This window comes from Mixophyes fleayi, chromosome 2, assembly GCF_038048845.1.
Source record: "Mixophyes fleayi isolate aMixFle1 chromosome 2, aMixFle1.hap1, whole genome shotgun sequence".
Lineage (NCBI taxonomy): Eukaryota > Metazoa > Chordata > Amphibia > Anura > Limnodynastidae > Mixophyes > Mixophyes fleayi.
The window spans coordinates 116356531-116644888 of NC_134403.1; the positions used below are offsets into that span (position 1 = coordinate 116356531).

The 288358-nt window shown below is 39.3% G+C and overlaps 1 protein-coding gene across 2 annotated transcripts in view; it reads right to left on the bottom strand.

Annotated features, from left to right (window-relative positions):
- Positions 1-285669: 285669 nt before the first annotated feature.
- The window catches only part of SPRY2 (sprouty RTK signaling antagonist 2), a 7180-nt gene continuing 4491 nt past the window's right edge, over positions 285670-288358 (bottom strand). For both annotated transcript variants that reach the window (XM_075199884.1, XM_075199885.1), the window contains exon 2: positions 285670-287397. In XM_075199884.1, coding sequence (XP_075055985.1) covers positions 286402-287346 — 945 coding nt within the window. In that variant the 5' untranslated portion in view covers positions 287347-287397 and the 3' untranslated portion in view covers positions 285670-286401. The remainder of the gene's footprint in view (positions 287398-288358) is intronic.

Genomic DNA, 288358 nt, shown 5'->3' on the forward strand with positions numbered 1-288358 from the left:
TGACTCATCTGGAAAGAAGAACCGCCCACGTTGGAGAGGTCCTGACTCCTGCCGCCCAGAAGAGCTACATGAACAATGCAGGAGCAGCAGAAGCAATTTCTGAAAAGGTCAGTAAAGCGTTCAGTCTGTCATTTTGGGGAAGAGGGGAGAGAAACAAAGTGGCATGAAAGATGAGGGGCAATAAGGGCATGTGAACTGCCATGGCAGCATGGCAGAGTGTGAAGGGGGGGCAGAGCACAGCATGGCAGAGTGTGAAGGGGGGACAGAGCACAGCACGGCAGAGTGTGAAAGTGGGGGACAGAGCACAGCATGGCAGAGTTTGAAGAGGGGGGCCAAAGCAGCATGGCACAGGGTGAATGGGGTGCCAAAGCAGCATGGCACAGGGTGATGATGGGGGGCCAGGAGAAGGGGGGAAGCAAAAGCAGCATGGAGGGCACAGTTTGATCATAAGGAGGCACAGCATGGTGAGCATGGTGATGAAGGGGCACATTAATGTGTGTATGATGGCACAGTGGGCTTGTGGCAATGTAATGTGTGTGTGGTAGGTGGTGGCTAACTAATGTGTTCTATTTTGTTTGTGGAGTGATGGTGCAATTTAATTTTATAGTGGGGACTATTCATTTAAGATGAGGTGGTTTGGGGACTATTAATTGAATGTGGGGCTGAGTTTGAGGAGTATGAGGTCTATTTATTAAATGTGAATATGAATTATTTAATGGCAGTGACGGTTGCGGGAAATAGGTATATTTATTATACATAAATGCTATTAATTTATTGCTGGGGTTGTCTGAAGAGAGGGAAATAGGTTCATTTATTAAATGTGAATACTATTACTTTAATGTTGGGGCGTAGGAAGGCTTAAGTATTTATTGTGGGTCCTATTGATTTAAGATCGGGACTGGTTGGAATTTTCTAAATGTACCCATTTTTTTCCAGATAGGGCCCCCAAAATACCAGGATCCAGACAAGCCGTAACTAAAGAAACCAGCAGCCACAGGTGGTGACAAGAACAGGTAGGACAGTCTATCAAATGTTCTGAGTCTAGTGGGAAAATCCTGATTTTTTTTTTTGATGACTGTTCTGCCCAATCTATGAGGCAGGTCAAGACTGTGTACTCTTTATATACACACTGCATTCTTTTTATACTACACTAGGGTGCTAGCTGTCCTTTGTGGGCTGATCACTCCCCCTCTAGTGTCTGGTCTTGCCTCTTTGATGGCTGGCCACACCCCTTCTGGTGGGCCCCTGGAGTTTCAGCCCCCCGGTGGGCCCTTCATGCCCCAGTCTGACACTGCTATGACCATCACCTTGAACTCATTCCTCACTACATTTTTTAGGACATCCTACAGGACTTGAACCAAAGAAACAAGATATCCAACATCCAGTTAACCCCACGTGAATCCTCCAACACTCCACAGCAAACAAAAGCTATGTATGACTTTTTTATTGATCTTATTAGGTGGAGTACACATAAGATTTATTTATATTTATAAATATATAAACAGTTGCCTTTCCAAGGTCCAGAATAAGATCACTATCTTTTCAGGCAGATAAAGCTGACTTTCATGCATCTGATGAAAGTCAGTATATTCGGTTTTATAATCTTCCTAAAATCACAATCAATGATGTTGTTGGGGAAATGTGGAAGTGTGTACGCACTTACTACCAACAGTGTAGGCCTATCTCTATAAAGTGTGAAGAGTCACAATCCTTTCAGCAGATGGTTATGAGAGATGAAGAGTACAGATCTGATGGTAAATTGTGGAGGTGTGTACACATAAATCTGTATGCTCATCAGTAATTTGAAGTTATGGTAAGGGATATATTAGGCAGCAAGGGAACAGTCAGTTATTGAAGTTGATGTGTTGGAAGCAGAAAAAATGGTCAGTTGTAAGGATCTGAACGACTTTGACAAGGGCCAATTTGTGATGGCCAGATGACTGGGTAAGAGCATCTTCAAAATGGCAGGTCTTGTGGGGTGTTCCTGGTATGTAGTGGTTAGAACCTACCAAAAGTGGTTCAAATAAGGACAACCGTTGAACAGCCAACAGGTTCATGGGTGCCTAGGGCTCATTGATACGTGTGGAGAGCAAAGGCTAGCCTATCTGGTTCAATCCCAGAGAAGAGCTACTGTAGCACAAATTGCTGAAAAAGTTAATACTGGCTTTTATAGAAAGCTACCAGAACACACAGTGCATCCCAGCATGCTGCGTATGGGGCTGCGTAGCCGCAGACTGGTCAGAGTCCCCATACTTAGTGATGGAACTACCATTTGTGCGGTAGGTGCCGTGCACAAGGGCCCATGGAGATAATGGCGTCTGCTGCATGGAATATGCAGAGGGTCGAGGGCACAGGTTCACTCCTCACCGCCTCCCTGCACCAAGCCCACAGCTCGCTAGTTCCACCTCTGCCTATGCTAACACCTGTCCACTGCCGAAAGTGCCAACAATGGGCACGTGAGCCCCAGAATTGGACCATGGAGCAATGGAAGAAGGTGGCCTGGTCTGATGAGTCATATTTCCTTTTCCATTATGTGTGTTGTTTACCTGGGAAAGAGATGGCGACAGGATTCTCTATGGGAAGAAGGCATGCTGCCGGAAGCAGTGTGATGCTCTGGGGAATGTTCTGCTGGGAAACCTTGGGTTCTGGCATTCATGTAGATGTTTCATAGCAACAGTATTCCCTGATGGCAGTGGCCGCTTTAAGCAGGATAATATGCCCTGCCACACTGCAAAAATTGTTCAGGAATGGTTTGAGGAATATGACAAAGAGTTCAAGATGTTGACTTGGCCTCCAAAATCCCTAGATCTTAACCCAATCAAGCACCTGTAGAATGTGCTGGAAAAACAAGTTCAAGCCATGGAGGTCACAAATCGCAACTTGCTGAACTTAGAGGATCTACTGCTAACATCTTGGTGCCAGATTGCCAGATACCACAGGACACCTTCAGAGGTCTTGTAGAGTCCATGCCTCAACAGGTCAGAGCAGTTCTGACAGCACAAGGAGAACCTACACGATACTAGGCACCTGGCAACCTGCTTAGCATGGTGTAGGTAACAACCACAGCAGCCTTGAACAAACCGAATGGAATATCACTAAACCACCAAATCAATTCGAATATACAAAAAATAAAATGCATCCCATACAAGGTACTATTGATAGCAGTCAATCTACCTACCAGAATCTCTCCTTTCAGCCGCGTATAACAAAAGAATCCAATATTTTCTAGATCCAATCTTGCTTGTATTGTGGCTCCAGGGTATTGATGATCAGAAGGCAGTTCAATATATACCAAACAATAATCAACGCATTTCGATCTAAGCATAGATCTTTTTCAAGGTTTGGCTAACCATGTTTGGTATATATTGAACTGCCTTCTGATCACCAATAACCTGGATCCATTATACAAGCAAGATTGGATCTAGAAAATATTGGATTATTTTGTTATATGCGGCTGAAAGGAGAGATTCTGGTAGGAAGATTGGCTGATATCAATAGTACTTTGTATGGAATGTATTTTGTTTTTTAAAGATTTTTAAAGTTTTAAAATATTTTGCAATAAAGTTTTTAAAAGGGTAATCCGCCTAGATTCGGCATTTGTTCTCTTTTGTCTCCTATTCCATGAATGAATATTTGGGAGTAAGAGGATACAAGAGAAAAAATAATGTAAAGACACTTGATTGACGTTAGCCACATTACCCTGAATAAGCCTAATCTTGACTGATCTTGGAAGTTAAGCAGGATTCTGCTGGTCAATACTTGGATGGGAGACCATCTGGATATATGATGTAGAGATGTGCTTGATTTATCAATATAAGAAAGAACATAAAGACCATTTATTGAAGTTGATTGTCGTATGCCTGTTGATGTAAGCATAACACCTAGGATGGATCATCAGACAGCTATTCTTTCAGGACATATGACATGGGAGTATTTTAAAGATTTTATGGAAAGTTTTTGATTCACTTGATTTTATATGTTACATGTGTCTATGGGGAATTTTCCTATATGTTTTTCTGACATTTAATTTGCACCTTGTATGACAAGTTACTGAGCACCATAGTACAAACCGTTGTATTTTCTAATGGAGAGCAGGTTAGGTGGATGGCTGGTATACTTTGAGGAAGAAGTGAATTTTAAGTTTAAAGTTTAAAGGTGCACAAATTAGGGAACAGTAGAATGGAGCGTGGGAGGTCATTCAAGTGGAGAGAGATTACATTTATACATTTATACATATGTGTGCGTGACTGGCTCATGCCTTTTAAAGGAGACTGCTGTATATAGCTATAGTCCAAGAAATATATCTACAGGATATTAAATATACTATATACAAAGATATATTATCTTGGTTAATGGACTATGCGGAATATATTTGTCCAACCTTGCAGCCTGATATATACAGTATATTTATGCAGTTTTAATATATATATCTACTAAAGAGCTCAGTGACTTTCAATGGGGTACTGTCATAAGGTGCAACCTTTCCAACAAGTCAGATCATAACATTTCTACCCCAGTCAACTGTAAGTACTGTTATTGTGAAGTGGAAATATCTAGGATAAACAACAGCTGAGTCATAAAGCAGTAGGCCAAAAAGCCCAAAGAACGAACCACTATAACATCTAAAAACCGTCTGTCCTCTGTTGCAACACTCACTGGCGAGTTCCAAACTGCCATTGGAAGCAACATCAGTACAAGAACTGTTTGTCGGGCACTTCATGGATTGTGTTTCCATGACTGAGCAGCCACACAGAAACCTCAGCTGCATGCTGTCTTATTTTGGGTATAGCATACTGCTTTCACCATCTGGCAGTCTGACAGATTATTCTAAGTTTGGCAACCTCATTAATACTCTTGTGGCTAAATGAATGTGAATCCATGCAGCTATGTTCCAAAATCTAGTCTACAGTTTACCCAGAAGAGTGGTGGCTGTTATAGCAGCAAAGGGGACCAACTCCATATTAATGTCCATGGTTTTGCAATGTGATGTTTAACAAGCACATATGGATGTGATGTTTGGGTGTCCATATACTTTTGGTCACATACACACTCAGTGGCCTCTTTTTTATGTACACCTGTTCAATAATGCAAATATCTAATCATCTGACAGCAACATAAAAGTATGCAGACATGATCATGACGTTTAGTTATTGATCAGAACAAAACAGAAGGAGAAGAAATGTGAAGAAATGTGATCTAAGTGACTTTGACCATGGAATGATTGTTGGTAACAAATGGGGTAGTTTTGGTATCTAAGTAACTGCTGACCTCTTGGGATTTTCATGCACAACAGTCTCAAGACTTTATAGAGCAGGCCTGGCCAACCTGTGGCTCTCCAGGTGTTGTGAAACTACAAGCCCCAGCATGCTTTGTCAATAGATAGCCAGCCAATAGCTGGCAGAGCATGCTGGGGCTTGTAGTTTCACAACACCTGGAGAGCCACAGATTGGCCAGGCCTGTTATAGAGAACAGTATGCAAAACAAAAACATCCAGTGAGCGGCAGTTTTGTGGGCAAGAATGCCTTGTTAATAAGAGATGTCAGAGTAGAATGGTTTAAGCTGACAGAAGGGTAACAGTTACTCAAATAACTATGCATTGCAACAGTGGTACGAGAAGAGAATGTAAGAATGACACAGCACATTGAAATTAGAAGTGTATGGGCTATAGCAGCAGATGACCACACTGGGTTCCACTCAGGTCAACTAAGCTGCAGTGGGCACAGGTTCACCCAAGATGGACAGTTGAAAATTGTAAAAATATCACCTGGTTTGACAAATCTCATATTCTGTTACAAAATGCAGATGGTAGGGTCAGAATATGCCATAAACAACATGAATCATTTCCATGTGTCTACGTTGCAGGCTGCTGGCCATGGTGTGGGTAAAGTTTCTTGGCACACATTAGTCTTCTTAATACCAATTGAACATAGTTTAAATGCCACAGTCTACCCATCTTCTAATTGCTACTTCTAGCAGTATAACATAACACAAAGCACACATCATCTCAAGCTGGTTCCACGAACATGACAATGAGTTCATGTATTCCAGTGGCCTCCACAGTGACCAGATCTAAATCCAATAGAGCACCTTTGCCAACAAATCTACAGCAACTACGCAATTCTATTATATCAAAATGGACAAGAATCCCTAAGGAATGTTTCCAGCACCTTGTTGAATCCATGTCACAAAGAATTCAGGCAGTTCTGCAAGCAAAGAGTGTTCCTACCCAATACTAGAGAGGTGTCCCTGATTAAGTGGCCACTGAGTGTAGTGTCAGTTCAGCAATCTTTACTGTGAACCCTTTTCTCTTGTACACTAAGGGCCTCATTTAGAGTCGGACGTCAGTCCTTTTGTTCAGTGCAAAAAGCACTTTTGAGCAAAGATCTGTGTCATTTTGAGTGCAAACTGAGATGGATCTTGACAGATCTCCCTGTTGCACCTCTCTGCGCTTAGAGAGGTGGAATGGGGAAGATAGGGGGTGTACCTAGCAATGTAAAGGCGTGTTCACGCTCTTTAAATGCTATTTTGAGATGACAGCAACCGCAAATAGGTCTCTAGGAGACGTATCTTGTGCGGGTGCTGTCAGCTGGTGCAAGAGACCTTGAGGTATTAAAAAACAAAGTAAAATAAAAATAAAAAAAATAAAAAATAAAAAAAATAAAAAATAAATTAAAAAAAGGTGTGCACCTGCTGTTTGGGGGGGAGAGAACAATTTTTATTTTATTGTTTATATTTTTTTGTACATTTAATTATGTGCTTTACAGGGCGCTGTGCATGATACACTTGCACGCTGGCCCATAAGGCAGAAAAAGAGGTGTGTTTGTACAATATGCACAGTATTCTGAGTCGCCACTATAAATACTGTGTAAATAACGGGATGCATTTTACACTTATGATTTCAGTGTAAATTGCGTCCTACTCTAAATGAGGCCCTAAGTGGAAATATATATATTTTCAGATTTTTATTCATAGTTTTCTTCATCTGAATTACACATCTTGTCAAACGTTATGATGTCATAAATTGATAAAGAAACAAAGAAAATATATTTAAATATGATTCTTCCACCTTACCATTGCAGCTAAACTCGATTTCCACGCATGTTTGTCACAATCTTACTCATTTCTACTTGCTTGTGGCTCCCATTTCAATATGACTGTATCAATATATAGGCAAATTCTTACACTTAGACTCAGCATAGCTCTTAAATATGCTTAATTAGTTCTTTCAACTTTTTCTTTGGTTATGCAAGTATAAGTACCAATTATTTCTCTCTTTAATGAATTATTACTAAAGTTTAAGCTTGACAGGAGACTAAAAAAACCTGCAGCAATTCTGCATATTTAGAGGCAAAATCTGATATGAACTAAAATAAAGACATCCATTCAGTGTAACATTTCAAATGTCTATAGACCTATACCAGTTTGGCTAAATACATTTACTGTCCCTGAGACCTGTAGATTCTGCATTGGTATATACACTATTTTAAACTCCAGTAAAATAAATAATAATGAGACCCTTTCTCTGCTTCTAAAATATGTTAATTGTATGCATTATAGCAAACTTCTGATCAAAGTGTTTTTTTAAAGTTATGTATAAAATTCTTTGAAGTGGAAACAGCATCATTACTTTTTTTAAAGCCACTTTAGCAGTGATTACCCAACATCTGCATTCAAAATACTTAACAGATGTACTGTAATTTTTGGATGTAGACATTTAAACCTTTGTCTTGAATACAAAATGACTTCACATATGTTCAGGATAACTGATGAGATATGGTTGGTGATGAAGGTCATTAAGTTAGTGCACCTGTGATACAGGGCCCAGTACTTTACTGTGTACAGCAATGTTCATATGAAGGACAGGACTTAAACATCTTACAGTTCTTTGGGTATCTTTCAGTATCTGAGATATCTTCCATGTATTGAGTAATGTATCAACACGGGCACAAGCTTGAATATCAAGGTATCCTATACTAGTTCCTACTGAATGTATGCATCCTCCAGAAGTCTGCCTCACAGCATTGATTCATTGTCTTTGCATTGCTAATTCTGTAGCAAATGATAATTAATATCTAAATTTACTGCAAAACTAATACAGCAGCTATTTGTATTCCGTCTTATACTTTGCACTATTTAAAATCAACCTATGTTGTATGACAATTGCCCAGATGTGTCACAGTGTCAGCAGAATAAATTGGTTATGGCATGATGTTTTCTGCAAAAAAGTCATAAACTTTTATGTAGTTATTAAGTTCATTATTTATTTAATGTGTTACTGTTTAATTAACCATCATATAAATCATGTATGTCCACATATTACAAGTAATTTTATACCTTGCTGATACTTATTTTACTAAAGGGATAGCAATTTTGGGGAATAAGATAAGGTTAAGGTAACCCAGTAAAGTATTATTAATAAAGCAGGAATTACTTTTCCAACTATCATTGATCCATATGTTGTACATTTTGTACATGTTTATGGTAGAGTCTTGTTTAGTTTGTTAATGTGAAATAAACACTTAGCACATCTGGGTGATTACATGGAAGTAGATTCTTTACCTGAGGGTGTTAAAATCAAAATAAGAATACATTTACATATTTACATATTTTTATAGAAACAGCAGGTGCTCAATCTTTGGACTCTCTTCACTTAAAAGAAAGTATAACAAACAGCAAGATTATAATTGCTCAGTCTTACTGTAGTTTCAGCTGAGTATAAGGGCTTGTTCAGATGAATGTTTTAAGAGCATTTGCTCACTGCGGTTCCGTCAGTATTTCCAGAGAGGAATATAGCGTTTCATTTGGTATACACTATGAACAAAATCTCTTAAAGAGCGTGTCTGAATGGGCCCTAAGTGAATGGAAAGTCTGCACATGCTTTATAAAATTATTAATTCATTTTTAAGACTACAAAGGTGCATCATGGTATTACCCTCCTTTCATGTGCAACACTTTTCGAATGTTTTATAGGCTGGATGAACAGCAGCTACACGATATCAGGCAATATTTGGAACCAAATTATCTTAAACTTGCCCATTTCCACACTCTATAGAGTACCAGCTCTGTGGCAATATAAATGCCAATATGTACAAAAAAACAAAGAGTCCGTTTTTTTCAGCGCTTGTTCTTACCAGTGCAAATCAGTATGTATCTAGAAAAATGAAAAGCATGATGTTATATTTCACATTTAACATTTAAGCTTAAAAATGACATTGCCACATAGCTGGTACCCTATAGAGTGTGGGATTGGCCAACTGTGGGCTTGTTTTGTTTCCAAATTCTGCCTTAGCTGCTGTCCATCCAGTCCATAAGAGGATACAGATTAACCCTCTGCACAATAGCACCTTTTTTATTACCTTAAAGAATTCACATTAGGTCAATACTCACTCTTTTATAATAAATTATTTGGGTGCTCTCACAATAATGTAATTACACGACACTAGCAAGAAAAAAGAGATAAGAAAAAAACCCGACTGCGCTGGAGGCACTGCTGATGTGTTTATAATGAGGGGTAACGTATTAGGGATTCAAAGCAAAGTGTAATAAGAGACTTTGAACTTTTATTATATAACATTTAAAATAATACCTACATTAAAAAGCAAAATATTAAAAACATTGAAAAGCACCTGGGCTAGTGGAGGGTAAATTATACATGAATTATTCCTTCACTATCGATTAAACAGGTGAATGATACAAATTTTAGGACCAGACCAGTCTATATATTGGGCAACACGGTGGCTTAGTGGTTAGTACCTCTGCCTTACAGCACTGGGGTCATGAGTTCAATTCCCGACTTTCTATGTTGGGGAGTTTGTATGTTCTCCCCATGTTTGCGTAGGTTTCCTCCGGGTGCTCCGGTTTCCTACTACACTTCAAAAACATACTAGAAGGTTAATTGGCTACTATTAAATTGACCCTAGTCTGCCTGTGTGTATATTAGGGAATTTAGAGTGTAAGCTCCAATGGGGCAGGGACTAATGTGAGTGAGTTCTCTGTACAGTGCTGTAGAATTAGTGGTGTTATATAAATAAATTATGATGGTATATTATAGTGATCATGATACTTGTTCACTCTGAGTTTTTGAAAATTCTATATAATGTACCAAAATGTTATCGTATATATAACCCGATTCACATCATAATCCATGTTTATAAAAATACTTTTAGTTGTTCAGTAGGAGTTTATTTTCTGGAGATAGCTTTTATTCGGATAAGTTACCACGTTAAGATTGAGATAAAATGTATATGGGCACCTTTTCAGCATTGAATTCTATAGTGTAGTTCTATAGCGTATTTCTATAGTGTAGTTCTCTCTTACATTTTGTTGCAGTTATTTTCCACTTCATATTTTTCCATTATTGTATCACTAGTAATTTAGATTTCTTATCTTTCAATTGTACATTATACACACATTGAGCAATAATCTTTAGTTGTACTTAGTGCACTACAGATTATGGGCCTGATTCATGTTGGGATGTACATCATTATGCATAGTGTATCTTCAGTGAAATAGCTCTGTGCATGCTCAGAAATAGACCTTACTCCAATAAACTCAATGCCGAATGCAAATGACATTAACAGACTAACATAGGCCATGTACGGTAAATGTGTGCTGAGGGCGTTCCCACTCAGATGGTTTCTCGCAAGTGTTCTTGGTTTCACTCGTATCATTTGTACCAGCTACAGGGCAGGTGTAAGTGCTGATTTATAGTGATGATTGAAAGGGCATAGGGCTAGATTTACTAAGCTGCGGGTTTGAAAAAGTGGGGATGTTGCCTATAGCAACCAATCAGATTCTAGCTGTCATTTTGTAGAAAGCACTAAATAAATGAAAGCTAGAATCTGATTGGTTGCTATAGGCAACATCCCTACTTTTTCAAACCCGCAGCTTAGTAAATCTAGCCCATGGTCTTTGTTTTAAAAACTACACTTATGCATGCCACTAGATAGCACAGAACATGTATATGCAAGTAAGATAGTCTATAAACAGGCATTGTATTAACAGTACACTTTAAAAACATCACTACCTATCAGGGCCGGACTGGCCATCTGGCACTTCTGGCATTTGCCAGAAGGGCCGATGGCTGTATGGGCCGGTCCGGTCCCTGCGCTTCATGTCCCGCAGCTTTTTCTTCTTTTTTTTTTTTTTTAACTTCCGCGCGGCTGCGCGATGTGACGTCATGACGTCACGCAGCCGCCTAGGAGCCGTCAGTCTTTTGAGCTCGCGGGGTTGTTGAGGTGAGTTGGTGTGTCCGGGGGATAATGACAGGTACTGCAAGGGAGGGAAATGAGTAAAAATACACGGAGGAAGTGATTGACAATGGCTGCACGGGGAAGGGGGGTGTGTGACAATGGCTGCAGGGAGAAGGGGGTGTGTGTGACAATGTCTGCAGGGGGAAGGGGGGTGTGACAATGTCTGCAGGGGGAAGGGGGGGTGTGACAATGGCTGCAGGGAGAAGGGGGGGTGTGTGACAATGTCTGCAGGGGGAAGGGGGGTGTGACAATGTCTGCAGGGGGAAGGGGGGTGTGACAATGGCTGCAGGGGGAAGGGGGGGGTGTGTGACAATGGCTGCAGGGGGAAGGGGGGGGGTGTGACAATGTCTGCAGGGGGAAGGGGGGTGTGACAATGGCTGCAGGGGGAAGGGGGGGTGTGTGACAATGGCTGCAGGGGGAAGGGGGGTGTGACAATGGCTGCAGGGGGAAGGGGGGTGTGTGACAATGGCTGCAGGGGGAAGGGGGGTGTGACAATGGCTGCAGGGGGAAGGGGGGGTGTGTGACAATGGCTGCAGGGGGGAAGGGGGTGTGTGTGACAATGTCTGCAGGGGGAGGGGATGACAATGGCTGCAGGGGGAAGGGGGGGTGTGACAATGGCTGCAGGGGGAAGGGGTGGGGTTGTGTGACAATGGCCGCAGGGGGAAGGGGGTTGTGACAATGGCTGCAGGGGGAAGGGGGTGTGTGTGACAATGGCTGCAGGGGGAACGGGAAGGGTGAGACAATGTCTGCAGGGGGAAGGGGGGGTGTGTGACAATGGCTGCAGGGGGGAAGGGGGTGTGTGTGACAATGTCTGCAGGGGGAGGGGATGACAATGGCTGCAGGGGGAAGAGGGGGTGTGTGACAATGGCTGCAGGGGGAAGGGGGGGTGTGTGACAATGGCTGCAGGTGGAATTAGGAGTGAAAATGTCTGTATGGGGGCAATGGCTGTAGGAGGTGGAAAATAAAAAATGGCTAATCTGTGTGGGGGACAATATATGACTATAATGTGTGTGGGGACAGTATATGACTATAATGTGTGTGGGGGGACAGTATATAACTGTAATGTGTGTGGGGGACAGTATATGACTAATGTGTGTGGGGGACAGTATATGACTAATGTGTGTGGGGGGACAGTATATGACTATAATGTGTGTGGGGGGACAGTATATGACTATAATGTGTATGGGGGACAGTATATGACCAATGTATGCTATTAAGTGAATGTGGGGCTGTTTGGGGAAAATTAGGTATATTTATTAAATGAAATTATGAATTATTTAATGCCTGAGATGGTTGTGGGAAATGTTTATTGTTATTAAATATAAATGCTATTTAATTTCTTGCTGGGGTTGTTTGGAGGGAGGGAAAGCGGTTAATTTATTAAATGGGAATACTATTAATTTAATGTTGGGGCTTGTTGTAGGAAAATAGGTCTATTTATTAAATGTATATACTATTTAATGTCAGGGCTAGTTGGAGGGAAATAGATGTATTTCTCAAATGTGAATACTATCATTTTAATGTTGGGGCTGGAGTGAGGCCTAATTTTAAAACATGGGTGTTATATTGATTTAACACCGCTGCTGGTTGGAGTTTTCTAAATTTCATGTAACCATTTTTTTTTTCAAATAGGGCCCCCAACATTCCAGGATCCAGACAAGCAGCAACTGATCTAAAGACACCAGCGGCCACAAGTGGAGACAATGACAAGACAGGTAAGAGAGACCAGGACATTCTGCCAACTGTCCTGAATTTGGTGGGTGACTGTCCCGCTTAGTCAGGATTTGGTGTGAGTACAAGGACAGTTGGGAGGTATGTACTGCTTCACATTGTACTGCTTTTGAAGACAGAACTGTGTGCACCTAATAGTAGTGCTCACAGTATTGCCTGTGTATTTGTTGAAAATGTGTTTAATAACCATATTACATCATAGAAGTCCCCCTGTCTTAAGTGCCTAGGGCCCCCAGAGCCTTAATCCAGCTCTGATTAGCAGGAGGGAGCGGATAGCTACTCCCAGTTCCTGGATAGGACACAGCCTGCAGAGCAAGCCGAGGAGCTCTAAGTCTCATGAGATTTATTAATCTTGTGAGACTAAGTGCATCCCTGCTCACTCTACAGGAAGTTCCCACCCTGCTGGATGTCAGCAGCATCAGAAGCATAGATAAGTGCAGTGGGCTGGGGGTGTTGTAATGTGTTTCTGGGGTGGGGTGTGATATGATAGGGAGGGCCTGATAAATGTAATATTTTCTTATAATGTATGTATCAATGCCCCATGTTGACCACGCCCCCAACATAATGTGGGCACGCCCCTGGCGGCGCCGCTGCTGCGCAGCGGCACACAGTTTTGTCCTGCTGATCAACAGAGGTGGGCCTGTATGCTTGAAATGCCAGGGCTGATTTTTAGTCCCAGTCCGGCCCTGCTACCTATGTATAATTGTATATAAAAAGCCATTTTATTCATACTTGCCAACTTCCTGAAGTCGGCGTCCGGGAGTTGCCTGAGGGAGGTGGGCGTTTCAGGGTGGGGCTATGCAAATTGCTGTATTTTGGCCCCGCCCTGCAATGTAATGACGCAAAAGCGTCATTTTACAGCGGGGGCAGGGAGGAGGACAAATGCCAGGATTCCCTGAGAATCTAGGCATTTTGTATCTAATTCTGCCCACTTCACAAGGAAGTGGGCAAATGCGGGAGGCTGCCATACTCTCCTGGGAGTCCAGGGGACCTACCTGGAATCCAGGAGTCTCCCAGACATTCTGGGAGAGTTGGCAAGTATGATGTTATTAATGATTATACTTGTTGTTCATTTATTTTATAATATCATTTTTTTTTAATGCTTTCTGGTGTGACCTTATATTGCACATGGGTCCTATGAGTTTATATAAGAACTTTTGGGTGTGGGCAATTAGAAATGTATCTTGAGGTAGACTTGGATTTGAAACAATCAGAACTCAAGTTCAAGTTTTGTACTCTTTTTTAAAAAGAAACTTGCGTGCAAGTTTTAATTTGAATCAGCCCATATGAGTATATATAACACATTTTGGATATGGTTACAAACCAGTTTTTGTTGTATGTCAGCCTCCATAGATGAGAAGTGAATGCATTTGATTTTAACTACATTTCAGTGTTGCTTAAAGCATATATGTTAGTGTAGAACTTATAAACCCGTGGACCCATAACATTGGTTGTAACTTGAATGTTTTGATCAAAATATAAACTAATACTTCATACTTTCATTTTGCTAGATATATACAGATCTGCAATAGTAAGGACAAACGCAGACAATAATTGTCATTTTGTTTTGAATCAATAAAATATACAAAATATAGTGGGAGGCCATTTACAAATCTATAGGACAGGGCATTATATCCACAAGTACGTTGCAAGAGGGGCAGTTTTTATGGGACTGGACATGGATTTTCACTGCAAAGTGATGTCCATTGTGGAATTAGCAATTCTTTTTTCATATTATTGGGGACCTTGTTGGATGGGGGCTTTTGTCATTGCTGCAGTAGAGGAACAGGGATGCACTGGACTAAGGACCTTTTTTTGTGGCATTTGATTTTTTTTTAGATATCCTTAGATTACTCTAACCCATTTTTATGTGTGTATTCTTTTGACAAATGGAGGGGGGAAGGGGCCACTAACCAGTATCTTGCTCAGGGCCTCATTAGTCTTTATCAGGCTCTGGTTTTAGGTGATTTCCCTGTCAAAATACTAATTCAGTTGTTTGTACTTTCCCATCTAGATTACTGTAATCTCTTTCTTATTTGCATTGTTAGATCTTGATTATTTTTCTTTAGTCTAAATATAGGTGAAAGAATATTAAGTTTATCTCCTTGCACTGTGTCTTTCACTCCTTTTGTTCCAAAATCTTCACTGATTCTCTTTCAAATTCCATATTGAATTCAAAGTACTACTCCTATCATTGAAAGATCTTCACTCTTTTGTACCCACTTACATCTCTGACTTAATCTCCCTCTAGACTCTTACTTGCTCCTGGCTGAAGTTCTTCTCTGGACAGTCTGCTTCATAATCATACATTTACATGGCTACCTGCCTTTCAATATCTTCCCAACAATATCCTTTCTTGTCTTCAATTTCCTGGTCAAGCGCCATTTCCTGTATAATATTTATGGGTTGCAATGATGTAAATTACGTTGTTTGTAGTTTTATGTATTTTGTTGTTTTATCTATGTGATTTTGTTGTTTGTTCAAAATAAATAAAACATAATAATGAAGTAGTCAGCTAAATAAATGACCTCTGATTTGCACTTTCACCCCTGTTTTAGAATAATATATGCATTAAATCTTGACCTACTGTCTCTGGTAGTTTTTCTTTAACCGAAGTAGACTGCTAGCTCCTCAGGGCAACACCTCTATCTTATGTATCTTCAAGTGTCAATGCCCTTATTTTCCTTCCCATGTGTTTTGTGTTCCCAGCGATAATAAACCCATACATAAACACAAAACTGTGATATTGCCGAAGGTCACATGACCAAAACTATCAGGCTTCTTCCTGGTACTAATAACATAAATGTTGCAATCTACAGCATCATATTTCTACTGTTGGATTCATTTTCTATCCTCATCACAGTCAGGTAGAAAGAAAATGTAACGTTGTTAAAATACCACATACAGTACATCGGAAACAAAGTAACAGTTTACATTGATTTTATCATCTAAGCCTTTCAGTTTTCTAGTTCCAAGGAAAGCAATCTAAAACGTTTTTCTGTAGTCATTTTCTCTGTGGGTCAGAACTCTTTGGAAAAAATACCTCCTTCAAAACCAGTCATTTAATGTCACTGATTTCTTTTATTTTCATAGAAATGTTTGCCAAACGGCACTCATATTTTTTTTTTCTTGACTCTAAGTGCTTTTTTTTTTACATCTTTCTGCTGTGATAGGTACAGGGTTGGCTTTGTATATTTAATAGAGCTCCTATGATGGTTTCACCTGATATTTCTAGAGATCTGTCCAACAGAAAGTAGCTGTCAAGAACATTCATTATACAGCTAAAATGCCATCTCATTTAATTTTATAGGCTAGGACGGGTGAGAAAACTGCTAGTGATACCTTTGCATTTCTGGCAAGACAGGAACACTGAGTAGCATATTTAGAATAACTGCATAATAAATACAGTATATCAACACAATCACCTGTTATTTTGCCATTTTTGTTCACCTGTAAGGCATGTCTGCTTATTTTTTAACCATAGGTCTGCTTGAAATAGTGGACAAAACCAATGAATGGTTTTCTTCACTCAAATGAGTATCATAGATAGTTAACTTTATTGTATAACTTCCTCTCCATTTTTTCTTTACATTGTAATAAATTTAACCTAAAGTTTTGCTACCTCTCATATCATATTTCTATCGCATTTTTGTTCACATTCTGTGACTAGCTTTCATACCATGAATTAGGATTTTGGAAATTCCTTTATATATTCTGAGAGGGTGACAGCTAAAAGGAGTTGTATATTGCTCTTGTAGTTCAAATAATTTTGTGTGGGTGGTATTAAACATATAATTAATTGATGGGTCTAAGATATTAATTATATCAAACATGGTAATCAAGTATTCTTCTGTCTGTTCTTCCAAAAGAAGAACATATCACTCCCAAAGCTGCCTACACATGGGCTGATTGTATCGCTGGACAGTCAGAAAGCAGGAACATCATTTAATTTGGCCATACATGTTAAGATACAGGTAGTCTTTTTCCCGTGTAATTCTTCTTTAGTGTTTCACATTGAACTCTATTTTAGAGTTTCAGTCAAGTGTATAGAGAATGAAGAAACATCCTAGCAATGTAAAATGAAATTGGGAGAGCACAGCACTATAAGAATCTGCTGTGGTCAAATGGGCTTACTTAAATTATTCAGATGTTAAGACAACAAAAGATTGTGTTGAGTGAAGGCAAGGGCACAGGTCTTCCTTACAAGCTTTGGGAGGGGAGGGAGTTTACACAGCAGGGGTCAACACTGAATTTTAGAGAGTAACTGCATTGTGTAGATCTAACAAGAGGAAGTAAGAACAGACAGTGCCCCTCCTAAATGCAAACACACACAGACTTAACCTGCAGCTGAACTTTTGCTCTTGAGTGACCAGTGCCATTAGGACATAGGTCAAAAGGTTAGAAAGGGACAGAAATGGAACTACTTTTGAATGTTAGAAAAAGAAGAATATTCTTTGGTTGAGTAATATTTTGATGGTAACAAGGCCAGTTTGATCCTAGTACATCTTTGAGTCCAAATGGGAAGCAACATTAAATTATATGATGAATATATATGTATATATATATATATATATATATATATATATATATATATATATATATACATATTTATTATTTGTAAGGCACAAAGAGTCCTGCCATGCCGTACATAGGGACGGACAACAAAATGACATAGCGACAAAAACATCAAAATAACATAACTACAAACAATCAAAATGTACATGATTATGTCATCGCACAAAATTGCACACACATACACGCACGCATACACACACTCACACACACATACACGCACACAAACATTATATAAACACACACATTTATATAGTTATACTTTACAAGATTAGATACTTAGTCAAATAATACAAAGCTACTGAATTATTAATCTAGCCACACTACACAGTATTAAACTATATTTCTTTCTTCTACAATTCTTTCATTGCCTAGCAACTGACATTTTAAATCTACAGGTAAAAAAAAGAATATTTTCCTGTGGAAAGGGGGTTATCATATGCTGGATTAGGTATGAGTAAAAATGCACTGCTCTTTCCCATTTACATTAATATGCATCAGTTGTATGATTGCTCTTATTTCATCTTGATTAGATGTTTCTTTTTTATTGTTTTTCTCTAGCTAACCACAAATTTTAATGTTTCTCAAACGACTTTAAATTAACAGTGTAAAAAATGAATCCATGATTGCAAAATTAATAACACAATAAAACACAGTAGTTTTGCTGATCAGCTTTTCTCATTAGCATTGAGAAAAATATCTCTACTTTATGTTTCATTTTATTGAAAACCAGTTTGTATGGTGTGCAATCAGAAGAAACTATATAACACGGTGACTGAGCCAATTAAATGTGTGTGCTTTTCATTTTTATGCGGAGCAGAATATAGAATATGTGTTACTAAATATTATGGCATTTTTTTTTACCTGAGCAGGGAGCTGTGCACTGAAACATTTTCTCATTTTGCACTGTGAGACAGTTCAATCTAAAATGTGTTCATAAATCAGGTGTAAATTGTTTAGAAAATCATTTATAGTATTATTCACAGCCCAGTGCTTTTAGAGGTTGCAAATATATATAACGCAAGATTTTTTTAATTTTTTTTCATTTTATTCATGCATGCAGCATTTGTAAGCCTTTATAGTTATTGTTTTGGTTATGAGAGTTATGTGTTATGTTATATTGTTATTTATATTTATATAGAGATATACAGAAATGTATACAATGTAAGATATTTGTATATGTATAAGATGTTACGCGTAAAGTGATTGACCATGAAATCCTGCCTTTCAACATACGCTATATCGGTTTATACAGAGACCTACAAGTAACTAGCTAAGAAGCTAACAGCATGAATGTCTAAAAATAACATCTCTGTAAAATAAAGATTAGACGAGGTAAAACTAGTCTTTAGCTTAAGATAAGTCAATATTGATCGGCTTTGTGTTATAAAAAGCTAAAGGAATTGCTCAGCTTTGACCCCAAGCCCTCTGGCATCACAGGTGGTACACAAGCACAAAGACAGTTTGGATGTAAAAAGTCCTGGAGGCACTTTACACAGTCCACATTGTAAATTTGTCCATTTATGAGCGTCCTGCAGGGGTTCCCACCAACCTAGCAAACAAAGAAGGAGCTTTAGTGAACAAAGCATTTCCATAAAAGTTGTTCAGATTGCCACTATTAATAAAACTTAGACCATAAACAAATTTATTGCAAGCTGTTTCCTGCATGTGGTTTTCTCTTTCTCTCTATCTTACTGTGTTTTATTTAAGTGGATTTAAGAAATAGGAAATACCACACAATGGATGATATTAGTACTTTAAGCCTCATCATGAAAGCAATATTCACTTATATCTCAGAACAAGGCTATGGAACATGATCCTGTAAGTGACCACAGACAGTTATTAACACATCTGCAACATTCTTTGTTGATAAATGTAGTGTCTTCTTATGGCCTCTAGGTGTCACTTTTGTTGTTACTGAAGTAAATAGAGAATTATTGCCAGCAGCAAGCTACACTGTACAAAGTGTATTTGCAGCACTTATATTTATATGTACAGTCATGGCCAAAACTATGGGCACCCTTGCACTTTTTCAAATAACTCACAATTTCTACAAAACATAAGTTGGAATTGATAACAGTATTTGGTTTCCACAATTCGTTCTCTCTTAACATTACAAACCTTTGTTTTTAATTCAGAATTTCAGAATGTTATCATTTTACATCAGAAAATAGGATAAAATTGCACTGACAAAACTATTGATGCCCTAGTTTTAATATTTAATAGCACAACTTTGGTGAAAAAAAAACCTGCAATCAGCTGCTAACTATAGCCAGGGGTAAGCTTCCTGTAGCTCTCTACTAGTATTTTAGTCCACTGTTTTTGTGCAGACCACTCCAATTCTCCCAGATTTGAAGGGTGCCTTCTCCCTACTGCTGTGGTCAGGTGTTCTATGGGAATAAGATCTGGACTCATTGCTGGACAGTTCAAAACCGCCCAGCATCTTGACTTCAACCATTCTTGAATGCTGTTTAAATTGTGTTTGGGGGTCAATGTCCTGCTGGTAGACTCATGACCTTCAACAGAGACCCAGCTTTCTGCCCCTAGATTCATCATTGCACTCCAAAATGGCTGGTAATATCCAAATTTTATGATGCCATGCACCAGTGGCGGATCCAGGGGGGGGTGATCGCCCCCCCCCTAGCAGACACTTGCTGCCGACGGCTGCACAGTATGTGCAGCTCCGTCCAGCCGTGACAGGCAGGGACAGTGTGCTGCCCGGCTGCTCTGACTGTGTTTAAAACACAATCAGGCAGCCGGGCAGCACACTGTCCCTGCCTGTCACGGCTGGACGGACCTGCACATAGTGTGCAGCCGTCGGCAGCCTAAGTTGTTAGAAAGGGGCCCCCCCCCCTAAATCGCCCCGGGTACAGCATTTTTCTAGATCCGCCCCTGCCATGCACACATTTAAGAGACACAGAGCCAGGTGAAGCACATCAAACAAAGCATCACTCAGCCTCGTTCATATTTAACTGTAGGGAAGATATTCTTTTCTTTAAAAGCATAATGTGCATCATTAAAAAGCTCAAAATTGATCTCATCTGTCCCCAGGACATACTGACATTTCCAGATGTGTTTTGGAGAGCCCTAGTTGGACTTACTTATATCTCTATCTCTCACAGTAGTGGTGCCCTCCTGGACTTTCTACCATATAACCCCCTACCATTAAGTTGGCGATGGATGATGCAAGTTGAAACTGTCACACCCAGGCCCGGCACTCCCATTAGGCAAGGTTAGGCAGTTGCCTAGGGCGCCGGGCTCTGGAGGGCGCCACAGAATAAAAATTACTTTAAAACTGTGCGGCGACCGCTGACCATACCTCCATGGCCGCCGCACAGCTGCCGGTAAATCCACGGGGAGGGGAAAGGGGCTATGGATCACCACCGCCGCCTTTCTGCTCCGTCTCCTCCCCTCCACTCACTGACGGTCGGGTGTGACATCATTATCACGACCCGACAGTGTCAGTGAGTGGAGGGGAGGAGACGGAGCAGAGAGGAGCAGCTTCATGGCGGAAAGCAAAGGTAAGGAAAGACGTGGGGAGGGGGGGCGCGGATTGTGAAAGTGTGCCAGGGGGAGGCGGATTGTGAAAGTGTGCCTGGGGGGGCACGGATGTTAAAGTGTGCGTGGGGGGGGGGGGGCGGATGTGAAAGTGTGCCTAGGGCGCCAAGGACCCTAGCACCGGCCCTGGTCACACCTTGTGTCTGAAGGTCAGTTAGAGTCTGTTTGGCAGTTAATGGCGATGCTTTTTCCACCATTCAAACAATCCTTCTCTGCAATCTTCAATAAAATTTTCTCTTGTGGGAGGTTGGCTACAGTGCCATGGGCCTTAAACTTCCTGATAACATTACGCACAGTGGAAAAGGGAACATCATGGTCTCTGGAGTTTGGGAGCCTAGAGATTGTCCATAGTTGGCTACCATCATGCTCATGCTCATTGCAGTACACATAGGGACACAAAACAGGAGAATAAGTCCTTTTATCTAAGCTCGTTGGTTGCTTTTTATATTGCAGGAAGCACACCTGAGTTCAGTTCCTATAATGAAGGAGAATCACTTGCTTGGAATCTAATTATTTCTAACTACTAAAAAGGTGCCAATAATTTTGCCCTGCCTATATGAGGATTTCTGTGTTGAATATGCCAAGACTTACCAAACTTTTCTACCTTGTGTGTTTTATTCCATTACAAACCAAATAAATACATATGTGGATACCAAAATATTTTTTACATTTCAACAGTTTTATGGATGAATAGCGCACTATTAGAAAAAAACCTGCTTATGTCACTGGTTAAAGGTATACAGCCAATTGGTGTTTATAGTGGAATCTTTATAAGGCTCTACTCTAAAATCCACTAATATTTTTATTTGCTAGATTATTATTTCTTTTGTTGTGTGGCATTGTTTGAATATTGTTTGAATAAAGTTTATTTGGCCAACTTATGTAAATGCAGAGCTATTCATTTTCATTGTTTTTTTTGAAGTGTAGCCCACATTACATTGGATGGAAGTTGAGGGTCAAGGTTATTGTTTGACCATGCATGATCAGATGCAATCCTCCTTTTTAATGTATTTTGCTTGATCTCTTAATGACCTTTTCTGCAGCATACAAGTAGCCATATCTTCCAAAAGATTAGAACATTGGAAGCACCTTGATGGAGGAATCATCATCATCAACATTTATTTATACAGCAGGGCCCTTCTCCCTCCTGTCTCTCTACCTTCTCTTCTGCTCCAACCTCAATATTTTTGCTTTTCCTGGAGCATCTGAAGTCTTGGTATTACTCGTTTATTGTTCTGTACTGTTATTCCCTGTACTGTCCATTGTTTGTACTGTGTTCGGCGCTGCGGAAACCTTGTGGCGCCTTAAATGATAATAATAAATATACAGCGCCAGCAAATTTCGTAGCGCTTTACAATTGGGATCAAATATTTATAAGACAATACTGGATAATACATAAAGACAGAGAGGTAAGAGGGCCCTGCTCACAAGCTTACAATCTATGGGATAATATTAGATGTTTTCCTTAATAGTACCAATCCCGCTAATAATTTGACCAGTACACGTGCTCTCTATATATATGGATATATTTTACAGGAAATAATGATATATTTACTTGAATTTAGTACAGATTTTTAATTGCTCGCCTTTAACCAGAGACAATATTATAGATGTGTTATCTATAATAATTTTACCAATGATTGATGAAAAAAGTCCCGAACAGTATGTCAATTCATGTGTACACACTATACACGTTTTACAAGATTTACCTTCAGATCTGTGCTCTTCATCTGTCATAACCATCTGCTGAAAAGATCGTGACTCTGTAAACTCTATGGAGATCCTGATCGTCAGTGCACACTGCAGGATTGGAACAACATTGTTCCATTACTGAACGAGATTTTCAAATCAGCTTGGAAATCTTGATTAACGGTATCAGTGTACACACTGATGCAATATCAGGCCGAACGGTTGTTTATTGTCCGATTGACCCAATAATCGTCTGGAAACATTGTAGTATGTACCTAGCCTAAGACTTCTTATAATCTAGTCTGGAACAAACTGTATTTTAGTACTGCTTTAGACTTAAAGAAATGCATTTCTTGTAAGTTTATCTTATTTATTATGTGTACATTATTACAACTGGACAAATGTATCTGTAACTATGATTCCTTTTACATGTGTATAAACTTGTGCATTTTTTTAAACATGTGCATTGTGCATTTGTCATAATTGATAAACATTCCCATGTTAGAGTTAATGCGCATTTGACAATGTAATGTAATGTAAAACTAATTTTTGAAACAAATCCTTGTAAAACTAGTGTTTAGGCACTTACCATCCTGGTTTTTAAAGATGTTCACACTCATTTATAAAACCCAAAAGTAGACTAAATTAAAGTTTTTAACTTTTGTGTTGATTGCTGATTTGATACAATTGATAAAAGGATTATATTGAATATTTATCTCTTGTTTATAACTATCTTTTTAATAGTCTAGGTTTAAACATTTGACCTTCGACCTCAGACTGAACTCCTTGTGGATCCTAGAAAGTTACCCCAGCCCTGACCTTTAAATTGTCAGAGATTTCACAAAGAAGTAAAGTGACCCATAAGTGTTGCAAATATAAGACTTTTTTTTTTTTAAAAGCTGGTCATATGACGATTAACATATTACACTATATTAATCACAATCTTTTTCAAAATACTATAGCCATAAACTTGTGCTAATAAGTACAGTATATTATAGTAAATATAAAGGCAACAAATAGACGTCAAATAATGGACGTGGCAATCGGAAACCACAAATCCACCATGGGCCCATGTAGACTTGGACATACGCTTTTTTTGAGCACAATACACAAATTAGTGTGCAGTGAAAGAAGGCAGTGTCCGCAGTGGTTTTGGGTGAACACTCATCTCTAACTAATCAGAAGTCTATTTTGGGAAAAGTCTAATTTATATAAACAATGCAAAAAGAGGAGACAGAATAATAGTAAATTACACATAACAAGGGCAAAATGAAATGAAAGTGCTCTGGATGTATCCTGAATATTTTTATCCAAATTAAATAAGCAGTGCAGTATTAAAATGCACGGCAAAACGCAAAACCAGAATAAATATTACGGGTAACCTGGGCAGGAAGTAATTTTTTTACTCTAGAATTAGGTACATGGAATATATATGTATATATATATATATATATATATATATATATATATATATATATATATATATGAAATCTGGAGTATAAATGAAGCTTACTCGTTTTGTTTGTCATTAATTTGGGAGTATTACATACTGGTATGTCAAGATGTCACATATACGGGCACTTACCATCCACTCACAGCTTGCTTAAATGATACATTGTCACTCGGGGGAAATGTATAGTGAGGTGTTTAATGTCATCACGGTTGCTTGCCCATGCCCTTGTAATGCTTTAACCAAGCAATCTTTGTGTACTTGCCTTAATGTTCAGGTAGCCTTCGGAAGCCTTTGTGAACTTCTTAACTGTCAACCAACCCCAGTGTTCTATCACACAAAACCTTCGCTGGAGGCTAAAGAAGAATCAAATGAGGAAATGGCCTGCTGAGCAAAGGCTATCAGTCTTTTAACACAGGAGATCTTTTTCCATTATGGGAAGAGGAACTTGAGCAGCTATGGCAACACAAGAATCACACAAAGCTAAAGAGTATTATGAGAGTTAAACAAGATTTTCAGGGTATATTCAGAAAAAGAACACCCACCAATTATTATAGCCTTTGAACGCACTAGTGAAAGATTATAGGTGTACCCAGTAATACTCGTCCTGCATGTTAAGTTACCCAACCTAGTCATTTGTTTTATCTGAAGCATGACAGCATTTAATATGCCCAACAAGGCTTTTATTACTATACTACTATATGCTGTGTGTTTAAGTGATGCAACAAGCTTGAAGAAGTATATAGGATAACATAACACACATTATGATATATAATAGGTAGGTAAAATGTTCTAAAATTATATCTATTTTTTAAGATTTTTGTTAGCTTCAAAACTGTCTATAATATTAAACAGCGTTTAACCCCCATTCATTGCTGGAATTATGCCAGATTAATAATTAATTTTTAAATAATTAATAATTTCATGAGCAGATTACATTTCCCAGTTTTGTTAGTCATTGGTTAAAAAAAGATTTTTTTACTGTTTTTTAGACCCTAGCAAAATTCATATTTATTTATCAGATATGTCTTCTTTGGTAGCATATGGAATAAATAAGTTGTCCCCATATAGTCTACCTTCAAATATAAACAGGGAAAGTTAACAAAAGATACACTTTTCCATGATTCTTCCTATAGATTCTACCCAATTGTTGCTACCCTACAATTCGACCCCAAAATGAATTATAAAAACAGAGTTGCCAAAAATATGTGTGGTATGTAATGTATGACAGAGTTAAAGGGCCTAGAAATAAAATCATATATCATTGCTTAGATTTGTTAACATTTGTACTTACTACTTTACTACCTTATATTTGTCTATCTATTTATTTATCTTTAACTAGGGAGCCTGTCTCAGGTTTCCCCTATTGTCAACATTGATACTGTAGGTTCAGTGCCTGTGACCTAGATCTAACAGAGACTGACATGGCAGTCATACTATATCAGTGCTGACAGGCAGGGAAGATCTCCCTTTCTGTAGTATGGGCTTCCCTACACTAAGGGAAATCCATGATGTGTTCACCATTGGGAAGTCTTAGTATTCCCTATCAGTAGGGAAGTCTAGGCTTCCCCACTGAGATATATCATACCATGCAATAGTCCCTGTTTTAGCGGGACTATTCCAATTTGTGCACTCAGAAAGGGGTATGGCTTCGTAGTAAAGTTGTGTGGGTTTGTTCGAAACTGGAGTTTAGTTGACACTGTGTGCAACATTTCTGCTTATTACAATGTTGAGAGGCATGCTGCATATGGTGTTCACTTTGCATGCAATGTACAGCGATCAGGTGGGAAACTATCATAAGTGATTCCTGGCCATTTTTGAGGCTGTTATTGGCAGCTGGGATTACTCTTTATTGCTGGGAGTACTCTATTTAGTAAACTGGCCCCACATTGTGATGCTGATTAATGTGGCATCTCAGAGCTAGGATTGTCAAGATAAATACAACATTGACAGTCAGCAATGAGTTAACATGTGGTAATAACAATAAAACAAATAGTTATGGTGGCATCTAATGTCGTACATGCCTGTGTAATGCATTACATTAAATAGAGTTCCCATATGTCCTGGATTTCCAGGAGCATTAACTCTATTGCAGCCTCTTTAACCTACTTGCAGTTAGCCCCTTCAGTACCCTTACCAATATATTATCTGTCCCCTTATGCAAGTCCATCCATATGCACCATAGTGGGACAGAAGGGAGATGGTAGAAGAGGGGGGGGGGGGGCATCTAGGTATTAAAGTAATTCTATTGTTTTCAAATAAGCATTGCATAGGCGATTGTATTGTGTTTCCAACGCACAAAGTGATTTATTTTAGCAGATGTAAATAGTTAACAGTTCAATACATTATTATATTATGATACAGTACAGTACAGCCAATACCAAAAGATAAATACATACTGCTGCTATCGCATGCGCTCGCTGCACTCCCACGGGACCCAGTGAACAGTATATCTGTTTAGAATACTGTGGTCAGAGTAGACTACAGACTGGGAGCGCAGTTATGGATATATATACATTCAGTGTTACAGAGAGAACAATAGAGATGACGTGGCTTGCTTCTATAGGTCCAGACTTCGGGTGGTTCCAGGGTAAACAGGTCATAGGCTAGTTCAAACTAAAGAGTCCAAAGGTGGGGGTCATCTCTCCAGGGGATGTGCTCCTTTCTTCCCGCCTGACTCTCCAGTTACAATTAGTCTGTTAGCATTTTATGGTCAGTATCATATTAAAGGTTTATTCTCTAACATCAATAACTAGAGTATGCAATGTGCGATCTCTTCGCCAAATGCACCGGACAGCTGCTGATGTAAAGGGGATTAATATGATATCAGACATCACACATTTCCTTTAACCTGAACCTTAAATAACACTAAGGTGTACATATAATCATAGCATATAAACTAATATTAAACTAAATACTATCTGCTCATAAATTTCTGTGTAACGGAACCAATATGAATATGAATTACATAAATAACTAAATGTTGTAATGTAAGTGTGTACGTGCGTATTTTACTGTGCGATCGCAATATGCCACGTGTAGCGGGCATACTGAGTGCAATCGACCAATAAGACAATATCAACCAATATACTTTCGTTCATCCAATTATACGACTTCGACATAGGGAAAGAGGCAAAGGGAAAGGAGTGCTACTTTTGTGTCCTGCAAAATGTAAGAGGCCGCATGGAGTACTGAACAGATGCTTCCATGATCCCCCGTGTCAACACATGCGTGATTACATCACAGCACACTGGCAGCATATATGTGTGATGTATGCATGCGCACATCTAGTACGCACATGTACATTGAACTCTGCAGACACTGGTACTGGCACCATACTGCACATGCAGCGGGCCCAGTGTCCACTTGTGCGTCACTCAGCACTGTTGCGAACATGCAATAGAGGGTGAGGAGGGAACAGGAGTAGTGTGCTCCGTAACACCAAGCGACCCTATGCTCTTGGTATTATAGTGGAAACCAACACAGGCAGTCTAGCACTAGGGCTTGTGAAGAAATGGGAAGGGCGTACTGGCTCCCGGTTTTATCTATTTATTTCAATTATAAGCAGTGAATTGTACATGGAGACTATTATATTATAATTGGCAAGTGCACTTGCCAATGCACTTTTACACTAAAATGGGTCCCAATAAAAGTATAGAGCTGCAGCGGAGCGCATTTCTAAGCACGCTATGAGAAATATAATAAAAAGCTTCATATACACAAGCAAAAGCAATAAGTGCAAAAGTTGTAAAAACAGTCCCAATGTTCACCTACTCAACGAATGAAGCATTCAGTACTTTGTGATGTCATTAAATGCTACTAATTGCAATGGGTGTTTTTAAACAACTGTCTCAACTGTGTGTAATAGATAAAGGATACACTTAATGCTTTAATAATAGCAGAAAATATTTTTACAGTTGTGTTTACCTCTACAGCCAATAAGCAGTTGAGTTAAGACGAACATGGGCAATTCTAAAAAAAACGAACCCAGTCAAAATGCAGGTTAAATAGATTGTGGAAGAGGCACCAACACAAACATTATTATTTCAGAGTGTTTAGGGATAACAAAGGATCAATTGGTCTTTTCTGTGCTGTCGAAACTTGGTATGTTTATTTATTTCCTATACAGAATTGAGCAGACAGCTTCTTGCACAAGACAATTAACTTTTCACACTTGCAGGGATAAAACTGACACACATGCTCAATGGCTGTATCTGTTGTTATAAGGAAGATAAACAGTCACATACTAACATGGAAGGAAATTAGATGCATATATTCTAATAGGTACATAAATAAATCAGTGCAGCAAGACAGCTACCACACACAGACTAGTTAGCATACAATAATGAGATTAATCTATTAAGTGATATTGTTTGACAAATAGGACAGTTATACCATCTTCCCAGTTGTGGTTAATGAAGGTGACACTGAGATGCTTATATTTGTCATAAAAATCTAAGACATGTAAATACATTAATTGTAATATAATGCTAATGCAAAATACAGAAAATCTTCCAGAATTCATCAGTCAGCAGAAGATAATTACACACACAAGATATGTTGCTATTTTTCCACCACTGTGGAGTTTTTGTATAGAGATTAATGGGACTATGTATCAAGGCAAACATGGAGGAAATGGTGGCGCATTCGCACTTCTTCTCCCATGTTTGTGTGTGGGTGGTCACTTTGAATTTCTCCACCTTTGTAGGACGCATTGAGTAGAGATGGTTGAATTTATTCAAATGATTCTAGATACATCCGACTTAGAGCAATTCACAAATCGGTCCAGATTTTCTCAATGTTTGCTGTTTCACAGACCCTTCAGAATCAGTGCATGATTACAAAGAAACCATTCGCTAAGGATCACAAAATGTCACATGTGTATTGTCTTATAAAAGAAGCTTACAGCTCCTCAGGTACTTATTCTTCCTAGATTGGTGAGAGTGTCAGTGAATGCTGCTGTCACTAGTGGCATTAGTTAGCTAAGTGTACAATTACCCAGGTAATACATTGTCATGTCAACTGGTATAGTTTTACACAGCACTGACTATCACTAAGGCTGGGTACACACTGGAGAATTTTCCAACCAAACTTATCTACGATTCTTGCGTACACACTACACACAATTTACCTTCAGATCTGTGCTCTTCATCTGGTCCTATAGTCATTCAGAGAATGAGACTCATTCCTGTCACACTGATTAAGCCCCTTGTTATAACTACCCACATGTCAAAACAAATTTTGTTAGCATCTGTGACTCTGAAACGAAATATTCAGTCTCAGAACGAACGAACAAATGATTCCATCTATAGCACTCTTAACATTTAGGCACCGGGACATGTTCATTGCCGTCATTGACTGAAAAGACCATGACTCTGTAAACTCTTTGGAGATCGTGAATATGCATTGCATTCACACTGCAGTATTGGAAGGTGATTGGAACGAGATTATCAAACATATCAACCAACCAAATGAAATGACAATCAGCACTTTGGGATGATTGTCATTCATTGTGTAAGTGTACACACTAACATAAAATCTGATTGGCCTGATGATTGGCTTAAAGACCTCCAGTGTGTAACTTGCCTAAGGCTGGGTACACACTACAGTGTTTTCAGCCGATTATCAGTTCGATCAGTTGATAAACGACTGGTTGGCCCAGTATCACATAAGTGTGTTTGCTGCAACGATGAAGCCCATCATATTGTCGAATGAGATTTTAAAACCGGACTAAAAATCTCGTTCATCCCTGGAATGACTGCATACTGTGCAGTGTGTACAGTATGTACTAACGATCAGGATCTCCATAGAGTTTACAGAGTCATGTTTTTTTCAGCAGATGGTAATGACAAGTGAAGAGCACAGATTGAAGGGTCAATCTTGTAAAACATGTATAGTGTGTACACATGAATCGGCATGTTGATTGTGACTTTTTTTTATCACTCATTGGTAAAATCGTTATAGATAACACATTGGGAGAAAATTTCTCTAGTGTGTACCCAGCCTAACCATTCTGTTCATCCCTTCTAATTTAAGTCTGTATTGTATTGGAAACAGAGCTGGATTAAGGCTTCGGGGGGCCCGGGGCACTTAAGACAGGGGGGCCCCTAAGATCTAAAATTAAGGGCATAGTGACACATCCTGCATTACATCACGTACAGCCCACAGTATGACACTTACAGCTCTCCCAGAGGGCTCGCTTAGGTTGTCTGCATAAGAAAAATCATTGCTTCCACAAACTAAAATAATGTACATTAAAACAATCATCAAAATACCACATTAAAATGGGTATTGACACCACACATTAAAACTAGCAATGATATCACACATTAAAAAATACCATTGATAATGTACACTAAAACTAGCAATGATACCGCACGCTAAAACTAGCAATGATACCGCACTTTAAAAATAAAATTTATAATGCACATTAAAACTAGCAGATATACCGCAAATTAAAATACCATTGATAATGCATCACTGGGCATGGCCAGGCCACCCTCCTACAGACAAAAAAACTGCATTGTTGTGTACACCACGGTCACCAAAAATTGGGATTGTCCCACTAGAATCACAACATTTCACAGACTTTGCTGCTCTCTCCTACCTGTTCTTCTCACTTTCACCACCTGTGCTGCAGGTTTCTTTATTTGCGGCTTGTCTGGATCCTGGAATGTTAGGGGCCCTATTTGGAGAAAAAAAATGGGTACATTTAGAAAATTACAGCCACCCCCGGCGTTAAATCAGTACCACCCATGATTAATAATTAGGCCTTCCTCCAGCCCCAGGATTAAAATAATAGTATTCACATTTAATAAATAAACCTATTTCCCTCCCTACAAACAGCCCCAGCAATAAATTAATAGTATTTACATTTCAGAAATATACCTATTCCCCGCAACCGTCACTGCCATTAAATAATTCATAGGCACATTTAATAAAGGGACCTCATTCTCCCCAAACCACCCCATCTTAAATTAATTGTCCCCACTATTGTGTCTCTCCCCCCTTTTTCCTCATGCTGTGTCTCTCACCCTTTTTTCTTATACTGTGCCTTTCTCCCCCCTTTTTTCTCATGCTGTGCCTCTCCCCCTTTTTCCTTACTGTGCCTCTCTTCTCCACCTTTTTCCCCCATAGTGTGCTTCTCCTCTCCCCCTTTTTCCTCATAGTGTGCCTCTCTTCTCCCCCTTTTTCCCCCCATAGTGTGCCTCTCCTCTCCTCCTTTTTCCTCCATAGTGTGCCTTTCTTCTCCCCCTTTTTCCTCCATACTGTGCCTATTCTCCCCCTTTTTCCTCCATACTGTGCCTCTCTTCTTTCCTTTTACCTCCATACTGTGCCTCTCTTCTCCCCCTTTTACCTCCATACTGTGCCTCTCTTCTCCCCCTTTTACCTCCATACTGTGCCTCTCTTCTCCCCCTTTTACCTCCATACTGTGCCTCTCTTCTTTCCAATTTCCTCCATACTGTGCCTCTCTTCTTTCCTTTTACCTCCATACTGTGCCTCTCTTCTTTCCTATTTCCTCCATACTGTGCCTCTCTTCTTTCCTTTTACCTCCATACTGTGCCTCTCTTCTTTCCTATTTCCTCCATACTGTGCCTCTCTTCTTTCCTTTTACCTCCATACTGTGCCTCTCTTCTTTCCTATTTCCTCCATACTGTGCCTCTCTTCTTTCCTTTTACCTCCATACTGTGCCTCTCTTCTTTCCTATTTCCTCCATACTGTGCCTCTCTTCTTTCCTATTTCCTCCATACTGTGCCTCTCTTCTTTCCTATTTCCTCCATACTGTGCCTCTCTTCTTTCCTTTTACCTCCATACTGTGCCTCTCTTCTTTCCTATTTCCTCCATACTGTGCCTCTCTTCTTTCCTTTTACCTCCATACTGTGCCTCTCTTCTTTCCTATTTTCTCCATAGTGCCTTTCTGCGTTATTCCCTTTTTTTTTTACTTACCTTTCTGTTAGCTTCTTTCTTCTCCTCTCTTCTGTCTTCTTTTTTCTTTCCTGGTCCTCTCCGCGCTGCTCCTCACTGAAGGACAGGCGTGACTTGATGACGTCACGCCTGTCATTCAGTATCAACAGTGCAGTGAGGAGGGAGGAGGAGGGACGCCAGCGCCGCGGTTAGGTGAGTAGTGTATCTTTTTTTTTTTTTTTACTACCCGGCTCCCCCCACCAACGAAGGGCTCAAAGGTGGTCAGATGGGGATGAAGATGTACCACCTTGATAAGCCTAACTCTAGTAAATAAACTGAGACAACCATACATTGGTAAGGACATTGAAGCAATGCTAGTGACAGTGGGTTTAAAGCAAAGAAAATGGTGCGTATGCACCCTCATCTATTTTATTTAACTAAAAAATTTTAATGGATGGTAAACATTAGTCAGTTGTGTGCAATGCAAAAAAAATCTTTATTTTTTAGATTTGGGTGAAATGAAATGATACTAGATAAATTGACCTATTATCAGAACCTGCTTGCAACTTTTGTTTAGTAGTGATAGTGAAGAGGAAACAGTAATGTAGCTGTTATTCAACAGGCACATAATAACTATCCAAAATAATTGTCCATCCCACCAACTGCAACTGAGAAGCACAGTTCTCATATCCCACTCCCACTCCCTGAAAAAAATTATACTGTGAACACTGAGTTGTGTTTTTTTGCTCGTAGGAGATGGCATTGGATGCAAATTAATTCAAATGGAACATTCAGAAAATGCAGACCCTGACAGGTAGTTAAGTACTACCTATCCAGTCTAGTACTATCTAGTACTAGTTAAGGATATTGGATGCAAATGATACAGATGGTAAGAAGTAGTAAGAAGGCGGTTTATTAAATGCATAGATGGGCAAAGCCAGCATTTTGTAAATGATAAGATGTCACTGGGTGCACTATGAAATAGACAGGATAAACAACCACAGATAGATAGTAGGTTATGAAAACAATACAGGTTGTCAAATCCCAGCATTTGTTAGTAGTAGGATGGTAGTAGGTAGTAGGATTGTGCTTGTTGTGGCAGGAATACAATGGTCATGTTGGCATCTGCAGAAACACTTCTGCTTACAGTATCTGTCTTTGGTAACTCTTACCCACCCTTATGTTGTAAGTACAAATCGTTTTTCAAATTGTTGGCAATGGTATCCATTGATCAAGTTGTTTTCCAGTTATTCTACATGTTTAGGACACCAGAGTGGGCCTGACCATCACCACACAAGGGGTGTGGACATCACCCAAAAATGCCCTCTTCACCATGCTTCATAACTCATCTGTGCCATAAATGTTACAGGAGAAGTCTGCATGAAAGCTACTGAGATGACCACAATACACATTGTATTTGGTGTTACATAGGGCTGTAACCAGGGTTTCCTGGCCCCAGAGAACATATTTTGAAGGTACTCCTGTCCTGTAACTCAGCTTCATTGCTAAAGTTATACCCAACACTAATCAAAATACTGGTACTAAATGTCTGTGAAATAATTCTATATAGGAATGGCTGCTTAAGGAATCTACTCACATTATTACATTTCAAACAAATTATGTTAATATACTATACATTTCATAAATAAATAATAATGATTGCTTGCTTGGTGCGCCCCCCTCAAAAGATAATTTAACGCCATATCAGCATGTGCGGGCAGCACAATGGCTTAGTGGTTAGCACTTCTGCCTCGCAGCACTGGGGTCATGAGTTTGATCCCTGACCATGGCCTTATATATGTGGAGCTTATATATTATTCCCATGTTTGTGTGGGATTCCTCCGGGTGCTTCAGTTTCCTCCCAAAAACATACTAGTAGGTTAATTGGCTGCTATTAAATTGACCTTAGTCTCTCTCGGTCTGTGGGTGTGTGTATATCTTAGGGAATTTAAACTGTAAGCTCCAATGGGGCAGGAACTGAGGTGAGTTCTCTGTACAGTGCTGTGGAATTAGTGGCGCTACATAAATAGCTGATGATGATGATCTTCATGCTGCTGTTTCCTTTAACTTACTCCACTCCCCAGTGTTTCTACAACTGGAACCCTTCTCCTGAAATACAAATAAAAAGAAGAAAACCCAAGTGAAAGTAGAGTGCTTATGTCACATCCAGCTGCCTTAAACACTGGAACTGCCACATAAATAAAATCACCACACATGGAGCTTACTTGTATTTTGTGCCACTTGAACTGACAACTTGTTTACACAGAGCTGCTTTCATTTCTTTAAATCTCTATATGTTAACAACAAAGACATTACATCTACCTTAGACATAGGATCACACAGGTAGTGATTATATTGCTGCAAACCCATGGATCCTGGCAAGGTAGATAAAGAACTTGATCCACAAGGCCAAGCTACATAGCAGAACAGCTTTTTTCATGCAGTCCTTCAGCTTCTCTAGCTGCTTTTGCACTAGTTTAATGAGCACTATGACTTTACTCAAACTGGCACTGTCTGAACTAATTAGCTTTCTTAAAACCTGAAGGAATTCTCCAGCGTGCTGGAATAAGGTAACACTCTCTCTCTCCTCCTCTCATCTGGTGACTAGCTGCATGGCTCTTGATGGCTTGTTGCTGTTCCTCTAGTCACTGAAGCATATAGTTAGTTAAATTACATTTCCTTATACTCTCTTGCCTCAGTAGATAGCATGGCAAATTATATTTGTGTTGCCGCTGTTGCAGTGTTCTGCATGGGGTTACCAAATGCTGAAGATGGACAAAAATTTTATCAGCCATCATCTCCTACAAGGACCTCTCATTTTTGAGAAATGTCTGGACCACCACATTTATTGGGTGTGCAATGCATGGTATGTGTTGAAACGCAATTGTAAGGTACAGTCAATGTTAGCGCCATTATCATAAATTAAGAATCCTGAGGAGAGACCAGGAGGTTAAGCCATTTAGCTACATTTTGTCTACAGATTGACACTGGTTTGCTTCTGCAGTGGCCGAAATGGAGATTTAGAAGTGGTGGTATGGAAAATGTAATGGGAATGTAAGTGAATGTAATGTGATAGTTTTACAATGAAGTCAGTATCAGAAGTGGTGGTATGACATGCCATTGTATATACCCCCACTTCGACCACAGCTTCTTAGTGAAGCTAGCGATATATAAAATACCATGCCTGTGAATGACCTGTTGTGTGCCAGTACTAGAATGAGAGGAAGATGAGAACAATCTATAAGGAAGTGCTTCATGGTCATGTAGTCTTGGCTGTAGTAATCTGTTATGAAATAGAGAGCTATCTGTCATACTTGGTTCTTAGAAAGGATTGTTTCACAGTCTAACATGACCACTTAGTCTTTGTCTTGTACTATGTAACAGAACATACAGCAATAGCGGCCCTAGCGCCTAGTCATTCTTCTTAGGAAAACATGCTTGTCTTAATGAAGTCTAATTGCAATTGCAACTTAGCAGGACTTGATAATGATAAGGTTAATTTTGCCACTGAAGACAATTATTTACTAGCAATACTGTTAGCCGATGCTGGACTGTCTATTACACTTCAAGATTTTTATGCTTGTGAAAAACACCTAGAATAAACAAACTAGAGGTGAATATCTTTGTCTTTTGGCTGGACATGACAAAGCACATATCTAGGGCATGTGGTGGTACTAGTGGCTGCCTTTCACAAAAAACATCATTCTCATCGACTTCAAGCTCAATACATGCATCATCATAGCTCTATCATAGGTGAAAATTCCAAAGTAGCATTCTCAATTTTAAATTATCAGGCATCTTTACACTTCTGTGTTGTGTGTTTGAGAGGCATGCTATGGTGTTAGTAGCTGATGGGGAGTGCTGGTGCCATATTGCCATTTGGAGAAGTTTGGAGTATCTCTTGGTTAGTTAGCTCTCAATTTAAAAAACACATATGTATAACCAAAAAATAGGGACTCTCATTGTTTAAAGTTAGGACCACCTTATTAGCATAAGTGCCGTGACGTGGCGGGTGGTTTTTCATACATTTGCAAATGTGTGCAACTGAGATTTCTGCATTCTTATGTACAAATACAAATATCAACTCCTTTGCTGGTTATAGCAGTGTGCTGGGGGATTTTCTCTGTATTTGTTCCTTGCTGGATAATCCCACCCTTTCAAGCACCTGCTATAAACCTATAAATTGATTGTGCAGTTTCTACTTCTGTAATCTTTACACTTCCACCTGAACAATTTGGGTAATGGGATGAAAGCTGCGCTACAGGATCAGTATCAGAAATGTCAGATATATAACTCATGGATACCCTTAGACTCTCCTCAGGTTTAGGTGACGGCCCAATCAGTGAGCCAGCATCAGTGTCCTTTTTTGATTCTTTCATGTGTCTATTTTGGCAGTGACAGCTAAAAGAGCATGTATTGGAAGTTTCAGTAGATGCATGACCTTGGTAGGCACTCACTTTAGCACTGGACATTTTAATGGCAGCAGAACCCATACTAGTAAAAGTGTCCACAGTTTGAACCTTTCCTTGTCACATGTGGAGTGTGGGATGTTGGCTATGTTTTTTAAAGAAAATTCACAATAATTATGTTTTCCTTTAATGCTTGAAAAAACTACCATTTTTGGTAGATATGTTCAAGCATTTATTGGAGAGCCCTGTCTGACGGTGACCTTTTTTACTGGTAAAAGTACCATTACTAGCACTGGGATACTCCTGTTCAATAGACTGATCCATACCCACAGAACTATGCACTCCAGCATCTCTGCATATAACAATTTTCTTTTAGCTTCCACCACTCCATGTGAACACACAATGAGGTTGGTAAAGGAGGGACTAAAGAATTGTTGACTTGCAAATTTCAAATGTGAAGAAGTCTAATGGTGACAAATGGGCGAGCATAATTTGATATATTAGCTAAAATTTCAGAAACACTGGGAGTGAATACCCACCTATTGGTTTGCACAAAGGCTCACTAGTTGGCATGGTGGAATTAGCTTTTTGGATTCTTTGGATTGAAAAGGAAGCTGCAGCACCCTGCTGTTTGCTTATACACTAACATTATGGCCTATACCTATACAGCACACCCACTCACAATTCTTGCATTTAGGAGATTTAGAAAACCCTGCTTAATGCTGTAGTAGAATTAGCTTTTTAAAACTCTTGAAGTAAAAAGGAGTAAGCAGATGGAACACCCAGCTGTTTGCTTATATGGTAGCGCTAGCGCACACCAAGAGCACCAAACACAATTTTGAAACTTAGACTATTTGGGGCATGTTGGAATAAGATTTAGGAATTATGCTAAAACTTGCTGTGTACTTAAATTAGAAATGTTTATATATAATTTATTTCAGTTGTTGTATTGCCTGACCAAACTCATTTTAACAGTTGAATTTGCTTATTTAATACTATACTGATAAATATTAGTTCTTAATGTCACCAAAGTACAATGTGTATGTGTGTGGGAGGTGTAGGGTGGGGGTGACGGGGGACACACCTACATGTGGTATAGTTGTTCACTCACTAAGGCTAGGTACACACTGGCCCAATGATTGCACAAAAAACCTCCAATCAGCCGACATCCGACCGTTTGGTCAGTTATCGTGTGAGTGTGTATAGTGATACAATGATCTAAAGTTGTCCCAAAGTGCTGATCATCATTCATTTGGTTGGTCGTACTGTTTAATATTTTCTGACCAATCACCATAGAATTTAGAGTCGTGTATGAATGAATATTGTGCTGTCATTCTCTGAAGACTAGAGGACCAGATGAAGAGCACAGATCTGAAGGTAAATCGTGTCAGTGTGTATGCATGAATCGCCAGACTGATCGGACCTTCAGTCGTAGGTGCAATAGTTTGAGATAACAGGTCGGTCGGAAAATTCTTCAATGTGTACCTAACCTAAGTGTTAGGCTTGCAAACAATTCTGTGAGGATGTAGTATTATTCTGATATTATTATTTATTAACTAGTATATTCCAGATGCCACTGTTATGTATAATTTGTGCCTGTTGCAGGCTATTTGCTAAACTCCTAATCTAATACTGTCCAATTGCTTTATCAAGTATGCAAAGTTTGAAAATGAACTTTTTTTTCCAGTCATGTATAGAATACTACTCTGTACTTGTTGTTTGCCCACTCCCTAAATGATAGTTCATTGTGCAAAATAATGTCAGAACTAAGTTAGATATTTTTCTCAGACAATCTGAAATCTTTGGTTTATTTGTTTTCCCTATATGACCCTGCCACTGCCAGACAATATTGTTTTTAGAATGTTATTGTAGTTTGTAGTTACCAATCACCAGTTAACATCACTTCAGCAATATCATTTTGCTATTAAACAGTAATAATTTTGCAGTATCTTAGTTCCTCTACCTCTCTTTCTCACATACTCTCAAGTTATTAATTATTAATTATTAATAACATTAATGTAATTCTTCACCGTTGTTTTTTTTGATCCATCAAAGTTAAGTAATATATTACTGTGTTTTTTTGCCGCCTGTTTGCTCCTCTGTCCTTTTTCCTCTCATGTGCTCCCTCTCATCCATTCAACTAATCCCATCAATTCAATCGTGATTCTGTTTATGTTCCTATGTTCTCCTATCCACTCCCAAAATGATGAAAAAATAATGGAGGTCACAAGGAAGTGGTGTACATTAGGCAGTCTCCAAAGCTTGTGAAATTCTAACAGAGAAAATGGTGAGGAACATGGCAATTCTCGAGTCAACCCGAAGCTGTACTCTGTGATTTAAAACTCATATGTGTCGGATTAGCCCAAATCTGAACTGCCTACCTCTATTCTAAATATCTGCAGTATAACCATCACAGGTGGTAGTATTAGATAGATCGAAAAAGTACAGCAGGATACATCCTAGAGCATTGTCCCTAAACACACACTTAACAAACATGATAGCTTTAGAAATGATACCTCTCAAGTTATAGCCACTTTATATAAAAACTCAAAAAGCACGTACATTTAAACTTGTAAGCACCATCCCAAGCTTTCACTCACTATATTGTGCTGCTTACTGCTCCCACAAAGACTGAAGATGGCTGAATGGAGCTGGGACCTTATGAATCAGTTTGCAAGCAAAATTAACATAAAAGAGTTTCTAAACAATTTACAATTTTGAGACCAAATTTAGTGGAATTGCTGTGATCAGAATTTCTTGGGCATCATAAAACATTAGTACTTACTCCTCTATGAATGCCTGACCACCACTACTATGTTATAATCCCCTTTGTCATTGAGTTTGAACTGTTACTGCTTCCAGTTGCAAACACTATGGGCTAGATTTACTAAGCTGCGGGTTTGAAAAAGTGGGGATGTTGCCTATAGTAACCTATCAGATTCTAGCTTTCATTTATTTAGTACCTTCCACAAAATGACAGCTAGAATCTGATTGGTTGCCATAGGCAACATCCCCACTTTTTCAAACCCGCAGCTTAGTAAATCTAGCCCTATATGTAAGATGGGAGCCTGCTTTGTTCTATGATGTTGTGAAGTGATGTTAACTACTAAATCCCACATTTTCTAACTAAAATTAGAAATGCATTCACTTTATTCAGTATGGTGGTAAGTAATGCAGATGTTTGTTTGCACTAAGCAGCATTAAAAGCTATTCACTCTACTTGGCTCAAATCTGCTGACAATGTCAAGATCATGCAGCACCAGGGGGGCAGTCATACATAGATGACTTTGTACGACTGCCGCAAGAAGATGGACAAGCTAGAGAAATAGTAAATGCAAATCGGTAGCCTAAATGACGCGATTTGCAGTGAATCGTATCATTTTGGTCTGCAACCACCCCCCCAGAAAAAATTATGAATTTGTTTAGGGGGGCAAGGCCAAATTGTTGCGATATGCCGCACCCTGCCCTATTCTGCCCTTCCACCACTCCTCTCCAGGATCTCCAGGAAATCACCTAAAGAAAGGTGGCAAGTATGCGATATTCCTTTTCTCTTACCTCAATTAGAAACCTGTAGTGACATAAAATTTGGTGGTAGTAGACCTGTAAATAATATATAATTTGAATCTTGGCATTTTTTTCTCAAAAGGATGTTTGATTGGGGTTAGTGAGTTTTTCTGTATGTATGTGTATATATATATATATATATATATATATATATATATATATATATATATATATATATATAGATAGATAGATATACACAAGCAGTGTGGTCAAGCAGTGGAAAAAGCGAGCAGAGTAATTGGTTGTACAGGAGATGGTAATATCCAGACGAGGAAGGTTATAGTGCTCTATAGGTCACTAGTTAATGACATGAAGAGCTGAACATGAGCAGATTAGAGTAGAGAAGGGCCATATATAATACAATATAAACATTAAAAATTATCAAATGTATAATAGAGTTCAGAAGGATAGTATTTATAAAATCAAGATGCTTTCTAGAACAAGGGGACACACTTTTGAAACTGAAAGGAGGACGACTAATCCCATCAATTCAATAGTGATTCCATGATATATCCATGAAACAGTCACCCATCGGTTGTGGTGGTGTCTCCTAGAGTGAAAAAATTCAAAAATACATGAGACAAGAATATTCCTATTGTTAGGACAGATAAAATAGTATAGAAAATATTCAAGAAAACCAAAACCAAATGTAGAAAGAGATATTCCCCCCAAAAACACCTAAAAAACACCCAAAGTGAATAGAAACAAACACCCACTTAAGGCAACAAACTCAATGGAATTTTAGTTTTTTTTTCTGTCAAAATCAGTTCCTATCTTTCTATCTTAATGCATTTATGTTTTTAATTGCTGCCCACTCCATATGAGCCATCAGTATCATTATTATCTTACAGAAAGTATTTTATAACAATAATTATTTTGCAATATTTCCATTAAAGTCAGTATTTTTATCCACACCTGAAACAAGCAAAATGAAAAACAAAAATGGATTTACTTTGCATATTTCCATATACTAGTATATATTTTTACTTATCTAACAAACTTTTTCTGTAGGTGTTTGAAGATCGTTTCCTGTAGTGCACCTTAATCACATTACCTGGTGTAGTCATCTCTAAATTTAGAAAGGGTTTTCCATGCACTAATATGATTACTGGGAAAATGAAATCTCCCCCATCCATTCTGGTAAACTGTGCTTCTGTTTTCATAGACACCAGCTGTCTACTGAAGTGTGTTCCTGGAGGACAGCTGAAAATGCATTATCCAGAGATTGTATCTGGTTTGATTTGCCAGCAGTCAGATCCTGTTGATCTAGTTTCCATTTTAGCCCTCTGTGCTCCTAGTTCAAAGAACAGAGAGGACTGCAAAGAAATTACTGCCATATTGTTCAATGGGCCACACTGAGCAATATGTAGGATTATAATTAAGAACACATTAGGGGAAACAGTTCACTGGAGATAAGCTGTTTGACTGCATGCACTTTTTGATGAGGGTTTAGTGCCAATCCAAGAATAAAAAGATTAAATATTTGTTACCAGTCCTTTTGATCTTCTGGCAGAACATGTGGTAAAGCATATTTGAATTAAATTAAAAGCATCCGCTGATAAAAATAACCCTGTTCTCCCAGGCCTATTAAAGAAAAATCTTCAGTCTGATTTACACATTCCCCTTCATCCCCCTTTTCTCCAGGTTGACTGTATGAATGTTAAAGTACATATGGTAGCTCTAAGACAAATACCTTACTGCTCAATTTAGAAACAGGCATAGGCAATATTTAATATGTTAACTGTGCCTAATTCGCATGTATTTATGGACTATATAAAAAAGCAGCATTTCTTATATATTTAAAGAGAATATAATGCTAAGTGAATATATTTGGAATAGTGTCTATGGTGTATTCACCTCATCTCCCACCAGGGCCGGACTGGGACTAAAAATCAGCCCTGGCATTTAAAGCACACAGGCCCACGTGTTGTGGGCTTGATGCACTATATTGTTGCACACTGATGCTGGCGCAGTGCGCTTTGCTGGTGCTGTACAATATGATGTAGTATGAGTGTGTGTGTGTGTGTGTGTGGGGGGGTATTTATTTCTCCTAATGACCCTCAACATTACAATGTTAGCACCCCAATTATATCAATAAATACCATGACAATACATTATTAGTACCCAAGTTACGCAATAAATAACCCCCCACACACACTCATACTACATCAATCACCCCCCACATTACAGCAACCTGCATCACCCCCACATTGCAGCAACCGGAATCACCCCCACATTCCAGCAACCAGCATCACCCCCCACATTACAGCGTCCAGCATCACCCCCCACATTACAGCATCCAGCATTAACCCCCACATTCCAGCAACCACCATCACCCCCCACATTCCAGCAACCAGCATCACCCCCCCCACATTCCAGCAACCACCATCACCCCCCACATTCCAGCAACCAGCATTACCCCCCACATTACAGCAACCAGCATCACCCCCCACATTACAGCAACCACCATCACCCCCCACATTCCAGCAACCAGCATTACCCCCCACATTACAGCAACCAGCATCACCCCCCACATTACAGCAACCAGCATCACCCCCCACATTACAGCAACCAGCATCACCCCCACATTACAGCAACCAGCAACACCACCCCACATTACAGCAACCAGCAACACCCCCCACATTACAGCAACCAGCAACACCCCTCACATTACAGCAACCAGCATCAACCCCACATTACAGCAATACCCTCTCCTACATATTAACAATACTAAGCCCCAAACACACTACAACATTGCCGCCACCACGCCACCCCCATACTACAGCAATACCACCAGTTATACAGGCGCCACTGTAGGAAACCAATGTTTTGCTTTTTTCAAATCTCCCAAAAAATAGCAACAACAGAATACTTACACACATATAGGTAACAGGAACCCTTTTCCCTTGATTAAATAGTAATGGCAGAATTTCCATGAATCACTCCCCATGAAATAAAACTCTAACATATATCTAAAAAAAACCATAACTATTGAATGATCATTTGAACCCACACGGCCGCATTAAAAGTATTTCCATCTACAGCAAAATGTCAGAGAAAATTTTTTTTTTTTACTACAGTAACTGGATATGCGTCTTTTCTATTCATTTTAAATAACACAGTATATAAATTAAGGGGGATAGAGGAGGTGGGTGAGAGATAATTGGATGTGATGATTAATAAAAAACATAATAGATTATAAAAAAAACCATATACATACAGATGGCCAATTAGACATTCAGGGATACGTACAAAACATTAAATTCATTTAATATTATAAATGAATACACAGTCACAACAAAATCATAAAATAACGGATAATAAAAAGAAATTTCATTGCAGAGATTAATACGGACACATCAATGGGACACAAGAAAAGTAAAAAGAAAAAAATAACCATCCTCAGCATAAATGGGTAACACATTTGAAAAACAATCGAAAGAACTGTCATATACATGTAGTTGGACACGAACTAGCCAAACCTATTCTGATAATGTTTTGAGCACAGTCACAGATTAACAAGTACCAAGCAGTTTGCTTCATTTACAAAAGCGTACTGTTCTGACTGCGTGAGACAAAATAAAACGACTGCAGTAAACCCAGGGCCTGATTAAGGGTTCCGGTCACCGTAGTCAAATACACCAACAGCGCCCCAATGTATAGGAATACTCCTAAATATAAATATTCAGAAATATTCTCCAGCATTCAATTTAGATTGATTGCGCCGTTGACTCTTACCTGTTCTTGCTCTTCTCTCTTGCTGCTTTGTTGTCTTCTTGCTGGCTTTGGGAAATTTGGAGTCCTGTACCGAAAATGCAAAAAATTTATTATATTACAAAATGTTAACAAATCCAGAATGATTAGGCTCTTTAATTAAAAAAAACCCCACTCCATTATGGCCAGATAACACTACCCCATTATACAGGCATATATAAGTAATATCTGAACATTTGTGGTCAATAAAATATTAACCTCTACCAGCCCCATCTCACTGGTAAAAAGATATCATGTCCTCCAAAACTGCTATATTTTTTAAATACCACCCAAGACATTTCATTAACCCTGTAGGCATTTTCAGACCCACACCCCCCCACCCCTGCAGACATTTCATTAACCCTGTAGGCATTTTCAGCCCCACTCCCCCCCAGCCCTGCAGACATTTTCAGCCCCACTCCCCCCCTTCACACATTATCGGGTCCTCTCCCCCCTTCATACATTATCGGGTCCTCTCCCCCCCCCTCTTCATACATTATTGGGCCCTCTCCCCCCCTTCATACATTATTGGGTCCTCTCCCCCCCTCTTTATACATTATTGGGTCCTCTCCCCCCCTTTATACATTATTGGGCCCTCTCCCCCCCTTCATACATTATTGGGCCCTCCCCCCCTTCATACATTATTGGGCCCTCTCCCCCCCTTCATACATTATTTGGTCCTCTCCCCCCCTTCATACATTATTGGGTCCTCTCCCCCCCTTCATACATTATCGGGTCCTCTCCCCCTCCTCATACATTATTGGGTCCTCTCCCCCCTTCATACATTATTGGGTCCTCTCCCCCCCTTCATACATTATCGGGTCCTCTTCCCCCCTTCATTTATTATCGGGTCCTCTTCCCCCCTTCATACATTATCGGGTCCTCTTCCCCCCCTTCATACATTATCGGGTCCTCTTCCCCCCCTTCATACATTATCGGGTCCTCTTCCCCCCTTCATACATTATCGGGTCCTCTTCCCCTCCCCCCTTCATACATTATCGGGTCCTCTTCCTTCCCCCTGTGCAGACACTATCGGGTCCTCTTCCCCCTCCTTGCACCCATTTTCCCTGTGAAGAAAAAAATACACTTACCTCAGCAGCCTCTGCAGCCCCCGGGAATCTGATACACTCCTACGCGGCTGCGCATCACGTTCTGACGTTACATCGCGCGGCCGCAAACCTGAAGCGTGGGCCGGCCCACAGAGCCGTCATGACGGCTCCACCGCAAGTACAATTTTTTTTTATTTTATTTCTTTTTTTAAAATTATTGAAGTGGCGATCGCAGGTAGCCGGACCGGCCCACGGTGCCATCGGCCCTTCTGGCATTTGCCAGAAGTGCCCGATGGCCAGTCCGGCCCTGTCTCCCACTCTGTTCAGTGACTAAAATAAACATGGCTACTGCAAATTAAATTTGCTTGAGAAAATGGCTTCAATAGAGCCATATATATGCATCATATTTTTTCAGAATGAAAAATTACATTTCAATACAACCAAATCAGTTTTCAATTGAGTCCCACAAGTTGAAAGGACAATTTTGCATTCCAATAATTTTCAATCAAATTGTTCATCAAAAAAGGAGTGATTGCTTCACACACATTACAGTTTGCTCTGACAGAGCAGGAAGACGTTTGCAATGCATTCATAGAGAAAGACAGTTGTTGGATCATGCTCACAATTACTATACACAGATTTCAATTTGTTTCATTCCAATCGCGATGGTAGTGGTAGTGTACAGCAGCCGAGAAATCACACAAGACCAAGGTTTTGATACAACTGGCCTCAGCCAGTGTTATTAAGCAGAAAAATTAAGCAAAAACGTTAAAATATACACCTTGCTTGAGCGGCACTAACTAAACGGGAAAAGTCTTGGATTCTGGAGTGGGAAGATGTGATAAGGGTGAAGGAGAGGTGGCGGTCGTTGGCCGAGCGCAGGGAGCGGGCAGGAGTGTGAATGGAGAGGAGGTTAGAGATATAAGGGGCAGTAGAGTTGGAGAGAGCCTTGTAAGTGGTGGTGAGGAGTTTGAAAAGGATTCTGTAGGGGAAGAGGAGCCAGTGTAAGGCAAGGCAGAGAGGGGAGGCAGAGGAGGAGCGGCGTGAGAGGAAGATGAGTCTTGTGGCCGCATTGCGTATAGAGCAGAGGGGGGAGAGATGGGAGTGGGGGAGGCCAGTGAGGAGGAGGTTACAATAATCAAGGCGGGAGATGATGAGTGCGTGGATGATAGTTTTGGTGGCATCCTGAGAGAGAAAAGGACCGATGTGGGCGATGTTGCGTAGTTGGAAGCGACAGGCTTGGGCAAGGGAATGAATGTGGGGGGCAAAAGAGAGAGAGGAGTCGAGGGTGACACCCAGGCAGCGAAGTTGGGTGACAGAGGAGATGGTGGTGTTGTTGACGACAATAGAGAGGTCATCGTGGGATGGGAGTCTGGGCGGAGGAAAGACAATGATATCTTCATTATATCTTTACTTGTGGTCCCACCGAGGCCTGTAAGCCTCACTTCCAGGCACCAACCTAGGTCTAAAGCTATAATATGCCTATGAGTGTCTTGAACAATGCCTTTCTAGGAGTAGATGTAAAGTCTGTACTAGCATTTTGAAGAACATAAAGTAAAAATTGTTTTATTAAACATATTTTGGGTCATTTAGATCAGGACACAAGTCCCATAAAATATACTTTTTCCTCTGGTCGAAAAATGTGTATATCCCTACATACAGATTACTCTGTTTGTGTATACTTTAGTTTCATCTCTTTATTGTTGTAGAGGCAGTACAGGAGAGGTAAGGGGCAACTTAAGTACAGTACAGGAATGTTTACGTAGTTGTGCTCTAATTAGAGGTAGAAACGGCAGCAGATATGTCCGGTTATAGAACACGTTGTCGTTAAAGGAAGAGCTGGAGGTTTGAAAAAGTCAGACGTTGCAAGATGAAATGCATCCACTGGAAGCTGCAGGACACCAAATTCCAGCTCCTCCTTTAACGATACTACGATCCAGACGGAACTAAAACTTTCCTTCCATGTTCCATAACCGGATGTGTAAACAGGTTGCACCTACCAGTGGTCAACACAGAGACGCTACAGATGATATGCTCGTGATTTATGTGTATGCACGTCCAGCTTTATATCCCTCCAGAGGGTTGGCTTTTATTTGGCGTTGGTATCTTTGCCTTACATAACATTGGGACTGTCCATTGTTATTGTACCAAGGAGTGGAACGGAAGGATAAAGTCTGAAATACCTGATCTGGATTGTTTCAACACTAAGGACCTTGCTTTCTCCATTGAACTTTACAAGTGGGATCTGTTATTGAGTACATATTAACATCGAGAGGGGATATCATTTTCCCTAAATGAGTGCGATATTGGGATTCTTTAGGGTTTAAGGTTCTCTATGGATTGTGTTGGATATATCTGAACTTACACTGCTGGAACTTTCTTTGGAGCTTTTTTTTTTACATTTTAGAGCACATTTCATATACAGACACCATAATAATCTTTGTAGTATTTTTCTTATGTCTTGTATGTTAATTAAATATATGTTTTTAATATAGAGACCCTCCTTTATTATTGACTATTATTATTTATTAATGTGGAATGTCTATGTGAGCTTTCTAACATTTGATGAGCTATCAATCTGCACAACGCTGTTCTTTTTCTTCTGTGTCCATGGTTTTGTGAATAGGATGTGCAATAGGCCAGAAGAACTAGTTGCAGTAGGATTGTTTATTTGTTTATTTACATCAGCATTTGTTGACTATATATTATGTCAGTACTTATTGCTATTTCCTGACAAAGTTTCTCTATATATTTTTTATTGTTCATATATTTTTAATCTCCTCATTAGTGCCGGAGATTTTTTGCCCTAGGCAAAAGAGTGGTATTAAGTGATAAGCAATACTCACATGAGGTAAGCCTATGCCGAAGAACATGGGCGATAAAGACTTGGCTGGGAAAGCAGGCCTAGACTGGGCATAAAGTGTAATGGTTGAAGGTGAACACGACGTAAGAGGGCCCTACTCTTGAAAGTTTACATCCTAGATGCAGAGCTGGATTAATGTTGGGGGGAACTAATAGGCTTGAATGAAGAAATGTGTTTTAAGGACATGTTTGAAGCCATGGAGACTAGAAGCTAATGTAATAGGTCATGGTAGTACTTTCCTCCACAGGTGGGGAACAGCACAGGTGAAATCTTGTAGATGGGAATGGGAAGAGGTAATTAGTGTGGTAACAAGGCAGCAGTCGTTGGCAGAGAGGAGGAGGCAGGGGGAAGTGTAGGTAAAAATGAGGTTGGAGATGCATGGGGGAGATGAGTGGCTGAGGGCCTTATAGATGAGGCTGAGAAGCATGAATTGAATTATATCAGAGATGGGGAGCTAGTGTAGCAACTGCCAGGGACAACTGTGTGAGGGACAGCAAAGGTAGAGTGAAGAGAGAGAAAACTAAGGTTGGAAGATGGGGGTGTTGTATGAATTATCGGCTCTGACAAAGCCGACACACTTAAGCACTACAAATTAACCCCGAAAGACTTACCATATAACAGGAAGTCATTCTGTCCGGCAGCTCTAACGATCTACAGATCTAAAATGCGACTGTGAGAAATATCTAAATAAAGAAATGACATCATCTTTAATAGACCGAGTGCAAATGGCGCTTTTAAAGCGGCAATGGGAGGCACCACCACTTGTATTACATTATACAGGCGGTGGGGCCAGCCATTGTCGCTTTAAAAGCGCCATTTGCTCCAATTTAAATGAAAATAAATTGCTATGAAACTTAGAAGAAACCAACAAACAAATAATAATAAAAATGTAGGCTCTTGGTTTGGTTTCAAGGGCCTAGCAATGACCGTACTTCAAAACTACAACATAGTTATAAAGATGTGGTGACCTTCTCTCTATCCTATCACTGTAAAGATTTACCTGGCCAAGCAGGGAACATTACACAGCAATGTGCATCATGCCCCTCATTTGCCTTCATGTGCTGTCAAATGTTTTGCAATGGAAGATATACTAAGAAGAATAAAAAAGTTTAATCTCTACCTATTCTAGTGTTCTAGTGTGATTCTACTAAGAAATGCAGAGTTACATGACAACAATAACATTTGCAAAATATATTATTTATTACTAATAATTATACATATTAAAAGATTTTTTAAAATAAATTTCAAATAAATTTAAAATTTGGTCATTAGCTGACAACCTTACTAATTACATAAAAAAAAATAGGTGAGGTAGAAGGCTTTATAATTGGGCCCATTAAAATCTTTAGAAATTGATTTATCTGTCCAGATTGTTCTAGTGTAATCAAGCAAATAACATAAGAGTGTTACTTGTAGCATGAACACAGCAGATAAATAAATCTTCAAGGAAGTACTCTCACCCCAATGTATTTCAATAGTAATGATGGGCTATTTAATCAAATAAAAGGTGTACAGTTTGTTTTGCTCTAATATGTACAATAATCATGTTAAATCATTTAATTTCATATAGGGGCCTATTTACGAAGCCCTAAACAATTAGGAAGCTGCTTTTTCCGCATGGTTTAGGTATTTTTAAGTAAAATATTAATCTAAGAAAAGGCTAACGCAGAAGATATTGTAGATATTTCCTGCATTAGGCAAATTACCGCATTAAACACAGTCCATAATGGGCAATTTTATTAAGTTCTGAAAAGCATCTTAAGATGGCATTAGTCATTGAATCCTATGGGGTGAGCACTGCGGTAGAGGGATCTTCAGCTCCACCAGCAAAGCTTACCTGCTCTCTCCTCTGGTCACTATCGCAAAGTGGCTTTGCGCAAGCATTACCTCAGGTCACGCATGCACAAAGCAGGAGGTTCATTTGTTGGACAGATAGCCTTACATGTTTTTCTAGAATATTCTAGTATAAAGGAAAATTCATGGTTGACTCAATGATTTGCTGCTGCATACAGGTTATGCAGCACCAAAAGTACCCCAAATTATTATACCATACTTAAGTGTTAGTATAAGCTTCTTGTAGTGATATGCAATTTTTAGTTTTTGCCAAACAAGCCATATTGCATTTTGCTGGAGTGAATTGACTTTCTCATGGCTACCCTTTAATTAAAAAGACTTGTACAATTTTTATCTGAAGGTAATGAATGTGAACATTTATCATATTGACAGAGGATAGTAATTCCTGGCTTTTGAGTTGGTTGCAATTTCTCAGAGGATAATATGGTCTGATCTTTGTAGGAATTTGCTATAATGCTGACTCCTAGGAAGATTGACAACTGATTGGCAAGTAATTTTTTTCACTGTAGAATGATGGACTTCAATTGCTTGAAAATGGCTTTACAACTTTCCAGACTAATGACCAGAAACAATTGATCTCTAAAATAAATGCAAATGGCATCTGCATGAATGCTACAGACCCAACTGCCACGTGTTCTGATGTTATACAGAGGTGGTAAAGCTTCCTGGTGATCAAATAATGACACACACTTGATTAGCAGCACCTGTCTCAAATTATTTTCTTTAGTTATGGAAGTAGTAAGGGGACATTTTTGCTTTTTCACACATAGTTTCTTCACGTTGGCTTATGTTTTGTTGAATAAATAGAGTCAAAGTAAAATCTGTTATGGGTTATTTGTTACATGAGATTGGATTTATGAAATCTTGGGACTTGGTGTGGCTTCGATAATTGTTATTTAAGTCCTAATATGTAAAAACACAGATTTGAAAAAGGGTATGCTTTCTTGTTCACATAGCAGTAGATGATATGCAATGTATATGTCAGACATGATTGGTACAATAGCTGTTTAGTGAATATGTTTATGTAATAAAGGCATGGATATTGATGAAACAGAGTGCTTTGGATTTAAAAAGACGGATTGTATTTCCATAACAGAAATAAGTGGGGGATAAGAAGAAGATATGGAGAACTTATAGATCTGTATAAAGTAGTCAGTGAGCTTTCCACCATAAAAGGATTGATGGCCTCTTTCGACTTACTGAAATGGTGATTACTAAATTCAGTGCCAAAGGGATGTTTATGATTGGTTGCGATCACATTATGCCCTTCTTTGCACTGAAATCAACCTCCCCTTTCAAATTTCTCAAAAGCAGTGTCAAAAGCAGTGACAAATGGAGAAAAGTGTCCTGCACTAAGATGGCTTCTGAAACTCTGCATTAAAATATGAACTGACATTTAGTCTTCCTGTCTGCATGTGGAAGCATATGTAATGCAGTTATTACCTTTATGTTAATGTAATGTTTAGTTCATATCCTACATAATACATACATGTTATTTTTGTTTGTACACAAACAATAATCTTTTATTTAATAATCAAATGCATTGCCTGTCATAATGAGTCATTTGTAGTATTGTTGACATTTTACAACAAATGTAACTCTTTGGGGGGTATTCAATTGTCCGCGGGATCGAGCGTGGAAAAACTATTACCGTTAATACGGTAATACGCTGGATTTTAGCTGAAATCCAGTGAGTAAATTACCGTATTAACGTTTTTCCGCGCAGGATTACCGGTAATCCTGCGCAGACCGCAGGATTTTCGTCAATCCCGCGGACAATTGAATATGCCCCCTTGAATTGATGTTGAATATTTTTATTTATACTGAGTAGGTAACATCTGAGGAATCACAAATATTATAACCTTTCATTAAAAGGATTCTTAATTCCTTCATTACTTCAATTAATAAGGTATAATAATAATAATAATAACAAAAGTAATAATACTATTTCATTTTCTCCTTTGTTTCTGGTAGTCCTGTGTTCTAAAAGACACCCCCCACATGCTATTACCATAAAAAATAAAAATGATTTTTAAAATGATGCTAATGTAGCAAATCAGGTATTGTGGAAAACTTTGAAGACCCCCCCCCCCCTTTAGAAATTCTGCATTCGACTGTGGATAGATTCATAGAAAACTATGCCCCATATATGAAATGTAGTCTGACCAGTGGCTTACACAGTGGTAAAACTATAAATTCAAAAACAACATCCAATGCTCACCTCATGATATGTGTTTTAGGTGTACATTACTACTCCACTGTTGCTATATCACGTCAGGTGTCTTGTGGTATAAATCTAAATGAAACATCCAGTGCTCCAATAAAGAATTGTGTTAATGAATGTGAGTGCCTCTATCAATGCTGAACTGTCATTATCAGTCGTTTTTCAAATTAACCAGTTGATTTACACTATGGGGTATGTTTACTAAAGTGCGGGTTTGAAAAAGTGGAGATGTATAGCAACCAATCAGATTCTAGTTCTCATTTATTTAGTGAATTCTACAAAATGACAGCTAGAATCTGATTAGTTGCTGTAGTAAATGTACCCCTATGTGTGGTTGTTGTCTCTTTGGAAAATATTTGTTTAGGCCTATGACCTATTATATTTAGCCAATGGTATTTCACTATTGTGCTGTTTTTCTCATTAATTTTTTGAGGAATAATTGTGATTGGATGACCAGGAAATATTGTAAAGAAAATGTTACAAAAATGAAGACATTTTAATGTGTAAAAGGCTGATTTATATAGTGGATGAACAGTGATGGTGCCGTTTCAATTTTGTGAACTAATCACAAAACTAGGTGGTTAGCTTCAGACCTTGAAGTAACATACACACCAAGGTACCCAAATAGGGTCAGATCTGGGCATTTGTGGTTGGCTAACACTGATGACTCTTAGTGTGGCCATATGATGACTTAGTGGTCCTCTGTTGAGCACAACTTTCAATATGCCCAACAAAATTCTTATCATGCCCATTTTGGAGACCACATATACTGTACTGCTACTTACCCAATAAGCTACCTAAATTGCAATGAGTGGGACCAGCTTATCTTTCCTTTCTCTACTGTACCATGACTACTCCTGCTGCCAGTCTCTCTTGTAGATAGTGTGGGAGGAGAGGAAGGAGCAGAATACTGTGAGGCAATATTTTAGTCACATGGATGCAACCTGGTATGTACAATGTTTAAAATTGCTGCTGCTTGGATGAAGAGGGGATGCAAGCAGAGTACCAGGGGACCTAAGTGAGAATAGAAAGTAGGAACACCCCTGTTTATTGCATATAACAAAAATATTTGTGCCCAATGTAATGACAAAACAGTGACCCATCTTTAATGACAAATGTAACATTTTACTTAAAAAACACTAACATAGAAAAAGTTATTTCCAGAGTAACCGAGGCATAAGAAAATAGGAAAAATCATCTGGCTATCGGGTTAGCTGCTTTAAAAGACATTATTATTTAAATCATATTTCCCCCACATAGATGTTCATGATGTAATTTCAACAAATTATTGCAAGATAAAATTAGATAAACCAACTTTTTGCTTATTATTATTTCTGTGTGTTTATAGCTGACCATACTAAAAGGGATGTATGTCCCCAAGAGAAGAATATATTTTCTGTTACTTTATACTGACTTTATAGTTTTGCTATGTTTACATCACTTCACTAGTTATAGCTGCCACATTCTTCTGTGGTCTCTAGGGAACCAAAAAGCTAACTAACATAGAGTCTTTAGAAGAATACAATAATGCTTTAACAAATGTATTCATAAGTGTTTACTGGAATGGTGGCTTCTTTTGGATGCCATAGAATTTGTTAGGCATGAAGTGCTTGAATTTCAAAAAGTAATTCATACATTCAGTGTCAAATAATGAGGATGTGATGGACTACAGTGGCTTGAGAAGAGGGGAGGTTTGTCTGCTCACTGCGTGTGACAATGCTAAAATTGTTTTTCACTGTCCATTCACTTCAACAATGCACCATTCTGTACCTCATAAGCACTTAATTTATTCCAACTCTTTGCCCTGACCTGTAATCCCCTTCTCCTTACCCATCTGACCCATCTGTGTTTCATTTCCCACTCATCAGCATCCAAAGAGCTAGGCCTAGGTCCTGTTTGGAAGCATTAGAGAGTGATTGGCACCATTCCCTTTCCTGCACCACATCCTCTGCTGAATAAAATGACCATCAGATCAGAGAACAGAGCATGCTTTGTCCCCGGCAACCGAGATCTGGAAGCACTTTCAATCATTTGCACTCTATACCCACTCAAATGCATTAATGTGATCAACATTGGGTCTGTTGTGGGCAGTTTTTTCCATCGAATAGCTTGCTAGCATTCCAGGCATGTACTTCCCTGAAAACAAGGCTGAGACTCGGCCCTGAATATTCATTTGGAAAATTACCAAGAGCAAAAGCTTAGTTTGGCACGTCTGGTGTTGATTCTTAATAAGTGACTTCCTAGAGCTAAGGTATGGGACTAACAGCTTCAATAAGTTGTTTGAAAAATATTTTCTTAAAATATTTTCTAGGTGTCTCTTACCACACTATTTCCTGTGGTGTGTGTCATCTTGTAAGCTTTTATATGACAGCTTTTCAATGCAGAAAAACACTTTTTTCTCCTACAGCTGCTGATGTCAAGCTGAACTCATGCGTATGTAGGATGAGATCATACTGGTCTGTGCTGATATAACTTGTAACTTCCAAAGTGTTCACACTATAAATCAAAATGAATGGACACAAAAGCATATCTTTATGTGATTTCTCTCTAAACATATATATATATATATATATATATATATATATATATATATACATACTGTATATAATAAAACAGATATACACTGCACTCATCTACTACACAGTTAATGCTGTACTAACTAACTTCTCGTGCTCCACATTTGATACTGTTTGCATAAATTACAGCTTGAGTCAGGTGAGTCCCCAGATTTCCCATGACTACTATTGCTGGAGAAAGACTTGCCTATAAAAGCTGTGTGCAGGTAAGCCTTAACCCAGATGGAATAGCATAGCTTTTGATCACGTTATTACTGGCCAGAAGAGAAACACTTTGGTGTAAGTTGGTCAGCTCTATATGTTAATATTGCAATATATGGAACTAACATTCCCTGTTTTTAATATAGAACAGAGGTTTGTACAGCATTCATTGTGTATCGGAGGTGCACCATATATGTCTATCACAGTGTATCTCTGTTTCTTTGTTTATACATTGTGGGCAACCAACTTGTTGCACCCCATTCTGTACATGGTGAGTGCAGAGGACCAATGTCTACTTGTTTATCATCATCATCATTTATTTATATAGCGCCACTTATTCCGCAGCGCTGCACAGAGAACTCACTCACATCAGTCCCTTCCCCATTGGAGCTTACAGTCTAAATTCCCTAATATGGACACACACTCACACTCAGACACAGACAGACAGAGAGGGAGAGACTAGGGTCAATTTTTGATAGCAGCCAATTAACCTACCAGTGTTTATATATAAACATTGATCAGTCACAACATTAAAAATACCTGCCTAATATTTTGGGACCCCTCATGCCGCCAAAATAGCTTTAACCCGCAGATGCATGGAATCCAATAGACCTCTGAAGGTGTCCTGTGGTAAATGACACCAAACATTAACAGCAGCTCATTTAAGTCCTATAAGTTGCGAGGTGGGGCCTCCATGGCTCGGACTTGTTTTTCCTGCACATTCTACGGATTGAGATATGGGGAATATGGAGGCCAAGTCAACACCCTGAACTTTCTGTCAAGTTCCTTAAACCATTCCTGAACAATTTTTACAGTGTGTCAGGAAGCAATATCCTGTTGAAAGTGGCCACTGCCATCAGGGAATACTGTTGCCATGAAGGGTGTACTTGGTTGGCAATAATGTTTGGGTAAGTGGTATGTGTCAAAGTAATATCCACATGGATGCCAGGATCCAAGGTTTCCTAGCAGAACATTGGCCAGAGCGTCACACTGTCTCCGCTGGCATGCCTACTTCACATAGTACATCCCGGTGCCGTTTCTTGCCCAGGTAAATAACGCACATGCAACCGGTCGTCCCACATGATGTAAAAAAAAATGATATTCATCAGACCAGCCACCTTCTTCCATTGCTCCATGGTCCAGTTCTGGTGCTCACGTGCACATTCTAGGTGCTTTTTGGCAGTGGACATGAGTCAGCATGGGCACTCTGACCAGTCTGTGGCTACACAGCACCATACGCAGCAAGCTGCGATGCAATGTGTGTTCTGACATCTTTCTATGGAAGCCACCAACTTTTTCAGCAATTTGTGCTGCAGTAACTCTTCTGTGGAATTGGACCAGACAGTCTAGTCTTCACTCTCCATGCGCATCACTAAGCATTGGGCACCCATGACCCTGTCACCAGTTCACCAGTTGTCCTTCATTGGACCACTTTTGGTAGGTATTAACTGCTGTTTTGGAGATGCTATGATCCAGTCGTCTAGCCTTCACAATTTGTCAAAGTCCCTCAAATCCTTACACCTGCCCATTTTTCCTGCTTCCAAAACATCAACTTCAAGAACTGACTGTTCACTTGCTGTCTAATAATTCCCACCCCTTGACAAGTAGCATTGTAACGAGATAATCAATGTTATTAATATATGTAAACATCATTTATATGCATATTTGTATATAGGAAGGGAGGAAAATTTAGGTGATAACTGTTTCCTGAGATGCAAAGCTCTGACAACCCTACCAAAATCAAACAAACAATTACTACATAAGCAACTGGAATATAATACAGACTTACATAAAAAAACAAAGCAGAACATTTCCAATGAGAGCGTTATGCTGACAGGAACTAATTACAAGTATACAGCTTTCTGGCACTTCATTTTGACGTAACTTTACAGCGACATAGATAAATGTGAATTTAAAGCGCCAACGTTGTAAGGGCTAACTGTATTAGTAGGGTTAAGTATTTCATTAACGTGTGTCCCAACATTGCCATTTTAAATTCACATGTATCTATGTTGTTGTGTAAAGTTACATCAAAGTGAAGTGCCGGAAAGCTGTGTACTCGTAATTAGTTCCTTTCAGCATGCCGCACTCATCGGAATTGGGCTGCATCGGGTTTTAGGTAGAGATGAGCGGGCTCGGATATCTGAAATCCGAGCCCACCCGAACGGTGCCAATCCGAGCCGGATCCGAGACAGATCCGGGTATTCCCGCCAATTGCAAAACTGAAACCGAGGCTCTGAGTCATAATCCCGCTGTCGGATCTCACAATACTCGTATTCTATAAATTCCCCGCTAGCCGCCGCCATCTTCACTCGGGCATTGATCAGGGTAGAGGGAGGTTGTGTTAGGTGGTCCTCTGTCCTGCTATATCTCGTGCTGTGCTGTGCTGTGTCCTGTGCTCTGTCCTTCTAAGGGCATTGTTATTTCCCCATTATTCCCAAGTTATAAAAATTTTTACCAAAACCTTTCGTCAGGTGTTTTGCGAAACAAATCCGAACCCAAAACCTTAAGCAAATCCGAATCCAAAACACGAGACACCAAAAGTGGCCGGTGCACATCCCTAGTTTTAGGTAAGTCTGTATTAAATTCCAGTCGCTTTTGTAGTAATCCTTCTTTTTTTGTAGGGATCCTGGATGCCTGGGTTTTGTAACTCAGTAAAACGTACCCAACCCGGAAAATGTTAGCTGTCAGTCTACTAGAGCTGGAAATATGATCCAACAGAGTCTGCTTGGCTCATCATTAGGGATTCCCACTGTAATATTAAACTTTTTCAAATTCATGTTTTTAAGAATTTCTAATCCTTGTTCAACTAGACAACACAGCATAAAGTTCCATGATTGTTTTACAGTATTTGTACAGCAAATGTCATGTCACATATGGATCATGGTTTTCTGTATTCAAATTATAGGACTACTACTTACCATGGTCTTTCCTGGTTTAAAAAAGTGAGAAACTTAAAATCTATATCCTTGATTCTAGACCCCCTTTAACTGTACCAAACCTCATGCTTCATGCACTTAATTAGTATGTAGTATTCCTATTGGAAGAATCAGCTGGGGTTTAAGATGAGGCTGCACTAAATTGGTAAATGTATACTCAAGCAGAATCATAGAAACATACAAATATAATATTTTCTGCATAATGTAGTACTCTACTTAAATGATTTTAGTTTATGGATAGATGACAACATTTTTTCATAGAATCTGCTGGCAAAATCCAGAATTAATTAATCTCTCAAAGCTGTGAGACTGCACCATGGTTCCCCTAACTATATGATTTAGGTGTAAAATAAGTTTGTATTATTGGAATGCTGTACATTGTTTCCTCCAAAGAGAACACTTCTCGTTTGTGGATAAAAGATCCATTTGTGTCTCATTTGTCCACAAAACCTTTTTGGGGTCTTTCGCACAGGTGGCATTTTTTTTGTTAGAGAACTGGTTACTTCATTGTTATCCTCTCATGCACACAGCAATTCAGTATTTTCTATTGTATATTGATCATTGGCTGAAAATGCAATGGTTGTCTGCAGAGCCTTTGCCATAACTTGGAGTTCTTTTTGACAATTGTACTAATTATGTTCTTAGAGACACCTACTTCTGTGAGTAACTATAAAAGTATTTAAGTTTCATAACTTCGCACACTACCTGTCTAACTGAGAATTGATGGAGGCCAAATTCTTTACAGATCGTTTTGTGCAATGTTCCTGCCTCACATTGCAAATTGTTTCTTCAGTTGTGAAGAGCAGATTCTGATGGTGACAACTAAAGTTTGATTTTTGCTTTTTTTTGGGAAGAATCCTCTTAAATTTACATGATTTCCTCAACATTGTTGAGTAGAATATTTGGCTTTACACCTTAATAAAACAGATTATAATAGAGGTCATTTTCCCAATAGACAGTGAATAAGTGTGTTCAATAATACATTAAAAGTAAGACCAACAGCATATAGGGATAAAATAAACCACTACCAGGTGAACAAATTAAGCAAAATACCTCTACAACAATATCACTGTCATGAGCCATCAAGTTAGCTGCGACGGCTCGGCTGGTCTTTACTGAGGACTCTTTCTCTTCTTCTTTGTGTCTCGGCGAAGAGTTTGACAGCTGGAATGCATGCACATTAGGGTCTAAATAATAAGCAGCCTTCTGGAGTTGATTTGGGCAGGCTGGTGCCCCATTTTGTGATTGGCTCCTCATAGTATTAAAGAAAGGGAGGGCTTAGCCTGTCGGTTATAACGTCTGTGCACCACACTTGCTGACCAGCTACAGATTTCCTATGGATACTCTGCCGAAATTCTGACTGATCTTTGCTGTGACCTTTGGCTTGTTCTGGACCTTGCTTGTTTTCTAATTGCCCCTGACCTCTGCCTGTCTATTGGATTTTCCTTGCTTGCAGCTTGCCCTGACATTTGGTCTGTCCCCGATTATGTTGTTTTGCAATGGACCTATGACCGTTGGACTGTTCCTGGATATTGTCTCCTATATTCCAGTTACTCCTCCTACCTCCGCGCAATGGTGTCTGCACATAAATCTTTACTACGCAAATGTTAAAACTTGGGGGCATCTGAGTACCTGTGAGCACGACTAGCTCAATGGGAAAGGCGGCTGCTATAGGTGAAGACCACTCACTATCTGTTCTAAAGCTTTATGTCAGTGGCTGTTAAGCGCAACATTATAACTGGCCTATATAAATGCATACTGGAAGATCTTGCTTCAATGGACCCCAGTCATACTACACTCAGTCCTGCTCAGGTATTGGCGGGCTAGATTCAGACATTGTTGAAAGTAGCTCAGGAACTCTCTCACTGGTTTTCTGTACAAGAGAAGGTTTCTAAGACCTCTCAAGCCACCCTGACACCATCTGTGAAATCCAAACTTAACCTGGGGACTGGAGTCTATTCCGTAACTTCAAAAAAAGTTGTATTGTTGCTAGAGACCCCGCTCCTCTGGCTCTGAACAACAGAGGTTGGGGATTGTAATCTCTCTGCTCCAAGGAGATGCACAGACCTGGGCATTCGGCTTGAACCATAGCAGTCCCACTCTGCAATCTATAGACATTTTCTATAATGTCTCAGGCTTACTTTATGATGACTCGAGGCAGATGGCCTCTGTCGAGTCACATCTGAGATCTTTGAAACAGGGTCAGCTCTCCACCATGGAATATTCTGCAGAGTTCAGGTGCTGGTCCACGGTCAGCTAGTGGAACGGTCCTGCCCTTTGTAGCCAGTTCCTGTTGTCTGACCAGATCATGGACTTTCTACTGCAATATCCTTCACTTACATTCTTATGCAACTTGCCATTAAAATAAGCGAATCAAGGATAAAATAGCAGAATAATAGACGCCTTTTTCTTTTATACCTTCATCTGCTTTGCTGCACCGGTTTAAGGAGTTGAACCAATGCAATTAGGGGCATACCGTCTTTCTCCTGAAGAGAGGATGAGAAGACTTACCCTGGGACTCTGTCTATATTGTGGCAACAAGACCCCCCTCCTCCACTCCTGTCCTAACAAGTTAGGAAAAGTTTAGGCCTATAGGACAAGGAAGACATCTGTCTAGGTCTTCAGATCATTTCTTCCAAAAATGCACTTCTGGTTACTGTTCTGGTGTCTTTTGACTCGCATTCTACAGCAGTCTTTGCTTTCCTAGACAGTGGTGCTGCTGGTAACTTCCTGGACTTTGAATTTGCCAAGTCCTTAGGGATTCCTCCTGTGAAGATTGAAATTGCCACCACAGTCTGTGGTTTGAATGGAGGTCCTTTGCCTGGTGGCAGGATATCCTCTAGGACTCCCTTCTGCAACTCACTGTGGGAACCCTCTATTTTAAATCGCCTTATCCTGGGTCATCCCTACCTCCATCTTCACAATCCGGTCATTGAGTGGAACAAATGGGAAATTGTCCGCTGGAGTTCGTCCTGCTCATTGGCTTGTCTGACTCTGCCACCCCGGATTCTACAACCTCTGTCAGAACAGCTTTCTTCACTTTATCGTGAGTTCCAGGATGTATTTTCTGAAAAAGCAGCTGACTCCTTACCTCCTCACTTGTATTATGATTGTGCCATAGACCTTATCCTGGGATCCAAGTTGCCCAAGAGGAGATTGTATTCACTTTATTCACCTAAACTATGTGGAGGAAAAATATTTCAAAAGGCTTTATTAGGCCTTCAAAATCCCTAGTAGGAGCCAAATACTTCTTTGTGTCACAGAAGGGCGACTTCCGAGTTCTAAATAAGATCACCGTTAAAAAAACACCTATCCACTCCTTCTCATCTCTGTTGATCAATTAAAAGGTGCCAAAATGCACAATAAGTTTGATCTGCATGGAGAATATAATCTCATCTGCATTAGAGAGAACGGCAAATGGAAGACCACCTTTAACATCTGGCCATTGCGAATACCTGGTCATTCCCTTCGGCCTCTGTAATGTTGTCACGCATCAATGAAGGAATACAGCTAAGGAGCCATGAATAAGGTGAAAAAACATTCAAGTTTATTGCTGAAGAGTCAGAACAGATGATGTAATAATGAGCTTGCAGTAATTACCAGGTATACAGCAGTTGCAGGTAAACATGAGGGGTGGAAAGATTACAGGCAGCAAGTACAGGAAAATGCAGAGGTAAATACTAGGTTCACAGATGAAACAGGTCAGCAGAATGTAAGTAGAGATCTCAAGCAGCATAAACCCAGGAGCACGGCAGGAGGAAGTGACCGCAGAGTGTAACATCAATAACCAGCAATGAATGCTGGGGGAGACAGGTATACATAGGGGAAATGAGAACACACCCAGGTGTATGGGATAATTAGTAAACAAGTTAACCCCTAATGCAAACAAGAACGGCCCAATAGCAGCACCTCTGGTAATCAAAGGTACTGCTGCAATACAATAATAAGGACAAAAGGCAGGAGCTGCCAAGCAAAGCAGCATGTAATGCATAAGCTTGCAGGCAGATCCTGACAAATGTGCTCGCTGTCTTCCAGGATCTTATCAATGACTGTGTGACTTCCTGGGCCAGTTCATTGTGGTATTCCTGGCTGACATTTTGATCTATTCTCAGTCCCTGGAACAACATTGTCTCATGTCAAACAGGTACTCCTAAGACATTGAAAGCATCATCTCTTCACCAAGTTTGAAAAATGTGAACTTGAAGTCTAGAAGGTCTCCTTTCTAGAATATGTAATCTCTTCCGCTGGGTTCTCTATGGAACCCAGTCCAAGCCATACTTGATTGAGTGCGCCCTACCAATTTTAAAGGCACCCAGAGAATCTTGGGCTTCACTAATTATTACTAGAGATTTATTCGTACCTGTTCTAACCCAGTGGCTCCAATTACTGCCCTTACCCGCAAAGGGGCAGACACCACCAATTGGACTTTGAATGTTCTAGCCTTTTTCAAGGCCCTTAAGTTAGCATTTCTTTCTACTCCCGTTCTGAGACATCTTAACCCTGACTTACCATTTGTGGTGGAAGTGAATGTATCCGATATAGGTGCATCCACTATGAAATTTTCTGGCGCTATATAAATAAATGTTGATGATGATGATGATGCTGTATTATCCCAGAAGGACCTCAATGATCACAGACTGAATCCATGTGCATATTTCTCTAGGAAATTCTCTTCTGCAGAAAATAATTATAATGTGGGCAATCAAGATCTTTTGGCCATAAAATGGGCCTTTGAAGAGTAGTGTCACTTGCTAGAATGAGCTATTCATACCATCTCTATCAATACCCATCACAAAAACTAGTTATATATAAATATCAAATCTGCTAAACGGTTGAATTTTAGACAGGAACTTAGGGCATTATTTTTTACATGCTTTAAGTTTGTTGTTACCTCTAGACCAGGTTCCAAGAGCACCAAAGCTGAAGCACTGTCTCATAGTTTCATTTCGGATCATTCCCCTGCTGCTGAACCCTTGCCGATTATTCCGTCCTCCTCCATTGTTGCAGGACTGGCTTAAGATTTGGGTACAACTTTCCACCTATTCCAAAATCTGGCTCCTCCAAAAACTCCTCTGGACAAATTATTTGATCTAGTTAATTTTAGGAAAGTACTTTTTTCAGAGTCCCATATGAGCAAGACCTCGGGACATCCTGGTATCTCCAAGGCCATTGAGATCCTCTTGCATTCTGTCTGGTGGCCTTCTTTGTTCTCTTATGTCATGGATTTTGTTCTCTCTTGCGAAGAGTGTGCTAGACGAATCCTCCAGAAGCTGTCATTTGGGCCAATTTATGCCCTTATCTGTTCCAACGAAACCTTGGACACACCTGTTGATGGATTTTATTGTGGATCTACCTTGGTCATTGGGTCATAACACTATCTGAGTGGTAGTGGATCAGTTTAGTAATTTGTTAATAATTGTCTCAGATCATGGCTCCCAATTTATTGCTCAGTTCTGGAGGCCCTTCTGTGCTTTCCTTGGGAAAATCAGTCTGTCATTAGCATATCACCCGTAGTCCAACGGATAAACAGAAAGGGTCAACCAATCCCTGTAGCAATTTCTTTGGTTGTACACCTCCAAATTTCATGGTAATTGGGCTTCCTTAGTCCCGTGGTCCAAGTTTGTCTATAATAAATCTTGCCATTCCTCCACCCGCACATCTCCGTTCTTTAGCAACCTCGGTTTTCATTTAAGATCTAATTCTCTGTCCTCCCTCATCCCTTCTAGTCTTCATGAGACACAATCTACTGCCTCCTGTCTCATAATCATATGGAAAAAGGTTTTTTCTGCTCTGCTTCAAGCCTTCGTCCGGTCAAATCCTTAGCGGACCGTCAACGCAGAACTTTCAAGGTGGATGTTGAAGTCTGGCTCTCCACCTGGAACATTAAGCTCAGGCAATCCTGTAGGGATTTCGGGCCTAGGTTCATTGGTCACCATCATTAAACAGGTCAATCCTGACGCCTTCAGGCTGAAGCTTCTTCACTCCCTGAGAATTCTGAATCAGTTAAATTCCTCTCTTCTTAAACCAGCTATCACCTCAAGCAAGTTTAGACTTTGTAAAACACAGAGTCCTTGGCCTGTCAAGATTAATGAATATCAGGAGTTTGTGGTGAAAAAATCTTGACTGTAAGAGGGAAAGTTCGTTTCCTGGTACTTTGAAAGGGCTATGGTCCAGAAGAACGGTCCTGGATTCCACGGAGGCACTTATATACTAACAGGCTCATCAAGGAGTTCCTCAAGCAATTTCCTAAGAAGCCAGGATGTAAAGGTTTCTGCACACCTCTTCAAGGAAGGGGGGGTACTGTCATGAACCTCCTCGCTAGCCGCAACGGTTTGGCTGATTCTTACTGTCGCTATGTCACGGCTGTTCCCCTGGCAGCCCGGATGTGACTTCCAGCTGCAGAATCCTGGGCATTGTCAGGGTGCCTAGGATGCTCTATCTTCACTTCTGCCTCCCAGCAAGTAGTTTGACAGCCGGGATGCGTGCACACTAGGGCTAATTAATTATCAACCTTCTAACGCTGATATGGGCAGGTTGGTGCCCCATCTTGCTATTGGCTCCTCATAGTATTTAAGGCAGGGAGGGCTTAGTCTCCCTGCCGGTTATAGTGTCTGTAAACCACACTTGCAGACCAGCTTCAGGTTTCCTGTGGATACTCTGCCCGAATTCTGGCTGGTCTTTGTAGTGACCTTTGGCTTGTTTTGGACCCTGCTTATTTTCTGCTTGCTCCTGACCTCTGCTTGTCTATTGGATTTTCCTTTCTTGCAACTTGCACTGACCTTTGGACTGTCCCTGATTATCCTCTTTTGCTATGGACCCACAACCCTTGGACTGTTCATGGATATTGTCTCCTGTATTCCGGTTACTCCTCCTACCTCTGCGCAATGGTGTCTGCACATAAACCTTTACTACGCTAGTGTTAAGACCTGGGGGCATCCAAGTATCTGTGATCATGACTAGCTCTACAGGAAAGGCGGCTGCTATAGGTGAAGACCTCTCATTATCTGTTCTAAATTTTTATGTCAGTGGCCGTTAGCCGTTACAATCACATTTGCCTGGGGAATGATTTACAGAAATGAATGGAAAATAAAATAAGATTTCTCATCTATCCGTGCAAGTATGGATCAGTTTTAGTAGACATGTCACCCATTAACCAATGTCTTAGTAACTTTAGCTTGTGGCTACATGTGGCTGTACATCACAACAAATAAGACAATACCATGTACAGCAACTTGTACAACATATTTGTACAGCAAACAAATAAACACAAAAAAGTTAAACTCCCCAGTCATATAAATTTTAAAGACCTATTTATAATCATTAAATGTATTTCCTTGACAAAATCCTGTAAACTACCATTATATGGGCAGCTAAAGAAAAGACTCTCTTCATTAAAAGGAAATATTTTCCACACACAGCAAATAAAGTCATGTTTACATAATTTGGCATGATCCGTTAGAAACTCAATATTCTTTTTATAAAGCTTAATGCAAGCAGTCTAAGTTTGGCAGTCCAGTTTTATCATATTAAGCAACTCACCAATGTTAGCTGTTAGTGCTTTTTTGGTTTGAGGTATCACTGTAACTTTATAAATATAATATGCATTTTAGATTCAAATATTCACTTTTATTGTATTTTATCTCACAGTTATATCCATGTTTTGTTAAAATTGTTATTTAGTTTTAAATTACATTTTTGTACTATGCATCTACATGTAAACAGTCTTTTATAAATATTTAATTTAGTTATATGAATAAATAATAATTATAATAATAATAATAATAATAATAATAATAATAATAATAATAAAAGTATTATGGAGAAAATTATTGGCCACTTCAATACCTGCAAATAAGCAGTTTTAATAGTAATATTAGTCATAACAGCAAACGTGAGGAATGTTTTTTATATAGACTTGCTTTGTAAAGGACTACAGATGTCCACAAATGAATAGATGTTATCATTTGTAAATGAATGCCATCTCTGTAAAATAATGACACCTTTTACAGATTTCACCATACATGAAGCCACCATGTTTTGAAAGATCAGTTTGTTTTGGGCATACAAACAAATCAAAATTTGAACCCACAAGTTACAATATGAAATCACATGTAGTCCTTTTTAAATGTCATTGCTCATCAAAGGAAATCAAATTTTGGTGAAAAAAGTGCAACAGAATAGCTGTCGTAGACATTTGATTCTGTTGGCCCAAATGGGCTATATATTTAGTATGATTTATTTAAATAGCGCCAATTATATTATTAACTTACTGGCATGTTTTTGGACTGTGGGAGTAAACATACAAACTCCACACAGATGGAGCCCTGGTATAGTGCTGTGTAATTGGCTGTGCTATATCAAAGGTTTCCAACTACGTAACATAGCCCTCATTCGGCTCTTCCTATCTCAAGATGGTACTAAAACCATTGGGTTCTAAGAAATGGAGAAGTCATGAAAATATGTTCAAAATCAGTATTTTCATTTACTGAACAAAATAAAGCTATATATTTATTTATTATGTTTTCAATAAGATTAGAATAAAGAATGAGCACAACTGGACCCTTGAATGACTCCTGGGCTACCTGAACTAATAGAGGAATTGGATAGTAGGACAAAATCTGCAATAAGTATGTGAAAGAAAATCAGTGCCCCCATAAAGATGTGCACACCCAAAATCTAAACACTCAAATTTAATGAACACAATCATGAAAACATTTTTAAAACGTATTTAATCAGCAAGAGATGATCATTGAAAAAGGGGAATGAAAACAGACCTAATCACTTCTATGAATAAATTCAATAAAGCACATTTACTAGTATTACCTTACGTGCAAAACTAATACTGAACAGAACTAGCAGCTAACCAGAAACACATTTTTATGTGGACCGTATAAACAGCGCCCCCCAGGCTATTCCCTTCGATCGGGAACAAGCTGGCGTCCGGGAGATGGGGGTGGGAATCGCATCATTGACCCCGCCCCCTAAATTACATCACACAGTTTTAGCCAATTAAAGCAGGGGGCTGGCCATGATGATACGCGAATCACGTCATAAGCCCCACACTAAAGTAATGGTTGGCCATCAACCAGGAGGTTTGCCTACTTTCCCAGGAGTCTTGGAGGACTCCCAGAAATTCGAGAGTCTCCCGGACATTACAGAAGAGTAGGCAACTATGATATTAAATATATGTAATTCATTGGCAGCTCAACAGATACAGTCATAGAATGTTTCTATTAATCTATTAGTATACATAGAAGCAGACAGAGCAAGAACACCACAATTACAGGACCTTGAAGTAAAGCAAGAGTTGTAGGCTGTATTTAACCCTTTCCTTTGTACCCATAAGTAGTCCTCCAGCATAGTATGGCTATAATTATACCCCTGGGAATAGGAGCAAAAGGGTAGGTAGTACTAATAGTTATAGCACATACCTCCCAACATAACCAATTCACCATGGATGCAGTGCTCAGCAGAGCTTTTTATTTCGATTTGCTTTTTTTTAAACAAATACAAATGATCATGGTTGAGATGGGTGGGGTCAGATGGGTAGGAGAGGAATGACACTGAGTAAAAAGGGCAAGCAATGGAAGGGTAGATGTTTAAGGAGGGGATACACTTTAGTAACATGTTATTGGCACGTTGTTATTTAGAATTACAGAGATGCAATAATTTAAAAATCAGATACAGACAGTAAAACATATTTAAGACTTGTGAGAAACTTTAACAATAGTTATTTAATTCAGGTTAATTAAATTAAAAATAAATTGGAAAAATTATGAGTGGATCAATGGGCATTGGGTGAAATGAATCATGTTGAAATGCATGATAATAATACAGGAATATAAAGTGATTGTTCTTGTCGTGTGCCTCATCAACAGTGAAGGACATTTACAAAGCATAAAACAGCCGCGCTGTAGTGCATAAGCACCTTTGGTCCTGCCAAGCAACTGGATAAGTGTCCCTAGATTTCCACTGGTGCATATAGATTTGTGGACCAAAATGGTTTGCAAAGTTGTCACAGATAGAAGGGAAGAGTTGGGCAGAGTGAAAGCATTCCTAGTGAAATAGACAGTAGATACACCAATGCACCTCATTTTATGGTGCAGTACATTAAGATTCCTGATTTCAGACATTATTGAAATTAGATAAAGGTCCTTCCTTGCTGTGCACAGGGGCACACCATCATTTCCACTCCACAAAAGGACTTTCATTTTGCACCAGCTCAAAGCTGGCAGAGATTCTGTCTCTTTTTATACTTTTTATGGGACCTGATTTGCGCCTGTATGCTGAACATAGGCAATGTATAGTAAGGGAATACCGAAGGTCTGCCAACATGTATGCAGCTGATTCAAGGTCTAGGCATCTTGTACGTACTCCTTTTTTTAGCCATATCAGTTGCATCAGCTAGAGGGCAGGTGTAAGTGCAGACTGATAGTGATGAGCACACGTATGCATGTCATTAAGTAGCACAGAACATGTGTATACAAGGAAAAGACATTAAGAACATCCTGATTTATGTATTTAATGTAAAAAAAAGTTTTGTTTTGTTTTTTTAAAATACATATCTTTATTAATGATTATGTAGTATAATTTAAAAGTATTATGAGATGTTAATTTCTTTTATATATTTTGGCTTTTGCATTTGTGTATCCTGCAGTCTGTTCTGTCTGTGGAATGTGAAATGCTTTTCCAAAATCCAAATAATAAATCAATCAGGCATGAACCCATGCTGATAATGTATCAAGAAATTATTTTCTGATTTTTTTATTGTTGAGTTCACGTTTTACAGATTCATACCACATCTGCATTTAAGGGAGTATAGGCTCCGGCAAGGGGAGGGCTGTCAAATTTTTGCCAGGGGGGCAAGACTCTACTCAGCAGCCTATTTTAAAGGAAAAAAAATGTAGGTGGCCAGGTGACCCAGCCTAAGGTAGCCCATTATGTGACCAGCCCAGAGAAGGGGGTAGGACAGATGCAACCCTGCTCCCCAGCTCAGCCTGACCCTGGTCACAGCCTGACATTTAAAAAAAATATTCAAAAAGTAAGCTTTTCTTTGTTGTATACAATTATTTTCCTAGTTTATAAGGTGCCGGCTCAATATTATCTGGTTTATTGTTATGGCTCTTTATATATATATATTGGGATTAGACTTGCTATGTGTAGCAATCTGCTTTTCATCTTTAATCCTTGCTATCCTGATTGCATTTTTTACATATTTTTACAGGTCTTGTATTTCCGTGATTGAAGTTCAGTCTCTTGAGTGTTAACAATGTAAATGCTATTTTTTCCCATTATCATCTCTTATACTTTCTAATTTAACTTCACTGGTTGCATTTTACTTCTAGAAATAATGTTGCCAGTATCTTCTTGCTTTAGCATTTATTACAAATATTTAAAAAATCCTATGTAGTCTCTGTACTTTTATTTTCTGAGTGTACTTTCTAGAAGCTTCAATGCTTCTCTGATCTGGTGAAACTTTGGTCTTCTAAAATGCACAGTTTATGTAGCTCCCATACAAAACGTTCTATTGAAACTAAAGAGAAATTTAGCTTTTGATGATTTTCTCACAAGAGATAGAGTAATTTCTTTTCTAAGAATCTTATATGCCTATATGTCCTTTTTTAGTTCCATAAAACCCTATAGAGCCTTTAACTTTATCTAAACAGAACAGGGAAGTCTGTGGCACAAAATCACTCTGTTAATGGTGAATGCAATGCATGTTAATCAATGTGCCAGGCTTACACAAAAGAGATCTGAAAATTCCAATTAGTATTTAGCTCCCTACAATGTAATTTAGCATTTAGTGTATGTAGAGATGATTTTTCTTTATGCATCACAGAACTGTTATTCATGTCATCTCTTTGTTGGGAACAACCGTTATTTACACATTAAATCTTTAAGGAATAAATGAAAACTTACCTCCGTTCCACTCTGTTCTATGGACTTTGGGCTATTAGTACTAAACTACAAACCAGAAAATAGGTATGACTATTGTCGTGAACAGAGAGAACTTACAGTTATTTTTAAGGGTTAACCCATCACATAATTGTGGGGAATAAGGGATAAACCACAACTGCAGAGTAAATATGTTATATCAAATGAATCCATTGATAAATTGAGCTATTAAAGCGTAAAATGTAAAGACAGAAAGTCTCATTTGATGGCTTTGCACACTCCAGGGTGAGACGATAGGAGTGTCACCTGTGGCAACGTCAAAGAGCCCCTGCTGTGAGATATGGCCTGGCCTAGGATGGAGTTTGACACTTGAATAGACTTTTAGGAACCGCTCAGCATGGTGTCTGGATCACACAGCCCATCTGCTAGCTTGGCTATACTTTATATAGACAAATAGAATTCAGTTTTAAATATGCCACTTAAAATCAATAAAAGAAGTGATCAACCACATATTCCTCCATAGCATGATGAAAGGCAACTCATATGTCAAATTCAGAATTCTGCCCCACAGAGAAGTTAAGAAAATGCGTATTAGCTCTACGATTACACTGTATCTGAGCGTGTTTGATATCAAAAGATGGACTAGTTCACAGGGGATTTATTAATGATAAAATTGGATCTGTGTGATGCTCCACACAAAAGTTAGGTCACATAGTAGAATTGGTTAGTAAATCAGGCAACATGCAAATGGTGATTAAAAAAAATGTCACAGGCCACAACCCCCTGGGGGTAGGAAGAGGTGTGGAAGTGTCTTTGAAAAGCTGAGAACAGGTATAGCAAATTGTCAGACTTTGGGAAATCAATTCAAATTGATAAGCTGTCCATCTTCCAAGCCAATTTCCCTTGGCCAGAATATACCACTTCGATGTAAGTTATACTCCGAATCTAATTATTTTCATTTTAAACTGTTTGCTTGTGTATGTTATGTCAATCTATTAATTGTTTATTAATTATTTTTTATATCTGAATGCCCTTTACTTTTGTATATTAAATCTATATTTTAATATGCTGCTTCCTTGATACTCTAACGAATCCATTAGCCTGTTAAGAGGGAATAGCTCGGCCAAGTTAACCCTTGGAATGCCATTGTGTGATTTCTTGATACATTTGATTAACACGCTGTGTGTGCTTGCATTTATATTTATGTAACAGTCTGGAGGTGTGAAGAGGTAACCCTTAGCTTGCTGGTGTAGGTCTTGCTAGTCTGGGAATAGCTAGAAGCCTTGTGTGCCAGTGTGGGACAGTATATTGGAGTCCTATTGCCCGTATTCAATATATGGTGGCAAACCTGAAGTGTGTGGGGGTGTGAGCGCTGTTTGGGGCGATCCAGTAGGTCTATAACCTGTGTGATTGGCAAAGAGAGACAGCAGGCTGAAATCATGTGACCTCATACAGCAAATCTCCCAAAAGACATGGCAGCTAAAGTACAAAAGCAAAGAGCAATTGATTGAATCTCTCGTGCAGAGAGATCAGCACCAAATCAGGAAGGGCACAGCCAGGATTGTGGATATTGCAGAAAACAGTGGACTGTGGATATTGCTCAAAACAATGGACTGTTAATTTCGGATGATTCTAATAGTTCATGTGTGGACACTTCTTTGGACGCTTATTTGCAAACTACCCTAAAATATTTGGGCCCAGCGGACATTACAACTAAAATGCAACTACCAGGAGAAGGAAGCTGCAGAACGTGAGTGCCAGGTTGCGGCGAGACGCACTGCTATGGAGGCAGTGGAGCGCCAGGCAAAGCGCCAGGCAGAAAGAGAAGCTGCCGAGCGAGAGGCAGAGAGGAGATACCAGCTGGAGCTTGCCAAGCTCCAACGCCAGCCAGAAGCCAGAGAGGCTGGTTTCAGCAGACCCAGCCCAGAGAATTTTCCTGCATTGAATAAAGATGGGGATTTTTTGCGAGGATTTGACATGCTGACAGCATGGACTGGCCAAAGATCAGTGGGCGCAATTTTAACCCCTGGTTTGCGAGGGAAAGCATTAGAGGCCTTTGCAGATCTCCTACCTGAGATGGACTGAAATTATGAGGCTTTCAAAAGTGCCCTGTTGCAACATTTTAGTATCACGCTGGAAGCGTACAGACAAAAATTCTGAGATTTAAAATGCAGTGCCTCTGACACTTATTCAGGACTTGTGGCACAACTGTCTGCTTCTTTCAAGCAGTGGCTTGAAGGGTTAAAAATAGCCACCTTTGATGCTCTGAAAGATTTGATGATCCAGGAGCAGTTTCTCACTTTGTGCCCAGCTGATGTGAAGGAATGAGTAGTGGATTGGGACCCTGAATCATCTACGGAAGCAGCTAGACTGGCTGACAAATATACTGTTGCCCCTGACACCTGCAGCTAAAAGGGGGACTTTTGCGCCTGGGCAGTCTGTCTGGAAAGGGGAACAGCCAGGAGGATCAACACCACCCCCCTCAATGACATCACCCACTGTTTCTTCGTCTTTTGAGAGGTTTGGGGCAAAGCTTGTTTTGGGAGACACCTGCCGATGTCTTGTGTGCAACTAGGTGGGGCACATCAGTACCGTCTGTCCAGAAAAGAAGAACACTTCACCCTCCTCTGGGGTACCTTCCCTGCAATCTTCTCCGGTTGTTCTGTGTGTTGCTGGACCACAAGGGGTCTGGAAGGACAACCTGCAAACAGTCACTGTGGGTGATAAGGTAACTGTGGGGTTAAGAGACACTGGTGCGGATGTTATGCTAGTGCGTTCAGAAGTGGAAGGTTTAGAAGACTTCATTCCAGGAAAGTGTATTTCGGTGCAAGGGGTGGGTGAAATTCACCTTACTGTGCCTGTGGCCAAGGTTTACCTTGATTGGGGTGCTGGAAGAGGTCTAAGAGATGTAGGGGTCTCAGATAATATGCCTGAAAATGTGTTACTACGGACAGATTTAGGAAGGATGCTGTCTCAGTATGTTTCTAATGATGATGTTAATGCCACACCTGTTACTGTGTCAGAATCTGCCAAGAGTAACCACGTTTTTTCCCAGGTACCAGTATGTGACAGGGAAGAGAATGTTGTATTGTGCCTGATGCATATGATGATGATAATGCCAAAAGTAGTATTGCATTAAAATGTACACATGTTCTTCCACTGACATATGAGTTCTGAACATTCACCTGAATTTTCTATAGCGACAGGGGGTTTAGTGGCTATCCCACCCTCTCCTAGTCAGCCATCTAACCACTTAGAGGAGGTAGATGAGGGGCTCACTGTTACTCTAAACCCCCAGATAGATGAGTCCAAGGGGGAGGGGAGTGTCCTGTTCAGTAGCCCCCCCAGATAAGAATCGCATAGTGTGTCCCACTGACAGGGAATTTTGTAACTGGGAAACAGGGCAGAGTGGAAGTAGGTATTCTGCTGTGCCAGAATTACAGGAGTTTTTGTGGGAGGGAGCTGTTCTCTCAGGCAGCACCCATGAAGAGACGCAGTCAGTGAGAGGCACAGTGAAGCTAAGAAGGCAGAGGTTAGCCCACAGCTATTGAAGGATCAGAAGTCCCAGCCAAAGGAGGTATTTAACCTCTTCTTAACCTTTCTCACCAGAGAACTGAGTGAGACCGAGCTAACAGCTATCCTTGTGGAACCAGGGGGAATCTGTAGGAGTTGGCCTGGGCAATGACCTGTCAGTCAATCCCCATGCCATCTCTTAAAAAGGGGAAGTGTCATGAACAGAGAGAACTTACATCTATTTTTAAGGGTTAACCAATCACATAATTGTGGGGAATAAGGGATAAACCATAACTGCAGTGTAAATATGTTATATCAAATGAATCCATTGATAAATTGAGCTATTAAAGTGTCAACTCCAGGGTGAGAAGATAGGAGTGTCACCTGTGGCAGCTTCACAGAGCCCCTGCGAGATATAGCCTGGCCTGGGATGGAGTTTGACACTTGAATAGACTTTTAGGAACCGCTCAGCATGGTGGGCCTGATTCATTAAGGATCTTAACTTAAGAAACTTCTTATTTAAGGCTCCTGGACAAAACCATGTGGATCATTTATTAATACACATAGCAAGCCTACTTAATGTAACTGTAATAAACAGAAACAAATGCACCCATGTTCATTGGAATAAACTGAAAATCCCTTGCCAAATTCATATTTCCATCTCTGAGTTTGAAAATTATGAGTAAAGTGTGGGCTCTACTTTGCTTCCCAGCACAATAAGTAGCACACAAAATGCTGCTATTATAATCCAACACTGATCAGACCATTACTAAAAGAAAAATGGCAGACAGCTAATATTTATTAAATCTGAGGTTGTCAGATTCTTCAATTTTGCTAATAGGCAATTATTCTTTGCCATCTATTTTTCCATTGTTTTTGTGTTTCATATGCAAAGAAATTAGTCAAAATAATTTTTTATTATTTGACCTTATATCCACTTTTTCTCTACCCAGCAAGGTCTGTGCTGATGGAACTTCTTGAATTTGTGAAATAAAGCTCATTACTAAGCATCCAATCTATTAGATTATAATATTCAAACTTCTGTGGTTATGGTTGTTGATGTGCCACTATCACTCCATTAAACATAATTCAAACTCCATTTTCCTCTACGAAAAAAGCAGATGATTACCTATATAAACAACCAAATTATTATGGAATTTCAAGGTAGTTTGGTCATTTAGCATAATAATCCATTGCTTTTGTTGTAAGGGTCATTGCAGAAAACATCTGGTAACAGACTTTAGGTTGAAGCATTCTTTGCACATTAATAAACAGAGACTAAAGAACAGTTTATCAGATTTGTTTAATAATATAGTTAATTTAGTATACATAAATTAAAACAGTTTTATATAAATTCATGAATAATAAATACATGTAAATACATAAATAATAATAGGATACAATTTCATATGTAGAAGGCAGGAGATATCTCCTATAGTCTTGTTTGTCTCAAAGTTGAAAACACATGTTAAAATATGGCTAATGATATTAGCTAATTGGCTATATGTGACTACAAAACTAGCACAGTCTGATAACAATCCGATGAAGTACGCCACATCATCATCACCATTTATTTATATAGCGCCACTAATTCCGCAGTGCTGTACAGATAACTCACTCACATCAGTCCCTGCCCCATCGGGGCTTACAGTCTAAATTCCCTAACATACATATACAGACACACACACACACACACATAGACTAGGGTCAATTTGATAGCAGCCAATTAATCTACCAGTATGTTTTTTGGAATGTGGGGGGAAACCGGAGCACCCGGAGGAAATCCCCGCAATCACGGGGAGAACATACAAACTCCTCACAGATAAGGCCATGGTCGGGAATTGAACCCATGACCCCAGTGCTGTGAGGCAGAAGTGCTACCGTGCCACCGTGCTGCCCTGCCACATGTTTTCTATAAGCTTTCTCACCCCACACGCAGGCCGAAGGTGGCATGGAGGTGATTTGGCTGCTTGGCCCAAGTGCTCAAATACCTATGTGTGTACCCAAATTATCATGTTGTTTGGTGCTCAGGCCGGATAACAGGATCAACTTATTTGTGGTCCATGTGTGGCCAGTTTAAATTAGTCAATTAAGGCATAACATAAATTTCATATGCTTGGAATCCCTATTAGATGTGTTTGTTATCTATACACAAATTTATATTTGTGTATTATTATATTTTTAAATATATCAATATATTTTATATTTAAACATATTTAACAAAAACAATGTTTTACCATTTTAATTTATTACTACATTAAGCTTAAGAATAATTACATCACAATATACACGAAGGTATCATTTTAACCAAAGTACCAAAAATATTTATTTACCATCATTTGTTTATCAGGGAACTACTCTCCCATATTATATACTATTGAGTTTGCTGTACCACTGAAATATATCTTTGACCAGGTACTAAGAAGAAGCTCAGCCTACAACTCATGACACTTTAAGAATAAAATAGTAATCTCTGATAAAGCTGTACATAATTCTCAGGGACAACCCAAGTTTTTCAACCTTTTTCTGTAAAATGGCCCTATTTTTAAAAACAGAACAAGGGGTAAATTTATCAAGCTGCGGGTTTGAAAAAGTGGAGATGTTGCCTATAGCAATCGATCAGGTTCTCGCTGTCATTTTTTAAAATGTACTAAATAAATGGTTACTAGAATCTGATTGGTTGCTATAGGCAACATCTCCACTTTTTCAAACCTGCAGTTTGATAAATTTACCCCTAGTTATCCATTACAATTCGTTTCATTCTGTATATAAGCTGTATTTCTCACTATCAATTCATTTTCTGTGGGCTTTGTAAGTTAATATTTATTAATTATTTGTATGTTCTCCCCGTGTTTGCGTGGGTTTCCTCCGGGTGCTCCGGTTTCCTCCCACACTCCAAAAACATACTAGTAGGTTAATTGGCTGCTATCAATTTGACCCTAGTCTGTGTCTGTCTGTCTGTGTGTATATTAGGGAATTTAGACTGTAAGCTCCAATGGGGCATGGACTGATGTGAGTGAGTTCTGTACAGTGCTGCGGAATTAGTGGCGCTATATAAATAAATGGTGATGATGATGATGATTAATTAGAGCACTTAAACAGCATATAAATGAGATAACTATATTTAGTGCCGATGTAATGATGGTTCATGTAGTGCACCAAGAGCTGCTTGTGCTGCAAATTGTGTAACATGACTACATATACATTCCCACCAGCAAAGTGTTACCAGATACTATGCAAAGCTTAGTATGTTAATCATAGAAGTAACACTGTAAAAAAGGCAGCATTTAAGTGAACTGTTTCTTTAGGAAGCATCAGGGCCGGCGCTCCCATTAGGCAACCTTAGGCAGCTGCCTAGGGCGCCGTGCTCTGGGGGGCGCCACTCAAGCCAAATATAATAGTTAACAGTTGTCCCTTAATGCTAGCGTCAGCCGTGGACATGATTAAGATAACCTATTTGCCATTATAGCTGCAGTGCACCTCATGAATTAACCTGGATCAGCAATTAAGTCATTCAGTGACTCTTTTGAACAGCTGCGGAGTAAGGCGCCCTCCCCTTCACTGCTAGACAGTTATACTCCATCCACAGAGGAGGTCCTGAGGGAGCAATGGTGAACAGTGCCTCACTCACCCTTGGATCGCTACTCGCAAGCGACTCATGGCCAGGATGATATCAGCGTCAGCAGCTGCAGGGGTTCCGCTGCAGCCACATCGCCCATCGATCTGTAAAGGGAGTCAATGTCTGAGGCAGCTGCAGAAGCAGACTCCAGCGGAAGCATGATTGCCTGTGAAGGAAGTAGACCCCGCGAACCTCCTTCCTCTGTACATTCAGCTGCAGCCTGAATGCAGCCCAGAGAGCTGAGAGTTCGGCAGGGGAGGTGCTGTGGTACCTGCACTGCTCAGAATTGCTGTGAAAAATGAGCAGCTCTGTTCAGCCCCTTGGACTACAACAATGGAGAGCCTTGGAGTGTAAGGTAAGGAGATTTGTATGCAGAATGACAATAACATGACATCCACAGGTGCCTGCCCCCTGCTCTTGTTTGCCTGACCCCCCTCTGCTAATGTGTGCCTGTCCTCCCCCCCCATGTCATGTGTGCCTGTCCTCCCCCCCTGGTCATGTGTGCCTGTCCTTCCCCCCCCCTGGTCATGTGTGCCTGTCTTCCTCCCCCTGCTCATGTGTGCCTGTCCTCCATCCCCTGCTCATGTGTGCCTGTCCTCCATTCCCTGCTCATGTGTGCCTGCCCTCCCCCCCTGCTCATGTGTGCCTGTCCTCCCCCCCCTTGCTCATGTGTGCCTGTCCTCCCCCCCTTGCTCATGTGTGCCTGTCCCCCCCCCCCACTGCTCATGTGTGCCTGTCCTCTCCCCCCCCTGCCCATGTGTCGCCCCCTATGCAACTCTTACTAGACAATAGGGACCCCCCACCTGTCAGAGTGTGCTTTGGGCTCCCTAAAGACTTCAGTCAGCTCTGATGGTGGCTATGTAATGATGTAGCCCTTGAACAGCAGCAGTTGAGACACCAGCTTTGTGACAGCCTGATAGGCAGTATACATTAATTTTGAATTTTTAGGTAAGATGCTGACTTTAGTCTTTAAATAAATAACCATAAACAAAAACCTATACTCTTGACTATACTCATGTCCACTTATACTCAATATACTCAGAAATGTAGAAATAATATAGAAGGATGTTCTACTCCCAATAAGTTCACACTAAAAAAATACCTTTACTATATTTGAAGCTTTCAGTTCTCTTCTTGATGAGTTTATGAATGTGGATCAAGGGTAATAGAGGTGGGGGGGGGGGGGGCGATAGGCTGAAGCTTTGCCTAGGGTGCCCAGAAACCTAGCACCGGCCCTGGGAAGCATGATATCTTAAGGAACGATTGGGTAGTCTAATAAAGTTTTGGAAGCTCGGAAAGGGTTAGTTAATAATAAACTCTGATATGCTGAAATCAGAAAATATATTGATTGAGTTGGTCAGGTAAACATAGTAGTAATAAACTGGAAACTTTCTTGTGAAGTTCTGCAGAATTAAACAAAGATAAAAACTGTGTGTCTATATTCGTATATATTTTATTATATATATATATATATATATATATATATTTCATAGACAAAAAACCTTACGGTTTAACATGTCCGATTAAGGTTCCTTACACACCATCTAAAACATAAAAAAAACTGTTGAAACTCTTTCACTCAAACTCCAAAAAGCAATGAAATTGCGACGATTAAGGCAGAAGCCTTAATGGACGTGTTCCTTGAGCAATGACATGGTATGCCCTCACATCCTGCGGTTAGCTGCAGATTCAGCACTATCATGTAGTGAGATTGCTGTCACTCACAAAATGGTGGATCTGCTAATTCACAGATTTGTGTGTTCACTGGAATACACACGTACAGTACTATTACATTTTCTTAGTTTAGCTTTATCATAGTTTAGGGCCTGGGTGTCTTAGAAAGAGACAGTAAAGCAACTTCATAAAAAATTAGAACTACTAAATCCCTACAGACCATTTCTCCCTCCAAGACTGTGCCTGCTTATTAGAGATACCTGCAGAACATAGCTCATCACCAAACAGTATCTGCTCCCGAAGGATCCCTGCAGAGCATTCCTCCACCCAAAACACTTCCTGCAGTTGACAGACCCCTGCAGAACATCCTTACACTCAACAAACTACCCCCTCCTGACAGATCCCTGCAGAGCATTCCTCCCACCAACACTGTACCTACTCCCAGCAGATGCCTACAGAATATCCCTCCTCCTGAAACACAATACTTGCTCCTGACATACCCCTGCAGAGCATTTCTCCCTCCAAGACTGTGCCTGCTCCTAAAAGATACCTGCAGAACAAAGCTCATCACCAAACAGTATCTACTCCTGAAAGATCCCTGCAGAGCATTCCTCCACCCAAAACACTTCCCGTAGCTGACAGACCCCTGCAGAACATCCTTACACTCAACATACTACCCCCTCCTGACAGATCCCTGCAAAGCATCCCTCCACTCAACATACTACCGCTCCTGACAGATCCTTGTAGAGCATTCCTCCCTCCAATATTGTGCCTAATCCTAAAATATTTATTGAGAAGAAGAAAGAAAAAGTGTGTCCTAACAAAGAGGCACTCTAATGGTCAAAAAGTTAAAACTTACATTTTATTAGTTTATTTTAATAGAAATCCTCAATATCTTGAGTTCCATGAGGGCCCATAGCGAAATGTTTAAAATGTGAAAATTGGATGAGTGTCAAGAAAGTAATATTCTGTTAAGATAGGTAGTAACACGAGACTACCAAGCCGCCCCGCTGCTCAATTATTTCTATATGTTGGTTCAATCATATGATAATTAATATTGTTGTATATCAGTCTGACCATTCAAAATTCATATGGATCAGCAAAGAGGTCTCCCAATACACATAGTGAGAAGAGATCCTTTCTAAGTATATAGATTTTATATTTCCTATATGAGTCCTTGTTTCCCACTGTATTAAAGTAATGTTTATCATCTATCAAGGGAAAGTAAGCTGGCTCATAATTCAGTTAGTAAAACACACAGGTAGCAAGATTGTCTTATCAGAGTCCCACTGATATTTATTATATAGCTCCTATTTCACACTATGATATTATCACAGTAGTCATATATTAAGGTGAAATATACTGGCTTATGGTTAGATCATTTATATATAAACAGAAAACACTTGCAACAAGATCATGTAGCCTGAACCATATAGATATCGTGGTGAGTGTGTGTGTGGTAAAATTAATTCATATTCTCTACCACTCATATTTATATAAAACTGGTTAAATATACCTAAAATCACAAGCAGTGGGCTCTGGAATTGGTATAGCAACAAGAGATATGCTGTTTTTTAATCCAATCATTCACATTAGAATTAAAATGTCTACAGCAGGATCGTGTTGTCAGGGTCACGCTGATATCATCCTGAATATGAGCACGGTTTAATAAGCTAATAACCTCTTCCACTTGTGTATATATGAAACTGATGTAGTGTGGCTAGGGTTATTTGCAGCGGACTCTGTGACTAATTGTTTTGCCCACAGGGAAAATATTTAATATAAGGATAGGGTATACATCCTAAATTTCCTGCTATACATGGTGTTTAATATTGATATGACAGGGTCTCGCTATGCTCTGAGTTGCAGATAGTTGCAGATAGTTTCTGATATTGGAGAGATTGCCAGATCCCGGCAGGTTTAAGTATAAACTGTCTGCCTAGGTTAGTAGTAATCTTAGTTAATCACTAGATATATTCTTATTTTTTATTTTTTACAGGTCAGAGAAGCAGCGAGTGCAGCGTCCGCCGACGCACGTTTCGCTAGGAAGCTTTTTCAAGGCAAGCCGAGCTGATGTCTTGATTGGTCTTTTAAAGGGGAGAAACCTCCCACTAAAGTGATGTCACATGGCAACGTTGTTGGCAACCCTATTGATCACGTGATCGGGTCTGCCATTAGTCTGCATTATCTGTCTAAGGGATATTAGCACACATATCTTATTACAAGAAGAAATGGAAATATGTAAATTAAAGATGTTGGGAGGATTATCAGTTCTTAAGGTAAGTGATAGATGTTCTCATAAACATAGATTAAGGTGTTATATAGTTATGATTTAGATACATTTTGTGTTGTTATCGACCCCATTGATCATCCATTTGGATCTGCCACTAATTCAAATTAGTTCTCAAGGGAGCCATATCTTATAAATGTAAGCAATTACAACAATTTTGTCCAAAGGAAAAGTGTTAATATAAAAATGTAGGTTGAATAGTGTGTGATCTATATGATATGAATTTATTTTGGGTTTATTATTAAACATTCATTAGTCCTAAAGGTATGGTTCCTAATTTGGTGAATATAAATGAGTATTAAATTGTTAGAATTATTAGCATCCCCATTGTTAACATAGTAAAATCTGTTGTCAATCCATATTTTTCACATAAATTCAGAGTACAAAAATATACATACATATCTACAATAATTATTTTCAGTAGTTACTTATACCTAGTGATTCCATAGATGAGTCATCCTTCTAATATCAGTGACAAAGTGTAAAAAAAGAAAAAAATATAAAATATGAAAGTGATAAAATAAAGACGATATAAGTTTAGGGGCCATTAAGGCCTAAATGGTGAATCATATTACATTGTGATATTGGTGGGTTTAGGTAAGGATACATAAATAAATTATGTATCATAAGTTATAGAATGATGTTATATGATATAGTGTTATACATAATAGACGTATAGTAAACAGTGCTATGTGTACATAGTGAATAGAATAATGTGTGTTGTTCACTCAATTATCTCCTATATACTAATAGGGTTTATGTACAGGATCAATAATTTTATTATACATAGTGAAAAATAAAAAAAGTAAAAAAAGTAAAAACACTTTTTCTTTCTTCTTCTCAATAAATATTGATCTCAATATTGTGTGTGAGTGCACCCTCCATCATAAGCAATATGAAATATTACTTACTATATGATATATAGGAGTATTAATGGTCAACCTGGTGCGGTGTAAACCAATTACTTTACTACTAATCCTAAAATATATCTGCAATACATTCCTCCTCACCAAATATGGTTCCTGTGGCTGATGGATTCCTGAAGAAAATCTCTCTATGCATTTGGATTACACTATTGTGCAATTTACAGAAATAGTCTTGATGGTTTTATGTATCCTTAAAAGTTAGCTTAGGGGTTGTGGAAGAATGTAATGTCAGACATTGCTTACTGAAAACCAAACTAAGTAGAGTCTTATACATCAATTTAATTTAACTCTATTGTTATTTTGTAGTTTTAATTTTTTATGAAGTTGCTTTACTGTCTCTTTCTAAGACACCCAGGCCCTAAACTACGATTAAGCTAAACTAAGAAAATGTAATAGTACTGTATGTGTGTATTCCAGTGAACACACAAATCTGTGAATTAGCAGATCCACCATTTTGTGAGTGACAGCAATCTCACTACATGATAGTGCTGAATCTGCAGCTAACCGCAGGATATGATGGCATACCATGTCTGTATTGCTCAAGGAATACGTCCATTAAGGCTTCTGCCTTAATCAACGTAATTTCATTGCTTTTTGGAGTTTGAGTGAAAGAGTTTCAACAGTTTTTTTATGTTTTAGATGGTGTGTAAGGAACCTTAATCGGACATGTTAAACCGTAAGGTTTTTTGTCTATGGAAATTCATAGCTTTTTGTAAAGTTAAAAGTTATTTATAATTTTCAAATTCTATGTATCTAAATGTGAAATCACCCACCCTTTGCCCACCAACAATTCTCTATCACATGCCACCCTGCCCCCTAAATTATTACATGCCCCTCCCACTGCCAACCAGGTTCTCTCACATGACACCCACTTTTCTCACATGCCATCTCCTGCTCATCAGCCTTTCACACGTATGGGCCCTTGCTGACCAGCTACTTTTTTATATGCCACCGCCTATCAACTAGATTTTCTCTCACATGCCCCTCCCTGACCATAAGCTTCTAATATCAGCCCTGCACGCCAGCTATTCTATCACATGCCACCTCATAACCAACAGCTTTTCGCTCACGTTACCCCATGTCTACCAACTTTTCCCTCACATGCCACCCAACTCACCAGCTATTCTCTCACATTCCAACCTCTGCTCCGCCAGTGACAACTTCACAATTTAAAGAGCCTTCTCCGATCTCTGTACAAAATAGAGCCTTTTAGTATAACCTGCACCACGCAAAAAATCTTCTAGTGACCACTACACATGATAGAGAATCCCATACTAAAGAGAATCTTCATCTGACCGCTGCACAATAGGTAGCGCCTTCGCTTATCCATATACAACACAGAGAGCCATCCTCTGGCCCCTGCACAACACAGAGAGCCAACCTCTGACCCTGCACAACACAGAGAGCCATCCTCTAACCCTGCACAACACAGAGAGCCATCCTCTGGCCCTGCGCAACACAGAGAGCCATCCTCTGACCCTGCATAACACAGAGAGCCATCCTCTGGTCCCTGCACAACACAGAGAGCCTTCCTCTGACCCCGTCCACATTACATAGAGCTATCTTCTGACTCCTGCACAACACAGAGAGCCATCCTCTGACCCTGCACAATACATAAAGCCTTCTTCTGACCCCTGCACATCACAAAGAGCCATTCTCTGGTCCTTGCACAACACAGAGAGCCATCCTCTGAGGCCTGCACAACAGAGAGAGCCATCCTCTAACCCCTGCACAACACAGAGAGCCATCCTCTGATCCCTGCACAACACAGAGAGCCATCCTCTGACCCTGTACAATACAGAGAGCCATCCTCTGACCCCTGCACAATATATAGAGCCATCCTCTGACCAATGCACAATATATAGAGCTATCCTCTGACCCCTGCACAATACAAAGAGCCATCCTCTGACCCCTGCACAACACAGAGAGCCATCCTCTGACCCCTGCGCCACACAGAGAGCCATCCTCTGGCCCTGCACAACACAGAGAGCCATCGTCTGGTCCCTGCACAACACAGAGAGCCTTCCTCTGACCCCGTCCACATTACATAGAGCCATCCTCTGACCCCTGCACAACACAGAGAGCCATCCTGTGACCCCTGCACAATATATAGAGCCATCCTCTGACCACTGCACAATATATAGAGCCATTCTCTGACCCCTGCACAATACAGAGAGCCATCCTCTGACCCCTGCACAACACAGAGAGCCATCCTCTGACCCCTGCACAACACAGAAAGCCATCCTCTGACCCCTGCACAACACAGAGAGCCATCCTCTGACCCCTGCACAACAGAGAAAGCCATCCTCTGACCCCTGTACAACACAGAGAGCCATCCTCTGACCCTGCACAACACAGAAAGCCATCCTCTGACCCTGCACAACACAGAGAGCCATACTCTGACCCCTGCACAACACAGAGAGCCATCCTCTGACCCTTGCGCAACACAGAAAGCCATCCTCTGACCGCTGCCCAACACATAGAGCCATCCTGTGACCTCTGCGCAACACAGAAAGCCATCCTCTGACCCCAGCGCAACACAGAGAGCCATCCTCTGACCCCTGCGCAACACAGAGAGCCATCCTCTGACCCCTGCGCAACACAGAGAGCCATCCTCTGACCCCTGCACAACACAGAGAGCCATCCTCTGACCCCTGCGCCACACAGAGAGCCATCCTCTGGCCCTGCACAACACAGAGAGCCATCGTCTGGTCCCTGCACAACACAGAGAGCCTTCCTCTGACCCCTGCGCAACACAGAGAGCAATTCTCTGACCCCTGTGCAACACAGAGAGCGATCCTTTGACCCTGTACAACACAGAGAGCCATCCTCTGACCCTGTACAACACAGAGAGCCATCCTCTGACCCCTGCACAATACATAGAGCCATCCTCTGACCCCTGCACATTACATAGAGCCATCCTCTGACCCCTGCACAACACAGAGGTCATCTTCTGACCCCTGCACAACACAGAGAGCCATCCTCTGACCCTGGACAACACAGAGCGCCATCCTCTGACCCCTGAGCAACACAGAGAGCCATCCTCTGACCCCTGCGCAACACAGAGAGCCATCCTCTGACCCCTGCGCAACACAGAGAGCCATCCTCTGACCCCTGCACAACACAGAGAGCCATCCTCTGACCCCTGCACAACACAGAAATCCATCCTCTGACCCCTGTGCAACACAGAGAGCCATCCTCTGACCGCTGCCCAACACAGAGAGCCATCCTCTGACCCCTGCGCAACACAGAGAGCCATCCTCTGACCCCTGCGCAACACAGAGAGCCATTCTCTGACCCCTGCGCAACACAAAGAGCCATCCTCTGACCCCTGCGCAACACAGAGTGCCATCCTCTGACCCCTGTGCAACACAGAGAGCGATCCTTTGACCCTGCACAACACAGAGAGCCATCCTTTGACCCTGTACAACACAGAGAGCCACATCTGACCCTGTACAACACAGAGAGCCATCCTCTGACCCCTGCACAATACATAGAGCCATCCTCTGACCCCTGCACATTACATAGAGCAATCCTCTGACCCCTGCACAACACTGAGGTCATCTTCTGACCCCTGCACAACACAGAGAGCCATCCTCTGACCCTGCACAACACAGAGCGCCATCCTCTGACCCCTGTGCAACACAGAGAGCCATCCTCTGACCCTTGCGCAACACAGAGAGTCATCCTCTGACCCTGTACAACACAGAGGTCATCCTCTGACCCCTGCGCAATACATAGAGCCATCCTCTGACCCTGTACAACACAGAGGTCATCCTCTGACCCCTGCACAATACATAAAGCCTTCTTCTGATCCCTGCACAGCACAGGGAGCCATCCTCTGGTCCCTGCACAATACAGAGTGATGTATTTTGATACTATAATTTTCACTAAAACATTCCTGGGCTTAAATGTATCAAGCTACGAGTTTCTGGCAGGTTTGAAAAGTGGAGATGTTGCCTATAGCAAGCTATCAGATTCTAGCTGTCATTTATTTAGAACATTCTACAAAATCATAGCTAGAATCTGACTGAAAAGTGGAGATGTTGCCTAGAGCAACCAAACATGCCGGAAACTCACAGCTTGATACATTTACCCCCTGGGGGTATAAAAATATTCTTGTTTTATAATGGTGTTACTACGTCTTCTTGCAATGCTTACCATTCCAGTTCTATTTTATTTATTTTCTCTATTATTTCTCTATCTCCTCCACTTGCCCTCCACTCCATCTACCTGAAGTCTAATACTCTCACAATACAACTTTTTATAGGGGTAAATGTATCAAGGTGCGATTTTGCCAGCTTGTTAAATTCGTGGCAAATCACGGGTGTTAACCCACGATTTTAGTCCCAAACTAGTCCATTTAAAAAATAAACTAAAAAATAGATAAAAGTTTTTTAAAAAAAGCTTGGGGTAACCCCTCTATTTAGTCTTAACCCTAGTGCTTCCAGACTACTGCTGGTTCCGTGAAAATCTGGGGAAAAAATTGCGTGGGGTCCCCCCTATTTTCATGGAACCAGCACTAGGCAAACCAGCCTGGGTTGTAGGCACTATAGCAGAGGGGACACGCAGCAGGGGTCCCCCTGCCATAATGACTAAACAACCCCAGACTGTTCAGCGCTGGGCTGGATTCCCTAGAGAGTGGGGTCTGCCAAAAAAAACTGAGTGCCCCCCCTCCTAGGGACTCCCCGCCCAGTGCTGATAGCACTATGGCTCTTCCTACCCCTGTGGGCTGTGGGTAGTAGGGTAATACCGGTGAAAAATAGTTAAAAAAACAAACGGATGCCATTTTGTTTTGTGGAACTACAAGTCCCAGCCAGTATTGGTTGCCCTAAATAGTGTGGGCATGCTGCTACTTGTATAACTACAAGCACCAGCATTCCCATGGCAGCCAGGGCATGTTGGCACTTGGAGAACCACAAGTGCCAAAATGCCCTGACACCCACGGCTGGCTGGGACCTGTAGTTCCACAAAAGAAAATGTTAAATAAACCACATACATTTAATAAAAATAATAAACCCACAATAAAGACAATAAACATCCTCATTTATACTACATACTTTTATTAAAAATAATAAATGCCCAATATACTCACCAGTGATGTTTTCATCTGTCGTCAGCAGCTTTTAATCCTAAAAGGGCTGTACATCAAGTCCGAAATAAATTTGTAATTCCCAAAGTCCAGCTTGAAAAGTCCAAAAATAATTTGTAGATCCAAAGTCCCTTCTTGTAATATCACAAAAATATTTGTATCCAAAAGTCCCTGCTTGAAATGTCTTCTTATTTTCAGCTAGGAGGGCCCCAGATTTCTAAGATCCCATCCGGAACATGCTTGTAAAGAAGAAAAAAAAATGATGAGAGCTATGTAGAAGCTAATTATAGTATTAGAGGAAATCGCCTAATATAACATAACGGGCAGGATACAACACAGCGGGCCAGTATATAACACAGACAGGGGTGGGCTGGCAAATTTCAGCCCGGGGGGGCGCACAGGCGGCCGTATTACATGACATGCGATGCCGCCACATCGCGTGTCATGTGATGCGGCTGCCTGTGCGCTGACGCGGCCGCATCGCGTGTCATGTGATGCTTCCCGGCCCAGCCCGCCCCTGAACACAGAAGAAGTTAGGATACAATAAGTAAAGGGGCAGGATATAACATAGAGTGGGGGACAGGATAGTAGCATATAATACCGGGGAGAGCAGGAGATTTTATATATATATATGTGGGGGTATAAAATAACAGGGGAGGCAGGATACAATACAGAAAGGGGCAGGATACACAGGAGAATAGTTTATAATATAACACGGGCAGCAGGATACAAAACAGAAAGAGGTAGGATACATAGGGGAGTAGTATATAATACAGGGGGAGCAGGAGATATATATATATATATATAGGGGACAAAATATAAAACACAGGGGGAAGCACAGTTACCTGTCTTGCTGGGGCAGTTGCTGGTAGGGGTATATGGGACAGTATTGGCAGTCGCTGGGTAACGTGATGTCACCAGTGTTGGACAGTTGCCGGGTGACCCAGGGCCCTCTTAAGAACTTCTTGGGCCCCTGGGCATAGCAGTGCACCGGGGCCCCTATATATACAAAAAAAAAAAAGATTATATATATGGGCCCTGCAGCCCAGGGGGGCCCGTCGGAGGCAGCAAAAAAAAACAAAACCTGAAAAAAAAGAAGAAAATACTTACCCTGCGGTCAGCTGGCGATCCGGCTCCTTCCATGGTCTCCTCCATCTCTGTTTGTCCTGATGTTCCCTCTGGTTGTACTGCAGGGGAGGTGTCGGATCGTGCTGCCGGTGGCACGCTCTGAGGTCTATCTCCGCTGCCTGGTGTCCGCGCATTCGCGGTAACCAATGCTCAGAATCACACCAAACATCAGTCTTTTAGGGTGTCCGCGCATGTGCGGACACCCGGCAGCGGAGATAGACCTCACTCAAAGCGTGCCACCGGCAGCATGATCCGACACCTCCCCTGCAGAGGGAACAACTGGACAAACAGAGACCTGACACCAGGAGTCAAAGCGTTCCCTGCAAGCGGCAGTCAATGCACATTACTACCGCATCAAGGTAATCGCATAACATTGCTGAACACATTGAGGATCACAGCTATAACATCTATATCACAGGTACCCCGGGCTCAACCAGCGGCTATTTTGCCAATACAGATACTGCAATCAATCACCTGCTTACACACAGACTATTAGTGACCGCCCACCAACAGTGTCACTACCTACAAATATACTGTTTAAACCAATCTTTATCTGCATTCAATCACCTGACTAGCATTTATGATTATGATTTTCAGACACTGTTTATCATCTATAGGATTGTACTGGAGCGCTTAGTGGACTTTTGTATTCTATCCAGATAACCCCTCTCCTGTTCCCCACAGTGATCATTGCTGCAGGAACCCCCAAGCACTTTTGAATTTACCGCGCCCCAGCTCAGTGAAGTGAATAAATTAACTGACGTCACTGAGGGGCGGGAAGTTTAAAACAGACTCTCTACGGACCATTAATCTTTATAAGGAGAGAAGTGCCAGGGCTAAAAATGCTAGTATGTGTCATCCGCAGCCCCAAAACCTCAGCCCTTTTCCTTTTATAAGGCAAATCTGACTAAGTTCTCTGACTAACAGAAGTGAATTTCTAAGCGAGAGGGTCCAGCCATATTTGTGCTCTCAAGTGAAGCCATTTTTAGTACACCCAGCACAAGACTCTATCAGACATGCGCAACGTTATGACATTCTATGAAACCCCCTATCTTTAAAATGGGGCATGTTTTACCAAATTGTAAAAAAAAAATAACTTTCTCAAACTTGTGAACCCTCAAAGGCACTCCTCAGCCCTAATAGCTTTCTAACAAAACTTACCGTGTGTCTTTAAATGCCCTGTACACTGAGTTACGCTCCTTCAAAAAACCCATAAAAAACGGTGACTTTTGCGAAACAGGAAGTAGAAAAAAATCGGACAGATTTTGAACTTTAGATTGCTCCTAAATTGTCATTTTTTATTATTTAATAGCTTTAATACATTTTAAAATGTAGACCCTCAAACACCATGCCCCCCCTCTCACAAATTCCCTATGGGAAAATGACGTTTTTTAGATGTAACCTTAATATATATATATATATATATATATGGAGTTAGGAAAATAGTTCCAAGCATTTATCTTAACAGGGTTGTGCACCTTGGACAAGACCAGCTGTCTCCCATATACTCCATTATGGTCCTCCAGTATTACCATGTGGGTGAAAGCTGGTGGGCACCCCAATACATATTAGCAGTTCAAGATGTTAGGCTAGGGGTGGCGCTTGATTGAATTGGTTGCAACTGTTCAACAGCAACTACATTTATTATGTGGCTGCTGAGATCACTTTCCTACCTGTCAGAGCTGGATGTGCACACCTACAATCCGGTAATAGTGCGTTGTCCTTAATGAGTGGCAGTCTGAGCGCTGTAAGAGCGTCATACAGATAAATATTATACACATTCATGGCCAAAAGTTTTGAGAATGGCACAAATAATATTTTCACAAAGTCTGCTGCCTCATTTTTTTTATGGCAATTGGCAAATACTCAAAAATGTCACGAAGATTGATCAGATGAATTGCAATTCATTTCAAAGTCCCTCTTTGCCATGACAATGAACTTTATCCCAAAAATAACATTTCCACAGAATTTCAACACTGCCACAAAAGAACCAGCTGATATCAGGTCAGTGATTCTCTTGTTAACACAGGTACAAAGACAAGGCTGTAGATCACTCTGTCATGCTGATTGAGTTAGAATAACATACTGGAAGCTTTAAAAGGAGGTGCTTGAAATCATTGTTCATCCTTTGTTAACCATGGTTATCTGCACAAAAATGGCTTCTCAGGCAAGGATATTACTGCTAGTAAGAGTGCACCTAAATCAACCATTTATTGGATCATCAAGAACTTCAAGGAGAGAGGTTCAATAGTTGTGAAAAAGCTTCAGGGCACCCAAGAACATCCAGCAAGCGCCAGGACCATCTCCTAATGCTGATTCAGCTGCAGGATTGCGGCACCACCAGTGCAGAGCTTGCTCAGGAATGGCAGCAGGCAGGTGTGAGTGCATCTGCACGCACATTCAGATGAAGACTTTTGGAGGATGGCCTGGTGTCAAGAAAGTCAGCAAAGAAGCCACCTCTCTCCAGGAAAAACATCAGGGACAGACTGATATTCTGCAAAAGGTACAGGGATAGGACTGCTGAGAAATGGGGAAAAGTAATTTTCTCTGATGAATACCCTTTCAGATTGTTTGAGGCATCTGGAAAAACGCTTTTTTCCAGATGTCCCAGAAAAGCGCTGAGACCATTCATGTGTGGGGTTTCTTCTTAGCCAAGGGAGTGGGCTCACTCACAATTTTGTCTAAGAACACAGCTAGGAATAAAGAATGGTACCAAAACATCCTCCAAGAGCAACTTCTCCCAACCATCCAAAAAAGGTTTGGTGATGAACAGTGCTTTTTCCAGCATGATGGAGCACCTTGTCATAAGGCAAAAGTGATAACTAAGTGGCTTGGGGATCAAAACATTGAAATTTTGTGTCCATGGCCAGGAAACTCACAGACCTTAATCCCATTCAGAACTTGTGGTCAATCTTCAAGATGCAGATGGACAAATAAAAACCCACAAATTCTGATAAACTCCAAGCATTGATTAGGCAAGAATGGGTAGCCGTCAGTCAGTATGTGGCCCAGAAGTTGATTGACAGCATGTCAGGGTGAATTGCAGAGGTCTTCAAAAAGAAGGGTCAACACTGCAAATGTTTACTCTTTTCATAAACTTAATGTCATTGTCAATAAAATCCTTTGACTCTTATGCAATGCTTGTCATTTTACTCCAGTATACCATAGCAACTTCTGAGAAAAAGGTCTACAAACACTGAAGAAGCAAACTTTGTGAAAACCAATACTTATGTAATTTTCAAAACTTTTGGCCATGACTTTATATATATGTAGATAGATAGATAGACAGATAGTATATAATGGCTTGTTCTTTTTTCACTCCTATAGTTTGGGATGAGAACACCACCTTATAATTTGCCTGGCACAGATTACGTAGATATAAAAATAATTGTAAAATATTATTTTACCCTTATATCAGTCTTTTCAATGGCAGTCTATGTGATTCCAAACATTAGTAGTCCAGACTTCAGAATCTGTAGAGTCAGTGTAGATTCATTTAGTACATTTCTTGGATAAAAATCTACTTTAGTAACATGTATTCGTATCATTTTCATTCCCTAAGAGCTGTTTATTTAATTATAAAAAGAAAAAGCTTAACTCTGCTTTTTAATTTAAAATATGCTACCAACTTTTCCATCTAGGGAAATTAAGACTTTCCAAGTAAAACAGAAAAACAAGTCAGTATTACATGTTACAAATATCACTCCGGCACAAGGCACCAGCAGGAGACACACAGTTGCTTTTAAAAGCTGCTTACAATTGTGTCTTATGACATATCAAGACTTGGATCTGAAGCTAATTATACTTTAAAGGATACAGCATGCTGCAAATATTATTATTTTTTTCAAAACAGAAAATGATTGCCTAATTTTCCAAGATGTAATTTGTGAAAAACTGTTAAAAAAAAGTGACAAAATACCACACTGATAGTGGAACTCAGCAGATAGATTTCAACAAAGTTTAATTTGCACATTAATTACCATTTTAAATGTAATAATTCCATTTTCTAAATTTCAGCAATCAGTACACATATTTCATGCAAACAGAAGGCTTAGTAAACATGCTAAAATTGATTAAACTAAATAACTACTGGCATTTGGTGAATCAAGCTGCATAAATTAAATACAATATATGTGTGAAAAAGATACAGAAACAGATGATCAGCTTAGTATAAATTGTTATTTTGAGCCCAGCATTCTAGTAATTAGTAATAAATTATAAAACAAATTGTGTAAATTTCTACAAATTAATATGCAAGACAGAAAATAGAAAAATAATTTGGAACCCGCATTTAGCCAGATTTGCAATTTAATTCTCTCTCACAGGAAAAATCTTAATGGTATCACAAATCTTGCTGTCCTTGGCACTTAATGGATTAGGACTACAAAATTTGTCCTAATTAACTTTCTACATGTCACTGTCTACTTTCAACACTCCTTAACAAAATGTTTTTCATTGTTTGTAGACAGCGATTCAGTGTTTCATCCGCCATTCATCAACACCATTGCTCCATTTGTTAATACACCATACCATGGCAGCAAAACTTTTCCCCATGTTTGTAGACACCCACATAGTGTTACATTAGCAATCATTGGCATACCTCCTTAATACACGATTGCCCCTTGACATTTTATTAATGTTCATCATTGTTTATGCCCCATTCATTAATAATCCTCATCAGTCACAACTTCAATTAATATTCTTCACCATGTAGTTATAAAATGATTGTTTCCAAATTCAATCAGTGGTAGTTAGTGGCCTCTTTACGTTGTTAGACACTGCAAACACCCCAAGAGTTGCTGTCCTCTCTGTGACTGCTGGGGTGTACAATATACATACAAATTATTTATTAAATGCCTGATTCTGGTATGACTGTTCTGGCCACAAATTACTGAATATAGGGATCTCCATCTTGAGAAAGATACTTTATTATCACAATAATGGAAATATCCAGGAACGTCTACATGGTATTTACTGTACATCCTCATATAATATTGTACACGGGGGCATAAGTAGAAAAGTCTGAGCCCCATGCCAAATATGTGATGTGGCCCTTAACAGCATCTTAAAGTAATACCACCACAATGTCATTGCCCCAGTCAGTATCCAGTAGGGCAGAGTATTAATTGAATTGTAGCAATCTGGAACATCAATCTGAATTTCATATACAGAGCTAAACTATATAGTGTAAGTTTATTCCCCTTTGCAAAAGTTGCATGTATATAACACTGAATGGACAATCATATTCATGAAACACTGTGTTCAAATTCACATAGATTAATTTTTGACAGAGTGACTCACCAGATGTAAAACGATTTGCAAGGAAAATCAATCTAGCCGCTGCATGTAAAATAGATTGTAGGGGCTCGAGTCTGATTTTGGAAAGACCAGTAAGGAGAGAATTACAATAGTCGATGCAGGAGATGATGAGTGCATGAATTAAAATTTTTGCAGTGTCTTGTGCGAGATATGTACGTATTCTGGAAAAGTTTTTTGATGTATGTAGCTTGATGTAAATTTAGAGTTGATGAGGGGAACAAAGGATAGTTACGAGTCAAGGATTACACCTAGGCAGCGAGCTTGCGGGGTGGGATTTATGGTCATGTTGTGAACAGAAATAAAAAAGTCAGGCAGTAAGCTTCTATTGTTGGGTGGGAATATTATAGAGATGGTCACTGACCCCCGTGTTTTGGTTTTGGATTCGGTTTTGGATCTGGATTACCGTCGTGTTTTGGTTTTGGTTTTGGTTTTGCAAAACCGCCATTGCGTGTTTTGGTTTTGGTTTTGGTTTTGTTTTGCTATTTTTTTGGAAAATCCATGTTTTTGGGCCTAAATTAACCCAATTTAGTGCTCCAACTGTTTTAGAGACAAGTAATCTAATTGTTGAGGTAATAAATCATCCAAAAAAACAGTTTAATTCTTCGTTGGTAGGCCTATTCTACACACAAAACAGATTGTCTTCCTCTCCATCTATGCATATTGGCAATGCAGCCATCGTCTTTGAATGTATATTACACCCTACACTTATAGTTAAATATGTAAAGAAATGGAAAAAGTCAGTTTGGTTTCTGTCTCTCAAGGCCCCCCTCCACTTGTATAAAATACCAAAAAATTCAGCCATTATAGACTGTACAATATTAATTGACATGGAGAAAGCCAGTTTGGTTTCTGTCTCTCTAGGCCCCCCTCCACTTGTATAAAATACTAAAAAATTCAGCCATTATAGACTGTACAATATTAATTGACATGGAGAAAGACAGTTTGGGGTCACTCTGTCTCTCTAGGCCCCCCTCCACTTGTATAAAATACCAAAAAATTCAGCCATTATAGACTGTACAATATTAATTGACGTGGAAAAAGCCAGTTTGGTTTCTGTCTCTCTAGGCCCCCCTCCACTTGTATAAAATACCCAAAAATTCAGCCATTATAGACTGTACAATATTATGAAAAATGGACAAAGCCAGTTTAGGGTCACTCTGTCTATGACACCCTACCCTTAAGGATAAATTGCCCTAACAGCAGCCTTTCAAGATGGTATGTGATATGGAAATGCCACAAGTCCCTTTCCTCTTTGGGGGTAGATTGCACCCTGCACTTACATAGAAAGTTTTAAAAAGATGTTATCGGCATCATCTTCAGCTTAATCCTCACCCTCATCAGTGTGTACGTCATCATCACAGACTATCAATTCATCGCCGCTTGAATCCGCCATTAGAGAACAGTCAGTGCTTGGATGTCTTGGATGGTGAAGGCCTTCCTCGTGGAAGATGTAGTTCATTTTTATAAACATCATTTTCTCCACATTTTTGGGAAGTAACCTTCTACGGCGATCACTGACTAAGTTCCCTGCTGTGCTGAACACTCGTTCAGAGTACACACTGGAGGGTGGGCAGCTTAGGTATTGCAAAGCAAGTTTGTACATGGGTTTCCAAATGGCCTGCTTTTCTTCCCAGTAAGGAAAGGGACTGTCTGACATTTCGATATCAACTACCTCTTGAAAGTAATCCTCCACCATCCTTTGCATGTTTATACTCATATTGGATGGAGTTATGGGCAAAGTGACACATTTTTTTGAAAAATCCTTCAAACCAGCCCAGATGTTAAATTGTTCTGGTCTGCCCCCTGTGTCTTCCCTGCTTCTTTTTTGGAAATTTAATTTTTTACGAGCAACAGCTTGAGAAAGTGAAGGAGGACACGTCGTCAAGCCGAGGCCCAGTTCAGCGGCCAACTTGCTGAGCAATAGCTCCTTGCAAAAGTTCACATCTCGCTCATTTACAAGTAAAGACTCAATGTAGGTTTTAAACCTTGGATCAAGTACAGTGGCCAAAACGTACTGATCCGAGTTCAAGATCTTAATAACTCGAGGATCATTGTGAAGCGAATTAAGTACTTGATCGACAAGGCCAACATACTTTGCTGAATTGCTTGCTTTCAGCTCCTCCTTCATTTTCTCAAGCTGCTTTTCCAATAGTCTAATTAAAGGAATGACTTGGCTCAAACTAGCTGAGTCTGCACTCACCTCACATGTCACAACTTCAAATGGTTTCAGCACCTTGCACAGCACTGAAAGGATTCCCCACTGTGCAAGAGTGAAATACATCCCCCCTCCTTTCCCAATGTCATGACTTGTGCAATATGCTTGGATGGCTTTGCGCTGTTCCTCCATCCTCTGAAGCATGTACAGGGTGGAATTCCACCGAGTTACCACCTCTTGCTTAAGTTGGTGGCAGGGCAAGTTAAACTGCTCTTGGAGCTGCTGTAATCTCCTACATGCTGTGGCTGAATGCCTGAAATGGCCTGAAATTTTACGGGCCACCGAAAGCATCTCCTGCACCTCACGGTTATTTTGTAGGAAGCTCTGCACCACCAAGTTGATGGTGTGAGCAAAACAGGGAATATGTTGGAAATCACCCAGCTGTAATGCTCGCACTATATTGTTGGCGTTATCTGAAATGACATACCCTGGGGAGAGTCCGAGTGGTATAAGCCATGCATCAATCACATCTCTCAGTTTGCGTAACAAATTGTCAGCTGTATGCCTGTTAGTGAAGCCGGTGATACAAAGAGTGGCCTGCCTGTGACAAATGTTACGTAGTGGTGTACATGCTGCTGCTGTTCCTGCTGGTGAAGGTGAATGACCAACCCAGTGGGCTGTCACAGTCATATAGTCTTTGGTTTGGCCACTTCCACTTGTCCACATATCTGTGGTTAAGTGAACAGTGGGCAGAATTGCATTTTTCAGCGCAATCTCTACATTTTTACACACTTTTTGGTATAGTTGTGGAATAGCTTTACGGGAGAAATGGTGTCGCGATGGAATTCTGTAACGCGGACACAAAACCTCAATTAACTGTGAAAAACCAGCTGCATTTATTGTGGAGATTGGACGCAGATCTAACACTAACATTGCAGCCATGGCGTCTGTGATTCGCTTGGCGACTGGGTGACTGCTGTCATATTTGCTTCCCCTCGCAAATGATTGTTTCACAGTTAATTGCTGAAATGTAGGACTGCTCATTTTATTAACCTGCCTCTGGGATGACGATTCACCCCCAGCAGCAGCAACAGCAGCAGCAGGACTAACGCTTTCTTCAGAGGAATCAATAATAGTGCCGGAGTCATCCAGCCTTAAGTGGGATGCCGGGCTAACTCCGAGCGCTACTGAGGATATTGATGAGGATGGTGTGGTGGGTGTATTTTGTAGCCGTCGGTATGTCGGTGAGCGGAGGGTCTTAGCTGATGAGGGAGTGCTTGTATTCTTTTGGGAAGAACTTTCAGCTTTTCCCAACACTTTGCCATGAACTCTCGTTAAATGGCGTAACATAGACGAGGTTCCAAGATGGTTAAGGTCCCTCCCTCGACTGACTGTGGCTTCACATACACTACAAATGGCTATACAATTGTTGTCTGGATTTGGGTAGAAATAATTCCACACATAAGAAGTGGATTTTTTTGTTTTATGCCCAGGCATGACAATGGCCTTTTTCTTGTCACGTGCCAGAACTGCTGCCACTGGTGCAGGACTTACACAAACAACCTCATCCTCATCAACATCCTCATTAGCGCCCTCGTCGCCTACACAAATCTCCCCCTCATCCTCTTCTAATTCCAAAGTGGCATCCTCAATTTGGGTATCACCGGCTACACTCGGGCTATTAAGGCACACATCAGCAGAATGCTCACGATTAGACATCCCACTGTTGGATGGACTCTCCACAGGGATTGTTGTCATTTGTGAATCAGAGCAAATATTCTCCTGTAATGCCTCACTGTTATCTTGCAGCTCGGCTTTGACGCGTAACAGCTGTTGTGCACCAATTGTAGGCTGGGTAACTTTTTGGGATCTGCCACTAATAGCCAAAGGTGAAGGCCTCATTCTCTCTTTGCCACTGCGTGTGTAGAATGGCATGCTTGCAATTTTGTTTTAATCGTCACTTAACTTTTGCTCAGTTACACTTCTTTTTCGCTTCAATACAGTAAAAAATTTTTTGGTTTTTGTTTTTTGCACTAATTTGAAAACACTCTGTTGTTTGACATCGCCTTGGCCAGATGACGTACTGGGAACACTAACATCAGGACTGGTGACAGAACCTGGTTGCTCATTCAGATCATATGTGGACTGCTTTGAATCCATTCTGAGTGCAAACCACTGGGGAGTGCTAAAAATTATTTAGTAGATACTGCTGACAGTTATGACTTTTGACAGCCAGAAATATTAATGCACAATTAGGGAGGACACCCCAAAAGCACTGAGGAGTGCTAAAAATTATTTAGTAGATACTGCTGACAGATATGACTTTTGACAGCCAGAAATATTAATGCACAATTAGGGAGGACACCCCAAAAGCACTGAGGAGTGCTAAAAATTATTTAGTAGATACTGCTGACAGATATGACTTTTGACAGCCAGAAATATTAATGCACAATTAGGGAGGACACCCCAAAAGCACTGAGGAGTGCTAAAAATTATTTAGTAGATACTGCTGACAGATATGACTTTTGACAGCCAGAAATATTAATGCACAATTAGGGAGGACACCCCAAAAGCACTGAGGAGTGCTAAAAATTATTTAGTAGATACTGCTGACAGATATGACTTTTGACAGCCAGAAATATTAATGCACAATTAGGGAGGACACCCCAAAAGCACTGAGGAGTGCTAAAAATTATTTAGTAGATACTGCTGACAGATATGACTTTTGACAGCCAGAAATATTAATGCACAATTAGGGAGGACACCCCAAAAGCACTGAGGTGTGCTAAAAATTATTTAGTAGATACTGCTGACAGAAATGACTTTTGACAGCCAGAAATATTAATGCACAATTAGGGAGGACACCCCAAAAGCACTGAGGAGTGCTAAAAATTATTTGGTAGATACTGCTGACAGATATGACTTTTGACAGCCAGAAATATTAATGCACAATTAGGGAGGACACCCCAAAAGCACTGAGGAGTGCTAAAAATTATTTAGTAGATACTGCTGACAGATATGACTTTTGACAGCCAGAAATATTAATGCACAATTAGGGAGGACACCCCAAAAGCACTGAGGAGTGCTAAAAATTATTTAGTAGATACTGCTGACAGATATGACTTTTGACAGCCAGAAATATTAATGCACAATTAGGGAGGACACCCCAAAAGCACTGAGGAGTGCTAAAAATTATTTAGTAGATACTGCTGACAGATATGACTTTTGACAGCCAGAAATATTAATGCACAATTAGGGAGGACACCCCAAAAGCACTGAGGAGTGCTAAAAATTATTTAGTAGATACTGCTGACAGATATGACTTTTGACAGCCAGAAATATTAATGCACAATTAGGGAGGACACCCCAAAAGCACTGAGGAGTGCTAAAAATTATTTAGTAGATACTGCTGACAGATATGACTTTTGACAGCCAGAAATATTAATGCACAATTAGGGAGGACACCCCAAAAGCACTGAGGAGTGCTAAAAATTATTTAGTAGATACTGCTGACAGATATGACTTTTGACAGCCAGAAATATTAATGCACAATTATGGGGGACACCCCAAAAGCGCTGGGGAGTGCCAAATATGAAGAAAAAATAATAAACCTCTATTCTCCTCTCTGCACTAGCGATTTTGGTTAGAGCAATTGCAAGAACAATATTGTATTCTCTGTCCCTGCTCTAATTAGCCTATGACTACACCCTGCTCTCTCCCTCTGTCAAATGGCGATGGATTGCTGTGGAGGCGTGTATTTATAAAGTTGAAGTATCGCGAGAACCGAGCCCCGAGATCCGACGACGTCACAATGACGTTCGGCCTCGATTTGGATTCGGAATGGGCGGGAGAGTACCGAGCTGTTCAGCTCGGTACTCGGATACCCAAAGTTCGGGTGGGTTCGGTTCTCGGAGAACCGGACCCGCCCATCTCTAGAATATTATTAATTCTGTATTTGAAAGATTGATTTTGAGTGGGAGAGAGGATATCCAAGATGAAAAGGCAGAAAGAGAGTCAGTAACGCGAGACAACACAAATGGTGAGAGATCAGGAGAGGATAGATAAAATTGTATATCATCTGCATAGAGATGATACTGAAATTCAAAGGAGCTTATTAGGGTTCCTAGAGAAATGGTGTAGATAGAGAATAGCAGAGGACCTAGTACAGAGCCTTGTGGTACTCCAACTGATAGAGGAAGCGGAGTGGAGGTTGTTACAGAGAAATTAACACTGAAAGAGCGCAAAGATAGGTAGGATGAGAACCAGGGTGTCTTGAAGACCTAGGGATTGTAGCATCTCTATGAGGAGAGAGTGGTCAACAGTAATGAATGCAGCAGAGAAGTTATTTTAGCATGGAAGACAATATTGCAAGGATGAAGAGCACTATGACAATTATCTGCACATTGGAGGACTGGATATAAACATTTGCATTTTGGATCAGTGTAGATGTAGACCTGCATCCTAAAGCAAGGGCAACCTTACCACACTGAGACTCCAGTTTCTATCGTACTGTACTTCTACTATAGCTCATCAGTTGAAGTTGTTTTCTACAATGTGGTCTTTCCTTGGATTATTAAGAACTGCCAAGTACCAACAATTTATTTTAAACTTAGATGCTATTGCTCCCCAGGTTATTTTAATATTAATTGCATGGCTCTGTGTGACTTTCTTTGCCAACTAGGCATCCACACTATGATGCAGAGGCAAATGACAAGAATAGAACCCATAATATCAGACAAGTAGAAACTTGTCACACTGTTGCCCCAAATTTTGTTAATTACTGTCTGTCTTCTGGCATGGTGTGATTGTTCTCCAAATGTAGAAGATTTACCGATTGCTGTTCTAATTACCTTTCATTTTTGAGAATTTTGTATTGTGAACATTTCTTTTCCCCAGCCATGTCATTTGGTGTAAGGTGAGTCTTTTTTTATTTGCCATCCATATCAATTTTTGCAAGATTAGAGTACTGTAGTGTCCTGGGTGTGCAGTGTGACAATGTTATTTTTACAGTTCTCTTTTCTGGCAGAAAACAAATGCTCTCAGCTGTCATAAGTGGTACTGCAAATGTCAGGAAAATATCAGGGATACCACAGCATGTAACATAGTGCAACTAAGCATTCATTATGCGCTTACAGGCTCACAGTCATACAATGTATCTCAAAGAATGTTCCCTAGGTAGGACTCCTGATTACTTGCACTACCAAAACACCCATAAACAGCATGTCCTTCAGTGGGTGAAAAGACTCGGGGCTACATAAATGCACACCAACAAAGTGGTATTTACTTAGTGCACCCATAGTTTTACAACTTCAGAAACAGGCCTATATGCTATAACTTTTGTGGGGCTTTTCCTATCCCTGTGGAGGGAGCATACCTGTTGCGGTGTGGGATGTGTCTAGTCGCTAACAAGCTCTGCCAACCTTCCATCCCTTTCCCCAGAAAGCCCAGCTCTGCCATTTTTTTTTTATCATGATGAGATTATTTTTCCTTCCAAATGGTCCACCTTTTGGGTCTGCTGATTAGAGCAGCATAGTTACATTATTGCAATCATTCCAAAACTCTCTCTCTCTAGTTTATAGACTTCATAGCTTTAAACAGTCTCTTGAATGTAAAGCACTAGTGTTCATAGTGCTCAAATGGCTCCATGGTGAAGTGAATTGGGAATGCAGAAATAATCTTGTAACAGACAGACACAGTGGAAATACTCATATGATCTATTTTGCACCATGAAGCTCTGTCTGAGTAACAAGCTATCACTGTTTGGGTTCTTTTAGTATGTCCCACATAACTGCTAAAAAAACGGGAAATATATGTAAGTCCTGTGCAGTACCAGAAAGAAACCGTCTGAACTGTACTTCACTACTCTAATGCGGACAAATCTGACCTGATTGGATGCGCTTGCGAAGGACAGTTACTATTCAATTGATTTGCTAAAATCTTAGCATAAATTTTGAGGTTGGTATCTACTAACAATATTGGCCTATGTTGTAAAATAATTTTAAATATACCTTACTATGCTTTTAATGATTATGAATCATGGTAACACGGAAGAAGGAAATAAACTATGTGGTGCAAATGAGCTTCGGAAGTTGGCCAGTCTTATTATCTGCTTTATGAGCTGTCTAACTTCACCACCTGAGGTCAGAGAAGAGCTGGGCCAAGGGGAAATAGCTAAGGGTTGCAGGTCAGGTGAAGGCTTGGACCACCAGAGCTGCTGAAGCACGATGCCCTGTGTAGTGGCACCCTCCGATCCCTAATGCTAAACCTGTTCAGACATGATCCGTAGGAGTACACTTATCAAACCTTCTAAAAAGGAAAGATGAAGGTGTTGACCATAGCAATCAATCTGAATCAGGCTGTCCTTTTCTAGAATGTACTATATTAATAATAGCTGGAATCTGATTGGTTGCTATGGGCAACACCTCCACCTTTCCTTTTAGAAGGTTTCATAGATTTACCTATTATTGTAATTTAAATGGTGCATAAAAAGTATGTATTTAATTAATGTACAACATATAATTATTATTATTATTTATTTATAAGGTGTCACAAAGGGTCTGTAGCACCGTACATGACATTTAAAGTAGTATACAATTAACAGATATCAACAATTCATAACACATTACATAATACATGTAAAAACGAAATAAAAGACATCTACTAATTTAACAAATATTATACAATAACTTGGCAATGAAGATGAAACTATTTAAGTGACAATAAGTAAGAGTAATGGCAATGTCCAACGTGAAGTAAACCTGGGAAGCAGACCTAGAAGTACAGGATGGAATAGTAGAAGGAGAACACATCCTTGTGACAGTTTACATTCTAAAGGGAGAGGGATGCACCAATTGGGAGATGGAGATGAAAGACTCTATTCCTCCACTTGGAGGAAGGGAAGGGCTGATAATAAAGAAATGCATTTTAAGGTTTTAAGGGCACACTTGAAGCCTTGGAGAGTAGAGCCTAACCTGATAGGACGTGGGAGATCATTCCACAAGATTTAATGGTCTGGTTATATTACCGCAGGCGACACAAAATGTATTTTGTCAAATGGAAAATAACATCTACCATTATTTCAGTTCATCCTTACTATTACAGTTGAGATGTCTTGGAAAAGCCAAGAAAACTGGCTGGCCGAAAAGCTCTCAGGGAATTTGCTGACATCTGTCAGCCTACGTGGCCTATGCCGACAGCAAAATACTAAATCTACTTCTTAGAGTTATACACACATCCTTTTAACAGAAGGAAGAAAGCATTGCATGAACAAACCATCATCCTAGTCTTCATTACTTTTTTTTGCCACACATAATTTAATGTGTCATTATTTTGCGGCTACAGTACTGTAGTAACCTGAGGTTTCCAAAACATATGGTTCTTCTGTAAAACATTCCATCTTGGAATTCCATGATCTGTTATAACTTCGCAAGAGGGATTTCCTCTACATAAACTCTGACTAACGCATTGGATGTCTGATTACAGTGCTCACTCTTAATGAATATAAAGGCCTTCCAACTCATCATGAGTCACTTGCTTACACAGGGTGTATTAGACACAATACGTACTGCCAAAATAGATCTTGACGTGAAACTGAAAAATAAAACGTTCAAGATTGCAAATGAAAGGTTCTTTTCATAATCTGTATATTTTTTCTTTTTGAGTGCAGTGTGCCTGAAATATATTCGAACATGCTTGTTTAAAAGAAAAATAGGTCTAAAGCACCTTTTCATGATGAGCTTCAGTGCATTTATTCTCAAATTATGTATATAATGTACTGCAAAATATTCAGGTAATTTAAAACGTAAAAGATGTGGTTAAACAGTCTTTATTCAGATTTTCACACATATTTCTTTTAGTATCTGCTGGATCAGAATCCCAGTGATGGTATTAACAAACATTGTAGTAAATACATATATAAATAAGGGCTGAAAAGTTCTTGAAAGATATACTCAAAAAAGAGATGACATTTCCCTGTTTGTGCCAGTTAATATATTTTGTCAGGTTTATTCATTCGTGTTGCCTCTAGTTGGCAATGAATGCACTGGCATATTTAAATATAAAGGCATTCAATTTTATCACAATGATTACACTTTGAATGTTGGCTGCATACATAATTCTCCAGCAGCTCATGCTTTCCTATTGAGAAAGTAGGCCTACATTCATGACATTCTGGCAAACGTGTTATTGAATGCTAAAAATGTAATTCAGGGAACAAAGAATAGATGTGGGTGAGCAAGTCTACATATATAAGAGGACCTAAAGATCAGTTTAAAGTTGATTATTTATGTGAATTTTATTACAGGATAATAATAATAATAATAGGGAAATAAGGAGACATGACTTACAGGTGCAAAGTTCCGTTACAGTGGAATTAAACTGAAGGCTATAACATCTGTTTTAAAATTCTGTGTAATTTAAAAATAAACTGTTAACTAAAAATCCATCTACAAAACATTCATTCATGTGAAAGTGACACATGGACAGCACACAATAAAGTTACTTACAGCACTACTAAAATGTTTCTCATCAATTCTAAACTCAATTCCACACATCTTTTCAGCTTGCCAGCAAAGAATGTAAACCTTTAATGAGTCATCATTAGGAGCAAAGAAAGATTGTCAAAGCAGTCTCTTTATATGGATCGCCTTCTGACGAGAAATTTACGGTTCCATGGTCCAACTGTATAATAAACAAAGAAAATTTATGGTCACCTGTCTTAATGGTTCTGTATGGGAGAGTGTCTGTCCATTTTTGTATATGCTCTACTATTATACCTCTTAGTTACAGACTGTCTTCCTACCAGAAAATACATATCAGCAAATTACTTTGTTACAGTGAAGTTTATGTGTAAAAGAAAAAAATGGGCTTCTCAAAGATGAGTAAGAGGTAATTGTTGATGAACCCACTGTACCAATAACTATAGCAATGTTGCACATGCTTGCTATTACTGAGCCCTCTCCCATACTATATGGGAAATGTTTCATTTATATATATATATATATATATATATATATATATATATTGGGGCAGCACAGTGGCTCATGTGAATGAGATGTGAATGAGTTCTCTGTACAGTGTTGCGGAATCAGTGGCGGTATATAAATAAATGGTGATGATGATGATATATTCATATATATATATATATATATATATATACACACACACACACACACACACAGACACAAACACACACTTTGAAAATCACGTTCTTTTATTACGTTTACTGGCCAAAAACCGCAGGAGGTCTTCCTGGTAAAGTAGGGCAAGTGAGGGAAATTATCCCAATTATGATCCATATCTATAGACACATAGGGCCTGATTCATCAAGACAAGTATTTTGAGCGTAAATCCGCGTTCAGTATTATGCACACATATTTGGGTTTTGCATCCGCCCCAAATTCAGCAAGGCACGGATCTCAAGAAATAAGTGCTTTTGAAACCCGAGGCAGGTCTACTGTGCTCAACATGCATATGAGAATGTCATCACCAGTAATGAGGACTTGGAGCAAGAGATATGGCGGAAAAACAAGTAACTTTGAGAAGCCCAAAGCTTGAATCAGACGTGGCTTTGTGTGCTCGAGTTTGGCACGCCCCTACTGTAAATTCGCTATGGCAAAATGTCCCTTCGTGCCCAGTTCATTCGCCGAAATCGTAGGCTGTAGTAAGTGTCCTCTGTGTTCGCAGGCTCACGGAACAAGACTGTGTTCACGGACGTTTCTGCAATTCTGGGTATGTGCAGAGTGATTTTGTGTATGATACTGTTATGAGTAGAAAGTCTCTGCCAACTGTGCAGTCTATTTGCTCGCTCAGATGGCCAAGTTGTTCACGTCACCCCGTAGGATGGTCCAGTAGTTCAATTGCCTATTTGATACTATGGCAGGGATGAAAACTGGTATGGTCTCTATATAAGGATTTTATGTATGTGGTGTGTTTCTACAATATCACTATATTTAAGTAGTGTTGTATGTGCAGCAGTTCTTAGAAGACCTATTTTAAGAGCATTACATATCACTACTGCTAAGGACCTGCTTTGTTCCTGTTAGACATTTACATCTGCTGTGTTCATCTGGCCAACAGATAAGAGGTCACATCTTGCTCCATTCCCAGCTGTCCTGTGCTGCCAGAGACGCAGCAGCTCTGATCCAAAGTAAACACTCAGGAGGATCTAACCAGAGGTGCTGTAGCAGCTACACATACCATCCAGAAGTGTAAGCGGTTCTAGGAGCAGGTGGAGGAGTCTGTTGGTGGCATTGATATCCTCTTATAACTAGAGGCACCAAGTTGGTGCACACTCGATACTCGCTGTCAGTGAGTGAATGAATGTTGCCCATACAGGCACCAATAGGAGTGATCTGGAATGACAATTTGGACTACATTTTACCTTAAAGTGGTTTTGGAATGAATTATTTATCTGTATAAATATCATGATATAACAGTATATTTGTTCCCATAGGCTACCTATGATCAAAATTTTCAGAAGTTTTCCTCAAAGTATTCATAATATCCTAGATTTGGTCACGACATTTTGCACATTTCGAATTTGGTATTCAGAGTGCTCAGCCCCTTCCCAACCACATCACACTGCAAAGTAAATTGAACATTGTAATACCAGCTCTATTTCTGACTATAAAGTCCACAAAATGTGAATTTACAACCACAGTGCTGAATGGAAATGTGGGAAACCTTGAAGTAAAATCTTAATTTCATAATTATTCGGGCTGAAACTCGATTTGTGTGGAATTTCTCTGTGAGTTCACTCATGTCTAATGCTTCCAAATGTGTCAGAAGTAAATTAATAAAAAAAATGTGCTTGAATAAACTAAAAAGTAGAAATAAAAAAAAACCTGTTCTGGTCATGAATGGACGAGAACCTTCATGTTCTTAATTAGTAGTCTCATAATACAAAGCAGTGAATCTGTGCACAATTTTAATCACAAAATAGATAATAACATATCTTCTTGTAACGCTAAGTTTCAATTATGAAGAAAGACTCTCTTTAAAATCTATCTAAACAGTGCACATATGGATATCGTAATTTATAGACCTAATTTATGAATTTGAAGTGTTTCTATTTTCCAGAGATAAATGACAAGCCTGTCCAACTTAATTAACTGTTACCTTCATGGTTACTTAGTTAAATTAGGTACCTTGTCACTACTCAGTAAAATGTAAGTCAATTCATTGCAATAGAAATTCATTCCCAATGGCCAGGCACAACACACTTCTGTGCAAAAGATGTTTGCTATACCTGTGCACCTACTCTGGGAAGTCTGTGACCGTTATGCGGCACAAGCTATTTATATTGCTCTACTAATTCTGCAGCAGTGTACAGAGAACTCACACACATCAGTCCCTGCCCCATTGGAGCTTACAGTCTAAATTCCCTAACATACATACACAGACAAAGACTAGGGTCAATTAACCTACCAGTATGTTTTTGGAATGTGGGAGGAACCGGAGCACCTAGAGGAAACCCACGCAAACACGGGGATAACATACATATATATATATATGGCCAGCACTCCACACAGATAAGGCCATGGTCGGGAATCAAACTCATGACCCGAGTGCTATGAGGCAGAAGTGCTAATTTAACCACTGTGCTGGCCATATATATATATATATATGTGCACACTCACAGAATTTGGCTGGACAATAGGCAGGTCTTTATGACATACCTGCCATTTTGATTTTTTTTTTTACAGTGAGATCACAGGGAACATGTTATTGCAGTGTGCATAACACTTTATACACAAAAAGGCTCAAAAACAAGGATTACTTTGCCACAAAATTAATGTATTAGATTAGAGTGAAACGATATTCTTTAATATATGAAACGCAAAGCTTTCTGCCGCTTTGGTCTGGACTATCCTTGCCAACATATTATATGTCCCTTCCGGAAGATCTCAGAGGGGAGGTCAAGTGACAAGTGTCGGGGGGACTGGCGTCATCACTGCCCCATCTCACATTACAACGCTGCATGGTCAATGTCCTATCCTGCCCACTTCACAAGGTGAAATGCAGGATGATGGTCTGACTGAAATTTGGGAGTCTCCTTAACATTCCAGGATAGTAGGCAAGTTTGATCCAGACTCGTTCATCAGAGACAGATAACCCTATAACTATATTTTATATTGTAAGCAGATGTGTGTCAATAAAATTATTCTTTAAATATTACACAAGCATGGCCAGTTATGGCCTGACTTTTACTATAGGACATTGGATTTTGTATGAAATGTACCTATACATTTGTCCACTGCCAGTAAAATCTACTGTGATGCTGCATTTTGGCACCCATAGCCATTACAGGTAAGCTGTCATATCTTCACATTTAAGTATGTAGTTTTCAAATTTTACACAATTTGTGGTTCTAAATACTACACCATAAGCACTTACAGTATATATATTATATAAGCACTTACTGTTTGGAACTGTTGTGAACAAATATATACATTTTGTAGCATATAGATTATTATTATTATTATTATTATTATTATTATTATCGTAGATTTGTAGGGCGCCACAGTGCTCCGCAGCGCTGTACAATAGGAAAAACAAGACATACATAAAACAAGGATATACAAGATAGACAAAATAAATGCAGACATGAAAACAAAGGGTAAGCAGGACCCTGATCATTAGAGAGCTTACATTCTAAGTGGAAGAGGCTGAAACAAGAGGAACGAGTGTGGCTTAGAGTGCAGATTAGGACAGCTGTGAGGGTGTATTAGTATCAGGGACATGGTAACCTATAAAAAAGAGATGGGATTTTAGGGAATGTCTAAAGAGTTGAAGGTTGTGGGAAAGCCTGATCGGGCGTGGTAGGGAATTCCATAAGTGGGGAGCAACACGGGAGAAGTCTTGTAGGCAGGAGTGAGAGGTGGTTACCAGAGACGAGACAAGGGTGAGCTAAGCACATGGCGCAGTAATATCAAAAGCGAGACACAGATGTGCCTAGTCATTGTAAATTACTACCAATTAGAGATGAGTGGCATTTTCAAAACTGTTTCACAGAATATACGTGAGTAATTATAATCACATTAAACTGTGAAAAAAGGCTTATAATATGACAACAATGTTGTTGCATAAACTAGTAAAAATACTAATTGAAAATTATTTATCTCTTAAACAATAACAAAATCCTCTGCAAATTTGTCTGAAAGCGTCCACTTGACTGCGGTGCACACATTTTATGGGAACCCTTCCAGTATAAGCAGCTGAACATTTTTTCAGTTTTATCTTAAGTTTGCTCAAGGAACTGAAATCATCCAGTTCTGATTCACATGGCATTTACAGGGCTCCCAAATACTGTAAGTCAGTTTCTAAAGCGTTCTTTATTCCACCTCTCTAACAGTTGATCAAGCCCAAGGAATTCTGTTGACCACAGGAAGTAGTTGAGAGGTTTTCCAGTCCTGACATATGAGTCGTCTTGTCACAAGAACTTCCTATTTTGGCTAAGCCTCTTTAATCAATTTTAAGGTTTATGGTTGTTGATTATGATCAATATATGTTTAAGGATATGTTGTTTATTGTTAAATATTTCTTACTCACAAGCTCAGTTTACATCAGAATTCCTCATGTTTGCTTTAGCTGAAGAAACAGATTAGTTCCCATGGAAATGATGTTCTAGTTCCTCCATTTCATTAAATACAAAGTTATTAAACTAATGATACCATAGCCACATGGAAAAGGGGAACCAGCTTATGTTAAAAGAAAAAGGACTCTGTTCTGCACAGCCAAATAACAGATCCCGAAGTCTATGTTTTTCTTCTAATCTTTGCTGGATACAAAGACGAGAAGTTACACCACTCATTGGTGTACATTATCAACCTACAATATATCAAAGGTATTCCTTAGTTAAAAATAACTATTGACCACACTCTCTACACATTTGCAAATTATTTTCACCAATGTGTGGTAAATTATTGCATACTGTTAAAAACAATGTTTATTTCTTGCATAATGTAACATTTCACACCACTCATCTCCCTGATCCAATCCTGCACAAAGCACATTGACTAGTCTAAAGTCCATGCAGCGCCATGGCTTAGGGGGTACCTAAAAAGATGATTAAGTGACGAAATGTTTTTATTTGCTTCAGGACACCCCCACACTGAGCACCGGCCGCTGATATGGAGGAAGCATGTAAAGGAGGTTGAAGAAGTAGGCTCCAACATAAATTGCTGCTAATAGGTTTGATTATTTATTGACCTAAGTCAATAACTTGGGATATAAGAGAGACTTTACATGTCTGAATGATTTTCAGAGTAAATAAACAGTACATTTCTCTGTTCTGTACAGTCATGGCCAAAGGTTTTGAGAATGACACAAATATTATTTTTCACAAAGTCTGCTGCCTCAGTTTTTATGATGGCAATTGTCATATACTACATAAATGTCATGAAGAGTGATCAGATGAATTGCAATTAATTAATTAAGTCCCTCTTTACCATGACAATGAACTTTATCCCCAAAACAACATTTCCACTGCATTTCAGCCCTGCCACAAAAGGACCAGCTGACATCAGGTCAGTGATTCTCTCATTAACACGAGAGAGGTGAGAGTGTTGACGAGGACAAGGCTGTAGATCACTCTGTCCTGCTGATTGAGTTAGAATAACAGATTGGAAGCTTTAAAAGGAGGGTGGTGCTTGAAATTATTGTTCTTCCTCTGTTATCCATGGTTACCTGCAAGGAAAAATGTGCAGTCATCATTGCTTTGCACAAAAAGGCCTTAACAGACAAGGATATTGCTGCTAGTACGATTGCACCTAAATCAACAATTTATTGGATCATCAAGAAATTCAAGGAAAGAGGTTCTCCCCCGTGTTTGCGTGGGTTTCCTTTCACACTCCAAAACCCTCTTCTCTCTTCCTCTTCCTTTTGTACACCAGCTATGTTTTGCACATGCTCCCTGGTCTCTCTGCTATTGATTTCCACAATCTTCTTGCCTTCTTATCCAGTACTTTGATATAGTGGTGTAAACAGTGGTGTGCCATAGTGCCACTTTTTCTACTGCCTTAATTGTAAAACAATCAAATTCCTTTTTTAGTTATAGTGAGTTGCTATATCCTATCTTGCACCTCATTGCTCTGTAGCTATTAATTGTTGTGTTATGTATTGTAATATAATGTATTGTCCTCAAATGCTATGTACTGTTTTGTTTTATGCTCTCTGTATGGTGCTATAGATCATTTCTGCCACCCTATAAAGAAAACATAATAATAATACCGGCAGGTTAATTGGCCATTGACTAAAATGGTGTGTGTGCTTGGATGTTAGAGAATTTGGCTCCAATGGGGCAGGGACTGGTGAGAGTGACACAGATTCTCTGTACAGTGCTGCAAATATGGTGGTGCTATAAAACTAAAACTAATAGTAATAATATTCACTGTTTATACACTATATGGACAAAAGTATTCAGACACTTGACCATTAAACCAACATGGATTGTAATGACATTATATTCAAAAACATATACTTTAATATGAAGTTGGTCCCCCTTTTGCAGTAATAACAGCTTCCACTCTTCTTGGAAGGCTTTCCACAAGATATTGAAGTGTTTCTGTGGGACTATGTGCCCATTCATTCTGTAGAGAATTTATGGGGTCAGGCATTGATGTTGGATGAGAAGGCTTGACTCGCAATCTCCGTTCCAGTTCATACCAAAGGTGTTTAATGGGGTTGAGGTCAGGGCTCTGTGCGGGCCAGTCAAGTTCTTCCAAACGGAACTCATCAAACTATGTCTTTGTAGTCCTTGCTTTGTGCACTGGGGCACAGTCATGTTGGAATAGAAAAGGGCTTTCCTCAAACTGTTGCCACAAAGTTAAAAGCATAGCATTGTTCAAACTGACTTGGTATGCTGAAGTATTAAGATTGCTCTTCACTGGAAATAAGGAGCTTAGTCCAAACCCTGAAAAATAGCCCTATACCATTATCCCTACTCCACCAAACTCCACAGTTGGTATAATGCAGTCAGGCAGGTAACGTTCCCCCTGCATCCGCCAAACCTAGACTCATCCATCTGATTGCCAAACAGAGAAGCGTGATTCATCACTCCACAGAGAATGTGTTCACTGCTCCACAGTCCACTGTCGGTGTGTTTTACACCACTCCATCTTACGCTTGCCATTGGTCTTGGTGATGTGAGGATTGCAAGCAGCTGCTTGACCATGGAAACCCATTCCATTAAGCTCCTGCCATACAGTTTATGTGCTTACATTAATGCTAGTGGAAGTTTGGAACTCTTCAGCTATGGAATCAGCTGAGCGTTGGTGACTTTTACACACCATGTGCCTTAGCAGTCGTTGACCCCGCTCTGTGATTTCACGTGGTCTTCCACTTTGTGGCTGAGTTGCTGTTGTTCCTAAACACTTCCACTTTCTAATAATATCACTTACAGTTTACCATGGAATATCCAGCAGGGATGAAATTTCAAAGGTGGCATCCTATAACAGTACCACGCTTGATGTCACTGAGTGCTTCAGACAAATGTTTGCAAATGGAGACTGCATGGCTAGGTGTTTGATTTTATACACCTCTGGCAACGGGTCTGATTGAAATACCTCAATTCAATAATTAACAGGTGTACTTAATACTTTTGTCGATATAGTATATGTGTGCATCCTTCTACGCTATGTTTTAATTATTTGTCAAAAAGGAAGGTAGAAAAACAAAGTATTGCTAATGGAAATAATAGGAAAGATTTACAGTGGGATAAATAAAAAAAGTAAATGGGAGGAAGTAGAGAGGGATAGTATATACGTAAGAAAAGCCTTTTACCTAATTATAACGTTCCCACTCCCCAGGTCATCCCACGGTAAATGATATGTAAAGGTGTTCCATTGCAATTCTAGTCAGAGACTGTTTAAGTGCTAATCACTAAACTTCTCGTTATGATAATTTTCTCAAACATTCCCCGAAATATTTAACTGCAGGATATCATTACTTATTTGTGAAGTTTTAAAAACACCTGCATGGCCAAACTCATCAACAAGTGGAGAATAAGAACAGGCCTGGCGTACCTGTGGCTCTCCAGTTGTTGTAAAACTACAAGCCCCAGAATGCTCTGCCAATAGATTGACAGTCAATAACTGTCAGGACATGCTGGGACTTGTAGTTCCACAACATCTGGAGAGCCACAGCTTGGCCAGGCCTGGTCTAGAAGCTATTTCATTAAATGAAAAGCAGAAACATTTTGGCAATACCCTGCTTTGGCAAATACTGTTTTCTATCTGTCAGTCTCTGTGTCTCCTGGTAAAAACAAACACGTCTTTTTCTCTACAGCTCATCTCATATGTAGCTGATTTCTTTACTTGCATTATTTAGTCAAATAGCGTCTCAGAATGTAGATGCAAGCTGCCCTAGTACAATGCAAGCTTTATTTCATCTGGCCTGGGCGTTCTCTTCCTTTATCTACCAGCGGCTCATATTCCCATTGTTGATTACTTACTAATATCTTTCCATGTTTTCAGTTTCTGAGCTTCCATATATAAAAGATACAGAAACATTTCAGGTTTCATTTGCAAGCCAGTTTCTGTATCCTTTAAACACTGATTGGAGCGATACAAAACTTGTATAAAGTAAAAAAAGAATATAATAACATATTACTTTATTAAGTTACTCCCAATGTAGTAAATCCTTTTCCATCAGCATCTGTAAGAACTATAAAAACAAGCTTTTGCCAAAAACGAGTATCAACATTTTAATCTACTGTGCACAGGGTTCGTTTTCATTTCCAGAATGTACAGGAAACAAAACTCTCTTTGTTCAGAAAAATATTGCACCTGCATTAAGTTCATTACCGTCACTGCGAAGAGAAAAGTGAGTTTTCCTCATTTTCTCCAGTTATTCTGTTCAATATTTTTAATATTGTGGAATTTGTGGCATGCCAGGCATCATTCATATCACTGACAAGGATTTGTTTCATCAGTGAAAGGGAGTAAGACTTCCTCACCTACATTCACTATCAGCAAGTCTTTTCAGCACATGCACCTGCACCTGGCAATTGTATACGCAGCTCTGCAGAGCTTCATACCTGTGTGACAGGCGTCAGAGATCAATTTCCTATCATTCAAAGATGAGTGTTAGGTAGGAGTTCTGCTCAGGCAACGCTAAGGAGTGGAAGAAAATGTGAGGGTTTTAACCAAGATCGAGTTAGGACCCAAAATAAAAGTGTTTAGTAGAAAAAGTTACTGCGGATCATTTACACTGAACATCGTATGGATACTGCAAAAGCTGATACTGCACATGTTTTACATAACTGTTTCTGCCTTTGTTTGAAATTGGTGATAATGACGACATATTTTGTGAGTGAAGATGAAAGCATTTACAAATACTTAAAGAGGTAGGTTTTATAATAGGTGGCTACGGTATCAGTAGACATTAGCGACCCATTTTAATACCTAGTTCTTTCAAAGGAGATCTGCAGCATGCAAGCCAAGCTACGTACAATAGGAGCATGCACACAAAAATGTACTGTGCCCCTGGAGATGCAATTTATATGCTGCATCTACAGATATGCCTCTTTTTTGCAGATCCCTAAGCCTTGGTGTAAAGATGTATTGATGATGATCAGCAATCAAAGTGGTTTTGCAATATTCCAGTCAATCAGATGCAAGACTCTCCGATCCACTATTTAACTGTTATAAGGCAGCAGTGTGTCACAGTGGTTAGCATTGCTGCTTCACAGCAGTGGCTCATGAACTTGATTCTGACCAAGACCTATTGTTTTGTATGTTCTCCCAGTGTGTGTCTAGGTCTCTTCAGTGTGCTCTCTCTTCACCCACAGCTGTAAACATACTTACATAAATTGGATTATAAACATGAGTAAGAACGGACCCTAGAGTGTTTGTAACTAGTAGGGATTTTGAATGTAAACTCCAATGGGTCAGGGACTGTATAGTGCTGTGTAATATGATTAGCACAATTTTGATTTCAATTAAAATGATTCAACATTGAATGTATGTACGCTTTTTTTCACTACTGTTTTGGAACTATATTTTCCAGCTTGTTGTTCCAAAGACACCCGCATGCCTCAGCAGCCATTGGCTGCCAGACTTTCTCAGACTTCTATTTCCTCAAATGTACTTAACAATTTTCATGCTTTAAACTATTATCTTGTCACCCATAAGGGTACCGGGATGAGCCCCAAAATTATTCAGCATTGGGACCGCTGTGCCCTGTGGGGCAGACCTGATTGTAGGTAATTCCACCCTCATTAATCAGAGGATTAACAACATATGTTGCAGTTACAAACAATATGGAGTTTATTCAAGAGTTCACTTGCAGACAGGAAATAAACACCATCTCTGGTGTTTTGCTAGAATGATGAATAGGCTCAAGGTAACACAATAATCATGCAAAACACAAACAAGTATGCTGAAGATATTTCAGGTACAAGGGAACACAGTCTTAGGAAATGCAAGGTAGAAACAAACTGAATGTAGCAATCAGGTGTCCAGAATGAACAGAACAAGAACTAGCAAAACTGTAGGTGCAGTTCAGAAATCAGGACACAATTAAATGTTGAAAAAGTAACCAATGCAGGGACAGGAACAAACAGGTCAGGATACAGGAGCTTGCACGGGGACAGGAACAAACAGCTCAGGATACAAAAGCCAAGAGCAAGCTTGTCAAACACTATCACTGCCTCAGTGCATGCCAAGTGAGGGTTTTATAGTGAGGTGTTCCAATTAGTTCACAAGAGAAAGCACACCTGCACTGCAGCTCAGAACTAATTGAAAGCAGCAAAAGCAGGGAACAGTTCTTTCAGAGGGAGACACACCTGTGTAGATGAAGTGCATAACAGATCTGTGTACTTAGCAGGATGCAAGACAGGTTTAAATCCTCACAGTGTGTGTCCCTGTTACAGTGTTGCCAACCTAGTTTGAAATAGTCTGGTGCTGGTTACCACTATTTCTCAAGAAACAACATACATTTATTTTTAAATACATGAAATATATATTTTATTCTATAATTTAAAATGGTAGTCATCATGATTAAATTGATGATGATTACTGTCGTAATCTTACTGCAGAGTGAAACTTGCCATATAGAGTGGTTTGTGCATTGATAACAAGAATGGTGTGTGTATTGATAACCTTACATTGCAGATATACTGTGTATATATATATATATATATATATATATATATATATATATATATATATTACAGTCAGGGCCACCTTAACTTTTTTGGGCCCCCGGGCAATGCAGTGTACCGGGCCCCTAAAAAAAAAAAATATATATATATATATATATATATATATATAAATAGTGTGTGTGTGTGTGTGTAAAATAGATATATATGTATGTAAAAAAAAACGTGATTATATATATAATCACTTTTTTTTTTACATACATATATATATATATATATATATATATATATATATATATATATATATATATATATAGGGGCCCCCTTAACTTACCTTAAGTCCGATCCTCTTCTTTTTTCCGCGCCGCTGAGTCTCTTCTGCCCTCTTCCGTGCTGTGGTTGCAGTGAATGCTGGGCTTGACATCACGCCCAGCATTCACTGCGAGCACAGCACGGAAGAGGGGACCAGGGAGGGAGCCGGATCACCGCTGATGTGACCGCAAGGTAAGTATTTAAAAAAAAAAAAACCTCATCTGAACATTCATATAAAAGCTGGCAGCTTGATGATGTCACAGGATGCTCCTCAAGATCACACTTCTGTACATGGACTGTTTACTCTTTCATTAATATCTCATAAATATTCATAGCTGCCCATAAGCTGGTTAACATCATGCAGACATTTAAAATGGTAAATATAGCAGTAACTACACAGTAATAGTAAATGTTAACATATGTTTAGTTATGTATTGTCTGCTTCGATATCTGTTTTATGTGCAGTTGTGTGTAGGTGACAGGTCTGTTTTGCCCATACTGTGAGTGGTATTTGTTATCTAAAGCTCCAGCACAAAACTACCTTGGCAGTAGTGTATAAGCTAATGGAAAAAAGCTGGCTATGGAAAGACTTGAAAAAAATTAAACATGTGATGAATCCATATATTCTATGTGGTTATTTGTTCTGCTTTTATTTCTTTTGTAGGGCATGGTGGCTTGTAATAACTTTATATTCTAAATAGTACAGTCTACAGTATGCCTTATAATACTAACTTTGCTTTTTTTTTAAAACGGTTGAAAAGGTAAGTCAATGAAATATGTTAGTTTTATTATTAGGGGGATATTTAGAAAATGACTGAAACGAGGTGAATGAAGATAAAAAAAGGTATGTTAAATTCAGTTCCTATAATCACTGCCTGCCCAGAGCCAATGACTTGTTATGTACCTGTAATCACCAATTCAAACCTTCAAGCGTTCACTGAAAACCCACCTCTTCAGACAAGGTTATGATATTCCTCAACCATCATCTTAATTTCCCTAGATTACCCTATTACCATCCTCTACACTGCTAACGCAAGACAACAACCTTCTGACCAACATTGCAACACACATAGCCCACTCAGTACTTTTACCTTTGCAGTCTGGCTGGTCCATTGTGCAATATGATGTAGCACATGCCCTTGTGTTTCTAACTCCCATTGTCCTATAGATTGTAAACTTTCGAGCAGGGTTCTCTTACCTCTCTGTCTGTATGTATTACCCAGTATTGTCTTATTGATGTTTGTTCCCAATTGTAAAGCGCTACGGAATTTGCTGGCGCTACATAAATAAATGTTGATGATGATGATGATTGGACAGAACCAGAAGCTAACACAAGGCCTGTAATCGCCAACTGTCCTAGACTCATATGTGGACACGCTCACATAAGTTTAGCATGCTCCCCGGTGAGGAGACCTAATAAGGCTTGGAAGCATTCCCAGATACACATCTTAAGAAGTGTATCTTTTGTGGGTACTGGACACCTGGTGTAAAGATAAGTGAGGCTAATGATGGCAACTGCAGCATTTGCATCGTGGCTATATTAAATAAAGTCCCAGCTGCCTATTTAAATGTGTCATCTCCAATTTGGACTACTGCAGGAAAGATTCCCATTGGATTTATAAATCAGTAAATTACAGATGCGGAAGTGTTCCTCTTTCATTACATTTTATGCGGAAAATGTGAATTTCCCATTAATAAATTACACTGTCACAATTATCTACTCTTTCTTTGGTTTTCCAACACTTAATTACATTATTAAATTGTGGGGTAATCTCTCTATCACATTTACTACTATCACTTTCAAGCCACATCTCTACACTATCACGAGGCATATATATATATATATATATATATATATATATATATGCATTTGTACACCTGATGCAGAAACACTGCTGTTTTTCAGTTGGATGTATCTGGAGATACATGCAAGTAAACAAACACATATTAGCACAATTTTTTGTGACAATAATTACGCATACATTTAGAGTGCAAAATGTATCCTATACTCAATGAGATCTTAAATGCAATTCAACCTGAAAATGTTGTATAGTTATCAATATTTTTACAACACAAGTTTAAATAACAAATAAGGCTCTCTTTACTAACTAATGTACATGGAGCCCTAGTGCTCCATTTTTGGAGCAGAGCTGCATCATTTGTAATATTCAGCTGATATCCATCACATCCGAAGTGATGGAGAGTTTTAAGGCAGTGAGGAGAGGAGGGAAGGCAATGGAACATGCTGCATGGCAATTACTAATATCATTGCCATGCATGGTAACTCTCACCCTACCCAGACTTCTCCTCCAGCCTCGTCCCCAGGGGCAGGCTGGGCTGGGGGCAGGGTGGCATCTCCCCCCCGGCAGGTCCTATAGTGGGCTAACCTGGGCTGGGTCACTGGGCCACCTGCATTTGTTTCCCATTCAAATAGGCTGCTGAGTCGGGGCATGCCCCCTGGGCTAAAATTTGCCAGCCCTCCTCTGCCCGTCCCTGATGGATTGGTGCACAAAGTGGCAAGTATAAAGGAAAGTGTGATAATACGCAGCTCTTTTCTCATTGTTTGCCATATGTAAATATGGAGAAAAGGTGTGGCTGGAGGAGAAGTCTGGGTGGAGTGATGGCCCACATTCCTGCTAATGATATTAAATTAAATCACATAACACAATTAAAATCTCAAGACAAATCAATAAGAACTATGGAAAACATAAGTTTACACACACGTTTTGTCACATGGGTGTGAAGTTCCTCAGTGTCGTCATTTCAACACAGGGTTTGAGAATTATCTCTACTAACTATTGTAATTCTGTTGATGAGGATAATTATTTACACTTTAGAAGTAGCCATCAAAAATCATGGCTAAAAACATACCTGAAAGTCAACGCAACACACAGTTGTGCTTTGGAAACTGATTTTGAGATTCAGGTGGGTGATAAGCTCAATATTTTTAGATGAAGAGGATATCCAAAGAAAATTTTAGATGAAGCACTTGTACAAACCAAAAAATAGGAGATTGTTACTACAACCTAAAATACAATAATGAGATAGAACAATATTCTGTTTATTTCCAAATATAATACTAGATCCTAGATATATCCTATATATATATACAAATTGGGAAAGCAATGAAAAAAATTGGAATTCTTAAGCAGAACCCAATTTTAACATGTTACTGTGGATAACCCTGTTGTCATCCATGAGAAACATAAGAATTATAGGAATATAGTAGCCATGAGTGGGTTGAAAAATAAAAATAATAAAGAGCCAAAAAACATAACATAGCTACCTAAGAAACCAAATAGATGTAAATGAGAAGTTTGTATCTCAAATAAAACCTCTGAGATACTATCGTGACTCATATGAGATGTAAAATAAATTAATATATAAATTGTGAAACTATCTTCTTCTGTAGTGCCCTGTAGTGCCCTTGTGGAGTAAATGGGTAGAACTACAAGATATTTTAAAAGCAGTATTTTGGGAACATAGACTTAACATCAAAATCAGTTCATGTCACATTGGGCCGATTCAACTTCAGACATAAGTTCCTTTGTGTGCTGTATTTTGCATGAACGTGCTCTGCGCATGCTCAAAAAAAGACTTTACGCCAATGCACGGAGTTGCATGCAATTCATGTCTGAACGCCAAAGGAGTAACTGATGGATGAGAGTGAAGACCAAACACAGCATTCACAATCTAATGGGATGATTGACAATTCACCCGCACACCTGACACCAATCTTCTCACTAAACAACACTGTGAAAGATCATGGCAAAGGGACTCCATTGTGTCATTTCGTTTCACAAAAAAAAAAAAAATTAAGGGAAAATACTGCACACTGTAAAAATTTAGGTGAAACTTTCACATGAGCATCTCAGTATCAATTAAATAAAATTATTGTATTATATTAAAAAGCATTGCAGATGTCTGAAATTGTCTTTCTGTCAAGTCTATCGACTTGCATACATTTGCAGTGTTTTATTTTTTAAAATGTTATGCTCCTTATAAATAAAAATAACTTTATATGCTTTATTATTATTTTTTTTACCATTTTTTTTTAACTCTGAAACCTTAAAATATTACCATAGAACAAGTTTTATTAATTGTAAGTATATTTGGTCTATAATGTGTCATTTCAAAGAGGACACAAAAATTTACAATGCATAAGGTACATTTTTCTTCTTCCCCCTCCATCTTTCTAGTATGTAGCCAATCATTGCAGAAGCAATGAATCTAGAGCATGACAGGCGTCGTCCCTTCTAAAACCAGCAACTGGTACACCATTACCAGCACAGGGAGTGTGTCTTCACGGCATCTATCAGCCTCTTTGGAATGTTAGATGTTGAAGTCATCTGTTACTATTGGCTTTCACCTTATGTCTTCATGGGCAACCTGCGCATTGTACCCATTTGTACTTGGTTCAAGAACTGATTGAAGAATAGGGAACAGAGAGTTGTGATAAATGGAACATTTTCTAAATAGTCAAAAGTTTTAAGTGGTGAACCTCAAGGTTCCATGCTGGGGCCACTCCTTTTTAATATATTTATTAATGACCTTGATGATGGTTTAGAGAGCAAAATTTCCATTTTTGCAGATGGCACCAAACTTTGCATAGAAGCTCTGCATAAGATCCATACAGCAATACCACCACTGACCAAACTCTTAGCTTTGTTACACTTCTCTGCCAAGGTCATTCCAAGCCACAGTGGGTGTTGTGGCAGGATTGTCCCAGCTCACCTTTAGTAATGTGCTGACGGTAGTGCTGCAGGCTTTCCTGTTACACATCGATCAACTTACAAAGTGGTGGTGTGTCACCACAATATGGATTTTCGCACCCATGACTCCTTAACCTTTAGGCAGTAAGACATGTGGTGGAGATTAGCCCAGAGGCAAGGAGGCACAAGGCCACATGGAGACATGTGGCTGTTAGGTACTTTTGACATTTGCCTAATTGTTATTTTTAGGTCTTTTTTCCATATATAGATGTGTATTTTCCATATGTAGATTGGACTAATAAAAGGTTGGTTTAGCACCTTTGCAAAATCTTAACACTCTTTGCATTATGGTGTACTTAGATTAAAAAAAGTGGAATACTGTTGGATTAGAATAGTACCATATTGTGTCAAAATGTCTGTTCCATTAGGTATATCATTGTTTAAACAATACTCATATGTTTTGGGGTTTTTTCTTCAAAGGAGCCAATGCTTATCCTTTCCACCCTTGGCTTCTCACTCCTATTTTACATCCACCCTCAGAGAAAGAGGTTGCATTGAATTCCACACATACTTCAACCAAGTCAGTTATAGAATGGACTTTGGGGCTTTTAAAAGCAAGATTACGTTGCTTTGACTGGTCTGGTGTAGCCCTTATGTATGTGCCAGATATTGATTCCGATACCATTTCTGTGAGTGATATTTCACAATACTGTAATCCGTAGTGAGGTTCCATGGGTGGCAGAGGTCAAAGTTGCTGGCCAGGAAAAAGATAATGTCTGTCCTAGTCCAGATTCACAAGATTGTTTGGTCTTCGGGGCATATGTGATTTAATCTTACTTTACATGTAAGTATCTATTGGGTTTACTTAAAATGTACTGTTTACAATAAATGCACAAACAGCCAAGGAAACCATTTTTTCCCCCCAAAACTGTGCATTTAGTCTAACAAACAGACAAAATAGACACAAACACAAGTGAAGTACACAAAAATGATTTTAGTTTTGCGCACTCGCTTGGCCCCTTGCCCTCGATTCCCTGTGCTGCTTGACTGTATCTGCCTCCAGTTCATCCGAGCAGCAGATGGAACAGCTTCTGGCTCTGTCTGCTCAGGTGCCACAAGGGCATGAGGAGCAGAAAGTGTCACAGGATTAGGAGGGGCAGTAGGTGCCAAAGGGGCAGCAGGTGCCACAAGGACAAGGGTAACTCCATTTTGATTCCAAATATAATTAATAATGGCATCAATCAATCTCTCAAAGTGGTAGGGATCATTGTATGTGTGTTTTCTATATGATCCAGTTTTTGGTGTAAAGATGTAAAGCACCAACCAAGCACTTTTTACCTTTGTAATCTGGCTAGGCCAATATGCAACATGTAGCACTTTACCTCATGTATAAAATTCATTGTCCTATAGACTGTAAGTGCTTTCTTACCTCTCCGTCTCTCTGTATTACCCAGTATTGTTTTTATTACTATGTTCCCAATTGTATAGCGCTATGGAATATGCTGGCGCTTTAAATAAAAATTGTTGGCGTTCTCACTTTCCATATAATACTTGATTCACTCACTGTATATTATAATTGCAAATATAGGAAGGATGCTGTTTCTTGTGAATGTAGAATGCTTTCACTTGTGGTAAATCAATTGGTGGTAAAAAGCTTAAATTAACACTGCGTAAGAATATTTGAATGATGATTCTAAAAGAATATTATTTTCAGAAAATTATTTTTTATTAGGATTTGTATTATTGCTTATATTTATTGGATTGTTTGTATAAACATTTTGGAAGGTGTAGTAATGCAGCTGCAGATTAATTAAAGAGACCTAACAATTTAAATGGGATGGGATTGGATATCCTTCCTATTTAATGGAGATGGGAAATTGATGAATTCCTTTTTGAGAAAGCCTTGCAGAGAGTCCAAATGCATCAGAGGTTGGAGTTCCGCAATTTTGCTATACAAGTAAAGATATAGGTGGAAAGCCTGACTGCTCCAGGACAAGAGTTTGATTGAAAATCCAGCCAAAAGAGATTTGGCTGCTATCACTTGACATTTGGGACTATACTAAGGCTTGGTACACACTTCAGCCAATTATCTGGCCAATCAATCGATAAACAACCGTTCGGCCCGAATGTGTATGCTGCAACAATGAATGATCATAGTTACAAAGCACATTGTGTTGATTCATTTGATTTTGAAACCAGACCAAATATATCATTCAACGATGGAGCAATGTTGTTCTGATTCTGCAGTGTGTATGCACTAATGAACGGCAGTGTCCATAGATCTCTATGGAGTGTGCAGAGTCACAATCATTTCAACCAATGGTTATGACAGATGAAGAGCACAGATCTGCAGGTAAATCACTTTTTTGTTTTTAATCTTTGGTAAAATCGTTAAGAATATCGCACCGGGAGAAATTTTGTAAAGTGTGTACCCAGCCTAAGTATACACAAGATTTTACAGGTGGCCACCTATGGATAAAGGTATCATACTGGGTTTGGTTGTGCGAAATTGTAGTGCTTAGTATATTGACTCTGTGGAGGCGTATATATGGGACAGTGAAGTTCCTAATTAGGCTTAAGATTTAGGTTTACTAGATATTGCTATTACTGGAACTTTCGATTTCCAAATGGTTTTTAATGCACTATGAATTAGCAAGACTTTTATACATGTTTTTTTTATATATGTGATGTCTTGATATTTTAAATGGTTTTGTGTGATTATATTTTCAGTGCACTGTATTCTGCCATATTTTTTGATGGTATGTTATGCTATCAAAATTGACCCTAGTCTCTCTCTCTCTCTGTCTGTCTGTCTTTCTGTGTGCGTGTGTTAGGGAATTTGGACTGTAAGCTCCAATGGGACAGGGACTGATGTGAATGAGTTCTCTGTACAGCGCTGCGGAATCAGTGGCGCTATATAAATAGATGATGATGATGATGATAGTCATTTTTATTGCTCCATATAAGGAGAAATGATATAATATAATAAACCAAGTTATACTACAATATTATGTTTAGATATTGTGCAATAGAAATTTCTTCTGTTTGTTATACAGTGTATCCAAACAATATATACCTTTAAAAGTTCAAACATATTTTGACAAAACGTATTCAATTCTGCTTGAGATTAAGAGTGCAGAAATAATACTAACTACAAGAATATTTGATGTGTTTGGAAGTGAGAGTGAGCTTGAACTGTTGAGCATCTTGGCAGCCATTGTTGGACCTCCCTGCTGACTAAAACACTGCAAAATCCTTTCCAAATCCTTTCGGAAATTGCAAGTTTGATCAAATAACATTGCAAAAAGCTTATAAATGTAATATTGAAAGTGACACCAACTGAATTTGGACTTTAAAGGAAAGTTTAAAAAATGCATTACACAAGCATGTATATAATTAATGTATTAGCAACTGTTTTATCATTCAGATACACACAATTTTACATGTAAAATTAAATACATTTTTTTAAAATGTATATTTCAAATGTTTTGATATTCAAGTGTTTTAAAACATACATATTACAGAAATCATTCTAAGTTGATTACATAGTCAGTTACAGTTTACTAAATTTCAGTAATATCAAAGAACATAAAATTACATAAGAACCATTCAAATGTATATTATAAAGTATATAATTGTTAACTGTTAAAAAACATGCCTTTAGAGTTAAACTCAAGTACAAGCCTCAGGCATATAATTCTGCTTTGTTTTATTGTGCTTGTGCAGAAACATAATGTGGCATTCACAAGAGAGGCTGTGTGGGGCTCTGCAAGTGCAACTTATTTAAATGTAGGGCATGCACTCATAAGTGGAGATGCGTCCTTCTCTGAATAGGCCGCATCTACAGATATGCCAATTAGGAGGCATATCTCTTTTGTAGCTACTTGAGCCTGGTGTTTGGATACCTGCAGATGATGACCATCAACATGTATCGTTACTAGATAAGAAAAAAGTTATATGTAAATGAAAAATAGTCCCGCCTCCCGCAAATAAGTGAAATCAACATCAGCCTTATTGCCTGAGCTGGCTACCGCTAATGTGGAGAGCAAACAGCGGGGTGGGATAAGAGCTAATACTAGTACAACATTATTTTGCTGCGTGAAATTTCAAGCCCCAGCAACTTCTGGAAGTCATTAGCTGCTTGGACATGCTAACATTCAACTTCCCATTCTCCTCATATTTCCAGTCCTCCAATCTTATCTATATCTACAATCCCCTTTTCCTGTTTACTCTGAAGCATGCAATATATTTATAACATCCATCCATAATATATTCATTTCAAAATCCCTCACACGCCTTAACATTTCAGAAAACTGACTTACCTTCTGTGACACTATGTCCCTGGCAGCACTCTGTCCCACATGGGACATTCATTCAGCCCCACTCTGAGCCCCAAAGACAGAAAAAGGTGGAATAGACATGCTAATGTCTCTCTGCTGCGCCTTCTGAGTAGTACCTCCACAATTACCCCTCTTTACTCTTTCTTTGAAGTTCCAGTGCCATTTGTCTCTTTTCTCCGCTCCACCTTTGTGTTGTAATTTATTGCCCCTAGGTCCAGTCTCAATTCCTTGAAGACCTCTTCACATATTTCCAAACATTTTATCTACCAACTCTTATACTAGTTGATTTTATCATCCATATTGACTACTCCTCTGGCACTGTGACCAAAAAAATGTTGCTTACTTCCTCCTTTGTTTTCTCCCTGGTGACTTTATCTCTCACTCACTGTCATTGACACTTCCTTAATCTCAACCTCTCCTGCTACTGCACCATCTCTGGTTTCTCCAACTCTGCCTTTCCACACAATCCCATGTCTTCCAACTTCACCTTACCTCATGCCTCAAATCCACATGCACACAGGGACATCTAAATTATCTTATTTCAATCAATTTCTTAACTAAAACTAAGCCACTCTCATATAACTACACTGTCCTACCCTGATCTGGCTGCCTTTCTACAATGGTACACTCACTTCAGCCCTAGACAAAACAGCTACTGCCACAATCATGGCAAATCCAAAACAACCTGCTACCCACAAACTGCTCCTGATGAGCACAACTGGATGAAGTCTCATTGCAACAATGTCTTTCTCCATTATTACTTTATTTTTTCAAGTTATAACACTGCAAAGCAAATATATTCAACTTTCTATCACCCAACAACTTTTTATCATCTTTATTTTACTTCTATACCATTCTGTGCCACAAACCTTTCCTCCCTCACAGCTCATAACTTTGATTCACACTACAAAAATAAAATCAAAACCATTTGACAAGATATTCCCTTATACCAGACCCTGAACACTCACCCAACTTCTCCTGCATTCTCCAATCCACCCTCAGTTCATTCTCCCCTGTAACTGAGGATGATGCCCCTCAACCTCATTCTCTCTTATCTTCTTCACACTCTTTCCCAAACTGCTTGCCTCCTGCTTTCCTATTAAACCTGTCTCACTCCACTGTCACATTCGCATCCTTTTTTAACAACTGTTCATCTCACCAATCCTAAAGAAATCATCTTTTGGTCCAGTCACTCTCTCCAATTTTCCCTTGATTTCTTTTCTCCTTTTTACCTTCAATCTCCTGAATCATATCTCTCTTTATGTCCTCTCACTCCCTTCTGAACAATTGGGCTTCTGCCTACAAAATTTTGCTGAACTTTCACTCACAAACGAGTCACTTTTCAATACTCATCCTTCTGGACCTCTCTTCCGCATTTGACCCTCTTGATCACCCTCGCTTTCTGTTGTGGAGATACCAGGTTTATCTGACCCAATTTTACCTACTTCACGCTGCTCGGCTGGTGCCTTACTATGCCAGGGAATCATACCCAGTACCTTCTAGGGTTCTTATAGTCAAGCAAATGCAGTTACAAAAGTTCAACAGTATATTTATTGTATCACTAGAATATTTATATCACTAGAATACAATATACAAACAGTAGATAAATTCCAGGTTGGGTTTACCACATTATCTGTCCACTATCCGAATAGCTTAAGGCGTTATAATCACCTGGATGTCCTAGCAGGATGTTCAGTCCAGTAGAAGCCTAGACTTCAATGCTGGAATTCATCCCAGGATGAAAGCAAAAAGAAAACAACAACTTCCCTTGTGTTTCACTCTATCCTCTATACCCTGTAGTTTTTCCGATGCTCCAGGAGATGGGTCAGGATTGGTCTCAGATACTGGTATCCTCTGAGAGTGACTGACTGTCAAAAGGTGTTGTTACAGGGTTGTCTCTTCTCATTCCAATACATCCCTTGGATCCCCGCCGGACTGGCTCCAAAGTGTCTGGCAAAATACAACCTGAGACAATTGGGACATACTCAGGTTAAATAAGGGGCAAGGCCAAGATGATTAAGTGACACTCCCAGTATCAACCCCTTGCAAGCTTTTTCAATCAGAACTAGCTTCCAGCTGATCAGGACATTTTGTAGAGAAAGGAGGGGGGAGAATGAATGCAGCTACATCCCCCTCACCTGTATCCTGTCACTGTACCCCACCTGATCCATACCCATAACACACCTAGCATCAATTTAAGAACAGTGCATAAAAGCATCACTGCAATTACAACAAACACATTTTTACAATAGGTAACATAGAATGATAAAGTCTTCTATATAGGCATGGCTACAAGGTCCCCTTATCCCCATGTAATGAGACACAGCATTTGCACTCTGGTGAGCTGGAGAACAGGGCTATAAAAAGTAATATATACTTATCTTTCTGGACTTCTCTGCTATTTTTGACACTGTTGATCACATGCTTTACTTTATTGGTCTTCATGTTTCACTTCCTACTTATCAAACCACTCCATCAATGTATCTGTCACGGTCTCACACGATGGGCAGGTCTTTACGATGCGAATCCTGTGGTTCGTACAGTTTAGCGCTACTCCAGCAGGGCGTGGAGTCTAACGAGTAGACGGTGTTCACCAGGAATCGCCGCAAAGCAGTATGGTCTTAGCTGCCTCTGCTCGCAGGTCGTGGCCTCTGCTAGAGTACTGAGCAAGACCCTTTGGGGGAAGTCAGGAAACAAGGGACAGTCAATAGCGGTGAAGGGTAGATGAAATACCTGAACAGCTGATGGAACGTCAGCCCAGTAGACAAGGTGGATAGGACTGCAGGTACTTAGATGGAGCATCAGTTCTGTAGACAAGTGAAAAGATCTGCAGGTACTTGGTTGGAGCGTCAGCTCTGTAGACAAGTGAATAGATCTGCAAATACTTGGTTGGAGCGTCAATTCTGTAGAAAAGTGAATAGATCTGCAGGTACTTGGTTGGAGTGTCAGCTCTGTAGACAAGTAGACAGGATAGCGGGTATTTTTTTGGAGCGTCAGCTCTGTAGACAAGTAGAACGGATAGTGGGTACTTGGTTGGAGCGTCAGCTCTGTAGACAAGTAGACAGGATAGCGGGTACTTGGTTGGAGCGTCAGCTCTGTAGACAATAGACAGGATAGTGGGTACTTGGTTGGAGCATCAGCTCTGTAGACAAGTAGACAGGATAGCGGGTACTTGGTTGGAGCGTCAGCTCTGTAGACAAGTAGACACGATAGGAATCGTGTCATTTCGGCTCCGCCCCCACGACAAAACTGCATATTTGTCGCGAGGGGCAGGGCCAAAATGATGCGATTGGCTGCACCCCTCCCGCCCTCACACCCGTCTCCCGGATTCGACTTGCCAAATGTAGGCAAGTATGAGTTATATTAACCCATTCTGTCACAAAAACACTATACTCAGCCTCCAGCTTTACAAAATAGAATTATTTTTCTTCTAATAGAGAGTGGCCTTCTGCAAATATGCACCATCACAAATAATCTATTTAGGTGTGACATCTGCTGGGTTTCTTGCATTCCTGTTTCTAAATGTATTAAAGGAAATACATATTTCAGAACTATTTGCATAGAGAATCTGGAGAAGTAACAGCTGTGTGGGTGTCAACTGCATCTTCCAGCTCTTTCCAGTAAATTACATTTTTTTCTACGCAGTTACAAATGATGTTAAGAACTTGGAACAATTTCTCACATAGCAAAGAGACTGCTAATAAGTGTATTCTCTCCAGTCTCAACTGAATCATTCTATTTCATGTAATGATTCACTCGTGCCTACTCTCTTGCATGTTTCACTAATGTTTTAGGGGAAAAAAATATTTTTACGTTTTGCTTTTCTTGTCACCCCATCATGCACAAAACTATCTGACAGCTAAGACTATTGTTGTGATTCATTATTGTTTTTTTATAACACATACATTACATTTTTATTAGAAACTAATTAGCATCCATTTTAAAGGAAAAATATGCATGCACAAGACATTTGTAAATTAGACTGAAGCAGATGTTTGCAAATATAGTACTTTATTGTGACTAACGCATATTAAAAAAATATGTAGCAAACATTAAAGGCAAAAATGAGGCACTAGAGAGAACAGGATCATAACTTAGTAGGAATTATGTACTCACTTAAAGGATTAGGTAAACTGTGACATTTACATAGAGTTAAAGGAACAAGATCTATATTAGGGTGTAAGTCAAAGTATAAATAGGCTGCATTACAGTTTCCTAAGCAACTCATAATCAACAAAACCCATTTGTAGGATGTCTCTGCAAGGAGATTATCTTTTTCTGTTTGTGTTTTCTCACTTTGCTGGAGTTGATCATTTTGTGGGGGGCTTTTTTTAATGAATTTCTGTGAACCAATGTGTGAATGTTGAGCTGAAAAAGTGTTTAGAAAGTTCTGGATCAAATAAAAGTCAGTCAGCATATCGAGATTTATCAAACATACTCAGATTTCAATAAACATTTGGGGGTATATTTACTAACTGTGGGTTTGAAAAAGAGGAGATGTTGCCTATAGCAACCAATCAGATTCTAGTTATCATTTATTTAGTACATTCTACAAAATGATAGCTAGAATTTGATTGGTTGCTATAGGCAACATCTCCACTTTTACAAACCGCAGTTTAGTAAATATACCCCTTGTAGTTTTGTTACGAAGATCTGAAATGGCACATGAGGGGAAATATTGAGATGCTCTTGTTATTAAATCAGTGCCATCCCTAAATCTAGAAAACTGTCAATGGGTAAAATAAGGTGCAAGGACAAGCTGACGGGTGAGGGAAGAAGGTGTCGGGTGATTGTTGTCTGCTCGCACAATGTAAAACTAGGTATAAACAGAAATATCTAAACAATTGGTTTGCTTGCCATTACAAAGACAAGTATCCACATATAGAGCCAGTTAGCCGTGTGATAGCTCTCAGTGAGATGCCTGTCTGTCTGTTAGGTCACCAATGAGGAACATTCTATATATAGCACCATGTACAAGTACATATGTGTGTATCTGTAAGAGAAAATACTAGCTAACCAAAAAATAGATACAATCTCAGGATTGTTACTGGGGGTAGCCAACATTTATATAAATATTCATATCTTATCTGTGGTGATCTATAATATAAAAGCTTAGTGGCGTGTGTTAGTCTGTGTGTGTGTGTAAAAAAAAAACCAAGCTGCAGCGCCACCTGCTGGGCGGAGTTATACACTGACCTACTAAATTCTTAGTGTGTGTGGGAAAAAAAACTCAGAAAGGGCTGAAATTTGGTATACTAAGATGTTTTTAATTTGTTAATTTAATTTGTTAATTGTTAAAAGTGTTTATAAAGATTTAAAAAAAATATATATATATTTCTTGAAGGAGAAGTGACAGTTGGGAGTGGTTGGTGGTTGCCGGGGGTGAAAGTTGGGAGTGGTTGGTGGTTGCCGGGGGTGACAGAGTGAGAGGAGTGTGATACTCAGGACCGCTGAGAGAGATCCCTGTGTCTGGATAGACATCTGGATAGATGTGGCGATAAAGATGAAGGATGAGGTGATGGAGAAAAATTATGAGGTGGTGACATGTGGACAAAACCACGTTAAAAAAGGGCGCTTGCGTCGGGAAGTAACGCTCTTCCCCTGAGGAGGCCTGGCCTAGCCCCAAATACATGACAAGAACCTTTTTAATACCTTAAGTAGCTTGATTTGACTAGAATGCATGAGTATCATGCACGGGTTAACTTGTATTCTATAAATTCTAAAAAACAGTGGTCCCGATTCAGCGTGGTACACAAGCAGAAACGTAACTTGCAAACTTGCAATTGAAAAAGTTGCACACAAGTATATGCTTATATAAGTTGTTTTTTAGTTAATCGAAAATATGTCCAGGCCTGAATGACAGACACACCCCTCGGACACTCCCTTTATACTAATTACAGTAGGAGATTAGCAGTAACCACACTGTAGTGTTTTATTTAGTACCTATTGTGAAGCTGACCCACCATTGGTAGGTGGAGGGTCTGCACACCATGGGGTAAATGTATCATAGTGCGGGTTGTACAAGTCGCCGGAAATCGGCGAGATGACAACTTAAATTTAAAGCGGTTTGAAGTCATCTTACATAGCAAAGTATTCAGCCAACTTTCTTTCAGAACTACTTCCTCCGTACTATGATTGATTAGTAAATTAGTTTGAAAGTCCTACATTTTATGTACTTCCTTTGTGTACAATAGCTGTACAAGTACAATGTGTGTTCTTTTTACTTTTGCACGGTTGTCACAGTTTCTAAAAGAGTCAGGGATTAAATTGATTCCCTTGTTTTGGTAATGAGCAAACACCTATTCAGATATACACATAGTGAATGAAGCATTACAAAAATTGCAAAGAAAGTTGAAATATAAAATCGGAATATTTATTTCTTAAACACTAACTTTTACACATTATCCACTTATATATACAAAAAGAATACATTATTTTTTTTTTTATGATTGTTTATTTATATAGCATCAATTGTATAACGCAGCACTGTACAAAGAATATGTAGTTATTCCCATCAGTTCCTGCACCATTGGAGCTTACTATCTAAATTCCCTAACACACACACACACACACATACACACATAATTGTTTTTATTGCATCGTGAGGACCTGGAACATGGAACATGTCTGGAACATGGCGTGTAGGGACACCCCTTTCCTAATGCCCTGTCGACAGAACAATCATAGGGGTATGTGTAGGAGTGGTTTGTCACCAGAGTTACCACATAAGATTTACACTTTGACTTTGCATAAAGTACTGACACGGACTGCAAGATGGGGAAAGTGTCATGTATTTTGACTGTCTGAGGACATCCACATTCCAGCATACATAAATTCTCAAATAATAACAATGGTAGGTAAAGTTTTGTGTATTCTGGCCGTCTGAGGACATCCACATGCCCGCTTACACCGACACCTAGCCATAGAGGCTAAATTCCTGTTTAACCATTTTGTATCATTTCAACAACTTTGATCCCTCTTTAAAGCTGTTATGTGGTTCTATATGTAGAATTCCACCTCCGACCAGTTCCGATCTTTGAGTATGGATGGTTCCGCCATGAGGCACGCAACACAGTCTCGCTTTCTGGGTACCTGGCATGTCTGTATAAACCTTATCTGGTGTTTCTCCACAGCCTGGTCCTCCTCTCTGTCCCAGGATTTCCTCTGCACTTCTTTGCAACCTGAAAGGAAGTAGAGTGGTCCATTATGGCTCCGCAAAATACATAGAAGGCAAAGTTCTTCTGCCTAGCAAAACTGTGTGCTACACCTACCTGTGGAAGCCATGGCTGGGTACTGGTCCTGTGTTGCCAGGTCCATACACCGCCTCTCTTCTGACGTGGAAGTGTTAACTAAACGCATGGCCACTTGTCTCTCTGTCATGGGGGATTGGTCATCATCCGACATGTCGCTCTGTAGCTGGACTGGTTCTGAAAAGAAACAAATATGTAAATGACCGAGGTCAAAGTCAAAAGCATACATCAGACACCAGATTTTCCACTTACCGTCCGCATCAATGTGCATCAATGTGCATCTAGTCCAAATTCTCCTTTGAATTTGGCCAGTCTGCACTCTCGAGAGCTATTAACAGTTTGCTGATCTTCGCAACTTGGAGGGTACCTTCTGGGAGGCGGTAATACTGCCGGTGCACCCTGATGTTGTGACCTTCGAGAGAGTGTCAATGTGCTTTCAAAGTTTTGTGGACAACAGCGTGTGGGGATGCTTGGCCCCACACTCCAGGGGAAACAGTTATATGCAATCGTAGCCTCTGAAGTGTAACAAGGCAACTGGTCTGGCGAACATGTAGACATGTTGGCTATCCACTCCACATTTGTCATGCTTTTCTGTGAGAAGTTCCATTGCAGCTTGCATGGCTTTTCTCGGATTTCAATGCGAGTGAAGAGCTTCCTCTCAACCTCAGAAAGTGCTAGGGACACATCTTCATGGAGATCCGAGGTATCTCTTGAGGAGAAGGTAGTCAGCAACATTTTTGAAACATCCCCTTCCCTTCTTCAATTGAACAAGAACATCTGTGCCAGGGTGACTTTTGCAAGTAGTTTCCAGTGTTTAACTGTAGGCTTGATGGATAGCCCAATTTGGTAGGCTTGCTGCATCTTTTTCACATCTTCCGTGAAAGGTAAGAGCTGAGGCATGTTCCACTTGGACTCCTTAAGAGTTTTCAAGGCAGCTGACGAGATTAACTCGTTCCATCTCGCCTCATATAGCTTCCTTTCGTGTGTTTTGAACCGCAGCAGTGCAGACCTCCATTATGGCTCGACACCATGATTGCTATTTTTTGCAGGCCGTGCCTGATCTTGAGTGCCAGCGAGGGCGTCTTAAATGTACCTGTCTCCTCGTCATAGCAAGCCACCAGCTTCACAGTTTCTACTACGTGGAGAAAGTTCAATGGGGCGGTAAAGTCTTCTATCTCTCCAAAGGACTGTAGCAGTAGCCTGTCCATTTCTCTAAGCTTCTGATTGATGTACTCGTGCCTGACAACATCTGATCTAATCTGGTTGAACAGATGCTGTCCCATCTGCATGATGCATCGATCATTTTTGACTGCGAGTAAGACTTCATCCTGGGTCCTGTCATTCAAGAGATTTCAAAAGCCATCACTGATGTCAGGTGGAACAGGCTGAGCAAAGGCGCACAGTGACTGGACTCTGTTCTTGCCAGGTGTGAGCTTGTTGCCCCTTCGGTTTAGCTTCCATCCCTTCATGTGTCACCACAGGTATTTACTTTCAAACAAGCGCTGGCAGGCTACACAGTGCATGAAGCCTTCAGCATCCTTCTCTTAGTCTGGAAGTTTGCATGGGACCAGAACACCATGGCCTGTCCTCATTGCCTCAGTATAGTTGCCCCTATTGCGAAGATGTGCCAATTGCATGCTCCTTTCTTTCAAGTGCTTGGCCAGGCTACTTCAGTCTCATTGCGGTGAACATGCTCCATGTGCCGGGCAATTTTTAAGAGAGACTTCTCACAGTACAGGCAGTACTGCTTTTTGTTATACGCCCTGGCGCCTCCACTGTTTCTGGATAGCTTTTGGACATACACCGCGTCGTCCCTCTGTGTTTAAAACACGGCTAGCAGAAGGTCAAGAATGGTCGTACATAGAACTCATCTCTGGGTACCTGCTCTCTGCTGCGCTAGTGGGCAACGCGGCATCACTGCTGGTGTCTAAACCGCTCTCATCAAAATTGTCAGGGGCATACTCATCTCCACTGCTCTCTGGGCTATAGTCAGAGCTACCGATGAGCTCTGTCATGCTTCACTGTCCCCGCTTTACCTTCAGCAGCAGACGGATTCAACTGTGTCTTTACCCGCTTGTTATACAAAGCGCCGCAGGATGCAGTCACGTCCGTTTCCTGCTCCTGCTATACATTCAGATGGAATACTGGCCTATAGCGGTGGGTGGCACACACACTTTCTCCCCTCCCCATTCTTCACACGCACACTTTTGTTCCAAATTGTAGGGACATACCAGATTTTTATGCTGAGCATATCAGCAAGGACCCTATTGCAGTGGTTTACAAACTTTTGCAGTTTGCGACACCCTTAGATTCTCCATAATTTTTCAAGGCACCCCTCCAAAATAATTACCGAGCAGTCCCGTTTTATAAGTAGTTGGGTCAAATAAACGTAATAAGTATTTAGGTCAGGACAGAAATACTTATTTAGTTGTATGCAAAAGAAATGCACATAAATCCAAGGGGAAATAATATTTATATATATATTTTTCAGTTATATTTCTGTCAAAGAATAATTTACAGCTAACTCACACTGTGCTCTCCTTCATCTCCACACACTCTGTGCCCTCCTTCATCTTCTCACATTCTGTGCCCTCCTTCATCTTCTCACACTCTGTGCCCCTGCATCCACACACTCTGTGCCCCTGCATCTACACACTCTGCTGCCCCAACATACACACACTCTGCCGCCCCAGCATACACACACTCTGTGCCCCTACATCTACACACTCTGTGCCCCTGCATCCACACACTCTGCTGTCCCTGCATCCACACACTCTGCTGCCCCAGCATACAAACACTCTGCCGCCCCAGCATACACACACTCTGTGCCCCAGCATACACACACTCTGTGCCCCAGCATACACACACTCTGCTGCCCCTGTATCCACACACTCTTCTGCCCCTGCATCCACACACTCTTCTGCCCCTGCATCCACACACTCTGCCGTCCCTGCATCCCCTCACTCTGCCGTCCCTGCATCCCCTCACTCTGCCCCCTCTGTGCATCCTCACTCTGCCCCCTCTGTGCATCCTCACTCTGCCCCATCTGTGCATCCTCACTCAGCCCCCTCTGTGCATCCTCACTCTGCCCCCTCTGTGCATCCTGGGGGCCAGGAAAAGAAGAAGAAAAACAAACAAAAAAAACTTACCAATCCGACGACGCCCGAGAACCAGCATCCTCCTCTCTCCTGCTGCTTGTCACTGAATGTCGGGCATGATGACATCACACACCGACTTTCAGTGAGAAGCGAGGAGGGAGGATGCTGGGTCCCAGGCACCGCCGGATTCGCAAGTTTTTTCTTCCTCGCCGCGGCACCCCTGGGAGCCACGGCACAACCTTTGGGAAAAGCTGCCCTATTGGATTGAAACTCATGACCCCAGCGCTGAGTGGGAGGAATGCTGCCCAGCAGATGCCTAGTTAACAATACTCCTGCTTATATCAAAGAAATTGAAAAGCAGACTTTAATTTTTTAGCTTGTAGACGTCCTCCTGCATGTTTCTGTACAACCACTACTTTGCCTTTGTAGCTTCCTTGCGTTATTTACAGCCTTGGTCTTATATCATCAGGCATACTTGCTTTTTTAGGTGCTCTGGGATACAGGGAAAAGCTGTTCCTGGATTCCATTGTATCCCATGCAGAATGCACAGCAAATCTGCATTATTTCAAAGATACCCCAAATAAACATATGTGCCTGATGGTATAAATACACTGCCAACTAGCATAATAGGAAGCCAGTAACACAATGTAAATGTGTGGCTAAACAGTCTCATGGTCTTGGTGAGAGCAGGGGCCAAGGAGGAATGAAGGGCAGTGGATCCCGACATTGCCAGGTCCAACTCACCTCTGGGGCTTGTAGTCACCACACATCCTGCACCACTTATTGTTACGCACATGTGTAAAAGCCAATAAATTTATTTCCTTTGTAGGTAGAAGATAACTTTAACTTGAAAAACAGGCCTTGATATTTACCTGGATTTTCCATTATAAATTGGTGGTCAGTTTCACCAGACTCCTCTATTAAGCTTGCAATAAATACTGACCTATAGGTCAGTTTTTCCCTAACACTGGTTTTGATACAACCGCATGAGGTAGTTTCTAAATCAGCCATGACCTTATGTTAGAAAGGAAAAACCAAAATGTGGTGATTGTGCAAACAAATTGCATGTTTATAAGAATAACATTACAAAATCTTCCAAGATTGCTCCTATAAACATTTAAATATATTTATTGTACATATAGTAAACATTTTATTTAGAAAGGATGGCATTCACGTTACCCAGTGAGCTGTTCCCACTGGCTAGAAAAATCCTGCCCATAGCAATTATGGATAGGGATATACAAGTAGCCACATTCAGCCTTTGAGCTCTGTGTGTTCCATACATGTACTTTTGACTACCGAGTCTATTTGTGCAATAACATGGAAAGTTTTTTCCACTTTTGGATTTAGCTTGACATAAGTTTCAGATATCAAAAGCAAACATGCATGCTAGGGTACATGCATAACTATGAGAATTCTTTAATGAATGGAAACTTGTGTGGTTATTGAATGCATTTACATGCAAACCCACAGTTCTAGTGCTCGTATGTGAAGACAAGTGCCTACATGTGCGCATATGCACCTATTTTATGGAAAGAGTATGGATTGGTGGGTCAAAATGATAAAGTCTGCTGGGGTTAAAAAGTTTCAACCAATCAGTGGAAAAAGAGGGGTGGATTGGTGAGTTTCTTGGTAAGTGCAAGTTAAGTATACAAGTATGACTACTGTACACTGAAATAGAAATGTGATTGTCACTTACTTTATACGTGAAAAAAAGAAAGTACCTTAAGCTAAAGTGGTGGTTTTGCTGATGCGAGTAAAATACAAGAAATTATGAAACTTGTGAATATCTATTATTCCTTTTATGAAATTGTGATATAGAAGCTACTTTATTTTGTGACCCCTTTGCAGACTTCAAAGCAACAAACGAATGCAGCACTACACGCAAGATTCAAATATGTATAGAAACAGCTCCTAGTCCCTATATAGTAAAATATAATATTTATTCAATACATGTTGGAAACATATAATCAATATAAAAATGAATATAAAAGAAAAGAAAAAACACAATGCCAATAAAAGAATCAATATATGAATACAAATCACACTGATTATGGAAACATAATCGTTGAGTATAAAAACAATTCCAATAATTAGTCATATATGCTAGCAAACTTCTTCCTCCAGTGTCATATTATTTAATATTCAAGATGTGGGCTCACATTCATAATTTATATCCTGGAATTGTAAATTACTCTGTATTCACTGACGTGTATGGAATTAGGATGAAATTGATACTATTAAATCAATCCTCCAATATGAGATGTAATTTTGAACAATACTGTTCTGTGAATAAATATATATGTATGGAGTGTTCTCCCTGTGTTTGCGTGGGTTTCCTCCATATGCTCCGGTTTCCTCCCACACTCCAAAAACATACTAGTAGGTTAATTGGCTACTTTCAAAAATTGACCCTAGTCTCTCTCTCTTTCTCTGTGTGTGTGTGTGTGTGTGTGTGTGTTAGGGAATTTAAACTGTAAGCTCCAATGGGGCAGGGACTGATGTGAATGAGTTCTCTGTGCAGCGCTGCGCAATCAGTGGCGCTATATAAATAAATGATGATGATGATGATAATAGATATCAATCCTATTGGGATTGTGTAATGTGCGCACATAACATATTGTATTTAAGTCTGGATCTTTCAATACTGTATCACTCTCCGTATTTGCTTATTGTAATGTGCAATGTGTAAAATTGCGTTTGTCCGTATAATAGACTTCCAGTAATACTCACCTGTCCGGTTATTGATGTAGCCAAAATAGGTATAGATGATAGCTAATTGGTAACAACGAGCTCTAGATCAGAAATATACTTCCTACCTGGCTGGCTGTTAGGTCCAATATACGGATGCCTGTAAATGTTAAGTGCGCTCCGGCACTAACAGGCCGCCTCTATCCAGGTACTAATCCAGAACTGTGTGTCCTGAAGTAAAGCCGCACGTGTGCCAGTGAGTAAACACTAGGGGCTAGATTTACTAAACTGCAGGATTGAAAAAGTGGAGATGTTGCCTATAGCAACCAATCAGATTCTGGCTTTCATTTATTTAGTACATTCTTCAAAATGACAGCTAGAATCTGATTGGTTGCTATAGGCAACATTTCCACTTTTTCAAACCCGCAGTTTAGTAAATATACCCCTAGGACACGAAGCATCTTGTTCTCTGATTGAAGCACTTACGCGTTTCGTTACACTTTGTAACTTCTTCAGAGGGAAATCAAAGCGGTTTTCATATTGCTTAGAGCTCTTATTTAACATGACACTCTGCAGGTAAACCACCTATCAGACGTATGTGAGTTAATTAATAGGCCAGAAGCAGCTAAAATGAACACAGAAATTAACCCTTATATACCATTTACACTCAAAAAATGCAAAATTATAGGGTTTACCAATGTAACATATAGAGATGTATATAAACATATATATAAAATATGATATAAAAAATATATATAAATATGCTATATATATAACTTCTAATTCATCACATATATACATATAAATGAAACAAAAAATATTAAATATATAGATCAAGGATCAATGAAATAAGCATAATATCAACATAATAATTGAATAATTTAAAAAATATATATAAAGAATAATGAATAAAATGAAATAAAGAATAAAGAACGTAGCTGGGTCTATAATATATTGTTAAGTTCCATAGCGTCATTCAGACCTTCTGGACTAATAGTATTGAGTTGCTGCATCCAATACACTTCTTCTTTGCAAAGCTTACTAAATCGATCAACCCCTCTAATGGTAGTCTTAATACATTCCACCCCCACGATTGTCATACAAGCTGGATCTCCATTGTGAGCTGCTTCATTGTGTCGTGAGACAATATGTAACGGGTATTTATTGATAATATTTCTTCTATGTTCAGTAATTCTTCTTTTCAACGGTCTGGTGGTTCTACCGATATATTGAAGTGAACAACTACACTGTATTAGATAGATAACAAACTCAGTGTTACAATTAATATAGCCTCTTGTATTAAATTTTTTTTTGGTAACTGTGGAATATGCAGACTTTGAGGAAAATATATCAGGTCCTAGTAGAGGGAAAAAGCAAGACACAAAGAGCAGAAGTGCTTTGTTTTTGGCATAGAGTGCACCATATGTAATATTTATGTATCACATATGAGGAGATATGTGATATATCTAGATGCTAGCTGATGGCGTATTGCGTATTGACTCCTCCAGCTGATAGAGTTTTATTTATTAGTGTTGCAGCTATATTATATTAAGTCGTAATCGTGTATTGAGATTACTTACTTACGTTATTTCCATTTGGACTGCTGCTGGAAAAACGATTCCCATTGTATTTATAAAGTGGCACATGACAAATGTGGGGATGTTTGTATTTCATTACATTTTATATGAAGATGCCACCTTCTCATTTAATAATAACGCTGACAAGACATTGTTTTCTCCTGTCCAAATGTCACTTTATCATATTGTACACGAATAAGGTAATGTGACTTTTCCGAATTTGCTACTAACACTTTCCAGCAGCACCTCTATATTATTGCAGGTGATAAAGGCATGCTTTTGTATGCTTGACGTAGAAATACTGTTGAATTTTGAGTTGGATGTAGCTTAAAATACATAGGATTAAACATATACAAGTAAGTACACATTTTTTACTACAGAATTTTCATGTGTATGTTCAGGGTGCAAAGTGCGTCAAACTCTAAATAAAAACCCTAGACATTTGTGTCACTCAGTCATCATCACTTAATGTTTGTAATAATTCCACTGGAAAATTCCAAAGTCATCACTGCTGTAAGTATTAAAGAGAAGGAGAAAGTACAGCAGCACACATCTTAGAGCACTGTTACAAAATGATGGCTTAGGAAAAAGGTCTAATAAGTTTGTTAAATATATGTCACTTCACCCATCCAATTGATGTGTTGTGAACTGAGATGGCAAATACCTAGTTTGCATTATTTTTGAAATGGTGTGCATGCTTTATACAGCAACACTCAAAAACTGTAAATTTTTAATTTTAAGCATTCCTCCTTGATTTCTGTCACTGTATGCTGCTGCCCCCACAAAGTTTATAGATGGTTGATAGGAAGTGGGTGAGGTGAATCGGAGCTGAGACCTGGCACATTAGAGCAAATCAAAGCTAATGATGATTCGCAACCAGTATTTAAAAACAAAAACATCAACTATTTTTGCCATGATTTATGAATATTCTGGGGCTTCCAACAACCCTAGTGTTGTACATCTATAATCACTGACCTGACCTCTCTCGTAGGTCACAGCAGATGACAGCAGAAAATGGATAGTTAAAAAGCACAGGAGAGCAGCGGGCACACACATCTCCATGGTGCTGCTTCTGTAAAACAAAGACCCTGTCTCATTTACAGTTAAGACTGTTGTGTATTGAAATAATAATCAATGAAGAGGTATCCAGAACATTGTTTCCATTAACAAAATTCTGTAAAGTCTTTTCTGGTGATGATGGTGTCCAACCCGGTAACTATAAAACATTGAAACTGAAAATCAGGGACATTGTTGAGGTGTCTAACTTATAGCATTGTACAATATGCTGTTTCATAAATGTCAGCATAGATATTTAAATCACAGATCTATATGTTGCTTATGTAAATCTTCTCGGATTTATCCTATACAAGTGTTACTTTGGAGAATATTTTGTCCACAAATTTACTTTCCTTACATACTATTTCAAGGCATAAATAGTGAGCAGGCATGCCAACCCATTCATTTGTTTACAGTGGTACGCTCCTCCATCATCAAGTAAAGCTATAGGGTACCCATCTCAGTGTCATTTATCATTCAGACACAATTTGTCAGGAAACTATCCTGCTTGCTGGTAAAACATGAAATAGAGTAATAATGCCGCACACAAGATAAAATACTGCTTATTCTACATTTTTCTGTTGATTTGTACACATTGTATGGTACACTACCCTACATTACTAAATATGTTTTATCTACTTGGTAGATTTAAAATGCTGCACATCCAATGAAATACTGCATTTGTGCAGTTTTAATTATTTAGCATAGATCTGTTGACATTCATCTGGTCTATGATGTATTGATATATAATGTGCCAATAGAGAAATAACACATTAGTTGTAATATATGATATGGGATAGACGGTGGTAGTGAGCATATCGATGCTGACTACACTGACAACATATACCACGATATATGGAGTCCGGCTGGCTGCTTCCATGATGAGGATCCATCACGACTCTTCACTGAAGCGACTTCATCATCATCATCATCATTTATTTATATAGCGCACTGATTCTGCAGCGCTGTACAGATAACTCATTCACATCAGTCCTTGCCCCATTGGAGCTTACAGTCTAAATTCCCTAATATATACACAAAAACACACAGAGACAGACTAGGGTCAATTTTGATTGCAGCCAAGTAACCTACCAGGTTACCGACTTCAATCAATCCCGAAGACAGGAGGTGCCGGCTTTACTGGATGACATCACTGACCTCGCCGATGCTGTTCACGCTGCTCTTAAGGGGGCAATGTAACTATGGGGCCATGTACAATGTACAACCCTTTGTAAAGTACATTGTGCATGGCCCCATAATAGTCAGCACCGATCTTCCGTACCCCACCCAGGATAGAAGTTTTCAGTTTATTTTTTATTATTCTTTTAGCATCTTTTGTGGCAGACACGTACTGGTCATTTTCTTCTTTGACATTTGTTTTGGTGCAGCTATTTATAGCAAACACACACACTTATTGTTCTTTATTTATAAAGATTATTCTGCAATTCTACAGTGCTGTACAACAAAGGCTCCAGCAAGCACAAGTTGATACAACACAATGCATGCACAGACATAAAGGTGAGAGGGCCATGTTTCACTGAATGTATAGTCTGAAGTGAGGTTTCTCAACCAGTAGTACATGTATCTCCAGGAGTAGATCATATAAATACTACCTGTTAATTACACTAAAAATTCTAAAAAAACATATTCAGAAAAAACTTCAATACATATTTTTTAAATACTAAACACTGACTGATGAGAGGGATGATTTTTAAATATATAGAGTGGGCAGCATGGTGGATTAGTAGTTAGCACTTCTTCCTTACCATACTGAGGTCATGAGTTCGATTCCTGACCATGGCCTTTTATGTGTGGAGTTGACATGTTCTCCCCCTGCTTGCATGGGTTTCTACCGGGCGCTCTGGTTTCCTCCCACAATAAAAACAAAACAAAACACATACTAGTAAGTTAATTGGCTGCTATCAAAATGACCCTAGTCTGTGCGTGTGTTAGGGAATTTAGGCTGTAGGCTCAATTGGGGCAGGGACTGATGTGTGTGAGTTTTCTGTACAGAGCTGCAGAATGAGTGGCACTATATAAATAAATTTATGATAGTAAATTAATTCATCTCAGGTAACGGCAATGCTAAATTAGTGTGAATATTGGGAACAGAGCATTTTGTGCATGGTGAAAAAGCTCATGTTAGGGTATCTGATTAAAGGTAGTATTTGTGTAGTGGCTAAATGTGTTATCAGATAAATAGTTATAGGTACTGTTCATGTAGTGGTTAAAGGTAGTAATCAATATCCAGATCACACCCACATAGCTGGCTTTTTATTTCCTCGACTGGTGCCAAGCACTGACAACTGCTGTAGTCTCTAGGACACCAGGATCACTGCTTGAGACAGCAGGAGAGAGAGAGAGAGAACACAATCCTGTTATGTTTTCGAGGATGAGTCATTTCCTAGCAATAAACCGGAGATTCATTTATTGTCACTTTGCTGATACACAGCCTAGTTGAGTGTCTCAGCAGTCACAGGACAGAGCGGGACAAACAGAGTTGGAGTCACATTTGTGAGTGGCCTTTAACTGTCACCAGTTCAATAAAATTAGTGTTTAGTTTTGTTTTATGAAAGGTTGGTTTATTTGTAACTAACCTACTTCCTCTGTTGTTTGATGAACTCAAATGTTTGCTGCTGATTGTTAAGTGGGTCACATGTGTTATATTGCTCTAGGAATTGCCTAGTTCATCCTGTTCACGATTCGGGTTTAACTCTTTACTAAATGGAACATATATTTTACAAAGTACCACATAGGATTGTGCTAACATTATCTAGATAAGCCAATATTACCTAGCAACAACTGAATTAACCATTAGCAACATTGTCAGGAATTTACTCCGTGGGTGAACTGTGGAGTGGTATAGTTGACACTGCCACAAGCTAAAATCATGTACATTAATTATGAGTTAAAATTCTTCTACTAATCCTAATATTCTTCTGCTGCAAAAAATTGACATATTCTATATCCTATATAACATTATTTAAATAATTCATTTTATTTTTCATCATAGTATCAAAATAGTGTGGGCCTTTTTCCTCATTTCTCACATTATCTACAACATATATAGTCATGTAACTTTACAAGAGTGTTTCAAATGATTACCACTATGGAACCGAGTTAGGTTTTCTTGATTTTAAATAACGTTTATTTATGTTCCTGATGTGCATAGCAAGCAGTGATACAGTAGATCTTTCATATATATTGTGTAATTCAACAAGTTCTTAAAAAGGGCTATTATTTTTTAAAATGTATCTTCTTTTGGTAGCTATAGTAATAATGTTATTGTCTGCCTCAGATACATATTTACAGCATATATAGATAATGCAGAGCAACAAAACAACATTTAAAGTTGTCTTATTATATTATGGTCACATTAGTCTTATTAAAATATAGACAGAGGTATAGGAAGAGGCCCCTGGGCCAGTGTAACATTTGATCTATGTGTCCATCACTTTTCAAAGCCCTATAGACTCAGTATATCACACACACACTAAACTACCAACCAGTGATAGTTGACAGCATCTGAAATGGCACCCACCTCACCCATGACCAAATTACAATATATATCAGTAGTGTACTGTATTGTAGACGAATATGGTATCTATCAGAAATGCAGAAATCACCAACTTAGTCTTTTACACCAATAAAAGTATTTTTTATTTCGTTCCCCCCAAAATTTGCTGTGTGACACAGCTGCCTCATTATGGTCATAGCCTTACAGAGTCACAGGCTACCTATAATATGCTATAATTATTGATATTGTAAATAATAATAATAAAATAAGAAGTCCTCCATATGTTTATATGTTCTTTAGATACGTAAACTTTTCCTGGACTTATTGTTTGACAGTGTTTAGCCAACAACATACTGTATATACATGTGGATGAGAGAGGGCTGTGTGAGGGGTTAACTTGGTAACAGCATAGATCAGACATATTCATACATAACTATAATGTTGTTAATGTATGAACAATAAATCACACGTAGTTTGGTTTAAGGTATTAGCATCTTCCTTTGTTATTCTTATTTTTCAGGTCTGTGAGAGATTTAATTGAGAGAATATAGGTATAGAAAAGTTCTACAACAATGTGAAAAGTGATAAATTCCTTAAAATTTGACCCATTTCTATCTAATATAGTTAAATATAAGTTGAGCACAATCATGTAGTGCTATTATGCCAGCACATAGGGAATACCCTAATCCACCCACCATCAAGAAAAATGACATAAAATCCAAGATCCTGCCTCACAAATCCTTACAAAGGTGGTTGCACAGTGCCTCGGAGATGCAAATAAAGGCATGTTTTTCACTCTGTAGTTCATTGTGTGTAAGAAACATGGTACAGAAAATGGAGCATTGTAATACAAAATCTAAAAGAGGAAATCCACCCTATTAACAATATCTGTCATATAGCGCAGTTTCATGCCAAACAAATCTATATGTATCACTGCAGACGACCAATTACCAGATAATCCACCAGTATTCGGTAGAGACCCAATATTAGTAAAACATTTTCCAATGGTCCCAGATTGTATATTCTCAAAATCATATCCTCTATTGTTAAGTTCAAGCTTTTCAAAGACTGTAAAAGAAACAGATTCCCCTTCCCCTACACATGCTTTGCTTGGGAGAGCAACAGATAGAATTTGCCCTCAGTTTGCTAATAGGATAATGAGCAGCACTCTGTCCCTCTGCACTGGTGTGCTGTCATGGAGCAGTGACTGTGATTAGTATACTACCTTGCTGAACTGTTTAGCATATTAGCTGGATTGAAAGCATGGTACACCAAACCCCAACAAGCAGCAAAGAAGGTAGAACAACATTAGAGACAGAGAGATCAACACGGAACACAGACTGAAATTGGAATACAAGGGAAAACAACTCATCTCCTTCTTGTTTAAAACTTGGAACCGGAAATAAAAATTGGAAGAAAATATCTGTGATGAGCTCACCACAACAAGAGAAAAGAAAAAGAGAACTAGAGGGAAAAGAGGAGGCACAAGAGAAAAAAAAAGATGGAACAAAAATAATTAAACCCAGAAGAGAATTAGATGGAAGAATGTAATCTAATCAGTCAAGAAACAAGCACCAACCAAATGAGGATACAGCTTTCAAATATTCATTGATACCAATAAATTCAGTAGGCATCTCATAATATAAATACAATATGCAAAAATAGCAACAGAAAGAGTAGAATGGAACATAAACTCCCCAAAGCCTACCTCCATACCCCCACAACCACAAGGACAATACCATCAGCCTTTTGGAAAAATTTTATGAAAGATATAGAGACAACATATTAAAGAAAAAAAATGTTCAAACATGAACAAAGTTGAAACCAAAGCACTTCAATAACTGCAAAAGAATGATATTATAGGGATTAAAGCAGTAGACCAAGGAGGGAGGGAATTGTTATCATGGATAAAATAGCACACATTTGTGGCAGCTGTTCCTTAGGAGATGATCTTTGTACAATTAAGTCAAACATAACGGGGAAGCGTTTGCCCATCAATAATGCTATTACTTGCAAGACCACCAATGTATCGCAAATAATCACAAAACCTTGTGATATTGATTGGAATCACATCAAGACCACTTTAAACTCGAATGCTAGAATATATAAATAACATACAAAAGAACAAACTCTCACATAAGTTTTTAGAGCACTACAAGAACTACCACAACAGTCAGATAAAAGATTTTAGCTTCATAGGAATTGACACCCAAGAAGACTAAATATTAAAAACTCTGTCAAGACTAGAGACCAAGTTTATCTACAAATGTCAACCATTATTCATATTATTATTAGACAGCTCCAGGAAACCACATAGAGTTGATTTTCATTTTTTTTCTTTCCGCCATGAGATGCTAACAAATGTAAGTGACATCACATTTTTTGCACACAGACCTAAAACCAACGCCAGGAAGTGTTTAACCACATGAACAGCTAAAAATACCTTGGGCAGAATTTGATTTGGTCTAGAAGCATTTTCAAGACATTTTCTTAACTTTGAAAAATTATAGAGAAAAATGTCTTATTAATAAAAGTGAAAGAGTCATTTACCACATTAGAAAGAGTTAAATACAACATCTCCACATCCATTATCTATCCCCCTAAAATTTAATGGGAATTGTCATTTCTTACAGCAGTCCATATGGAAATGACAATTAGGTCAAGTGAATAGTTAGCCATGACTTGTTATATGATAGCCACAATGTTTTCATCACACTCAGCTGGAGAGGTCAAGCCACAATCTGCCAATCAAAAGTGGCTACATAGTATTACTGATAGTTGCCATTAGGTATATTTGCACCAATATGAGCATGCCATATGCCTCCTGATAAGCATATCTGCATTTGTGTCCACGTCCAATGATCCTTAATTATATGACCACGCCCTTACTGTACTTGGCCTATGCTTGCCTGTCCCGTACTGCCTCTCTAGAAGTAAGGAGTCTTAAGATGAACATACGCAGAAATCTTTATATGGATGTATGCTTGGCATGCATGCCCACTATGAAGATACTTATCCTATGAAAAAAAATGGATGTATGTCCAACGCTAAATGAGCCCCATATAGCAAAAGCATAAGAATCATAATTCTCTTGTGTAACATTAAAACAATCATCTGGAAGTGATTTAGCTATATCCATAGGAAGAGCAGTTCTATACTTCTAAGACTCAAACACTAATCATAGGTATAATTACTTTAAAATGCAGAGCAGTCATTTATGTGTAACAACAATACGATTAAATCACAACAAAAAATCACCGTTTAGGCTTGCAGTTTTTTTTTAACAAAAAAACCTCATCATATAGAAGAATATCTGTACTGAGTTCGGCTGCTTCTCTTGGGAAAGCATTAGCCACACTAAGCTTAATGGAATAATCCAACTAGATATTTTGTCAGTCTTGATAACTAGAGTGATAAGTATTTCAGTTGTGGTGGAGTCAGCATTAAAGCAACAAGACAAAGATTTTGTATTTCTTTCAGTAACGTTTGAGAGGTTGTGATATATATGAGAAACAAGTAATTCATGTTAGGAAAAAAAAATCATACACTTTAGCACAAAATGTAGAGGAAACCCAAAATGAACCTTACTATGCTAGCAAAGTGCCTTACTATTAGTGAGATAAAACTACCATGGGCCCTGAGTTATTCTCAAGCCAAGGGCTCTCACCAAACAAACAATTCCAATGCCTGATTACCCAGTGAAGCTTTCAGAATTATTTAATATTCCATACTAAAACATTTTTAAGTTAAAAGTTTCACAGGCACACACAGCAAGACTTTTACTGCAAGTATTTTAGTACATTCAGCAAACCTCACAATCTAACAATTTTTCTATTAAAAGCAATAGCATCTCACTAATTTAATTGGAAAATACACTAAACCCTTGAGCTCAAATTTCCTTTATAATTTATCTAGGTTGTACTTGTAGCACTAATTTAATATATCTATAACACCTGGTTCCATTACAGCTCTTGTCCCCAGTATACTGTCCCAAATACTTCTATTGCATCTCTGTAGAGAAAACCACGCAGAAAAAGATTAGAGTGAGCTGTCCATCACTATAAATAATTGCACAGGAAAAAAAATAAAATTAATTTTCTCTACTTATTCTCTAAAAACAATGGTTTGCATATATAGTCACATGTTGCAAGCGCAATAAAGGGGTTTACCCACTTTTGAATAACCGTCTTCATTATGACCTTCCATCTTGAAGCCAGGAGCCGATTCATACTGTGAGCTCTTCGAAAATGCTAAATTTCATATTCAGTGTATTGGAAAAGTCCTGGATTTATTTAGGCCTGTACTGTGCCCTTTAGGTTTAAAATACTTGTTTTGTTACGTTTTTCTGTGTACCTCTAGAATTATTGACCTATATTCAAGAGCTGAATTTAATTCTCAACGTGCTTCAAAACTGTTTCCTAAACTCTCTATTTTGATTATAAAATATTTGTGCTTCAGAAACTTGACTCAGAAGTGGGCCCCTGCAGCTCAATTTTCATGTGAATCTAAGGCTTCAGTGTGTTCTATACTAAGTGCAAATCACAAAGAATGGAGAGAGCGTTATGTTGGAAAGTTGGTATATTAAATCTTTATTCATGAGTTACTTTTAATACACATTGTGTTGGAATGCATCCATTAATAATACTGGTCTAAATACACTGACAAATCAGGATGTCTTTTTGACCCTTGTGAAACTCTAGAAGGAAATGTAGATAAAACTCCCTGTAGTGTGATGGCAGAACGGCTCACATTTCCCTAATCTACATTACTGAAAGAATGTTATTTTTATTGTCAGAAGCAATTCCCCAACTTGCCCTTGAGCTGGCTGACGTTATGCCCTTGATAACGTGCACTTTGATAAATGGATCAATAGCTACCTTACTGACTGTTTTGGGGGCATGATCACCAGCTTACATTTACTACCTCCCCTTTGGTCATTTCCATTTACAAGGTCAAGGATTAAATTTAAGGTCTTTTTTTAATGACTTGACATGCTTAGCATAGGGTTGTTATCTAAGACAAACACAGGTTATTTCCTGTTTAGACTATATATTTAGTTTACAAGGAGTTATGTAAACATCCTGTAATTTACTGTATGGGTGAAAACATGGACTTTATTCAGCCAACTGAAGGATCTCTATAGCTGCCAACTTTTGGATAGAAGTCTAAATTAAAAAGGTGTTTAGTAACATTAATAAGTATAATTAGGGCTATAAATCTATTATTATGAAATGTGACAGTCATTTGAACAGTGGAAGTTAATGATGAGTAAAGCGCCTTATATTAAGTTTATTCTTAGAAAGAGCAAACAATCACCCAGTGCTCTGTGGTATTTTAAAAGAGTCTTTCCACTCAATAAGAGTTATTTAATAACACAGAGCAAAGGTGCAAATCTGCACTGAAACAATAGCAACCAATCAGCCATCTGCTTTTATTGTCTAACTTCAACTAGACAGGTAAACGTAAAATATTAATCAGTATATAATACAAGTAATCATTTTAGTGCAGATTTACATCTTTGAGCACTGTTAGTAAATAGTCATCACTGAGTCAAAACAGTGACTTTCTTACAAATATGTTCTTATGAAGGGAAATAGGATTTCATATACCTTTTAATGACATTTTATGCTTAACCCAGATGTTAATGGCTCAATGGACTTGTTTATCAGCTATATGAAAACAGGAACACAATATAATAATATTGAATACTGAATTTTTGCTAACTGTCATTAATTAAATAATCTACATCAAGCTCAATTCTAGTGCTAAATTGAAATATCAATAGCTCAACAATAACATTTATTAAATGTGGTAAATTAATTGTATGCTGGTAAGTTTTGAAGAATGATAACAGGTTTTTGATTAATCCCAAAAATATAAATTCTGTAGCTATTGTAATGTGGATCCTTCATGAGCGAAGACGAGAGCAAAGTACACCTTCCCTCCATTAATTTCAGCTTACGGTTTAGGCTTATAGTGGTACTTTATATTAGTAAAATTTTACTCAGGTGCATTCATTTTTGGTGAAGTCTACCTTACCTACTATATGCACACACACTAAGGCTAGTTTAGTACTAAGCAAATTCACTTATGAGTTTGTCCTTGTAATATGGGAGGAAACCCATGCAAGAATGGGGAGAACATAAAAAATCCATTTATACAGCAACATTTAAACCCTGCATTTTGAGGCAGCACTGCTAACTACTATGGCACATAAATTAGCTTTTCACCAACAAAGGAAACATTTTTGCTGTTCCAATTTTTGGGTTAAAGGGCATATTTTAATTGCTGTTCATTTATTTTGAATAATCTTTTCAAGGCCACATATTTTTTTCTGCACAGGAAACTGTTTTTTGTTTGGGGAGTGGTGTTGGGGAGTAGTAGAAAGTACTTGAGTCTTTCCATAGTGACTTTCCAGTAATTAGTCTAACCCCAAAAATGTATAGCAAAAAATTGCAATTGCTATGTATAACAACACCAAACATACAGGGCCTGATCCATTAAGGATCTTAAATGAAGAGGTATCTTATTTCAGTCTCCTGGGCAAAACCATGTTACAATGCAAGGGGTGCAAATTAGTTTTCTGTTTTGCACATAAGTTAAATACTGACTGTTTTTCATGTAGCACACAAATATCAACTTTAAATTACAGTGTACAAATAAGCTATCAAGTATTTGTGTGCTACATGAAAAACAGTCAGTATTTAACTTATGTGCAAAACAGAAAACTAATTTGCACCCCTTGCATTGTAGCATAGTTTTGTCCAGGAGACTGAAATAAGATACCTCTTCATTTAAGATCCTTAATGAATCAGGCCTGCAGTGCATGTAGTGTACTGGAATAGTGAAGTCACTACTGAAATTTTGACGCATACTCAAGAAATTGGAGATTGGTGGTGAGATAAAAAGAATATAAGGCAAAAGTACAGCAAGTCGCTTTTTCATGGATAAGTATTTCTGTGAATATTTGCTTTATGTTTTAGACTGCACCAGCACTTTTTCAAATTATGCTACTTTTTGTGTGCATTGTTTCTATTTTATCACCATGTGCATATAAATAGGTACAAGCCCACTTTCTGCTTTTGGGAAGTGTTTCAGTGCAAATGTTTTGTGAGGTTGCGTTTTTGACATGTGTTTATGAATGTTTATGAATTTGTCCTTTTTTTATGTTTTAAATACACAGGTGTTTGTGTGCTTGTAAATGCGGTTTCCAAAAAGCTTAGCACTGAAAATATTGTCCAATGACTGATCTCTTGTACTTCTGAGGACCTGTGAAATTCTTGTCTTTTTGCAGAGATAAAAATGATATGGGGTCACTCGCTAAGGGCCTGATTTACAGTTAAAAATACAATTGTGACTTTTATATACACAACATTGCATCTATATACTTACGTTTCTTCAGCTATAGTTTGAGTTGCAGGTATGCTAAGATGATCTTTCAAGCAATTATGCAGCTGTCATTGTTAACTCAGGAACTTGCACCGGGCCTTTGGGACTTACTAAGATATGCATCCTAAAAGTCATATAGTAAAGATACCTGTAAGTTGAAAATGGGGCACATCTTTAAGGGATGCTATTGACTTGCGTCTCCACATCCTTACTGTACTGAACTTATATGTGAACAGCCCTGACCTGCCTCTTCAGGTGTAAGTAGGTGCAAGTATATGATACCCTCAACTGCTGCAAGTCGTGCTCATGTGCAGTGCAACAAATGTTACGAGAGTTACATTTTTATGTGGCGTAAATGGATTTATGTCTAACTCTAAATCAGACCCAAAATCAGTATAGAATCAAACTATTGAACCACAGTTACATAAATTACTCAGCAACACAAATTTGATTTTTGCATTTGAACAAAATGTGGAACGTTTTTTATTTAATGTTAAAAAAAAGCAAGAAAAATGTCTGTAAACAGCATTGTCTTTATGTATAAGTTTAATATGTGTTTTTTAATTGGGTACATCCCTGACTTTCTTATCAGCTGACCAAGGGTCATTTCAAACTTCTGTATAAGAATCTCAAAAAACACGATGAGAAATCCCTTGAGTTTATACAGATGTCTGTCAGAACATTTGATTAGTTGCTGAACCGCACTTGATAAATGAAATACTCAGCTGAGGCAAAATATAATCTCAGAGGAACATATCTTTGTTACATTGACGTAAGTCCAAATAATGACCTTGAGTTCAATTCCTCCTGTAGGTTTGCCACATGTAGTTTCATTGCTTAGTGCTTTTTTCTCAATGTTTTATTGAGACAGGGTTTTTAAAAACAGCACAGCAATATTTTAAAAAAGCTTACCCTTCCAGTTGCTCTGTATTGTAAAATAGCACAATGGGAGATATACCTCCTAAATGTCTCTGCAGCCGGGATAAAATCCTGGCTTTGCAGAACGGATGGACAAAATTCCCCCCAACCTCCCTCTGCACTAGAATTAATTGTATCACTGCCAAATGACCCCAACCCCACCCTGATGCCTGCAATTCATTTTTCAGCCTCATTACTCCTGGTTTTTCATTTCTCAATCTAAGGCTGGGTACACACTGGAGAATTCTCTGACCAATCTGTTATCCACAACGATTGTAGCTGCGACTCAAGGTCCGATTTTTTTAAAGCCGCAATGGCGCTTGTCATTCTACCTATTACACTTAAGCCTCAGTGTAATAGTTAGGTGAAATGAGAAGCGGCATTGCCACTTTAAAAATACTGAGAGACAAGTAGCAAATGAAAATTGCGTAGAACCAACATGCCGTTGCTAGTGAGCATCGTGATTTGTTAGCAGACTGCCGGGCACTTCATCTGTCATTCTTAAGGTCAGTCCTTGTTTGTTGTAAGTCGGGTAAATCATTTTAGTTTTCCTCCCTTTGTGGCAGTCACTGTCGGTAACACCAACACCTGAATTTCATACCCCACCCGTGGTTAGCACTATTGCCTCACAGCACTGGGGTCATGAGTTTGATTCCCAACAATGACCTTATCTGTGTGGAGTTTGTGTGTTCTCCCCTTGTTTGCGTGGTTTTCCTCGGGGTGCTCCGGTTTCCTCCCACACTCCAAAAACATACTAGTAGGTTAATTGGCTGCTATTAAATTGGCCTTAGTGTCTGGTCAGTGTGTGTGTGTTAGGGGATTTAGATTGTAAGCTCCAATGGGGCAGGGACTGATGTGAGTGAGTTCTCTGTGCAGCGCTGCGGAATTGGTGGTGCTATATAAATAAATAGATGATGATATTCACCCTTTTTCATTTTATCCCCACCCCATGCATTCTATTTCTCACTCTACCTACCCCTCCCCAATGCAAATAATTTAAACACTCTTTCTCTGCTCCAATGCAATTAAATAATTAAATTGCTCTATGTCAGAATACCAGGGTGTTGGGGGGCCCACTAAGTAACCCACGTATCTAGGGGTTCAGGACCACACAAGCAAAGAAAAGGTGTGGATACAACCAGGGTCTGCGGAATGTGTTAAGCTGGGTAGGCAAGGTGGGGGGGCGCCATGCCTTATGAAAGCTCCCATCCATCTACCATCCCTGCTTGCCCGCCGGCACAAAAAAAAACCCCGCTGGCGTTCGGTGCCCTCCTCCTCTCTGTTTCCTTCTCACTGACAGTGTCGGACATTATGTCATCATGTCCCAAACACTGTCAGTGAAGAGCGGGGCAGAGAAGAGCCTGCACACTGACAAAAGAGGAAGAGATGAAGAAAAGACTGAAGAGAAGAAGACAGAAGAAAATAATAAGATAATAAAAGAAGGTTATAGAAAGGTAAGTAAAGAACTGAGTGGTCAGTGTGAAAGAAATAATGATGCCTTTAATTAAGCAATGTAACTTGTATAGAAATATTTGGTATCAGAATGAAATTAGAGTAGCTTACATGCAGAAGTGCACAGTTGCCGTAATTGTGATTAGAATGGCAAGTTCTTTTCTATGCTGAGAGAAGAACTGTAAAACTGAAGTAAAAGGGTATCCGTACTACAGGCTACAAGACAAGATAAGACGGGTGGTCATGAGCAGAAGATTTGCTGAGATGTTTAAAGGATATAGTAAACAAAAAAGAAATGTGCTAACTATTACACAACGTAAGCATAAAGATAAGTTGAGCATGCAATATTCTTTGTATAAATACTATTGCTTATAGCTTCAATAAACAGAGTTGATTTGACAGACTCCTGTTTGACTGATCAATTTTCTAGCGCTGACCAAATGAGAAGGGATCATTATAGGTGACAAAGTCTGGTTCCATTAACATCAGCAATGTGATGAAAGAGGTGGGACAGTGATGATGAAGGTGACAGCAATGTGATGCAGGGAACAGCAAACGAAAGCCGTAAGCTGCCTGGTAGTTGGGTGCATCTCCTCCACCACAAGCTGTATCAGTGCCAATTTGTGGGAACTTGGCTTCAGCCAGTTCCCTCCTTATTATTTTGTGACATTTCTACTTTTTGATGGCTATTTTAAAGATGTTTTTTGTTATGGACAATGGCAAGCATTACAATGTGTGATTTGCCTATGGTGCCTTATGTATACTATGTTTAGACATGTCTGTGGGCGTTTGCTAGCATATTTTTATGCCAATTTTTGATGCTAGATTTCCTTGCATAGCACAGCCATGAAGTATTGTTGTGTTTGCGCAACAATTACTGCTTTAAATTTTAATATGAATGTTTGGTTAGCAGCCATTTTATATCATGGATTTTGTTGATCCGAGAAGGTGCATCAACATTTGTACAATGACAAGGACATGACCTTGTCTTGATGCACAGCCAATCAGCTTTGAGATTGTTGAAAATCTTAATTCTATTACAAACATGTGAGCAGCGAGCTTTAGCTTTCAGAAGCTCCTCACTACAATTCGGAATGCAGGTCTGAGTATGGCACCCCAATCACCTGGCAAAGCTGATGAGGAAGGCTAGGAAGTGTAAGGTAGATATACAATTTCCTGTGAATCATCTGGAAACTTGTAATGAGAAAAATGTGGGATTTGATAGCATCCCCCCAACTAAAGGGGAAACAAATGCTATATAATTGTTCTGCAAAAGTTACAGGCAAAAATCTGTAAGCCATCAAAACAATCGTTGGAACAAATTCCAATATTAGGATTAGTCATTATGACTAGTGTACTATGGCCAGTAAATTAACTGAAGGTTTAATCTAAGCTACGTAGACATATAACATGCACCATGTGAATAGTGTAGTAAAACAGTTTTTAAAATTGTTTCTTGCTGTTCTTTCAGCCAAAAACTTGATAGATTGTTAGCTTGGACAGAGATGTTTCTTAGCGCTGTGTAATTATTGATTTCGAATATAAAATCTTAAAATGAATGTATTTGTGTGTTTCACTGGGCAAGAATACAGAGAACAGACAGAGCAGGCCCAAGAGCTGGCGTCAGTGCCGCTAGAGGAGGGGCTGGCGGAGCTCCAACAGAAGTGGCAGGAAGATGCTAAAGAGAAGGGGATTGAGGTGGGTGAGCAATTGTTTGTGAAGGTAAATAAATGTAGCGTCTTCTTCTTGTTAAGGATAAGCCCTGCATCCCATGAGTTCTTACATCTGCTATTCATGTCAGAAAGGTGTTTCTCCCGCTGAAGAACTGTTCTGCTTTCAATTAGTTCTGAGCTGCCAACCAGATGTGTCTTCCCCTGTGAGCTGATTGGTAGACTTCACTATTTAAACCCTCACTTGTCATGTACTTGTTGCCAGGGATGATAGCGTTTGACACGTATGCATCTTGGCTCTCGCATCTTATCCTGTTTGTTCCTGACCTGGTACCTGCTCCTGCTTCAGTATTTTTATCCTGACTTCTCTTCCTGGTTCTGGCTCTGCTCATTTTGGACCTGGTTGCTTCATACAAGTTTGATACTTCCGGGCTCTGCATCTTTTTGTCTACTGGCTCTTGTCTTCTGGTCTGCATCAACTCAGAATCCACACACACAGACTGCAGTAGCCATCCTCTGCTCTCTAGTAGGGCTTCACAGTGATTGTTTGACTTTTTAAATATTTGCACTAGCTTTGCAAAAAGCGATATTATGTACTACCTAGCATTGCCTAAGACTGTTTAAACTTACACCAGAATATCTTAAGTGTCCTTGTTCCTGTTTTGCATTGCCTCAGACTATCCTATTACTGCATGATTCCTGCACAACTTTGTGGCTAGTTCGCCATACAAGTATTACTTCAGAGCTTGTGTTTTTTTCCTGCCTGCTGTTAATTTCTACAATAAACTCCATGGGCCTGATTCATTAAGGAATATAAAGCAAAAAAATGAGTAACTTTGCACTTTGGCAAAACCATGTTGCATTGGAGGGGGGGGGGTAAATTTAAAATGAGGGTACAGATTTATAATTGGGTTAGGCCATGTCCTAGATCAATTTTAAATATCAGTGTAAAAATAAAGCTATCAAGTATTTGTGTGCTACATGAAATAACAGTCAGTATTTTCATTATGTGCAAAATAATAAACTAACTTGCACCCCTTGCATTGAAACATGGCTTTGCCAAGCTTCAAAGTTACTAATTTTTTTGCTTTACTTTCCTTAATGAATCAAGCCCCATATTGTTTATCACTACAAAATACCTCATTACTCCTGTAATTTCCTAACACTGCTGTTTACCAATCATGTCTGTTTATATAGGCATAGCACTGTAGGCCTTAGATGAGCCAATGTCGGCCGCGGCAATTGATGGTGAAGGTGTAACGTCGTACAGTGTATAGTTATTTGCATTAATGGAATTTTTGTTATCTTATATTTTACTTTTTTGGCCCAGCTAAAAACTAAATCTGTACTTGTTTGCAAAATGCACTTCTATGGGATTCTGTAAGAGAAATGTCTGATAAATGTATGCAAGTACTAAAATTTCTGCATATTCCAGTCAATAAAAGATACTTGCTTTACAAAATAGTGCTCTGAGTAATAATTGGTTTGGTACCTAAGCCTATATTTGTTGATTGCATTATCCAAAATAATATAGACAATAAAAAAAAATCCATGACAAACAACCAACCCCCATTTAGCAAAATTATATATGTAGTGTGTAATTACGTTATGGTTATTAATTTTAAAATAAATGATGATATAATATGTTTCATTTGTTTCTTCTACAGATGCTTGTTAGTATGTGATGCCGAAAGAAGCTCATCTGCACCATCAAAGGACCTACTTAGAGTGTCTGTGACCATAGATTATAAACCTGCCTGGACAATATAGTACAACGCCTGAGTATCTTGGAGAATTCTATATAATTTACTTTTCATTCATTTTATAAAATTTACAATTTCTATAAAAATAAAAATCTAATTTTATTTCACTTTGTAATAAATTGTATTTTTTTGGATCACTGTTTCTCAGTAATATACAGTATGAGTTAGTTAAAATTACTGAAACATTTGATAATAGTGTTATTGAGGTATTAGCTGTGCAGTCACAGTAGGGTGTCTATATACCTATGAAGGTATTGAAAATAAATGGGCCACTCATATTTGTAATGATAAATACTTAGAGGAACTGGTGTAAAAAAGAGAAGAAATGCAAATATTATCATATACACATATTTATTATAGTTCTGTAATACATTAATATCAATATAGTTTAATAACAAGCAAAACCATGATCATTTCAGGAATTCTACTACTGTAGTGTTCCTTGAGAAAAGACTTACATAGCATTGGTTAATGAGAGTTCAAATAATAGATTGTTATGTTCTAACTTAGTACTCATGTGATGTGTTGGAGACATATGTGACTAGTATTGGTGCTTTAATACATTAAGTAGTGTGTTTTTTTGTGTTTTGTTTAAACTATGCACATATAAAGTGGTCGTTAAACATATTAAGGAAGTAATTAGGATGTGTCAATACATCCTAAATATGCAGTGTTCAGCTGAACGTACATTGTGCTAATTTTGCAGCCAACTCTGCATCAGTCTATTGGCTACAGGAAACACTATGGGACCTATATAATAATTATCAGGTTTTTTTGCCCTGTTAAATTTCATCTCTCATCGCAACAATGAAATATGACTTTTCAGGGCAAACTAATATAAAGGTCATGTCAGGACAGTGCATCTGATAGGAGGTTGCCTCGGCAATCACTGTTTTCTAAGGAAGACTCGGGGTTTTGATCCGGAGTCTTTACTGTGCATGCACAGTTGCCATTTGTGGCAAACAGAGCAAGGGAGAGCAACAACGCAAACGGAGAGGGATCTGTAGATAGCAAGGGTGGTGCAATATGTGCTCCGTCCAGGGAGCAAGCCGAGGTGGGCTCTGACAGGGACTAGAGAGGGGGTTGGAGAGTGGCCTAATGCTCATTAAGAGCTCTCCATGCCCACTGTGGGCTAGACACACCCTCTCAGAGGGTTGCCACACCTTACAAAATGTAGGGGAAGGCACCAGTATTCACTCTTACCCAGGGCATTAAAAATGTCTAGTAAAGGCTCTTATTCAATTAGGATTTGCGCCCGCGATTACAAGCGGCAGCGCGTGTGAAGTGTCATTACGGTACCGTAACATTTCGAATTTCCATGCTCACAGAAATCTGCGATGTTGCGGTACTATGACCTGTGCAGCCGCTCATAATCGTGGGTGCGAATCCTAATTGAATATGCCCCTTAAAGTCTACAACTAGTAACATTGGTTGTATTGGTTGTATCTCATCAGCTCCTTCGGCTTCAGCTACCACCTTTACGCTGACAACACTCAACTATACCTCTCCTCTCCTGATCTCTCTCCCTCCCTCCTCTCTAGGGTGTCCGCCTGCCTCTCTGCCATCTCCTCCTGGATGTCCTCTCGATTCCTCAAACTTAACCTTGCCAAAACTGAGCTCATAGTTTTTCCTCCCTCTCATACCCCATCCCCTTCTGACCTCTCCATCACTGTCGACAACACCTCTATCTCCCCTGTCCCCCAACTTCGCTGCCTTGGTGTCATCCTCGATTCCTCTCTCTCCTTTGGCCCCCACATCCTCTCTCTTTCTAAATCCTGCCGCTTCCAGCTGCGCAACATCGCTCGCATCCGGCCCTTCCTCTCCCAAGATGCCACCAAATGCCTTATCCACTCTCTGATCATCTCCCGCCTGGACTACTGTAACCTCCTCCTCACTGGCCTCCCCCACTCTCATCTCGATCCCCTTCGATCCGTCCTTAACGCTGCAGCTAGGCTTATTTTCCTCTCTCGCCGCTCCTCTTTTGTCTCCCCCCTCTACCTAGCCCTTCACTGGCTCCCATTCCCCTTCAGAATCCTCTTTAAGCTCCTCACACTCACCTACAAGGCCCTCGCCAACTCCACTGCACCCTACATCTCCACCCTCCTCTCTATTCATGCTCCATCCCGCCCTCTCCGTTCTGCCTCTGACCGTCGCCTGTCTTCCCCCCTTATAACCTCCTCCCACGCACGTATCCAAGACTTCGCCCGCGCTGCCCCCCTCCACTGGAACAAGCTCCCTCCCTCCATCAGAACTTCCCCTAATCTGTCCAGCTTCAAACGGGCCCTAAAAACCCACCTTTTTCTTAAAGCCTTTCTGTCTCCCACTTAACTTCCTACCTTATCTTCTGCCTCTGTCCCCCTACTCTCCCTCTCTCCCCTGCGTCTCTCTGTCTGTCCACCCCTCCCCTTAGATTGTACGCTCCTCTGAGCAGGGCCATCTCTCCTCCTGTTTCCACCACTTCTAACTCTGCTCTCCAGCTACTTAGCCCTCCTCCTCAAAGGTCCTCCACCCCACATCCACTTTCGCTCCCTCCTCCCCCCTGGGGGTCTCCCTGTCTTCCGCGCCCCCCTTCTTGGGCCCCGTCGTTTTCGGATCCTCCCTTCCCCGCCCTCTCTAGCTGTGCATTGAGCGTACTGAGTTGCTGTGTTTACTGTACTGTGCTGTCTCCCATTGTATTGTGATTTTGTTTGTCTCTGTACGGCGCTGCGGATGCCTTGTAGCGCCTTATAAATAAATATTAATAATAATAATAATAATAATAAATGGTGAAATCATGTAAATGTAAAATGCTGATTTATCATTTAGAGAAACTACCTTTCATATAAGTATGTATGACGTATTATTTTAATAAAGAGTTCTATGAAAAACAAAATACAAAAACTGGTCAATGCTTCCATCAATACCTAGAAATTCGCATTCCTACTATTAAATGTCGCCTCACCACCCAAACTCTTCCTTCTACCCCTTGGATTTCCTTCAGCCACTAAACATCAAAACAAACTAGCTCGTCACATCCTCTCTGCCGCCACTAGCCAAATTGCCTCCGAATGGAAGAATGCCTCCCATATATCAAACATGATCGCTAGAATCTGGCAGGTTCACCGAATGGAATTAATGAACTGCATTATACGTATACACAAGGTTTGGGAACCCTGGATGTCCTATTTTCAATACCACCCCCCCCCCCTTCACGTAGACTGCTCACCCCCTTTCCCTCTCCCTCTGTCTAACACTCTCATGGTGGTTTCTGCCACACCACCCTTCAACCTTCTCCTTTTCCTTCTCTTCCAATCTTCATATCCTTCACTTTTCTCTTCTCTCCATTTTCTCTCCTCTTTTCTCTCTCTCTGTTCCCTTATCTCACAATTTTCGCTTGTCTCTTTTCATTCCCCCTTTTACTTATTCCTCCTCAATTTGTTTCTGATACTTCCTTTATACATGGACTCAGAGTATCATTCTGGTCATTATTTGAAACAATCCTTTAATTGTGTATGTTATATCACTTCCAAACTTCTCTGATTTCTGTTTTTTTTATTGACTGTTAACAAAAACTTGTTTGAAAAAAAACAAAAGAAAAACCAATATCATCATCATCTATTTATTTATACAGTGCCACTAATTCTGCAATGCTGTACAGAGAACTCATTCACATCAGTCCCTTCCCCATTGGAGCTTACAATCTAAATCCTCTAACATACACACAGATCGAGAGCAAAGGGCAATTTAATAGCAGCTAATTAACCTACCAGTATGTTTTTGGCGTGTGGGAGGGCCCGGCGGAAACCCACGCAAACACAGGGAGAACATACAAACTCCACACAGATAAGGCCATGGTTGGGAATCCAACTCATGACCCCAGTGCTGTGAGGCAGAAGTGCTAACCACTAAGCCACTGTGCTGCCCACATACTAATAGCCAGATATTACTACAAGGTATAATGACTGTTATGAAGATTGAATCCTAGTTTGTATTCATATCTCCTCTCTAGAGATGAACAAAATGTTCAAAACTGTTTCACTAAATATTCACCTTGTTCCACATTTGACTGTGAAATTTCACATCCAACCACACCACACAGCAGAATAAATTGACAGTCGTCGTCCCAGCTCAGAATTGTACCTGGGGGGAAAGTTGGTTCCAGTTTCCTATAACCCACCCCCCTCCCCACCTCAGCCGGTGAACAGGCATGCTCCCAAATTACTAATCAAATACTTTGAATTCATAGTAAACATGTATAGTACATAGTAGGAGGTAGACTAATCTCCCGGACTACAAGATAATGGCTTCTGCTCATAAACGGGGACAACTGTTGTTCTTCCTGTAATATGGAGGGTGGGTGGACAAACAAAAACCTACAAATTCTGACAAACGCCAAACATTGATTAGGCAAGAATGGACGGTCATCAGTCAGTATGGGGCCCAGAATTTGATTAACAGCATGCATTGCAGAGGTCTTCAAAAAGAGAGGTCAACACTGCAAATATTGACTCTTTGCATAAACTTAATGTGATTGTCAATAAAAGCCTTTGACATTTATGAAATGCTGGTAATTTTACTTCAGTATACCATAGCAACATCTGACATCTGACAAAAAGGTCTAAAAACACTGAAGCAGCATACCTTATAAAAACCAATATTTGTGTAATTCTCAAAATTTTTGGCCATGACTGTGCATAAAAGGGTTACTCCCGGCTGTAGCACTGCTATTGTAGAATATAACCGCTGGCGGTGCTATGATTCGCCGGCTTCCCCATTGCTTCCGCTAATTCCAGCCTACCTAAGAGGTATTTTGCCTGTTCTTATAACAAAAGAAAATATATATATTTTTTTTTAAAAAAAAAACTTTATTCTATGATTTAAGCATTTTTCATTTTGTAAAACTGATTAAATACTTTTTAAATTTTAAAAATAATTTCAATTTTTTTTAAAATAATTTTTGTCTATTTGTAAACATTTTTTTCACAAGAGGAACTGAATGCTGGCTCACATCTGCAGACATCTGCAAAAACTGGCCCGTCAAAGCATTTAGTTAACCCTTACTGCTCTGTTCTACCTGGAGATAGTTTAAGATAAATTGCAGCTATTAAAAAAATCAGCCTCATCACCAGGAAAAAGAGACCTATTTATAAAGAGACCCCTAAATGTTGAAGATAAACTATTCATTGGTCTTCCTAATACAATACACAGACACACAAAGAATCAATAGAATAATAAATTTGCAACATCACCAAAAAGTAAAGTTAGTTTGTGACTTGTAAATAGGAAAAGCCGGAAGCTAATTAGAGTGCATTGCTGACAGTAAATAAATTCCTTCTAGAAAATGAACTTATTTTCATAGTTACATTGTTCCTCTGACTAAGCTGTATGGAGCATCCTGATGTTGCCATAAAAGTTCCCCGGCTAATTATTTGCCACTACAACTTTTCACTTCCTGAGGTGGATTTATACTAAATCCTGTTATTAGTCTTGCTCTGCAATTGCTTTTGTCTGTGACTGGAATCAAAGCTCAAAGCCTGCAGTCAGCCTTTTATTACATGGAACGTGAATAGGGGTTTGACCCAACATTCATCTGTTTTCCATTCTGGCGGCTGTAAGCAGCTATCTCTTTGACAGTAAATGTGTATATTTGTTCTCTCTCTCTCTCTCTATATATATATAAATATATATATATATATATATATATATATATATATATATATATATACATATACATATATTCCAATGATTTATAGATAGATAGATAGATAGATAGATAGAAAGATATATTTTAACTGATATGTTGTGTGACATTGTCTACCTTTTGCTCATTGAAACAGAAGATTTATATTAAAGTACAGGCATCTGCATATCTTTTCACCAAAGTCAATAACCAGTGCAGAAACACATGGGTAGGGGTTCTAATGTAATGATGGAGAAATGTCAGATTTTGAAAGGAGTGTATAGAGCAAATAAAGTCACTATTTTACATTATTAATACATTTTAGGCTCAGTATAACTGAGCGGAATAGACTACATGGAATAACTGGAGTGGCTATACTTAACAAAATAAGTCCACCAGGCTCTCTTTTACCCCTCTACACTAGGTTGCCATGTTAGTGTGGATGTGCTTCTTAAACACAGAGTGACTGGCTGCTTAGGAGACTTGCTTTACAGAAATACACAGAAGCAGGGGCGTGATGTCACAGTAACTCAAATACCTGTAGAATCAGCATCAGATCCCAAGACATTGGGCCTGATAGTGAGTTGCATTTACTCCCATTACATAGTGCAAAATCTGCAAATTTGCACTGCGCATACCCACAACACAAGCCTCACGCATACACAGAGTTTCAAGTATCTACATTTGAGCCTGCTTGCGGTTTCAGAGACGCCACTGGGAAAGGAAAGGGCAGTCTGACATAGACAGAAAAAAGACATGTTTGCATAATTGCATACAGACCCAAACACAGATATGACTATTAAAGCTGTATCAATTGCAGGTGCCTGGGGGCTTGCATACCTCCCAAGTGTCCCGATTCCAGGGGGACAGTCCCGATTTCAGTGGACTGTCCCGCTGTCCCGCCCGACATACAATATGTCCCGGTATTGGAGAGCACATTTCGATACCTGGACATAGCAGCCAGTTTCCCCGGTGGTCTAGGAGGAAGTGGGGCAGGACATAGGCAAAAGCCGCTTCTGTGCATGTGCGAACTGCGCAAACCGGAAGTTTGTGGGCGGTGACAGGGTGAGGCTTATTTGTCCCTCTTTCGGACCTCCAAATGTTGGGATGTATGGACTGATGATAGTCCCATTCACAAACTTGTCACTTCTTATCGGCTGATTATGAGTTCACCTCTAAAGCTAATAGGTCCTTTCTGCATTGATCATGCATATATTATAGGATTTTGTAAGTGTATTTTATGACTTGGTTGTGTGTATGCATATGTGGGTGTATGCATGCCTCATGTAAGTCTGGTTTATATGCTGCAGTTGTTATTTTTACGCCCAGTTTTTTTTAGAGTAAATTACGCTCAACATACAACCAACTGAGCATCAGGTCCATTGTCTAAAAGATGTGGGAGGAGCTACAACTGTCTATAATGGAGTGAGGAGGCAATACAGTAGATTGTTTTTGAACAGAACTGCATTGGAGTGTCAGTTTAACACAAATCAATATATTGTGCCTCCGTGGTTCTGTTATGTGCGTATTGTCGCTAACCAATAACGATTGTCGAACCTCGATTTGTGTTTCCAAAGCACAAAGATTTATTCGCAAATAGTAGAATAATATGCTCAAGCGAAGTAATAGTAAATACAGCCGTTACTTATCGCAGGCGCTCTGGATCCAGTGCAGTCATTCAATCCTGAAGTCTGGGGACAAGAAGTCTGCACTCAGGATCACAAGCTGCTGCTTATATACACAATCACATACAGTAATACAATGTAGATGGAATAGCTTGCATCTATTGGTCCAGGTCTCAGGAAGGTCCAAGGGGTCGTCATCATTGGCCAGTTCATACAAAGGAATCCAAAGGAGGGGGTCATCTCAGCAGGGGGTATGCTCTGCTCTTCCCGCCAAGATTCCTTAGTCTTAAGTAGTTCATAATTCCCTATCATTCATAACTTGCGTATGCACTCTGCGATTCCCTCGCAGAGTGAACCAAACAGTAGGATATGTGACAAGGTTCATTATGATACCACTCATGATGTTATTCCTTCAACCCATTCCGTGTATTTCACTAATATGCATGTAACTCTGATATAACATATAAATACAACTATATTTCGACATAACTGACTATGTGTTGCAACTACCATTAATATGTACTATTTTATAAGTATGCGTGTTTGTGCGAATGTATGGTAAAAGACCAATTACTGTTGCTGCCACGTGCAGTGGATGCGTACGCCCTTTCACGCCGTAGCGTGCCCTTGTACGTCGTAGCGTACCGTACGCATCTTTTCAGACAAAGACAACCAAGTTTGCTAGACTTTAATTGAAATGACTTTTATCCAATTTACTGACTTCGACAGTTCCACCCTTTGATAGTGTAATAAACTATCACCCAATCACCGTTTCAAGTTCAGGATTATACAATACTTCTCCACAGACCATGATCTCGGTATCTGGTACCACCCTTTCAGTCTCTTTCTCAGTGTTACTCCTATGAGACCATTTTCCACACTTCAACACAGTAGTAACACATTTGACAACTAAACCAATTGCTAAGATGACACCCAGTATCAGGAGAAGGAGCTTACCTACACTTGCAATCATTTCCTGTACCCACTCCCCCAGACCGGAGAACCATTTTGCTGGGTTCAACCATGAGAACCAACCCGCCACCTTTTCCCCGACCTCATATAACGAAGAATTATGGCTCTTTCGAAATTCCCATTTCAGCTGCAAAATTTCATCCATCTTCCGGTCTATAACCTCTTTAGGGTCATCCGTATTATTAGTAATGTACGTGCAACATTTGACACCGAACTGGGTGGCCAGTGTCACACAGTACCCACCAGTAATAGAGGTGAGGTAATTTAGTACCAGTCTATGTTGCACCAACTCTTTCTTGTACGCTTGTAGCTCCCTTCCAGTATACCTGAAAGTGTCATCATACATCTCGGTGATATTATCTATTAATTTGGCTAGGTCTTGGATATATTTAAAGTTTAATGTTCCCCGAGCGGTCCTGGTGAGATCTAGAGCAACCATAACTTGGAAACCAGCAGTTTCACTAATCAATTTTGTAGCTATGGGTTCCTCACCAGGAATCATATTTCTCTTGCCACGGTGTTCATACTGTGTGTGTATGTATGGTGGTGATGTAGTCTTGTGAATATCAACCATTTCTTCATGAGTAATAGTCATGATTTCAGGAACCAGTTTAGCTAGAAAACACAAGCCCTTGGAACTCGGAGTCACCCAGGAATAAGCTTTTCTCCCACAAACAAAATACACATCCTCAGGGAGAACATAAGGAACAGTATGCCCATGAATTATATCTCACAGAGTTTTGATAAAACTACCCATGCCTAGTGTCTTCATCTGCTCTAGACACGTGTCGGCATTAATGACATTTTCACATTTATCTGTAGAGACTTTTCCAATGTATACCTTCTTATGTTTGGTTATACGCCCTAACTTGTGACTTCCATTCACTTTTCTGCCTAGTAGTGACCTTGTGAGTCTTCCTCTAAAATGAGGGTGGCGAGCCATTGTCTGATCTGATAGGTCAGCCTCCCAATTCTCCAGGCGCTTTGCATGAGATATGTTTAGGCACAACAAAGATCTGCCTATGGAGTATTGCCGAAGCGTCAGACTAGGGGACCTAGTGTTATTGTACCTCCCTTCTATGGGCCTCCCACCCCTCAATTCGAGTACTTCGGATATGTTTAGGGGGAATGGCACTAGTCCTATGTTATGCTGCCCTTGAGGCACGTGAGAGCACACCCAACACTCGGTTTGGTTTAGCACCTTACCCACCAGGGAGTGATAATCCTCCAAAGGATGCCCGCCTATATTCAGAGTACTGGGGGACTGGCATCGTTGGATGCATCTCTCTTCAACTAGGGAGTCGCAGAACTTGCAGATACAATACTCATCAGACAATAGCCCCTCACACTGCCTCCGAGTTCCTGAGCTAGCAGACCTTTTCATAACCCCTGGACCAAGTTTGATAATGGGCTGCTCAGAGTATCCTATTAACTTTTCTTCGGCCTCCATTTCATCCGTATCACTCCCAGAACTCTCCTCCGTCCTCCATCCTCCTTCACAAAAATAGAATGTCCTAGAAAAAGTAAAAACAAGGAAAATCCTGGAACAAAAGAAAAACAAAAACCGCCACTCCATCGCTGGAAAGATAGTTCTGAGGCAACGTCTCTGGTTCAGGTGTCTCAACTGCAGGCTTTAGGTCTCCCGGAACAGGCTCACAAGTGACAGTTCTATGTCGTCGGTCTGAGTTTTGTCTTGCACTTTCTCCGGATTATGGACTCTCCTGCAGTGGGTGGAATGGACCCAAGTGTCTCTCTCTGCAACCTTCAGTGATGTAGTACTGGTCAGCAGCACTTGGTACGGGCCTTCCCAACGGTCTGTTAAACAACCTGAACGTAAGAAATTGCGGATCATAACATAGTCTCCAGGTTCAACATCATGACAGTTCGTCTCTGGCATACCAGGTGACAGCATTTTTAGTTTTTGTTGTTGTTGTTTCAGCTGTCTACTCATTCTTATAAGATATTGTACAGTCACTTCATTATTACACTTTAAGTCGTCTTGTGGACTCACGATCAAATGAGGTTGTCGTCCGAACAGTATCTCAAAGGGGGACAGATTAAGAGGAGGTCTAGGAGTGGTTCGAATGCTATGGAGGACCAACGGCAAAGCCTCAGGCCATGCCAACCCAGTTTCAGCCATTATCTTACCCAGTTTGTTCTTGATAGTACCGTTTACTCTCTCCACCTTACCACTGGCTTGTGGTCGGTAAGGGCTGTGAAGTCTGCTACTGATTCCCAAGAGTTTACACATATTTTGGAAGATATCACCAGTAAAATGGGTACCCCTATCACTTTCAATGATCCTAGGGATACAGAACCTACACACAAAGTCTTGTACAATTTTCTTTGCAGTGAACACAGCAGTAATAGTGGCTGCCGGATATGCTTCTACCCAACCGGAAAACACATCAATACACACTAACACATACTTTAGATTCCTGCACGGTGGTAATTGGATGTAGTCAATTTGTATTACCTGAAAAGGTCCGTCTGTAGGAGGGATGTGGGATGGCTCAGTTGGAATAGTTTTCCCAACATTTTTCCTCAAACAAGTAAGACATGACATTGCTTTCTTACCAGCTTGAGAGGAAAATCCGGGAGCACACCAGTATGCTCTCACCAGTTTCCGCATACCTTCTTTACCCAGGTGAGTCAGGCCGTGTGCTGCTTCAGCCAGGCTTGGATAGTATGTTCGGGGAGCTACAGGCTTACCTTGTCCATCCCTCCAGAGTCCTGAGGACTCTTGACCACATCCCTTCGCCTTCCAGACCGCCTTTTCCTGCAGGGAACACAAATCTGGCTACTGTTTTGGGTAACTGTATCGCTATCAGAAGTCCTTTTATGTGTTGTGAATGTGCTACTGGTGTACCTGCTGCTGTCGTAAAGTTTCTAAGACGCCAAAGGGCCCCAAAATCGTGCACTACCCCGAAGGCGTACCTAGAGTCAGTATATATGTTAGCTGATTTACCCTCTGCAATTCACACGCTCTCCTTAGTGCTACTAGTTCCGCCACCTTGGCTGAGTGAGGTGGGCCAAGGGGTTCAGCTTCTACCACATCCTGATCGTCTACAACAGCGTAACCAGTACATAGCTCTCCTGTCTCTGTCTGTCTATGGCAACTTCCGTCTGTATAAAACGTAAAATCTACATTTTCTAAGGGGGTGTCACGTATGTCGGGCCTTGCAGTAAAGGTCTGATTCAGGTGTTCCATACAGTCATGCGTGTCAGTATTCTTGCCTAACTCATCATCAACCAGGGTCTCTTCACCTCCCACCCTTTGTGTCTCTAGAGACACATACGGAAGGTATGTAGCTGGATTTAAGGTGCTACATCGTTTGATGGTGATGTTTGAGGGTGCCATCAGGGCTAGTTCCCATTTTGTGAATCTAGCTCAAGAAACATGTCTGGTTTGGGCTGAATTTAACAGAGCTGATACAGCATGGGGTGTATAGATGGTTGAATTATGTCCTAATACTACATCCTCGCTCTTACTTACTAGAAGGGCCGTTGCTGCTACACTTCTGAGACATGTTGGGAGTGATCTTGCCACATTGTCTAATTGTGCACTGTAGTATGCTACCGGTCTGCTAGCGTCACCATGTTTCTGTGCGAGGACACCTGCTGCACAACCTTCAGCTTCTGTACAAAATAGTTCAAAAGGCTTTTCATAATCAGGTATTCCCAATGCAGGTGCTCTTGTCAGACTATTTTTAAGATTAAAGAACGCTTGCTCTGACTCCTCTGTGTGTACAACACGTTCTGGTTTTGAGGAAGATACTAGCTCCTGCAATGGTAATGCCAGAATAGAAAAACCTGGGATCCAGGACCTACAGTATCCACACATCCCCAAGAAAGTACGAATTTGCTTCTGGCTCTGTGGCAGGGTCATGTGTTGTATGGCCTCAATTCTGTCGGTTGTCAGGTGTCTTAGCCCCTTAGTGAGGCAGTGTCCTAAGTATTTGACCTTAGTCTGACATGGCTGTAATTTATCCTTTGCCACCTTGTGCCCTGTTTGTGAAAGATGAAGCAACAACAATTTAGTATCATGTAAACATGACATAAAAGAATCAGAGCACAACAACAAATCGTCCACATATTGAATTAGAACAGACCCATTGTGGGGTTGAAAGGATTGCAAACAGTCATGTAAGGCTTGTGAGAAAATACTGGGGCTGTCAATGAACCCCTGGGGTAGTCTGGTCCATGTGTATTGCACTCCCCTGTAGGAGAATGCAAAAAGGTATTGGCAGTCAGGGTGAAGAGGGACTGAAAAGAAAGCAGAACATAGATCAATGACAGTAAAATGGCTGGCAGACGGTGGAATCTGCATGAGGATGACAGCTGGATTCGGCACTACGGGGAATTGGCTCTCAACAACTTTGTTAATTCCCCTTAAGTCCTGGACTAATCTATAGCCCCTCCCCCCACTCTTCTTCACAGGGAAAATGGGACTATTTGCTGTACTAGCTGTACGGATTAAAATCCCTTGTTGTATTAGCCTCTCAATAACAGGATATACCCCTAGTTCCACCTCCGGTTTTAATGGATACTGTAGGATTTTTGGAGCTATCCTACCACTTTTTAGATTGACCATGACAGGGGCTACGTTTGCCATCAGTCCAGTGTCCTGTCCATCTCTGGTCCATAGGGAACCTGGTATTTCCAGCAACATCCCCTTTACTTGAGATGGACTTTGTTCTATAACAGGAGAGTGTAACATTAACCTTTGAGGGGTGTCCAATATGTCCTGTACCTCATGTGCAACCTTCTCGGGTATATCTAGGAACACACCATCTGAAGTACAGTATATGACACATCCCATTTTACATAACAAGCCTCTCCCTAGCAAGTTAGTAGGAGCCGCTGCAGCTAAGAGGAACGAATGCTTAGTATGCAGAGGGCCGATAGTAACTTCAGCGGGTTTAGTTAGAGGATAATGTAACACTTTTCCCGTCACCCCCATAGCTGGAATGGTTTTACTGGTCACCTGTAGATTGAAAGGAGAGGTTATCACAGATCGGGCCGCCCCTGTATCCACAAGAAAAGTTTGTTTTCTACCAGCTATGTCAACTATCATTGTTGGTTCTTTACTCTGACTCTCAGTTAGCCTCACTGGCTGTAGACTACAGGTATGACCTGACCCCTAGCGCTGACTATTGATTTCCCGCGCAGCATTTGCTGCCGTAATATGCGCGGGTAGATGTGAGTCTTCTAGTCTATGTGAATCCTTCCTTGGAGGATATCTATGTGACCCACCCCTATGTGTATTGAGTCTTTCTTTATTACAATCTCTCCTGTAATGTCCTTCCTCGTTACAGTTGAAACACCTGATCACTTTAGGTTTCCTGTTATATGGGTTGTATGCTGGTGGTCGTGTATGCACCCCTTCTAGAGCCTGTATACTTACCGTCATTAACTTATCACTTTTCTCTTCCCTTTTTCTAAAAAGGTTCTTGTCATGCTCCACAGCAGACTCCCTAAGAGAGTCTACCGTGACGCCTCTCCAATTAGGTAATGTGGTTTGTACTCTCGTCTTTAAATTTTCTCTAAGGCCGTCCATCAGTACCCCTACAGCTACCTCTCTGTGATGTGGGTCCTCACTTATGTTGGATATCCCAGTAAATTGTGCGATTGCTGTTATAGCTCTAGTGAAGTAATCTGAGGCAGTTTCACTATCCTTTTGTTTAATGGTGAAAATCTTACTCCAATTTACTACTACTGGAAAACAGATGGCTAATTGTTTGACAATTTGTTCTATATTCCATTGGTTAATCTCATTAGTCAAGGTGTCATCTTCCTCCAACAAACAATCTTCAATAAATTTTTGTATGTTAGTATTGGGAGGAAGACATGCCCTCAACACTACCCGCCAATCCTTACTGGTTGGTTCGTGAGCATTCCCTAAGTCTTTAACAAATTTCTGACATTTAGCTAACTCCTTTCTAGGGTCTGGGAATTCAGTCATAATGGAACGTAATTCTGATCTAGTCCAGGGACAATGCATTGTAACATTTCATAAAGGAACTACACCATCCTTATCCGGTTTCCCATTGGGAACCGATATTGTGCGGACCGGGAACACACCCTCTGGTACACTAACTTCAGGGGACACTACAGGATTTACAGGCCCTAGATTTAGAACACTTTCACTCCTAGTGATCACGCTACTCTCACCTATCTCAGCCATTTTCTCATACTTGCGCTGAGCCTCTAGTACACTAACAGCATGGGCAATGGCCGAAATCACAGTGGGTTCATCTTCATTTTCAGACACACTTGATTGAAACTGGTTTAAAACAGGGTACAATTTAGTAATTTTTCTATTTTCAGTTTTAACAACGGCTGTACTTACCCCTCCCACCACATAAGGTGGCGGGGGCACGCTTGCGCTGAGTCCGCCACGCTTCTCAATGGTTACATCCGCCTTGCGCGCTCTTTTCACCACGCCTACTTCCGGTTTGCATTCGCTGCTCTGCCACGTGTTACCTTCCATTTGCCACAATTTTAAACAATCATTATGTCTATTTCTCTTTTTCGTTGACTTGATCAACCATACTTTATCTTTTACCTCTGCATTAAAACTCCCTATTGTTGGGAAAGGCCTATCACAAGCTTTGGTCATCCCGACCCACGTGTCACAATACACAGTTGCATATGCACCATATTTCTTACACATGAGAAACCTAGCTGAACCAATAGGGCCTTCCTTAGGCAGTACACTGACCATCTCTAGCGTATGCTTAGCACCCATGTTGAACAATATACCTTCTACCCTGAACACAGACACACCGCAGTGCTCTGTTCCTTCCGGCCAAATGTGAAACACAGACACACCGAAGTGCTCTGTTCCTTCCACCTAATGATTTCAACTCTGTTGCTATACTCACCGCTAGAGATCTATAATGCTCGGTGAACGTATTTCCTTTAGCCGCGTTCACTCGCTTTTCTCGCACCAGGCGAGGATCCCTAATACAGAAATTTCACTTGTGGGCCCCAAGGGCTATCAGCTCCTCGATACCCTGGCTTAACCACAAAAATTTGCTGAGTTTATTATCGCTGGGAGCGCAAAGTCGATACAATCAACCTGTCTTTCCAGTATAATTCCTCCTAGCTGCTTCACCAATCCGCACTAACGGTGCGATCGGATCGCACTGCCTACCAATACTAATTATTAGCAAACCTTGCGATCTATTGGTAGCGCTTTTGCGAAAAAACCCGGTTTTCGCATTCGGTACACCTGCCCTGTATACCGTCCTTCAGTTGGGCAATCCGCCTCGTCAGACAGCAACTGAGCACAATCCACAATAAAACAGTGTATCTACGTTACAACATCACACACTATACACCTTTTCTGCGCAGAAAATCAAAAGTTCCCAACAATAGTAATAATGTCTCAGAGGCTTTCACAAGTGATTATACTATGCATGTACAATAACTATCAAAACGATTGTTTAACCACGTGGTAAGTTTACCGGAAGTTCGCGTACGCACAGCAGGAAGTACACATACGCTATGCAATACAGTTAAAACGCACAATGACAGTAAAAAGAAACAGTTTTTTCTTTTGTCCCTAGGTTCTAGTTAGCGTGCCCTAGATAATGCAAAAACGGACATTCGGTTTCGCAACACAGAGTAAAATTCAGGTTTTGAACACCATGCGTTCTTACCCGTTTATGACGCGTCTCCACCCTTTGTTGAGGAACCGAAATCCGTTGGTCTTGCGTATCATCGGCAACGAAACCTCCAAAGCTCATGAGCCCCCAAATTGTTATGTGCGTATTGTCGCTAACCAATAACGATTGTCGGACCTCGATTTGTGTTTCCAAAGCACAAAGATTTATTCACAAATAAGTAGAATAATATGCTCAAGTGAAGTAATAGTAAATACAGCCGTTACTTATCGCAGGCGCTCTGGATCCAGTGCAGTCATTCAATCCTGAAGTCTGGGGACAAGAAGTCTGCACTCAGGATCACAAGCTGCTGCTTATATACACAATCACATACAGTAATACAATGTAGATGGAATAGCTTGCATCTATTGGTCCAGGTCTCAGGAAGGTCCAAGGGGTCGTCATCATTGGCCAGTTCATACAAAGGAATCCAAAGGAGGGGGTCATCTCAGCAGGGGGTATGCTCTGCTCTTCCCGCCAAGATTCCTTAGTCTTAAGTAGTTCATAATTCCCTATCATTCATAACTTGCGTATGCACTCTGCAATTCCCTCGCAGAGTGAACCAAACAGTAGGATATGTGACAAGGTTCATTATGATACCACTCATGATGTTATTCCTTCAACCCATTCCGTGTATTTCACTAATATGCATGTAACTCTGATATAACATATAAATACAACTATATTTCGACATAACTGACTATGTGTTGCAACTACCATTAATGTGTACTATTTTATAAGTATGCGTGTTTGTGCGAATGTATGGTAAAAGACCAATTACTGTTGCTGCCACGTGCAGTGGATGCGTACGCCCTTTCACGCCGTAGCGTGCCCTTGTACGTCGTAGCGTACCGTACGCATCTTTTCAGACAAAGACAACCAAGTTTGCTAGACTTTAATTGAAATGACTTTTATCCAATTTACTGACTTCGACAAAGGGATTTTATGATGGCTGAGGGTAGAGTCAAGGATAACACTAAGACATTATGTTGTCAATGGTGATGGAGATTAGATGGGGTAGTGACACAGGACATAGGCAAGATGATGACCTCAGTTTTGGGCATGATGACAATTACGTAGTGGTGGGGCATACAATTGGAGATGGCAGAGAGGCAGTTGGACACACAGGATAAAAGAGAGTAAGAGATAGGTCATGGGAGAAGAGGTAGATTTGGGTGCCATCTACATAGAAGTGGTTTCAGCACTTATAATATGCTCCGAAGAAGTACATTTTCATTGACATCCATGGGATGTTAAATAAAAACATAGGAACATTTCTATTTTGAAAGACCATGCCCTGACTCCTGGCTGCAAATAATGTCAAAAACGCTAATAAGCACTTTTAGATAAGAAAAAAATGCCCCTGTGGAAGGACATACATATTATTGACATAAAAGTAAACATAACCACAAAATATACATATGTTTTTGTTCAGAAATATTCAAATGTCAATATAAAACAAAGAAAAAAACAAACAAATTAATAATGTTTTGGGGGTATAATGTTTTAAAAACACCACGATAGCAAAAAAACAATACATGCAGCTCACTCTTAAGAATAGGAACAGGGATTGTAGGATTTACTAAATTTAAAGAAAGTATTATTGGTAGAAAAATACAATGTATACTCCATTTCATGAAGACAAATACCAGGTACCAATATACTGTTTCCTCTTCTGTCAGCATCTGGCTTGAGGGATATGCAAGAGATAAGAGGAGATGCAAAACACAACTGCCTGGGGCTCTTACTGATTGCTGTAGTCAAATGGGACTTTTAAAATTGCAGTCCCAAGAGAAAGCAAAGCAAACTAATGGCATTAGCATGTTTGATATAGGATTTACCTAAGCTTCAGAGAGCAGCCAGCTGGGAGTTTTTTTTCTAAAATCAATGATAATTGGAGGGATCTTGAAGACCTGGACTGTTAGCAAAATCGAACCTGTGTATTTAATTTGTGTATGATACAGATCATGTTTTATACATAGATGCATGTTTAATTAGCGTTGTTTGTCTTTATGTTTTCGACCTCCTGTTCCTTCAATCACTGCACATTCTTTCACTGTGAACTGAAGATGTAAATGAAGCAGTGCACTCGCTGTCTGCTTTTAGTTACAATGTCTGTTTGTTGACATCTCAGATGAAAGCCTGCTGTGTCCCTGGCTCTGTCTCCTTCATTTCCCCTCTAATAAGGCTTTGCTCTCAATTAAGTTAATGATGCAACTTTTCCTATGGATCATTTGGTCTTTCAACTAATTAGCAAAATATGAAGGGAGCATCTCTTTTAGACATCAGCAGATTTTACATCAAAGATTACTGGCAAATGTTTTTCCTCGATTCAACACTGTATTGCCCAATTACCCAGTGTTCCCGCTTCTTCTCTGTTGGTTGTATATTAGCTCTGCAAGCTCTCTGGGGCAGTGACATTGCTATTAAGTCTCTTTTAGTTTTTTCATTTTATCTAATCTCTGTATTGGAAATGATGTTCTATATATTATATATTTAAAGTATTTGAAACTATCCTTATCCTGTGGCACTATATGGTAATATACGTGAATTAAAGATGCATAAAAGCAATTTTATTTTTATGAACTTGTACAAATGAATATCTGACTAAATGGCTTGGTAAACCATTGCATGCTATATGATGTTTCACAAATTGATGGTGGTATATCCACTCCTTAAACACCCCATCCCAAAAAGCACAAACAAACCAAGCTATGCATACTGAGAGTTATAGGAGTCTCCAGAGTTATTGCAGTGTACATGAGCATCTCTGTCATAAATGTACATTTATCCATGAGTTTCTTATTAAAAGGCTACCATTCATGAATGCAACTGATCCCTGTTTACACCCCTTGTACACTTTCTCACCATCTAAACCCCAGCATCTCCTTCCGTCTTTACCTGTTCACTTGGCCCTCCCACACCTTCTACAATTAACTCCTTAATTTCTCAAGACATAGCAAACCACTTCAATTATTTATTCAAGAAGAAGTTATATTTTTTTGTAGCAAATTATATAACAACCCTAAAGAGTACTATTTTTTAAACTAAAACAAATTATGATAACCTCGCAGCCACTTTAAGGGAGCACCCCAACTGTGAACACACAAATGGCTAAAAAATTGGTGCTAATGTTATCCTTAAATCAGAAATAGGGAGAACCAGAACGGAATAAATACATAGTCCAGATGGAAAAAATAAATCCACAATTGTTCCATAAATAGACAGACCAGCACCAGGCATGATAAAAAAAAATTATGCTCTGCCCAACGATCGTTTCAGTACTTCATGCTTTCATCAAGCCCCTGTCTTCTCCTGTATTTTGATCTCAGCTTTTTTTAACAGATATTTTCTTACATTTCTACTTGCCCTGACCTCCTGCTTGCTTAAAGGAACGGCTGTCTTCTCCTATTTTGTGACCTTGGCTTGTTTATAGAATCAGTTTTTACGTCTCTACCTGCCTGACCTCTGGCTTGTTTTAAAAAACTGCTGTCTTCTTCTGTGTTTTGACCTTGGCTTGCTTTATGGATCTCTCCTTACATCTCTACCTGCCCTGACGTTCAGCTTATTTAAAAGGAACTGCAGATTTCTCCTGCTCCTGACATAGGCTTGTCTGTTACTCTACATTTACCTTTGTTAGCCTGGCCCGGAGTTCTAGTTGCTCACTATCTGCTACCATGTGCTGTCCACTCGACTTCGACTGGGCAAGTACCAGATCACCCTGTATTAACCCCTGCCTGTCTGACTTTGAGGTCTGCCAATAGCATCCTGTCCACTCCATCGGGCAAGTGTTAGAACAAAAATTGCTATTACCACAGCTTAAGTCCTGGGGGCAACCAAGTATTGTGTGGAACATACCTAGTTTCTTGAAAAGTTGGCTGCTAAAGGTGAAGATCTTGTGAAGTGTTTCGAGCAGTTGAGGAAAAGCACAATAAAGCATAAACGCATGCTTCTTCTGAGCATGTGCAGTCTGCACGTGCACCCAGTGTGCATTTACCGGACTGGAGGATACTCACATAAATGCTCAGCTCTGCTCCTTTGACAGCAGAGCTGGGGCCTCAGAGTAGAGTGAGAGCCTTGTTGGGGTGTTGTATTCAGCAAGAAATGCTTGGATATGTACTAAATAAAATTTGCACTTATAGGGCCTGATTCATTAAGGAACGCAAAGTGAATGCAATTTGCATTATTTGCGTACGGACGGAAAATGCAACAGGTAGGCCTTATTCAGCAAGAAGTTCACTGGCGTATAATCTGTTTCTGAGCATGCACTGAGCAATTATATGCAAATATGGCACGTATCAGCATTTGCGTTCCTTAATGAATCAGGTTCACAGTGTGTTTATTACTTAATAAATACCAAAAAACTGTAACACATGATCTTATGAAAACGATTGTGTAATTTTTGTTTTAACAATGCAAAAAAACAATCTATTACATGGATTAGAATATTTTTACATAACAGAAGCTAATACAGTTTATCAGAATTGTCAAATGTTGAAACGCTGTCCCTTGAGAGGGGCCTTTATGTTCTTTTAAGTATATCTAGCTGGTAGCTTAAGAAAATAAGCTTTAAAATGGAACATCATTCCTTCTCAACTATAATGTAATCAAATAAAATGTAGTTCATACTTCATATTACAAAAAGGAATTGTCTATGAGCCAAAAGACTAAATAAATCTATATGCAAGCCTATTAGTCTTATCTTGTTTGTTCCTGTTAGGCTTTTTATGAATCACTGCAGGAACAAATAGACAAGGAGGAGAGATAATTTACAGCTAATCACAGTTGTAAAACTGCCACCGGTTCACAGATAGAAACTACAAGGACAAAATAAATATGTGGAATTTTATGGAGAAAATAAGTTTGCTTTCAATGTTTGCTGATTTATTTTCAGTTCTTTGTCAGAAGAGGCAAAAGATTACTGATAGTTTTTGGAAAGGAAAAACATGTATGGCCCAGTAACCTGTGGGAATGCAGCTTGTGCCCCTTGGATCTGGCCATAGATAGCCTCTAATGAGTTTATAGGGGTGAATAAGATGGTGGTTGACATACACTGGTTACCAGCAGTATACATGTCACACAACTACTTACCGTACAGGAATGATTTATTAAAAAGGTCCTGTCAGGTTTGTAGATAAATATATTTTACATAGTGCCTGCACTATGTATGCATTTAAGAAAAAACCTGAAGTTTTCATATGCAAACTCTATATCATCATCATCATCTATTTATAGAGCGCCACTAATTCCGCAGCGCTGTACAGAGAACTCATTCACATCAGTCCCTTCCCCATTGGAGCTTACACTCTAAATCCCCTAACATACCCACACACAGACCGAGAGAGACTAAGGGCAATTTAATAGCAGTCAATTAACCTACTAGTATGTTTTTGTAGTGTGGGAGAAAACCGGAGCACCCGGAGGAAACCCACGCAAACATGGGGAGAACATACAAACTCCACACAGATAAGGCCATGGTCGGGAATCAAACTCATGACCTCAGTGCTGTGAGGCAGAAGTGCTAACCACTAAGCACAATTGACACAATATGGCGGACTCAATGCTGTAGCGATGCTCGCTTCCAAGCAGTCTCTCCACCTATATTACAGTTCCCTGTCCTCATGAATAGAGCAAACTGTAGGAGGAAGCTGCCTGGGTGCAAGTGTGAGTCCAGCCTTGAAGTTGGCATACTGTATTTGCATATAGCTCACACTGATATATTATGCTCTCTCCAAGATAGTTTCCTCCCGGTAAATTTCATTTTTAATAAATATAGTGCATACCTCCCAACATGTCAGTACCCAACAGTATTGCACTTTCATAAATGAACCTTACATTCTTACATCATTACCAAATGGATACACTAGTTGAATGTAATTTGTCATGGTGGTTTCAGATTGCATAAAAATAATACAATTAATTCTCAATATATTGCAGTTACAAGATTATTATAAGATTATTCATAAGTGTTTTGCTATTTGCAAATACCACAAAAGTGATTGAAATTAATTTACATATTATTTCTTCCTTCTCTGTCCAAACTAAAAAATGTTCTTTGCTGAATTTCTGGAAAAAGAGGATTAATTCCAAAGTATAAATGTCAGGCAGAAATGTTTACATTAAATTAAAATGTAATGTAATGTAATGTATGACATTTTAGACATGCAAAATTTATTAAAATACTAAAAATTTATTTGATTTTGATGGATAATATCTTTTAGGATTAAAGAACTCTGCCATCTACTTCAAAAGTAAAATCAAAACCATCCTTTAATAAGTTAACTCTCACCAGGTCTAGCACAACACATCCACTTTCTTCTCCACTACCCTATATTCCCTTAGTTTTTCCACTACTAAGTATATGTGGGAGATGTAACAGGGCTTCACTAAATTGAACAATGATCTACTCACAGCTAAGTCAAAGGGTATTTCTCCTTGTTCATTATCTACGACCTCTCTGTCCCTTCCAATATAGTCAAAGTCAACAACCGTCTTCTCCTGGATATCCTTAATTCCTTTGGCACTGTTGTCTCCTGATTCACCTTCTACCTCTCTAAATGCCTTTTCAGTGTCTCTAATTCTGGCACATCCTCCCCTCCACTCCCTATAACATTTGGGTCCCTCAAGGCTCTGTTCTTCAGTTTGTACTTTTCTTTCTTTATACCTCTTCTCTCAGTGAACTAATACACTTATTTTGGCCTCCACTACTACCTCTATGATGACAATGACAATTCTACTCCCTCTCTAACCTTTCTCTTTCTCTCTTATCCCATATGTCAAATGACCTATTTGCCATTTCCATTTCCATTTGGATGTCCCAATGCCACCTACTGTAAAGCTCCTCATGTCCAAAACTGAGCTCATCATCATCCTTCCTCCCAGTGGTAATCCCCACTCCCCATAGTCTCCATCACAGTAGACAACATCACAGTCCTCCCAATTCCCTATGTTTGCTGACTTGGTGTCATACTTGTCCTTGAGTCTGCCCTAAACTTTACTCAACACAACCAGACCCTCATGCTGTCATATTACCTCCTTCAAAATATTACCAGAATATGCCCTTTTTCACTGTGGGCATTACCAAGCCCCTTATCCATTCTCTCATCATCTCCTTGACTACTTCAACCTCCTGTTATCTAGCCTTATCCTCGTCGATCTATCCATGCTACAATCCATCCTTAATACCATGGCAACACGGATCTTCCTTTCTCCCTGCTCCACATATATGTTACCACTCTGAAAATCCCTACACTAACTCAAGATTACCTCCAGAAACTAATACAAGCTACTCACCCTCACCTACAAATCCCTCACCAATCACTCCCTATCTACATTTCTGACCTCATAACAAGACTATAGATAGTGGCATCCAATTACGAAGGCTGTGCACGGTCAGATCCAATTGTCTGTCCTGATCTCCTAATAACTAAATTATAGTTGTCTTTATGCAGTTTCATCAAATATTGACATATCCAAAACTAATTCAATCAACTCTGATTGAATGTTTTTCATGGAAAATGTTGTGTCCCCAGACACTGTGCAATACTCAGCCAATTTGGAAAATAGCAACTATTTTACAGAACAAATCTGCTTGTTTTAATGGGCAAGGAGAATCTCCTATACCTTTGAAGGACATCTATTCCACCAGTAGCCACTCAAAATATATTGCAATTAGATCTATACAAAATTCTAACTGTAGTGGTTCATTAAATGAACTCTTGTATAATTTCTTTCAAGCTTCCGTATTGGCACTACTACTCTTTTTCACTATAACCTGACTTCTAAACTCTTCAACATTATACTCACCACTTTCATCATCTGGTAAGTATCTCTTGTGATAACTTAAGGTCAAACTGAAATGGGTAGTCAAGCAGGTAGAAGTTAAATGAACACATAAACAGACTATTGGATAACAGACAAAACTTGGACAAAATAGACACAAGTCACTACTGTAAAACCAGTACAGCAGTAAAATCTGAAGATGACAGGACCAGGAAAAAAACAAAAGAAGGTAGCAGCAATAACAGATCAAGAGAGACACAGTCTATAAACGGAAACCACACACAGACCGAGAGAGACTAAAGCAAAGATAAGAGAACTGACACTTGGGGGACATTTCACCTCCTAGCTGCAGGATTTAATACCCAGTAGTGTGAATGCTGATAACGCAAAACACTTTGAACACTGGCTTTGTGCAAGAGCACCAGTTTTGAAAAAAAAAAATCTGTTTTCTGATTGGCTGTTTTATCTTGGCCCTGTGACATCAGAGGCCTTATAAAAGACTGCCCACTTCCATACCATGAACAGGTGGCAGAGGTAGAGGCCACAACAGACTCTTCACAAATGAACCATACTCTAAAATAAGGAAAGAAAACATATATGATTTGTGCTTGGTATGAGCACTCCTGCTTCCACGCTGTGTACTGCAATAGGCAAAGACCTAGTTTGATTTAAAGCCAGATTATGCAGTAGATAGCACACCACCACAATATCTGTCACCTTTGCAGGGCATAGAGAAGCACGCCACACAATTTATCAATAATCTTCAACCTGGTCTTCAATAGTCCATAGTTATATTTTATGTATATAACTATAGGCACATCATTATATTTGAGCTGGGCAGGAGTCTGTGAATGCAAGAGAGGTGTCAATTAACAGGAGTGATACCCATATGTTGAATCACCTTAATGACACACAGATGACATCTTACATTTAGTTGACATATAATGCAGTAAGAACATGTTAAGCATACAAGATTAATGTACAAAGTAATGATTCCATTTACATACCCAGCAGCCTTCCCTTTGGCATTTCCCTTCTCTCAAACTTGCCATAGAAGGATGACTGGTGCTGGATATAGAACAAGGATAGTCACAACACTCATTATAAGTATTTTAGCATCACACACCACCCGTACATCCAGAGAGTGATAGTGATGGCAGTTAATAAAGGTCTGTCATGTGGTGAGGTGGTCTCAGACCAATATGTGTGCAATCTATAGCACACACAATCATGCCTCCTGACTGGGGAGGCACACATGTATCTTTCGGAAATGTAAGTCCCTCTATGGGGCAGATTTAACTCTCCATGGGGCACACATCATTATCGTTACTATGGTAACAGATGTGCATTATTATCGTTAGTACAGTAATTTCAATGCCGATTTCTGCTGTGAGCCGCAAGCAAAAATTTGCGCTAAAATTTCTGATAGGAGCCACTGGACACATGCTCAGAGGAATCTCACAATAGGACTCTAGGACTAAGGGGTCTATTTATTATAATGGGGTGACAAGGCTAATATTCTATTGCCACTAATCACATATTGCCATAATTTTCATTAAAATCTCGCTGAGGCAGCTGAGCAATACTGGCCTGGTGCGCATTAACCCATCACTTGTCTGAGCCAGTCTGAGGGTATATGCATATGTGTGTCTTCGCTAGCCAGTTCACACATGCGCAGTGGAACTGAAAGCCCTAATCTTTGATTTCTTTTCCACTTGATTTGAAAAAACAAAAATAAAGAAATTGTTAAAAATAGATTTGAAATGTAAAAAGAAAAGATATTTTAAAAATATTCACAACTTGAAAAATTATTTATTTAAATAATAAAGCATATTTAATTATTTTTTCTTCTGTTAATGCCATGCTGAAATGCTATATTCTTATCATTGCAATCCTTGTTAAACAGACATTCCCATGCACACCTATCACCAGCGAGATCCGCAGATCTTACCATGAGCAGGGTCTGCCTACGATGATAACACTGCTATCACTGACCCCTTGATGTATAAGGTGAAACCCAACCTCTGGTGAAGAAAATCCATTTTCACCAGAGATAGTTTTTAGTTTACTAAATAGACCTTTAAATGTAGTACATATCAGAGCCAAGTTTGAACAATGCTGAAAGACTTTAGGATCGCTGCAATCTAAAAGATGGTGAGGTAACGGAACTAAGTAAAACCAGGGGAGTACTATTAGAAATGTTTCTATCGACACAACATTGTACAAATATTTAGAAATGTGAGTAAAAACACTTAAACAATTTTTGCAAAGACATAGTTTATATCATACCTGCCAACTTTGTGTTGTTGGCATCTGGGAGATCCCAAGGAGGGTGCGTAGTGGGAGGGAAAAATGGGGCTGGGTGGGGCAAACCTGTCATCTTGGCCCCACCCACCTGCAACAAAACTGTCATTTTGTTGTGAGGGAGGGGCCAAAATGACACATTCACAGTTAATTTTGTAATTTTGGCTCCCATTGGGCAGGATGCGGGAGGCTTGCCTGTTCTCCTGGGAGTCCGAATTATGACAGGAAGAGGGGTGAACTGAAATTTATTTTATTTTAAAATATAAGGTAATAACTGTTCTCCAAAGTAAAAATAAAGCATGAAAGAAAAATGCAGTAAGGTTTTAATCTTGATGTATTCCCATGGTAAAGGCTTTAGACAATGAGCCATCTTTTGGTGGGTGCCTGAGAATAAATGAGTAGGAAAGACAAGGATGGCACAGATGTGATAGCCCCTTCCACCCTCACATGTTCACCCTCAGTACCACTCTTTCACGCCTCCATGATGCTACACAGTTCTGATTTTAAAGAAAATAAAGTTAGTGACAAAGATTGCCGTGACCCATGGTGTGGGGGTGATGAAAGCCAGATCTTAAATTAAGGACAAGTTTATTTTTACTTTTTATCCTCTTTTGAAAGGCAAGGGAGTGATACTCGCATAATAGCCTAGGGCGGCCTGAACCCTCAATCAGGCCCTGAATGTGGGTAGAACATCTGAAGAGAAAAGGGATATAAAATAATAAATAACAAAATGTACCCCTTTCTGGTGTAGGTAGGAAAAAAAAATATGTGTAAAGATATAACTATTAGGAAAATAATTCCACCAAATAGAGCATTTGGGTATGTATCAGGTTAAAAAATAAAAGGATATTTGCATAGTATGGTGATCCAAATAAAGTAATGTATATAATAGAAACTCATACTATTTTGTACAAGTTTAGTATAATTTTGATAGAGCTACTATCTTCACAGAATATACACAAAAGTTATAGATAAAGAATACAACCATTTTTAGGTCCAATATTAATGTACTGGCACTGTAGAGAAACTGATAAATTGCTGGGTAATTAAATTTATGCAATGTGGATGGAGCCTGAAACCTAGATAGATGATATATTTATCTCTTTACCGGAAGACAAAGTTGAGAGTAAATAATTTTGTTGGTGTAAGCAGTGGCAAAAGTGGCATTGTGTACAGTGTGCTGCCATGCTGTCACTTCTCCTACTGTCTTCATTGTAAAACCATCAAATTCCATTCACTTACATTTCCAGTACATTGTTCATGCTGCCACCTATTTCTATACTGAATTTCCACTTCGACCACTGGGTATAAGAGATGAAACATATAGCCCCATAATCTCCCATTCAGATGGATTCACTTTCAGTCTGGTTCAAGTAACAAATCTGAAGAAGAAAGATGTGAAATTAATGAGGGATATAAATAAGAGGCTCATATTCTCTCTATACGTACAATGAAAGGAGTAACCTAGTGAGTAACCTACTGACAATCTTTGATCTGAAATAAAGGTATAATATCTAATTAAATAGATCGATAGTGTTAATGCTAAAAAAAATAGACAGAGGACGAAGAATGCCCCTATCTGGTCTCCTTGGCGAAATAAGAGAGGCACAAACCTCTGTCAGGTTAAGGTAAGTTAAAGGGATCATAGAATAGTCCTTAGTGTTAACACTCTACGGCTGCATTAAATTAATTTTAGCACAATCTATTAAAAGCCTTATCCATGTTCACTGGTAGAAAGAAAAGGAGAAAAGTTTTCAGCTTGGGAAAGGAGGTCGACAGTCCCTTGGACATTTTCCGAAGCTTGTCTTTACACCCAACTTGCTTACACATATTTTTAGAGATTGCAAACAGATGATTGGTGCACAAGCCTTTCTTTTCCTAGTAGCCATATTAATGACTATGTCTGCTATAATAATAAGAGGATCTCACTTATGCACAACCTCACATCTCTTGGTCCTTGTTGTCAATGACATCTGGTGCATGGGTTTGGGAATTATTCCATTTGGTTCTTGGCCCCTTCTCTGTACACTCAACATTCAAATCTGAAATTTGCACAATGCAAAACAGGGTGTCAATGGGGACTTCCTCTTGATAGCCAGGGCTAGGTCCTGCATGAGATAACTAAATCAACATTTACATATATATATACAAGTATATTTGTAGGCACTGGTAAGGATAGATGGATTTGGATACAAGTACAGAGTTAGAATCATATAGGGATTATTTAGAAAGGTGGATTATGTATGTGTCCAGTTTAATCCTTTAAATGTTATAACTTTGTGTGGGGCATTTGCCAATGGTAATAACTGTCTCAATAATATGCATGCATTTGCATAACCATTGGTTTTTAAGTCTGGTTGCTATAATAGGTGATGGGAGTTAAACATACAATCTGGTTGCTATGGTATGTGGTGGGGGTGAAATATACAATCTGGTTGCTATGGTAGGTGGTAGGGGTGAAACATACAATCTGGTTGCTATGGTAGGTGGTGGGGGTGAAACATACAATCTGGTTGCTATGGTAGGTGGTAGAGGTGAAACATACAATCTGGTTGCTATGGTAGGTGGTGGGGGTGAAACATACAATCTGGTTGCTATGGTAGGTGGTAGGTGTGAAACATACAATCTGGTTGCTATGGTAGGTGGTGGGAGTGAAACATACAATCTGGTTGCTAAGGTAGGTGGTAGGGGTGAAACATACAATCTGGTTGCTATGGCAGATGGTAGGGGTGAAACATACAATCTGGTTGCTATGGTAAGTGGTAGGGGTGAAACATACAATCTGGTTGCTATGGTAGGTGGTGGGAGTGAAACATACAATCTGGTTGCTATGGTAGGTGGTAGGGGTGAAACATACAATCTGGTTGCTATGGTAGGTGGTAGGGGTGAAACATACAATCTGCTTGCTGTGGCAGATGGTAGGGGTGAAACATACAATCTGGTTGCTATGACAGATGGTAGTGGAGAAACATACAATCTGGTTGCTATGGTAGGTGGTGGGGGGTGAAACATACAATCTGGATTAACTGTGTAGTCAGGTAAATCAGCCTAAAATGGAGCTGCAAAGTGTCAGCAGGATCAACATATTACTTACATATAACTTACATATTTATGTCCTTTAGGCTAGCTGACACTTAGGCACCTTGAACATCTGTGTATCTAAGCAACACTTTACATATTTGCCTGTACATGGCAGGCAGTGTAAATGTTGAGTTGCTGGCGCACAAGCTCAGGTAAACTCCATGAACTCTGTGCCTGTGTGTCACTAACCTTAAAATGTAGACTTAAAGTAGTGTGCTATATTTTGATAACTAAATGGCGAGGGACAGATTAAAAAAAATCTTGCAATGAAAAGAAAAAAGTAACACAGAATATCATCATCATCATCAACATTTATTTATATAGTGAAATATGTAATGCTATACAAAATTACAATTACACTTTCATATATAGAAAGTAAGTATTCCACTGACACAACATTTTTTCCATTTATAAACATTATAACATGAAGACAATAAAAAAAGTTTAGACCAAATGAAAAGATAACAAAGATAAAAAATCATTTTATTTAATGTTTAATGACAAAATAAAACAACACATTTAAATGATCAGTAAAAAAGGTCAATACAGAAAAGTTTGATCTCTTTCGAGTTTATATTTCAGTAAAACTGCTGTTACTATAATTGCACAAAATACAAGTCTCTCTTTAATAAGATGTTAAATTCCAAATGTGTGGCTTGACCACAAGCAGGTAATTACAGATCAGTTTGTTAACCTCACATCTGCTTCAGGTAAAGTACTGGAAAAAATCACAGTGGAGAGACAAAGCACATTGAAGTGTAAACTATAATTAGCTGCATAATCTCCATATTAAGTCTATAATTATATCAAATCTTCCAAAATAGTAATTTGTCGTAAAAAATGAATTAGTTATAAGCTATGCTTTTATTCCTACTTCATTACACTGTATTCCATAGAATTAGGCTCTTCCTGTAAAACATTTTATACAGGAAATTTTCTGGCATGATTCATTGTGATTGGTTACAACATTTTTGTACATTAATTAATTTAAAGGGGACCCTGTCATATATAGTTTGGGGTGTATTGGATTTTGAAAGTCTCCAGTCAACTTGTGAAGAAAAGTGAAAGAAGTCGGTGTTAAGGAATTATTCGATTAAAGGACCAGCTAGGATTTTTGCTGAAAATTCAGTTTTTGACAGGTTTTGTAAAAATAAACAAATAAAAGGTTAGTATTGATATCTCTATTTTATTTTTGGGTTCAGTGAAACAGAGAAGAACTGGAACTGAATGTAGAAATTAGTGGACTTTTCAATCCAATCACAATATGTATCAACTATGTTAGGGAATTTAGCCTGTAATCTCCAAATCAATCTTGTAATCTTGACCATTCCCTCTTATTGTTATACCTACCACATACACTCAAGCCCCATTTGTTCCTATTGTCTCTGCTTTCCCCCTCCCTCTGAAGCGTAAGCTCAGAGGAGGACTCTCTCCACCCTATGCCTCAGGTCTATACTTCCCCTGTCTACCTCAAAGGTATCTGGTTTTGTGCTTGAATTTTATAAAATGCTTAGTGGTTGATAACATAACCATAAACCTTTACCTTAACCTTAACACTTGTGCTATGTAATAAGAGACACCACAACGACTAGTTGGCAAATTAACTTAGCTTATTGCATTAACCCTGCACTGATAGGGTGGAGGGAGAACATTATACTCAGCTTTGGTTACTGATCAATATTGATCAAGATGTCTCATCACAAGTCCCATCCTCAGCAAATACGTATTTATCCGACATTTTAACTATGCGCACCGTTATAGTATATCCTTAAACTGGTACAATAATCCCCAGGCATTCTGGAACCCGAACCTTCTGGGCTAACCATAACACACCGCAAGCCAACCAAAATGGGTTGTACTTGCACCGAACCTAAGCTGACTGATTGAAGTGAACGGGGTTCCAAACTCCTCACTATCATCCTTGTGCGCTTTGTCAACCTTGCTTATTGCCTGTACAGTGTCCTACTGACACTCCAAAAGTTGCACCAGCATTGGGACTCCAGTCCCAGCATCGATCCCAAGCATCAAGCGGTTCCACATACCTCCGGAGCTATACCAGCACACCCGCACCACACTACGGCCTGTATACCAAGTGGCCCATTATCTCTGGGGCTAGACCAGCACACCCGTACCATACCATGGCCTGCATACCCAGTGGCCCATTATCTCTGGGGCTAGACCAGCACACCTGTACCATAACACGGCCTGCATACCAAGTAGCCCATTATCTCTGGGGCTAGACCAGCACACCCGTACCATACCATGGCCTGCACACCAAGTGGCCCATCCTACCTTGGGGGCTAGACCAGCACACCAGTATCAGTTACCAGAACATGTGCACCTTTATTCACACAGTCTCAGGCCTGTACCATAACCCGGGCAACAAGAACACCGGATCCAGTAGTCCGGAATGGGTTGGAGGGATGCTTGTCTGAACCCCAAGAGAATTGTATGACTCCTCCTTGCTCTTATGTAGTCTATCCCTTTGATCCTGCCCCCTTTATGATCTGTACATAGACATCCCCACTTCGGTGCTATGTTAACCCTTAGTGAGGCCAAATATTTATGTACACAAGCCTCATCTTTTAATCTCCCTTGGGCTTAATCCATCCCTCAGTTCTGTTTTCTGATTGTATTTCTATGCTTACTTTTATGTATGAATTTGTATTTGTATATGCTACTTGCATCTGTACTTGTCTGATTTGTACTAGTAGTTCTTTCTTACATGTTTTGTTACTATGTTTTACTTGTACTCAAGTGATTTATATGCTAACTATCTGGCTTTGCAGCATCTGCTGCACCTTACAAATAAACATAGATGATGGTGATACTACAAGTAATAATTATGGTTCCTGGCCCCCAGTATAGCCGCTCCAAGTAAGTAAAAAGTAAGAAAAATAGGGTTAGACCAATTGGAATATGAACTTTATAGAGGAAGAAGGCTAAATGAAAAATGTTTGCAAGGTGTTCTCCAGAGAAATGAGAACATGATTTATTCCAGACATTAAAGAAGATCTCAATCCAAAAATAGAAATTAGTTTCTGGTGGAGATAAAGGAGATAAAATGAAAAATGTAAGCAGCTACTATGCAGTTGCCCTTTACCAGGTGCCCTGGAGTCCATGATGGCTTAAATGGTCCCCTGGCTACACTACATCAATGCTTACTGTTCTGTTTGAAAAAGGCCAAACAGATGTCAATGGTCCTTCCCAGCATACTTCCCATTCATGCAAGTGTCAAGTACACAGAGGAGGGGAATTAAAATAAGTCAAGTGGTATGTGTAATGAAGACTGCGACTTGACACCATTACAGCCATCATGGATCTCATAGAACCCAGGGAGCGGAATGTGCAATTTAGGTGTGTTTTTTTTATTGCTTATTTTATTAATGAACTCCTTTATCAAGTGAAATTATTTTACTTCAGTTTTGGGTACAGTTATCCTTTAAATTAAAACTTTAATATAATAATGTAATAATTTTTAGGAGTTCTACCTTGCATGCAGTACATGCATTTGCTGTAGAATTTGGATAATCTGGAAAAGTAGACGAGCATATACTGATTTATTATGCAAAACAAGACTAGCTTCAACATTGTATTTATAGTAAAGTATTTTCTACCTTCCAGGTTGTTTTGTGCAATCTCCCTTGACATGAGTCCCACCCCTGGGATCCCCACTGCTTGCTTGTTAAATTCAGCAGGGTACATTTAATGTGCACTTGTGCTAGCCAGCCTCTATAATAATCCCTGAACAGTGGAGGAGGGAAGCATCTGACGCAGGTCTAGAATTGACAGCTGGAACCTGATTAGAAAAGCACCATGGCCTTCAGATCAAGATCTTCCAGAGCTTAGAGATCATAATACTGGCTGACCAGCTGAGATCTCTACTCTTTTACTTAGTTGGGCCCTGATTAATGTAGCAAACAGCAGGCTTTCCAGGAGAGGAAGGAATGAGGGTGGAATTAAAAAAAAAAAGTTGGGATTTGGAAAACTCAACTATTTGCTGAACATCAGAAAAAAAAGCCTGTGATTAATATTGTAGTTTAATATAAGAATATTTGCTGAAAATAATAAGTTCTAAAGGGAATAAAGTTCATACAAATAATTTCTTAGGAGAACTGCCGGCACAATAGAACATGATCTGATTTTAATTTAACTTGAATGATCTAAAAGCAAGGCAATATGCATACTGTCTTCAATCATGTGTCTAATAACAGGTTTTAGACTGTTTAATAAATAACTCCACTTACTTCCTTCCATCTGGAAGACCAGCTGCTCTAAGTATTAACATACACCTGGCATATACTTCATTTGTAAAATATCAGTAAAGACAGAAACACAATGTATAATGGTTGACAAGATTAAAGAACTTTTAGACATTCACTGTTGCAATAAATATTAAAATTTTGGGCACTTTCTGAATGATGTTCCAACATATCTTGCCGAAGAGAGAATATTCAGTAGATCATTTTTGTTGTTTGTTTGTGATCAATTATCCTTTTTAAGAAAATTACTTTGCTGCTTTAATTTACAAAAACTATATTAAATAAAATAACATTTGAGCAAAATCATAGTGAAGAAGATTTAGAAATTAAAACAAGAAGGAAAATAACGCAGGTACAGTAGCTGAGATTTCGGTACTTGGGTCTATCTGTAATTAGTAGTTACACTGTGGTGACGGCTCTGAGCCTTGTACATGAATGCTCTGTGTGTGTGTCAACTTAAGGAAACTATACTATTTGTAATGTTCACGTATGAGTAGCATCATTCAGATTTATATTTGTAGATCGCAACTTCCATTTAGAGTTCCCCCTTAATGACTGCAATAGCGTTTTGAGGGGAAAAAGCTTTAGCACATTTATATTCCTGATTTTTTAGTGCAAGAAATTTATTCCAGAAGATTCAATTACAGGTTACAGCGTATTTTATGAGGGAAAAAATGAACGCCACAGCAGAGAAAGAAATACATTTTTCAGCTACTCATGTTTAGATGAAAATGTGCAACTCATACTGTACCTGATATTTCTTGTCAATCCTCATAAAAAAAAATAGCGTCCAGTATCACAAAAAATGTAAAAGAGAAATAGGGACATTTTAACAATATCTATTTATACTAAAATGTGTTTGAAGTTACGAAATGCATTTCACAGTAATTTTGTATTATTATACAATTTAATGTTTCTCAGTGGGAGTTGCAGGTATTTGTTTTCAAATGATATAAGCAAAGTAGGCCTTGACAGCATATAAAAGGTGATTTTTTTACACTTACAGACATTTGAAAATGTTCTAACAAAAGTAATACAAAATACCATGAACAAGGCTATTAATCTGTTGATTCCTGGGTTGTATAAGGTGTTCTAATGCTATTTGTTTGCCTTTCAGTATATTTCATTAGATTCATTGCCACAAGCAGAGATTCTGGGTATAAAATATTTGGCTGGATTTGGGTATCCAAACAGGTAAAGTTCATCTTCAAAAGTAAAACACAAAGACTGGAATGCTGCCAGTAATCTTAGTCCAGTACCATCTGCACCATTGGTGCAGACAACTGACACTAAAAAGCATTGAGCTGTATTTTAAGGTTACAGTATCACTGATATGCACAATTAAAATTATTACCTCCATCTTATGCAATTAACAATAAGCAAGCCTCTAATTGTCTGAGCAGTATATTCTCTGTCATGCTATGGGTGGGCTTTTCTTATATTTAGCAACACTGTAGCAGTTTCACAAACATGGGGGGCACAGGTCAAGTGAACTTCTGTTATTTTATTAGATAGATAGATAGATAGATAGATAGATAGATAGATAGATAGATAGATTGATAGGTAGATAAACTATCATTCTCCAACACCCAAACAACAATGCAAATTAGATAAGAACAAGCAAAAGAATGGTGAAAGAACAAGCAAGATGAAGAAAAAGGCATGAAATAATAGAAAAATCAAAGTTTTTTTTTTTTTAAATGAAGGTGGTGGAAAGTGTTTTGTATGGTTGATGTGTAGTGGGCGATTAACTTGCCAAAGGCATGAGGGTAACAATATTATTTACTAGCCCCAGAATACACCAGGTAGAGCCAAGTAGGGCCCCAATTCTGTGTGAGAGAATGTTTTATTATGCCTACTTTTGCATAGCAAGGGAGGGTGGCTATGCATAATGTAGGCACTAAACAGGAGGTCAATATTTTACTTTTATTATTATTACATATTTATTTTTCTTTTTTAACAGTGCTGTCCAGATCAGTGGCTGAAGATCAGTAACATCTTAGCCCTGTAACAGACTCGGCTTTTCTGGGTTTCCATAGTAACTGTCTGATTCTTGCTTTTGATTCTGCTATACTCTAACACTCTATTCTCTTCATTTATTGCAGAGCCATCAGCTGTTTAGTAAATCTGTGACAACCGATAAAAAATAGCAATGAGTGATAGAGGTAATTGGCGTTTCTTGGTAATAAGACACAGTTTAATCTGCAGCGCAGTGGATCATCATAGTATTGCAGCATGCTTGTAGTTTTTGCTAAAGACCAATAACAACTCAAAGAGAACTGAGATCTCTCTGCATTTCGGCAGGTAAAACTACCATTTTCTAAGCAGCATAGATCCTGAAAATTCTGGCTTCCGACTGTCTGTCTTATATAGAAAGGAGTATGTATATATATATATATATATATATATATATATATATATATATATATTGTATGCACTATGGAACACAATAAACATAAGTCAACTTGTTGCAATACAGTTTGATTTCTAACCTATAGTAATTACAATGCACTTTGCAACCTTAAAACAACAGGTAATGGGTACTGATTGTTCTAGATATAAACACAGGAGAGACTTCAGACATCTGCTCAGCTCACAAGCCTCCAAACTTATATTTCACAACTTGAGCATTTAGAACGTTGGTCACTCAATCATAAACTGCTTGGCTTCATCTATAACAACTTGACAGCACAATTTCTGCTTCTCTTTATCTGTAGTCGCTCTTCACAGCTCATTGAACCAGAAGACACCTTGAATGACACATTTGATATTTTTCAACTCAAGCAAAGCTATCTAATGTAAGTTATACATTGAGAATCTCCTTAAGAAAAGCTTACATGACTTACATACTCATACATTACATACTCATATGAAGTAGTATAAGACATTTTTATTCAGAATCAGCTGAAACCAATCTAAAACTATAATGGAGGTTTGAAGCCACCTTAGCTTTATAGCGTTCATGTTGTATTATATATTTTGTATGTATAACCATATTTTATCACCATATAATATAGATGTAGTGTTTAAGAGCTGTCAAACCCACCGAATTTAGAATTCATGTCATACTAATGAGATCCAGTGAGATCAAAGTAGTCTATGGCTTGGAATAATTTCTTGTTATGTTGGGTTGCATTTATGCTAAAATTGTTGCAGTGTTTAATTGGTGTGCAAAGGATTAAAATGAGTACAAAATGAAAATCTGACTATGTGCATATCTCTATTCACATTTCTTTAGTATTTTAGGAGATCCATAATTTTTCAGTCTGTTAACTGAGTGTAATATGTCTGTAAGTCTATACATTTCCTTTCTACTATATATCCAAATCATCACCATGATTTTAAAACTGATTCATTAAGGATCTTAACAAATACTTGATAGCTTATTTGTACACTGAAATTTAAAGTTGATATTTGTGTGCTACATGAAAAAATAGACAGTATTTAACTTATGTGCAAAACAGAATACTAATTTGCATTGTAACATGGTTTTGTCCACTGAAATAAGAAGTTTCTTAAGTTAAGATCCTTAATTAATCAGGCCCTAGATATGGATCTATACAATGGTTTTGTCAACTTATTAAAAAGTGTCCCTAAAATATAATTTTATTAATCATTTTCAAATATAAATAAACTGATAATACCCCTCTAAATTCTATCTCTAAATGTTTTAATGTACAGAAAACTATTGAGTCTTCTCTTAAAGTAAATGAAATGATAAAGGAAGCCCTAGATCAATAACCAAGGTGAGGCCCAAGAAGTAGCATCATAACCTGGATCATTTGTTATTTCATTTTAAACTTAATCAAACTTAGATCTCCACCTCACTTATGTCTTCTTTAACTTAGCCCCCCAACTCATCTTATACTTTGCCTTCTTCTATTCCTTAGATCACCTATACAGTTGGGCCATCATTATAAACATCTTCATCCATATTCCATGTACTCATATTTACTGTATCATATTTTTATCCACATCTCTTCTTGATAGTAAGTTCTGTAAATATCCTGAGCCTGTGTGTCTGTGAACACGGTTCTATTCTGGCTCTGCTTTCCATCTTCTGCTTTATAAACTTCCATAACTTTGAATGTTAATTCAGACATCTAAACAATTCAGAGAAACACAAATCTAAAATACACCGTCAATAGATGCACACTTTACAGTCTGGATGACCATTTAAAGCTAAACTTAGGATTTGACTGGTTGCAAAATCTGTTCAATATTCACATGTGGTCATTGGGTAACTACAAATGGGGTCCCTCTCATGGTCCATTGTTGAATGTAGCTAAATGGGAACACATCATGTAGGCTGACATGCAGAATAAAGCACTAGACAGGTCAATGTACAGACAGCAAACTAGGTATCCATTTGAAACGTTAAGTATTGTTTTTGTGTACTGTCATACATGATCAATGCATTGTAGTGACATGGACAATGGACAATATGAGAATGTTGAAACATGTGACAAACTAAAAGCTTATTTAGCCATGTATTGTATAATACTGGCTTCACTGAGCATGTGAGGTGCATTGGCAGCCTATTGCTTCATCCAGAAGAGGTAAATAGTCCGGTAGAAAGAAAAATAAAGATTTGTTTGGCAAGCAGAGTCTTGTTGAACTGTGTTACAAATAACAGAGAGCAGAGGCTTCAAATCAGAAAAAATATTTTTGATTACACAGAGTAATACTTTATTTTTATTTAAAAGATGATTGAAAAGCCTGCTCAAGCACTCCCTATAATAACATTTTTGCCTGATATAAGTATCACTTGGGTAAAGTTTAATATTTCTGTCTTGCTATGGTACAGGATAAAACTGCATTAACTTACGATTTCTTCATTGTCTGAACAGCTTTGTTTACTTGGGTAAAAATGACATACTTCATTTTCTAGGCTCATTTGTTAAATGCACAAACTAAATAATAGCACTGAAAATATTGCTGAACATCATGGTTTAAATACATATAGCACATCTTGTGACTTTGGAGGAGTCATTTAGCTGTTCTGTGCCTCCGCTACCAAAGCTAGATGATAAACTTGATTGAATAGGAAATATTTATTACTGAAATTAATGAAAGATATGAAAGAATGTACATCATGGATCTTACAAACACAGTAAACTAAGTGATGGGGGGAGACATTGAATTAACCAGGTGAGGGACTTTTAGTGAGCGCATACTCTGCTCTGTGACAGAGCCACCTGGTATATAGAACGTAAAAGAGCCATGGCTAGTGGATAGTGTGGGGTTTAGGGTAGAACATGTTGTATACCTAAATGTTCCAATGATGTGTCGACCCTGCTGTACCAGTGCCATATCTGCCAAAGGTGCAGGATGTGCACCGCACAAGGGCCAATGAGTCAAGGAGACTCTGAAAGCTTAGTAAGGGGTCTATGTTTATTAAATGTGCAGCTATTAGTGTAATTTTGGGTTGATTTGGGCTATTATTATATTGGGCTAATAAGTCAATGTGGGTTCTCCCAAAGTGCTGCACTACCAATGTGACATTGCCATATCCCATAGTAGCATGACCACACCATCTACTCGTATGCAAGCTCCAGCTTCATTGCAGTCTCTTTCTCCCTCTGCCCGATTCTTCATTCAAAATGTTTGGAAATATGTATATGGGGAGGGGGGACTACTTTATCATACAATCCTGCTAAATTCTTAAAACACCCATGTTATAAACAAACACTGAATTCAAATAATACAGTACCTAAAATATTGCTAATATATAGATATGAGGAAATATATCACTTATGCAGTATAAAAGAAGAACAAATATACAAACAGAACTTTCAATCTTATCACAGTTATGATGTGACACATGTGTTGCTTTTTTGTTTAGCAATTAACTCTTTCAGTGTTCAGCAGGGGATGTTTATGCTTAATATTGCTCTGTGATGGTACATTCAGCATAGTAGGGGTCAAAGTTTCTAAGCGGTTGAATTCCAAAGCGATGACACCACCACTCATCGTAGTAATTACTGTACAATTACTGAAAAGGCAATGACCTTTGGGATGGAATTCTGTAATCATTTTTATGCTCAAATGTGGAGGGGGTGTAATTTAATCTTTAAATACTTTGTATCAATTACAGCACAGTATCTATTTCATGTCAGAGTTTAAAAGCACTGGAAATAAATAGTGTTATTTAATTCAAAATAAGGAAACAACCCTGGTTGTTAAATTATTGGCTACTGTTCGAGATAAGTGAGTTTTCCGCAAGACTAGAGAAAAAACTGCTTAACTTCTTGAGTAAGGCACAAAGATAAACTGAATTTTAAATAAGATGATGTGACATTACCTAGGATGAGAACTTAAATATAAGAAATGCCACACTGCAGGTGACTATAATAAAGAAACATAAAGTCTTAGTAGGCCATTGGGCCACCACGTGCCATCAGACTAGCATCAATGAACCTTTACATATCTTTTACAAGTGTGAGAAACTCTATTAGAGGGAGAAAATAACATTCTTCCGCAAGCAAATCAATTGACTCCTAGTTGATCATGTTTTTGGCTAACGCTTTCATGTCACCTCAACCCCTTTTCCCCGTGAAATATCAACAAGTTGAACAGTCTTTATTACTGTAACTCCTTTCTCAACATTAAACAGTTTCAGGGTATTGGTCTCTCTCAATGTCACTGGGCTCTCTTTTCCCGCCACGGTAGGCAAAATATTTATCTATTGGCGTTTCCAGCAATTTTATATACTATGTAGCATCTTAATTGCTTAATTAACTTGGGAACCACAGCAGCTACTTTCAATGTACTTGAAATCCCTTATTCCCTTTTGTCTTTTACTTTTGTAGGTACTTGTAAGTGACATAACATTACACATATATTCCCATATGCTAGTGATGTTTTGTTTAGTTGTGCACATGGTGAGCAGGGTGATGAGAGGGGGAAGGGGGGATTGGTGGTGATTACAGATTACCAGGGCCAGGCCCACTTGGGGGGGGGGCGGTTTCCACTGGCAGCCAGGTTTTTTTCAACAAATTTTTTTGCCAATGGGGCGGGGGGGGGGGGTATTGTGGGCAACTCCCCATCCTAGGACAATGTGTGACATCTAAGTCTCACAAGATTTAGAGCTTCCCTGCTGCTCAGGCAGTACCAGCAGCACAGTTTGAGCATGTATGCTGGTCTGGGGAAGTTTTTATGATATGAATCATGATATAGATTGTAAACACAGAGAGGGAAGATGCCTAAGGGGAGGTATTGCAAGGGAATGACAAAATGGGTGTAGCAGGATTGACATGACAAGAGTAAAACAAAGTTTTCATTTTGGCAAATTCTCTGTCAATTAAGAATTGGGCAGTCCTATTGACAGTAATAAAAAAGGAAGACACCAGCATCAGTCAAAAAATGCACAACATTCATTGTAGAGCAGAAGGGAAAATAAGCCTAAGGCAAGTTAAGCACTGTGCCTGTGCATTTGTAAGACAAGTGCATCCAAATGCATGCAAAAATAAAACACATTCTTTTCTTTTTGTCCATACACATCTGCATAAATTCTTGTGCCTGTGTAAATTTGCAGGGTAGCATTTTTGTTGGAAGCTGCTTGATCCATTTCAGTGAGTTCTGAACATGTCACAGGACTTCAAAAAGTCCATTGAGCTCTATTGGAGCGCATTGTGTACATACTCACAGGAGGTTAACACAGCTGGGCTGTAATTTTCCATGTATGTCAAAGATCTATAAATTCCTATGGCCCATTCAAATGTGGTTGTGCTCTATATGTGGAAACCACACTGAAATGTAAGATCCATGAAAAAGAATGCGCCATTTCCATGAATGAAAATTCTCAGTGCTGTTAATTGGCTTTTTTTCTATATAAATAGAGATTTAATTAATCTTCATTCATGTGTCATCAAATCAAGCATTATAAGGGAGTCCCCCTCACAGCCAGCCAATCACTTCTAGTGTGGGATGACATTTGTGATTGTTATTGCAGTTATTGACACTCTGAGTTAATTGATTATCTCTCGCTTTGCCTTGGGACTCCAAGTGGAGCAGTTTTCATTGTCTCTTACGGTTTTTAATTTTTGTTTCCAATAGATTGCAAATATGGAAGTATGGAAAATGTTTTTAGGAAAGTAAGAAGCAATTTTTTTCTTTGGATTACAGAAGAAGATTTTTTTAATTAATTCCTTTTATAACAAGTGATTAGGGAGCTTTGCATTTCAATAAAAGTTTATTGAACAATTGTGTCTGTGTTTTACTCATATTGAATTACTTTTTATTATGATGGAACAGGATTTTATTTATTTTTAATTTATAGAGCTTTACACATGCAAATTTAGCACATGCCTACTGCAGGTATACCGCACATGAAACACATATGAAATGCATGCGCTAAGTATGTGCGTTTTACCTTATGCACTTATGGTTTACACTTGCATTGTGAGAGAGAAGCAATCATGTGAAGAATATCAATTTATATTTCTGATCTACTGAAAAAACTTGTCCAATATAACAATAAAGATGCTAAAATTAGAAGTCAAGCCAATGTCATTAGAACTTCTTTGATTTACAAAACTACGGATAGGAATATGCTTCTTAAATGTATAAGTCAAAATCCTAAAATCTTTAAAACTGCATTCTGTGTTCCCAAATGCTTCGGGTTGCACATATAACAAGTGATCCAAATATGATCGATTGAAAATTATTTATAACTAAAGGATAACCTATGAAACAATTTATGAAACATAAAGGACAGATTCTAAGGTACAAACTACTATTTGGTAACACACATAATACAGAACAAAATCTTTGGCCAATCAATTATACTACAGCTGGTCCAATAATTTAAAAAAACATCTAGGCCCTTGTGGGCTGTGGTTAGCACAGACAAAGATCACCATTCTTCAAGAATAGAACTCCTATGGCATGTTTTAGAAGAGAGAGAAACATCGGAGACTTTGCAGTAAGTACAGATATAACAGGATTCAAATGTCCCATAAAGTAGCAACCTGGATGTTACAAATGTCCAAACAGTGTGACTTGTCATTATTTGGAGACAGGATCTAAATTTAAGCACCCACACACTTGAAAAGCTAATACCATGAAATATGTTATTACATATACAACTTCATTCGTACTATATATCATAATATGCGTTTGTGGACTCTATTATGTAAATAAAACTAGACAAGGCAGGTTAAAGAGTGCGTGGTAGTGCAACGATCAACCATCAGAGTGGTTATTGAAGGTAAGCCTAACAATCAACCAGTCGCAAGGCACTTTAAGGAGGCCAAACACAATCTGGCCTGATTAAGGTATAAAATCATCCATCATATCCCTGCTCCACAAAGGCAATAGAGCAAATATTTTATTGAATTTGGAAACACCCTAGATGTATATATTCAATCTGTTTACCGAAGGAACTGAATAAGACAATAGTACGGAACTTCATTTTGTAGTGTCACCCCTTATATGGAGTCAATATACTGTACTTTCATTCAAAGATCGTATTGCGTTAATATTACTATATAGTTGTTGAACATAAGTGGTTGAATTTTGTATTCCTTTACATGTCTGGTTTCAGCATTTATGTCATTAATTATGTGCAATTCTTTGGGACAGAGAATATGTACTGTCTCTATATCCATTATATTGAGCACATGTGGAGCATGTAAGTGGAAATTGCAAGTTTACTAGTTTGTACGTCATTGTCTCTGTGTTAACTTGACAGTTCCTTTGCATCACTGGTTGCTTCTTTGGAGGCCTTACCTGGTAATGCGATTATGGTTCACATTCAGTCCTGGGCTTGTTATTGAAAGTATGGACACAGTTACTTAACTTTGCATTGCTTAATAGATCTGCTTAGCTAAATATTTTGGGCCTGATTCAAGTCTGAAAGCAAATTGGCTGTCATTTACATATTTAAAAAGATCATGCAACTTATATGTAGTTCCACCAATATTCAAATCAAAGCGTTTCTTCAGATACATTACGACATGATTATGGGTGGAAATACGCTCTGTATAAACAATACTTTCCATAAGCAGACACACATAAGAGAATGAAGTATACGCACATACATATGTATAATAATTTCACAGAATGCACTTTTATTTTATCAATACAAATAAAATAACAACTGCTAACATTATAATAAATAATAAAAAGTCTTCCAAATACATTTAAAAAAAAATATTTCATAGATTATTTTACTTTAAGTAACTAAATATTTAATGTGTACAGTCGATACAATGCATTTTGTCAATAAACATTAAATGCATACTGAGAGAATGTAGCCAAAATGGTGACAATGAAAATGCTGCCATTGAATGTTGACACTATTCTGTCGACAATCAGGATGTCGACACAGTTAAAAGGTCGACATTCAGAATATCTCGTTAAGCTCATTATGTTGACATTGTGACTATCAACAGGGTTAAAATGTTGATATAATGCAGTAAATTGATAGCAGCAACATTACTGCTGGCAATTTACAGCAAAACAAAAAACTGAACACAATGTTAAAAAACACAAATGCTTGCCACTCTCCAACCTCCAAACAGCTTAAACGCCGCCGATACTAGCACCGGCAATACAGTAAAAAACAAATAAAAAAACTAAAATGGAATGCAATACTACTGTCGCCAATACAGTAAAAAAATAAAGATAAAACGGTACTCAATGTAAAAAACAAATGTGTACCCTCCAAAACAGCTTAACCCTGGTGTTGCCAGCACTAGCAAAATCAGGGGCCCAACAAGTGTGGGATCCCCCCTATTTTACTAGTACCAGCACTAGGCTTTGCCAGCTGGGCTTGTGGCACTATAGCAGGGAAACATGCAGTGTGGGGTCCTCCTGCCATAATGACCAGGCTGGACAGCATGGGGCTGGATACCATCATCATCACCATTTATTTATATAGCGCCACTGATTCCGCAGCGCTGTACAGAGAACTCACTCACATCAGTCCCTGCCCCATACACACACACACACAGAGACTAGGGTCAATTTTGATAGCAGCCAATTAACCTACTAGTATGTTTTTGGAGTGTGGGAGGAAACCGGAGAACCCGGAGGAAACCCACGCAAACACGGGGAGAACATACAAACTCCACACAGATAAGGCCATGGATAGGAATTGAAAACCATACCATATGGAAATCGAGTCCACAAAAAAAAACATGCTGACCCCACATTGAAATTTTCAGTGTAGCAATTTCATATCCAAACTCTACCGAGATGCATATGTGTAAGTATTAAATCAAAGACTATGCCCTGTAGATGATGTAAAAATACAGCAAAAACTTACGATAAACACGGACTTGATTTGGACGCATCTGAATTAACAGGCCCTGACTGTACATAGACTATGCTAGTCCGCCCCTTAACTCCCAAATTCTGCCTCTCAAGTCGTAAGGGGTCGTAAGTGTCAAATGCATGTGGATATTAATTACTGCAATTGTGCTCATTGTCATAACGTCTGTTTGTGGGCATGCCCAGTGTGGAATCACGCAAGATACGCTAAGCAAATGGAAATACATTCGGACTTTAATCAGGCCCGCTAACTTTATTTCTATTTCAGTCTTTTGTTTCCAAAAGTCTTTCGCATCTATTAAACATATTTTACACACACATTATTTCTGTTTTTGGGGATGCTGGGCAGTTGCATAGAATGTTCCTGGATTACTTCTGGATTACTTAGGTACTGAAGGAAGTTATGCCGTTACTGCACTCTCTCTCTCTCTCATACATGGACTTCAGCGTTCTTGGTATCCAATCAGCCAAGAGAAGTTATTTGGTTTATTTCCCCGAAGAACGTTTGCTTGACATCCTGAAACTTTGGATTCATAAATTGGATTAATAAACTGCTCAAATACATTTAAGACATGGAATGTTGTCTGTTTTATATATATATATATATATATATATATATATACACATATATATACACATATATATATAAATATATATTTGGTATCTACAAGTATTTTTCTGTTAGTATACAGAACAGTTGTGTTTTATTCAGAATTGAATACTGTGTATCCTTTTATTTTAGAAATTGAAACTAAATGGCACCCTATTTGGCAGCATAGCCTTTGGTCAAAGTAACTGCAACCAACTACTTCTTATAGCCATGGAAGAGCTTCCTGCACCTCTCTACGGGCAATATGGGTCACTCTTCTTGAGAAAATAGTTGTGCCTTCATCTATCGTTGTTCATTACAGTACACACAGTGACACAAAATGGGAGAATGAGCTCTATTCTCTATTCAAGCTTCTTTAATGAGTGTTTTTTTATTTTGTAGGCACCTGCTACTCACTACAGTTCCAAAAGTGAAGGAAAATTATATTCTCGAAATCTAATTATTTCAAACTACTTCTAAAAGGTGCCAATTTTGTTGTATTCCACTGTAAACCAAAGAAATACATATGTGGCTACCAAATTATTATATACTTTCAAAAATTTTCTGGCAGAAATTGAGCATCATTAGAAACAAATTGTAAGGGGCACAGTGGTTTAATGGTTAGCATTGCTGCCTCACAGCACAGGGGTCATGAGTTTGATTCCAATCAAGGCCCTAACTGTGTGACATTTGTATGTTATCCAAGTATTTGTGTGGGTTTCTGCCAACAGACTACATGGACCCTACTGTGTGTGTTAAGGAATTTTGAATGACAGCTCCACATGGGGCATTCTCTGTACAGAAAGTCTTGATGTTGATGCAATGGAAGCATAATCCTGATGAATACCACAGGTTCTTATGAACGTTTCAGCATTACAATGGGTGCTAAACATAACTGACATGGTAAACTTTTCTTTTATCTTTTTATCATGTATTCAGTGCACTGATTGTTGCATTATATTTGCCATTTGTTTAATACGAGGTATGTCTATTAAATAACGAGACTGATTAAATAACTCACTTTTATTTATTGGTATTACAAATTTAATATTTGTCCCCTTCAATATACTCCCTATTTGCACTAATACATCGCTGTAGTCTTGTTTTCCACAGGTCAAAGTCATGGAGCAAATCAATTTCTGTCACTTGTTTCAACATATCTGCCGTTTTCTTCTTTACAGCATCCACTGACTCAAAATGTGTCTTTTTAAGCACTAACTTAACTTTTGGGAAAAGATAAAAATCGAAGGTGCTAAATCGGGCGTATGTAGTAATGTGTTTGTCGGTCAAAAACTGCTTCACAGGAAGTGCTGTGTGAGCAGGCGCATTGTCCTGGTGAAGAAAGAAACCATTTTTCAACAGTTGCTGCCGTTTCTTTCTGACTCTTTTTCTCAGCTTTTGCAAAAACTTCCTTATAATAATGCTGATTAACTGTTGTGCCTTCTGGAACCCATTCTTCCAAAATTACACCCTTGATATCGAAAAAAACAATGAGCATTGCTTTGAATTTTGACAGTCTTTTGTTTTCAGGATCGTACTGGAAGATCCGAATCTCATCACAAGTATTTACTTTATGAAACAGGTTTGAATCTGTGTCAAGTTGCTGCAGAATGTCAACACAACATTCCATGCAACGTTCATTTTGCTCTAGTGTGAGAACCCTTGGGACCATCTTTGCACAAACTTTCGTCATGCTAAAATCCTTATGCAAAATGTTCCATACGGTGTCTTTGTCAATGTTCACGGATTCAGCTATCATTCGAACACTGAGTCGGCGGTCTTTTCGAACAACCTGACTGATTTTTTCTACATTTTCTTCGGTGCTTGAAATGCAAGGTCGTCCAGGGTGTTCATTATCTTCGACATTCTTACGTCCCTCGCTAAATCTTTTGTGCCACTAAAACACACGCGCACGAGACAGGCACTCATTCCCATAGGCCATAGTAAGCATTTGAAAACATTCTGTTGGTGTTTTGTGCAATTTTACAAAAAATTTCAAATTGACAAATTGTTCAACTTTCAAACTTAGCATTTTTTCGGCACTCTACAGAAAACACAACCAAACTAAATGGTGACTCACAATCAACTGAACATCATAGAGTGTTGCAGCTTATCATGCAGGTTCAGACAGGCTCAAGGTTACTATGTATATAGTTATATCCAGTTCTGACTGCTTTGTTTACTAGGTGGAATCACTGTCTCGTTATTTAATAGACCTACATTGTATATACTATCATAATTACTGTCGTTTACATAGAGAACTTACAGTTATTTATAAGGGTTGACCCATCACATAATTGTTGGAATAATGCCTAAATCATAACTGCAGTGTAAATCGGGTATATCAATTTAATCCTTTGATAAGTTGAGCTACTAAAGTGTAAAATGTGAAGTGAGAAAGTCTGTTATGTTTGTATTTGATGGCTCTGCAAATCCCAGTGTTAGAAGATAGCAGTGTCACCTGTAGGAGCGTCAAAGGTCCCCTGCTGTGAGCTATAGCCTGACACAAGTTAGTTTTTGGACACCTGAAAAGACTTTGTGGGGCCGGTCACAGCTTGACATACTTGCAGCCAAAGGCAGCATTTGAAGGCCTATACAGGTATATAGAAATATGAGCTTCAAAGGAAAATGTCTTCATAGTTCATATTTTGTGGAATCTGGGTGCCATTCCATACTGAGGAGCAGATATCACACCAGGGTTGTGAATAACAGGTACTGGTGGTATCTTATATATTCTCTCTTCATCTCCTATCTTGACTACTCCAACCTCCAGCTACCTGGCATTCCCGACCCTCATATATCCCCACTTTATTCCAACCTAACTGCTGCTTAAAGACTGATCTTTCACCTCTCCACATCTGCTGCACCACTTTGCAAATCCCTACACTGGCTCACTGTGTCCTCCAGAATCCAAATCAAGTAACTCACCCTTATCTACAAAACCCTCAACAACACTACCCCTTCATACATCTCAAATCTCATATCAATATACTCTCCCACCTGAATGCTTAGATCTAGTTCTGACCTGTGCCTTGTTATGTCATGTCTTTGGTAAACACCTCCAACTCCCGCCTACAAGACTTCTCCCATTGTCACTCACCGGACTGCGAGTGCTATTTCCCGTGTGTTCAGGAACCATGGTCGTCCGCCATCCTGAGGGTCTGCGCATGTGCAGCCCTTATCAAGCCTTCAATACCTGTTGCTTTTAATTGATTGGATGATCAGGCAACCCTCCCTATTTAAACCACCTGTGATCATTACCTGGTTGCCTGATCTTGGAGTCTCATTCCCCATGAGCCTCTGAAGGTGTTCCTGTGTTCCTCGTGTATTCAGCTTCTGCTGATTCCTGTTTTCTGCTATTGTGGTTTCCAGACCACTTCAACTCCCCTGTGTTCGTCGTGCCTGCACTCAGCTGATTCCTATCCGCTGCCTCCGTTACTACTTCAGAGTTCCTGATCGTCTCAACTCTCCTGTGTTTATCGTGTCAGCTCTCCGCTGCCTCCACCACTACTACTGGATACCAGACCGCCTCAACTCTCCCGTGTTCATCATGTTTCCAGTTTCACTTACTACTGCTTCCTGAGTATTGCTTCGTTGATTCTGGATTACCTGCCGTGCGCTGCACCAACCTGATTACCGCTTCCACCCTCCAGTGGTCTCTTCTCCTGCCGGCCTTCAGCCGTTCAGGTATCCCTGCACGTCGCTCTGACAGCCTGCTCTCCTGAACCGCGGTATGCATACTTTCCATTGACTTTGCTTTTGTATTGCATATCCATCTGGACTGAGTTGTGTTCTTCTCCGGAGCCTCCTATCCACTGAAGCTATTTTTACCATTGACTTTGTTCCCTATTGCCTGGATTGCTATTGTGACTTTGTATACTTCAAGCAGCGCTTGTCAGTTATTGTTGTATTGTGGATATCATCGTGGGATCAAGTTCTGTGTGCCCCGTGTATACTCTGCTTTACATTCATCTCCTCGTGCCCCTCCTCACATATATATAGCAGTGGTACAACTTGCTACACGCAGACCACTGACTTCCCCGTTACCTACCTTCACCTGGATTCCATTCCTTCACTATAGACAGCAGTACAACTTGCTATACGCAGACCGCTGACTCTCACTACCTCCTCGCTACTCCTGGACATTCCTCCTCACTATAGCAGTGGTACAACTTGCTGTAGGCAGACCACTGACTCTCACTACCTCCTCGCTACTCCTGGACATTCCTCCTCACTATAGCAGTGGTACAACTTTCTATACACAGACCACTGACTCTCCTCACGTTTCCTTGTCCATCTGGTTCCTCGTGTACATTCATCTACTCATTACCAGTTGCTGCTAGTCATAGACTTTCCTTGAGCATTCTCTCACTATCTGCTGTTTCTCCTGTTCCGTTGTCACCCTGCTACCAGAGAACCATCATACCAGCTATATTACTCTGGTAAGTCCATCATCTGGTGATATCCTGGGCAAAGACTCCTAGTGCCCGTGACACCCATGCTGCTACCCACTTATGGAATTCCCTACTGCACCTAGTCAGGCTTTCCCAAAGCCTTCAAATCTTTGGATGTTCTCTGAAAACCCATCTGTTTTTTAGAGCTTACCTTATCCACGATGATTCTTTTCACACTAATGCACCCTCACAACTATCCCAATCTCCACTCTTAGCCACTCTTTCTCCTTTTGTTTCTGCATTACCATCGTCCACTTAGAATTAAAGCTCTGTAATGAGCAGAGTCCTCCCAACCCTTTGTTTTCAAGTCTGCATTTATTTGTCTACTTGTATGTCCCTGTGTTATTTATGTCTTGTTTCACCTGTTGTAATGCACTGTGGCGCACTATCTCGCTTTACAAATCTACAATAATAATAAAAATATATTATTGTTCAACAAACATTTAACTTATTTTTAATTACTCTGGTTTTCTTTCTTTTGTCCATTCCCAGCAACTCTTAGCTGACTCTTTCCTACTGACTTTCTCACCTTTCTGGCTCTAGTCAACTAGACTGTTGACTAATGATTTTTATACTTCTCTCATTTTCCTCAGCACTCACAGTTGATTTTCATTTTACAACTTTCCATGTCTCTGAGTATCAACCAGTTGTTTAATTGATGTGATGATATTTTCAGCATTACATTACCTTAGTAGTTTGTTATCTTTTCAAGGTAACATCAGTGATTTATAAATATTACACATTCACTACAGAGTTAGCTAGGCATATCACCATATATCTTCACTTCTGTTATTATTGAATTCTGTATACGTCAATATTTCTTAATATAGTACCCATATTAGTCCATTTAATATTATGTATTTCGTTCATTTCTCAGTTTTTACGACTGTGACTGTTTCTCACCTTTTAGCATTGAACTCTAACTATTCTCTGGATCGAATTCTGACCTAACATTTTGCAGCAGACTGACTATTCTCTGATCAATGCCTGCCCTAACATTTTGCATTAGACTTTGACTATTCTTCTCTAAGACCACCTGCCAGCTGTAATGGAAAGAGGGCTGCCATAAGCAAACACCCATGACAAGCCTGGCTCTAGAGGTTCATTCCAGGAATTTAGCACCTGGTGTCATACCTTCACAGTAACTGGTTTGGTCAATGTGTTTATAAGGCTGACAACTTTGACAATTTCCAAATAAACATCTGCAGCTATAACCAAACCCCAAAAACCTCATGATTGCTTTGATCCGATTAGGTTCTGGCCAATTGAGCACAGCGAAGAGCTTCTCCAGTTCCATTTTACTGTCCTGTGCTGCAATGATTTATGCTAGGAAGCTCATTTTGGATGGCTGAAGAAACACTTTTTCATCCAGGCAAAGAGGACTGTTGAAAAGCCTGTGCAATACCCTCTCACATGATTGTGATGTTCCTCAAACATGCTGAAGAAAATAAGGATTTCATCCAGGTAGATGAGGACTGATGTCTCCAGAAAGTTTGTAAAGAGAGAAATCAGATATACTTGGAAGATAGTTGGGGTATTGAACAGGTCAAATGACGTAAGAGATTTCCCCTCCCCCTCAAGATGTAGGTCCCTCATAGGTTTTTAAACTAATGAAGACTGTGGCGTGAAGCCTCCAAAGATTAATGGGAGGGAGCCCAATGTATTGATCCAGATTTCATAGAGCCCCTGATAGTCAGTGCAGGGTTTTAGGTAGCCTTCTTAATAAACCACAAAAAATGTGCACAATCTGACAACCTGATCTCTGTAAAAAAAAAAATCTCAGTTTTCCTGTATGTACATGGTCATGGCCCTTGTCTCAGAAACAGATTACAGATAATTCCTAGTCCTTGAAGGCAATGTGCCAGGAAGCAGGTCTATTAGGCAGTCCTGTTCTTTGTGGGGTACCTCTGTCTGCTTTTGCTTTTGTCAAAGACCCTGCTGAAACCTTTAAAAACCTCAGGTAGACCTCTATTTGTGCAACTTTCGATGATTTTAGGCAAGTGCTCTATCATGACCCTCCTGTATTTGTTTAGCCTTCCAATTGATCATAGGTTTGTGTGTGCACAGGATAATTGGGCTGTTCGGGGTGTGGAGGGAGCTAAATGAGGTCAATTCCAAGTGTCTGGAATTTACACACATCAGCATCCACATTGGGTTACCAAAGTTGGTATTATGGGAAGTCCATCAACAGCGTCTACAGTAATTAGCCTGATTTTCACAATCAAGGGCAGTTCCATCTTGCAAATGCATGCAATGAAATTTTTGAGATTATCCATCACTCTGAAATTCAAGAAGGCATCAATGTTTAAGTAGCAGGCCCCCCATGAGAGGATGATAGACAGCTGAATTACAGAAAGGAATGTAGAGGAAGGATGGACTCAATGCTCACCAGACTTGCTACCTGTTTCTGACAGTTCTGATTTTTCCAGTTGTGGGCACTCTTTCTTTCAATTTCTTTTATGGTCACAATAAAGTCATCCACCCTTCTCTTGGTGATGATTTCTCTCAGCCTCAGGCAATGAAATCTCCAAAGCAGTATGGGCTTCTTGAAGCACTTAGATGGCTTGGCACTGATCATTGGTGTTTGGTGAGCTAACAGAAGACGGTGAGCAGTGATTTTATTCCACTGAAACTAACGCTCCTGAATGTTGGTGTCGAGCCATATGCAAATTGATATGAGTTCCTCCAGTGATAAAGCAAATTCCCCAAAATGGGAAGCACCTCTTTCATGGAGTCCACAAATCCTCTTTGAAGGGAGGTGAGAAGTGACTCATTGTTTCATCTGGTCTCTGCTTTGAGAGTTCGGAAATCACTGGCATATGATGATGATTGATCACCCAAGCTGCTAAATCCAGGGAAATCTTATTGACCAATGCAAATGTGAGACAAAAATCTGAAGTTGGCTGAACAACTCATAGTGGAACTTAACCACAAGGACTTTTGCATCAAGATGCTGATCTCTGCGTTGTGTATCAGCTTGGTTCATGTTTGAACATGAGCAAATTGTCATGGGGATTATTGCTCCCAGGAAAGAACCACTTGGCTGTGGTAGCTTTCAGATTTACACCACATACCGGTGGTCGAAGTGTAAATTTAGAAGTACTGGTATGGAACTTTGAAATGAACGGCCGGGGGCCAGGGAGCAGCCTAGGGCCCCGAAGTTTCAGGGATTTTGATAGCGTGAAATTCAGATGGATGGATTTTAACACTATATAGTATAATATAAAACATATTAAATGATGAAAGGCTATCCATCCTGTGTCCCCTACCTCTCCTGTGTCTAATTACCTTTGCTCTGTGTCCCTCCACCTCTCCCTCCTGTCTCCTTTGTGTACTTACATTTTATCTCATATCTCCAGATTATAATAAAACTATCCAAAATATCTCCCTTATTTGTTCCATGTTGGCCTTTTTCTTTCCTTTATCTGTTCACTTCTCTCTTCCTATGTGCCCCTATCTTCATTGCAGGTATCCCCCTCTCTCCCTCCCTACCTGCTCTCTCCCATGTGCCTTATATCCTGCTTGACTCGCTCCTCCCTTACTTGTTCATCCTGCCTATCTATCCCTGTCCCTGCTGCTATTATTCCCTTTTACTAGTTAATTTACACATTTGCCCCTCCATCATCACACTGCACCCTACTCTATCACACAGCACCCCCACCTTCTTCATCGCACTGTACCCCCTCCTTTATCATCACACTGTGCAACCTCCATCACACTGTGCCCGCATTCATCTCACTGTGGCCTCCTTCATATCACACTGTGCCCTCTCCATTTCTCTCTCTGTGACATTTCCATATCTCTCTGTGTCCCCTCCATGTCTCTCTCTGTGCCGTCTCCATACCTCTCTGTGTGCCCCATATCCATAGCTCTCTCTGTGCCCTCCATATCACACTGTGCCGTCTCCATAGCTCTCTCTGTGCCTCCATATCCATAGCTTTCTGTGCCCCCATATTAATAGCTCTGTCTGTGCCCCTATATCCATATATCTTTGTGTGCCCCTTCCATATCTCACTGTGCCCCTTCCATAGCTCTCTCTGTGCCCTCAATAGCTCTCTCAGTGCCCCCATATCCATACCTCTCCATATGCCCTACATATCACACTGTGCCCCCATATCCATAGCTCACTCTGTACCCCCATATCCATAGCTCACTCTGTGCCCCCATATCCATAGCTCTCTCTGTGCCCTATCCATATCACCCTGCGCCCTCATTAATTATTCTGTCCCTCTCTGTTCTGTACTTACCTTTCTATGACCTTTTTTTTCTGTCTTCTTCTCTACCATTCTGTGTTCTTTTCTTCTGTGCTGCATCCGTCGGCTGCTCTTCTGGTTCCTCTCTGCTTTCGCTCCAGTCTTACTGACAGTCGTGCGTGACATCATAACGTCCCGACAGTCAGAATGGAGAAGAGAGCATAGAGGAGTCAGAAGTGCAGCTTTTGGATGCAGCACAAGTGGGGAAGCCAGGCAGAGCAGAGGGTCTCTCAGGCATGGCGCTGCCCCGCCTTGTCTTCCCCGCTCACTGCTGGCAAGGCTGAATAAGTGGAGCGGAGAAGTGTCGGTATATCATAACCGCACATACCGCCCCACTTCGAGCACTGCTACATACTGTAAAGCAGCTTCGTCACGAGATACAAAATTAAAGAAGATGAATTGGAGATGGTAGAATTACAAGAGATGAAGTTGAAGTCGATGAACAGGTAGACAAACAAGTCACACATGAATAGATGTGCAATGGTGTGTGTTGTGCCTAAATCAGATAAATAGGCTGCGGTAATAGATATTTTCAATAAATGGTATTTATTCCTAAGAAATTCAAAACCTATAAAACATTAAAAGTGAAATAAACCACTAAACACAGAGGTGCTAATGAACTCAGAGCAAATATTCAGTTAATACTACCATAATTTGGCATGCTAAAAACCATACATAATTGATAGATGGAATGTCAATTGAAATATATTGCCATAGCTAAGAACATTCACTGTAAGGTCAAACAAAGTTATAAAATATCCAGATTATAGAATGAAGAATGCACTGTGTCAAATAGTGTCCAGGGACCAGCCTAGCTGCCAATCATCCGGACTAAGTTAGGTGAACGCTGTATAAAGATAAATCTTGACAGGGTATATTTACATGATCCGATGCTCTCACCCAGAAGATCCAAAAAGGGAACCAAGTTGTGAATCAGCACAACTCCGTGTGCATGGCTGTATGGATCACCCAAAACGCTGAGAAGGTGGGCGGTGTATGGACTCTTCCTCCTCCATACACAGAGGAGCCAGATTGCAATAGAGCACAGCTCTGTGTGCACCGCTATGCAGACCACCTAGAATGTGGTGAGAATCAGCAATGTTCAAACCCCTCCTTCCCTGACAATGGGGCGTGCCCCATCAATAATCCCAAGACAATCCAGACAGCAAGACAATATAGTGCAAACGCAGCAGGCGTAGGTCCCGTTGAAAGGAAGGTGCAGTTAATAGGTAACAATGATGAAGTCTTAAGTGCTACATAGCCCTAATGACAAAAGCATCCACACAGCATCCACGTAGAGGCTGACGCATTTCATTAGCTATAGGGCGATTTCATCAGAGACATACTGAGTTCATCCATCAGCTTCCCTATATACTCAGCAGATAATTAGTATTTCTTACACCTGAAGGCATTACCCCTCAATTTACCGCAGGCCAAATATGTGATTATGTATTGAAAAAGAGATAACATTAATAGACTACATCACTAATTTAATATATAAATAAATCAACATAAGGACCAGATAGAAAATCAAAACAAATAAAATTATTAAAGAAAGGGTGGAGAGATGGTAGATGCACTAGGGCAATGTCAATACACGAGCAGCTGAGGAAAGAGGAGTTAACCACACTCCTATTGAAAATATGGATAGAGGGTGTCACTCAGCGCTCAAGTGCATGTGTGGGACAGGTGGGTATATTATGTGAAAAAGGTGCTGAAAGAGTCTGACAAGGTTGGGCTGGGTCAGTTGGAAACCGAGTTAAATAGTTGATGGTGATTTTGCTGTTCTAGGCAGTGGTGATCAGCCCTGAGAGTCTCCGAAGGATGAAGCATCTTGAGCGCTGAGTGACACCCTCTAGCCAAATAAAATGATTAAATAGAGCATGGAAAAAGAACATATATCTACATAATATGTATACATCCTAGGTATATCATTTGTATATATTATTTATGATCTTATAAAATGGAGTAGAAATGTAAAGAACACAAATAAAAAGCAAAAAACAAAAATATAAAAATAAAACTGAATACAACCATAAACCATATACTGATAAAAAATTATATATAAGGAAATAAAATTTACTTAAAACCCAAAACCAGATCTAAACTGGTAAACCAAAACAAGTATATATATAAACATAAGATGTCCAAAATGTACTAAAACTAATCCGTGATAGTGTATCTCATGTGATGCTAGATAATTAATAATGGGGAAAATAGGAGCTACCACTCCATAACAATCTTCTTATGCTACTGGATTCCCTCTAAATTCATCCTATACAGGAAAAAAAAGAAACTCAAATAAATAATATAATTTAATTCAAGTGTTTCATTAAGCCCTGCTAGGAAAAGGGTGTTAAGTTTGTAGATTCAAAAGACCTCCTGTTTGCATAAATTCCTATATCTATCCTCACCCCTTTGGGTAGATTTAATATGTTCTACACCCATAACAGACAAATAATCTGGGTTACAGTTGTGATTGAGCGCACAGTGTTGGGAAACACTATGGGCCCTGAAGCCATTCAAAATATTGCGTCTTTGCTCAATGAACCTGCTTTTTAATGATCTAGTAGTTCGGCCTATGTATAGTAAATTACAACTGCATCTTAACAGGTAAATAACAAAGGTAAAATTACAATTGATGAAACCTTTAATTTGCAAATCTGTATCACCGAAAGTAATAAAATGTGTCTTATTGTTTATATTCTTGCATGTACTGCATCGTTGACCCCCACATTTAAAGCAACCATTAGGGGAAGGAAAAAGCAACTTAGAGCACATTTCATCTTTTTCTTGTTTTCCTTTGCTATCTATGTTCCCTTTATTTACTTTGGGTTTCAAAAAACTCAGAGCTAATAAGTTTTTCAAATTGTTTTTTTTAAAAATCACCATTGATTTTTCAGGTAATAAAGTCTGAAGCAAAGGATCTTGTTTCAGAATTAAATAATTAGTGGCAATAATCTTCTTAATATTCATTAAGGCTTTATTGTATTTCGAAATAAAAGCCCAAGCTAACATAATAGTACCATCTTTAGTTTCTTCAGATATATCCACTGGATTGTAAGTAATAGTTCCCTCACTCCCTTCCTGATTCGAGATTACTGTTTTAGACCTTAGTAAAGTACTTCTATTTATTATTTAGATCTCCTTTAATGCCTGTTCTACCAATTTTGTTGGATAACCCCGATCAAGAAAATTCTTTCTCATTATCTTAGCCTGTTCCAAAAATACATCCTCATTTGAACAATTACGGAGGAGCCGCATAAACTGCCCTTTCGGAATTCCTTTTTTCCACTTAAAATAATGTGCACTTGCATAGAGCAGATAATTACTACAATCAACTTTTTTAAAAAAAGGTTGATAGTTTTGTCCGTGACCGACAGGGAGACATCCCAAAAAATTATATGTGTAGGATTGTAAGTAAAAGTAAATTTTAAATTATAATCATTATCATTTAATAAATTAACAAATTTGAGTGCTCATGCTTCACCACCTTTCCAAATAATACACAAATTGTCAATGTAACGGCCATAGAGGACAAGGTTCACCCCGAACTTGCCTCCCCACACGCAGGCTTTCTCAAAGTTGCCCATGTACAGGTTGGCATTGCTCGGGGCGAAGCGTATCCCCATGGCCATTCCTGTTACCTGTAGATAGTGTTGACCATCAAAAAAAAAGTGAATGGGAGAGAGAATAAATGAAATAGAATCTAGAAGAGACCTTTGGTGTTTATCTGAGAGCTTACATCCACTTGAAAGAATTTGCTCAATAACACTAAGCCCTTTTACATGAGAGATATTCGTGTACAAAGATTCTACATCCAATGTAAGAAATGCATAACTGTCCTCCCAATATATATTCTGCAATAAATTTAACAAATGGGTGAAATCACGTATATATAAAATCTTAATGAAACCACCAAGAGCTGTAAACAAAAATCAACATAACTCGAAAGATTCGCTGTAAGGGAACCCAACCACGAAATAATGGGTCTCACAGCGGTAGAAAGAAGGTATTTGTGGATCTTAGATAAGTGATAGTAAATAGGCGTGATGGGGTGCAAAACAAACAAAAATCAAATTTCTTCCTTGGATATCACCCCATCGACTATGGCCAATTCCAAGATATCTTTTAGTTAGAATTTAAAATGTTCTTCCGGGTTACTTTCTAATCTTTTAAAGAACACTTTATTGTTCAATTGTCTATTGACGTCTGCTCTATAGTCCGACAGGTCCTGTACTACAACCCCCCCAACCTTATCTGCACTTTTTATAATGATTGTAGGATCCATTTGTAGCTCTTTCACAGCTATCTGTTCACCATAGGAAAGATTGCCATACCTCTTGTTGGTTGATGATGAGCAAAGTTGTCTGAATTGTTCCAAGGTAACTCTGTAAAAGGTGTCCATTTGGGGACTTTTAATCTGCATAGGAAACAACTCTGATCTGGCTTTGAATCTTGTATTATTACCCTCAACATGATGATTGATATAAAAAATTGGCTCAGGGGTGATGTAAGGCTTTTTGGTCATCTTCCCCAGATATAGCAATAAATTGCACTTAACGCTCAATTTTGTCCCTCTTCAATGACTTGTTTGCAAAATAAACAAACAAGACTCTTTGAAACACTGGTTGAAAGAAACACAAATCCAAACTTTGCTTAAGCAAAGCTTGGTAACAGTAATAGTCTCTTAGGCCTGATTATCTTGGACTTTAGCAGAAGTACTAAGTGTGCAGGTCATGGTATATGAGTGTTGCATCATCCAGTATGCATTGTTGTGTAAGGTGATGATGCTGCAGTTGACAGTGTTGATGGTGCACTGCCACCTGCCACCCCTAGCTGGTATTGTGGCTGATCTAACAATATATGTCATAATATATTTTTAAGTGCAAGGATTAATGTACATAATAGTTCATGGTTCTTTTGAATGTACCACAATAGGTTCCCATCCATTAGAGCCACCAGGCATGGCATAAGATACAAAACTCTGTAATAATATGCTTAGAGCTATTTCCCAATTTGGCAGAAATTTCAGTGATGTCATCACCAGCATCCCTACTAGGACAAATTGTATTATTTTAATAAGTTACAAAAGAGCCCTAGCACTGTTTTTATTTCGTTTTTGATATAGTACATGCTACTATATGCTATAAATATAATTCTACAAGTAAATACTTCCTGCCCAATAAAGTTTAAAGTCTACCTTTTGCAGTCTGGAAAACAGGAAGACAGAGACAGGTTCCAGTTAATTGACAATGGATTTTGAACAAGGGTCTATATGTGAAATTTAACCTGGTCTCTAAAAAACTAAAATAATTTCAGCAATTTGAGATTAAAATAAATACTAATAACCATCTTGCTTCTAAGATAGGTAATCACATACTTATATATGGTATGCAATTAAAATAAATGACAGGCATGAGAGCAACTAGTATTCATACCTACCCAAGATGAGAAGTGGGCTGCAAATCAGCTAGTCTACCACCACTCCCGCTGCAATAGCCAATCAACAGAAAGCTTTAGATATATAAAGCTCAAGCTCAGAAAGGATCAACTGACTAAATGTGGTCACGGAGTTCTCTCAAAGAGTGAACCTCAGAGAGAGGCGTAGCACTGACTGTCCAAATGGCAAGGCAGCACAAATTACATCCTACAAGCAGGCACAACAAGGGGAAAACAGAAAAAGAAGGAGAGTTAGATAACGAAAGGTGGAGAAACTGGGAAACAGTGAGGAGAATCAATGAGGGATGTGAAGCAAGAGGGAATATGAGTGAAAGAAAGCAGAAGCATTTGTGAGGTACAATATAAAAAGAGGAGTCATAGATTAAATAAACAGCAACAAGTGTTAAAGGAAGGAAATATCTAACTGTGGGACTTGATCTGAATTAGAGGCAAAGGACTCAGATCAAGAAAATGGATAAGAGATAGAGGCAGCCCCAGCGCTCCCATTAGGCAAGGTTAGGCAATTGCCTAGGGCGCCGGGCTCTGCAGGGTGCCTCGAAATTAAAAAAAAATGACTATGGTCATTTAAAACGGAAATCCACGGGGAGGAGAGGAGGGAAGGGGCTATGAATCTTACCTGCATGAAGCTGCTCCTCTCTGCTCTGTCTCCTCCCCTCCGCTCACTGACAGTGACAGGCCGTGATGATGTCATCATCACGGCCCGACAGTGTCTGTGAGTGGAGGGGAGAAGACAGAGCAGAGAGGAGCAGCTTCATGCAGGTAAGTTAAAGAAAGACATGGGGAGCTGAGGGGAGGGAAGCGCAGCGCCAATTTTGACAGGGGGGCGCCGATTTTTAAAGGGGGGGTGCTGATTTTTAAAGGGGGGGCGCCGATTTTCACACTGTGCCTAGGTTGCCAAGGACCCTAGCACCGGCGCTGGATAGAGGAGAGCAGGGATGGAATATGGCATTGCAGGGCTCCTAAGCAAAATTTGCAGGATGCCACTGCAGCCTCCCAAGCCCCTGCTCTTCTGAATATGCATCTGGCACATGTACAGTGTAGCCACTGTCTTGGATTCAATGCACATTCTTTACCCCCCTCTGCTCTTCTGATCCAAATTTTCTCAGCATGTTAAGCGGATCACCATGCTCAGAAGTGGCCTCCACTGCTATTATAATCGGGGGCCTGAAGAGGGTGACCTGTCATTGCCAGACACATCTCCCCTCAGTGTCCTGAAACTGCTGCACCCCATGCATTAGCAGCTATTCTGCCCCTGATAAGAGATTTAAGGGAAGCAACAAGAGAGAGGTGTAAATAATGAGAAGATAGCAGGAACAAGAAGTAGGATGTGCAAGTAACAAGGTTCAAGTGACAGACATATTTTAGTACACTCTCTGGCTATTAGCATTGTTGGGAGAGAGAGTAAAATGAAGTGTAGTGGAAATTGTAGTCATAGCAACTAATGATGAGGATAGAATAGAAAAGGGAATGTGAAGCAAAAGCTACTGTTACAGCCACTCACAGGCCTATACCACAAAGAAACCAAACTTGGGATCAGCACGGCCTCCAAGGAGGATGGTTCAATGTCCTCCTGTGGAAATAATTCTTACTGCAGAGAATAGAGATTACCATGGACTGTCAAATCACCCACCTGGAGCAGATATGTAACTTTGTCAAAAATCTGCATACCATAAACTATACCATACATACATACATACATACATACATACCATACATACCATAAACTATGTGACTATAGCAGTAGTCTCATACATGATACGGACCAAGGATAAAATGGAAACTTTTAAGTACAAAATACAACTCCTGGTTACTTTAGTGCACTCATTTCTGATACTAGCAACATAGAAAATATATTGTTTAGAGAATTTGTCTAGAGAATATTGAATGGATAGATTCATTTTTGGTGTCATTTTTAAGAACAACTTGAAAGAGTAGTTCATATTGTATTCTATAAGCATTACTTTGATTGTCAGTATAAAGTCAGGATAATTATTCTTCCAGTATTTTCTTGTTTTCAAATTACTTATAAATCCAATGGGGCAGGGACTGATGTGAGTGAGTTCTCTGTACAGCGCTGTGGAACTAGTGGCGCTATATAAATAAATAAATAGATGATGATGATAGATGATGATGATGATGATGAAATTCTCCAACCATTTTCCATACCCACTCCTCCCTTGCAAATGTACCCATGAATTAAAGCAAATCCTTTAAAAGTGTCATATTATTGGGGTCTTGTCTTGGGCTAAGTACTTGTCTCTCTCTGCGTCCAGGTTGGCAACTTTCTATTGAAAGTGTAAAAGAGCATCTCCTTTCAATGCCAACCTACTATAGTACCAAAATATGTGGTGTTGGGGATTGTGTAGTGTTATTTTAAATACATGAAGCAACTTTGTATACATATGTAGTATTCAGTGGACCTCAGTTACTGGATGATCAACACAACACCTTTGGTTTTGTTACTGTGTACCTAGATGATTCATGAAGTGCCCTCCTACTATCAACTCTTCAGAGACACTTTCACAAGCTTGACGAGCATCTAGTTTTGACTGTAGTTTGAACAATCAGAAGAGGTGCACTGTGCATAAGTGTAAATATTGCATATATAAGAGTGTAATCCTCTAACTCTTTCAATCCACCCATTTAATAAAATGTAACTTTTCCATTTATCTATATAAAACACTATAACATCACTTCTTTTCTCACCCATAGCAACACTATCACACACTGACAATGAATACATCACTCACATACCATACCAATTATATCTAGCCCACGATACCCTTATTACACCTATCCAGATCCTGACCTATACCTCCCAACACCCACCTACCACACAACTCTAGCATGTAGCTACAAACACCTGGAGCTATTAACATAAACCGTACCACATACACCAGGAGCTTGGAACATTTAAGAGCTATTAACACAAAAGAACTGTTATCATCTTCACCAGAGCGCTACCAACATTCAGAGCTGTAATCACTGACACTCACTCACCAAAGCTATTATCAGGTTAAGCTTTATACCAAACACAAAAGCGCTATAACATACAGAAAAAGAATCCGCAAGAAAGAGAAACTGGGTAAATTGCAAACAACCACAGACCTAAAAAGTTGAGCCTCTTTTCCCATCTCCCTCTTCCTCTCTCCACAGGACTCAATCAACACCACCAGGTGAACAAATATACAGTCTTCGAATTCAACATCAGCCAATACATGAGGAAACCACCCAAGAGCAACAACCCACCCAACAGAACAAGACCATGATCAAGGTAATTTCTTAATAGCAACACCATATCTACACATTAATAGATACCAAATACCGCCACATCCACCCACACTGTGTCATGGAAAAATGAAAAACAAACCCTAAAACCACAGTATTGTAACCCCAGTACCCTTCGCTAGCACAAACACGTCCATATTTGTCAGATGCCAATTAACCTACCAGTATGTTTTTTTGGTTCTGTTGGAGAAAACCAGAGAACACACAAACAAACATTGGGAAAACTTCACACAGAAATGGCCCATGTTTAAGTTGAACCAATTGTGCCAGCACTGTGAGGCAGCAATGGAAACCACTGAGCCACTGTGCTGCCCATAATGAGGTGACATCCGGACAGCCTCATTAACATGACACTTTACTGTGGTTGAAGCTTTTGTTTTGTATTACATTTGGCTAAGGGAGCCTATAATGCACTTTTCCTCTGAAGTTCAACTGAAAGGCACAAAATGCATCCCATTAAAAGTATAGGATGTGAGTCAATTCCACCCGTCACAGAGATGTGCAAAAGTAATTTACTTATGGAGAGTAAAAATGACTGTGCTCAAATTGATGCATCTACCCAGCAGCAAGAAACATCATAGCTCTGCCTTGTTCTTTTGACTGGCTGGTGTTAGTTCCACTGCAGACGCACCCTTCTTGCTCTGCAAATCTATGCAGTTTGGTGTGAATCAAATGGCATCTGAACAAATTGAGATTCATAGCGCCAACATAGAGAATTTTGCACTTTGCAAGTGAGGCACAGTTTTTAGTTCCAGTTTGCATTCACCATCTGTATTTATTTACTTTTTTTTTAAATGCCATTTGCTGATTTGCTTAGTAATACTGTATATATCACACACTAATTTGTGTATGTTTCTGTTTAGACTTGCTGATTTGTTTAGCAATGTATATGAGACAGTAATATGTGTACGTTTCCGTTTAGACTGTAACTACTTTGGATTTTGAGAAAGGTACAAATACTGTATTTGGTATTGCTAAACCTGGGAAACTAATTTTGGTGTAAAAAAACAATCACTATATATAGTTATTCCATATGAAACACATGCATTTTAAAAGCATGAAAACTGTTTCCATTGGATGAGCCAGAAGTAGGTTAAGTATTTAACTGAAATGTCTGATGCTTACATATCTATGACTAGTGTCAAAACTATGAATGCTATTTGTGTTTAATAGATCACATTGAATTATCAATGAATGATTGGGTAATGTCAAATAAAATTAACCCTGAACATATTTTTAGGATGCTATTTAACCCAACAAAGACCAAACAAAAAGACTTTTCATCAGTTAACATTGATATGTAAATATTATACACATTCTGTGTAATCACAAAAGATAAAATACAAATGAAAGATTGTGGATCAGTACTACAATACAATGTAAAATAATATAATTTGGCAGTTTGTTTAGCAGCCAAAATTAATAAACCACATATGCCATCATACATATGGACTTCTTATAACCTATTGATAAATATATATATATATATATATATATATATATATATATATATATATATTTACACACACATATATATATATATATATATATATATATATATATATAAAACGTGATTTAGACCAAACAGCGCTTAGTGTATATCACCAATAAAGTGCTTAAAAGTGCTCTATTATAAAATACACATACAGTAGGCTGCTTCAAACTCCAAAAGGCACCAGATTGCAAATGCAGATAACCTAGGTAAACATAAGAGAAGAAGCGCCAAACATAGTGTAAAACCATACAATTCAAGCACTCAATTTATGCAATTTAATTGGATGGTTTTACACTGTGTTTGGCGCTTCTTCTCTTATGTTTACCCATATATATATATATATATATATATATATATATATATGTATATATATATATATATATATATATATATATATATATGTATATATATATATATATATATATATATATATATTTATATTTACGTCGGCAGATATGTGGCAGATATCATCATTGGATAGTATCAGGACTACAGTGTGAGCCCCTAATGTACACCTCTAGACATTCAACATGCAAATTGCAAGCTATGTTTATGTCATATGGTTTTGCCCCAGCATCTGTAATGTTGCTGAGTGTTTGGATTGGTACTGGAAGCAGTATCAGGTCAGAATTTAAATCAATTATGTGCCACTTGGTAATTTTTTTAAATGATAAAGTTTTTACAGCGTTCATCAAGCCTAAGGGAAGCAATCTTTGGTCAGCCAAACATTTACAAAGGGAGCAAGTTTGTTTTAGATATGGGGTGTTATTGGGCTCCCTCCAAACACCTGAGGATGCACCCAGTCCCATTGCACTTCATTATGCCAGTTATCAAATATAAATGAGCTTCATCATTTGAAACATTCCAAACACTCACTCTCCATAGTCTCCTATCACTGTCCATGGCTTCATGGTGATGGTACAGTTTATTTTAGCAAGTGGAAGATGTTGTTTTGGAGGGGGTTCCGGTGCAGTGGATTACAGCGCCTCAGGTCTCTTGATGCAATCCTCAGCATTGTAACAATGGACTGACACTATTTAAGTGTCTATGTTTCTATAATGCTGCATCCCACACTGGTGGGAAAAAGTTGTTAAATAAAATGTGTGTGCTCATAATGTGTCATGTATACATAGTCACAGTTTACATGGGAATAACATTTTACTTATTACAGACAATTTTATTATAACATGTTACTTCTTTCTTAAATTAGATTGGTTGGTTGATTGATTCTTGTTGCCTTTAATCAGAGAGGATAAGTCAAGGAAAATTAAGAGGATACTGAAAACTGTTTAATTGTTGCTATCTAGATATATACTTTAAGAAAATTCTAATATATTAATTTTAATTAAAATCTATACTCTTTCTCATCTTCTGTTCTTGAAGGATTTTCTTCGGGCAATAGATAAATAATTGTTAAAAGGAACAGAGGCATAGGAACTAGCAGATCCTTGTCTCAGTAATCTCCCACCTGGTTACTCTTGGACAAAAGGATGAGGAAAAGATTAAACAAACCCTCTTCTTCTCAGGGTTTTGCTTATCCTATTGCCTACACCTTGCATCCTTAGATCTCTATCAGTTTATCCTTCAGATCTAAGGGATTATTAACAGAAGAGGACACTTCACATACTGCAACTACTTCACAATGCATGTTTTCGAAATCTAAAACCATGCAGACAGAAGTAAGACTGGCATGGTTTGAATTAATATAAATGAGCAATAAATATATAGATGAAAATGAACTGTAATTATTGTCTGTTTGTCTGTTGTAGTTTTTCTTGAAGTGTTACTTTGTTTCCTGTATAGCATGCTTTGTAAATGATGTATTTCTATGAGAGCTTGTAAAGGTTTGGTATATAAAATAAACTGACATATAAAAGTTTTTTCTGTGTTTTCCACATATTTTCCTATTGCAGAACCAGGGCTAAATTAGTCAATACATTAATTAAAAGAAAGCCCAGGTTCCTCCAAAAGGTGAATAATATGTTTGAAGGTCAGGAGCAGAGCACTTTGTATTGGGTAAAATTAATCATATGGGAGGGTCAGGAAAATCACATGGCATGGCAATCATATTCAAAGCAAATGTAGGTTTGACTCCCAGTATCCCGTATATAGGGCAATAGTTTAATTTTTGATGAGCAATTGGGTAGTCATTTTATCATCATCATCATCATCATCACCATTTATTTATATAGCACCACTGATTCCGCGGCGCTGTACAGATAACTCATTCACATCAGTCCCTGCCCCATTGGAGCTTACAGTCTAAATCCCCTAACATACACACACACACACACATACACACACACACAGACACAGACAGAGAGACTAGGGTCAATTGTGATAGCAGCCAATTAACCTACTAGTATGTTTTTGGAGTGTGGGAGGAAACCGGAGCACCCGGAGGAAACCCACGCAAACACGGGAGAACATACAAACTCAACACAGATAAGGCCATGGTCGGGAATCAAACTCATGACCCCAGTGCTGTGAGGCAGAAGTGCTAACCACTAGGCCACCGTGCTTCCCAATTAGGGTTATCAAGCCATCCTAGAAATAAGGCACACATGAATGCAATATATATGTTCGGTGATGTTTCATGGCCAAGTGCTGAATAAATGGTATGTTTGGTAAAACTGTTTTAAAATGTTTGCTTCTCTTCACTTTTAATACATGTGGGAAAGTTTTTGCATTGCATTAATATAATGAAAAAATGTGTACCTTTGGGTGGGGACACATGGGAAGTTTATGATGCTGTATTTTCTGACCATCACAGCGCCTTAGCACAAGGATACGCTGAGATGTTCTGGTTCAGTGCAATATGGCAGTGAAGGAAATGTTCTGTCACACCATGGCAATTCCGCTGTCAAAATGCCCACAACAGAATCGCAACAGGGAATAGCATTCCATATTCCCTTCATGTTATGCTGAGTGAACGTTTCTAGGTGTATCCTTGTTTTAGAACATCGCAATCTCAGTATCAGAAAATCTTGTTTGCGCTAAGCCTATTTCTACTTCTCCATGTGCATTAGTACAGTGTAAGGTGCAAAGTATAATTGCAGTATAAATAGACGATTCTAGCAGTCATATTAATACAAAACTTTATAGCCTATCTCCATCTGTATCTCGACCCATATGCAGAGCTGTACACATTTTGAAATGCGTCAGCCTCAGTCAGCATCAGCAGCATGTGTGCCTGGTTTACCCATACATACCTGCCAACTGTGTGACTCTGTCCTCTGAGAGGTCCTAGAGAACAGGTCATGTGACAGGGGCAGGAGAGGGCGTGGTGAAGTCTTGAAGTCTTTGCATCACCATAGCTTCGCCCCACTATAAAATGCCAAAACGGCATTGAATAGCCGGGGGCAGGGCATAATGGTGCGATCAAGCCCTCCCACCCCCCAGTATCCAATTCCGCAAATTTTTGCTTTTTGTGTTATCTGGGAGGTTTGCCTACTCTGCCGGGAGGACTCTCCGAAATTCAGGGAGAGTAGCCCAGTATAGGTTTACAACAAGTCAACACCAGCATTTGGTGCAAAAAAGGAGTGTACATAATAGGCAGGACCCACAGCACAATGATTACAAAAGGTAAGTAGCATTTGAAACAAACACCTGGAGCAAACAAAAGGGTGTCCTATGACAGGTCAGACCTGTCCGGTTGTTTTTTTTATACATTTTTGCTCATTAATCTTATGCTAAACGATTTCTGTGCAGTGTGTCTGTGTGAGTGCTTTTATAAATGCCCTCCATTGTATGCAGAATTCTCTACGCAGACATATGACACCTCACCTACTTAGCATCAGTTGACCTCTGGAGAGGCCATAATACAATTCAACAGTATTTTAAATACTCATCTTCAACAAATTTCAAGGTAAGAATAGATCATGAGAACTGCATCTGACAAATAAGACAATTACTAGGTGTTTGGCAAATATTAAAAACCAGGGAGATGTTATCCTCAAACAATTCCAAAGACAAATCTTTGGACAAAAAAATGTGCCTAACACTGGAAACAAGGCTTAGGAGGCAGCTATTCCAAAACTAAATATCAAGATCAAAATTATTATGCAGTTTATCATACTTGTATTCATAGCGATTACTGGAACCTTTACAGTCTTTGATGACAAATAGATTCATTTTTGTTAGGCACAATGACATCAGCACAATTGCCTGAGCACAGGTTGTGTACTTATTAGTAATAAAGTCATGCAGAGCTGCTTTTTTTCTTTTACTAATACTGCCAGTGTCAATCACCTGTCTGCATTCTGTGTGTTACATGCTGCATAGCAAAGTGGTTCTTCAACTTTTCAGTTCAGGAATTAATTCAGGAATGGAAACTGCCAGCATGTTACTACCTGAGGCTCTGAGCCGTGAATAGATTTATCCTGTAGTGTATCAATAACAAAAGCCATGAGGAGCCAGATCCCCTCCCCAATCCACGCCCACCATAACAGACTGGAGTGCAAGCACCGCAGTTCAGTCCACAGAGCTGTTTGATTGCTTAAGCCTGGTGGTCAGACAATGGAATCAGAAAGAATGGCTGTTTCCTTCCTTCCTGTTGAGTGTTCTGCCTGAGTGAACAAATTCAATGGCAGTGTGCTTCACAGCAACACTAGGCTGTAGCACAGGCGAAAATCAACAAAGAGCCATTATAGGGCATTTCCAACTGCACTTAAGCCAAGCCACTGAGCTGTGGAATCATCCAGGGAGAGGGGGGCAGGAGATGGTATCAAAATCCAGACATTTCTGTGGAGAGGAACTTTGCAAATGTGTTCACAAAACACTGTAAGCATCATTTGTAATGTTTGCTTATGTTTTATTTGTCTTTGTCATTTGCGACTTGTCAAGACATAAACAATAAAATGTTTTCACACTCTATGAAAACTGCATTTGCAAGTGCTAGCTTGGTAAATACTACAATTAATATGTGAGCAGAATAAATTTGTCCAAAGAGACATTATGCAAGTATCACTACAGTGTAACAAAGGATAGAGCACAGTGTCAGTTGAACTCCAACTTGCAAGATGTTATGCCAGCTGGTATTGCATCCTGAAAGTTGTAGTTCAACAACTTCTGTTGAACCATAAATGCACATTGAAGATAATGATGAAATCTCCATATATCTCATAAATAAATGATTACTGGCAACACGTTATACAGTCTTATATAATCCCCATTACATAAAAACTGAACTGGGTTAAAAACATGTATCCTCATTGATTGCTGTTGTATTTTTGTACATTGCAATCTTCACTTATCCTAACATTTCCCTGTTTTCATGATGTCATTGTGATTGATGTTATGCATATTTATTAAAAGTAAAAGCATTTGTTTAAAACAACTATTAGGCTGTGCTCTGTTTAATATTATATGTCATTTATTTAATACTCACTTCTGTCTACAGATATATGTCATATAATCAAGGGTTATAGTTACTTTATATAGATTATAATGCATACATGCTAACTTTGAAAACTTCTCCCCCCGGGGGAGAAGTCATGTGACAGGGGGTTCGAGGGGAATAGCCCCGCCTCCACTATAAAATGTTGAAATTCACGGCATTGAATAGCGGGGGCGGGGCTTCATGATGCAATTAAGCCCTGCCCCCGCCATTCAATGCCGTGAATTTCGGCGAATCCGGGATGTTTGCCTACTCTTCCGGGAGTCTGGGAGGACTCCCCGAAATTCGTGAGTATTCCAGGAATTCTGGGAGAGTAGGCAAGTATGTAATGGACGCAGAATATGTTTTTTTATTTATTTAGAATTTTGCCCTTATAATCATCAGTGGCTGTTATAGTGATTCATTGGCTTAGATAATTGACTTCAGTGAAACAATGGCTCCAATAGCTAAACTTTGTGAAAAATTGTATATTACCTGTTTGATCTGACAATTATTCAGCGCACACAACAAAAGATAATTGTGAATAAATTGTATATAAGAGCAGCACAGATAAGCTATATGTATCACAATACATTTTTTGCATACAGAAATCATTATATATTAGATATGTATTATTTATTACATAATTGATGCATAAGAAGCCAATTACAAACTCTTACTGAAATATAAAAAGTCTACATTAGAAAAAGATAGGAATCGTCAACCCTGGGCAGTACTAGGTGGCATTGGAAACTTAGTTAAGGGATAACTTCTGCAGTGAACTTGCTCATGACTTCACCTGTAAACATAGTTTAACAATTTTAATGATACAGCATTGCCTACAGTCATGGCCAAAAGTTTTGAGAATGACACAAATATTATTTTTCACAAAGTCTGCTGCCTCAGTTTTTATGATGGCAATTTGTATATACTCTAGAATGTCATGAAGAGTGATCAGATGAATTGCAATTAATTTCAAAGTGCCTCTTTGCTATGACAATGAACATTATCCCAAAAAAACAACATTTCCACTGCATTTTAGCCCTGCCACAAAAGGACCAGCTGACATCAGGTCAGTGATTCTCTTGTTAACACAGGTGAGAATGTTGATGAGGACAATGCTGGTGATCACTCTGTCCTGCTGGTTGAGTTAGAATAACAGACTGCAAGCTTTAAAAGGAGGGTAGTGCTTGAGATCATTGTTCTTTCTCTGTTAATCATGGTTATCTGCAAGGAAACAGGTGCAGTCATCATTGCTTTGCTCTAAAAGGGCTTCACATGCAAAGATATTGCTGCTAGAAAGATTGCACCTAAATCAACCATTTATCGGATCATTAAGAACTTCAAGGAGAGAGGATCAATAGTTGTGAAGAAGGCTACAGGGCACTCAAGAATGTCCAGCAAGCGTCAGGACTGTCTCCTAAAGTTGATTCAGCTGCGGGATCCGGGCACCACCAGTGCAGAGCTTGCTCAGGAATGGCAATAGGCAGGTGTGAGTGCATCTGCACACACAGTGAGGTGCAGACTTTTGGAGGATGGCCTGGTGTCAAGAAGGCCAGCAAAGAAGCCACTTCTCTCCAGGAAAAACATCAGGGACAGACTGATATTCTGCAAAAGGTACAGGGATTGGACTGCTGAGGACTAGGGTAAAGTCATTTGCTCTGATGATTCCCCTTTCAGATTTTTTGGGGCATCTAGAAAAATGATTTATCTGGAGAAAAAAAGATGACCCCCTACAATCAGTCCTGTGTCATGCCAACAGTAAAGCATCCTGAGACCATTCATGTGTGAGGTTGCTTCTCAGCCAAATTGTGAGTGAGCCCACTGCTCACTCACAATTTTGCCTAAGAACACAGCCATGAATAAAGAATGGTACCAAAACATCCTCCAAGAGCAACTTCTCCCAACCATCCAAGAACAGTTTGGTGATGAACAATGCATTTTCCAGCATGATGTAGCACCTTGCCATAAGGCAAAAGGGATAACTAAGTGGCTCGGGAATCAAAACATTGAAATTTTGGGTCCATGGCCTGGAAATTCCCCAGACCTTAATCCCATTGAGAACTTGTGGTCAATTCTCAAGAGGCGGGTGGACAAACAAAAACCAACAAATTCTGACAAACTCCAAGCATTGATTAGGCAAGAATGGGCGGCCATCAGTCAGTATGTGGCCCAGATGATGATTGACAGCATGCCAGGGCAAATTGCAGAGGTCTTCAAAAAGAAGGGTCAACACTGCAAATATTGACTCTTTGCATAAACTTAATGTAATTGTCAATAAAAGCCTTTGACACTTATGAAATGCTTGTAATTTTACTTCAGTATACCATAGCAACATCTAACAAAAAAGGTCTAAAAACACTGAAGCAGCAAACTTTGTGAAAACCAATACTTATGTGACTCTCAAAACTTTTGGCCATGACTGTATATAACAAATAGGGGCTCATGTTAAGTTGAATGCAAATTGCATTCTTGGCATATAAAATGTCAAAAGCAGAACAATTAATTTTATATACTATGGTATTAATAGTACCCATTTTGACTTCCCCTTTTTCACAGTCATTTTACATGATGTAGATTACTATGGGAATTATGTTACGTTAAATGCAAATTGTGATCTTCGCATATAATTTGCTTGTTATATCATAGCATGCGCGCAAACCAAGAAATTCAGAATTATTGCTTTGTGCACTTCCCAGAAGTAAAAAAGCATATTATAGCATATTATTATTTTATGTGAAGAACGCAATCTGCATTCAACTTAACCTAAGTTCCATAGTAATCTACATCATGTAAAATGACTGTGAAAAGGGAGAAGCCAAAATGAGTAATATTAATACCAGCAGTATATAAAATTATTAGTTCTAACCTTGACATTTACTGTTTGTACTATACAAAGCAAAGACACAGGTTTACAGTCCAATAACTACAGTGGTTGTAGAGGCTTCATGTCCCAGTAGTAACCTAATGTAATCTAATTTGAGCAAAACAGGAATGAGACCATGCCAGGAATTAGATTGACAATCAGTCATTCATACCTTTTAATCAACTTTTCATTTCAGGAAATAAAAAAGTGTCAAGATTACATTTATGAAATTTTGATGTAAGATATAAGATTATACAGAATAAAAGTATATTTTATTCAGAATTATGATCCAATTTATTTTGCATATTTATATGTAGCAGTCAGGTAGCATACAATTCAGAGAACTTTACATTTATGTAGTAATGCTTGCTACCCATAGATTGTAAGCTTGCGAGCAGGGTCCTCTTACCTCTCTGTATGTATGTATTACCCAGTATTGTTTTGTTACTGTTTGTTCCCAATTGTAAAGCGCTACGGAATCTGCTGGCGCTATATGAATAAATGTTGATGATAATGATGATGATGACAGTCTGCATAAGTAATTATTTTAACACCATCTTGCCCACTGCCCATACATGTACATTTGGGTCTGTCTTTCGTAGATGCAGTTCCCATAGTTTCACAACCAGTGGACCCGCTTTAATTAAAGTGACTGTGAGGGAGAACAACAAGGTTGTCCAAGTGGTCATGGACATTGGAAGTGAACTTACACTGGTTTCCATCTCTGTCCTGGCTGGAGCCAAGGTCTTGTGCTAGCCAAAGTTAAAATGCACTGCACACATAGGGCAACCAAGAGTTTGCAAAGGACTCAAAAAGACAAAATTCCAATTCATACGCTGAGAAGAAACTTAGGGCTAGATTTACTAAGCTGCGGGTTTGAAAAAGTGGGGATGTTGCCTATAGCAACCAATCAGATTCTAGCTGTCATTTTGCAGAAGGTACTAAATAAATGAAAGCTATAATCTGATTGGTTGCTATAGGCAACATCCCCACTTTTTCAAACCCGCAGCTAAGTAAATCTAGGCCTTAAGGTGCTAATAGAAGAGGCCACATTACATTATTGATTATATGTAAGAGAATTTTTATTTTATTTTATTATAGTAGCTTTCTCTTTCATTACCAGTGGGGCAACAAGTATATTTTTCTGATGCGGCAACACTTAATATTTCCAGATGGGGACACCATTTAAATTACATAGTTGTGGCACTACTAGTGGCAGCATGTACATGAGCATGGTGCACACACTTTTTCTTGGAGGAGCCACAGAGGAAGAAATTGCAGGTGTGCTTGCAAAACTATGTTCACTGGATGTAGACACAGGTAACCGGGACAATAAATCATGCCATAAGTGTGCTGCTATAGTAACAAAATTGAAGTTAAGTTCCATTCAATGCCCTAGTCATGGTAACTAAAGTTGCTTCTATGTGCTCCATAGAAAATAAGTACTTGGGCATTTATCTAATTTGTCATGTTTTGCAAACCCCCTTTTTAGTACATTATGACTTTGCAGCATTTGCCTATCTTGATTATTCATAAAGTTCAGCTGGATTTGCTGAAAGTCTTTGACAGCTGTGTTATGTTTATCACAGGGTCACCTGATGGTGGAGGAGTGGTCTCATGCTCAGGTAGCTGGGTTTAGTCTGTTTCGAATAGCACATTTTCGGTAGTATTCAGGTCCACCACATGAAGTATAATTAGTGTGTCCTCCACACACTCTATAAGGTTCAGCAACCAGTGGAAGCTCTGCAAAGTGTGTGTGATGTTGTGTTGAAGGATGTGCAAATAAAAGCATATGTATGTATGTATTTTAGGGTCCATATATGTACAAGGTTTTATTTTATGGACACATGTTGATTTTTTGTTTCCTTTTTTATGGGCACTTTAATAATAATACTAACCAGCCTGTGCAGGAGACTTTTCACTATCGAGAACATTCGCCCCTTCTATGAGCTCCTGTCACTCACCGGACTGTGAGTGCTACTTCTCGTGTGTTTAGGAACCGTGGCCGTCCACCATCCTGAGGGTCTGCGCATGTTCCTTTTTGTTAATTGGCTGATCAGGCAACACTCCCTATTTAAAGCACCTGAGGTCAATACCTCGTGGCCTGATCTTGGAGTCTCATTCCCCATGAGCCTCTGAAGGTGTTCCTGTGTTTCCTCGTGTTCAGCTCCTGCTGATTCCTGTTGTTCGTTTGTAGTTTACAGACCACTTCAACTCTCCTGTGTTTCATCGTTATTGCACCAGCTGATTCCTATCCGCTGCCTCCGTGCTTCTACAGTTTCCAGACCACTTTAACTCTCCCGTGTTTCATCGTTATTGCACCAGCTGATTCCTATCCGCTGCCTCCGTGCTTCTACAGTTTCCAGACCACTTCAACTCTCCCGTGTTTCATCGTTACTGCACCAGCTGATTCCTATCCGCTGCCTCCGTGCTTCTACAGTTTCCAGACCACTTCAACTCTCCCGTGTTTCATCGTTATTGCACCAGCTGATTCCTATCCGCTGCCTCCGTGCTTCTACAGTTTCCAGACCACTTCAACTCTCCCGTGTTTCATCGTGACTGCACCAGCTGATTCCTATCCGCTGCCTCCGTGTATCTACAGTATCCTGCTCACTTCAACTCTCCCGTGTTTCATCGTGACTGCACCAGCTGATTCCTATCCGCTGCCTCCGTGTATCTGCAGTGCCCTGCTCATCGCAACCCTCCAGTACTCCTCGTGTCTGCAGCCAGCTGATCCGCTCTCCGTGCTTCTACAGTGTCTCCGCTTGTGTCAACTCGCCTGTCTGCATTGGATCAACGCTCCGCTGCTTTCATCTCGGCTAAACCATCTCTACTCTTCAGTGTTCTCCAGGTGTCCAGTTCTATATACTACTGCTTCCTGAGTATTGTTTCCTTCCCTGCTGGTCTACCTACCTGTGCGCTGCACCTACTTGATTATCGCTTCCACCCTCCTGGGACTTCGTATCCTGCCGGCCTCCAGCCGTTCAGGTATCCCTACACTTCTGTCTGACAGCCTGCTCTCCTGAACCACGGTATGCATACTTCTCATTGACTGTGCTGGTGTATTGCATATCTTGCTGGACTGAGTTGTTCTCCTCTGGAGTTTTCTATCCGCTGAGACTATTGCCATCATTTGACTGTGTTACCTTTAGCCTGGATAGTTCTTGTGACTTTGTATAATTGTGCAGTGCTGTTCAGTTATTACTATTTTGTGCATATCATCGTGGGATCAAGTTCAGTGTGCCCGTGTATACTCTGCATTGCATTTACCTCCCCGTGCTCTTCCTCACAGATATATTTCAGTGGTACAACTTGCTAGAGGCAGGCCACTGTTCCCTGTTTCCTGAGTCACCAGTTTCCTGTATCCTTTCACATAGCAGTGGTACAACTTGCTAACGCAGACCACTGACTTCCCGGATACCTTCACCTGGATTCCATTCCCTCACCTAGACAGCGGTACCACTTGCTATACACAGACCGCTGACTCTCATCACCTCCTCGTTACTTCTGGACATTCCTCCTCACTATAGCAGTGGTACAACTTGCTATCCGCAGACCACTGACTACCCTCACGTTTCCTTGTCCATCCAGTTCCTCGTGTATAATTATCTATATATTACCAGTGCTGCTAGTCATAGACTTTCCACGAGCATTCTCTTACCATCTGCTGTCTCCTGTTCCATTATCACCCTGCTACCAGAGTACCATATTACCACCTATACTGCTCTGGTAAGTCCATCATCTGGTGATACCTGGGTAAAGACTCCTAGTGCCCGTGACAGCTCCACATGCAGGCATATTAGATCCTTCTCATATGACTGGCATTCAGCTACCAGGGAAGGGCCGCCTTCTGTGGATATAGCTCCCCTTCCTACAGAGATTTTCTCCTTTTTATCTCTAAGCAGCATTTTTTTGCAGTGCCCAGCATTACGTTTTAATGGGCCAACTGCACTCACTACATTGCGCATTCTCAAAAATAGCGTTTGCCTCTTATTGTAGTTTTGGCTGCCCCCTTCCCCAGGATTAGCCACCTTCCTTCTAGTGACCGCAGATTAATCCCTCCCTCCCCTTATGTGTGGCCTATCCCAGAGGAAACAGAGGTCACATGGGACGCGCACCTTGTGACAGGTGCCATCTCATGTGTGCCGAGAAGCAATTGTGGCCGGAAGGTAAGTCTGAGGCTTCTGGAAATGTAATATATGGGTAGGAGGGCTTTTGGAAATGTAATGTGTGGGTAGGCGGGCTTCTAGCAATGTAATGTGTAGGTACGGGGCTTCTGGAAATGTAATGTGTGGGTACGAGGCTTCTAGCAATGTAATGTGTGGGTAGGGGGCTTCTGGCAATGTAATGTGTGGTAGAAATAAGGGATGGGGAATAGTGGATAAGGTCACACTAATTGTGAGGAACACCCTTATTTTAAAATGTTCATAAATTAATTAATCATATATTCCTATTCAAGGAGTGCATCATAACCCATGAAACATTTAGTGAAAAATAAAGAAAATAAGTTTTTTATTGAGAATGATGCACTGCTCACTCCAAGATAAATAATTAATTGAAATGCAGTGGTTTAATTTCAATTAATTATTTATCTTGGAGTGAGCAGTGCATCATTCTCAAAAAAACCTTCTTTTCTTTCTTTCTCACTAAATGTAACGTGTGAGTAGGGCGGTTTCTGGCAATATGTGTGTGTGTGTGTGTGTGTGTGTGTGTGTGTGTGTGTGTGTGTGTGTGTGTGTGATGGTATGGGGGCATATGGCTATATAATGTAATGTGTGTGTGTGTGTGTGTGTGTGTATGTGTGTGCGTGATGGCAGGGAGGCATATGGCTATGTCGGGTGGGTGTGTATGATGGCACGGGGACATATGGCAATGTAATATGTGTGTGATGGCAGGGGGGCATATGGAAATGTAATGTGTGTGTGTGATGGCAGGGGGCATATGGCAATGTAATACGTGTGTGAAGTAGGTGGTGGCTAATCAATGGGTGCTATTGTATTTGTGGGGTGATGGTGGGGCAATTTAATTTAAGAGTTGTGCCTATTAATTTAAGATGGGGTGATTTGGAGTCTATTAATACCCCTTTCATACTGCAGCCTCGACCCGGGTTTTTGCCGGGGCTCTCCCTGGCAACCCGGGTCAAGGCTGCAGTATGAATGACTCCTGGGGGTAAATATATGAACGTGCGGGTTCTTCAACACCCGCGTGTTCAGCGTGTTCGGCGATTAAATTTCAAGCGGCGCTGCATTGTAAAGGGAAACTTCTCTTTACAATGCAGCGCGGCTTGAAATTTAATCGCCGAACACGTTGAACACGCGGGTATTGAAGAACCTGCACGTTCATACATTTACCCCCAGGTCTAATTCCAGGTCGGACCCGGGTCGCCCACATTATGAATGGTGAGGCCTGGGTTGAAAAACACCAGACATAATGATAAAGTTTGGAAAAAAAAAAAAAACATCAAGGGAGGAGTCAATCAGAGCTCCTCTTGTGATGTTGCCATGGAGACCCGGGTATACCCGTGTTGAGTATGAACAGGGTCTACCCGGGAATTTGACAGGTAGTGAGCCTCTGCCTCCCCGGCATATTCCAGGTTCATATACCCAAGATATTGCCGGGGCAGCGGTATGAAAGCGGTATAATTGAGTGTAGGGATGAATTTGGAAAGTGGGGCTATTTATTAAAAGTGAATACAAATTATTCAATGGTTGTGGGAAATGGTTATACTTATTAAACGTAAATGTTAGTAACTTATTGCTGGGGCTGGAGAGAGTAAAATAGGTCTATTTATTAAATGTGAAAACTATTATTTTAATGTTGGGGAAGGAGGGAGGCTGAATTATTAAACGTGGGTGCTTTTGATTTAACACGGGAGCTCGTTGGAGTTTTCTAAATTTCATGTGCCCGTTTGTTTTCCAAATAGGGCCCCCCAACATTCCAGAATCCAAACGGCAACTGAGCAAAAGAGACCAGCAACCATAGGTAGGGAAAGCGACAAGAACAGGTAGAAGAGAGCAGGACAGTCTGCCAACTGTATTTTTATATATTGGCAGTTCCTCTGCACCATGTTGGTAAATAAAAATGTATAAATGTATAAATGTATGTATAAATGTATATATGTTTATATTGTTACTGGTTTACTACTGCTAAAGTTAATTGCTCATTTTGTCCTACTTTCTATGTATTCAAAGTGTACTCATCATCCATGCACAGAGGAGGCAGTCGTTATATGGGTGAACCAATAATCATACTTCCCAAATGTCCCAATTTCAACAGGATAGCCTTGACATGTTTGTCCCATAGGTGGGAATGTTGATGGAAGGGTGGTATATAATGGGCAGTCTAGCACTTTATAGCCCTCTGGTGGCATAGTACACTTTGTACTAATCCCGCCACCTTCTGTGTTGGCCCTGCCTACAGTTAATTTGGTCCCGCCCACATGAGACCACTTCCAGAATTTTTTACAAGTTCACTTTAAGCTCCCAATACACCCCTGCGAGGAGGCACTGTTTTTTCAATATTTTGCAGCTATCTACAAAACAATCCTCAGTACTAATAAAAGTTAATATTTTTAAAGGAGGACTCCACCTCTAGAAGCAACTTAATTAGTCATATGTGTCCACCCCACGTACAGTAAATATGAGAGAAACTCTCACCTTCCCTCTGTGAGCTGGATCACTGTGAATCACGTTCATTTTGCCTCAAACCATTCATAACTCTTCAATAGAATTTAAGGATATACTTCAGAGAAGGGCGACAAAATTGATAAAGGGTATGGAGTCATATAAGTTATGAAAAAAGGTTAGCCAGTTTAGGCATGTTTACTTTAGAAAAAAGGTGTCTACGAGGGAACATGATTACTATGTACAAATACATTAAGGGTCAATACAGAGAACTTTCATGGGAACTTTATAAGCCAAGGACTATACACAGGACACGCAGTAAAGGTTAGAAGAGAGGAATTTACACAACCAGCAAAGGAAGGGGTTCTTTACAGTAAGGGTGTTAGAGATCGCGGCGGCCGCGGGCACCGCCGCGACTCTCCTGGATCCTCCAATGACGTCCCAGCCATTGCTACAGTAACCGGGATGTCACTTCCGGTTTCCACGTCCCGGTTGCCTGGGTAACAACCGGGACGCTACAGATTCCCTGTAGCCGCGCCCGACCAGCTGATTAATAGGCGGGCGCGCGCGCACAGGGCTAGTTAGGTGAGAGCCAATCATGGCTGTCCAGGTGCCTAGGAGGCAGCTTGTAGAGGAGTCAGTTATTAGTATGCAGCTGAGCACTGCATTACGATTGGCCACCAGCACTTCTATCTATTAGGCTTCTCCTGTGTGGGCTCTTCTCGGATTGGCTGCTTGAACTATTTTAGGCAATGAGGACTAAGCCTCATTGCCGGTTATAGCGTTCTGTCCTCAGTTCTGCTGCCTGCTTGTTCTCTCTGTTGGTTATTATTACCTTTGATTGACTACCCGTGTTTTGACCTTTGCTTGTTCCTGGACCATTGAACCTTCGCTTTTGACCCTGACCTTTTTGCCTGGATTCCGGATTTTGCTCCTTTTGCCTGTGTGTCTGACCCTTCGCTTGTCCCCGGATTTTGTACCTGACCTAGTGACCTTTGACCTTGGATTCCCTCTTTACTACAGCCTGCCAATCACTCCACTCCTGGGTTCTCCTTTAAGTCAGTATACGTTACTCGACCCTCGGTCGACCCGCAGCCAAGTCTGTCCCCACCACTAGGGGCTCCAGCGAACACCGGGCCTTCAGAGTAGTTCCAGAGTTTCACTGTACTGGCTTGGGAGTTCCTAACAAAGGGCAGTCAAGATAATGAATTCACTGCCAGGGAAGGTTGTGATGGCAGATTCAATTGATATGTTTAGAAAAGGGTTAGACAAATTTTTAGCTGAAAAGGGTATACGGGGTTACGACCATTAATTAAAATGAAGGATTAGTATCCAGGGAGAAATAGAACTGCAATATTGGGTCAGGAGGGATTTTTCCCGATTGAAACAGATTGGCGGTTGTTTAATCTGGATCCATTTTGAATATAAGTGAGGGATTGCATGAGATCCAAATAGGTTGAATTTGATGGACTGGTGTCTTTTTTCAACCTCATCAACTATGTTACTATGTTAATCTCCCAGCACTAAGATCTCTCAGTAACAGGAGCACACCAGTGAGTAACTCCCTCTGTTTGATATATATGGGGTGCATATTTGATTAATGAAGACTCTCTATTAAAGATAGATCTGTCTTTTAAATTTTGTTTACAAGCATAAAGAACATACTAATAAATAACAATGTTTGCAAATCATGTCAACTGCGGGATATGAATTTCACCAAAAAAAGCAGACATTTTTCCTTAAAAACAGAATATACAACTGATCATTTCCTAGGTATCTTGTTTTCATTAAGTGATATATTAATGATATAGTTATTGTATACTTATAATACACAGCCATTTGAAATTGCTGCAAGCAGGACCCTCTATTTTGTTGTGCCACTGGTTGTCTTGCATAGCTGTTGTACAGGTATATTTAGATGTATATTTCTGGTTGTACAGCAGACCTTTCTATATACTGTATATAGGATAATAATACTATAATAAGAGAGAACAGTTGGTAACATGTTCAAGATCTAATATTTAATTTGATTTCATAAATAGCATTAAATACTAGCACTTCTATGTTTTGCAAACCTCTCTTACACTAACATGTTTAACATGCCTATTGTTGGGTGTTACACAGTTATCTACTTGAGTATTTATTAACCAGTGTTATTGGAGGAATTGTTTGCATCAGCTCATCAGTAAACAATTCACATAGTCCTGTCACATCACTTTATCCCCACCCCATTCACACACATTCATACCAGCCAAGTTGGTTTGCTCTTCTGGTTACACCATTTACACACAAATGCAAACGTGAACCAGCTGTAGGTGCTTGCAGGGTTACTAATTGGAAATCACTCTGTGGCTTCGATTAAAGGGAAAGTATTACTGAATTTTTAAGATTTTATTTTCACATTATTATAGTTATTTTTGCTATTAGATGACATTATAACTGGGGCTCAATAAGTTATTCTGTCTCATTTTTCCATATATTTTCATTTGTTAATATATTTGGAACCTCTCAAATGTTCTGAACCAATGTGAAAATCTATAGACTCCCATGTAGCTGTGATTCTTTGACAATGTTATTTTTATTATAGTTTATTTATATCATCATCATCATCATTTATTTATATAGCGCCACTAATTCCATAGCGCTGTACAGATAACTCATTCACATCAGCCCCTGCCCCATTAGGAGATTACAGTCTAAATTCCCTAATATACACACAGTCACACACAGACAGAGACAGACACTAGGGTCAATTTTGATAGCAGCCAATTAACCTACCATTATGTTTTTGGAGTGTGGAAGGAAACCGGAGCACCCGAAGGAAACCCAAGCAAACACAGGGAGAACATACAAACTCCACACAGATAAGGCCATGGTCGGGAATTGATCTCATGACTCCAGTGCTGTGAGGCAGAAGTGCTAACCACTAGGCCACTGTGCTATAATTCAAACATACCAATCGCTGCCCCAGTAGAGGTAATGATCGAGAGAGACACACACAGATATGCACCCACCAGGGATAACTTAGGCTGGTTACACACTGCAGAACTTTCCAACCAATGTGTTATCTACAATGATTGTACCTATGAATGAAGTTCCAATCGGTCGGTGGAGTCTTACATACACACTATACACATTGTAAACGATTATTGCAAGACCAACCAACCAATCAGCAATTTTTGACAGGCATAATGGCGGCTCAAAAGATTATGATTGCATACACACTGTAATGATATATGGGCTTCCTGCAGCGATATGCCGAAGAAATGTAAATAAAGGTAAACATCACAGGCAAAAAACTCCCACAAACTCTGATTTAGGAAAAGGAAACACGTTGTCTCCATTCTATAATACACCTTTGTGTATAGCGTACGTTTGTTCACAATTGCACATTTACGATTTATTTTAATATAACGTACACAGTTCAATAGCAATACACATCTATATAAATTGCTTCCTATTCATCCTTTACTTTAAAAAAGTTCTATACACATAGAGGTTTTAATGGCTATAATATGTACAATCATAACACATAATATAGGGCTGTTTTGTCACTGTATTTAAAAAATAATTACATATAATAATACAAAATCAAATACTTGGACACATGTCACATCAGAAAATACATGATACTTTAATAAGAATATTTATTTTCACGTGTGGTAAGAATACATATTATATACGGTGGGCAGCACGGTGACTTAGTGGTTAGCACTTCTGCCTCACAGCACTGGGGTCATGAGTTCAATTCCCGACCATGGCCTTATCTGTGTGGAGTTTGCATGTTCTTCCTGTGTTTGCGTGGGTATCCTCCAGGTGCTCCGGTTTTCTCCCACAATCCAAAAAACATACCAGTAGGTTAATTGGCTGCTATTAAAATTGACCTTAGTCTCTCTCTGTCTGTCTGTGTGTATGTTAGGGAATTTAGAATGCCCCAATGGGGCAGGGACTGATGTGAATGAGTTCTTTGTACAGCGCTATGAAATCAGTGGCGTTATATAAATAAATGGTGATGATGATAATGATGATATACACTTGCATACAGGAACACATAAATGTCATATAGAGCATGTAAAACAGGTTTATTATTGCTTCTCCATTAAAAGCACATTATTCCCATTTGATTAACGTGCTGACACCGCACCACATGGGCTAGATAGAGACAACATCATACATTTAAATATACATGCCCAGAAAGGAGTCGCTGATTGCACAGCTATCGGCAGTTGGTCGAGGATTTGGTCGTGATTTCCTACACAGTGCAGTACCAGAAGCCCTTTCTGATGTCTATGTGGTGAAAGCCTTGTTACCATGGACAGCGGCAGTACAAGTACTGGCATTGTCCTTTTTTCGCTATTCCATCTCACGATGGGGATAGTTGGCTGGCAGTACTGGAGAAAAAGTTTTGGGGATTTTGGTGGTATTAAAATAAATATTATATTTTCTCTTTTCATGGATTTCGGAACTGGAAGTCAAAGTCCACTGCAGATGTGTGAAATGGCAATGCCAGGTAAGGCATGGGCACAGGCACTGAAGACTGGCTAGTGAACAGTATCACTGGGGTGCTGAGTATCATTCCGCTGCCCCGGCTAACTTTTTTATTAAATTGGGGTGAAACAAGATAGAAAACCTTGGTTATGGCTGGGGCATTGTAAGCAGGCAGAATGCATTTGAAAGTGTCTCACTATATTAGCAGATATAAAAATTAATGGAATAATGAGAGAAAATAACTTGTGCTGGTATTTTTGGGAAATAGTCCCTCGTTTTCATTATAGGGAATTAAGGGCTTGGAGAGGTGGAAGGGAATTAGCTGACAATTTATAAAATATTGTTTACCATGGTCCCATGTAATTCTCTAGACTCTGCACTAGCAGAATTTAATTTATTATTCTTTAATAAAAAATGTTATAAAGAATACATGTCAGGTTACATTTACTACACATGTGTCAACCTGTGTCATCTGCTGACCATACTTGGCACGAAAGTGATATGGTTGGCTCGCCAGGTTTGTCCAAGTGTAGCCACATTGATCCTGTTTGGAGTTAGAGCCAATTGGCAGTAGAGACCAGTGAGCGGTTTTATGCCCTAGTACGTATTATTTCTCTATTAATCATTATTTATATAATGAAAAAATATCATGCAGCACTTTACTGAGAATGCGTAATCATGCATATCAGTCCCTGCCCCAATGGAGCTTACAGTCTAGAGTCTCTACCAGGCAATCACAAACAATAAGGGCAATTTTGTCCCAAACACCCCACATAAACATGGGGAGAACAAACAGACTCCACATAGATAGTGCCCTGACCAGAATCAAACCCATGACCCCAGATCTGTGAGGCAGCAATGCTATCTACTGTGCCATTACATCTTTTACTACTATGTTATTTTTCACACACATTCAGATGCATTTCACATATTGAAATTATTCTTTCTATCTAGAGTCACCATCAGTAAGCATAGTACATCATACACTAAAGGCCTTCTGATATTTCACTTTCTTATAGAAGTGGTAATCTGTTTGAAACCTCAGTACACTAGAACCCCATCCTCCCCACAGCATACTACCTTACGCAGCTTTGTAAACCTGTGGAGAGAAAACAAAATGAGTGGTGTCTTTCAAGTTTTGCCATCATAAAGGATTGTCGAATCATATCTTGAACATGAACTTTACATTTTTCTTGAACAGTAATTTAATAAAAGAGCTTCGATGGATGAACCTGCTATAATATTGGTACTATTATAGTAACCCAAAGTTGGGTTAGTATAATAGTATATACAACAAATGGAAGACTGGTCGATCACAGGACATTATAACTAGGACTTTTTTCGGGCTGCACCCACTTTATGGAATTCACTCCCTTGCATCACAAAACTTTCCTCTAGTCTTCAAACCTTCAAGTGTTCTCTGAAAACCCACCTCTTCAGACAAGCTTATAATATTGCTCTACCACCCTATACACAGCTAACACAAGACAACAACCCTCTGACCAACATAGTTGTGTGGCTGAGCATACAGCCCACTAAATACTTTGTAACCTTTGCATTCTAGCTGGATAAATATGCAATATGATGTAGCATTTACCCTTGTGTATCAAACCATTGTCCCATAGATTGTAAGCTTGAGAGCAGGGTCCTCTTACCTCTCTGTATGTATGTATTACCCAGTAATGTTTTATTACTGTTTGTTCCCAATTGTAAAATGCTACGGAATCTGCTGGCGATATATAAATAAATGTTGACAATGATGATGATCAATTAATAAAGACAAATTAAATGTTTGATATGTTGCTGAGTTGGTGGAAAAGAGAACTTTTATTTAAAAGAAGGAACACTGATTGAGTAGATGTGTCAAATAATATTATTTCTTTATGAAAATGTAAGCCATATATATGTGCCGAAAATCTTTGCAAATAATAAGGTAATAGGTAAATTATACATATTTTATATTTTATTTAATTACTTGTTTAATAATCTGCAATTAGCTCCATGTGCACTCAGAATATGTTTCCACGGATTAATGTATATGTTACTTTCCAATAAAATAGCTGCAAGTTGTATAAAAACATTTCATATTGATTACTTTACTGCTGTGAATTAAGTATAATATCATCGTACAATGAAATAAAATATGGGTACTTGTACAAAATCTTAAAATATGATCAATAATTTGTTTACAAGTTATAGTAATTTGGCAAAATTGCAAATACCAGGAGATTATCACAAAGGTAAAACAATACACGATAAACTTTTATTTATGACAGGATAGTTCCACTTTCCAACAAGTACCTTCCAATAACCATATTAGGCCCATACATACAAATTGGTACCTGAACTATAATTTAGAAGATCCATCAATGTCTAGCCTCATGCAAAGTAATAGTGTTTGGATTGGGTAACATACACAGCTATGCAGCTTTGGGATTGGACCACCCTATTCCACTTCAAACTCCATTTCATGGTACCTTTGACAGATGTAAAATGTCAGGATACAAACACTAGCTGATGGAACCATGCTGCAGGCGGCTTTGTGATTACAGCACAAGGGAGAAACAATGTTCAGTGTTGCTACTGAATGCGCTTTTGTAATGATTTATGTAAGTTGTAGTTAATCGCCACAATCATTACATATGGTGCAGCGATATAATTGCAAGTTGCCCTCTTCCCCAAAAGAACTGCATTTTCCAAAGTTACACCGACCAAAAACTGCTAATGGGATTCACAAAGACTCATACAAAAGGTATTTCTAGGGTCACAATACTAAAACAAAGAGGAAAACACATTTTTTCACTTAATATAAGCTTTATTAGAGCTTTTTTTTTTTTTTTTTTTGTAAAAAAAAAAGGGTTTATCATTTAAGGAGAATCTTGGTGACTGAGTCTAAACTATATTATAGCCCATTTGTTTTACTTACAGCTATAGAAATTCTGCAATGTGCTGACGTGTGAAGTCTCATGGACATTTTATGTTAGCTTTAAATTGTGTGGTGTGAGGATTTTCTGATAACCTTATAAAATGTTCACCTTTTTCCAAATTCATTGATTGTGCAAGTATAATACTACATACAAAGACATGTTGTACACTTGTGCATTTATAGACTGTTGGATCCAGCAGGTGCTACAAGTCACTGTGGATTTCTTAGAAATGCTTGAATACTATATATTTAAACAGTCACCTTAGGAGACTGCATATTTGCCTCTAAGACACATTGATGGTCATTGATACCTCTGCTTGTTATTTCTGTTTAATTGCTAACAAGTTAGTATAGAGGCTCAGTTAGTAGGATGGGATAGAGTCCATTACTCTTTTCTACTTAAAGACACAACAAGAGACTATGATAGGAAGCCCACCTCCACTCTAAAAAAACAAAATTTACGGCATTGAATGGAGGGGCGGAGCTTAATGACACACTTAAGCCCCGCCCCCTCTGTTCACTGGCATTAATTATTTCGCCAAATTTCAGGGGTTTTGCCTACTCTTTGGGGAGTCCAGGAATTCGGGAGCCTCCTGGGAATTCCGGAAGAGTAGGCAGGTATGCCCCAAACCATCAGGCTGGACCTCTCCTAGCTTCATTGGGGCTATTTAGTGTAGCTGAAGCAATAAACACGCACATAGTGCAATAGTAGTAATATTCAACTGCAAGTACCAACATGCCCATTAATGATTTGAATGATTTTGATTTGCCTTTTTATAGGTTTGTTTTGGGGCCACAAATACTGCACTATTGGCCAAAATGCACAATATAGCTACTAACATCACATCGTATATAGCCAGCTTTACACTTGCACTTCAATCTCCAATACTCCATACACCAGAAATGTACCTAAACATCACACAGAAACAGAACATGTCATGCTACTATGGAACCTCATGGCTAATTGAGTTGCCTCCTGAGAGTTTATGATTTTGTCGAAAACTATTTTACTTGAGAAATCTCATTTTGCACTAATACATTCAATGAAGAGACAGCGATTCCTTCCCAAACAACTATCAATCCAAGATTAAAGGGTATATTTACTAATCTGCGTGTTTTAAAAAAGTGGAGATGTTGCCTATAGCAACCATTCAGATTCTAGCTATCATTTTGTAGAATGTACTAAATAAATAATAGCAAGAATCTGGCTGTTATTGGCAACATCTCCACTTTTTTAAACCTGCAGTTTAGTAAATATACCCTTATGATTTAGAGCATTCACATTAATCAATTGCATTGGTTCTCCAAAGTAAGGTGCTTAAATCATTTATTTTAATTTGCTATTTTCCACTTACATGTTAAGTATTATTTCTTTCTAAATGTTATTTTCCTGGAGATCACATAATAAATACACAGCATACTTCCAAAATACTTACAAAATAAGAAAACTGATCTTCCCGGGAGAAACGACTACTTATATCACCTAATATTTCTAAATAATGTAGCACCAACTAGGAAGTGCTGAAATACATAATTGGTTCAAATATGTGGGTCAATTCAAAGCTTAACCATATGAATGCTTGAGCTGACTGAAATGCTTGATTTTCAAATGCCTTTGAAGCACTTATCAGAGCAGAAGGCGTTAAAACACAGCCAGGAATGTGGGACTACAATTTAGTTCTCACCCTTTTCGTGTTTCCCAGGGGGCTTTTTTGTCTATTTTCCAGCATGACATCCAGCATCCTGCTACATGGCCTGGCAGCTGCTTTCTGTTTGATGTGTACTTTTCACCTTAAGGCAATTAACTCATTACTGCAAAATACATCTGCAAGTTCTAAGCCACCCTGTAATGGTGTAATAGTTTAATGGTGAAAATAAATGAAAGTTTAGAGGTGTCTTTTGAAGTCCCATATGGACCCACAAGCTGAAATGAAATATACTCAGTTATGAAATGCAAGGACACCAAGATATATTCATCAAACTTCTAAAAGTATGAGAGAAAATGTGCATGCTCATTTCTATTCGGTTTCTATTAATTATCTTTTATATTATGAACCTATTATAGTTATGAGTTGAAAATACTGTACTTACGTGTGCCAGATATTTCACTCAGAATAATTTTACTACAGCACATAGCACCAGAATTATTCCAGCACATCTGGATAGGTATAATCAGCTCCATTTTTAATCTTAAAAATACATTGTACACAGTTTTCTCAAGGAATCGAAGGGTTAGTTTAATATAGATATGCATAGATCTCCTTATAAAGATATATTTTAACAAAAAAATGTTGCAGCCTATATGAGGTATGCAGAAATAAAAGCTTATGTGATTACATCATCATCGTCATCGTTTCTTTTATAGGGCACCAGAATTTCCAAAGCACCAATCATCTTACAGATACGACATACAAGTATACAAAAAGCACACATAGCAGATAAAAGAATAAAATGAGCACACATAACAGATACAAGAATAAAATAAGCACACATAACAGATAGAAGAATACATTAAGCACATATAACAGATACAAGAATAAAATAAGCACACATAACAGATACAAGAATACATTAAGCACACATAACAGATACAAGAATACAATAAGCACACATAACAGATACAATAATAAAATAAGCACATATAACAGATACAAGAATACAATAATCACACATAACAGATATAAGTATAAAATAAAGTATGACTTTAAATACATGACTACGATAACACATGATAACTCATGATTAAATAATGTGTCATGCACAAACAATTATTACTAGCACATATAAAGGTATGAATACCATGCATGCATGCATGCGGAAGTAAACAGCATAAAATTTACAGAAAAAAGTTACATATGACATGACGTACATATAGACGGACATGAGCTATAGGGTAGAGAGCAGGGGCGGACTGGGACTAAAAATCAGCCCTGGCATTTGAAGCATACAGGCCCACCTCTGTTCAGGAGCAGGAAAAAACTGTGTGGCCGCATTATGTTGGGGGCGTGGTCAACATGGGACATTGTTATATACATTATAATAAAACATTCCATTTATCTCGCCCTCCCCATCCATATCACACCATCCCCCTGACACATTACGTCAACCCCAGTCCACTGTATTTATATATGCTTCTGATGCTGCTGATGTGGAGATTTGTCCCAAGGAAGTGCCCGTGAAGAGAGCGAAGAAAGAAGACAACGCACTATTGCTGCGTTCCAGCGCCGATAAGTCTTCCTCTTTCTCTGCAGGTTCCAGCAACAGATGGCAAATGAGCCAATCAGGGCTCACTTTCCCCTGCTGGCCAATCGGTGGCCGGATAGGTGAGGGAATTATCTGGGCACAAGGCCCCATAGAAAGCTGGTCTTAAAGCCCCTTTAGTTAGAGAGGGGCATAAGGCCCAATAAAGAGGGCACAAGGCCCCAGTAGACAGCTGGGCTTAAAGCCCATAGTTAGAAAGGGGGCACCAGGCCCAATAGAGGGCAGAAAGCCCAGTAGTAGAATTAGGGCACAAGCCCCTATAGTTAGATAGGGGCACAAGGCCTCAGTAGACAGTGACAGGGCACAAGGCCCTTAGAGTTAGAGTGGGCGTAAGAGCCCTGAGTTAGAATAGGGCGCAAGACCCAGAGGTGTAGTGTGGCATGAGAGAGTGAATCTCAGGCAATAGGCCTGAGGTAACAGTTGAGCAGAAGGCTCCTGTTACCGTTCTGCATATTCAGCTTGTTAGTAAGTTGGTGCAAGTGCCTTCCATTCTCAGTCTACCATAGACAGTAGCAACGTGTTATTGAACTTGTGTCGTAATATAGCATTGTGTATTGTGTTTGGTTGTTCTGTCCAGGTGCAAGACGTCAGGCCCCCATTAAAGGTAGGCGTTTGTTTCCTTACTGTACTCCTGTGATTCTCTGTGTCTGTGGGTACAAGGGGTTAGTTAGAGCACACACAGTTAGGGTAGGACACACGGTAGTCTTCCCGTCCCTTAGGTCCCTGGGGTTACACGGGATTCCTGAGGCAGTGATTAGGCACCTCACTGGCAGTGCAGCACGGCCCCTTTGAGTTCCAGGGATGCCTCCCGTGGTTCCAATTGGGTGTTCCAGTCTGAGTTCCAGCAGGGTCCATGATGGTTCCAGATTGGGGCAGTGTTTCCATTCAGGTGAACGCGACTGGCTCGAGTTCCGGCATTGGCCACTGAGGTTTCCGAACGGAAGCTGCCACCCCGGTGGTGCATTGTTCCAGTGAGCCCCGGTCAGGCAGGTGGCAACTGGTCCTTGGGATTCTGTGAGTGACCCCTTAGTGAGAAGATAGTCTTCTCTTCGGTACGACCTGGGTGAGGGTTAGGGTCAGCGTGTAGAAGGCGAACACCGGCATGGTGGGAACTTTCTGTAGAGTGAGCAGGGAAGCTCTTAGTCTGACGAGATTAATAAATCTCATAAGACTTAGAGCTCCTTGGCTTGCTTTGCATGCCCTGGGACTAGGAGCAACTATCAGATTCCTCCTGCTAACCAGAGCTGAATTAGGGCTCGGGGGACCCTTGGCTCTTAAAAAGGGGGGCTCCTATTATGTAATATGGTTATTAGACACATTTTCGACAAATACACAGGCAATACTGTGAGCACTACTGTTAGGTGCACACAGTTCTACCTTCACAAGCAGTTCAGTGTAAAGCAGGACATACCACACAACTGTCCTTGCAGTCAGACCAAATCCTGACTAAGCTGGACAGTCACCCACCAAATTCAGGACAGTTGGCAGACGTTCCTGCTCTCTCCTATCTGTCTTGCCACTTTCACCATTTGTGGCTGCTGGTGTCTTTAGATCAGTTGCTGCTTCTCTGGTTCCTGGAATGTTGGGGGCCCTTTTTGGAAAAAAAAATGGGTGCATGAAATTTAGAAAACTGCAACCAACACCAGTGTTAAATCAATATAGCACCCACATTTTAAAATTAAGCCTCACTCCAGCCTCATTATTAAAATAACAGTATTCACATTTGATAAATATATCTATCTCCCTCCAACTAGCCCTGACATTAACTTAAAATGAATAGTATATACATTTAATAAATATACCTATTTTCCTCCAACCAGTCCCAACATTAAATTAATAGTATTCCCATTTAATAAATAAACCTATTTCCCTCCCTCCAAACAACCCCAGCAAGAAATTAAATAACATTTACGTTTAATAAATATAACCATTTCCAACAACCATCCTAGGCATTAAATAATTCATAATCATAATCATAATCAATAAATAGACCTCATTTTCCCCAAACAGCCCCACATTCAATTAATAGCTCCCAAACCACCCAAGCATTAAATTAAAGATCCAGTCATCCCATCGTAAATTGATAGGCCCCACTATTAAATTAAATTGCCCCACCATCACCCCACAAATAAAATAACACTCAATAATTAGCCCCTACCTGCAATTCAATATTAGATTAATAGCCTACCTCCCACATTATATTAAGACCCTTCGCTCGCACATTATAGTCATATACTGTCCCCCACACACATTATAGTCATATACTGTTGTCCCCCACACACATTGGCCATTTTTATTTACCCCCTCCCACAGCCATTGCTCCCCCTGTAGTCATTTTCTTCCCCCCTGCAGACATTTTAAGTTCCTCCCATTGGTGTCGTTTTTACTTAATCCTCCCCCCCCGGAGTCGTTTTTACATAATCGTCCCGTCCCCCCCGGGAGTAGTTTTCACTTAACCCCGTCTTCCCCTGGAGTCGTTTTTACTTAATCCCCCTCCCTGGAGTCGTTTTTACTTAATCCCCCTCACTGGAGTCGTTTTTACTTAATCTCCTCCCCCCTGGAGTAGCTTTTACTTACCCCCCCCCCTCCCGGGAGTCGGTTTTACCTAATCTCCTCCGCCCTCCCCTGCAGTAACTGTCACTGCCCCCCCCCCCCCCACCCAGCACCATTTTCCCTATCCCCGATAAGGAATGCAAATAAAAGCATACTTGTATTATCTACTCTGTGAAATATGTTGCTTTTGCACGGGAGTTTTGTCAGACCAGTCTTACAAACAGTATTCACTGACAATATAGAGATAGTGTAATCTCTGAGGAAGTAGTTCATTAGTGGACCTTCTTTTTGTACATAGGGCTAGATTTAGATATTACCCTGCCCTAGGCATTAGCAGAAAATTGCCCATGATTATTGTGCCCCAAACATGCTCAACCCCCTCTAAGTACTCCTTTATAATTTTTACTGAGAAAAATAGGTGGGCAGTAGAAGATCAAGAACAGGAAAAAACAAAAACATAAAATTAACATAAAAGAATTTAAATGCTGCATAAGGCAGGTGATATATTTGCTCTTATGGTTGTATAAAAAATATTAGTTGTAAACAGCACTAATAATGTCAAGCACATTAATTTATCATTATTATTATTATTATTATTATTATTATTATTGTTGTTAACATTTATTTATATAGTCACAGTAAACTGCAGAGATTTGCAATTGTGAACAAACACAGTAATAAAATCAACTTGGGAATCAACGAGCAGACAAAAGTATGAGGGCTCTGATCACTGTCTTACAATCTATAGCAGAGGTCGGCAACCTCCGACACACATGCCAGACATGGCACGCTGACCATATTTGTCTGGCACAACAGAGCTCCACTGCTGTCTCACTAAAGCTGCCGGAGATGGTCGCAACAGAGGTTCTTTGCATGCGCAGCAGCTCCGGTTCAGTTCTCCTTGGCTGCTTTAGTGAAGCAGCTCCTGTTGAAGGAAGGATGCTTAGTGCAGGTAACTATGAGGGATACCAGAACTGGGGGAACAACTATAAGAAATAACATGAATTGGGGCACAGCTATGTGGCATAAAACTGGGGGCACAGGTTTGAGGCATAATATGATCTTTGTAACAACTATGTGGCATAATATGAATGGGGACACTATTGTGTGGCATAGCAAGAACATTTACTTGTTGGTCCCATTACTAATAATATTATCATTATATTATCGTGATAAGATAAAAATAATTAAATATACCACCGCCTCCCACCTTCTCCGCTCCCTCTCTCTTGAAGCTTGTTCCCACCTTGCCCACCTCCATAATCTATACCTCTCTTCTGGAATCTTCCCCTCCTCTTTTAAACATGCTCTTGTCTCCCTCACACTCAAGAAACCGCCCCTTGATCCCGCCTCTCTCTCTAATTACCGCCCTATTTCGCTTCTTCCCTTTGCCTCCAAACTCCTTGAACGGGTTGTCTACAACCATCTCACCTCCTTTCTCTCTTCTCACTCACTTCTTGACCAGCTCCAATCCGGTTTCCGCCCCTCCACTGTACTGAAACTGCCCTCACTAAGGTCACTAATGACCTTCTCCTCGCTAAATCCAAAAGACACTACTTCCTTCTTATCCTTCTTGACCTCTCTGCTGCCTTCGATAACCACGCACTCCTTTTGCAAACTCTCAAATCTATAGGCCTCTGTAACACTGTCCTCTTCTAGTTTTCCTCTTACCTCACCAACTCCTTCTCAGTATCTACACATGACTCTACATCCCCCCATCTTCCCTTACCTGTTGGCGTTCCTCAAGGATCCATTCTTGGCCCCCTGCCTTTCTCCCTCTACACCTCCTGCCTTGGTGTCCTCATCCGCTCCTTTGGCCTCCATTTCCACATCTATGTTGATGATACCCAAATTTATCTTTCATCCCCTGACCTCCCTCCTTCCCTTCTGTCTCGTGTCTCCTGTTGTCTCGCAGCCCTCTCATCATGGATGTGCAAACGCTTCCTTAAACTCAATATTTCCAAGACTGAACTTATTGTCTCCCCCCTTCCAGGACTGTTCCACCTCGCCCCCTCTCTATTTCTGTTAATAACACTACCCTCGTCTCTGTCCTTCAAGTCCGATGCCTTATGGTCATCCTTGATTCCTCCCTCTCCTTCAAGCCTCACATTCTGTCCCTCTCAAAATCCTGCTACTTCCACCTTTGCAATATATCCAAGATACGCCCCTTTCTCACCACGGAAGCTACGAAAACCCTTGTTCACTCGCATATAATCTCTAGCCTTGACTACTATAACCTCCTTCTCTCTGGGCTACCTGACTCTTACCTAGACCCTCTTAAGTCTATCCTCAATGCTGCTGCCTGCCTCATTTTTCTCTCTCGCCGCTCTATCTCTGCTGTCTCCCTCCAACAGTCACTACATTGGCTCCTCATGGCCTACAGAATTACATTTAAACTCCTCACCTTCACCTTTAAAGCTCTTAATCAATCCTCCCCTCCCTACATCTCCAATCTCATCTCTACCTACACTCCTAACCGCCCCCTCCGCTCTGCCTGTGACTGCCACCTCACTACTTCACTGATCACCTCGTCTCACTCCCGTCTGCAGGACTTTGCCTGGGCTGCTCCCTAGCTGTGGAACAATCTTCCATGTTCCATCAGGGTAGCATCTACTCTCAAAGGCTTCAAGCATGCCCTTAAGACTCTTTTCTTTATTCAAGTCTATCAGTCCTCCTCCTAACTCCCTTGTCACAGCTCTCTCCCCCAGTTAGTACCACCCTATTTGTATCTCCCCCTTTGCTTTAGAATGTAAGCTCTCAGGAGCAGGGCCCTCTTTCCTTGTGTGCTCCTTCTACTATTCCATCACCCCCTGTACCTCTTGGCCTGCTTCCCTCGCCCTGTTTTTTTAAGCTTCGGCCTACTTCTCGCTGATTTCTACCATCACTTTCACTCATTGTCCCAGAAATAATTTGATTTGCATTACCATGTTACCTGTGTGTGTGTATATATATTTTTGTTCTTAATTTTTTGTTCTTTCTGTATCATATTGGGTCATGGGTCACTGTTTTCTGTATATGTCATGTATGGCGCTGTAGACCCTTTGTGGCGCCTTATAAATTAAAGATAAAAATAATAATAATAATAATACACTAGTGAGCAAAGGTTTTTGTCCAAAGCTCAGTTGTTTACTTAATTGCTCTATCTCAATGAAAATCAACTTTATTTGCTCCAAATGTACTATACTTAATGCACCATTATTATTTGTAAACACAAGCCTATTTCATTTTCATCGCAGTCCCAAGAGTTTATTGATATGCTAAAGTACGTAATTTTGAGCTGGTCATTAATAAATCTGGTATGTATGTTGATTCATTTTATTCTATTATATTTTTAATATAAAATATATTTTTAGTAATTGAATATTTTATGGCTTGCTTTATTTTAATTTAAAATTCATTTTTAACAGTGTTAAAATCAATAATAATAACCATAACTTTTTCAAAATTAAGAAAATACATGAATATTCACTTGAATTGCGTGGTAACATTCAAATTATTTCTGAAGAAAGCTATACTCATCGAAAATTTGCTAAAAAATAAAAAAAATTCACTGTCTAGTGTAACGTATACATTAGCTTGATACAGAGAAACAGGTACAAACGTGAATAAAAAACGTTCTGGACGTTTAATACTGTTTAATACTGTCTGTATTTTCATGTAGCACACAAATATCAACTTTAAATTTCAGTGTACAAATAAGCTATCAAGTGTTTGTGTGTTACAAGAAAAAACTAACAGTATTAAACTTATGTGCAAAACAGAATACTAATTAACACCCCTTGCATTGTAACATGGTTTTGTCCAGGAGACTGAAATAAGAAGTTTCTTAAGTTAAGATCCTTAATGAATCAGGCCCAAGGTCTGGAAAGGCATAACTTCTGAAACTTTATAAAAGTTGGTGTATTGAATTATGTGAAACAGTGATACGCACAAAAAGAGGACACATTGATGAAAGCCAAATTTAATCTGAAAATTGAAAAATGTTATACAATAAAATTATAAATCATTTTGATAATATTTTACTACAACATCATGTGAAATACTATTATGAATACATATTTTCATTTCTTCACTACATTTCGTCTTTTATTAACAATTATTTGGCTTGGCCAAAGACTTTTGCATGCTAGTGCATATATATATATATATATATATATATATATATATATACATATGTATACAAATAAATATATATATATATATATGTTGCAATTCCAACGTGGCATCCTTTAATTGGTGTATCACCGGCTACACTTGGGCTTGTCAGGCACACATCTGCAGAAATGCTGAAAGTGGCCTTCTTTATGGGTACACTATCAGAATGGTTACGATTATACATTGCACTCGTAGATGGACTCTCCTCAGGGATTTGTATAATTTCTGAATCTGAACATACATTTTCCTCTAATGAATTACTGTTTACTTCCAGCTCGGCTTTTACACGTAAAATTATTCAGACACCACTTTTGGAGTCCGAAGGTCTTGCTTGGTCACGACTGACTTCTTACAGGAAGATGCCTCAGTGACAGTTGCAGAACTCGCACTCATAGAGAACATTATTCTTTCTTTGTCACTGTGTGTGTAGAATGGCATGTTGGCAATTTTATTTTTTTCTGCAGATAACTTTGCCTGGATTACAGGTCTTTTTTTCTTGACCAAGGTAAAAGGTGTTTTTTTACATTTTTGTTTCCCTGACTTAAAAACACTATGCACTTTTACAAAGGCTTTACCAGTTGACGTAGAGGGATTACTATCATCATGACTGGTGCCAGTAGCTGCTTGGTGCTCCTGGTCTTCTGTGTACTGCTGTGAATCCATTTTGATAACACTGTACACTTTGACTGCAAATTCAGAAGGAAAGCCTGCCAGGCCTAGTATTTGTATTTCAGCCATGACAATTAGCAATGGAGCAATGGAGCTCTTCTCTTTGTGTGTAACCTATATAACACTGTACAATTTGACTGCAAATTCAGAATAAAAGCCTGCCAGGTCTAGTATTTGTATTTCAGCAATGGCAATTAGCAATGGAGCAATGGAGCTCTCTTCTTTGTGTGTTACCTATATAACACAGTAGAATGTGACTGCATAATTACACCAAGCCTGCCAGCCCTAGTATTTGTATTTCAGCAATGAGAATTAGCAATGGAGCTCGCCTCTTTGTGTGTTACCTATATAACACAGTAGAATGTGACTGCAGAATTACACCAAACCTGCCAGCCCTAGGGTTTGTATTTCAGCAATGACAATTAGCAACTGAGCAATGGAGCTCTCCTGAATGTCACTGTAGACTTTGAACACTGCTACCCCCTCCTCTTTCTATTCTATCTATGTTGCTGCTCAACTGCTCTACAGACTGTGCTACCTCTTCGGTGTCCCTCTATGAAATGGCGCTAGATCGCCGTGGAGGGCGGTACTTATAGATTTCAAAACTCGCAAGATCCGAGATCCAACAATGTAATGATGACATTTTGCCTTGTTTTCAATTCCGAAAACTACTGCAGACTAATGTGGGCCAAGTATAGTAAGGTTGTGTTTTGGGCATTCCGACATAGATGCCGATACAAGTCATGTTTTTCACGCAAGTGTGCTTGTAAGTACTCCTGCTGAGCCCTGTCCACCACCACATGACTCCTGTCAACCGCCACATGAGCAAAAGAACTGGACCATGGAGCAATGGAAGAAGGTCATCTGGTGTGATGAATCACGTTTTCTTTTACATCATGTAGGCGGCCGAGTGCATGTACATCTGCGTCATTTAGATATGGCACCATGATTTACTATGGGAAAAAGGCAAGTTGGTGGAGACAGTGTGAACCTCTTGGAACACTTCTGCTGGGAAACCTTTTGTCCTGACATTCATGTGTATGACGCCTTCCATCTAAACATCTTTGAGGAGTTTGTATGTTCTCCCCGTGTTTGCGTGCGTTTCCTCCGGGTGCTCCGGTTTCCTCCCACAATCCAAAAAACATACTGGTAGGTTATTGGCTGCTATCAAATTGACCCTAGTCTCTCTGTGTCTCTGTCTGTGTGTGTGTGTTAGAGAATTTAGATTGTAAGCCCCAATGGGGCAAGGACTGATGTGAATGAGTTCTCTGTACAGCGCTGCGGAATTAGTGGCGCTATATAAATAAATGGTGATGATGATGATGATGATGATGAAACATTGTTGCAGGCCAAGTACACTCCTTCATAGCAACGGAATTCCTTTATGACAGTGGCCTCTTTCAGAAGGATAATGTGCCCTGCCATACTACAAAACTTGTTCATGAATGGTTTGAGGAACATGACAAAGAGTTTAAGGTGTTGATTTGGACGCCAAATTCTTCAGATCTCAGTCCGATCGAGCATGTGTGGGATGTGTTGGAAAAAGAAGTCTGAGCCTTAGAGGCCCCACCTCGCAACTTACAGTACTTAAAGTATCTGCTACTAACATCTTGGTGCCAGATTGCCAGATACCCCAAGACACCTTCAGAGGTCTTGTGAAGTCCATGTCTTGACTTCACAAGACCACAGGCTTCTAAAAGAGGAGTTAGGTATTTAGCTGCCAATCTGCAGAGAAAGACTGCAAACAGAGTTACACATTTGCACAGTAATGCACCTAAGTTAAAGATATAAAGGTAGAGGACCTATTTATGAAAAAACAATAGTAAAAAGTCTAATTTAACTTACATATGTTGAAGTGGTTTAAAGGCATTTTTTTACACAGCTAGCAGCAGGCTGATAGGGTGGGTCTGCACTGAGGCTAATCAAAACAGAATACTTGCAGGGAACTCCTTTTGAAAGGCAAGGTTGGAGTGTTATCTGTCCATCAAGCTATGGTTTTGGGAGGAGTGTAAAGTATTTAAACCTGTCTTTTCCATTTATGTGTGTGACTGATGCCAAACAGTGGCCGGTGTCTAGGGGGCTGGTCTCTGTTACTTTAGCATTAGGGTCACAAGAAAAACGTGTGCAAACTTTATGTTATAATATAAAGGGAAAAAAGAAGAATGAATGCGCAAACTCACTTCTTATGAACCATATAATCAAAGTTTAATAATACCAGATACTAGACCATCACGATCTCACATATCAATAAAAAATGTATATATACATAATCATAAATCCCTGAGTATATCTCCTTAATAATAAAACATGCATGTACACAGCATCCAATACATGCTTCTTAAAATATATAGAAATCAGACTTTAGCATCTTTGCTCCATATCCTGATGGATTAAATACTTTTCTATTCTCATGTAATGAAATCAAATAGTAGAATAGTATAGAGTCTTGAATCAGTATGGAAATATATAGAGCAACAATGTATCTCCTTGAAGGAATAAATCCAGATGACTTCACAATAGTTATACACGTTGTTTCAGCGATATGAAGCTTGACACAAATCAATGTATACAGATGAATTTCCTCCATATAAGGGGTATATAAATTTCCATCAATAGGTAGTCCTTGATATAATAGCCCCCGATATATTTAGGGCAAGAATGTCCTACTCACTTTATGGAGGAAGATAATCCCAAGGTAATCGCCCACAATGTGTTTGGGCATAAATAGCTCCCCCGTTTTAGGAGTAGAGAGTGATATTTAGCGGTAATAGCCCACGTTGTAATATAGGCAAAAAAGAGATCACATAAATAGCTCCCCCGTTTTAGGAGTAGAGAGTAATATTTAGCGGTAATAGCCCACGTTGTAATATAGGCAAAAAAGATTACTTACCCGCTTCTGGGGGACGAAGAGTAATTTACTTGCCTCTATGCCGCTCTGGCGGCTTTTATGTTCAGCTGTTTCTATGGTGCGCACCAAAAACTGTCCGATCCAAAAGTCACCTCCAATCAAAAGGTTCCTCCTAAAAATAGCTTCGTGCACTGAAGCTATAGTGATCCTCACGATCTCCTCCTTGGAATAGAAATACATGCACTGAGCAATAAGAAAGTCTCTGCAACGCGTTTCGTCTGCCTCTGCAGACTTTTTCAAGCAGCAAACTTTATGTTATGAATTATTTTGCCATCCTGACAATAGAAAGCAAAAAAAAAGCAAGAAAGCGTTCGTGTGTGCATCACCTGTGTGCCCATGTCAATATACATGTGTAGTTTTACATAATTACTTGTAAACAAAAGGATAATTCTCATACATGAAAAGAGTGAAGATGTAAGGCTCTCTGCTTGGCTTAGTGCCAAATGGGGAGTCAGCCAGAGGTGGTGAGGTGGAGAACAGATGACTTGCAAAGAACCTTTCCTTTAGGATGTGTACATACTACTACAGTAAATAATAGATGCACATTTTGCAAAGTACAAGTGCCCTTAGGCAGGTCATAAAGACTACTGAACACTTGAAAAGTTATAAAATAACTGTCATTTTATTAATATACTATTGTCAACAAATCCTCTGACACTTATTAATACTGTTTTTGAGGATTATTCTGCATCATTTTTAAAAGCAGGTGCCTAACGCATGTTAGAGGCAGGTTACATTTTCCCGTAGCTCGAGTTAATCACACACTTCAATATTGGTGGTGACACTGGAAAACTGGGTCCATGTAGAAGCAAGAATGGCTCTGAATTTATCAAATCACTTCGGAGCGTACCAAAAAATCCGGTTGGAAGATGATTGCTGGTAGTGTGGATGAGGTCATCTGCAGACCACAGCTGTCCCCAAGGTGATCTAATCACTTGCACTAAGGCCCATACCAAATGGTCAATCTTGCCACCCAGATGAAAATGAGCCATTTACCCATCACTCAGGACTAGTGGCTCTTGACTGACCAGAAGTTGCCACCATTTCAGACCCTCAAGTCTTAGTATTGTATGCAAATTATGGCACTGACCTACAGTGAAAAAGAAAGAATTCCCAGAATCATTAGCTTGCATTGATCATGAACTCAGTAGTGTTGTAAACAAATTGGTAAACTTAAAAATTTTGAAATATGAACTATTTAGCATTTCTCGTCATGTATCCTAGCCAGAGTTTATTTCCAGAATTTTAAGCTTTTTAAAAAATCTTTAATTGTGCAAGAATATAAGTAAGCTTAATACACAGAACAACATCAGTTGGGAGCCATGAATTTGCATATCCACATGTTTAAATATGACCTAATGTTGTGAATATTTAAAAAAGTATTGTCTTAAACAATGTGACTGGGCTCCTGGAATGTGAACAGGTTGCTGAGGTAACACATTAATCTCCTGGGGTGGAATAATTCAATCAATCTGTCCACACATATCACCTGGAGGCGCCCACCTGTCCTCTTTTGCTGCCAAAGAAAACTGGAAAGGGGTTATCACAGTACGTTTGTAGAAAAGTGCTGAAACTTGCAGTCTCCTGTTAATATACGTTCTTTTCTACACTTTATGGCAAATGCTTACATTTCCTTGGGCTCTGTTAACATTTAGTTTAGCACTGATACATGGGCAAAAATGTATCTTTGTTATCAGATCAACATTAGTATTTTGTTTAGATTGACAATTGAATAAAGGGGAAGTGAAGTCTTTTAGCCTTTCCTAAATAAATTAAACCATATAATTATTTTTTATGTCTACACATTAGTCTTAATAAACATTATATAGAAATTCCCTTTATAAAGTAAAACCTAAAAATATATCAGTCACATAGACTATTAAGTGTTGCAAAGTATCATCTTCAACATGAATCGATGTTGTAGCCATGTTGTCTTTATTTGTATATGTACCAATCCAATTCTTTAAACTCAACTGTGAGAGATAAGATGTAGTACATAAGGTGATGGTTTTCAATCTCCACAGGTATTACTACAATTGGGCTTATTTTAGGAAGCACACTGCAATGGATTTGCACTGGTTGATAGTCCACTCAGTGCATGCCAACTCTCAGCTCTTCAGAGACGTCTCTGCAACCTAAAGTTGTATTTTGGTGTGGAGAGCGTTGGGATCATCTGAAAAAAATCACTGTTTAAAAGAGTACACATTAAAACTAGAGATGTTTACTGACCCCAGTGTTCTGGTTTTGGTTTTGACTTTGGATCTGGATTAACTTCATATTTTAGTTTTGGTTTTGGCCTTGGCAAAACTGCCCTTGTGTATTTTGGCTTTGGATCCCAATTTTTTTCTAAAATCCCTATTTTTTTGCTAAAATCACATGTTTTTGCTTTTTTCCCCCATACACTATTATTAACCTCAATAACACTAATTTCAAGTCATTTGCAGTCAATTTTGACCACCTCACAGGTCACAATATTATTTTCATACACTTTAAAACAAAGACTGCAACGACCTGGCTCGATGCTAAGTGACAGAGCAAAAACTCAAACACACGCCAGTTCCTAGCACATCTAGGAAACATTGCCATACAACAGCTCCAGTAAAGAAAAGTGGTGCAATAAAGCAATGGAGCACTCCTCTTTGTATTTTACCTATATAACACAGTACAATGTGACTGCAGATTTAGAAGACCAAGCCTGCCAGACCTATTATTTGTACTTCAGTAATGACAACTAGCAATGGAGCTCTCCTGAATGTCACTGGAGACTTTGAAGAAAACTGCTACCCCTCCTCTTTCTATTCTACCTATGACGCTGCACAACTGCACTAGAGACTGCCAAGAACTGTGCTACCTTTTCCCTCTGCGAAATGGCTCTGGATCGTTGTGCGGGGCGGTACTTATAGAATCCAAAGCTCACTCCGGCGACGTAACAATGATGCTTAGCCTTGTTTTCAATTCCGAAGGCAAGCAAAAGTACCAAGCCGGCTTGGCTTGGTACTCAGATCTGCTGAGTTCGGGTGTTCGAGCCTGAGTATCTCTAATTAAAACAAAGTCCAACCTATCAATTTAACCACCTCTTTCATTAAATACAATATTTCATGTTTTTCTCTTAAAATAGTGCTCAATTTATCATCATTTATGGCTTAAATTAAGCATAATAATACCATAATAAACCATTAGTTTGGGAAAGAGCCATTTCTAGATATACCCAGCCATTTGGAGGTACCACTGTCAGCATATTTCTCTTTTCTCTCTATGTGCTTAACTAAGTCTAAGTTCCTGTCACCATATGTATTTGCAATAAGTTTCCTTATATCATAAGACAGTTCTAAATAAGATTAAAAAATGAGTGAAGTAAGAGTAAAACAAAATGAAATAGGTATCATATATTCCAGTTTTAGATGTTCAGAGCAGATCAAAGACAAGATATGGATAAGACAAGATACTCAAGGTTTTAGTTATCTAATGACAAGATCATTTCTAATTATATTGTGTCTAAAAAAATGTTGTAGAGTAATTTGTCATCAGCCAAAGTCTTTGATGTGGAATTACCATATGAAGTGTTCTACACAATAAGGGGCGTCTCTATTGCCAAATCTCTGTTTGCTCTGTCTCTTTACAATATAAAAATAAGAAAACCCTGCAAAAACCTAGACTATAACAAATGATATTACATGAGAATAGGCTAAAAGCTTAGAAGGAATGACTTGACAGCAATGAAAATATTATTCAAATTCATACCTCAAAGTGCAATGATGTTGTATTATACACTATGTAACTATGTGGTGAATTAGTACAAAAGTCGTTAACCAGTCTGCACTGTCCTAAATTTAAAACTGGTTTCTAGGTTCTTTCCTGTCGATCCCTTTGTCCAATTGTCCCTTAAATGGTGTCCAGAAGACATTATTTTAATAACAAGTTAACCCGTGCATGATACTCATGCATTCTAGTCAAATCAAGATACTTAAGGTCTTAAAAAGGTTCTTGTCATGCATTTGGGCCTAGCCCAGGCCTCCTTAGGGGAAGATCGTTACTTCCCGATGCAAGCGCCCTTTTTAATGTGTGTTTTCATGAGGTAAAATTACCTCACGAAAATGAGTTTGACCCCTCAACTCGTAAATTTAGCCTTTACTGCCCCTCCCACAGGGGGAAGGGGGGGATGATGGAAGTTAACTGACTTGACTATTCAAATTTTTTTGTCAAATAATGTCAGTATACCAAATTTCAGGTCAATTGGATGAGCCCTTTCTGAGAAAATAGTTTTTTCCACACACACACACACTAACGCACGCCTCTACACATGTGTGTTCATGAGGTAAAATTACCTCACAAAAATGAGTTTGAGCCCTACCAAATTTCAGCCCTTTTTGAATTTTTTTCCCCACACACACTAAGAATTTAGTAGGTCAGTGTATAACTCTGCCCAGCAGGTGGCGCTGCAACTTGGTTTTTTTTTTTCACACACACACAGATGCCACTAAGCATTTATATATTAGATTATTTGTTGTTCTCTTTTCACCAAATCTTATGCAGTCCTCAGGAATGCCCACAAGAATTATGGGCCCACTGACAACTTTTTTGATCCTGACCTAGGTCCACCTCTCACTGAGAGATGAGTTTGAAAAATATTGTATCTCAACATCTAATAAATAATATTACATTGAGAACAATACAGTTATTAGGTATTGGAGTGAGTAATGTAAAAAATGCAACAAAACATACAATTTTAACCAGAAAAGCCAACTTAATAATTTAAGTTAATAGAAAAGCAGTGCAGGTGAAGCTTGACCAATGAGCAGAAGCAGTGGAAGATGAAGAAAGAGACATTATGAATCTATAATTCTTGGAGGAAAAAAATACATATGAGACATTGAGCTGAGAAGCTAATTAATGCTCTATTGATAATGTAGTTAAGTTGTTGAGAGTTTTGTTGTCTTAACATGGACCACAGAGGTTTTTTATTTTGTAAGAGCTTACTAAACACCATTCTACAGTAGCAGTGCTTACTGGTAGAGTACAAAATAATCTAAAAGCAAAATAGAGTCCTGAAAGAAAAGAATAGTTTGCAGCTTTATTTTGTGGATCTCTTTGAAAAGAGCTGATGGGAGACCTCTGTCTTTAGTTTTCTCATAAGATGGGTATGTTTTGGGATGCGTTCTGCTTGAGCGAATGGTTGTCAAGGCAAGAACATATCACCATTTATCAAAAGTTTCTTCATACTGTAAGTTTTTGCAATAAAATCCACAGGTCCAATGTGATCACAAGGTCCTGAGATGTGTCCCACTGTCCTCCACTGTAGACAACCCCTGAAACGGATGCCACCCATGTGCCAGCAGACTATATTTATGTGAAACCCTACAACTCTCCAGCTGTTGTAGCATAACATATACCAGTATGATCTGCCAGCCAATGGATTTCATAACTCCCCATTTACCCTAATAAAACTAGAGACAAACTTGGCCATACTATTGACCCACCCATCCACACCTCCAAAGGTTGGCAGAGCATGCTGATAATTATAGTTTGACAGCAGCTAGCAACAAACAGGTTGCCTATCACTGCACTAGATGGATAAGAAAATTGAACCCTACTTCCCAAATAAACTGAGCATTGATCATTTTAAAATGGTGTACGGTAAACATTATGAATAATATTTCTTACCATCTTGGCCTATTTTCCTCTGTGTATCTGAGATTGCAAAATGCAATAAATAACAATCAGCCTGGTGACAGCTAGAATGTACTGGGTTGTATGTCTCGTACTATATACAATCTTCCGTGTCCGCTTCAAGAGACGAGTGTGTAAAGATCCCGCTAATTCTGGTACATTATCTAAAACAGAAGGGACAGTTATATCTCAAATGAATAGTGCATTCCAAAAGGGACACACCAAAAAAAATAAAAAATGATTTATTTGTGTGGGGGTGGTTCTGGGAGTCTGATACCTGCAGTATATTCAGAAAATAAATGTATAGAGATGTCCTGCTAGAGGATATCCAAATGCTTACCACTATATATACATTTACATATTATGTAAAAAATTATATTCTTGAGGACTTAGTTATGAGTCAGCGATAACACATAATCATAAATATATTTGTAAAAGATGGGACACAAGATTGCAACGAATGGTTGTTCTCATTGTCAAAAAAAGGCTAAAATGATAACACAAATCCAAAGCCACTGTAATTTACAGCCAGTAAGTTATTAAATAAATTAGAGCATGTGGAAAACGATTTACAGAGCTGACTTTGTGATATTTATTGTCAGCATTATATTGTTGTGTAATTAGAGAGAGGTGAACGGGATCAAAACCAGGAATCTCCCTTTACAATCATGCCCTTTGGCAAGGTGTTACTTCTGCACGGCCTCCTCATACAGCTTCTGAAAATGGAAACTGAAGTCAGAAGGGGATCTGGATGAAATGTTTGATGTTGACTGAGTCCACCTCTTACTCTCCCTCAAGCCTCACTCAGCTTAAAACGCCTTTTAATTATATAGTGCTGCATTCCCTCTAACATCTGGGCATATTTCTCCTTGTACTAAATATCTTCTCTATCACGTTTTTGTTAAGAGAGACACCACTTCAGCAAAAACCACATAGGCAGCTGAAAGGTCATGTGCATTTTATTTTTTCCTGCTCTAGCAGTTGGAGAGATAGATAGATAAATATCTCTCACTGTAAATTTGTTGTAGTTGATGAATATGTTATCAGTCATAACAGCTCATCATTTCACATCCCAGGAGTAGCAGAGAAGGTTTAAAGTGATGTGGAGTTAGTATTGTATTCACTATCACAAATATTTTTCAGTTCTGATAGGTTTAGATTCCTAGCTCCAATTTTAGGGCTATATTAATTATATTTGGATAGGAACCAAAAGTTTATTGGCGAAGTAGAACATTTACGTATTGTGAATGAAAAACAATCATTACAATATTTGTTTTTTGGATTTTTTTCACTTTTTTTCAGCTTTAATATTCTATTCTATTCTACACGCAATCTTCAAAAACTGTCCCGTAAAGCAGAACGTCACTAACGTAAATCTCGCACCTCTAATGACTAATTCACATATACTTCTGTCTACCACTCCTATCGAAATGCTCTGGACACGGCAAAACAAACATACTTCCAATCTCTTATCTATGCTCAGGCTTCTAACCCCAAACGCCTTTTCAATACATTTAAACATCTTCTCAATCCTCCCACCGCCGAACCCTCCATCTACTATCAGTGCTCAGGATCTTGCTTCCTACTTCAAGGACAAGATTGATAAGATCAGACTAGAAATGGTATCCTCTTCCTCGACAAGCAATACGCTCAATTCCTTCCCACTACCCTCTGACACCCTCTCTTCATTTGACCCCACAAATGAAGAGGAAATTTCTACGCTCTTCTTATCTTCCTACTCTACCTCCTGTCCTCTTGATCCTATTCCCTCGCAAATTGGTAGATCCCTGTCTCCTGTGCTCATTTCACCTCTAACTCAAATCTGTAATCTCTCACTCTCTACTGGCATCTTTCCATCACTATACAAGCACGCAGTGATTACTCCTATTCTAAAAAAAAAAAAACTCCGACCCAAACTCTCTCTCAAATTACCGTCCCATCTCCCCCCAAGCTTCTAGAGAGACTTGCCTACACTCGCCTCACACGCTTTCTTTCCGCTAACAACCTGTTGGACCCTCTTCAGTCTGGCTTTCGTTCTCAACACTCCACAGAGACTGCGTTGACCAAGGTTGTCAATGATCTGATCACTGCTAAAACTGAATGCCATTACTCTCTCCTAATTCTCCTGGATCTCTCGGCTGCATTTGACACCGTTGACCACTCTCTTCTCATACAAACGCTGCAATCCCTAGGTCTTCAAGACACTGTTCTATCCTGGTTCTCATCCTACCTCTCTAATTGCTATTTCACTGTTAATTTCTCTGGAGCCACCTCTGCTCCGCTTCCCCTATCAGTTGGAGTACCTCAAGGCTCAGTGCTAGGTCCTCTGCTGTTCTCTATCTATACCGCTTCTCATGGAAATCGAATAAGTTCCTTTGGCTTTCAGTATCATCTCTATGCGGATGATACCCAAATCTATCTATCTTCTCCTGATCTCTCAACATCTGTGTTGTCACATGTAACTGACTGTCTTTCTGCCATATCATCTTGGATGTCCTCTCGCCAACTCAAACTTAATCTTTCTAAAACAGAGTTAATAATATTCCCACCCACCAACAAAAGCATACCCGACATTTCTATCTCTGTTGATAACATGACCATAAATCCCACCCCACAAGCTCGCTGCCTAGGTGTAATCCTTGACTCACACCTATCCTTTGTTCCCCACATTGACTCTATATCTAAATCATGCTACATACATCTAAAGAACATTTCCAGAATTCGCACATATCTCACGCAAGACACTGCAAAAACCTTAATCCATGCACTTATCATCTCCCGCATTGACTATTGTAATTCGCTCCTTACTGGTCTTCCCAAAAACAGAATCAAACCCCTACAATCTATTTTGCATGCTGCGGAAAAACTGATTTTCCTTGCAAATCGTTATTCCTCTGTTGAATCATTCTGTATGTCTCTACACTGGCTGCCTGTCTTCTACCGAATCCAATATAAAATACTTTTACTACCCTATAAGGCCATCAACAAAGCTGCACCAACATACATCTCCTCTATTGTCTCAAAATATCTCCCAACTCGGCAACTCCGTTCTACACAATATCTGCGTCTCTCATCCACCCTCATTACATCCTCCCATTCCCGGTTACAGGACTTTTTTCGGGCTGCACCCACTCTATGGAATTCTCTCCCTTGCACAATAAGACTCTCCTCTGGTCTACAAACTTTCAAGCGTTCTCTGAAAACCTACCTATTCAGACAAGCTTATAATATTCCTCAACCACCATCTTAACCTCACCGCCTTTAGCCTGTTACCGCCTGTTACACAATTTCACACAAGACAACTACCTCCTGACCAACATTGTTGTGTGACAGGATCATTTAGCTTATGAGTCACTTTTACCTTTGCAGTCTGGCTGGGCCAAAATGCAAAATGTAGACTTAACCTCATGTGTCAATCTCCCATTGTCCCATAGATTGTAAGCTTGCGAGCAGGGCCTTCTCACCTCTTTGTCTGTTTTACCCAGTTTGTTTATTAGTTTATTATGTTTGTCCCCAATTGTAAAACGCTACGGAATATGTTGGCACTATATAAATAAATGATGATGATGATATTATAAGAAAATTCAAATGGCAATAAGTGGACAACACAGTTATAGCTTCTGAACCTTGATAAAATCTGCTGCTATTGTAATTGTACAGTGCAGATTCCACATCCATCTGGAAGACAGTTTACAGCATTTCAGATAATAGGTACTTTATTGCAATTGATTCATTTACTAGTTCCTGGGTTGCTATAGAAGTGCAGAGAATTTACTACCCAACTCCCTTATTCTTAGTCATTCATGCTGCATTGGAGATATACCTAAAAGCTGATCAAGAATGCATAACAACAGAATATGGCAGTGGACACTGGTATAATTCCTATTTAAATATGCATGAAAAAATAATCCTTTGGTTCTATTTATCTTCACTTTATTTTGAAGCTGGTTTTAATGATTTACAGTTTGCCAAGAGTTTTATCTTGGATTTTTGTATATCGTAAGTATAAAGGAGCAGTGAGGACATAGTTTAGATGCTATGTTCTGTGAGGGTAAAAGGGACACAGAATTTTAACAGTGACCACCCCCGATAGTGCCTATCACTGGCTACTGCATTATATCTTATGGGAGTGATGGTGTGGTAGCCAGACTGTGTTGCATGGGTCCTTTTCATAAATAGAGACTGTGATGTCAACAAAAGCTAGTATACATTTGCAGACATAACATAGGCTAAAGGTTATATATTACAAAGTAATCTTATATCTATTTTTGAGCTAACCAGTATTAAACAGTGTGATGATACCACAACGTTAAGGTAGGCCCACAGAGGAAATTACTGGTAGCTAGAGGTTCATATCACACAGAAAAAGAGAGATTAAAAGGATACAACTGTATCTTTATTACAAAAGATGAACATCTAATGCTTACAATAGCCATGAAAACATTTATACTTTATACAACCCCAAGTACTCAATACACTCCAAATCACACCCAAACCTCCTCAGTGTTATTAACAGAACAACAGTCCTTGGATTCCAGACAGGCCAGAAAAAGGTTTGATGTTATTCTATGATCTAGCAGAAGGATAAATATCATGGTGTAAAGCTCCAAAATCTCAAACACTCTACAAGGTAAATATTTCCGCAGTACTTCTCGACCTTTTGGTTTTCCCAGCCACTCTGCCAATGCTCTCTATCAGCGTCATAGGGATCTGAACCCCAGTCTCCCTGCTCCAGCAGGTCCACCAGTCAAACAGAACCACAAGCAACTCCAGATAGCCTCTGGCACCTCAGCTCCTCTTGGAAGTGTACCAGGGTATCCCACTGGGGTTGTAACTACTTTCTTCGCAAGTTTTAAAAAAAGTTGATCAAGCTTAACCTCTTCTTATATGGACTAAATGTAAAACAAAAATACAGCAAGGCAGTTGCCAATTTATCTCTGCTGTATGGGATTCCTTCCTGAGCCGCTTAAATGGTAATCGAATTGATTCCCTTGTTCAACCAATCAATGCATTCTAATAATCATAGTTAAAGATATCATTGCATACAATGTAATGAAATGTCAAACAACATTTCTCTAGCTAAAGACATCCATATACTGGCTACCTTTACAGAGAAGATTTATTATTATTATCTTTTATTTATAAAGTGCCACAAATGGTCTGCAGTGCCATACAAAAGGGGTGAAAAGAGTAAACATTAATAGTAATACACAATACACGGACAGCTGCAAAAAAACATAATTACGCTATGCACAGAGACCAGTCAGCTACAAATTAACAGAGTACAAACAAAGAACATTGTATTGCAGATCAAATTGTAGACTAGAAAGTGAGCATTAGTGAAAAGTAATAATCGCATATAGGCCTGTGCCCAGGAGCATGGGTTCAAGAGATTGGTCTGGGGACCAGCCTAATGGTGCAGAGGACTGGACAGAAGGTGCAATGATAGAACATTAAGAAAGAGAGATTACATCATAGAGGGAAGGAATAGACACATATAGGGTGTACACGACGACAGGGACCGGGAAGGGGATCTTCAATTTGTCCTCTAAGAAATTATCACAGTCAGAATTAAAACCTTTAGAAAAGGACTTTAAGTTTGCCCCTTTTACTTAACCGAATTTGTTCAATCTCTTTGTGAACCTTAATAGGTATGTTAGAACTCTCAGTAGGAAGAGGTATGTTCCACATAAGGCCATTAAAAAAAACTAAGCAAGAGGCACTACCAATTGTTTTAGATAATGATGATGAAGTGGTCTTAGGACATTTGGAATCTCTGAGGGAAGAGTTAACAGTTTAAAAATTTTAAAAACAGTTCCAATTTGTATCCTTTGCAATCCAAGAGTCCATATATAGAAAGCTTCTATAAGAGCACGATGGATGATTTCAGAAACATGTGGTAGAGATCAATGAAAGAGCCCCTCATGGATAATTTAACTTTCTCAGAGAGAAAGGTGCTGAAGGCCTTAACATCAGGCTCTAGCATTATAATTAAACCAGCCGACAAAGGCGGAGGGGATAGTGGTTCAAGACAAGAATGAATATCATATGGAAGCTATGAGACAGCTAAACAATGAGTGTTTTTATATTAAACTCGATAAGGATCCTACCTCTACTTATTAGAATGAGCTTAGATATCCACTTGATGAGGCCCTTACAGATGGTGTAGTCTCTAAGGAGACGTTTTGGTTTTTGCTTAATCAACCCCCGGTGATCCCTACCTATTATCACTTACCCAAGATCCATAAGGAACTTTGTTCACCCCCAGGAAGACACATTATTTCAGGAGTGGGTTCCCTCACCAGTAATTTGTCCATTGTTGTTGATTCTCACTTGCAACCCTTTGTTTCATCACTGAAGTCACATATAAAAGATTCCATGGGTTCTTCAACACAACTATTTTTCTGTTTGATTAGCAATTTTTTTACAGGTTCGCCCTGAGCTTTGCTAACCTTTATATGGGGCTCTTCGAGGAGCAATACATATGGGGTTCTGAGTTTGGGGCAAGCCTGATCCTCTATGGCAGGTTTATTGATGATCTCATTTTTATTTGCGATTAAGACCCTGACTCTATTTCTGTTTTTCTCACCTCAATTCTAATTATTTTGCTTTGAAGTTCACAAGTGTTTTTCACTCATCACAGATCAACTATTTGGACATCACACTGAAAATAAATGAAGGGGCAATAGTAACATAAAATTACTCTAAAGAGGTTGACGCTCTTAATTATTTACACCACAAAAGCAGTCACTTGTGATATTAGAGGAACAATATTCCAAAAAATATTCCTTTGTATCAAAAGGAATTGCTCTGATATTAATGATTAATGATTTTAGGAAAAACTCTGATTGAATATATAAGTCATTTTTGGAACAAGACTATCCAGAACATATATTGAATAGAGCTTATAATGAAGTAAATTAGGCATATTATCAACAAGAACTCTGCCTTGTTGGAACTTGATGAGCTGATTGGACCCCTGCTTAAGAAGGTTAGTAAGACTGTCTTTAGGAGATGTAGGAATCTTAAAGAGAGATTTAGCTCTGAGTTTTTAAGAGTGACAATATGATATTGATACCTTCCCGAGATTTGGGTATGAAGAGTTAGTTGGGCACCAGACCCAATGGTTTTTTACAAATTTGGTAAAAACAAGTGCATCACGTGTTGATTTGCAGACCGTAAATGTGCAGATTTCTCCTCATTTATATCAGGTGAAAGATTCCCCATTGAGAAGGTTCTAGATTGTCAATCTGTGTTTCTGATCCATTTGATTAACTGTAAATGTGATATTCAATATGTGGGGCTTACAATAAGTTCTGTGGGGTTATGCTTCCAAGAGCATCGACATAATATTCTGAAGAATGTCAAAACTCATAGTTTATCTGCACATGTAAACTTTTGTCAGAAGGGCAAACTGGAAGGCCTAAAAGACAAAGTGATTGTACAGGTGGGTACTACCAAGAGAGGTGGTGACAGGTTCAATTTGCTCTGTGAGGCCTATTGGATCTTTAGACTTAAAACGTTGATACCACATGGTCACAATGATAGCATAGAATTGAACAATATCTGATTATCTACATGGCTTTACTAAGAATATTGAACTGATTGAATATTGCTCGTTCTAGAGGTTTTTTTAGGTGTAGGAGATAGATTTAACACCAATTTGGATGTTTTTGAGCTCTGATGTTTGTTGGGCCTATGTATATTTTCATATTGTTTCGAATATATATGCTTTAATGCTTTATCTTGTGCCTATGTTTTTTTCTTTTCATATGGGCCACTATCAAGTGGTCATAATGATCTGATTATTTATTTAATATGTGGTTAAGGTATTTTTGAACGTACCTCAGTATATATGTACGTATTTTGATTTTGTCCGTCACACATCTCGAAGGTAGGTTTTTACAACTGTATAGTACAGTAGTTATGTCAGGAGACGTCAAGGTATACATATATATTTTTTATATGATCAAATTATTGGTTTTATTATATTATTGTATTTGTACTAGTTAATATATATATTTTTAATAATTACGTTGTTCCAATAATTCATTGCTATTTAGTGGGAATATATGAGCTAGTTTCCTGTCTTGTTCATATGTATTTTTATTTTTTTGTGTGGGACTATGCGCTAGAATGCTATAATGGTTGGATATTAATTTTAATCTTAATTATGCAACTATGGATAGAGATATATATATATATATATATATATATATATATATATATATATATATATATGAGTTGTTATTGAATTTTGAGAATGTACTGAATTTAAGCTATACAGTGTTATATAATGGACGCTGGGAATTATCCTTGCTTTGCAAATAGAAATTTCTAATATAGATTGATATTTATCCGATCCATGGCTACTATATCACTTATTATATAGTTCATTGTATGTTTTATAATAATCGTTGTTATAAAAGCTGATTCAGGGCCTAAGTGAGAGTTTCATTATCGGAACACTGAATATAGACCGAAGAAGGCCTGGCCAAATGCGCCTAAAATCTAAGAGGTGTGAGGACACAATATATAAAAGGTAGCAGAAAAGGTGGTACAATTGGTGGGGAAAATTCAAGTGGCTATTATTAGGCAGCAGCATTATAAGCCTCCAATAATAAAGCAGTCATTGGCGACTGCCTTTTCTGTACTGCTGTCAATGGTGTAGTATGGTTGTAACAAAGAGAGACAGCAAAAGGCAGACACATGAAACATGAACCAGTAATCTTATAGTAGGAAGATACAGGAAACCATAACCATTTTAATAGCGATCTGAGGCAGACCCGCACAGGAATTCAGATACGCCTGTCAGTAGTTGGTTCAATTGTGATTGCAGAATTAGCAAGCAACTACTGACTGGCTGATTGCAGACTCACCTCTGAAGCTCTCTTCCTTGCTTGTACCTATATTACATGATTCTGTCGGCATTTTTAAATATTTTTTGCTATTTTCATTGCTACACTAGGCAGGGGTGCACGCAGGATTTTTAACCCCCCAAAAAAATATATAGAGAGAGCAGGAGCTCCATTTCGGCGGCACTGTATTGTACAGCAGCCGTGGCGCTGTCAAAGAAGCGTCCGCGGCGGTGCTGTATTGTACTACAATACAGTACAGTGCTGCTATGTAGGGGCACTGTTTAGCCCCCGTTATTCGCGGAGGGGGAGGAGTTTCTCAAACTCCTCTACGGGTAAAAGTATCAGACCTTCCAAAGAGGAAAAAGTGGAGGTGTTGCCAATAGCTATGAATCAGATTCTAGCTATTACTCTCTAGAATGTACTAGATAATTGATAGCTAGAATCTGATTGGTTGCTATGAGCAGTACATTCTATTTTCCTTTTTAGAATGTTTGATACATTTACCCTGAGAACTTAAATTGTACCTGTTGTATAAGAGAGTTTTTTTTTTTATTCAAATCAAGCCTTATAGCGGATATGTTTTTGCTGTCATAAATGTTACAACACTTTTCCTGTGCTTATGACCATTGGATGCAAGTGTATATGCCTGATGTAAACTTATCACATATCCTATTTGTGCAGAGCTGAGTTTAATTTCAGATGCCTCCAACTCAGGGTGTAAATATGCTAATTTATGTGCAGCTTTTTACAGCTTACTTTTTGGATGCTTGCTTACCTATTTCTTTCTTGTGTATCACTTCAATTACTTTCTTGTTTAGCTACATTTTTTTATTCCAAAAGTTCTTGTTGCCATATACGTGCAACATTTTTAATATATTTAAAATGACCCATGAGTGTTTTTGTTTGAAAAGACTGAAGGCCTTTCATAATAAATATATATATATATATATATATATATATATATATATATATATATATACATATATATACATAATTATATAATATACATATATATCTTTTTGCACTAACAGACACACCCTGTCTGTTTGCTGAGAGGAAGGAGCTTTCAAACCATAGGTACAGTCCTTGATGAGGATCCATCATATCTCAAGATTTCTTATCCTAACCTTACGGTACGCATGTTAATACACCTCTTAATTCACTGCATATCTGGTATCACACTATGAGGCGCCCCGCCTGCTTCTTGCTGCTGTGACTATTCCATCCGGAGTGACTATCAGGCTTCTACTGGCTGCCGCTCATATATGAGTGAATTGTTTCTGGACTTCTTTCCAATTAGGACTGATTTGTGTGTTTATTACACACCAGTGTTATATATTTTTTTTTCAGTATTATCGATGTGGTAAATAGCGCCAAATTATATCTATTTTTGTGTCTATTACATATATATATATATATATACATATATATATGTATATATATATATATATATATATATACATATAGATATGAGAAATATATATATATCTATATCTATCTATATCTATCTATATATATATATATATATATATATATATATATACATTCATACATATATATGTACATGTATATATATATATATATATATAATATATTTATATATACATATATATATACATCTATCTATCTATCTATCTATCCATCTATCTATCTTTAATATAAATGTCTAGTGGCGTGTGTTAGTCTGTCTGTGTGTGTGTGGAAAAAATAAAACCAAGCTGCAGCGCCACCTGCTGGGCGGAGTTATACACTGACCTACTAAATTCTTAGGGCTAGATTTACTAAGCTGCGGGTTTGAAAAAGTGGGGATGTTGCCTATAGCAACCAATCAGATTCTAGCTTTCATTTATTTAGTACCTTCTACAAAATGACAACTAGAATCTGATTGGTTACTATAGGCAGCATCCCCACTTTTTCAAACCCGCAGCTTAGTAAATCTAGCCCTTAGTGTGTGTGGAAAAAAAAATTCAGAAAGGGCTGAAATTTGGTATACTAAGATGTTTTTAATTTGTTAATTTAATTTGTTAATTGTTAAAAGTGTTTATAAAGATTTTAAAAAAATATATATATTTCTTGAAGGAGAAGTGACAGTTGGAAGTGGTTGGTGGTTGCTGGGGGTGACAGTGGGGAGTGGTTGGTAGTTGAGGCCTGGGCTATGGCCCAAATGCATGACAAGAACCTTTTTAACACCTTAAGTAGCTTGATTTGACTAGAATGCATGAGTATCATGCACGGGTTAACTTGTATATATATATATATATATATATATATATATATATATATATATATATATATATAGAAAATTGTGGTCCCCAATGCCTGAAGTCCATGCCATTCACATTTAACCTACCAAGAAACAATGCAGAGAGCTGAGATGCTCAGCTCTCTACACTTATAAGCGTCAGGGCCATTAATGATGTCACAATGCTGTATATGATGAAGAGCCGCCGTCTCAAGGAGCTGACGCCAGGGGGAGCTGGAAAAGTATTATTATTAATATTATTATTTATTTATAAGGTGCCAGCACCGTACATGACATATACAGAAAGCAGTGTTCCATAACACACAACATGATACATAAAGAACAGAATACAAAGACCAAATATAATGAATGAATAAATATACAGGTAACATGGTAATGCGGAACAATTTTTTTGCGGGACAGTGAGTGAGAGTAATGGCAGTGACCAGCGAGAAGTAGGTCTAAGCTTAACAAGACAGGGCTAAGGAAGCAGGCGAAGAGGAACAGAGGGTGACGGAATATTAGGAGTATACAAGGAAATAGGGCCTTGTTTGTGAAAGCATACAAAGGGGGAGGCACAAATAAGGTGATATCCACTGGGGAAGAGGAGGTGGATGTCCAAACAAGGGAGTTAGGAGGAAGGCTGATAGGCTTGAATAAAGAAATGAGTCTTAATGCCACTTTGAAACCATTGAGAGTAGAACCTCTGAGAATCTGAGGGAGCATGGGAGAGCAGCCCAGGTAAAGTCTAGGAATGGGAAGAGGTGAAACCAGAAGTAGTGAAGCAGCAGTCATTGGCAGAGCAGAGGGGCCGCTGAGGAATACAGGTAGAGATGAGATTAGAGATGTAGGGGAGGGGAATTGATTGTGAGCTATGAAGGGGAGGGTGAGGAGTTTAAATTTAGTTCTGTAGGCAATGGGGAGCCAATGTAGTGACTGGTGGAGGGGGACAGCACGGTAGGAGAGAAAAAAGAGGCAGGCAGCAGCATTGAGCCTAGACTTAAGAGAGGCAAGGTGAGAGTCAGGTAAGCCAGAAAGAAGGAGGTTACAGTAGGCAAGGTGAGAGCTTACAAGAGAGTGAATAAGACTTTTGGTAGCTTCCGTGGAGAGAAAGGCCCTTATCTTGTATATATTCTGGAGATAGAATAAGCACGATTTTTAGAGGGAAAAATTGTGAGGTTAGAAAGAAAAGGAAGAAGTCGAGATGTCCACTAAGCCATCAAATGTGAGGGATAGAAAGGAGTTTAGTATTATTAACAGAAATACAGAGGGTGGAGGTGGGAAAGCCCCGGAAGGGGGGAAGACAATTCAGTCTTGGAAATATTGATTTTAAGAAAGCGCTGGGACATCCAAGATGAGATGACTGAGAGACAGCAGGAGTTATGAAACAAAAGAGAAGGGGATAAAAGATAGATTTGGGTATCATAAGCATAGAGGTGGTTCTGGAGGCCAAAGGTACAAAGGAGGACACCAAAGTAGGAGGTGTAGAGGGACAAGAGCAGGGGGCCAAGAATGAAACTTTAGGGAACTCTGACAGGAAAGTTAAGGGGGGGTGTGGAGACATAATATGTTGAGACTGAAAAGGAGCAGTTGGTGAGGTAAGAGGAAAACCAGAAGAGGACAGTGTTACAGAGGCCTATAAATTTGAGAGTTTGCAAAAGGAGGGAGTGGTCAACAGTGTCGAAGGCAGCAGAGAAGTCAAGAATGATAAGAAGGGAGAAGTGTTGTTTAGATTTAGCGAAGAGAAGGTAAGTGAACTTTGTGAGGGCAGTTTCGGAGGAGTGGAGGGGCGAAAACCAGTTTGGAGTGAATCAGAGTGTAAAAGGAGAAAGGTTAAATGGTTATAAACAACCCATTTGTAAAGTTTAGAGGCAAAAAGAGGGATGAAAATAGGATGGCATTTAGGGTCAAGGGATGATTTCTTGAGTATGGGGGAGAAGGGAGCATGTTTAAAGGAGGAGGGGTAGATTCCAGAGGAAATAGAGGAGGGATAGGTTGAGGTGGACAACGTGGGATCAGGCCTCAAGGTGGAGGGGAGAGAGGAGGAGAAAAGGGTGTGGACTTCATCTGCAGATATCGGAGTGAAGGAAGAGAAAGAGAGTGGGCTAGCAAGTGGGGAGGAGGAAAAGGAGATAGCATCCACAGAGGTAGGTGGGAGGGGGGACAAAGTGGATAGGGAGTGAGAAGAGGGGCAAGAAAGGACTGCGGGAGGAGATATCATGACGTATTGACTCAATTTTGGAGGTGAAGAGGGTAACAAAGTCAATAGCAGAGAGTGAGGATGGGAGTGGGGGAGCAGAGGAGGGAATTGAAGGTGGAAAAATGTGACGGGAGTTTGAGGATTGGGAGGACACGAGAGCCTTATAGAAGGATTGTTTAGAGAGTGATAGGGCTGAACTGTAATAGGCAAGTATGAACCTGAAGTAAAGGAAGTCAGCATGAGTGTGTGACTTTCTCCAGAGCCATTCACGTAAGTTTTGATTCCCACGGTAGAGGCAGTGACCAACAAGCTTGATGGTGACATCAAAGGGGGACAGAGTCAAGTGCGGTGGTAAGAGTGTGATTATAGAAGGAGACAGCCTTATCTGGGCAATAAAAATTGGTGATGGGGGAAAGCAGTGAGACCAGGGAGAAAGATATTGTGATAGGTGTCAAGATTATGCCTGGTGAGAGTAAACTTAGGGGAAGGGGAAGGACAGAAACGTAGATATATGCTAAAAGAGAGCAGCTGGTGGTCAGAGAAAGGAAAATGGAAGTTTATGACATCAGAGACAGTACCGAGGTGTGAAAAGACCAAATCAAGGGAGTGGCCATGAGGAAGTGGCCATGAGGAAGTTCATGACGAGAAACAGAGTAAGGAGAGAGGGAAAGAAGTTTGGAAGCAGCAGTGCCTGAGGGATTGTCTATAGGCACATTAAAGTCTCCCAAGATGTGGGAGAGAAGGTCAGTAGAGGGAAAGTGGTCGGGGAATTGATAGACAGATAGACAGGACCAGGAGGACGGTAGATAATGGCAACAAGGAGGTGGGCTGGATGGAAGAGGTGAATAGAGTGTACTTCAAAGGAGGAGAAAAAGAGGGAAAGATCAGGGGGAAGAACCTGGAAAGAGCAGCAGGGGGAGAGAAGTATGCCAATGCCACCACCTTGCCGGTCCCCAAGTCTGGGTGTGTGGTAGAAGCCCCATAACAAAGAGCAGCAGGAGAGGTTGTGTCCTCAGTGGATAGCCAGGTTTCCGTGATGGCAAGCAGGTTTAAAGATGCAGATATAAAGAGGTCACGGATAGAGATGAATTTGTTACAGACTGTTACAGACTGACCTGGTATTTCAGAGACCACAGGATAGAGGAAGAGAGGGAAGAGGAGAGGTGCGGATGAGGTTGTTAGTGTTGCTGGACTGCAAGGCTGTGTGGGATATTAAGAGAAGTGCATGACAGGGAGAGAGGGATGGCATTGGACAAGAAACAGAACTATGAGGGGACCCATCACCTGGTAGGGGATGGGGGGGACAACAGGTGGGAGAGGAGTTGAGATTGGGCTAGAGTATTGAGGAAGGAGCCATTAGGTGCAAATATACCAGATAGCAGGTTAGTAATTTTCTACAGGGTTCGGCAGGATGTACTATTACTACACACTTTTATTGGGTTGGGGAGATTTACTATTACACACTAGTAGTGGGTTGGGGAGATGTACTAATATTACACACTATTATTGAGGTGGGGAGATATACAAATACTACACACTATTATTAGGAGGGTTGCAGGGTTGGACTGGCCCACCAGGGTGCCGATGCAAAGATTGCATATACACCTTTTAGGAAGTATATCTCTTGCATCTACTATAGGGCTTGTGCAAATACTTGCGGGTGACAATGACTTGAGATAATCCAGGATCATGCATATGGTGTTGATATGGAGGCAGTTGCATCTTGAAAGGTATATGGGCAGTAATCTTTACTCCCATTTTGCAACCAACTCACCCCATATGTTTAAAATTAATTGGTATCTATGCAGTTTTTTATAGTGCGGACATGTTGTGCAGTGTAAGAAACACCAATGTGACACTACACTTAAGCCAGGTACACACCACAGGGTTTTTGTCCAATAATCGGCTCAACCAGCTGACATGCGACTGATCGTTCAAAAGTCGGGTCAGTGTGTGTAGTGACACAATGGTCGAAAGTCTGCCCAAATGGACGATTGTCGCCTCATTTGGTTGGTTGTACCGTTCAATATTTTCATTCCAATCTCTCTCCGTTGTGTAGTGTGTATAAATTTCCGACCAATCCACAACAATCTTCCGATACTTCCTCAACCTGGGAGGCGTGTGTATGTAAATTAGTGATGCCTGTACCAGACCCACGTGGTGCGGTATCCGCACATTACTGACTTGTGTTTTGTATACATGTGTATTGCACCTGTCTGGTTGCAGACCATTACACTGGTGTAAAGCATGTGTGTTATTACCCTTTGCATCTATATTGGGAATCTTTTCATATTTACCCTTTATAAACTTATACCTTTATAAACTGTTAAAGTTATAAAGTCATATTAACCTTTATTAACTAATATTTGTAAAATACCCAGAATAAACCACACAGTGTTAATGCAACAGGTTTATTGTAGAAAAAGTACAACAATTTTTATTGCAGAATATGACAAGTGAAAAAAATAGTATTACACTTTAAAGGTGCTAGTGATTTGTGGCAGAACAATGCCAAACAGCATACACATTTCAACAAAATTTTTCTCAAGGTTTTTAATTTGTTTCTTGATGTCGTTTGGGTTTATATTCCCTTTGATTTCTTTACCTGCGAAAACAAGGAAATAAAAAATATTTACTATTAAACTTTTATATCTGTAATCTATATTCAACACCAGAAATACTCTCATTTGCTCACCTTGCGCACTGCTTGAGATCAGTTTATGTTGTGGTCCCTCTGGCACAATCGGAATAATAACAGGCTTAACCTCCATATATTCCAGGAAAACAGGCGCCATTTTGGGTATTATAACCGTATGGGTATGTGCCCAAAGCATTTAGTTGTCTACACATGTTCACTGAAATATCTTTGTGTATAACTTCTTTCATATCTCGGTATTCAACATCAATTTTTTTCTAATTTGATAACAGGTGCGGTATCAAACAGGTCTTCTCACTATTAATTCTTCGTTCTGACAAAAAAAATCTATTTTACAAATCAGGTATTTGCATTGCTTTGTGTAAAACTAGAATGAAATATATAAAGTCCTTCAAACAAATACACTACAAGTGCTACTCACTTTTTTTAGTGTTGTAGTCATACTGGTTCAGTGCTTTTACCATCATCTCCACCTCTCTTGGGCTCATTGGCTTTGCTCTTCTTGAGCATCTCTATCCGCCACCTTAACTTTTTCAACATTTTTTGGTCCTTCCAGCACCATCTCTGACTCAGTCTCCGTCGCTGCAACCCCCACTGACACCTACCCCTCACCTGCTATCTTCACACGTTCCTCGGCACAAGACAGGCTCCTCTGTCATTGGCGTTCATTTCTGCTGTGGACCAATCAGCGATGATGCCCGCAGAGAATAGAACATTGTGGGTGATGCCTATTCGTGTATAATAACCTCATGTATGGAGATTTTGTACTGTAACTTTAATCCGTACAGGACCATTACATACAAAGGGATTTTACGATCGTTTTTAGCTGTACATTCGTGCACATACAGTAAGTTCTTTCTGATAGGTGCATACATGAAAAAGTGAATTTGCTTTTTCTTCTTATACTGTATCCATTGAAGGATAAAAAAAAGGAATGAATGAAGAGACAGTGTTGCCTTCTCTTTTTATGCGGTTTTGGGTGTTAACTATAGTGAAAGCTCTGCCCCTTTATGCTAATGTCTTTAAAATATTATTACATGCCCCGCAAATGTTGCTTCAGTGCAGGGGTAGGCAACCTGCGGCTCTCCAGGTGTTGTGAAACTACAAGTCCCAGCATGCTTTGCCAGTAGATAACCAGCAGATAGGTGGCAAGGCATGCTGGGATTTGTAGTTTCACAACACCTGGAGAGCCACAGGTTCCCTACCCCTGCTTCAGCGTGTACGAAATTCAAATCATTGCTCACGACAACATGGCTGTAAAAAGTCGCTAGCAAGATGGACACGCTTCCCTTCATCGTCTAAAACAAGGCTAGTGTCTATGCAGTCCATGGACCAAGCGATCGGATATAAAATCGATTGGCATAAAAAGTTGGTGGAAAATTCTGTAGTGTGCACCAGCTTTAGATACCACTAGATTTTTCCCATGCCCATATGGTGTACAAATTCACATTGTAATAGTTGCAAGCTGATGGTGGCAGGGTTAGAACTTAGAATAGAGTTTAATGCTGGGAATTGTATCTAAATGTTGATTAGTACATTATTTTTAATATTTTTCTATTTTTTGCTACAAAATATATTAAAACAATTCCATTTCAACTAAGTGATAGATGCTCAAATGTACTAAAAACCTTTAGCTTTGTTTGCTCCAGTTCTTCAGTAGTATAGTCTATTCGCTCATAATATCTCTACTCGACTACTGAAACCTCCCTCTCACTAGCCTTCTTGACTCTCACCTTTAATCCATCCAGAATGCAGAGGTAGATTCACCACCCGCTCCCATCACATTTCTTCTGCTGCTCCTCTGCAAAAATCCCTTCATTGGCTCTCTATTTGTTTCAGAATTCAGTTCACGTTCCTTACTCTCACTTACAAACCCCAACACATTTGATACTGGCCACTCTGCTTCACCTCCAAGACTTCTGTCATGCTACCCCCACCTTGGAACTCCCTACCCAATCTCACTCAACTCTACCCAGCCTACAGTCCTTCCAACATTTACTAAAAATTCACTTTTTCATGCCCACCATCTCCATTTTATCCAAGTTGGCCCTACTGTCTCTCACCACCCCTCCCTCTAGAATGTAAGTTCTTATAGGCAGAGACCTCTGTCACTGCCGTTTGTGAGAGCTCCCACAGCATTATTCACACTCATCAGTGTTACTTATGTGTATTACCTCATCTACTTGTGACCTGCATACTGTATCTGACACTACAGAAGCTATGGCACATTATAAAATAATAGGCAGAGGGCGTGCGTGAGAGATATATATGTATATATATATATATAAATTTTCCAACCCAGATTTACTGTCATCCACTGCTATGTGTGGTAGAAATAAAAATAATTTTTGTAATAGGAAGCTTACCAGAAAACAACTAATATGAAATGTATATTTAAATACCACATTGCTCTTAAGAAAGTAAAATTAAAATGGAAAGAAGATTTTTTTGATATTACTAATACTTTGAACTGTACTATTCTTTATGTTCATTTAACATTACATAAGGCAGACAGGTTTTATAATACGAATGGGGAAATATGTATAGTTATACATATCAGTGTATTATCAAAGTGATAATTGAATGAAACTTATGCCATAAACACTCAAACATGTCAAATAATGTGTACAATATTGCTTGAGTGTTTTTTGAGTCACCTGATGACAGATTATAAACATACAAATATAAAATTGCAGGCGAAGAGCTTTCAACACTACAAGCCCACACACAGAGCAGGTTATTATATTTAAAAATTTTGCAAACTTTTGAATAGTCAGAAGCCTGAAGAATGAACTTGCTGACTAAAGTTCTAAATTTATTGATTTCTGTGTGTTTTTGTTGGATGGATTTCCAAATAAGTGCAAAACTCAGCACTTGATACTTTCCGATATTTATGATTGTGCTGTGTACTTGCTGACCTTTACTTTTCACAAGACTGCTTTAAGATTGGAGACAAACGTTCAGAACAGGAAACGATGGTTTGTTAATAAGCCAGGTAAATAATTTCCTAGACTTCTGGTGGGAAACTTGGCAGCGGCAAGATTTTGACCTCAGTGGAAGGTAACTTTCCAGAACAGACATATCCTGAAAGCAGGCTATTTGTTTCAAGTGAGTCACATCAACACTTTGACACAAATGGCTTCACCGCATTCCTGTGTGTCATTTGCAAAGGCCTGCTATTCTTTTAACTAGCAACACAAGTGGTTCAATGTGTTCAAATCAGCCAAGGAATTGGAAAGAGAATTTGAAAATCTATACCAGTAAATGATTTGTCAATGATCCTTGTTACAAAACGGCAATGAGTTAAAAATTAAATTAGTGTTGTCCAAATGGTTCATTTGATGACACACGCTTCTTTAAGTGTTTCTTTTTTTTTTTTTTAAAAGAAACATAACATATTAAAAAGATTCTCTTTAAAAGGATGTGTGTATGTTATGTTGGCATTATATATGGAGGGTGTATATAGAATATATAAATTGCTAAATAAATATAGCAAAATAAAAGAAACCTTATAATTATTTAATTCTATATTTAAACAAACATTCTGTATATGCACATTTGCCTTACTGGAAAAAAAACAAAAACCATTTTGAGAATGGTAGGAGCAATATGACTGCCCCTGGTGACTTATTGCATACTTGCAAGTAAGATATTACGGCATGTTCTGGTTGTATTTACAGACAAAATTATGTAGAGAATGTATTGTATAAACTTTTATTTACAGCGCATTTAATAAAATTTAAGCAAGAACAGGAGTGTTCTCAAAATACCCAGATGATCATATCATGCAGACATGCCATTTATAGTTAGACTAATAAATGCAAAGATGCATTTGTTACCAGAAAACTGGTGCTAGAGGCACACAGCATTTAGTATATAAATTCAATTAAAAACCATTATGTGTACAAAGTTAATAGTACACCATGCATTTCCATGTATATTTCAGTTTGTGAGTTTTCCATAAGAGGCCAGTGAGTAAATCTGTTGTCCATTTAATAAAAGTTATATTTTAGAACTTTGGACTGAATTTTTAAAACATACCTAATCCCCTAGAGGTTCACTAAAATCCTAAAAATAATTGCATCATGTAAAAGAGCTGTCGCTAAAATGTACATCTCTCTCAGGAAACTACCAAAGTTTAAAACTGTTTGAGGTTGTTTCCTATATATACCAGGCTTCCTGTGAGTAATGATATTTAAGTACATGGCAGGGAACCTTTCCAAGCCTAAAATAGCAGACAGAGGTCACCACACCCCCTATTTGCATATCTTCAATACATGCAATCGCATTTTGCCGATTTGAGTTCTCCAGTCATTGAATGGTGAATTTTACATTATTAATGTCACAGGACAGGTTTTCAAATTCAATTTTAGAGATAGTTTAGTTGCTCTTTAATGGTACCATTAAAAAGTCTATAAAGGTTAACTATCAACTAATTCGCAAAATTATTCGATGATGGAAAACATTTGATCTGAAGAAAGGCAATATCACTCAGTCCACATTGCTTAGCAGCATATCAAAATATGTTATTTAGGTAACCGTAAAAGGTAGACTTTCATGCATGCTGCTTAATCACTAAAACATTGATACATAGTACTGAATGGAGACTCAAAACAAACATTTATACACTCCACAGTTGCTCAAATTATTCATTCCCTATTAAGTATTTGTGCTTTAGCAATTAAACATTGTTTTTTAAAACCTCTCTGGTGGGCACAATGTATCATTATCACCATTTATTTATATAACGCCACTAATTCCGCAGTGCTGTACAGAGAACTCACGCACATCAGTCCCTGCCCCATTGGGGCTTACAGTCTAAATTTCCTAACACACACAAAAATACACACAGGCTAGGGTCAATTTGTTAGCAGCCAACTAACCTACCAGCTTGTTTTTGGAGTGTGAGAGGAAACCCAGGCAAACACGGGGAGAACATACAAACTCCTCACAGATAAGGCCATGGTCGGGAATTGAACTCATGACTCCAGTGCTGTGAGGCAGAAGTGCTAACCACTGAGCCACTGTGCTAGTCTCTCACATGCTTGATCACAGAACTCAGCATGTCATGTGAAGGAGGGGGGGGGGTGATTTTTACAGAGCAGACAGTTCATTGGGGCATTCCAAAGCCTTTCTGCTCACTACATCATATGTCATGTGACTGTGGATGCCATAGTAAATTTATAAATCATTAATAGCCTGAAAATACAAACCAAGGAAAAAAATGGTAATTGCCAAGAATGTTCCTATGGCATGCCACAGTGATAAAGGCTGTCCCTTGACTGGAGAAAAGCAGGTGAGTGGAAACAAGATGATTCAGAATTATTATTTCACATTGCTGCTTTCTTAAAGTGTAATTAAGAGATTTGAATGTCCTACATTTTGCGGCAAACACAAGTGTCATTACCAACTGTGCATGTCAACCCTATAGGTGAACACAATAGCGTAGAATGCATGTGCTAGAACGATTATTTTTTAATCTTCAGAAAGGTGCCTCCTACCTTAGGTTGTAAATCATTCAGATTGAAAATGGAAAATTGACAAGTATTACATTCTATAACAGAAATAAACTGATTTTTGCCAAGTTTTAGGCAGCATGTAATCTAGACACATATTTACTGATTAGCATGAACATGAAGGGGGCTTATTTATTGCCAGATTGCACAAAAATCTTCTATGCTGAAAGTCCAAGCAAACAGAACAATTAAAGAAAACAAATATTAAGCTACTTTTCACTGACTTGGGCCAAAGTCAGGTTCCTCCAGGTATGGGTACTATTTAATGTGCATCTAGCATATGTTGGTCTATTTGCAGCTTAAAAGAATTAAACATTTAGCCAATGCATTTGTGTAACACATTAGCATGAATTAACAGTTTAAACAATATTGATTAGTCTCCTGAAAGACCTTCTTTTTCCTTCAGACCAGGGAGCTTAGTCCAGCTAGCAATTAACAGAAATCTATGTACAATTACAATTATTTCAAAACCTGGCCTATCTGCAGCCAATAAGGGCTGAACTGGAGGACCGATAATTTTTCAGAATAAAATATATTATTGATTAGTATTAAAGCACATATCAATTTTTAGATGCATTTCCTTACTATGATCAAACGGTTTCAGGACATTATCATAGATAGAGCGCCTACTACTAAAACCTTGACAAAGATGTGATATAATCATTAGATGCCCACTTTTAAGATTTCTCCCCCGGGAGATCCGGGGGAGAAGTCATGTGACATGGGGTAGGAGGAGGGTGTGGTGACATTTAACGTCACCATTGCCCCACCCCCACTATAAAAAAAGCTGAAATTCACAGCATTGAATGGAGGGGTGGAGCTTAATGACACAATTAAGCCCCCCCCCCCCTCCATTCACTGCCGTGAATTTCGTCAAATTTCAGGAGTTTTGCCTACTCTTCTGGGAGTCCGTGAGGACTCCCCGAAATTCGGGAGCCTCCTGGGAATTCCAGGAGAGTAGGCAGGTATAATATTAATACTAGTATGCTCCCTCTTAGTACCACCAACTTATAACACAGGCATTATACTGAGGGTGGTGTATACAGGAATAAGTATATGGGGGGGGGTGGAGTAATTTTGAAATTGTAGCTCTATTTAATGGACTTTACACACAATTACATTTAGTGTATTAAAAAAAAAAAAGTATCGGACAAGAAAACCGCACACTGAAATAAGCCCAGAACATGTCATCTATACAAAAACAGATATTTTTTTATATATTTTATAGGCCAAGTCATATGGAAAAACAATGTTAGAACATTACATACTTGTGTGGAACCTTCTAATTAACTGAAATCAATTTTCATAAAGCCTTGCAAGGGCCAGTTTAAGGAAGTTGGAATTGCATTGAGAACCACGTATGAAAACCTTTTATAGCTACTACCTACTGGGAAAACCTCAATCGCACACATTCATATACAAAAACATTCAGCCAGTCCATGACAACAAATACACATAAAAAGAAAGACACACCACTTGTCAGGTTTAATTTCAAACGTTAATATATTTTCTATTTTATAGTGAACATATGCATCAGTTACCCCTAATTGCAGAAAAACTGACATCATAAAAAAGGGGAACATTTGTAAGATGCCTCTTAAAATAAATATTTCTCTTTTATAAAATAATAAAACTTCAAATAAATATACTTTACACTAAACATTATGTTGAAAAATTAGAAAATAAAGGCTGACTCTTACTGTAACTGTACAATATACAGACAGTCCAAAGAGTAGGAATATTAAGATTCAATAAGGTGAAGCACAATCTAGCCATTTGGATAGATTCACATTCCTCTGAACGTATATTAGTACATTTTGTGATTGTGCCATTACTGTAGCACTATTTTTCACAGTTGTAAATATTATTGTTTATGTACAAAAATATAGGACATTATCTCTGCAAAACAAAAAAAATGAAAGTCATTTACTAATTTACAAACGTTGCAAATATTATTCACAAACAATTCACAATTATGTAGTAGTGTCTGTGTAACTTTAGCTTATATAATATGTGTCACAGAACACTGGGTCTTAGTCTGAGCTCGATTACCGATTCTCTAACAAGCCTTTCAGTTATGATGGCACAAACATTTCACTGCAAACAGGAAAAACATCCCTCTGTTTTCTGCCACCTGTGCCAAGATGGCCACCTTATGTGATTGCATGTGTGTGTTAAAGTCCAACTAATTTTCCTTTCATTTGATTCCATCTGTGCTATGTTGGCTTTTCCAAATGTCTGGGCTGTACCTGTGGGACTTTACAACATACTGTATTTGACCTTTTGCATCGGCATCCAGGCCTCTTTGCCTGGTCATAACAGCCCTGGAACAATTTAAGGCAACCCTTGGCTGGAAGATAACACCATAAACAAGGCAAAAACACGGACATAACACCAATGGCAGACCAGCGAGTGCAGGAATGTGACTGACTGCAAGAGCAGGGGTTGTCAGCACAGTTGTCCTCATCATCGTTGGAGCAATGATAGAATAGGCACTTCACACAGCAAACACAAGTTAGATAGTCAACCACTTCCTGTGCTGAGCAAAGGCACTGCTTGTCACATATCCAACAAGAGGGAAGAGTCCTGGGATAAGTGCATTCTTGGCACTTACATTTCCCACAGCTCTCACACCTGTATGCATGTAAACCCAAGTCTTCTTTGCTGGAGGGCTTTAACTCCTCTGGTTTCAGCTCAACTTTGGGCTGTACTCGAATTATCTGGTCAGCACCCATCTCTGAAGTCAAGGATGGACCTAGAAGTCTTTGCTCTGAATTGCTACTTGTACTTGTTCTCGTACTACTCCGTGATCCTGTACTTACTGTACTAATGGATCGAGACAAAGATGCTCGAGATGAGGAATGCATTGGTGGAAGAAGACTCCTGCTAAACTGCCTCTGGTCAGTTACCACATGTATTCTTTCATTTTTGTGCTGGGTAGTTTGACGAGAAGCAGGCTTAACCCAAGGTCGGGGAGCCACTGTAGGTCCTTCGGTGTACTCATTGGTGTTCCGTATGGCTCTTATCTGTTCCAATGACAAAACATGAACTTGCTGGGTCAGAATATCCCTTGGGTCAATTTCACCATGTGGTCTCCCACTGTCATGCCGAGTTTGGAGTAAAGGCTGGGATCCACTGCCATTTTGTACTCTTGCTTCCATCAGTACTCTGAAGAGTTTTCACTCCAGTAGGCCGAGAACACATCTGAAATCCTGTAGCAGAAAAAAGAAAAAGAAAAAAAAGAAAGTCATTCAACTGCTATTTGCCCAGGAATAAAGGCTAACTTAAAACAGAGCACGGTAACATGTTAGCCATAAAAATATGAGCAATTAAGTGCTTTTGTATTTTGTAGGCGATATCTTTAAAAGCTAACTGTATTGAAACCTGTGCACGTTTTCATAGCTCTGGCATTAAGTTGCCAGAGAAAGAGCCTTAAATATTATTTCCAATATAGTTAGTGATTAAAGACAATGCTTTTACAAAAAAATAAAACTTATTTTTACTTACAAAAGATCTAAAACAAAAAAAGAGCAACAATAAACTAATTTACGCAAGATTAATAGAAGTACTGAATATATATGATGCACAAAAACTGTAGGTGCCAGCTCATCCTTTTAATGCAGACAGTGAGGTATGCGCAGACATACATAGAAAAGATCTCACAGTTAGGCAGGACAATAAGTTGTTATGTAACCTAGTAACCTAGGATATGTTTCATTAGCAATAAAGCAAAACATCCTCTTTTGCAGTATCTCCTTTTAAATTGCAACAGAAAGATTCCCTTAAGTGTTTGCAGCAATAAATAAAGAAAAAAAACTCCCAATACAAGAATTTTTTTATGGAGCCTAAAACTAATAATGTAATTTAGAACTGCTTTATTTTGCCCAATAACAGTCTGCAACAAAGAATTTAGTTAGGGGGTAATTGCTTCACTCAATCAAAACTACATGTTTTCTTGGAAACTATTTCTTAATGCAGTGCAAAGGAAACTAGTCACAGTGAAATACAAAATCACCACTAGTAGTCAAAAAAACAAATCAAACATTTCAACAGATGTCCTACTGACTGTACCCAAAAAGGAGAACAAGTATTCAATATAACACTACTTTGCCAAAATATATAATAGAGATACATTCATTAGTGTTGAACAAAATAATATCTGCTAAAAACACC